Below are 242,161 nucleotides of genomic sequence, written 5' to 3' on the forward strand. Positions count from 1 at the left end.
TCCCACAGCTGAGCAAGTGGGAGCCTGGGCCTGAGGAGGGGATGGAAAAAGAGACTGGCCCAGTGGTGTGATGGCCAAGAAGTCACAGGTGGACTTGTTTCCCCATCTTGTGCAGAGGTCATGACCCTGACCTTTAACACGAGTCCACCCCACATGCCGTAAGGTCATGGAATGAAGAGTGTGGGTAGACCCCAGGGACAGGGCGGGGGCGGGGGCATTTCAGGGAGCAGGCACCAGGTGCAGGGGGCAGAGGGTGAGCAAGGGGCCCTGGGTTCAGAGGGTCACCCTGGGGAGGGAGAGAAAGTGTGAGCACGTGTGTGTGTGTTTGGGGGGGGGCGCGTCCTTGTTGTACACACTGGCCCATTGCCAGGGCATCACAGGTGGCCAGCCATCTGGGTGGGGAATGAATGCCACGAGTTCACTGGCACAGGACTGGTTTCCCCGGCCAAAGGGAAACCTCCAAGGATGGATGGCAAGAGGAGGTGTCGCAACAACCCTGTCCTTTCATCACCCACAGAGCAGAATGGGCCAGCTTGGCTCTGCCCCATGGGGGGCATAGCCGCCTCTCTAGTGAGAAGTCAGCCTCGCTGGTGGGGATTTGCACAGGTTCCCAGGGTCAGGAGGTCTGCTTTCCGGTGCCGGCTGTTTACAGCTGTTTTCTAGGAAACCAGCCACCCAGCACTTGGGAGGGCTGGAGGACCGCCGGAGGCTGATGTCCCAGACATTAGCTGCTGTGGCCGCAAGACCGGGGCTAGAGGGAAGCTCAGATCAAGTGCGGCCCTCTTGGCCAGGAGGAGGGGTCCCCATCCTCAGTGGCTTACTGTGCAGGCCACTCGGATTCAGTCCCTAGGCCACCTCATTTTTCAAGGGGAGGGCAATGAGGGATGGGAGTCAGGGCCATTTGTTCTCCTTAGCAGAAAAAGTAACCACAGGAGTTCCTGTCATGGCTCAGCCGAGGGAACCTGACTAGCATTCATGAGGACGGAGGTTCATCCCTGGCCTCGGAGGTTCATCCCTGGCCTCGCTTAGTGGGTTAAGGATCCAGCATTGCCATGAGCTGTGGTGTAGGTTGCAGACGTGGCTCAGATCCTGCATTGCTGTGGCTGTGGTGTACGCTGGCAGCTACAGCTCCGATTAGACCCCTAGCCTGGGAACCTCCATATGCCGCGGATGGGGCCCTAAAAAGACAAAAAGACAAGAAAGAAAGAGAGAAAGAGAGAAGGAGAGAAGGAGAGAAGGCAAGAATTCAGAGAAGAAAGAAAAGAAAGAAAGAAATAAATAAGAAATAAATAAAAGAAAGAAAGAAGAAGAAAAAGAAGAAAGAAGAAAGAAGAGAGAGAGAGAGAGAGAAGAAAGAAAAGAAAGAAAGAGTAACTACAGCAAAGGTTGGAGAGTTTGGGACATGAGGTCATTTACATATGCTTTTAAACTGCAGAAACCAGTAAAACCCATTTCCAGCCCTTGAAGTGCTCACTGTCCAGAGATGCAAAGAGGCAAGTTACTGATTACACGCCAGCATTCTAAATGGTAACGGGGCAGTGAGAGAAATTCTCTGGGGGGCAGAGCAGAGAGTTCCTGGTGCCCAAGGGGGCGGGGAGGCTTCACAGGAAGGAGGAGGGAGAAGGGGGGAAAAGGCAGAGAAAACGATGGGGATGTCACACCACCTGCCGCTCTGGCTCCAGGACTTCAGCAGGGGCGGTTCTGCAATTCAGTTCTTTCTTCCCTCGCCCCTGAGCTGGTCTCTACAACAGAAAAGACCAGCCTCTCAGCCAGAAACTTGGAGCTTTGGGTGTTCAGCAGCCCATTTCCCCAGCAGAGTTGGGGTGGGGCTGGCCTGGCCGGAAGAAATTCTGCCCCTTTAAAAACCTGAACAAAGGGAGTTCCTGTTGTGACTCAGTGGTAACGAATCAGACCGGCTCCATGAGGATGTGGGTGAAGACCCCTGGCCTCGCTCCATGGGTTAAGGATCCGGTGTTGCTATGAGCTGCGGTGTAGGTCACAGACGCGGCTCGGATCCCATGTTGCTGTGGCTGTGGTGTAGGCTGGCAGCTGCAGCTCTGATTCGACTCCTAGCCTGGCAATGTCCATATGCCACATGTGCAGCCCTAAAAAGGTAAAAAGACAAAAAAAAAAACCTTGAACAAAGAATTGAAAAGGAAAAATATGACAAATTTTGACTTATGACATTATAAATATGCGTCCAGCCAGGACGAAGGAGAGCCGTGGTCAGCAGCAGAGACCTCGGTTGAGCGATGCAGACACACTTGCTGTATCTGGCAGGGGAAGCCCCATCCTGCACGGCAGCCTCGGCTGAGTCCCCACCAGGCTACTTAGTCCCTGCCAGGGACAGGGCAGTGGCTGAAATCCACCTCTTGTCTGTCACCAGGCTATGAGCCTACAGGGGCCTCTCCAGGGACAAGCAGGGTCACACGAACCCTGGCCTGGGGTAGGAGTCCTGAGTCCTGATCCTGCCACAGCTCCTTGAAGGTATTGCCCCAACTCTCCCTCTGGAGAAGCGGCTTATTTCCCCACCATGTGCTAAAACACGGCGTGACAGTGGGTGACAGAAGGAGCGTTGTGATGGAAAGGTGCTCTGGGGCTGGTGTCAGAGGAACACCCCGCAGGAGACCCCAGGGACCAGCTCCGTGAGGGTGGTGAAGTCACTCGCCCTTTCTGAGCCTGAGTTTCCCATCTGTGAATTGCAGGTGAGAACTGTTCTCTCTGCAACCTGCTTGCCTGAGTTGGTGTGGAGTCAGACGCATTATAAACGTCCCAGACAGCGGACCCTCTCAAGAGAGCTGAGTTTATGGAAGAGGCTGGGAGTGGGAGTCTCTGGGGCGACAGAGCTCTAGGATGTGGTCTCTGTGGCGGGGGGCTGTTGGGACGCTCAGCTCTCCTTGGTCCTTGGTGACAGGGAAAGATGCGGCTGAGGGAGGCCTAGCCCTGCAGAGCAGGCTGAACGTGCATCGCCCTTGCCGTAACTTGTGAATATTCAGCTCTATGCACGAGGTCATTAGTAATAACACGATGAAAATATGGAAACTTTTGGAACCAGATGCCCATAAATGCAAGCCATCTCTGGCCTAGGCTGGCAGTTGCAGCTCCGATTTGACCCCGGGCCTAGGAACTTCCATATGCCACAGGCGCAGCCATTACAAATAAATAAATAAAAATAAAACGAAAGGGCTTACTTTATACCATGACTGTACCTAGTGGACACTTTTAGGAGATTTTCAAGGTCAGTACTGGCTCTCTATGATTTTTACTCAAGGTAGCTGAGCCCCACCTCCTCCAACACTGTAAGATCAGTACTAGCGTGAGATGGCATGGTTACCAATTACTCAGAAGAATAATTAGTGTCACAGTAAGTGTCCACGTTTGATTTAAAAGGTCTTTTTTTTTTTTTTGAATTCCCTTTTTGGCACAGCAGAAACGAATCTGACTAGTATCCATGAGGATGTGAGTTCAATCCCTGGCCCCGCTCAGTGGATGAAGGATCCGGTGTTGCTGTGAGCTGTGGTGTAGGTCACAGATGCAGCTCAGATCTGGCATAGCTGTGGCTGTGGTGTAGGCCAGCAGCTGGAGCTCTGATTCGACCCCTAGCCTGGGAATCTCCATATGCTGTGAGTGTGGCCCTAAAAAGCAAAAAAATAAAATAATTTTTTTAAAGTAGGTTCCAAAACCGTATGTTGTATACGTTTCCCTTTCTGTTTAGTGTGTACCTGATGATACGCCATAGGAACATGTTTGTAAATACACAGCAGAAAGATTATAACGCTCTGAGCAATGGGCGTGACCATCTCTGGGTACGGGGTTTGGGGTGAGTTCATTTCTCTCCTTCGGCTAGTTTGCTTTTAGTGATGACCCTTATCTCTGCAATCAGAGTTGTTAGGCACCAATGGATCTAAACAGCAGCAGGTTCAGACCCCCAGAAGGTTCCAGAAGAACCAACAGGGGCTGGCAGCAGAGGCCCCGGTGACCCTGCTCCCTCTCTCCCCACTGCTAACTTATTCAGGAGCAATTTGGGCCCTGTGATGTCACCTGGCGAGCTGGCCCACAGCTGTGGTCATGATGTCACCTGCTGTCTGGCTGGGTGGCTCTGTAGCCAGTGAAGTCACTGGAGAGGGGGAGCCCCTGGAGGCTCCTCTGTCCCCAGCAGGGGTTGTCGTCTCCTCTGGACAGTCTCCAGGGCTGCAGAAGCGGAGCTGGAGAAGTTGTTTTGGCCTCTTGTGGGGGCTGGAATACCCAGACCACCCCCAGCTCCCCAATCCTCCCAGCCCACCTGCCACCGTTGAGAGGGCCCATGTCATAGCTGTGTCGACCGGACTTGGCGAGAGGATTTCCAGGTCAGTTTAGATTTTCAAGATCAACTTAGATGACTCTCCAGTATCCCCGCAGGCGCACCCTGAACTTTGCCTCCTGATAGGGGCCTCTGCCCAGCAAGGCCCTGCTTCCCCCGCCTGCTTAATTTCGGCCCATCCTTCAGAGAGCCAGCCGCAAAGGCCCCGCCTCTCCCATCCAACAGAGGCAGCCTTGCAGAGACATTCACAGCTCAAAACCTCAGGCCAGACTTCTAGGTCCAAATCCCTGGCAGGGCGTGGCCTTGGGCCAGATTTCTTGAGACTTCTCTGGATTTGGGTGAAATGCATTTTTCACTGCTCGCTTCACAGGAGAAGGAAACGAGGAACTTTAGGGAGCGGCCCGGGGCAACCCCAGGAGAGCTCGGCCGTGGTCAGGGTTACAGTTTGCGGCCACGCATGGCGATCTTGCCTTCGTGTCTCACAGTGGCTTCTCCTGGACATTTCTGGACACTTTAGAACCTTACATAAATCCTCCCAGCTTCACTTTGCTGTACAGCAGAAATTGGCACAATGTAAATCAACTATGCTTTAATAGGAAAATACCGAAAAAAAAAAAAAAAATCCCCCCAACGTACTCTCTCATCAGTAAAAGGGGGGGAGGATGATAGAAATAATGATTAAATCAGGGCAGATTTCTAATATTGAAACTGGAGACAGGAGTTCCCGTTGCAGCTCAGTGTTAAGGAACCTGACCAGTATTCATGAGGATACGGGTTTGAGCCCTGGCCTCACTCAGTGGGTTAAGGAGCCGATGTGGCTGTGGTGGTGGCTGGCAGCTGCAGCTCCAATTTGACCCCTAGCCTGGGAACTTCCATAGGCCACACATGCAGCCCTAAAAAGATAAGAAAAAAAAAAAAAAACTGGAAACATTTTTGGTCCAACTGATCTCATTTGCCATGTCTCGGTCTAAACCATCAGGCACCCAAATCTTTGACCCAGTTTCAGCCTCTGTGAAGCAAGAAAAGGGGTGAGGAGAGAGGAGAATGGTGGCTTTTACCGTAATATACCACGTGAAACCACAGCTAAAGGATTTCCACCCCTTGTTGGGCATGACCTACTTAAGATATCAAAGTTCAAAGTGGGAGGGGCAACAAACTGTCTTCCCAGCTAAGTTTCCTCCACCTGCTCCCTGTTCCCCCCCCCCCCACACGCCACGAATTCTCCACCTGTCTGCACAACCCACCAAATGGATGGAGGTATTACGTGGTGGTGAGGGGATGTCATCAACGGGAAGGAACTCAGGACCAGAGCGCTCCAGGGGGCTTGGGAGATCTTTGGGGAAATCTCAAGTCGTCTGGAACATGGCTGGACTCCCATTGTGTGGGATAAGCTCAATTCCCATACAATTCCCCCAAGATTCCCCCAGTGAAAAGGTCTTGTCTTAATTTATCCTGCCTGGTGCCTCAAAGGCCAAGGTCTAATGGTCCATGGGCCTTGGTAGCCACATGATAAGATTTCTTAACCTCTGGTATGATGTTTCAGGAAGAGAGGTATGTGCAAGCGACTAGCATGGGACCTGGCTCTCAGCAGATGCTGGTGATGGGTTCACTCCAGTGTGTTTGGTATGTGTCTACAGGAGCCAGGAAGCGTGGAGGTTCTGACTTCCTTATAACCTGGAGGCTCTGTGCACTGGTTTTCTGTTGCTGGCAGAACAAATGGGTTGAAAACAATACTGATTTATTCTCGCACAGTTTCTATAGGTCAGAAGTCTGCCATGGCCACCCCAGGCTAAAGTCAAGGTGGTGACTGGGCTGCTCTTCCTTCTTTTCTTTTCTTTTTTTTTTTTTCTTTTCTTTTTGGGGCCACACCTGTGGCATGTGGAAGTTCCCAGGCTAGGGGTCAAATCAGAGCTGCAGCTTCAAGCCTACACCACAGCCACAGCCTCACCTAATCTGAGCCGCATCTGAGATCTATGCCACAGCTTGTGGCAACTCCGGTTCCTTAACCCACTGAGTGAGGCCAAGGATTGAACCCGCATCCTCACAAATACTAGTCAGGTTCTTAACCTGCTGAGCCACAATGGGAACTCCTGGACTGGACGTTCTGTGGAAGAATTCACTTCCAAGCTCCTTCAGGTTGTTGGCAGAATCTAGTCCCTGGAGGTTGTAGGACTGAGGTCCCTGTTGGCTGTCAGGGGGGTGGTGGGGAAACCCTTAGCTCCTGAGTCCTTGTATGTAGGCCCCCGCATCTCAGAAGCAGCGATGGTACATTGAATCCTTCTCATGATTGGGATTTCCACACCCTCCCCTTCTGCAGCATCTCTTCCACCACCAGCCAGAGCAAGTTCTCTGCTTTTAAGGGATTGGTGATTAGATTGGTCCCTGCTTCAACTAGATCCTCCAGAGACCTTCCTTTCTTAAGGCCCCAACCTTAACCACATCTGCTGAGCCCCCTTTGTCATGTAACAATGTATTCATGCTTCCAGGAATCAGGGCTCGCCGGGTTGGCAGGGCCAGTGTTCAGTCTACCTCACCCTGCAATGAACTCTGTGCACCCTTGAGAATTCTGGCCAATCCTGGGATCCCTAAGCTCTCCTCCATCCTTCTGAAAAGCAATCACGGAGCACTCACTGTGCCGAGAACTTTCTAAGGGCTGGGGCTACAAAATGGAAATGATAATACTGTGAAGAGGCAAGAGAAACAGAAGCTGACTTTGGCTGACCATCTCTTACATGGCAGGTGACTTCACGCATCTTCCTCTAATGCCTGAGGGCATCCCATCGTACAGATGGGAAAACTGGGCCTCGGGGGTTCAACGACCCCCACAAGATCACCCAGCTTTTACACTGCACCTCCTCTTTCCTCTTGGACCCTCCAGCTTTGAGACCCTCTGGACGCCTCCCGTCCACAGACGGAATTCTCACACCTGCTGGGACCAAGCCCTGGACCCTCCCCACCAGGGGCCACTTCCCTCTCTCCCCGGAGCGTGAGGCTGTCTGCATTTGTGACCCTCCTGAGGGACCCCGGGGGGGGGGGGTGGTTTCCGGAGGCCCCTGAGGGGACAGCCAGCGGGCCTGTGGTCCCTGACCTAGAAGCGCAGAGGGGGAGACCATGATGCCGGGTGGGCTCTGGGCCCTGAAGTCTCCTCCGGCCGAATTTACATGTTCTTGGCTGCCCAGGTGCACTTCTTCCTCTTTTTAATGACCCGGTGTATTTATAGCTCATCCTTCAAAGGGTAATGAGCTGAGGGCTTCAGACTCGTCTGGGAGAGAACCCCGAACAAACCGTGTTCGTCTACGCTGTGGAACAAAGTGAGAAGGGCCATGGCTAAAGGCCAGGAAACTCTAAATGAAAAGCACTGTATCAGGAGAGCAGGCTCCTCCCAGTTGCTAATATTATTCTCAGGGATGACCGTCCCTCCCGAGCAGTTGCTCTTGCACAGCAGCTTCCAGGCGCCGTCAATGGATGTGAATGCATTCACGCCACTGAGAGGCATAGACGTAGCCATTTCACCACTAACTCCGTGGGTGCCCAGAGGGGGTAAGTAACCTTCTCTAGGACACAGAGCGGGCCAGGTACAGAGCCTGTGTGTAACGGGCCTGGCGCGCCCTCTGCTAACTGGCCATCGACCAGGCCACCAGAGCCACCAGCAAGGCCTTTGGGGCCCTGAGCTGTTGGAGTCTCACCACGCTGTGCCTGAAGTCATTGACTCCCCGCTTTACAGTTAGACAGACCACGCTTCGGAAAGGCCAGAGGCCCTGGGCTCGAAGGGGCCCCGGAAGGAGGAAAGAACGGTGGCTTTGGCTCCTGAGGCCGAGCTTTGGTGTTTCCAGGCTGCCTTGTCCCCCTCCAGGACCACATGGGTCCAGACACCCAGGCAGGTGTCTGAGGTCACACTGATTTTCCACCTAAGGGGACAGGCCCGGAAGTCCTGGGTCTTCTCTCTGCTGTTGGGGGTGGGACGGGCCCTCCCCTTATCTGGTTTGCTGGGTTTTTCTTCCCCTGACACCCTTCCCCCAGCTCTTCCATCACTGGCTCCAGCTCATCAGGGAGATAAAATGCTGGGTCCTCGGGAGAGAGCCAATGGCCCTCCCCTCTCATCAGCCCACTGCTGGCCAGGCACGCAGCTGGCTCAGGGCTGTTTGGGGACAGCCAGACCTGTGCACGGAAGTAAGGAGGAGGGATTATTCCAACGGAAGGGAGACCGTTTAAATATAAATATTTAAAAATATTTAAGGTTGTCTGGCGCTGTCCGCTCAGGTGCTTTTGCACCTGTCTTATGCAGGGTGGCAGGCGCGCTGTGGGGTGGTGGGCACATCCCGCGGGGTGGCAGGTGCACTGCGGCCTCTGATACAGGCCGCGCTGCCCACCACCTCGGAGTCGCCAATGCTAAACGAGAAGTGGCCCTTCCTGTGCCAGGAGTCGCTGAGTGGCCAGGCCAAAGGCTGGCCTTTGGTCACCTCCATAGCCTCAATATCCTGCTTCTGTTTGTTATTCCCACACGGATAGCAGAGCGCCTGACTTCTCTGACTGCCGTCGCACCGACGTGTTAGGTGGGACAAAGTCTTCAAAGGAGAGCAGCGCTGCTAGACGAGGTTTCTCCTGTTTGGTAACTGCAATAACTGCAGTGGGTGTTGCATATGCTGCCAAGAATGTCGTCTCCCAATTTGTTTGCAGCATGAGTGCTTCTGCTGATGTGTTGGCCGTGGTGAAAATTGAAATCAAGTTATCCGCTATTCCAGAGGGCAAGAACATGGCTTTCAAATGGGGAGGCAAACCTCTGTGAACCAAGAGGGAAACTGACCAGGAAGCTGCAGCTGCATTGGCCCAGCTGAGGGACCCCCGGCATGATTTAGAATGAGAAAGGAAGCCTGAATGGGGTATCTCTTTGTTTGTTTGTTTTCACCTGCGGCATTTGGAGCTTCCCAGGCTAGGGGTCTAATCGGAACTGTAGCCACCAGCCTGCACCACGGCCACGGCAACGCAGGACCCGAGAGGCGTCCACGACCTATGCCACAGCTCACGGCAATGCCACTGAGCGAGGCCAGGGATCGAACCTGCAACCTCCTGGTTCCGAGTCGGATTCGTTAACCACTGAGCCACGACAGGAACTCCTGAATGGGTTATCTTAACAGGTGCTTGTACTCATCTTGCTTGTGTTTCCACTGCAAATGCAGGAGATTTTGGTGCTTTTTACTGCCCCTGCCATGGGTCACACTGCGATGCATCTGGCAGGATCAGGAGGGGGCCTGCGCCTCTCAACCTAGAAGCGCCTGTATATGAGTTCATCAGTCATGACTTAGTAATTGTTGGTTAGAGACCCGGACTCAAATCATCGGCTGCCTTCAGTCTTTGTATCACCTCAGAAGAGTTATTTGAGAACAAACCTTCTCTCCTTAGAATTAGTTGATTTGAAATATTTAAGAATTGCTGACAATGTATTTGCAAACATGTGAAGTAAATTGAATTTTATGTTGAATACTTGCAAGCATTCACCTAATAAAACATTGTTTTGCTCAAAGACATCAAAGGTGCAGTGTCTTTGATAGTTAAGTCCAATTAAAAATTACAGACCAATATATAAGATATTTGTGAAATCTAAAAGAAAACTAAAATGTTTTTATATTTTAATTTTAAAATCTAAAATTAAAGTGTAAAAATAAATATGGTCTTCATAGTTAAATATAAAGAGACAAAGAGGATGAGAAGATCCCAGGGGCCACCTTAGAAAAGGACAAGACAGTGGACCCACCTTGGGCCCCAGCTCCTCTGTGAACCCAGCCCACCCTCCAGGCCAGGCAGCCCTTCGGCAGAGCCCCAGACCTCGGTCACTGCCCCCATGCTCCTGGGTAAAGTCCCCTCACTTGTCTGTTTCCCCACTGTGACTCATTTTCCGACCTCAGAAAGGCACAGAACCTTGGCTCACGCAGGCACGGTGGGGCCGGGGGTGCCAGCACGGATGTGAGCAGCCTGGCCCTGGGGGTGGGAAGCTGCACACCTGCTGGGGCGGAGGGTGGAGGCAGGACCAGCAAAGGAGAGGAGGGTCGAAACCCCAGGAGCCCTGGGAGGGTGGATAGGGAGCTGAGGGGCAAGGAACTCAGAAGGGAGCTGGGGCTCCCCAGGGAAGCGGGATGGAGGCGGCTTCCAATCATGTAAGCTCACCAGAGGTGATCACAGCCTTAGGGCTCCTGTTCAACTGCCGGGATGGAGCTGTGACTTTGCTCCTGGAGGGGAGGGGGGCTACAGCACCATCCCCACACCCCTAAGCTGTCCACGCCAGGCTTATTTATTTATTTATTTATGTCTTTTTAGGCCCGTATGTGTGGCATATGGAGGTTCCCAGGGTAGGGGTTGAATCGGAGCTGCAGACGCTGGCCTACGCCACAGCCACAGCAATGCCAGATCCCAGCTGCGTCTGTGACCTATACCACAGCTCACAGCAATGCCGGATCCTTAACCCACTGAGCAAGGCCAGGGATTGAATCTGCGTCCTCATGGTTCCTAGTCAGATTCGTTTCTGCTGTGCCAGGACGGGACCGCCAGGCCTATAAGTATTCATCCTCTGAACTCAGCCTGTGGTCACCTTTCTAGGAACATGCCCCTGTCTGACTTTGGAGCCCCCTCTGGCTCCCAAAACCTCTATTTATTTCCTACCATCACAGTCCCTGCCTTGCCCTGAAACCCACTGCTTATGTGTCTGAGAGCCCCTCTAGATCCTCAAGCACAGGAACTATTTACCTTTGTATCTTCAGCACCAAGCAGAGGGCTTGGCCCAAGGTGGGGAATGAGCTGAACAGAAGCACATATGGGCTGTGAAAACGTCTTCCGGGGATTGCCCATCAATTTGCAGTTATGCGGGACATGGATTTTCTGGCCTTGTAGGAGCCTCACAGCGGTGCCAGAAGAGTGGCGACTTGTCCATGTTTTCTAGGCAGAGTCAGTGCCCCGACTGGTGGAGGGTGGTGGCGTTTGGGTCATTCAGTGGGCCAGGCGCTGGGTCAGCATCCTGTCTGAACCCCAAAGCCACATACTTTCTTGCCCTGACGGCGGTGACTCCCAAACCCGGCTGAAACCCATTAAGGGTGAGGTAAGAACATACACACACCTTCAAGATAGGAAAGACAGACAGATGGAAATGGAAGAAGGAAGGGAGGGAGGGAAGAGGAGAGAGAGGGAAAAAGAGATTATAAATGTAAAATAAAACAAGAAGCTATACGATAATATTATGATCTAAACAGAAACTCCTTTGGGGAACCGATGGAGTACCAAAAAAAGAGAAGTTACTTTTGAGGCTGGGAATAGCTCTCCTGAGATGCCCAGGGGCTGAATCATGGACCGAGAGAACAGGACGCGTCATTCTAGCTCTCAGCTTGGCCTGTGCACCATGTAGATACAGTCTTAATCTTAACAGGAGGTTAACTGGTTTTCCGCTGTGGAACCGCCTAGGGAACAATGCGTATGAGGCTTGGGTGAGGTTGCAGAATGAAAGGAATCTCAGAGCAAGGAGAGCAAAAAAGAAGAGGCCCCCGGGTGCAGACACACTTCGCATTTAAGGAGCAGGCTGGGGGGTGTGGGAAAGTGGAATTCCAGGAGAAGAAATACGAATTACACTGTTACTGAGCTTCTGGAAGTTACGTGAGGGGAGGGAGGTTGCTTCTTCGTTCTCAGCAGGAAATCAAGCGTATGAAGCTGATACATCACGAATAGAATAAATTCACACTGTCCTGAGTCTCAGGGTTTGGTCTTGGGGACTGAACCAAGATGAGAACAGTGAGAAGGTGGGAAAGGGGGATTATGGCAGATGGAGGACCAAGGGAGCTAAGTCCTTAAGGACAGGGTTTGGGTCTTTTTAGGGCCGCACCTGCGGCACAGGGTGGTTCTCAGGCTAGGGGTCGAATCGGAGCTGCCACAGCCACAGCAACAAGTTCTGAGCAGCCTCTGTGACTTACACCACAGCTCACAGCAATGCACAGATCCTTAACCCACTGAGCGAGGCCAGGGATCAGACCTGCATCTTCATCGATACTAGTCAAGTTCTTAACCCCCTGAGCCACAAAGGGAACTCCAAGTACAGGGTTTTTTGGTTTTGTTTTAGTTTTGCTTTTTTTGGCTAAGCCTGGGCATGTGGAAGTTCTCGGGCTAGGGCTCGAACCCAGGCCACAGCAGTGACAATGCCGAATCCTTAACTTCTAGGCCATCAGGGAACTCCCTTACACGCAGGTATTGCTTACTTGAAAATGTAGATTTCGGAGCCTGGAGACCTATGTATTCTCAAAAGTTTGGGAAGAGGCATCCCAGGTGACTGTCACGCACTGGGCAGACCTGTCTTGGACCCATTGCCTGACATCCTTGGCTGGTCCAGGAGGAGCTGTCCCTGTCTTCCCAGCTCCGATGGGGATCCTGGAGTCCCCGGGTGCCCGACACTGCAGGGTCGCTGCACAGGGTCTTGGAGGAAGGGGACTCGCAGCTGTGCTACAACTTCCCTTTGAGAAACTTCCTTGCCTCATCTCCTTGTCCTTCCTGAGCGCTACCCGCTCAGCCGGAAGATGACTCAGACCAGTGCTGGGTTCACAGTGAATGTGTCTTCACTTCCTTTCCTGGATCCTGCCGTAGTGATCCCGAAGGCCACCGTGGCTCTCACTGGTGCCCCCTGACCTCCTGACTCCGTGGTGACCCTTGCCTTGATACTGCATGTTCTGGGCCCTTCCTGCCCCTCGGCTGAGGTGAGGGGAAGTTGGTGACGTCTCTGTGGCTGTCCTGGCCTAGCCCATCTGGTAATGGACAGGGACTTGCAGGGACATCTCTTCTATGCAGGAGAAAGTGCTAGAATGGGAGCTGGGTGCGGGTTCTGAGAGCAGCCGGGCAGGGCTGGCCATTGCCCCTAGGCAAACGCCTCTCAGCTCTTTCCTGTGATGTGGGCTCACGGTCTCCAGCTCAAAGGGTCTAACTGTGGTCTCTGCAGCCAGCCTTTTCCCTTTTTCTTTCTCTCTCTCTCCCTCTCTTCTTCCCTCTCCTTTTTTTTTTTTTTTTTTGTCTTTTTAGGGCCACACCTGCGGCATATGGAGGTTCCCAGGCTAGGGGTCAAATCAGAGATGCAGCTGCTGGCCTATGCCACAGCCACAGAAACACAGGATCTAAGCCATGTCTGCGACCTACACCACAGCTCATAGTAATGCCTGATCCTTAACCCACTGTGCATGGCCAGGGATCGAACCTGTGTCCTTGTGGATACTGGTCAGGTACTTTTTTTTTCTTTTCTTTTCTTTTTTTTGTGTGTGTGTGTTTTTGCTATTTCTTGGGCCACTCCCATAGCATATGGAGGTTCCCAGGCTAGGGATTGAATCGGAGCTGTAGCCACCAGCCTACGCCAGAGCCACAGCAACGCGGGATCCGAGCCGCGTCTGCAACCTACACCACAGCTCACGGCAACGCCAGATCATTAACCCACTGAGCAAGGGCAGGGACCGAACCCGCAACCTCATGGTTCCTAATCAGATTCGTAACCACTGCGCCACGACGGGAACTCCTGCTGGTCAGGTTCTTAACTCACTGAGCCAGGACGGGAACTCCCGGTCAGACTTTTCTGAGCACTGTTCCAGGGCAGAGCCAAGACAGCCTGGCCCTTGGACCCTCCAACTCCATCCCCGACCCCTGCCTTTCTCACGGGCTGGCTTGTCCGTAGTAGTTGCCCTGAATTGATGGCTAACTCTCCAGGCCTTGAGGACAGCAATTTACTCTTTTCTGCTCATGGACACAGCACCCTCCATCAGCAGGGCGAATCTGCAAAGTAGGCATTAGGACAATGGCAGGATGTTAAAATGGGATGCTGCCTGTCTCAGTTCTCAAAGGCTGAGAACACGTAGCGGGTGGCAGGGGTGCCAGGCCACATGTGCAGGGCTTACAGAGGGGGGGACTGAGACTCTGGCTCTGCGAGTATTTGCCCATCACCCACCCCAACCACCTGGGCTGTGGATGGTGCGTTGGGGGTTTTCGTATTGGACAGGAGTGAACGTTTTAGTATCAGGCAGGTAATAAGCTATGCCTGAGGTTTGGTCCAAGGACAGGATAAAATACACCTCTGAAAGAGTACAATGATGTATTAGTTTTCCATGGCTGCTGTAACAAATTCCCACACACGTAAGGGCTGAAAAGAGCACAAAATTACTACCCTGCACTCTGGAGCTCAGAAATCTGGCATGAATCCCAGGGGGCTGACATCACGGTGTCAGTGGGCTCCACGCCTTCCTAGAGGTCCTGAGACAGAGCGGGACGCTGTGGCCCTTCCCCTCCATGTCCTCCACCTGCCTTTTGTCAGGAGAAAAACTTTAGTCCAAGAATAAATTTAATCAGAGGCAAAGAAAAACAGCCAGACAAGACCAAATAATAACAGTTTAGCCATTAAACAAAGACAAGGGCCTTTAGTTTCTCCTCAAGGGCTATAGGTAATATTCTGAGCCAAGTCCTGGGGGCTGCCTTGAAGATACCGAAACCCCCACCAGGTAGAAGTTAACTAGATGATGAGAAGACTGTGGCCAGGACATAAGCTGCCACAATTCTGAGAACTGACCTCAAGGAAATGGGAACAAACCGACCCTGGAGCTGAAGACTAACTAACTGTACTTAAAACAACCAAGGTGAGGAGTTCCCATCGTGGCACAGTGGAAACAAATCTGACTAGGAACCATGAGGTTGTGGGTTCGATCCCTGGCCTTGCTCAGTGGGTTAAGGATCTGGCATGGCCGTGAGCTGTGGTGTAGGTTGCAGATGTGGCTCGGATCTGGCATTGCTGTGGCTGTGGTGTAGGCCAGCAGCTCCGATTTGACCCCTAGCCTGGGATCCTCCATGTGCTACAGGTGCGTCCCTAAAAAAGACAAAAAACAAACAAACGAATAAACAAAAGCCATCAAGGTGATGGTAAAACAATCAGGGTGACGCAGATCAGATTATCATGACCAATTTCAAGATGGCAGATTAGTTATGAGGCAATGACAGCTATCTATCTGATAACTCTCTCCATTGTCTCTGTCAACCGTACCCCAGCTTTGTAGGAACAGCATATCTCCTCCTCTAGAAAATAAGTCAGGCTTGGTCTAATCAGAGCATGGTAAGCCCATCCCACATTGTCAGTGATTGGTCTAAAAGTAGGCCAATAAGATGTAAAGGGAAATCTGTTAGAAATTTCTGGAAAAGATTTTCCTCCAAGAAAAAAAAAGAAACGCTTGAAGACAAGGCCCTTTGTACCCTGCTCTGCTTGCTTCCAGCATGGGATGTGGTCAGGAGTGGGTGTGATGTCTGGAGCTGTGGCAGCCATACTGTGTTAGTGAGGCGAGGCATCATCCATGTGCTGAAGACAGCAAAGAGTCTGGGTCCTTGATGGCATCACTGAGCCATTGCTCAATCCCAGACCGCTTGCCTCTTGCATGGAACCATCCTGATGGAAAGAGCCTATAATGTAGGTTAGAGGTTACCTGGGGTATCCAGGGCTATCAACAGGTTTCACAGGACCCACGAGGCAACTATAGACTTATTCGAAGTATAGAAAGTGCAAGGAAACAGGGAAATCAGAAGACCTAAGTCAGACTCTGATCCTCTACTTTATCTGCATGTGAATTGAGACACCATGTCAGCCTCTCTGAGCTTCACTTCCCATAGCTGCACAAAGGGGTGAGAGTCCCCGCATGTGAGTATTCACTGACTTTGGTCTCAGTTCAAATGAGATGACGTGGGAACACATTTTATGACACGCCCCGGAAATGACAGGCTGTTCACCGGCTCCACCCACTCTGGCTTTGTTTAATTGTGTGTATGTGTAATGGGAGTGGGGGGAGAGAGAGAGAGAGGGTTTTACATGGAACGACTTGCCTTCATAAGTACGTCTCTCAGGAGGCAAATGATAAAATCAGCTGCTTATCTGGCGACCCACATCAACCAAGAGCTGAGGTGCCAATTCTGCAACCTTGCGTCTCCGCCCTCTCACATTCCATCGGGTCCTGCCAATTCTGCTTCGGAAAGGGTTCATGGATCTCTCCCCTCACTGCCACCACCCAGGCCTCACTGTCTCAGCCCGAACACTGTCCCAGCCTAAGTCACTGTCCAATTTCCTTACAGAACAGGCACAGGAGGATCTTTCTGACACAAGATGAGACCACGTCACGCTGGGGCCTACCCTCGATGGAGCCCTGCTTCCCGTGCCATCATAAACCTCTGCCTCTGTCTCCTGCGAGAGGGCAGGATCCTTGCCTCTCCAGCACCCAGCACAGGGCCTGGGGCACAGAGGAAGCTCTATCCATATTTGTTGGAAGGAAACAGCAGCCTGGGAGTCAAACCTCAGGAGGGTGATGAAGACACAGTTTGGTGTCTCCCAGGAATTATCTCCAAGGAAGAAATCTGAGTCACCAATGCTTCTCTGCAGGTAGAGCCTTTATTGAAAGTGAGTGGCTGTGTAGGAGAATAAGCCACCCAGGGTGGCAGGTGGGGTGGGGGGCTCCCCAGGGGCTGTCACTTGCTGTAGCTCTTGGAAGCTAACTCCGGGAGTCCTGGGAGGTCTTCTGTCAGCCCAGGCCGGTCCTCTTCTTCACTCTCTGCTAAGGGCCCGTCCTTCGCTTCATCTGAAACAGGAGAGCCCAGGCTGGTCCAACCTAGATCAGGATTTCCCCTCCCTCATCTCCTTCCCTTTGATCCACAGAGATTCCAGACTCCGAGGGGAGCTCCCTACTCATGCCATAAAGAGGGACATGGACCTATCACCTGGCTCTCGGGTCATGCTAAGGGTCCAACGGGACTTGGGTTCATCAACAGAGAACCTCAGTTCATCAACCAAGAGAACCACTTGGCCTTGGAAGATAAATGCAGACTTGAAAGTCTAAAGTCTATGCTAGGCAAGGTCACTTCCCTGCTGATGGTTCCACCCTTACCCTCCCCACATGCAAAGCTCCTGTCAGGTGGAAAACCTCAGGCCCCGCATCACTTCCTCCAGGAAGCCTTCCCAGACCACCCCACCCCCCGGGGAGAAGTGAGCCCTCCCTCCTTTTGAGATCTCACTAGTTTGGGGGCAGACTTCCATCTCAGCACCAGGAAAGCTGAAGGATGTCCCCTGGGTTATGCCCCTCACTCCCCTACTCTTCTGGAAGCTTCTGAGGGCACTGCATTGATCTCTACACTCCCAGTGCCGTCATTATGATTCATTTTCTTTCTTTAGCACTTTTGCAACAGGAAGTTCTCCTCAACAGGAAGAAGTGAAATGCCCCCTTCTTCCTTGGCTAGAAATCCCTCTGCAAGACATTTCCCAGCCTCCAGGGGCAGCGAGCATGAGGTTCCAGATTCTGCCTTCTCCCCCTGACACCAATGCTGCAGAGGGTCCCTACTCAACCCTCCCCGCCCTGGCCCCCCAGGGTCTTCTTCCTGTGCCCCCCTTACTTCCTCTGCCATCCCCCATCAGAACAGGAGGCCCTTGACAAAGAGGAGCTCCCCCCACCCGGCTGTGCCCATGGCACCCCTGTGACCCAGCGACCCTGGCTCCCTACCTGCCGAGGCCTTCAGAGACGAGATGTACTTGGACCAGAAGGAGCAGTCGGCCTTTTTCAGGCCCTGTCGATTGGGGAGCAGGACACTGAGCTCCTTGTAGCTCTCTGCCCCGTCCCCCGGGACAAAGTCGGGCCAGGGGGCTGCAAATTCAGGTGCTTTCCTGGAGAACTCATGAGGATAATTGGGATTTCTGGGAAAGTGAGAAGACACTTCCATGAGGGAACATTGTCTTTCATCATTTGGGACCACTTCCCACATGGCCTCTGAGGACCAAGTCACACATCTTCAGGTGTCAGACCAGGAGCTGAACCTGCCCAATCTGATTCCAGGGTTGTTGGTTTTTTTTTTTTTTTTTTTAGGGATGAACCCTGGGCATATGGAAGCTCCCAGGCTAGGGGTTGAATCAGAGCTGTAGCTGCCGGCCTCTACTACAGCCACAGGTCTGCAACCTACACCGCAGCTCATGGCGATGCCAGATCCCTGACCTGCTGAGCGAGGCCAGGGATTGAACCCACATCCTCATAGATACCAGTCAGGTCCTTAACCTACTGAGCCACGACGCAAACTCCTGTCCTGCTTTTAATGATGATTGGGGTTTCGTGTTTCAGACTGTCCGTAGCTCACAGCTGGACCGTGACTTTTTTACCTTCTACCTTTTTCCAGGGGCCTGAGCCCCTTGCTAGTGACCACTGCTTGTCTGGCAGAAAGGGAGACGGGTAAACCGTAGGGTGGAAGGGACAGCCGGAACAGTCCTGGAAGTGGGAACAGCGAGTGTGCTAGTTGGGCTAGAATAGAGGTCTGGCGGAGGCAGCGTAGACAAGAACGGGTCCTGAGCACTGCAACTGACTTTGATCATGTAGGCAGAGGTTCTCCCTCTGGGGAAATTTTGTCTTTCAACGGGCATTGGGCAATGTCTGAGATATACATATATATTTGGCCGTGCCCAAGGCATATGGAAATTCCCAGGCCAGGGGTCGAACTTACATCACAGCAGTGACCTGAGCCGCTGTAGTGACACTGTTAGATCCTAAACCCACTGCACCACAAGGGAACTCCGTGGCTGAGATATTTTTGTCCTCACAACTGGAATAGGGGTGAGGTGCTCCCAGCATCCCGTGGGTGGAGACCAGAGCAGAGGGTGCACAGGATGGCCCCACCGCAAAGACTTATCCAGCCCAGTGCCAACGTGCCGAGGGTGCGGGCGTCTGATCTGGAACCGACGGATGTGGCTGAACAAGGGAGTGTATGACTGGGATGCTTCTTTCCCAAGACCAACCTACGCAAGGGTGGTTTTGGCTCGAAGGGGGAGACCGAGCTGGGGTGGGGGGTTGGGGGGCCACACACACACACACACACACACACACACTATAGCCTCCGGCACACATGGTCCACTCACCCAGATCGGACGAAGTTGGAAAAGTACTGCATGATTTTCAGGGAGAGGCTTTTCTCCTCCTGGGTAAACTGCCCCTCGTAGGCAGGGTAGAAGGGGAGCCCGAAGGCATAGCGGACATCGGCCAGCAGTTCCAGGCTGCAAAACACAGGCAAAGAAGAAGGAGCAAGAGTTAAGGGAAAAATAAACTGCCGGGAGAACCAAACGACATGAACCCTATGTTCATGCCCCAGTGAAGATGCTTTTCTCTTTATGTTTGGGATTCCTGGCTGGCGCTTAGTTTAGTGGAGGTTCTGCTTGGCTTTTTGTCCAATGGGGCAGATCCACGGCACATCTCCAGGATGGAGCAGACCCAGTGCTGAGCGCTTAACTCTCTGGGAATGTCTGTGAGCACGTTTCCAAGAGGAGGTCCTTTTGACCACATTCCAACCATGGCACTTACAGTATTGACTAGACAGGTGCTTGTTCAACCCCTTCTAATCCCGTCTCTGTGCTAGTCCTCATTCATCCATGGCTTATACTCCCCCGAGCTTCGAGGTGGACCTTCATCCCGGGACCCCATCCTGGTGCAGCGCCTGGCACATAGCTGGCCAATAATACATAGGCTGTGAGCAGAGTCCCTCCGTGACGCAGCGGTTAACAAACCCAACCAGGATCCATGAGGTTGCGGGTTCCATCCTTGGCCTTGCTCAGTAGGTTAAGGATCCCGTGTTGCTGTGAGCTGTGGTGTAGGCTGCAGATGCAGCTTGGATCCCATGTTGCTGTGGCTGTGGCAAAGGCCGGCAGCTGCAGCTCAGATTCCACCCCTAGCCTGGCAATGTCCATATGCTGCGGGTGCAGCCCTAAGAAGCAAAAAAAAAAAAAAAAAAAAAAAAAGTATGCTGTGACCAACTGAATAGCTAATAAGCAGCAGGCAGGAGGGACTAAAGACCTGGACGCCAGGTGAGCAGTTTAAGTGGACTGAGCTGGCACTGCACAGACTGCCCGTGGCCCTCGGGGCCGTGGGGGTCAAGCACTGGGAGAGAAGCTGCGGGGACTTTACAGTTGTGTGGCGTTTGTCTCCGGTGTCCGGGAGGTAAGCTGTGTCACACCTAACACGAGTGTCTCTGTTTAGGGCAGGGGCTGGCCACGCTGGGCCTCCCGTACACGTGGCCCCACTCAGCCGTCTTAGCGGGGCTCTGGCCATGCGGAAGGCCAACCATGTGACTTCGGGGGACGGGTTTGGCTCACACGGGAACAGTCAACATGGGGACTGCGATTAGCCACACAGGCCGACAATCACGCAATCCACCAAGTCTCTGTAAGGGGGTCCCAGTAAAACCTCTGAACACCAAGTTTGGGGGGGCCTTCCTGGGTGGCACCCTCTGTGTGCACTGTCACGATCAACACCCAGAGAGTACCCCCTCCCGATTCCACGGGGAGAGGACACAGAGCTTGGCGCGCGGAACCCCCTGGGCCTTGCGCTCGGCTGCCCCCCTTCCTTCGTCTGATCTTAATCTGCATCCTTGCCCCGAGATAACCTCAACCACGGTGCTCCGTGAGGCCTGTGCGTCTCTCTGGTGAATTCTCAACCAGGAGGGTGGTTTGGGGAAACCCCCTCAACTTGCACTTGGCTCCAGAAATGAACGGGTCTTGTGTGGAGACGGGGCTCTCGGACCTTGCAATTGGCCCAACTTATCACCAGAGCCAGTCTCTAATTCTGCAGACAAGGAAAATGAAGTCCAGAGAGGTTTCCTGACCTCCGCAGAGACACGCGGTAACTCGAACAGCAGGTGGATCCGGGACGTTGCTTAGGAAGCACGATGCCAGCGAAGGGTATGGAGGGGCCAGGGGCACTGTCCCCGGGCCTTGGCTCCTCCACTTTCAAGCCGGGTGACTTCTCGGAAATTACGTGACCTCCCTGCTTCCCCATCCATGGAATGAGTATAAGAACCTACCGGGCAGGGCCGTGGTGAAGTTGGAAAGAAGAAGGTGTGTGCGGTAGGCAGCCAGGTGCTCCGAAGCCCAGCCTTCTCACCCACCTCCTCCTCACCCACCCTCCACTTCCTGATGCAATCAGCATCTTTAAGGTAACAGCCGCATCTCTGAGCAGCGGCACAGAGTGCCCCGTAATTCTCATCTGTGCTGGCGTAATGGGCAGATATACCCAGGGGACACATGTGCTGAGAAAGGGCTCAGGTTAGGAGGCCACCGGATAAAGGCAACTTGCAAAGAGATTAAACTACTGCAAAGCAAGATGCAATGTTCAGTGACTAGACAGAGGGGCTCTGGCTCAGAGCAATTCATTGTGACGAGCTCAGAGCAGGAAAGGGGACCCTGAAGGTCAGGGATGTGAGAGGGGACAGTCGAGCCAAGAAGGCATCTTCTCTGCTGTCCCTCAGCTCAGGCTGGGACCGTGGTGACCCACAGGCATGGGGCTGGGGCTGGATGCTGGGCACCCAGTTCAGCCTGGGGACTCTGAGGGGCTCATGAGCCGGAACTCCTCTTGTGACCTTAAGAATTAGTTCACGGGGCCAGCAGCAGGGCACAGAAGAAGCGATATGCCCCTGAGTCACTCAGCTGAGATCTCGCTCTGTCCCTTGTCACCCATGTAACTTTGGATGAGTCATTTGATTTTTCTGAAGCTTGGCTTCCTCATCGTGAAATACAGACCAGAGCAGCCATTACGTGTGGATGCTATTTAAAGCAAGTGTTTCACAAACGCCGGGCTACTGTGACGACAGCTATTCTGTGTCAGGATTGGGCGCCTCCATTGGAAGGCGTAGGAAGGTCACGAGGCAGGGTGAGCCGTCCTGGACAGAGGGCACTCGGTTAGAATGGAGAGAATGACAGTCCCAAAGGGTGATGTCTCCGCAGCCGCTGTCCAGTACCCCGACCCCCTTAGAGCAGCTGTAAGCTTGCTTGCTTTCCTGAGCAGGAGCGGGAAGCACCAGTGGCGTCAGAATGTAGAGATCCCTGGAGGCAGGTGCCTTGCTCAGTGTCCGAAGTCTCCATGGTCAAGCTCAGATGGGAGCCCAGGGTCTGTGGCTGCCCAGCTGGCCTGTTCAGCTGCCAGCTATTCTCAGCACCTGTTCACAGCTACTGTTTCCACAGCTCCCAACGATGCACCAGGGACCCTGGGTGGTCTTTGATCCACCAGGAAGTATCTGTGTCACCTGCATAGTTTCCAGGCCATGACCCAAGGCTCAGAAAGGTGAAGTGACACGGGGGATCCAGGGTCTCAAGCCATCTCCCAGGCCCCAAACTCTGTCTTTGCCTACACTTCTGAGGGCAGTAAGCAGGGTATTAATGCCCTCATTTCCGTCTTTTTAAAAAAAATTTTTTACAGCTACACCTGTGGCATATGGAATTTCCTGAGCTAGGGACTGAATCCCAGCCAAATCTGTGACCTACACCACAGCTCACAGCAATGCTGGATTCCCTGACTCACTGAGCGAAGCCAGAGATCAAAAAGTCAGATTCATTTCTGCTGTGCCACAAGGGGAACTCCAATGCCCCAATTTCCTTTTTTTTTTTTCTTTTCTTTTTAGAGCTGCACCCACAGCATATGTAGTTCCCAGGCTAGGGGTCAAATCGGAGCTGCAGCCGTCAGCCTACACCACAACCACAGCAATTCCAGACCTGAGCCACGTCTGCGACCTGCACCAGCGCTCACGGCAACGCTGGATCCTTAACCCACTGAGCAAGGCCAGGGATCGAACCCACAACCTCATGATCCCAGTCAGATTTGTTTCTGCTGTGCCACAACGGGAACTCCCCCAATTTCTTAATGATGATCTATTAAGAGAAAGGGAACACAAGACAAAAAATGCCAGGAAGACAGACATTGTATCAGGGGCGATAAAAATCTCTCGCCCATGCCTGAGCCTGGCAGTTTCCAAGTCACTTTCACCCTTATTGAGAGCCCTGTGAGGAGATGTCACTGGAGTCATTCCTAGAGTTTTACCCTGGAGGGACTGAGGCTCAAAGAGGCCATTTCCCTGCCAAGGACCCGAAACTGCTAAGCGGTGATGCCGGGACCAGGTGTTCAAGTCCAAGACCCGCTGTCCTCTGGGTCGTGTTGGTGGGTTTCCTCCACTAGCACCAGCCCTGGCCGGGCGAGGTCTGTCACATCAGTGGCTACAGAGGAACCCGAGAAGCCCCGAGTCCCAGGGTGGGCCTCCCCTGGGTGGGCCCCTCCCCTCCGCTGCCCCCCCTCAGAGCCTGCCACCCCCCCCCCCCCGCCACGGTGCAAGGGAACCAGCCTGTTTCTCGGAAGGTCCTGCAGAGAAAGTGGCTGTATTCCTTTCCTACCACTGTCCTAAGACGTACCACAAATAAGTGGCTAAAAACCACGCGAATGCGCTTTCTCTCACAGGTCCCAGGAGTGGAAGGCCCGCAATGGGTCTCCGTGGCCCCATCGAGCGGTCAGCAGGCTCTGGCCCTTCGGGAGTCTCTGCGGGGGAACCTGCTCCCTGCTTCTCAGGGGTCGTGGCAGGACTCCGTTCTCGAGGGGAAGGGCCCAGGTCCCTGTTCTCTCGCTGGCTGAGAACAGAAGGCCATTCCCCGTGCATGCGAGTTCGTGGTCTCATTCCTCCAAGCCGCCGCCGCTGGTCTGTCTGGCCCACGCCCCGGCCCCTCTCCTGCTCTGAGGCGCTCTCGTCGTCAGAGTGGGCCCACGTGGCTAATCCTGAGCAAACTCCCATTGCAAGGTCCGTGACCTTTTGCTAATTTTAAAAAATTTTTGGATTTTTTTTTGTTTTGCTTTTTAGGGTAGCACCCATGTCACATGGAAGGTCCCAAGGTAGGGGTCAAATTGGAGCTGTAGCCGCCGGCCTACCCCACAGCCACAGCAACACCGGATCCTTAATCCACTGAGCGAGGCCAGGGATCGAACCCACATCTTTAAGGACACTAGGTAGGTTCATTACCACTGAGCCGTGACAGGAACTCCTTCAAGGTCCTGAATCATCATCACCTCTGCCAAGACCCCCCGCCGAGTAAGGTGACACAGCCACAGGTTGGGGGACTGGGGTGTGGGCAGTGGGAGGGGCCATCCTTCTGCCTCTTGCAGTGGCCGCGTCTACTCTTTCTTCCAAAGAAAAAGTTGCATCCCAAACGGTGTCGAGAACAGAGTTCAAAATCTGGCTCCGTCACTTAGTACCTGTGAAATCTTGGAAAAGATACATAACCTGTCTGGACCTCAGTGTTCTCATCTGCAAAATGGGGTCAGTCGTTCTTCCAAACACTGAATGAGGTTTCGCAACAGAACTTTTCCAATCTCTTACTCTGTGTCTGGCTCTTATGCCCATTTGTATTTTCCTTCTTCCCATGAGAATCACGGGAAAGCTGGAGAATGAAGGTCTCTGACTTGGGGGTTCCATGGCAGGGCTTCAGAGGAGCATGAGTCCCCTGAAATTAGGTGTAACACAGTGGGACAGTGTGTACATGCATCCTTCCTGGGAGAGGCTTCAGAGCTCTCGCCACATGCATCCCGTCCTCAGGAGGCTCTGTGCTGCCGGTGTGACGGTCAATGCCTACCGATTGGCTCTGGCCAGTTGCCAGCGTCTCCCACCATAGGCGACGCCAGGCTCCCCAAGTGACGTCACAGGACATGGAGTTGGGAGAAGACGTGCATGGGGCTCCTGTGAGCCAGACCACCACGGTCTGTGACCCCAAAGGTGACAGAGCATGGCTTTGGAAAAGGCCTGGCCTTGCAGCCCAGCTGATCTGTTTAACTTGAGAGCTGCTGTGTATGAGGACTTCGGCTTTGTTTTTTCCTTAGCAGGGCTGATCTTTATCAGGATGCTGGGGTTATTTTGAGCAGTTTAAGGCAGACATCTGGAGGAGGGGCAGGCAGTGGGAGCCTCGGCAGAGGGCATTTGGGATCGGAGGACCGAGGCCTCGGTGAGTCTGGGCCTGACAGTCCCGGACTCTTTGGAGGAGGACAGGATTGGCACTCAGCGTCAGCAGACACCCCAGGGACTGACGAGGTAGGAGGAGAGACTCACTGGCTGAGGGGCCGCTGGAGGCCGGGGGCAGACGGTTCGTGCTTTAGCTTCTTTGCTCTGTGCTGGGTGTGATCATCACTGATGCCTCATATACTAGACCCGTGCTTGTCACTTCGGCGTGTGGTCAGGCTGCTTTGATTTAGCTTTTGGTTGTCCTTTGTTGTCTTTGATAATAACGCCAAACTTCCCTAACCCGACAGGTACTCAATCTCTCTCAGAGCGGTTCTGGATCACCCCATGGGAGTGGGGTCTCAGAAAGCTCCTTGCCCCGGCTGCATGAGCTGGGCTCAAACCCCACTTCCACCACTGGCTCTCTGAGCCTTGGTTTCTCTGTCTGTGAAATGGGTCTGAGCATCCCTGTTCAACCTCCAGCCTCACTGGATGCTTAGACACTGGTGGATGCAAATCCCTCTAAAAATTAAAAATTGCCATGCAAGCATGGAATACTTCTGTTGCTGTCAGGTTGGGACATTCAGCCAGAGTGTGGGAGGATCTGACCAGCCACACAGCCCAGGGGATAACTAAGCATGTGCTCCAGTTTCAGGATGTAGACGGAGCTTGGTGAGGGTAACGGCAAAACAGGGCATCAGGGCAAGACTGTGCTTGAGTCGCATCTTCTAAGGGCTACTGTGCACCTGCTCCGAACAGGTGCTGGGGGGAAGAGGAAAAAGTCTGTCATTTTGTCACCAAGGTCATAGTCTAATGGGAAACACAGTAAGCCAACATTTAGGAAAATAAATTCTCAGGGTTCCCATTGTGGTGCAACCGAAATGAATCTGACTAGTATCCATGAGGATGTGGGTTCGATCCCTGGCCTCTCTCAGTGGGTCAGGGATCCAGCGTTGCTGTGAGCTGTGGTGTAGGTTGGTAGCTGTAGCTTTCATTTGATTCCTAGCCTGGGAACTTCCATATGCTGCAGGTGTGGCCCTAAAAAGACAAAAAGCAAATAAATAAATAAATAAATCTCTGAATTGCATGATAGATATCAAATGATAGAATTATTTACAAAACTTCATAAAAAGAGAGAAAATTGATACTACTGTTTCCAGCAAGGAAACGGCGAGGGGTCTGTGCAGAGTCAGAGGAAGTGTCGGTTGACTTGGGCTTCGAAAGGGGTGTCGGGGTCTCTAGCGAGCGGATGAAGTGGGACGGGTGTTCGGGCAGAGACTTGGGGCCCGTGGATCCCGGAGGAGGGGGTTCCGTGCTTGTCCAGAGGCTGGGATGGGAGGGGCGGCTGGCACGGAGGAGTGAGGGCGGGGAGGGAGCTGCCGCGGCAGGTAACAGAGTCCCCGAAGCTCTGGGCCTCATCCATTACGAGAAGCGCCTGACGTTAAAAAGGGAAATTGGATTTATTCCTGGTCCAGGAAAGTCAAAAGTTTGGGAACCGCTCAAGAGTGAGCTTGAGAAGGTCTTTAGGCTCCGGTCCCGTGAAAGGCGCGAGGATCGAGGCCGAGGGACTGGGGCCCACATCTTCAAGGATGGGGACATCGCGGTTTCTCCCAAGCCAGCCGCGAGCTGCATCTCTTCTGGGACCACGACTGCAGCGGGGAGGGAAGAGAGGTTGAGACAGAAATGACAGGGTCGCTGCGATCGTCCGGGAGAGACACGAGGTTGGCTCTTTTTGCAGATGGTCCCGACCTTCCGGTCATCTGCTCACCTTAACTCTGCTGGCGCGGATGTGCAGAGGCCAAGCCTGCGCTCCGGGAGGCCCAAAGCCGAGGCTACAGGTTTCAGAGACAGTTCACGTACCCGCTCCGGACCTGAGCTCAGCTTCGGGGATCAGGGAGGGGTCACCTGTGGACCTCGGGGCTGGTCAGGGAGCATGACGGAGGGGCGGTCCCCACAGGAACACACGTGACTCTTGGCCCTGCAGACAGTGACCTGAGCTGGGGGGGGGGGAGAGGGCGTGGGTGGGATCTTACTTGACATGAACAAGCCTCGCGTTCCCTTACGGAGGTGGTCCTTCACCGATCCTGGGTTGAAGAGGCCTGGCTGGGGGAGCCCGTCGCTGGATGGATGTGGGAGTCAGTTCCAGAAACTTTCCATCCCTGCTGTTTTTTCCCTCAGGAGGAAATTGGTTGACCTCCTCCCCATAAAATATACTCTTTTCTTATCTTTAGCCAGCATCTCTAGATAACTTCCTCCAGAGGAAACTAGGGAACACGGAGGAATAAAAGTCTTTCTGCTTCCCAGGCTTTTTTTTTTTTCTTTTCCTGAGGGGTTGTTAAACAAGTTACAATTCGAAGCCTACCAGGGTGCTTCTCTATGGGCAAATCCAATAGGCAAAATTCCGAGTCTGCCTATGAATTCATCGAGAAGTAATGACATGCTTAGGCGTGAGTTTTACAGAAGGGTTCCCTAAGCTGTGACACCTTAAATACTACAGCTCTGGCCCCCAATGAAATACTTGTAATCTTTCCATAACTCCCCAGAGCCCAGCAGAGCTGGATGATACATGGTTTGGCAACACAGGCGAAGCTTCCAACGGACGTGTTGGATTAACCTGGGTCTGCTATTCTCTACACAAGGCGTATCCACTGTTGCTCAGACAAGGCTGAGCTTTCCTGGCCCAATGCATCTCTTCTCACCAGGAAGTTATGTGTTTACCAAGAGCCAGCTGTGTTTCTCTCCAGCCTGTTTGTGTCAGTTAGAGGTCTCTTTGTAATTCTAGAGTGTAATTAAATTCATTACCTGCGTGGATGCCCCACTTTCAAGAAACCAAAACCGGACATCGCGGAGCTTACATTGTGGTTACGGTTTTGCAGAAATTCCAAAGGGAGAGCTTTAAACAGCATTCTCCTACTCAGACTTTTGACCCTGCACTAGAATGGCAAACAAATGCACGTTTATAGGCTTAAGCGTTAAGATTAAATATCTAAGGCATATATACATATATATACATAATTTTTCAAAAGTTCCCATCTTAGTGGACTTTTCTGATTAAATCATCATCATATTGGATAACAAGGTTTCTAGTCTACATTCTATTTTTTTTAAAGCCCTGGCTTTTCGTCAGTTGTGTTTTGAGGGTGAACAATAAGACCATCGGGCAAGCTATATAACCTGTCTGAAAAAGTTTCAGTGCCTTTCCCATCATACTCAAAATACTATCTCTTTGCCTGCCACAGCTTACAAACTCCTATGTAAACTATAAGACCCCATCTTTTTTCCCCACATCTCCAACTACTCTCCTCTTCAGTAGACTCCAGCTCTTTTGTCCTTCTTTATCCTCAAACATGTTAAGCTCTTTCCCACTCTCCTTTCTAGTGCAGTTAACTGACTGCTTATGTATGTGAATATTGCCTGCGCTTTGCACCCTATTCCTAGATACTCTTCAACCCCACCCGCTGACCACAGTGTTAGTCCCAAGAGGGCAGCCCTTCTCTGTCTTACCAGCTGCTCCATCTCTAGGATCTAGAAGGGAATCTGGGGCATGGAAGACAGCAAATACCTGTCAAATCAGTATTGAAGAGGATGCACAGCATAAGCCATTATACATCCTGAGGTCAAAGAAAATGGTTTACTTCCATCTTTCCTGGGAAATAATCTTGTTAATCACATAGGATGTAGCCAGGCCAATGGACCCAGTTCAAGAATTCAGCCCCTTAATATTTTCTTTGGTTTGCTGATTCCAACTAATTCACCAAGATGGTCCACTAGAAAGATAGCACTGGAATCTGGAATGTTAAAGGCCCCTGGAATGCAGAGAAACGTCTAGACTCCAAATGCAGTGGTGTACATAGTGTCCTGAGTCTGGAATTGATGGCTTTGTTTTTCCAGGCTTAGGACAACGTGTAAAGGAGAAACGCTGCTGCCTCTTTAGTCATTTTGATTTTTTTCTTTTCTTCTCGGAAACTTATTTCTCCTAAAAGAAAAATTACCCAAATATCGATCATCTGCACTATGCCAGGTGTTCAATGTCACCTGAATGGTCACATGAATCAGATGTAACTACACGCATGTTATTGGGGAGGAGAGGAAGGTGGAGGGAGCAGCTCAAACGCGGACAGTAATCATGGAAGAGATGGGTGAACACGCTGGTGGGCTTAACCTTGCAAGAGTGTGTTCTTTCACTTCTGAGCCGCTTCTCCCCCAGTGAAAGAATCGTCCAGGGGCTCCCGTCGTGGCTCAGTGGTTAACGAACCCAACTAGCATCCATGAGGATGCGGGTTCGATCCCTGGCCTTGCTCAGTGGGTTAAGGATCCGGCGTTGCCATGAGTGGTAGTGCAGGTTGCCCATGCAGTTCGGACCCTGTGTTGCTATGGCTGTGGTGTAGGCGGGCAGCTGAGAACCTCCATATGCCTCAGGGGCAGCCCTAGAAAGACTAAAAAAAAAAAAGAATCATCCAGCATCCTACATGGAGCCTTACCCCACTGACCATTCAAAGGCAAGTCTCATCTCTTTAAAATATCTTCTACCCTGTTGAGACATGGGAGCGACATCTCAGGACTCTGGGGACGAAGGGCTTTGGGATGAGGACCTGAACACAGCACACAGCTCAAGCATGAGGGCTCACACACAGCCCCCCACAAGGAATTTCCATGGGAACGAAGAACCGGAGCCACCCCAGGAATCCTAACATGATGGGCCCCATCTCCCCTCCGAAGCGACCACTTTCAGGGCCAGTACCCAGAAATCACAGCACCTGTGGCTGCTCTCTTCCTAGGATTTGTTTGTCCCCCAGTAAGGCCCCCAGCATAACATACAGTGTCTGTCGCACCTACTGAGGGCCAGCCGACGCGGGGCAGCTGGCTGGGCCGCTTTGTCCTATTCGATCTCCACACGCTCCAGCAACTGTAAGCACTGGAATTAGCTCCATCTCCAGATGACGAGACTGACGCTCAGAGAGGTCACCCCCCAGCAGAGGCCCGCAGGAAGAGGGGCCGAGCCCCCTAAGAAGGGGCGACGCCAGAGAGAACCTCAGCACTCCCTTCTACACTTGCCGGGGCTTGGCTCCTGGAGGCTGGGGAGGACACCCCCAAACCTGGGCTGGCCACTGGGTCTGGGGGTCTGGGAGGGGCAGAGCACCATGGGGCCCCTACTAGGAAGACTCTTGGATGAGTGAGTCCTTTGGGAGGGCTGGTTCAAGAGAGACACCGAATGCAGTCAACAAGGTGGCCACGCCGGGACTGGCAGGGCGGGAAGAGTCCCAGCAGAGAGAGAGATTGTGTGGCCAGAGAGAGAGCCCGTCAGCCTTCCAGAGCAGCTTTGTAACAGGAGCGCCAGATGCTCTGGTTCGTGGTGCCTGGTCTGCCCGGGGGCGGCGGGGCGGGGGGGGGGGGGTCCATGGGGCAGGGGCAGCACCTGGGGTGGGGCTTCTGTGTTGACTCAAGGGTGAGGTCTTAGAAAGGGGTCTCCCCTCCCCTCCAGGCTCCCATTTTAAGGGATGCCAGCAGTGCTGCTCAGCAGAGGGCCTTCTGGCCCCCAAGGGATGGTGGCCATGTCTGGAGGCATCTTCAGCTATCACACCTGGGAAGGTGCTTCTGGGATTGAGTCGGGGAGGCCAGGGATGCTACGCCCAGGACAGCCTCCACAGCAAAGAGCTATCCACCCGGAAGTGTCAGCAGCGCCCGCGTTGAGTCACCCTGGATTATAGTCATCACTGAAAATCCCTCTTCCTGAAACGGCGGGCTATGGATGGGAACCATGTGGGAGAGAGAGGGGCTCAGGATCGCCCCAGTGAGCAGAATTGAGCAGAAGAAAGCTGCCAAGTTTTGTTCTTGGGTACATAGCCTTAGTGATCAAAACTGCCAGGTACTGCGTGTACAGATGCACGTGTGCATGCACACACATACGCACACACACTCCCTGATGCCAGCACTGTCCCCTGAACCCTTCCAGAAGCTTTAGGGGACATGCACTATTACTATCCTCTTGGATGGATGGAGATACATGGAGGTTCAGAGAGGTTAAGCAACTCGTCCAAAGTCACAGCGAGCAAGCGGACTTAGCCATGGCCGGCACTCAAAGTGGACACAACTGTAAGAAGACTGGAGAGGGCAGGAGACCGTTTGGGTCCAGACTGCCCCTTACTGACTCTGGAGCCAGGATATATCATTCCAGTCTTTTCTGGGCATTTGTTTCTTTATCTGTAAAGTGAGTTGGATGAAATCGTCCTGCATGTTCTGCGAATCTTTGAATCTGGATCTTAAAATTGCACCTTCCTCTCGCACTGAAGGTTTTCGTTTCTTTGTCCCTCCCCCCGCCCCATCCATTACACCTACACTCTCTTCACAGGAGTGGGCCCTCAACTGCAGAGATGCAAACCTCATCTACAATCCAGGTGAGCAGTTAGAGAGCCAGGAATGCTGTGAGCAAGTAACAAGAATCCCTAAGAAACGGATTTATTGGGTTTTGTTCACTAGCTGTGCCAGGAAATCTAATATATGCTCAGAGAAATGGAGATACTAGACAGATGGCTTAAACCATAAGGCACACACACATATATTTTTAAGTCTGTAGTTTTGAGCCAGAAATAAATGAGAGGTGTGACAGCTCCAGGGCAGAGTGAGAGAGAGATCTTTTCAGGCAGAAAAGATAAACTTGCCAAAAATCAAATGGGTTCGTTTCTGTGAGTCATTCATTGATTCGAGTATCTACTACATAGACGGCGCCGTGTTGTGGTCCCTGTCGGGGCGAGATGACCCGCGCCCAGAAAGATGCCAAGAGCGTGTCCTGACGGACGAGAATAACAAGACGCTCTTAGCGCGTCCTCTTTGCCAGGCCCCAATTAATTGCAATTACTTCTCACAATAACCCTTTAAAGTCGGTACTATTCTGGCTCTTCTCACTTTTCAGATACAAAAACTGTCACCAAGGAGACTGAGTTCCTGAGCTAAGAGGAGTCAAGGCAGGCTTCTAACCAGGCAGCGGGCTTAGAGGCCCTGTTCTAAGCAGGACACCTTCTGCCTCTGTGCAGCGGGTACCATCTCTCCCTGTAAAATATTTCGGTGGCCCTGAGTGTCTCTTTCCTCCAAAATCGACGGAATATGACAGTCAGAAGGCACCTTAAAGGTGACTGAGCCCTGTGGTTTCTCTCACGATGGTTACCCTGCAGACACTTGAAATTTTACTGGACACTCAGCTGCGCGAATGAGAGAAAGGGGCTGGGAGGCCCCACCCTCCATCTCGCGCTCCTCCTCCCAGGGGCTCCAAGTCCAGGGCTCTGCAGAGCCCAGAAGAACCACTTCTCCTGACCTCTCCCGCCTTCTGACTCCCATTTTGCAGATGGCAAAACCAAGCCCCAAGGAGCCTATAAACTGCAGGGGAAAGGCTCTGTTCCCGCCTGTCCCATGAGGCGGCTGGCATGACTTCTTGAGCACCTACTGTTCCCCTCTGTGCTGGGGGGTCACTGGGCCCTGAGGTGCTGTGACTATGAAGACCCAGGAGGCACTTCGTGTGGCTCTGATGCAGGAGCGTGGCTTCCTTTCAAGGGAGGTTCTGTGGGTCGGCGCAGGGGGGCCCTGTCTGTGGGTCCCTGGAAGGCCGCGAGGATGCTCTTTAGCAACAAGAGGCCCACATTGGCCACAGAGGATGGAGGGTAAGATGCGGTGGGATTACATCAGGATGCCTCCCCATGGACCCAGGTCCAGAACAGCCTGCTTCGGCCCCTCGGTCCTCAGGAGCCTCCCGGGCAGGGCTCCGTCATGTCAGAGAGAAGGGGGGGTGCTATGGGCTGAATTCTGACCCCTTCGAAAGATACGTTGGAGCCCTGACCTCTAGAACCTCAGAATATGACCTTCTTTGGGAATAAGGTCTTTTCGGTGACAACTAAGTTAAAATGAGGCCATTACAGTGGGTTTTAATCCAGTTTGACTGCTGTCCTTATAAAAAAGAGAAATGTGCATCTAGACACACAGGGCAAGGATGTTTATCTACAAGCCCGGCAGTGCCTGAGGCCACCAGAAGCCAGGAGAATGGCCTGGAACAGAGGCTCCCCCAGAGCCTCCAGAGGGAGCCTGGCTCTGCAGATGCCTTGATTTCCGACTCCCGGCCTCCTCATGCAGAGACCAGGCATTCTCAGCCACCCAGGCCGTGGTGCTCTGTTACAGCTGCGCGAGGAAACAGTACAGCGGGGGCCAAGCATCTCTGACTCTGGCTGGAATTACCCAGGTCCTTTTGTTATGTTTTGTTTTGTTTGTTTTTGTCATTTAACAGACGCATTTCTTATGTCTTGGCCACTGTACCTTTTTTTTTTTTTTTGGTTGTGTCCACGGCATGTGGAAGTTCACGGACCAGGGAGCAAACCCGTGCCTTAGCCGGGACCTGAGCCACAGCAGGGATAACACCAGCTCCTTAACCCGCTGAGCCACCAGGGAACTCCATGGTCACTGTACACTTTGGAGTGCTAAGGTGTGTGTGCCCGTTGAAAGCATCCAATGAACTCACCCCAAGAGGACCACACCTGCTGCGTCTCTGCCCTCAAAGGGAGGGAGGCGGAAAACCAGGCTGAAGGACTCGTGCCCTGGGCGTGGATCCTGAGAGCCTGGCCTTTGGGAGGGGCCGCCAAGGCTCACTCTGCGCTCAGCTTCCCACCCACGCTCACCCCGCCTCTGGGGCCGTGTGGGGCCGTGGGATTCCGAGGCCTCCTTTCATCTCCGTCCAAACCATCCTCTTTCCTCATCATTCCTTCTCTCCCAGATGCCTTCTTCCCAGAAGCCCAGCCTGGCACCTACTTTCCTTCCCAGAACCTGGAGGCAGCTGCTGGAATCTAGGAAGTGGATCAGATTGAAATTATAAATAGTTCTGAGCACAGAGACCCCATGTTTTAGTGGGAAGAGGAGTCTGAGGTTCAGAGTAGGTCACTGCCCTATAATTAACCTCTGCTTGTTCTCGGGGGAACCACGTGGAACTCCTGGAACCCCAGACTCTTTTTCTGTAAAATGTAGATGGTCACTTCACCACTGCTGACCTCACAAAGCTTCTGGATGTTCTGTGAAGTGCTGCACATTCCCAGTCGGGGGAAATCAGGTGAATGATGAGAACTTGCTTAGGGAAACTATGAATGTTCCCTAGAATGTTTTAGGGACTGTATGAGTTTCTTGTGGTCGCTGTAACAAATTACCACACCTTTGCTGGCTTTTTTTTTTTTTTTTTTGGTTGCACCCATGTGGCATGCGGAAGTTCTCAGGTCAGGGATCAAACCCAAACCATCACAGTGGCGACAGTGGATCCTTAACCGCTGAGCCATCAGGGAACTCCTTTGGTGGCTTAAAACAACAGAAACCTACTGTCTCAGAGTTCTGGAGAGCAGGAGTCCAAAGTCGGTTTCAACGAGCCAAACCCAGGGGTTGGTGGGGCCACCTCCCCTCTGAAGGCCCTGGGGGAGAAGCCATTCCTCAGTCCTCTGGCCCTGGTGGCTGTGGGCAGTCCCTGGCTTGTGGCTGTATCGTCCCAGTCTCTGCCTGTGTGGTCACGTGGCCCCCCTCTTCTGTGTGTAGCGAATCTCCCTCTACTGCTCTTAGAGAGAAACTGGTGCATTTAGTTAGAGCCCATCAGGATAATTCAGGATAGTTTCTCCACATCGAAATCCTGAACTTCATCACATCTGCAAGCCCCTTTGTGCTTATAAGGTCACATTTTCAGGTTCCAGGGGTTAAGACCTGGTAGCGTAGGCAGCCCTCCACCCACTATGGGGCTGGTGACAATTATAACGAGACACTGTGTATTTTTAAGACCTCCCTTGATGCTGTTGCAAAGTAACACAGGTTAACCTGGGATACTTGATGCCCCAGACACCAACCCAGTGAGAGGAAACCAGTGGCCTCATATTGTAGATGAGGCAACTGAGGATCAGAGAGGCAAAGGAGCTTGCCCAAGATGGCACAGCTGGAAAGTAGTGGAGCTCAACCTTTATCTCTGAGGTCGGCTTCCTCACACACCATCTCCCTGCTGCCCTGACCCAGACTGTGGCCGTGCGTGATGGATGGCCTCGCTCCATGTGGCAGGCCTGGCTTCCCCTCGCAAAAGGAAATGAAGCATCTTTGGGAGACCTGACCCCCTGGCTTTCTGTTATCTGCAGATGCTTGATGGAGGGCTGAGCACGTGGGCAACACTGCTCTCTGGCTTCAGGGGAGGGTCAGGTCTTCCCAAAGGCGCTCCCACGTGAAGCGGCTAAGCCGGTGTGATCCGTGGGAATCACAGCAGATGACGCGGGAAGTCACCAACCCCCCTGGGAAGCGACCTGGGGTTTTCCACACAGGGGGACGGCTCGGGACTGTAAAGCCAGGAAGAAGAAGAGCCCGTGGCCCCGCAGTCCTCCCTCCAAAGCCCTGGACACCGTGTGTCCCAGACCGTCCTGCGTTGCTCTCCCACTGGCCGGGACCAAATCTGCTCTCTGCTCCCTGTCACTGCTCTCTGTGCTTTTGCTCAGCTGACGGCACTCTGATAACCAAACCTCTGCGCTTTTCGTCTTTCTGATAATCTTGCCCTTGACCTCCGAGCCCAGCTGCTGCCCGTCCTTCACCACTGGCTTTCTCTACTCGTCCCTCTTATCTGCCTTTTCCATTCTGATAATTTTATTGCACTTGAGACTTTCCTTATAAGATACAGTGAACCTATTCTGGAAGTAGGAAGGGTATATAAACTGGGGGTAAATAAAACTTTTCTTTTGTTGCAAAAACACCCTGAAACGAACCTTTTGACCCTTTGGAAAGTTATTTTCTTAAGCAAAGGGTTCAGTTTTTAGAGACACAAACATGGAGGGTTAATAAAGACGGACCCTCCCCCGAGTCAGTCAGTGGCGAGCTCATGTTGCACCCCCAAACTGCTTCCTATAGCTTTTATTTTACTTGTCGTTCCTGCAACGCTGTCAGAGAAAGTAGTGATTAGTATTCTACCCATTTTTCAGATGATGAAATTGAGGCTTAGAAAACTTAAGTGACATGTCCCATGTCATTGGGCCAGGACTTATAGGCAGGTGGACCTGCCTTCTTGTCTCTGCTTCTCTGTGGATCGCAGCAGTGACAGGGACACTCTGCCAGATCTCCCAGTGTCACCACCCGCCGTGGCCACGCAGCCACCTTACCTGCCGTGGCTGTAGCTTTCGGGAGCGTGGTACATGAAGACGTTTCCCCGGGCCGTCCTCGCCCAGTGGCTGGCCATGTCGATGACAGGGCAGATGATAAAGTAGTCCCTGGGGAAAGGGGGACAGAGAAGGATCCGGCTAAGCACAGCTCTGTCCACAGCTGTGCCGGGGGAAGGCTGCCCCCAGGCGAGGGTCTCTGGGTCGCCAGCTGCTCTGTACTGGCCTGCGGGGAACACACCCCCTCCTCACCCCGCCAGCTTTCCTCTCGCTGCAGCTGGCTCCCCTGCTCATGCACGGCCCAGCCTGCTTCATGGATCACTCACTGCGTCTGTATGATGCATCTTGGGACCAAGAGGCCCATGGGGCAAACATGGTCCCAGAACATCAATTTTACTCAAACACTTGGGAGCAAAACATTTTAGAGTTAAATAAATACAACACAGGGGAGTTCCCTTGTGGCACAGTGGGTTAAGGATCTGGTATTGTCACTGCAGAAGCTTGTATTGCTGCTGTGGCACAGGTTTGATCCCTGGCCCGGGAATTTCCACATGCTGTGGGCCAAAAACAAATAAATAAATAAAAATAAATACAACATACTATGGAGCTGAACGTATAATAAGCACGCACTTCAAAAGAAGGCAGAGACCTCAAGGACGCTTCAGGTGTATGACACCTTTAGCCAGTGGTTCTCAACTGGGATGCCCCCACCTCCAGGGAACATGTGGCAGTAGCTGAGGGACACTTCTGGTTGTCCCAGCAGGGGTGGAAGGCTTTTAGTGGCACCTTCCATCCCCAAATGCACAGGACAGACCCTCAGCAAGGGGTCATGCGGCCCTGAAGGGCAGCAGTGAGGAGGCCGAGAGCCCGGCCTTAGGTCCCCAAAGCTTCTCAGTCTCTCCCTTTTTGAGGGGTGACATGAAGAAACCCCAGGAGCACCCGCTTTCAGCAGCGGGGTCCTGCGGGGGTCCTGCACAAGCTGGGTGCCCAGGAGGCAGGCAGGCCTGGCTAGAACCAGGCCGACCCCGGTTGACTTGGGCCCACCAGGCTTTGAATCCCACTCAGCATCTCAGGGCTTCTTTGATGCTCCATCTCAAGGGGCCCGGCCCTGCAGAGATTCCGGGACCATCCATGAGAGCCCATCGCCGAGGAGGGCTGGCCACCCCTCCCCGGCCCCTAAGAGCAGCGCTTCAGCGCAGCTGGAGGGCAGCTGGCGTGTTGACAGGCAAGGCTCTCAGTGAGGCTGGGGCCAAGGGGGGGGGTCTGGAAGGGCAGACGAAAGCAGCCCCCTTCATCTCCTGGTCCCCTGAGGAGCCCGGGCCGGACTTGGGTGGGAGCAGATGGGGAAAGGCAGGGAGGCCCGGGGGCTCTTAGGGGGGATTGAAGGCTTGAGCTAAGGGAGGTCTGGGTCCGCCTCCTCAGGGAAGCCTCCCTGGGTACCACCCTCCCTCAGACGCCCCCCCCCCCCACCCCCACCCCACAGACTGTCCTCAAAGACACAGTTGGGGCAAGACCAAACGTAGGTTTCTGATCTCTGGCCCGAGCTCTTTCTGCATCATGGATCTGAGCCAGTGCTGATTTGGCCATGAATCTCTCAGGGTCCGGGGCCCACACATCTGTGAGTTCTTAGGGTCCAGGCTGGACTGGGCCTCCAGGAATAGCTTCTGCTCCTTGGTTCAAAGCGGAGCTCTCCGCTAGGGGGAAAATTAGAGCCTTCCTGGTCCCCAGGATCCCAGAGGGAGGAACAAAGTTTTATTCTGAGCTACTGACCCTCTGATTAGAAACCACAGACTCCTGGGTGGAGAGACAGAGCAGGGCAGCAGGTCTCAACACCCTTCAGGCCATCTCCTCCCACCAGAGTCAAGTTCAGCAGAGGCCTCTGGGCCTTGACATTGGCTCTGTCCCCAGAGACAGAGAGCGAGGGTGAACATGGATCTCCCCGAGGACCGAGATTACAGGATGTGGAAACCCACAGTGTTCTCTCCGCTTGGAGGGGCCCTGCCAGGAACATGGACCATGCCAAGTGGCCCGCGAGGGGCTCAGAGGTGCAGGAAAGCCAGCGTCCCCACTGTGGCCTCATGCACAGGGAGCTCCGAAGGCAGAACTGGAACCCTGACTAGCTCTTGATTCTGTTCAAAACCCGTATCTTGAGCACCTGCTACATGCTCATATAAAGCACAGCTCTTGACCCAGTGAGCCCACCATGGGTACAGACAGGCTAGTTCCAACAAAGGCAGTGGGCCAGGGAGGGGGCTGAGAGAGAGGGATGTTTTGGGGACGGGAGAGCCCTAGGTGGGTGGGGGACCCATTAACCCCTCTTGGGGTGGGGGACCAGCAGACTTCCTGAGGGAAGGAAGCTTGAGGCACTGAACTGGAGCAACAAGACACATAAGCAGCTAATGCAGAAGCAGCAACCAGGAGCGGCTGCATGGCTCTGAAGCTCTGGGTCTCCTGTTTGGGGTGTGACATCAGGCATAAACCTTTCCCCGCCTAGGCCTGTTTCCTGTGCAAGGTGAACTCGGGTCGCACAGCAGAGTCACCTGCGGGAGCTTAACAAAGGACCGATGCTTATGGGGCTTGGGCTCTGGGTGGCCCCCCTTTTTATTTGTGCCACACCTGCGGCATGTGGAAGTTTCCAGGCTAGGGACCAAACCCGTGCCACAGCAGCAACCAAAGCCGCTGCAGGGACAATGATGGATCCTTAACCCAGGGCGCCACAAGGGAACTCCTCTAGCTGCCCTTGGCTTGCTCCCTATGTGAGTTCTCAAGGGCAGCCACTGGGCAGGAAGATGTGGGGTCCTGTCTGCTGGGCCAGCCCCTCTGAAGGCTCTCCATCAGCACCTTGGGCAAGTTATTGAATCCCTCTCTGCCTCTGTCTTCTCCTCTGTACTATGGGCGCACCCTCTTCATGGCACAGGATATATACAGCAGGCGCCCTCCGAAGCAGGAGCACCACGGAGGGCAGGGTGGGGTCACCCCATTGTCTCCCACTGGTGGGCCGGTGCCACGCCGTGGACTGAATGAAGCAGGCAGAGGAAAGTGTAGACCCCAGGCCCCTGGTTCTCCAGGGTGATCTGAGCATCCCCGTCCACCCACGGGTCAGGCAGCTCACCGGGTGGCCGCCTCCAGGGCCCGGGAGAAGGAGGCGTAGTCGTCGGTATCGTGCTCCAGGGAGTAGTACCATGTGGCCGCAGCCTGCACTCCCGGGTCCCCCGCTTCACCGCCCAGAGAATTCTGCAGAGCCTGGTAAAAGGCTGTTTTGCTACTGGTCCGGCCTTGACTTTCCTCAAATCGCTTAAAAAAAAAAAAAAAGATACAGGAATTCCCCCATCAGATTCTGAAAGGTCCAAGTCAGTATTCCACCCCCCCACCCCCACCCCCAGCCCTTGGTCTAGACTTTTCTCATTGGGAGATGGTAGGAGACGCATGGGTGCTGGAGCCAGAATGTCTGGGTGTGAATCCTGGCTCTGCCTCGTTCCAGCTGTGTGACCTTGAACAAGAACCTGGACCCCCTGCGCCTTCCTCTCCCTGCCTAAAGAAGACACAGTGGAGCCCCTCCAGGCAGCATTACAGCGAGGATTGAAAGGGTTAATACACATGAAGTGCTTAGGGTGGTGCCCTGGTGCTTAATAAGTGCTCAGTGAAAGGAAGGCGAGCCTGGGTTGCAGGCTGATCCCAGGTCTCACCCGAGCTCAGGGCACTGGACTCTCAGCCAGCCTGTTGTCTGGTTTTGTTAGGAGCGCCAACTTCAGTTTCAGTCACAGACTCAAGCATTCAACATAGGGATGCTTTCTGTACGGAGCCCTTGTCTACCGATAAACACACTCTTGGTCCTGGGCCGGCTGCGTGCCAGGCCTGGGAAACAGCCGTGAACGCGCTGGTCGAGCTCCCTGCTCTCAGGTGCCTCAAGTTCGAAGTGGGCGGAGATGGAAAATAAGCAAATAGCTGTGCGGTTCCTCCGCACAGGTGCCACAGGGCGGGAGGGATGGAGCAGGGCTGCTGCGCACCGGAGGGGCGGGGGCAGGCGCGTCCTGGGGACTGGGAGGCTTGTCCAGATGGAGAGAAGCCTTCCTCCCCACCCACCTCCTGTTCTCCCTCACCCCTTACTCTCTTTTTTTAAATTTATTTTTAAAATCAAGGTACTCTTGGTTTATAGCATAAGTTTGATGGGTATCCTGTGTTTCTACCCCTGTGTGCCTACAGCGTGCTCACTACCGAAGGCTTAGTTTCCATCCACCACATATGCTTGAGCCTGTAAATGAAACTGAAGTCAATCCCTTTTACCCACGTTGCCCGCCCCGCTCTGCCCCTCTGTTCTCGTAGCCATGAGTTTACACTTGGTTTGGTTTGCTTTGCTCCTTTATTTTGTCTGTGAGTCTTTCATATCCAATCGTGGAGTATTTGTCTTCCTCCTCTTTCTTCCTTTCCTGTGCTAACATTTCCACTGTCTAGGGTGGGGGAGAGTGTCTGGGGGGCCCCACGTTCTCCCCCAGGACTCAGTTTCCTCATTTTAAGACAAGAGACGCAGCTCCTGAGTGGGAGGTCCAGACCCCTCGGCCTTTGGACGGTCCTAGGATGTGTGTTTACATATTTCTAGGCTCTTATGTCAACACTGACATGTGCTTATCAGGATATCCTGGGATGTTTAAACTGTTTTCCTAAACATCCCCCAGCACACAGGACCTGGGGTTAGAATTCGAGCAGTGGGTGCAGTTGGCAAGCAAGCCCTTCTGTCTGAGACACTCTTCCAGCTGATTCTGGGGTCCCTGGGGTGGGCTGCCCTCAGCCTGGCTCACCCAGAGAGGCTGGGCCAGCAGCAGATCACTGATCCGAGGCCTGTCTGCTGGAGGCCACACTCCAGCTCCAGGAAAGATGAGGGAAAGGGAGAGGGCTTCCTCTGAATTCTGTCTGTAACAGGTTGTTTCTTGGAAAACCATCTGAAGCGAATCTGGCAAAGTATTAATAGCTGCGAAATCTGAATCGTGCGAACATGAGTGTTTATTATTATTACCAGTGATTTGCAAATAGTTCTGACCACGATCTGGAGTAAAAGAGACCTTTTATACACGCGGAATTTACACACACACACACTCCAACCCGAAGGCCTGTGGTAACATTCCCGAGTAACGTTCACACTCACGGTTGTGTAGTGTGTCTGATAAGTTCCAGTCTATCCTATTCTAGTCTAACCCAGTCTATTTCAAAAACGCTTCTCTTGCAACCTATTTCATTGACTTCACAACCTACTCATAGTTTAGGGGAAAACCTGCATTGTGTTTCTCTTTGTCCTTTTCTGAGTTTTTGGAATATTTTATCACAAAGAATTATGTTGGTAACCATGTGCACAACTCCGATTAGAGCCAAACACTTAGCCCGTGTATCCCACAAGGCACCAGAATCACCAATGAGCTGGACAAGGGCACAGGCTCACGGCCAATTCCAAGGAAACCTGCCGACAGAGGGCTTAGCGCAGCTCTGGGCACCCGGTCAACAGATGTGAGCAATTATACTCCCGTGTCCCAGGCTCGGGCCAGGGCCCCTCCGAGATGCTGCTGCGCTGAAACCCCAACTACTATTGTTGTCAGTTTACTGCCCGAGATTCCAATATTACCAAGCAGCAGAGGGCCACGTGGGGCTCAGTGTGTGGCCAGGCACTTAGCAGTTATCCAAAAAATATAGGTTGAACAAATGAACAGCAGAGACACTGACCTTCATAGAGATAGTACAGGTGAGGCTGCGAGTCCAAAGTCGAACCTCCTTGGTTCGAATCCCAGAGCTGGAAAGACCTAGGCTTGGATGCCCACTTGGCCACACATTAGCTGTGTGACCTTGGGCATGTCACTGAATCCCTCTCTGCCTTTGTTTTCTCCCCTGTGCAATGGGCACAGTGCTATCCCCTCTTCATAACACGTCCTGAGGTTAGACGAGATGACACCTACAGCCTGTTGGCACGACGCCTGCGGGGTCACCTGGCCCAGGGAGCCCAGGCTTTAGGGAGAAGGCTGGTCCCTGCTGGCCCTGTTGGCTATGACTCCACACCCCTGACACGTCTCTTCCGAATCACTGCTCAGACATGACAGACCCCACCCGAAGGACAGAGCCTCCCCCCAGGTTCTGCGGAAATGCTTTCCTTGAAGAGGCAGCTTTCAGGAGTAGCAGGGTCCCAAGCCCTGGGCCTGGCTAGAAGGGCTTTGAACAGTCTGAACAATTCCACAGCTAGGAGCCTGGGAGGAGGGGCCCAGATTCCACTGCTAAGAGATGGGGATTCGTGTCCTATTCTAAGGGGAGCCGAGCCGCTGAGACTAGCTGGGGCGTGGCTGTGGCCGCGGTCAATATTTTGGGGTGTGGACCTGAGCCCCAGAGCATGTGGGAATGTGGAGGGCCCCTTTTCTGCGAGGCCCGGGTCCCTTCGGTCTTGGCGGGGACAGAAGCATAGATGCTGCTGCTGGTTTAATCAGAGTCAGTGGGAGGGAGCGGGGCCCTCAGCCCATGACAACCAGCCAGGGCTGACTCCGCAAGCTGTAATTACAGGCGACACCTGCCTCGGGGGCCCATTGGCCTGAACTCCTTAGGGCACGTCCCCCGTGCACAGTTTTAAAGGACTGCCCTTGATGGGTCCCTCAGAAAAGGTAGAGCCCTTGGAAACATTTAGAGACCGTGGAGGTGCCCACGGTGACCTTAAAAGCCTGTGACCTAGTGGACTGAGCACGGGGTTTGCACTTGAGAGGCCCGGGGTCAGGCCCGGCTCTGCGTGAGGCCTCCATCAATTCATTCAGTAAATGCTCCTCTCTGTGCCTGGGCCTGATGTTAGAATCCAGCGAAATTCATTATCAAATGGGTGACAATACACATTACTGCTCTCTCCCCTCTGGTTAGTAAATGATTAATAAGCGCCCTTCTGTTCACACCAGGTTTGAGAGATATAATGAAAATCACTTTGCTGCTGGGCTTTTATCTTCGATTCACTATTCAGTCAACAAACTTCTCCTGGCACGTGGGGTACATGGAGGAACCACACAGCCTAAGTCCTCTGCCCTTTGGGGGTTTCTAGTCGAGCTCGGGGGACGGAGGATACAGGGCAAATCTCTGTGCCAGAGACTGTCAGGACTAGGACACGGACAAGACCAGCAGACACGTGAGGCCCTGGAGCTGCTGGCTGGTGAGGTTCAAAGTCACAGACGGGCTTATCAGATGGGCCCAACCTGGGGCTTCGCAGAGACGATGGAGCTGAGACTGAGGGAGGGGAGGCGCCAGCGGAGGCCCAGGGAGCCGAGAAGAGGCAGAGGGAGTGGAGGGCCGAGGGGCTGGCGTGGCCTCTCGGGGACCAGGAGAACCCAGCGCCGTGGTCTGCAGGGACCGCCTGCTGGAGCCAAGACGGAGGGCCACGTGGGGAGAGGCCTGGCAGCCCACCTGCCGTGACCGTGAGCCGGCGCCCTCGCCCTGCGAGGCCCCCGTAGGGAGCCCACAGGCCACGCCCCTCTCGGCCGCTCTCCTGCCCCGTGAGCCCACAGTGCTGCTCACAGCCCAGGTGCTCCTCGTCGTCCCCTCTTCTCGGGGACGTGTGGCCCCTCCAGATGCTCGTCCCGAATCCCTCCCTCTTCTTGGGCCGAGGCGCCTTCCTTCCTCCTGAGGCCCCGGCACCCTGGGGACCCGCCCCCACCGCACACCCTCCACTCTCTTAGGACCTTCAGGATGCGGCTCTCCAGGAATCCTACCCCCACCCAGAACGACGTGCCAGCCCCGGCATCCGTCCACCTCCACAGGCCCAGCCCAGGGAGCCCACCCCTCCCCGACCAGCCACCTGGCTCCTCCCCTCCCCTCCCTCCACCCTCGCCAAGGCCACCGGCGGCCCCAGTGCTCCATGCTCATCCGGGGGCTCTCTCCTGCCTGGACTTGTGATCCTCCCCATCTCCTCTGCCATAAAATTCTCCATCTGGGGGTCCTCTCTGAGCCCCTCCCCCTATCCTGCCCCCTTTTAAATGCCGAGCCCCCCAGTTTGCGTCCCTGCCCCTCCCGTCCCCTTCCATCCACGCATGCTCCTGACGCGGTACCATTTCCTCTCCTTGTTTCCACGACAGTCTGTAAGTTAATGATCCCTCCCCAGCCTGTGCGCGTCCTCACCTAAGCTCACCTTCTCCTCCTACTCCCCTAACCCCAGTGACTAAGACCAGCACCCGGTGACCTGATTAGGAGAGAGAGGTTTCCTGGCTCCTCCCACTTCCCCAGCCCCCAGCGCTCTGTTGCACCCCATCTGGTTGATCTGCCCCCTGGGCACATCTTAACCCTCCCCTCCTGCCCCCTCCTGCTGCTCCAGCCTGGCTCTTGCCCTCATCATCTCCTTCGAATTCTGGGGCAGAAGCGGCGACACTGTTCTGGGGGCGTGGGGACTGGAGGAGGAGGATGTTTAATTAGTTTCTGTACACTGATGACTCCTGAGTTATGCAAAATGGTTACGACATCGTAAGTTCGAGAAGAGAGACCCAGAGCAGGGTCTCCAGAGGCAATCCATCAGGGGAACGCGGAAAGGCTGAATCCATCAACAAATGCCCTCAGAATTCTCGAGAGCTCCAGAGTCAATGGAGACACAAATACGCACTGGTTCACTTTTTTCTTTTTCGTTTTAGGGGCACAGCAGCAGCATATAGAAGCTCCTAGGCTAGGGGCTGAGTCACAGCTGCAGCTGCCGGCCTACACCACAGGCACAGCGACCCTGGATCCGAGCTGCATCTGCGACCTACACCAGACAATGCCTGATCCTTAACCCACTGAACCAGGCTAGGGATTGAACCTGCATCCTCATGGATACGAGTCGGGTTCTTTACCTGCTGAGCCACAAAGGGAACTCCCATTTTTGGGGTTTTTTTTTGGGGTTTTTTTTGATAACTCAGGATCTGTTCTCTTAACCACTGCCAAACATAACATACAACATTGTCAGTTATATTTATCACCTGGACTTATTTATCCCTAGCGCATCTTTGTTTTACACTGGGAATCAGTACCTTCTGCCTGTCCTCATCCAATTCCCCTTCGCTCATCCCGTCTCTGGGGACTACCAATCTGGCCTCTTTTCCTGTGCTCCCTCGTTCCTTTCATGAACATGAAAGACCTACTGCTGGCCAGTCACTGCGGATTCAAAATGAACGGGACTCCGATCTTGCTGTGGAAGCAGTGTGGTAAAGCAGGACAGAGGCCTGTCAGTGACGAAAGTGGCCGAGAAAGCCAGCCGAGTGCTGGCGACCAGTGGAGATGGAGGAGCCGTGCAAGGGGGTGTGCTTGGGACAAAGTGACACTTCCTCACCCTGCGGTCTCCCCAGGGGGGAGAGGCCAGACCTTCCTCCCACTGCACTGAAACGGCCCTCGTCCCGGGCGCCTGGGACCCACATCCTGTCAGGTCCGGGGGCCAGATCGCTGACCTCATCTCACACCACCGCCAATGACGTTCTATGCTTGAACCCAGCTTCCTTTCACAAAAGCTTTCTTTTCTTGGATTTCTGTGACACCAAATTTTCCTGGTTTTCTTCCAAATCGGTATCCACAGCGCTGAGCTCTGTCTGGAAGTCCCAGCTCATTCACCAGACGGCTGAGCCAAGCCTGGGCATTTCTCACCATCACCACGCTTTGAACTCCAACTTAAACACGAGCTGGCTCCCTGGACCACGCGATGCACCTCAGTCTGGTCTCTACTGCCTTTGTTACCTCTCCGGAGTCCATCTTCCAGAGGGCTGCCAGAAGGTTCTTTAGGAGAGATGGATCAGTATAACCACTCTCTAGCTTAGAGCTGCCCACTGCCAGGAGAGTAAGGTCACTTTCACGACACCTGACGGGGTCCTCTAACAGGTGCCCTCCTCCACGTCCGCCTTCCTCCACTGCCGCTCCCTCCAGTACCCACTGGGCCCCCAGTACTCTGGCTTCCGGCGTCCCCCAAACCCGCCCTGTCGCAGGGCCTTTGCACTAGCTGCTCACCTCGCTCCTCCCAGCGGGCCCCTCCTCATCGTTCAGGTCCAGAAGCCGCCTCCCTGCTAAAGCGCTCCCCGCATCGTACGGCTTCTCCCCCGCCAGCACTACAAGGTGCTTCCGAGCAGCCTCACAGGCTGACACTCTTACGTTCTTTGCTTACACATCACCGTGTCTTTCCCTAGAACAGAAGCTCCGTGGCCTCATCTGCTCAGGTGACAATGCTCCCGCAGAGCCTGGAGGAGAGCCCCGAGGGGTCGGTCAGCGTGATGGCTGCAGCCTCGAGCGCGGAGTGTGGACGTGAAGGGTTAGGCTGACCTCCCCGGCACCCTGCGGGCCCCAGCGTCAGGCCCCACGCTAACTGTAGGGGCCCATGATTTTCTTTGAAATTCCAAAGAAAAAAATACATTACTAGTGAATCTGTAGCAATGAACCCAGCCTGTCTGACACTCATCTCTGAGCGGCTCAGCCGCAGAATACGTTCACTGATTCGGGGTGAGGGGTGGGTGTGTGAGTCGAACCCGCTGATCCTGGCTTTCTCGGCCCTGAGAACAGTAATCCCTGGTGACAATGCCCAGGGACGCAGGGTCATGGCGTCGGCGTGGAGGGGTCACCGTGTGCAGCCCAGAGCCAGGGCCCTGCCCTGGCTCCTGGTAGCTGGGGGCTGTTTCCTCTGCCCAGACGCCCTGGAATCTGCTGGGCTGGTCGCCCTGTGCCCATTCAAGGATGAAGAAACGGCAGCTCAGGCTCGTCAAGCAAGCTGCCTGAGCTGCAAGGCTGAAGCTGGGGACCAAGACCCATTTTTCTGATTCCAGGTCCTGGACGGTCCTCAGGGCCCCATGATGCCCAGGGTCTGGCCCAGGCACCTCCCGGCCCCAAGGGCTGGGGAAGTGGGTAGAGCCTCCCCTCTCACAGGAAACCCGTGTACTTCCTGGGACTCTTGCACGCTCCTCTGCCATAAGCTGTCACCAAAGGTTTGATTTTCCTGGGCTGGGGCTCGTGCCAGCGCCTGGGGCTGCCAGGTGCCACTTTCTAACTCTCAGATGGGCTGCCCTCCCCCTCCCCGCTCCCCGCAGGGCCCCCACCCCACCTGCTCCTGGCCAAGCTCAGGGGCAGCGCGGCAAGGAGCCCATTCTGATTTTTCTCGCCTTCTTAGGAGAGGCTTGTGCGTAGAGGGGAAGGCAGAGCATTGGCTCTTGGAACAAATCTGCTTTTGATCATGCAAATTAATGCCCGGTTAATGTAGGCAGACTGTCAATTTTACCCGTTAAAGACAGAGAGAGAGAGAGGGTGGGGGGAGAGAGAAAAGAGGAAAAAATCCCCACCACGGCGACTGATGAAGAATTTCAACAGAAAGCTGCTACTTCAGAAAATAAGATTATTCTCCGCGGACGGAGCCCTTCCAGGCGTCTCAGGCAGCGCAGATGCTCCAAGGGTATGTGGTTAACTTCGCTGGTGTCACGAAGACTCCTTGGCTGGGCTGTGGCTGGCTTGGGGGGGTGAGTAGGTGGGTAGGGTCTTCACATGGATTTGCTGGAGGCCCTACCCACCCTCTTTGGTCTGCAGGAATTTAGTGGGTCTCTGCAGAGGTGACAGACGGGAGCGTCCAGGGGTCTGGCTCGGGGTGAGCGGGTCGTCTGCCCCTCCTGGGACTTCCCCAGGAAGCTGGATGGGGTGTGTTTGTGGGCTGGGCTCTGGAGGGTACTGATGCAGGGCTGGCGTGAGAAGAGAGCACGTGTGTGCCTCTGCCATGATTTGGACAACTGGCTCAGGTCATGGGAGGCGATGCAGCGACTGTGTGTCCTTTGTATTCCCGCTTTCTCGGGATAATCCTCTGGATTGGGGACAAACGCTTTGAGACTGAGACGGTTAAATAATTCAGTGAAAAACTGGTGTTTGTTGCGCGCATGCTGTTTGCAGGCTGCTGCTGCTGCGTGGATGATGTCTTTCCACATCTTTAGGAGAATAGTTACTAATAATCTCCCGATCTTGCAGACAGGGAAACTGAGGCCTGGGCTCTGAACTCGAATCCTCCTGATTACAATCCACGGACACCCAGGACACTCTCCCCACTCTGCTGACAGACAGCAGCAGGGACTGGGTCCTTGTCAGGTTCTTTGTCACTGGGACACTCCTGCTGGCAGTGTCACTGCGGGCCCAGTGACCCTCTCTTTCCCAACTGCCCTGAGGTCCTGCAGTGAGATATCCATCTCTCTGAAGAGTGCGTCCAACTGCATTTGAGTTATCTGCTTTGGCTCATTTTCTATGTTGTTACCTGACTGTGAGCTCCCTGAGGGCAGGGATTCTATGTGCATTTATCCCAAAGCCCTAGCACAGCATCTGGCACGTGGTAGGTGACCTCGCTAAGTGCTGCAGAACTAAACGGGCGGGTGTCTGTGTTGGGAAAACACGCTGGAGACCCTGGTTGTGGGTGGACATGATCTCCCGCTGCTGGTAGGCCGTGCTTCTCCGCACAGACAGGCTGGGAGGCGGTGGGCTGGTGGGCACAGAGACAGGATGAGGAGGAGGATGCATGAGCCTTCGGAACGGGCATCCTGGGGCTCTCCTCGACTAATAGTAGCTGGACGTGGGTGCTATGGAGCCTTGTGGGGAGAAGTGGAGAAATCCTACCACCCAACCCTGAAGGCAGGTCACGTGCAGGCTGAAGCAAGGGGAGGGAACGCGGAGCATGCGTGAGCAGGGTATTTGAAACAAAGGAGGGACTTTAGGACCGCGTCCAGAGGGCAGCTGGTAGCTCACTTGGTTGTTTACAGGGTTCCATGGCAGTCCTGTGTTGGGCAGGATTCTGAGGATTCTGCTGGGGCTATGAGCTGTCTGTAGGGTGCAGGTGGTGCTAGAGCATTGCCATCCCGTTCCAGGGTTTAGCACCCGCAACAGGAGCCCAGAGGTCCTGCAGTGGAGACCCGGCTTTGCAAGTGACTTGTTAGGTGACCTTGGGACAATCGTTAAAACCTCTCGAAACCTGTTTCTTCCTCATTACAATGGCCTTAAATGTTGGTTCTTGAGTATGGCGCCCACAGCACTCTGACTGAGATAAAATAAAATGCAAAGCCCTTTGCACTCAGGGACCCTGATGGTAGCTGGTTCTGTGGCCACGTGAGCGCCCAGCACACTGTCCCTGGAGGATGGCAAGCTTGTGGACAGAAGGCTGGGCTTTTCCCAGAGGGCTGGATGAAAGAGGATGCCTTTGGGGTGGGAAAGACCTGGATTTCAATTCTGGCTTCTCTCAGAACTGATTTCCCAGCTGAAAATCAGTGATAATAATTCCCACTTCACGGGGTCACTTGGGGACAAATTACTTCCTCGAGGATTCCTAGGTTAGATCCATAATTTCATTCTTCTAATCTCATGAAGGCGCACGGAGCACCTAATGTGTTCCGGGCCCTCCGTAGGCATCAGAGATACGGCGGAAGGCAGGAGAGAGAACGTCTCAGAGCTTGTGGGGCTCGCGTTCTCACTGAGGAGGAATTACGGGAGATATAACATGTCCAGGGGTACCAGTGCTGAGGACGGGGAGCAGGAGAAGGAGGAGAGAGGAGGGTGGGGGCGTGGTAGCCCTTTCCACCAGAGTGGTCCAGCAAGTTCTCACTCAAGAAGCAGACCCTGAAGGAAGTGAGGCAGTGAGTTACCCGGGGAAGAACATTCTAGAAGAGGGAACAGAGAGCGCCAAGACCCTGAGGTGGGAGTGTGCTTGGCAGAGTTGAGGAGCACCAGGAGGACCAGCTGGGTTGAAGCACAGAGAGCAAGGGGAGGGGGGAGCAACAGGAGAGGAGACTGGGCCCAAACGGGGGCCACATCAGATAGTGGTGACGAAGGACTGTGGCTTTTCCTCTGCTTTTCCTCTGAGATGGTGACGGCAGCGCCAGGACCTGGCTGGGGGCGGGCAGTTTGCTCTGGCCGTAGTCAGAGAAGCACTGAGACATCTAAGTGAGGCTGTCAAGTGGACCGTGGGCTAACCCAATCTAGAGTTCAAGGGAAAAGCCCAGGCAGAAAGTAGAGTCAGGCTGGAGGCGCACGCCTAGATGTCAGCGGGTGATGGCACCGGAAGTGTGGGTGTGGCCTCAAATCCAGCTGTCCCTATGTCCCCCTTCCTCCCTGTTCTCCGCACTGTCAGCACCTGGCTGGGGTCCCAGCAGGACACAGGCTCACAAGAACCCCCGATGGCTGCAGCAGCGCCCGTTCACAGGCGAGTAAACAGAGAGGGGAAGTAAGAGAGGAAGAGTCTAGCTAGGAATCGAAGTGCTGAAGGCGCGCCGCCCGGGCCGGGGTTTGGATGCGCACTGTGAACAGGGCTGGGTGCTGCCCCGCCATGTCCTCCCAGCCCCCACCTGATCCTGGCGCCCAGACTCTAGGGCTCGCTCTCCTATCCACCTCCTGGGGCACCAGGCACAAGGACCAGGGGAACATCTCCTTGAGAGCCTCAGAGGGGAACCCAGTGAGAGCAGCAGAGATGCGATGCAGAGAAGAGATCCTGACCCTCTGGATGCAGGCTCCCTGCTGGAGGGCTAGGGAATTCAGGATGGCACTGGGAAACTCCCAAGATGCTACTGGGTGAGGACCAGGAAAGACCAAGGCAGCCGCAGACCACCCTGGTATGACAGGCTGGCATCATTTGAAAATATAAATGTGGGCTTCCCTTTGGTCAACCCCAGCACCAAATTGGCCAATAAGAAGTCCCCATGGAGTTCCCTGGTAGCCTAGAGGTTACTGCCATGGCACAGGTTCGGTCCCTGCCCCAGGGACTTCCGCGTGTCAAGAGTTTGGCAAAAAAAAAAAAAAGAAAAGAAAGAACGATCCCCTGCCCGTAGCACCAATGGATGGCTTTTCCACTGCAGGTGGCGGGAGTGTGGGAACTTGCTGCCAGGAACTGCCTTCCCCACCTGTCTAGACTGATCCGCAGCTCCCACGAATGTACGTCTTCCTCTCTAAGGTCAAAAATGGCTGGGATGCACTGTCAGGGCCTGGTCCAAAGAATCAGAGCTGTTTGGATATCGGATCTTCTGTGCAAAGGTGCCATATTCTCCTCTGCTCCAACATCTCTGAAATGAGGTGTTGCCTGGACAAGGGTCCAGGGCCAGTACGTTTATCCTAGAGGGTGTCGTCCCCACGTTGAATGGGTGGAGCGCACAGCACAGACGTGAGAACATTTGTTTCTTTCTGAGGCTTTAAGGGTTTTTTTGATTTTGTTTTGAATCTTTTATAACAATTAGCATAGGAGTATGCATACTTATAATTTTTACTCAAAGGACTAAACTTAACTATTTTTAAATGAATGACGGGCTCAAGCAAAAGTCACGTGAAGACCCACTACTTTAGAGAAGAAAAGCCAGGCCTCGTGGCGGAGAGTGGCATGTTTTCAGTGTTTCCTGAGTGTTAGTCTGGTTCAGACATCAAGCTGCAGCCTGGTAAAGAGCTGAATTCCATCTGGGTCCCCGCAGAAAAGCAGAGATGGATCAGAGGGAAAAGACCCCTCTCCGTGGCCGTGAGTCAACTGGACGGACGCTTACAGTGACTAAGCTCAGTTCTATGCCACCAACCGCAGCACATGCACACGCACACACACACCCCCCACACCGCTCTCTATCCACACGCATGTGTGTGCACACCTATATGCATGTATGTTATGTGTAACATGACCATCAGTGACGTCAGCAGCAGTAAATTCACAGTGTTCTCTTTCACACAGCCACACGTCCTGAGAAAGCCCACGTTAATTAACCGCTTGCTGTGTCTCCCGCACCGCCACACAGAAACATATACAGTTATACACATTCACATATTAAAAGACGTACACGGGTTGGTTGTTTCATAGAAACACGAATGCTACCTTCATTCCACGATCCTCTGCGTTCTTACCTTCTGCTGTGCATTTAACAGCACGTCACGGGCCTCTCGCGAGCCAGGAGAGACGTCTCTGGTACATTCTTTTCACCCTCAGCATCATATTCCATCGTTTACGTGAATCTTAATTTGGTCGGCCATTGCCCTATTACTGGCCATTTGAGCGGCTTCCCAAGTTTTGTCACAATGGTCAATGCTGTGATTAGTGCCTCGTACACAGACCGTGCCAAAGTGGCGCCTTCCTCGCTGTAGGAGGGGTTCCCTGGAGGGAGGGCGATCACCCAGGGGAACAGGGGAACCCACTGGAGGCAAGATCCCATTTGGCTGCACGAAGGATTTTTGTGGTGGCTGCTAATTACAATGCTACTGCCTCATAATCAGTAGCGTCCGTCTGAGCCCCGTGTTGAGGGGGTGTGTGCTCACTGCGTGTCACACGTTGGGGCCACCATCGCAGGTGGACAACCTAGAGGGCCTATCAGGAACAGCCTGACCAGGAGGGGCGGGCGGGCGGGCCAGGGGAGAGCGTGCCCCACCTCTTCCAGGGCAGCCGCATCCTAGTGGCCTGAGCAGGAAGTGCAGGTCCAGGCAGATAAAGGATAGCACCAGGCCCTGGCACCTTGCTGTGTCCCCAAGAAGCCACAGGAAGTGTGCCTGGTCCACGCTTTCCTGGGACGGCTCAGAGGTTTGGAGGGCTGGTGTTTGGATTTTGCTGCCAGGACTCCCTTCAGGCCCTCGCCTCTCCTTCTCCCGGTCTCTGGGGGACAGGCATCCTTGGTGAGGCGGGGGTACCCACAGCCTGGAACCCTGAAGCCACAGAGCTCCTGGGTTGGCCCCGCCCACAATTTCCCACGGCCATTCCTTCACAAATGTAAATTGTGGATGTGTCTTATTTCTGGAGCTCAGCAGGTGTTTTATTTCTGAACCCCATCCCCCACCACCTCCCAAACTCCTTATGGAGCCTTTGCATATGTGGTTTTCCAGGGATTTTTTTCATAAATAAGCAAGTAAGCCGATGACCCTTGATCAAGGTCAGATGTAGGTCCAGGGCCACTGGCCACAGGCAGCCCGGGCCCCGAGCCTCCTCCCACCTACCTTCACGGCCTTGGCTCTGTCGATGAGCCCGTCGTCCTGAGAGCTTCCGATGAGCAGGTCCAGCTTTGCCCGTGGAGGCCGCTGCAGTGCCCTGGCTGGCGCCTCTCGCAGGAGCTGGCCGTCGACCACAGGACCCCAGTAGTGAAAAGGGCCACTCACGGCCAGGAGCTGCAGTGGGTGCAAAGGGGGGCCATTATTTCTAAGGACTTCATCCTTTTTTTTTTAAAGATACTGGAAGAGCCAGTTGCATTGCTTCACTTAATCAGGTCTCAACCATAATGGACACTAACGCTGGTTATTCATCCGAGGCTCTACTGGGAAATAAGAGGAAAGTGACCAGGACCACAGGCCACAGGAGACCAGGCAACAGTGCCAGGGGTGGGAGCTGAGTCTTGTTCTGAGCAGTGTTTGGTCCCAGGGAGGCATCACAGACCCTATGGATAAGCCTGAGCCTGTATCTGGACAAGGAAGGCAGGAGGAGACACTGATCATGGCGAGGGTGGCGGCCAAAGGCAGGAGACGACAAGGAACTCACCAGCTTCCACCACTCTCCGCTCAGCCCACATTTGCAGGAGCTGAGGATAAGACTCGCGCCAGGGCTAGGAGTCCCTGAGTCACTGCCACAGGGATTAAACCAGCTCAGATGACAAGAGTTATTCATGCTGGTGTTCCCTTTGTTAATATCAGGAGCACTCAGCTGTCCTGTCTAAGGGGGCACAGTGGCCTCACTCCACTGCAGCCGTGACCACGGCACTCAGTACATGTCCCAGTGACCAGGGGCCAACACGGAGCTGGCACAGACAAGACACTTCACCTACGTCACTTCATTTTCACTTCCTTCTCTGTAAGCGCCCATCACTCTCCCCATCGCCCAGAGAAAACGTGGTGTGCAGAGAGAACTGTCGACCCTGGGGGCCCAGGCTTGGTCCACTAAGTACAGAAGCCCACACAGGGCCCAGGGTGGGGGGTCAGGGAATATGCATTCTCGCTCCAGCTGGTCATCCACCTACCGCGTGGCCTTGGAGGGGGTCCCGTCTCCCCTCTAGTCCTGGTTTCTGTTTGTAAAAGACCCAAGAACGTCCTTCCCCCACCCATACACGAGTGCCCACCTTGCTCTGGGCGTCATTGAGGAGGCTGGCAGGCTCCTGGCGGAGGCAGGACACCATTTCTAGGATGGACGAGGTGGGGCAGCCAACCTCCTTGGCCAAAGCTGCTGCCTGCTGCTGAGCCGTCTCCGACCTGATGACGGCGGCGGGGGAGAGCACAGAGCCGCCCTGGAAGAGAAAGCAGACTCAGGGCCGAGGGTCTAGACGATCCACCTGCTCAGCCCAGGGACCTCAGGACGGCATCAGGGCCCCGCATCCTTCACGGAGGCGTGGGAGCCCCGGACCCTCTCCCGGAAGCCCGCAGGCCTTTGGGAGGCCGGGACTGACCAACACCGTGTCAATATACTGTGTGATCTTTTTGTTTCTTTTTTTTTTTAATGGTTATTTCCCCGATACAATTCTTTTTCTACCGCACAGCACGTGTATGTTACACATACATGTACGCATTCTATGTTCTCACATTCTCATGCTCCATCATAAGTGACCAGACATGGTTCTGAGTGCGGCCCAGCAGCATCTCATTGCGGGATCTTGAACGAGTCTCCCTGGAAGGTGAGGGCAGCGGATGGAGGGATAGATTGAGTCTATATAGTGACAGATTGAGGCAAAGGGCTGACGGTGGTTGAACGGAGGTAAAGATCAGAGCTGTCCCCTGGGAGGGGGACTCTGCAGAAGTGGACACGTCCCACTGCCCCCTCCTGAGGGCTCCTTCTACAGCAAGCTGTCCTGGCTCGGTTAAGATAAGAGTCGGACTTTAACCCAGATGCCCACCGAGGAGGAGATGGAGACGCCGTCACTGTGAAGGGAAAGGCTCTCAGCAAGGCCACTGCAGGTCTCTGTGAAAACTTCAGGTCGCTGGGAGCACTTCCCCTCTGAGAAGGCAGGTGGTGGTGGCATCAGGCCTTCTGCCCAGGGTGGAAAAGGTGAGCTGAGCGGGGTCTTGACGAGAGTGGGTTCCCGGGCCTGTCCTCTGTGGGTCACAGCCCGCCTCCAGCTCAGACGCTGGCTGCGCACCCCGGGAGCAGGGACAGCACGGGCAGGACTGCTGCCGCCACTGCGTCACTCGTGGTGCTGCCGCTGACAAGGGTAACAGGACGGCCACTGACTGGGGACGGGCGTGAACGCAAGAGCTTCGGCCTTTTCCTCTCGTTGCATCCACAGGACAGCATGTGAGGTAGCAGCTGTTACTGTCTCCCTTTTATAAATGTGGAAAACAAAACACAGGGAAATGAAGTAGCCTGGCCAAAGTTGCCAGTCTTGTCAGAGATGGGACAAGCCTGAGGCTCCAGACTCTGCTGAGCTCCAGGAACCTGGGCAGAAAGTGGAAGGTTCTAGATCTTCAACCAGCCTCTGTGAGGAGGGGTGGCTGGGCCGGAGAGGACTGTCCATGAAGCACTTACTACCTCCGGCCAGGGGGTCCCCTCCCAAGGACTTTCTTCGCCTCGTGTCATCTTCACAACAAGCCTAGGAGGTGGGTAGGACTGCCACCCCACTCTGCAGACAGGCAAACTGAGGCGCCGAGAGGAGGGGGAGAATTCGCACTTATCGAGAATCTAGAATGTTCCAGGAGCTTGGCAGCCACAGTTACAATACTCCGTGTATATGAGCTCCTTAGATGCTCTCCTCGACCTGAGACATAAATGTTATTTACCCCCTTATTGCAGAGAAGGGGAAGGCAAGACACAGAGAGGTTCAGTATCTTGCCCAATGTCACACAGCTGGTGAGCGGCAGAGCCAGGGCTCCGGTCCCCCCAGCCCACCCCCGGGTCCTGCCCTCACTCCCACACGATGCCAAGTGTGTTCTCACACCCAGGATACCTCCTCCATCCTGGGGCTGACCTCTGCCCTCCTGCTCCTGATGTAAAGACAGCGCCGAGCTGGCTGCCTCCGTGGTGTCTGCTTCCACTGGAGGCCCTGCCCAGAGCTAAAAACACCAGCAACACGGAGTTTGGAGGCTTCGTACGAGAGACGAGTTTACCGGAGGGCGCTGCTCCCCCCGAGTCTTTGAGAGGACCTCTGAGGTGACGAGAGGAAGCATTCTGGACACTGTAAAGCGGGGTGCCCACGCCCCCCTGGGTCTTGATGCTGGTACCCGCTGTTTAAAAGCGACAAGAGACAGATGCGTGGAGGGAGGGAGGCCTGTGCTCCCGGGTGCCCGCTGGACCTGCTTCCCGGAAAGAGGGGGTGCCTTCCAGCGCTGCCTCCGGAGGTCAGGGCTGAGGGTCACAGGCAAGGCACAGGGTCTGCAACCAGAACAGGCTGCCCTGAGGGTAGACAGAGCACTCGGAATGGCACTGGACAGAGCAGAGGCCCAGAGGGCAGGCGGGGGCTGGGCCCGGGACAGGGCCTGTCCGCCAGGAGGGTTGAGTTCAAATCCCAGAAGCGGAATGCAGTGCAGGGTAGGTGCTCTGTGCCCCAGACCTGGGCCGGAGTCCAAGGATGACCTCCCTCTTCCTCATCACCCACCCTCCTGGGTACCGCAGAGATGGAAGTACCATCCACAAAGCTCCGGGGCGGGTGAGATGCTTAAGAAACAAGAGCTAACCCCGATGGAGAGTTTCTGTGCATCCTCAGCATCTGACAGATACTGATGTACGTAAGCTCACAAGCATCCCAGGAGGCAGGGGGAATTCTCACCCCATCCTGTAGATGAGGGGCTTTAAGGCACAGAGGGTCTTTGCGGCTCTTCAGCCCAGGGCTTGCACCGAGCTTCAGTGTCTATAAATCAGGGAGAGTGTTAATTCCCAGGCTCAAGCAATAATAAAACTATTCCATGTAGAATGGATCAGCCATGAGGTCCTACAGCACAAGGAGCTATAGCCAGGCTCTTGGGCTAGAACACGATGGAAGACAGTATGAGAAAAGGAATATACACACACGTATGACTGGGTCACTTTGCAAGACACTGTTGATCAACTATACTTGAATTAAAAAAATTAAAAAAAAATTTCAAGTGAAACCCCGGCCTACCCAGGACCGGGCGTTCAGCCTGGGTGGCGTTGAGTCAGGGTCATGTGTGGAGTCCTTGTGCCTGCGGGTTCATCTCTCCCATGACATGGGGTCTGCTTCTCTGAGAACCCCCGGACGTGTTCAGTCTGAAGAGAAAGCACACACACACACACACATGCACACACACACTGATCCACACTCACGATGCTCAACGTCAAAGCCCCATGAGCTGACAAAGTGCAGAAGGCAGGCTGGCCGCCGAGCCGGGCTGGCCCCGGGCAGGCCACGAGGAGATGTGGGTTGCGGACGGGGCTGCTGGTGAGCTCCGCATCCTCCATGGACATAAAAAGCCGGAGTCCTGGACCCAGTGAGGAAGTGGTTAAAGGCGTGGGTGACACTGCCATCGCGAGCTGGCTCAGAGAACTTTCCTCTCTTCAAGCACTTTGTTTTAATCGATCTTTCTGAAGGAAACCACGTACTTCACGGAAAATCAGTGGTTAAACAGGCCAACGGCCGGCTCAGCCCTCATTGTGAAGTACTTGCTTGGAGACAAAGAACCAGGGGGTTGGCGGAGGGGCTGGTGCCCAGAGTCCTGCCAAGAGCAGGGGTTGGGGTGTTGGGGGCAGAAGGACTGGGTTCAAGCTCCAGCCCCGTTACTCGCCTTGGGTGAGAGAGTGACGCTCACTGGTGAACGGGAACCACGAACCTACTGCCCAGGTCCCGTGACGCCCAGGAGAAGGTGGGGCATCCCCCCCCCCCATGTGGGGTGGCGAGGTCCCTACTGCTGGTGGCATCGCGGGGCCCAGGGCAGAGTCTCCCTCCTGCACTGTCACGGCAGCTGTCCCCAGCCCTGGGCCCGTGCCTTATCTAAATCTGACCTAGCTATCAAGTGGCAATGAGTTTCCGCTTGCTGATGTTGGTTTTTTTTTCTAGCTTTAAAAATAGCGCAGGGAAAAACCGCGATTGCTGACCGCTCTTTTTCTTTCTGGAGCCTCTGGACATGGTAAGGTGTCTTGACCTCAGTCAGCCGCTTCGGTCCCTCAGAGCCAGGACCTGCCCCGGCCAAGCACACGTGAGGACCACACAGTCACAGACAGGAAGACACAGTGCAGTCAGGCACAGACACACTGGTGCACACGCACGCAGCCACACACACATCCCCCCAAAAACGCACCAAGACACAGTAGAAAGATGCTCACACACGGACACACCAGACTTCCTTGAAACGGACACCTCAGTGAGCGCCTCACAGGCCTGCCACGAAAAGCAGCAGGAGGGGCTAGTTTCTGTGACAGATGCCACGGCTCCAGGAGGCCTGGTGGCCCTTTCTCAGGGGGAGGGGTGAGTCCGAGGGGGGATCTCTGGGGGGAAGACCAGGCCTCCAGGAGATGCCGGCTCCTCAGCCCCTCCCCTGCGCCCCTCACACCCCTCCACCCACCTTGCATGTGGGTCCCTCACCTGCGAGGGGGATGGTGACATTACCTCGAGGGGAAAGAGGGGCCAGGCGGGGAGCTAGGGGCCCGCCTGGGTCACTGTGTGGACTCGGGAGCTAATGCACTCAGTGGCCCATCCTCGCAACCTCTGTCTTGGAGTTCCCACCCTCGCATCCGGCTTTTTGAAAACACAGACTACATCCGGCAGGACCCACATATTAGTGGCCTCAGACAAGGCTCTCTAGCTTCATGGTAAGAGAGAGCCAGGGATTCTCGTGCTTTGGAAATTCGGGGCAGGGGGAGAGTTCTGAGCATGAGGGTGCTGCACGTGAGTGGGACTTGATGGAGAAGAGGAAAGAGGGCAGGTGCACAGGGATGGCAGGTGAATTCAGAGGTCTGATTACCCACCAGAACGCTAGCAGGTAGCAGCTGGTTTTCAGCATCCCAGCAACGCCAGGACAGGACTTGGACTCAGAAGAACATGGCCTGAGTGAGGGTGCTGGTGACTGTGTAGTGAAAACCAGGGCTGGCTGGCTGGATGCGGGGATGGACCAACCACTTCTCCGGAGTTTAGAGGGTGCGTGCATGGGGTGGGGGGAGTGAGGAGCAAAGCTGAGAGGGCATAGAAGCCTAGGCATGAGGGGCAATGAGAAGGCAGTGAAGCCCGGGATGCAGGGCAGGCATCACACAGGTAACCAGGAGGACTCAGTAACAGACGTCTGAACAGGGTGTCAGAGGAGGTATTTTAGGAATGTCCTGGAGTCATCTGTCTTCACAGCTCAGGGAAGAAAATGGCTCATAGCACCGAGGAGCCCGCAGCAAGTGGGCACAAAGCCTCCTTAGGCTGAACTTCTGATGGCAGAGGGGGGGATGACTACTCCTATTTCATTTTATTTTATTTAGAGGTTGGGATGACTTCTTTTCTTCTTTTCTTTTTCCTTTCCTTTCTTTTCACTTTATTTGTCGCATGTGTGGCATATGGAAGTTCCCAGGCTGGGGGTCAAACGGGAGCTGTGGCTGCCGACCTATGCCACAGCTGCAGCAATACAGGATCCACGCCTCATCTGCGACCTACGCCTCAGCTGAGGGCAACGCTGGATCCTTAACCCACTGAGCAAGGCCAGAGATCGAATCCACATCTTCATGGATGCTGGTTGGGTTCGTAACCTGCTGAGCCACAACAGGAACTCCAGCACAGATATTCTTCCACGCCCAGAGCCTAGCACAGAGCTTGGTGCAGGGCAGGCCTTCGCTGAACATGAGCAGAAGGGAACTCAAAGGAGTGGCCGGACGGGAGCCACCAGCAATGGGAGAGGCCCGTCTGAAGCAGGGAGTCCCGCAGAGGCTCGTGTGGCCCGAGGAGAAAAGAGCGAGGCGGGGGCCACAGCATCACTGCCGCTGCCCTGCGTTGGACCCCCTCGGGGTGACAGGCCCAGACCTGGAAACTTGTGACCAGAATATCACAGACTAGCTGGGATGGGGGACACCACTGAGGCTGCCGAGACAACTTGGGGGAACTCTGCGAACTAAGGCAGAGATGGCCTTTTTTTTTTTAAAAAAAATCTGCTCTTCATCTAAGTTCATGTTAGTATTCTCTTTAATCTTTTCCACACTGAAATCATCGTCTTTTCTGGATCCCTAAAAGCACGAGTTTTACTCTAATTTGTAACACTTCGATTTTAGCAACATTTCCGTCAAAGGGATGATAATTAACATGACTTTGATCTTGAAACCCTAGTCTTCGGGCCCAAAGCACGCTTTCCTCTTCTTCTTCTTCTTCTTCTTCTTCTTCAGGATCAGCAGTTCTTGTTTTGAGTGGGTGAAAGCCCAGGGGATTTTGGAGGAGGAAAAAAAAAAAGGTGTATCTTAGCCTTTGTTCTGTCCTTTGACGATCAGAAAGGTGCACCTGGAGCAGATGAACTGGACCCCAGGAGAGCGCCAGAAAGCCCGGGCTGGAAGGTGGCTCAGCCAGTGCTTCTTTGTTTATGTAGACGTGTGTGTGTGTGTGTGTGTGTGTGTGTGTGTGTGTACAAAATCCTTCCTCTCCCAGCCCCAGCGCCCTCCACTCTGAAGCTCCGGCCGCGCACCTTGCCACAGGAGGTGGACAGAGGGTGCTGTGTGAGAACTCAACCCAGGGCTGGGTTCAGGGCACACTCTCCAGAGGCTTCTCCTCCTTCGATGCCTCTCAGAAGCACCGCGGCAGGCCAGCCCTTCACTGACTACTTCTATGTTGTTCCCTTTAAAACTTGAAAACAACTCCCAGTGTAGAAAAGTGGGGTCGTGCTCCATAACTCCTGGCTGGTGGCAGGGGTTAGGACTTGTGGGTACATATACACAAAGGAATACGACTCGGCCATAAAAAGAACAAAATAATGTCATTCGCAGCAACATAGATGCACCTGGAGATTCTTACACTAAGTGAGGTCAGTCGGAAAGAGAACGACGAAGACCATATGATGTCACTTACAAGTGGGATCTAAAATATGGCACAAATGAACCCATCTGCAAAACAGAAGCAGACTCACGGACATAGAGGACAGACTTGTGGTTGCCGGGGGCTGCGGGGGGAAGAAGTGGGATGGATAGGAGTTTGGGGTTGGTAGATGCAAACTCTCATGTTTAGCCTGGATAAGCAATGGGGTCCTGCTGTACAGCACAGGGAACAGTGTCCAATCTCGGGATCGACCCTGAGTCATATACATATGACAGGGTCACTATGCCGGAGAGGAGTTATGGACTCAACACTGTAAATCGACCATACCCTAGTAAAAAATAAATTTTTTAAAAAAGAACCTGGGAGTTCCCGTCGTGGCTCAGTGGTAAACGAATCCGACTAGGAACCATGAGGCTGTGGGTTCGATCCCTGGCCTCGCCAGTGAGCTGTAGTGTAGGTCGCAGACAAGGCTCGGATCTGGCGTTGCTGTGGTGTGGCGTAGGCTGGCGGCTACAGCTCCAATTAGACCCCTGGCCTCGGAACCTCCATATGCCGTGGGAGCGGCCCTAGAAAAGGCAAAAAGACAAAAAAAAAAAAATAAATAGATAAATAAATAAATAAAGAACCTGTGGGAAAAACAAGCCTCCCAGTCTGTCCAAGGTGCGAACTGAGCAGAAGGCATGGCTTCAGGGCCCGTCTGTTTCCTCTGTGCCTGGGACGCCGGCTGAACCCTCTGAACCCCTCAGGCTCTCTCTGCCTGCATGTCCCCACTTTCAAATTAGATGACTCTTAAAGGGAAGCGGAAGAGAACTAAATATTTTTTCTTCGCTGTGCATGTGCGCTTTAGGAGTCATAGCTAAGAGACCACTGCTTGACCCAATGGAGTCCTGCATAGCATTCTTCTTCTTTTTGTCTTTTTAGGGCCACACCTGTGGCATATGTAGGTTCCCAGGCTAGGGGTCAAACATGAGCTGTAGCTGCCAGCCTACACCACAGCCACGGCAATGCGGGATCTGAGCCACGTCTGCGACCTACACCACAGCTCGCTGGCAACGCCGGATCCTTAACCAACCGAGCGAGGCCAGGGATCGAACTTGCCTCCTCACGGATACTAGTCAGATTCGTTATCACTGAGCCGCAGTGGAAACTCCCCGCCTGGCATTCTAAATGTACATTTTTTAAAAACTTTCTACCATGTGCTGCCTAAAGGCCCCGCAGAAGCGGTGCCTTGGCGTATTATTATTTGCAAACTTAAACCACCGGCGGCTGCGGCTGCGCCTGCACACGGAGGAGAGGAGGAAGGTGCCAGCAGGTGGTGGGTGCCTGGCGTGTGCCCGGTGCCTCGCATCATCTTCTTAACCTCTGCGCCAGGGACCGCTGGCTGTGTCCCTTTTGTTAAAGAGGAACAAAGCCTCAGACGGGGTAAATGACTTTCCCCAGGTCACCCACCGCCAGGCCTCCACTTCCAAGGGGAATGGGGCAGGCCGACGATCTGCTCTCATGCCCCTCCACTCCGCAGCACGTGGCCTAGCTACAAACTGTCCCCTCTACCTGTGGCTGCGCAGCGTGGAGGCCTGGCCCCAGCATCTGAGGTCGGCGCGCCTTCCCTAGAGCCCCAGGAACTGGCTTTGGCCTTGGCTTTGTCCCTGCAGATCAGAGCTTGCCTTCCTGTCATGCTTCCCCTCCAGGCTCCTGGAGACATGACAAAACGCCTCTTTCCATCTGTCACAAACATGACATCCAATGGCCTCAGTCACCTTCTGGCTGCCAGAAACCACTGAAATGCTTGGCGCCGGAAAAGTACCAATTTCCCAGGCAAAGGTGTCACCCTTTAAAAGTGATACCCTGAGTGACAGCCGAGATGATGACTGTTCCCTTATTTCAAAGGGAATTCAAAGGGCAGGCTCTCGAGTCTTTCCCTAGGTTCTCAGAACAATTCACAGATACCGTGGGTGGTGTTGCCTTGTAAGAATAATTCCATATTTATAACTTGTTAAAGTGCCTAGACATTTCTTTCCAGTCGTGTATTCCTGTGGCTTTGTTTCAGGGACCAGCTGGTCTAGAATAATGCCCAGGGCAGCTGGGACTGTAAGAAGGAGACAGAAAGCCTTGGCCTTGAAGATGTCAGCCTGGGCTCTCCGACATTCTTATTCTTTGGCTTTGAACAAATGAGTCACCTCTTTAAGCCTCAGTCCCTTCAACGATAAAGCACCTGTCCCACCGCCTTGCTGCAAGAGGTGCAGGAAGCTCACTGTGGGTTAAGGATCTGGCGTTGCCCTGAGCTGGGATGTAGGTTGCAGATGCAGCTCAGATCCATGTGGCTGTGGTGCAGACAGGTGGCTGTAGCTCCAATTCAACCCCTAGCCTGGGAACTTCCATATGCCACAGGTGCAGCCAGAAGAGAAGAGAAGCGAAGAGAAGCAAAGCGAGGACAGGGGCTTGGGACTCAGAAAGACTGGCCCTTGAGTCTCCCCTCTGTCCTTCTGTGGCCTTGTCATGTTGGGCAAATCAATTAACTTCACCAGATCCATTTCATAAAGTCAGGATTTCATTTCTCCCTCTTTGTCTGCCACGCGGATTGGTGGTGTGGTCTACACAGGGTCCTGGTGGCAGCTCTGGGGGTTGGCCAGCCCTGGCCCAGGGCTGAATTTGAAAAGGCCCAGGACAGTTACTCTCAAAGAGGAAAGACAGGGAGGTGAGGGATGGGCTCTCCAGCCCAGAACTGAAGCCCGGCCGCTCTGCCCGTGGGAGAGACTGATCCGCTTGTTCTCACTGGAAGTTTGACTCCGCAGTCAGCCATGGCTGTGAACTACCCCACCAGGCACGAGTGTCTAGAAGGTGGTAGAGCCCAGCCCCGCCTTCTCGGAGTGAGAACGCCATGTTCGATTCCCAGCTTCCTCCCCGTCACCTCTGGGCACCGCCCTCTCTCCATCTCCCCTCCTCTGCTTCCTTCCTCCTGCCCCCTTCCCTCCCGGAGTTAACGGCACTGAGAGCTCCTGGCCAGCAGAAAGGGCCACGGCGCCTGCCCTGGAGAAGCGCAGTGGGCACAGGTGGTCTTGAGAGTGCAAGAGGGAACGCAGCTGGGGGGATAGGACAGCCTCTCGGGTAACAGTGTCAGCAGGAGGGGTGACCTGGGCTACGTGGACAATGACCTGTGGTGACCCAGTACAGAGACAGCAGAAGCAGAGCAGAAGTGTGGGGGGACGCCGCTGGGCACTGATTTGACATCCTTGGAGGGGTCATCTGAGGGGGGGGTGCCTTGGCAAAAGGCTAGACTGGTCGCAGGGCGCTGGCCCAGGAGGGGCGTCCTGGGGGCCACGTTCAAAGGCATGGGTGAGGGCCACCCCGGGGGGTTCAGCCACAGGGGGCTGCAGATGGGTTCCGGGCTGGGAGTCCCTGCGCTGGGCACAGCGGTGAGGAGAAGGGCTGGCGGGAGGGGCCTGGCCCGGAAGTGGACTGTCCGGGGCGCCCACCTAACGTCCAGACCACAGAGGCCATCGTGCACGTGCTCGTTGAGGTTTCTGAGGGCAAACTGTCTGCACATTGAACTAAACTGAAACCCGGGACCCTGTCCTGTCCTGATGGCTGTGTCTTCAGGACCGAGCCTCACAATGCAGCCTCCCTGCACGCGGCCTTGTGTTCAGGTGGGCCTGGCATTTCCCACCGTGCACTTCCTTATCCTGTTTCGGCTCCAGCTGGGTGTGAGGTCCCAGCCCAGCGCCTGACCTGCAACTAGAGTGGCCCTGCCAGCCCCGGGGCCTGTAACTTCCAGCAGACCCTCTCTGCTGGAATGCCCGCCTGCGGACAATCCCAGGAGACTCCTGCGAAAGTGCCATGCATCACTGGGAACCAAACAGGTCCTCTTCCGAATCCCTGTCCCTGTCAAGCTCCTGGAATCCATTTCCCATCATCTGCAACATCAGCCCCTTCAAAATAGTCAGGTGTAGAAAAATAAAGCAGAGCATGGGCTTTAGGATTAGAGAAATCCCACTGAGTCCTGTGCTGACGACTTGGCAAGTGGCATTACTCTCTGGATCTCGGTTTTCCCCATCTGTAAAATGGGTATATAATAGTGTCTCGAGGTGCGGCATCGAGAGCACAGATCCATTACTAGCCCAGGTCCAGGCCCAGCATTTCCTCTTTCAGCTTTGCTCTCAGGAAAGCAACTGAAGATCCCCACACCTCCACCTGCTCGAATGTAAAAGGAGGACAAAACGAAGAGTTACCTCGTTGGCCCCTGAGATGAAGCGCTGAGCTAAAAGGTAATAGGGTTACAGGTGCGAGGTGTCCAATAAGCAGCACCCGTCCTCAAAATCAGAATTGATATTTCAAAGAGTTCTTGCAAAAATTAAATGAAATAACCGATTTGAAAAGTACTTTACTACCTGTGGAGCCCTGTTCAGAGATCTGTTATTATGATCTGTCACTGTACTGCTTACGCAAACTAAAATTTAAAAAAAATAGTGAAAGAGTCTCCAGGCCCAAGAAAGCTTTGGGGTGGAACTTCTGCTCTGGCCCAGGAGAACTTAAGCGGCTGAGCCTGCCTCTCCTTCCCTGGCTCTACTCGGAGGCCCCATGCTGCTGGTGTAATGAGTTGGGGCTCAGTGGGTGATGAGGTAAGAACCGGCTGACAATTTCACACCCACCCAATGGCTTGTACATGGATGACACCCCATTCTAAATTACATCAAGGCCAGTTCCGAACTTGCTCTGTAGGTGACAACCACAGACTCTTATTGTGAGGGAAAAGCATATGTCACAGAAGTATTAAAGCCTCACAAAACAAGACAGTTTGAAGTCAGAAAGGGGCCTTTGATGAAAGCCACAGCCATGCTGTGATAGAGCGTCCCCTCATTTTGTGCTGCTGAAGCACATTTTGAGGTGCGTGGGCAAGTTTAACTGTTATTATTGTTCATGAGATGATACCACAGGGGCAAAGCAGTTAAGAGGCCTGACTCTGGTCACGCTGGGAAGCTAATCACAGAGGCCTTATCTCTAAAGGTCCGTCCAGCTGTTTCTACCACCCCAGGGACACACGCGCTGCTCTGCTGCTAGAAGCTCGTCCGTCATCAGGATAATTCCGGGTGCATCTTTGAGCACCGCCTGTATGCCAGATGCTGTGGGGAACAGGAAGAGGATTAAGGCCTTAAGAAAGTTTGTAATCTACCCAGAAGGGAGTCCCCCGCTCCCGGGACTACCCTCCAACTCTCCTCTCTTCTTTCCTTTCCTCCTAGTAAACACTGGAGAATCACCCTGGCCATGCCAGGTGCTCCCTGCCTTTAGGGGACTTAATGGTCTCTGGACGTCAGACTAACATAGGGTTGGGAAAGGGACATGCTAGAGAAACTCTTGAAGAAAGTCCCCTTCATGGGGCCCAAGACTGCGAGGCCACGAAGCACCACCTCTCCCCTCTCTTGGGAAGACTGCCTCTTGTCTTTATTCTAAGCGCAATTCACAAGGATCTGCGCCAACGGAAGATACCCTGTCATGTTTCAAGACTCCTTGTTAAGACTGCTCTCGATTTAGAAACGATGCCTGCCTCCCCCCTTTATGGTTCTAGAAGAGTCTTGGTCTCCCAATTGGGGTGCGTGAGACGAGTGATCCCCTGGAGTTCAGGAAGAAAATTCTAGAATATGTACTTACAACTACCACTGAAGTAGCCTTTGAAAATAGCTTTCATATTGACATCCTACGTTGTAGAGTCATCTGTGTCTGAGGTCAATGGCCATGTACATAAATAGCGACCAAATGAGCAAATACGGGGACTGCTTACTCACAACTCTTCTGCGACCACGGTCAAAACGTTTGGAGATGACTGCTCTCCAGAGCAGGAAGAGGCCCTTTCTGCTCAAGGAAACAGCTGTGCTAGGATGTCACCCTGTACCATAGTGTCAGCTCTGCTGGTAGGATAAAAGCAATCAGCAGAGATCTTGTCTCCAGGACAGTCCCAGGTCGTTCTGGCACAGGGCCTGGCAGCAGACAGGTGGCACCACGTGTCTCCTCCCCTCTCCCCACCGGGGCCTGAGCCCTTCTGTGGACTAGGCCACTGGGGCAACTGAAGAACCTCCGCTTTGGACAGAGGACAAGAGTAGGGGGCACAGGGCTTGGCCTCACTTTCTACAGGGGGTCAAGGGGGCTCTGCGTCCCTGAGAAGAAAGGATCAAGCCCTGGCTGGCCCAGGGGACCCTAAAATGAGGGAACTGCGGGAGTGATTCAGAGGCAAGACCAGCAGAGCCTGTTGTCGCTGCAGCAAGAGAGAGTGGAAGGGAACTGAGAAGGAGGGCAGGCTGGAACAGTGAGCCCTGGGGAGGAATCCGAGCAGAGGCCAGGCACAGTCGGGGGGCGGAGGGGTGGAGGTGGAAGGCTGAGGGGGCACCGGGCGAGACAGCACCGATCTGAGGTCCACATGTCAGCCTGTCCCAGATGCATCTGGGAGGGAAGAGGAGATGACGGGCTGACGGATGAGCAGCAGATACCGAAGTCACTTCAAGTCCAGATAGGATGCAACCCAGGTCACCCCACAATGAGAAAAAACTGAGAAGGCACGAGTGGCATGCACGGGCCAGCCCCGCCAAATGTGTGGCCCAAGGGGGACTCCGTTCATGTTCAAGGTTCAGCTGAACACCACCCCTCCGCCAGGCCGTGGGGCCACTGCAACATTTTGAACCACTGCCTTCGGCTTCCCTCACCACCGAACCCCCACTGTGCCACCCCGTCCTCGTGGCACATTCCTGGCCCCTGTGCACCAACCTCCTGGATGGCAGGACATGTGTCCCAGTCCCCCTTGTGCCCCAGAGCTTAGCCTCCTGGCTGGTGTGAGGCGAGTCTTTATGGAAGACGAGGTCCATTTAAATAAATAAATATGCCTGTTAGATCTAGAAAACCAAAGAGTTTGCATCTTAGTGCGTTTAGGGGAAGTCAGGAAAGCAACGCTGCAAAGTTGCAAACTAAAACTGGGCCCCTGCTCAGCGAGCTTCTCAGGCTCTGGGAAATCCGCTGACCTCTTCATCACTCCCAGGTGGACGCGGAAGGGTCAGTTGAGCAACGACAGAGAGAACAGCTCTGGTGAATCAACGCCTTTGTGCAATTCCTCGCAGTAGAGAAGTCCAGTGCAAACAGCTGCTCTCTTCCTTCCTCCTAAGAGCACTGTCAGCTCCGCGAGGCTCCCAAAGAGGCGCCGAGGTCTGATGATGGACATGTGTGTCCCCCTCCAACGGGAGGACGCAGCTCATCCAGATGGACCACTTACTCAACCTTGGAGATGGTTCCAGAAACATGAACAACCCCCGTCCCCCAGAGAAACAACATCGTCTGAGGTCGCCCACGTGGGTTTCGTGGTCAGCTCATTGTCTTCCCCAGGGGTGAAGAGTCAGTATTGAGAAGGCAAAGCCCCCACCTTCGTTCCTTTGTTCATGAGAAGGATGTGGCTCTGGGTCATCTCTTTGGGGCCAGGCTCAGTGCTGGGCTCAAAGGTCCTGTGTGAGACCTGCCCCTCCCGCCCCAGCGTTTGTTCCACTTTGAAAGGGAAGAGAGGCAACCGTATTCAGCGGCCCCCACTATGGGCCTCGCCTGATGCTAGGCAGTCTACACAGCCCTTCTAGGGACCCTCGCAGCCTAGGGCGGAAGTAGTTGAAGTCCATTTGGGTTCACAGAGAGATCGGGAAACCTTTGCAGGTCACCCAACTCTGGGGCATCTTCAACCCCTCCCTTGCTCTTGACTCTAAAGTGCGCATGTCCTATTTTTGTGGGTCAGGTAAAGCTCCGAGGGGTGCTGTGGGGAGGCATTGGTCCCTGTGGTTAGGGGAGGCCTGGGAACACATAAGGACAAGGTGAGCTCCCTGCTGGGCCTGCGAGAGGGCGCGAGTCCCACATGGGGATGGGAAGGGCTGTAGCAGAGTTAATGGCCAAGAGGTGGGGGGCCTGCCTGCCCGTGCAGGGGGTGCAGGAAGCCCCTGGGGTGGGTGGGGCATGGAGGCCTTGAATGGGGACTCGGTGGGAGGAGGGCAGAGGACAAACTGTGATGAGCAACTAATGCCTGGAAAAGGGATGGAGCCCATCCTGTGGGATGCAGGAGTCTTTGGCAGGTGCTTGACGAGAGTGCTTGACGATGGAGGCTCAGGCTCGTCTGGACATACGGGGCTGGGACAGAGTGAGGGCAGCATCTGGACGTGAGAAGACCAGATAGAAGCCAGCAAAACAGTGACAGCGAAGTCACCTCCAGGGGCTAGACCTCATCAGATGGGTGACAGTTCAACCATCTGACAATAGTTCTGAATGTTGCAGTGGCCCCAAGAGAACGTAAGTTAAACTCTAGGAGCCTCGGTTTCTTGGGCGCGAAGTTTAGACAGAAAGCCGCTGGGAGGAGTGAAGAGGGACCAGAGAGAGCCACGTTCCTGTCCTGACATCCCCCAGTACCAGACCCCGTCCCCGGCTTTCTGCTCCTTGACCTCTGCAAGCACTTCCCACCCCAAGCCTTTGCACTTGCCCTTGTCTCTGCCCGAGGGCTCTTCCCCTTGACCGTCATGCTGGCAACCCTCTGGGCTCCTTTCAGAATTCTCTTCGCTGTCCGCACTCCCTCAGCTGCCTTCTAAGCCGTTCCTCGTTCATTTCTCTACCGCAGCCCTGAGGACAGCACCCGGCACACAGCAGGTGCTCAAAAAACAGTTCTTGAATAAACGACTGAATGAATAAGTCGGTACTTATCCAGCCACAGGAGGGGCACACACTTGGCTCTCAGAGAACCTCTAGCTTGCGTGGGATCTTGAAGCGCCTGTGGTTTAACCCTTTTGGACACAAGAATCCCACTGACGATTTTAAGGCACCCAGTAGAAGCCTCGCATTTCGTACAGGCTCACTGAACTTGCCCACAGAGTGAACTACGTTACACTTGATCCTCTCCCTTGACGGGGAGTCTACTAGCACCTGAGGTTACCTTTTCCACCTCTAATCTTTATGACACTTACACATAGAGCAAGAAGGAACACACCGTGGAGTAGAACTGGGAACCTGCTAATCCTGGACCGGGCTGTGTATAGTGGGGACTAAACACTGCATTCCTTGTGGTGTGATGCTGAGTGGCCTTGACCTCTTGGAATCCAGAGCCCCTCTTGAGACCAAAGGCTCATGCCCGCTGACTATCCATCCAAACCTCTCTGACTGCTCTGTGTGAACTCAGGCGAAAAAATCCACGGGAGCCTCTTCCTGCCTGTCCGCTCTTCCTGATTGAGACCAACGGCCCCTTCGGTTTTTGCAACATTTCCTCTGACCTTTTCCCAGGGTGCCTGCGCAGAGCGTGGACTTTCACGAGTTTTCTAAGGAAGCGTCTCTCTAGTACAGAGGTCCTTCTAAATTTAGAAGGAGCCCTGGTGTTTTTAAGCATCTTCGATAACAACACTAAGAGAGGTTTCTAAATGACTGTCCCCAATCGCTGTGTTGGTCCTGCTGGGTTGGGCTGCACTGTCAGCCCTAGATACTGGCCCTGGCTGCTTGGGGCCCAGCTGTGTGATTCTGGGCAAGTCACTGGATGTCCTGCCTTCTCTGTGAAGCCGGGGGGGGGGGGGGCGGGGGCAGTGGGGGAGGGCGGTGGTGGCTGGGGGGGAGCCAGGGCTCTCAGGGGGGCTGCCCAGGGCGGCCTCTGGCATTCCCAGCTCATGCAGGCAGCTCCCAGGCAATCCGGCAGCTTCCATCTCTGCCGCAGACAGGCCTGTGGGCCCCCTATGCCTGGGCTTTCCTGCTTCAGACTCCCGCAATATGAACAGGGAATGATACACTATTACTTAAAAAGCTTTAGAGCCATCAGAAAGTTTGAAATAGTACAATGGACAAATGCCCTCCCCTAGATTCACCAACTAGGAACATTTTGCTACATTTGCTTTGGGTCTCTCCTTCCTTTTCTTTGTATATGTGTGCGTGTATTTTTTTCTTTTTCTTTTAACCAACCCTTTGAAAGTGAGCGACATCACGACTCTTGGCCTCTAAAGACACCAGCATGTATTTCTTAAGACCTAGCACATTCTCCACATTTTCATTAATCTGGGTATGACTAATGTCAGTATCACCCCGAGAAAACGACCATGACCCAGACGACCTAGTAAGCAGTGTGTACTCGACTCCCCCATCTCTATCCCAGTCACGTTCTTTCTGGTCCTTTCCCTTGATCCAGGATCCAGTCAAGCCCCACACATTCAGCTGCCACGTTTTCTTAGTCAACTTCAGTCAGGAACCTGGGGGAGCGGACTCTTTCATAACCTTTCTAGTTTCTTCTCTTTGAAGCGTGGCCGAGGGGCAGCATGCCCCCTCCTTTGGAAGGCTGGTGGGCTGCTCCCTTCCGTAGAGGGTCTTTGATGCCCACTCTTGCAAGCCTCTGCCAATTAAAAGCTCGTCTACAGCAGAGTCAGGGCCAGAAGCTCTGCTCTGGGGTCCACTGGGCAGTGACATCAAGAAACTCAGAAAAGAGAAGCTGTGGCTCTGAGCCACAGCCGCCTTGGACCCAGGGAGCTTGGGGGACTGTGAGAGCAGCCCTCATCCTCCTCTGCGTTTTAATTGGAGAAAAAAGTCCCAGGCTCGGCCAGCCGAGCGTGGCCCGAACATTTAGAATCAAGCTGCCCATGTCCCCAACTGCTTTGTAAAAAAAATGAATTATGCCATTATCTGCCTTGTCCTTACAGAGAGAAGTCTGCTCAGTGCGGTTGCTGAAAACAGGAACCCGCCTCCTGCAAGCCCCGCGCCTTCCTTGTTTCTAGCAGAGGAAGTTGCAGCCAGTTTAGCAACTGCACCTCTCGAGAGCATGGGCTCCTCGGCACCCGCGAGAGGCCCGGCTGCCCGCTCACTCGGCCACAGAGGCAGCAGCTGATGGAGAGGCGGTGACGGCGCTCCTGGCAGTCCCTCGGCTACTCCCAGGGGAGACCACGCCCCGCTGCTGAAGGTATCTTGGGGGGCCTGGTGGGAGGTGGGGGGACCCCTGAGACACACAACTGGCAGCGCGTGGACTTTCTGGGGGCAGATGTGCTCTGGGAGGACTGGGCTGGAGGGCGGCTCAGCATCTAATGCTGTGGTCGCGCATGGCTGCCCAGCGATTGGAACTCTGGCAGGAGGGGCTGGGAGCGCTCAGGCTGGGCATGTTCCTGGCAGAGGAGGCTGTCCAGGCCCTGGACATCCTGGCACATAGTGGGCTTCTTACTGGAGACCCTCCTGCTCCCTGTCAGACTCTTCAGCAGTGTGACCTTGGATGAGACCATTCAGCCTCTCCAGGCCTTGATTCTCCCCTCTGCCAAGAGGGAATAATGGTACCCACGTCGCTCAGGTATCTGGCAGATTAAATGAGCTAACATGCAAAGTGCCAAGGCCAGTTGCGGGCACACAGTAGGTGCTCAGTAAATGCCACTGGCGTGGAGTCCTGAGGTGCACGGAGTCCAGGCAGGCAGACTGATCACAGCAGTGCTTTCGGAGTGTGGCTGTGTGGTCTTCTGCAGGAAGATGGCGAAGATAACTGATGAGAATAAGCAACCATATCCAAGTGGGGGTATGTGTGCGGCAGGAGTAGGATTAAAGGAAAGGCCAGCATGCAAAAGGCATGTAAAATCTGAAAGCACAACGCAAGAATTCGATTTTGGAGAATTACAGTTCCCCAGGGAATGCGGCACGCTCCCCCCTCCTTTCAGGGTCCCTCGTGTCCAGAGGGCCTGGTGTCAGGGAAGCGACCTGGGTTGTGGCCTCAGAATGTCCTGAACTGGGGTTGTACCTGAGGCGTGAAGGGATGATGCCTGCCGGGCTGAGTGGCAGAGGGGGGGTGGTGCATAGAAAGACCTCTTCAGAACAATCTCGTAAGATTACAATCATCATTCGCTTTTGACAACTGAGAAGAGGAGGCTCAGAGTGGTTGAGTGATTCACCCGAGTCCCACAGCTGGTAAGCGGCTCTGAGAACCCCCGGGGCTGAGGTGAGGGAGGAAGAGCCTCAGTGAAAGCAACTGTGGGAACGACACAAGCGTGTATTTAAAGCAGTGCTTGTTATTTTAGGAGAAATACACCCCACGGTCTGCAAATTGTCCTTGTGTGGTTTGCTAGGAGATGCTGTGAACCAGGCTGAGGTGATCTTAAAACTGGGGAGGTGAGCCCACATCTATGTTCTGGCTTAATGTGCTCTGAAATTTCTAAGAGTGATAAAATAACCTCTGGAATAGGCTGAAGCATGTTTCGACTCCTGGATCTTAGGCAGATCTAGAACCAGGGGAGCCCAGGGTTTTAATCAGCTACACCTGGGCCGACGTTCTAGGCTGACCCTGAACTAAGCATGTGACTCTGGGCAAGTTCTCCGAGGGTTAGTTTCTTCCTCGTAAAAAGATGACCAGCTTCTTTGTGTGCTTGTCAGAGGTTTAGGTTGTACACAATAGGTAAGCGCTTATTACCGCAGCTAAGAGCGTAACAGCAGCTATTAAGATCATTCCTGGAGTTCCCGTCGTGGTGCAGTGGTTAATGAATCCAACTGGGAACCATGAGGTTGCGGGTTCGATCACTGGCCTTGCTCAGTGGGTTGAGGATCCGGTGTTGCCGTGAGCTGTGGTGTAGGTTGCAGACGTGGCTTGGATCCTGCGTTGCTGTGGCTCTGGCGTAGGCCGGCGGCTATAGCTCTGATTCGACCCCTAGCCAGGGAACCTCCCTATGCCGCGGGAGCAGCCCAAGAAATGGCAAAAAGACAAAAAAAAAAAAATAATTCCTAACCTAGACAATTACAGGACCCCAAGTTACTCGTGCATCCCTAGGCAGCAAAAGGTAACAGGTAATGTTAGAAACAATGGGTCAAAATGCACAGCAGGTGACCTGGACACGCGATCTTTCGGAATGCTTATTTCTCCGTATTCCTTCATCTCCTATAAGTGAAACAGGTTTGGACTGCAGCAAACTGTATTTCCTAATACAGAAAAAAAAAATTGTTCCCCCTCTGAGCTTCGAGAGCTGGCAAAGTATTTCCAAAGGGAGTGCGTCTTTCTTAAAGACTTAGCGTTTATTCATTCTGGTAAACCCCAATCAGCTTCCTACATTAATAGATGCTGCTGGTTTTTAATTTTTCATCTGACATTCAGCAGGAATTTATTTCCCCCAGCTCTGAGAGAAGCTGTAGCTTACAATTCTCATTAAAATGTTCTGCTATGTCAGGCTAGAGCATTTGGTTCTCATCAGCAACCTGAAGGCTCTGTTAGTATATTTATCTGCATCCATCCATCCACCCATCCACCTATCCGCCCATCCAGCCATCCTTCCCTTAATAAATATGCATTGAGGCCATACTGTGTGGCTGACTTCCGCCCTCCCTCTCCCCCCACAAGAGTTCCAAAGGAAACAAGCACACTGGGTCCAAACCACTTCCTCCCATCTGAGAACTACCGAGGGAGGGGGCTCAGTTCATTACGGTAACTCGAGCTATAGACAGAAACTGTGTGGCCTCAGAGTGGCTCACTTTTGTTCTCCAACAGCTTTGCAAAGTCACACTCCCTCCTTGGCACCATCCAGGCTGCTGAGACCGTGGCCAGAGGACTTGGCAGGTGTTGGCGGGGAGGGAACGTGGGGAGACTCGAGGAGCTTCAGAAGAGAGTGGGAACTGTCCCCTCGATTGTCATTAGCGGAAAAGGGCCACCCTGAGAGGGTCAGGCTGCCCCTGAAAGCGCGGCCCCTCCTGCCTGCTTTGTGCTGGGTAGAGATGCCTTTGGCTATGCAGCCGAATTCGGGGAACGCTGGCTATGGGCTGGATACCTGCTGGGTAACCCCTTTCCACCCAGGAATGTGACAGACGTGGAGAAGATGTTCTCAGGAGTTTACAGCCTGGGGTGGGGGAGAGCAGCGTGCTTCCAGAAAGAGCCGCATGACGATCAACGATGCCGCGATCCAGGACAGAGAGCAGAGGGAACCAGGTGTCAGTGAAGTCTTTACATTTCATCCTTACACTAGCCCTGGGAGGCCGCGTGCTCCTTCTCAAAGCACACATACGCCATCTCCCCCTACTCTTCCTTCCCCAACCCCTACACCATCTGAGTCACAGAGACAAGCAGCTTAAAACTCACAGCCTCTGGAAAAGACTTCCTGACGTGCTACTCTATCAGCACATGCCATCTGCTGCCCACCTGTGACCCACAGAAGAGCAGCACCGTGACCTTGTCATTAAAAGGGCTCGAGTCAGCCTCCTGTCACCCTCTTTCTATTTCCTTTCGCCTCAGAGCAGGGGACTTAAGAGCTGGGCTCTGGAGCCACCGCCGAGCTTCAAATCCTGTCCCCTCTTTTACCAGCTCGGTGATAAACGGGGGCCAAATTATGTAAACGCGCTGGCCTCGGCTTCCTCGGTCCTCTGAGAGGTGGAGTGGTAGTGGCCTGTCTCTCCCAGACACGGTGCTTCTTCAGTTTTCATCAATTCCTTTTCATTTCCTTAGGGGCAGGAACATCCACTGTGTTCCAGCCCAGAGTGAAAACAGATCTTTCTTCACGGCCCTTCGCGTCATTCATCAAACAACCACAGAAATGCGTGTTAAAATGCAATCCCCCTCCAAGGCAGTGCAGGTGTCCCCGAAGAGGTGAGGCTGGGATGGTGAGCTGAAAGGAGGGTACCTGGGGCACGTGCGTGTTTTGACAAGTGATTCACGAGGAGCTCAGCATATACAAGTGCTGTTACAATAAGCTTGTGAGCCTCGCTGGGGGTTCACGCGTGTGAACGAAAAGCAAAACTAGGCCTCGCTGGGAAGCGGGATATGCTACAGCAACCACTGCCTCTGGCCTCTGCACACCCGCCTCCACCTGTCTCTTCCTTCTGATGAGACCTGCATCTCCCATGTATCCAGATTCGAAAGGAGTAGAAAATTCTACCTTGTGTTCGCTGTTTTCCCAGTCTGTGTAGCTGCGTATCCGTGGGATCTAACATCAAAACAATTGTCTTTACGACCGTTTTCTCGGTCGTCGGTGTTTACAACCTCAACTTCTAGTTTCGGTGGGGCCGGAACCTTACTCGTAACATGATTTTTGTCAGCAAAGGGGTTCAGGGTCCAACAGACTCACAGACTGGGGGAAAATCCTAGCAGCTCTATGTAGCGGGGGCCTGCGAGTAAAGCTGATCTAGGAAGGAAAGAAATGGGGGGGGGGTTGCAATTTTTCTTTCAATGAGATATTAAAGCCGTGTCAGGAACTTCATTGCCCGCTTCTCCACGTCGGACCCCGCGTCACACAAACGCCGCCAGGTCTGGGGTAAAGGTACCTGCTTGTGGCGTATTCACTTTGGCAGAAAGGCGAGCCACAGAGGAACCCCTCCCCCCGCCTCACCCCTCCTTGTGCTCATCTGGTAACGCCTACACACTAATCCTTACTTGTGAAAACCCAGCAAGGCAGACAGGACTGTACTCATTTTTTGAACAAGAACGAACAAACAAAAACCATGGGAAGAAGTTTGGGGGTGTCCTAAGAGGTGAAACTTAAATCTGCCCCAGCACCAAGTGGTCTCGAATCTGGCTTCTTTCCATGACCCCTGAAAGGACCATAAAATGTTTTATAGGACCCATCCCTCTGGTCTTAGGGCAAAGCCAAGCCTTCCTGTTATCCTGAGGGTACATGAGGTCCCCTTTCCCTCCAAGGCACCCAAGGGTGGAAGGGGTCAGAACACAGGCTCATGGACACGTGAGTAAAGCCTGACGAGTGGGCAGGGCTCTCCGCGGTGGACAGAGTGCTGGACAGGCAGTCATAGCCGTTATCCAAGCTTACTGAGTGACCTTGAGCAGGCTGCTTGCCCTCTCTGAACCTTTCCTCTGTCATACGAGGGCATGACCCACTCCTTTTCAATCGGTGCTTTATGATATCCCGGGGTCCTATCTGTGGAAGTAAAGGGACAAGATTGCTGAGCCCCTGGCCCCCAAACAGCAGCTTATCTGTTTTATATATTGAATTTCTGGGGAAACTTTCTCAAAACATTGGTCACCCAGCAGATTTGAAATAGTCTGAGTGAGAGGATCCCAGGGTCTCCTCCAAGCAGCCCTTGGGAGCCTGTGATTTTGACCAGGCAGGAGTGCAAGGCAGGAGTGGGGTGCACGTGGCTCTCTGAGCCGGCTGCCTGCTCTCAGCAGGTCCTACCTGGCCAGTGCCCTGAGAGCCAAGGCTGATTGCCGTCTCCTAGGGGGACAAGAGCAAGGTGGGATGGGGGCAAGAAGAACAGGTGCACCTGCCCAGAGAGGAGAGCAGGGACCAATGTGGGTCACAGGGGTATGCACCTGCTAAGCGAGGTCAGGATGTGGTGGGGTGCCCCCGGAAATCCTGCGAGATCCTTGGCAGGGGAACCAACCGATGCTAAGGCACCATCCCAGCTCTTATTGCCACCACCCCACCCCTTCCCGTGCAGTGGGTCAGACCACAGGCAACCCTGAGCAAGTCCCAAGGCTGCTGGGTGGGTTCTGAGTACCACTCATGGTTGGCGGATAGCTGAGGCAAAAGCACCATGAGCCATTGTCTGGCCCAACCGCTTCCCCTTTAGACTTGAGGACCTGAGGCCCAGGGAGGGGAAGGACCGCTCAAGCTCGCACAATGACTTGGCCAGACAGCCTGCACCCCCAAGGGATCCAGCGAAGGCAAATGTGTAGCTATCCCATCTTACCAAACTTATCTCTGCTTTCAATAGGACTTTAATTTAATCCCCCAAATAACCCTTCAGGACATGTATTAGTATCTTGAATTTCTGGATTTGGAAATTGAGGCTCAGAGACGTACAGTAACTCGCCAACGGACACACAGCCAGGTCAGGAGCTGGACTCTGAAGTCGGGCTTGCCTGCCTTGAAACCCCCCTTTCCAAGGCTCTCTCATTCTTCCCTAGTTCTGCTTCTGATTATGAAAGCAATTCAGGCACATAAGAGAAAAATTGGAAGTTTTTTTAGAAAGCTATAAAGAAGAAATTGACAAATTTCCCTATAAAATCACTACTCAGAGAGAGCCCTTAGAAATATCTTGGAAATCATTTCCTTTAATATATGCATATGTGTGTTAACATTTTATAAAATTGAGATAGTATAAGCCTGGCTAGTTATTTGGGATTTTTTTTTTTGACCTATAGCATTAATAATTTCTTTAAAATCTTTTGAAAGGCTGGAAAACAAAGAATATATATATATATATATATATATACACACACACATATATATATACACACACATATATATATACACACACACATATATATATACACACACACATATATATACACACATATATGTGTGTGTATATGTGTGTGTATATATATATGTATGTATGTATGTATGACTGGGTCACTTTATAGCAGAAACACACACATTATAAATCAACTATAATTTAAAAAGGAAAGAAATAAAAAATAAAAGTAAAACGAAAGCCTGGAAAACAGCTTTCCTCTGATCCTAAGGGTATAAAGACAAGGTCTGGATTCTTTCTAATGGGATTTCACAACAAAGTGACCACTGGAGTTCCCGTCATGGCTTGGCAGTAACAAATCAGACTAGTATCCATAAGGACACCAGTTCGATTCCTGACCTCGCTCAGTGGGTTAAGGGTCTGGAATTGCCAAGAGCTATGGTGTAGGTTGCAAACACGGCTCGGATCTGACATTGCTGTGGCTGTAGCGTAGGCCAGCGGCTACAGCTCTAATTCAACCCCTAGCCTAGGAACTTCCATATGCCGTGGGTGTGGCCCTTAAAAGCCAAAAAAAAAAAGAAAGAAAAAGAAAAAGTGATAATAGGTCTTTTATTAATAATATTCAAAAAGTCACTGAGTCTGGATTGCTAGAATTTAAAGGGGTTAAGTGGCTTCGGAAATCGTGTTTTCCATTCATCTCATTTTTCAGAAGAGTAGACGGAGGCCCAAGGTCACTCAGAGGAGGCAGCCTTGGTCCAAAGACTGCGGAGAAAGCAAAAGCAAAGACCGGATCTGACCCTCTGACCGCACAAAGAAGAGGGAGAGATACACGGAGACTGTTCAGAGCCAACACTAATGAACTCTTTTCTCCTTGGCTCTCTCCTTATTATTTCTAGATGCAGTCGTGTCTCCTACACCCTCTCCCCTGCCTCCAGGCACTGCACAAAACTGCCACAGATTAAATCAGATTGTTCAGCCATGCCATTAGGGGGACTCCAGTTCTCAGTCTTGGGGGGCACTTTCACTCTTCTCGAATCAAAGCCTCTTTCAGATGATTTAACTCCTTCTTGGAGGTGGCAGAAAGCCAGCGAGCAGACCCCTAAGGGGCAGGTGGGCGGACGGGTTTCTCTGAACCACGCGGGATGTGGTGCGTGCTGCCCAGCCCAGCCCCTGCTCTCCGTGTGCCCACCCACCAGCCAGAAACAGGGAGATGGTGGGTCCGAGGAGAGGCTGGCACCAGCATTTACCCCGTCTTTCTCGTCTCGAGACCCTGGGTGTTTCTTTCCTTGGCTGGACCTCAGTTTTCCCATCTAAAAACTGCAAGTTTCAAGTCTTGTTTTGTTTCGTTTTCCTGCATTGGGGCCCCTGAATTGCGCACACACACCCCCACCCCTCGCCCCTGGTTGGCGCACAAATGCTCCTAAAGCATTCTGAAGCTGTCGAAAGCGAGGCGACGTTAGAATTCACTTAGATAGATTACAAAGTCTTTCCCCTACGACTTTGCTGGAATTGTCAGTGTGAAGATGAGAGTCGCACTTGATGGCTGGAGGCTGTGGCTTGGAAACAGCGCAGGGCAGGCAGGTGGAATAGAAGAGGCGAGAAGGGGGGGCCTGGGGTGTCTGGGGAGGTGGGAGCTCACCCACCTACTGGGCGCTCTAGGTGGGAGGCGAAAGGCACTAGCCCTGGCGTCCAGTTGATCCTTGAGGCCAAGCATCAGGCTGCAGGGAGCCGAGTGTATTGTTTTTGGGGGGTCAAGTGACACAGTGTGGGGACCCTCTGGAGAGTGAGGGGGCAAGGCTGGCACACCCGGTTCTGAGTTATCTCTGCATGGGGAAGCCTGCCGGGGCCTCTCCCCCACCTGCCCTGGGAGCTTCCTCTGGAAGCTCGAAGGTCTTGGTGACGATGCACAGAAAGGCCAAGGGCTCCAGGGAGACACTGGGAGCAGGACAGAGGTGATGGGGCCTCCCATGCCGGGTGCCGGCTCCCCAGAGTCAGTCTCTGCTCCTTCCCTGGATGTACCTCGGGGTGCAGGGGGAGCCCAGAGGCAGCAGGGTTCCCTGTCAGCTGGGTGGAACCACGTGGTGCACAGGAGATGCTGAATTGCAGGGACTGAGGCTGCCAGCTGCTCCTCTGGCCTGGTGTCTCCAGCCTTTTTCTGGAGCACATTTCTGTGAGAGCCTGCATCAGGCAAGGGGCCCTCCAGGGACAGTGAAAACTCGTCCCTGCCCTCTGGAGCCAGGGTGATGCCGCTAAAACCTGCCCGGCCTGCAGGACGGGCCCTGCCAGGGACAAAGCACCCCCTTGGCTGTGTGTGGGGAGAGAGGAGGCAAGACGGAGGAAGACGAGCTCTGGTCTTTTATCAGGAGGGACCTCACTCTTAACCCACTCCTGCTCCCAAGAGGACCAGAAGATGGGACTCCTAATTTAAGCACATGCCCACTCCAGCCACATGTGCTGTGGCACCTTATGGGTTTAGAGAATTTGCCAGCCTTGTATTTATCTTGGAAATAGCACAACTGTATTACAATAGCACAATTATGTTACAATCTATTAGTTTGAGTGATAAGTGATAAACTGTTCATGTAAATAGTTAAAATAGATTAACTTTCAAGGAACACCCATCTGGTCTTCCTTTTTTCACAATATACCAGGTCCCCCACCTCCCCACCCCACCCCCAAATTAGGAAGTGGTACAGACCGTCCTCAACCTCTGAAAGGCCTGGCTCTGAGTGCATAGGTCTTTCTAGAATCCGAACATGTCATGCACAGAGGAAGGATTTAAGGCCAAGGTGGAGGTTGGCCTGGCTGACTTTGGGACACTTTCAAATGCATAAGGCCTTGATCCTAACCTGGAGACAGAGACTGGGGCGGAATGCGATTTTCCAGGTGGAACAGACGCAAGCTGGGGGGTTCTACTCCATCTTCTCTTTGTCCCCAGGAGACAGCAAGGGCCATGTCTGTGGGTGTAGCTTTCTTCCCTGTGCTTCAAGCAACCTGAGAAGACACTTCTATCCTGGAATCATTCATGTCCTTTCCTAAAATACTTGTCCAAAGACCCAGAATTCAAGCTTTTCTCACTATGGACTTTCCGAGGATAGACTGTAAATGGCAAAAGCTAACATGGATCTTATGCTGGGCCATGTCCTCAGTGTTTCATAGGCTTTATCTGTTTATATTGCAGCCACAACCTGATGTCGTTTGGCTACTATTCCCTGAAGCAGGCAGAGAAAGGTCAAGAGCTTGCCAAGGTCACCTAGCGTGCATGCGCAGAGCCAGACTTTTTGGATCTTGTGGAAAAAATCAGAAACTGAGCAGCAGCCGATCAAATCTCCAGCTGCCCAGTTACGTGCTGTGTGACCTTGGACAAAACCTTTACCTTCTCTGAGCCTCAGTGTCCTTTCTGCAACATGGGGTTAGAGATGCAGGGAGTCTAGATAATCAAAAGTAACAGCAGATGCCGCAGAAGCACGGGAAGCAGGCAGCAAACACGGTCTCGCTAGGGTGTTTTCTCGTGCCCCCGTGGCTAAGGGCAGGCTGAGAAGCTCCGACAGAAGGGAGAAAGTGCAAACAGAAAGTCCCCGCTCCTCGTCCCCCCATTGGCTGTGGAGCCACGTGTAACTCCTGAGCTTTCAGAGCGTGCACGCCCGGCCCCAGGGAGTTGAGGGCCGGGCCCCAGGAGTGGAGCCCCGGCGAGTGAAGCAGCTTCAGCCTCTCCTGCAGATGCTGCCGCCTGTTTGCTGTCAGCCGGGGCGGAGGAATGGAAACTTTCTCCACCAACAGCCCTTGCGAGCAACTTCCCTCTCTGTGGTTTTTCTCTGTCATTCCCTTGATAAAAGAAGTCGAGCTGCACAAACGTAACCAACATTCACGAACCTCGTCCTCACATAAAAACACCCGCCTTTCAAGAAGCCAGCGGCCTGAGAAAATGATACACGATGTATTCTAATCTGGGTCATTCTCCACCCAGAGGGCCCGGCGCGTGGCTGACGCTCCGTGTGGATTCCCTGTGCCGTTGGCTTCGAGCGGCTTCGACAGCCCGGGGGGAGAGAGAGATGGGGAACAGCGTGCGATCCAGCCCAGCGCCTGCCGAGAGGCCAGCGCCCAGCCCAGATGGTAAGTTTGGCTTCTTTGGCGAAGATCGGGCGGTGGGGGCGCTGATGGCTGTTGAAACCTGGCAATGGGCACACGGCGCTTCCTTCTCTCTGACTCTCTCACTTTGCTTGTCTTAACATGTTCATATTAAATGTTAAAAAAGAGGGACGCTGGTGCCCTAGAAGGATGCCAAATCGTGGGCATTTTGTGAAGGACCTTGAGAGCAGCGTGTTCCATCCCTTTCTTGTATTTATAGGTGGGGAAACTGAGGCCGACGAAATGAATGTAACGTGTGCACTAGCTATTGTCAGAGTCTGACTTCCACCCCAGGCCAGGCTGATTCTGAAACCAGACGCCGAAGGGCCTATAACATTATCACGGGTATAAAACATTATCATGGGTATATCATATGATCAGGCTCAGCTAGAGCTTTCCCAGTGTAACTTTACAAAGCTGGCCCCCCGCCCTAGGACACGTTCCTGAAAATAAAGGAATCCTTGTGCCACGGGTAGAATCACAGGGGCCAGGTGTTCTAGGGGGAGGGCACAAGGATGACAAAAATCTGATTCTCCCAGAGATACCAGCTTTTGCCAGACTCTCGAAGCTACAGAGTCGAGCAGGGATGGCTCCAGAGCCGGGAGGAGACATGGGCCAGCAGAAGGCAAAGGCCGCGAGCAGGCCCGTGGAGCTCCGGCTTCAGTGGTGCCGGGGGCCGTGGACACCCTCACCTCTACCCCCTATCAGGGCAGCGGGGCCGTACCTGTGGGTCCTTTAGGGTGTTGGGAGGGGCGTGGTCAGGGGGTCCGTTGGTTTCCCCAGGGTGAGTCATGGAGGATTTGAGACACTCTGGCCTCCCAGTGTGGAGTCACTCCATGACTCCTGTGGCCCCTTAAAAAAGGAGCTGCCTTTTCACTTCTCCCAAAAGGGAGACACTCGGCTTACACAGAGTCTCATGACTTCCCAGATGTCCCCAAGTGACGGTGCAGAGACCCTCCTCTTTGGTCTGCAGCTCTCGTCAGATGCAGGGCAATTCAGCAGCTCTCCTTTCTAGCTCGGCAATACCCCTCCCCAAACCTAGTGGGGAAAGACAGTAAGAATGTTCCCCAGGACAAAGGAGGAGGAACCACGTGATTGGGTGGAGCAGGCTGTGTGCGCCGGGGCCCTGAGCGGCGGGGCCCTCCACCTCCCATGCAAAGCTCAGAACTGTGTGCAGTTGTGCAGAGCGGCCGTATGCCTGCCGCGGGCAAGGGCCTGGACCCCTTCTCCCACCTTCTCCAAACCTACTCAAGCCCTAGTCTCCTCCTCCAGTCATGGCCACTTCCAGAAAACGGACACAGCCATGCCCAGGGCCCATGCTGAGCCCAGGGTGCCTTGTGGCCTCTCCCGCGGGGAGGAGGGCCGGCACGCTCTAGCAAGCCCCATGAAAACACGGGCCTCCACAGCCCTGCCTATTTGCCTTGATTTTTTAAATGCAAATCGTCATGAAATAAGTTTTTCTTTTTCCACCGTGTGGGTGGGAGGTCGCCTCTAGAGAGGAGGAAGAGGGGTCTCCCCGAGCCTCCGCCCCCCAGTTCAGAGAATTCCCCAGGTCACACTCAGTCTGTGATCCAGGCAACCACATCAAGTGCTGGCGGGCGGTGGCTTTTCCACTCCCCACCCCTGAAAAGTTTCCTTTGAGATCAGTCCCAACCTGATTTCCTCTTTGCTCTGACACCTTCTTGTATAAGGGACAGGGTGACACAGTGGATACACTAATTAGCCTCCATCCAAATGAGGCAAGGAAATCCGGCTTTCTCAGAACACGCACGTCTCAGCGAACACTCCTGCTTACGCTTTTGATGGGTCTCAGATACCTAGGAGGTTGTGTGGGAGCGGACTGCTTGGGGTCAACATATAGTTAGTGCTTCCTCTGACATCAGCCTGAGCGAGGTGGGGGTGAGGCGCCCCAAAGCCAGGGATGGACGGGCAGGAGGCCAATTTGTGGACTTTCAGATGAACAAGTGTTCTGAGCTTTCAAGAGTTCATTCTTCTCTTAAACCACGACTGTGGATGCCTTGGAATATGGGTTTGCCCATGAGTTTTCTTCTATATTAAGCTTTCCAGAACATTCCTCATTCATCTTGTTCCCAGAGACTAACAGCACAAAACCCACAGAAGCTGCAGGGCTTGGTGGAACCAGGGCAGGTCTCAGAGGCAAATGACCTTGTTGAGCTTCTGGTGGTGTCCTCTGGGGGCTCTATGACCTCAGGGAGCTCACTGGGCCTCCCACGAGGGAGACAGGCACACGGAGAGCAGAATAGCTGCTCCCTGGCAGCAGAAACAGCATGAAGTGGCAATGAGAGCTATGTGGCAGAATCACCTTTTTATATTCTATCTGAGATTATCTTATTGCACCAGGCTGTGTCTAAATGCCACCCCCCCACACACACACAAAAGTGTAAAAATGATAGAACTGGGGATTCCAAAGCTTGTTTGCAAATCATCCCAAAGAACTCCTTTTCTCTACACATCCAGACTCCGGCTACGGCTCACACATAGGCGGTGCGGAGTTGAATAATCCCCAGGGAACTCCCCAGGAGCGGGGAAGTAACGTATTTCCACCTTAAAAAGAGGAGTCAGTCACACTGCTGTGACCTTTCTCCCTCCCCAGTTCTGACCCCCTTATCGCCCTGACTTGAAGTGAGACCTCACTGGCAGAGGTGGCAATGCAAAACCAGATGCTGCTCAGACCCCTTTCTGTGCAAAGATGGAAATAATGCTAAGCTGTGCATTTACATAGCATTGAGCCTGCTACTGGGGGGGGTGGAAAGAGGGGTGGGTGGGGCTCCAGGGAGGAAGAGCTGGGAGGGAGCCTCAGAGCCAGCAGGGTACTTCTCGGCGCGTGCTCAGACCACCTGCCCCATCCCCTGGGAAGTCATCAAAATGCAGATTCCTGGGCCCCACCCCAGACCTGCTCGTGGGAACCCGGTGACGGCAGGCAGAAGCGGCATGCCTGATCTCTTCGCAGCCCCTGGAGCATCTTAAGCCCCCTCCAGCCGGCAGACCATAGACCTAGCTTTAGTCCCGCCCCTACACTCCCACACAGAGAGGAAGGCAGCTCTTGCCCGAAGCGTTCCCCTGTCCTCCTTTGTACGATGGGGGTAATAGGAGTCCCCGGGCGCTTTCACGTGCCAGCCGCGACTGCAGGTGCCTTAGACTCTGGATTCTCAACCCGCGCCGGAGGTGATCGCTCTTCACATCCCCACGTGGCAGCCGTGGCGACCCAGGCACAAGACGGTTCACTTACTTGCCCAAGGCCCTGCAGCTGGGACTTGAGGACTGGGGCCCGAATCAGGCCGTCCCCCTCCTCACCCCCACAACATGATATGCCTGGAGGGGACGTGTTCTCTAGAGGGAGACCGAGGTCACCAGATTGAATGACACAGACACTCAGCCGCCCTCGTGAGACAGGAAACCGCGTCAGATCTTTGACGCGAGCCCGTCTCCCACCCTGGTCTCGCTCACCCCACAGCTGGTACACACGATGGCTTCAAGAGGAACCAGATCATTCCACTTTTTTATCACATGGCCCACGTTATACATTTCATGGATGCCATACAAATGATAACTAGTCCACCAAACCCCTGATGTCACGTTGCTTAGGTCAGGACAAAAGATGTTTTTAAGTGAATTAACACAAAGAAAAACCACTATTAAGTAAGAGATAGAGCAGGTGGAGGACAGCTGTGGGCAGGAGAGGGGCGGGTCGTCCAGAGCAGGGTCTGCATCCTCTGAGGACAGGTCACCTGCTTGTGAAACCAGGGCCCCGACTTACTAGGTGTGTGTTCTGGGCAAGACTCTCCACCTCGCTGTATCAGCTAAGAGTCTGGGGATCCGCTCAGTCCCACTCTGCCCCATCTGACAGGTGGAGAAGCCACGAGCTTTTTAGGCCATTGCATCCTACTTTCCAGCCCGTAACACAGGACCCACAGGCACAAGCTGTGGTTCACAGTGACCAAGAGAACCCAGGAGACCTTCTATGGGGCCAGTCGTCCCTGCCCTGTCCGACTGGTTAGTTGTGTGTGTGTGTGTGTGTGTGTGTGTGTATGTGTGTGTCCATTTCCTATAAAAGTTACGAAGAATAAGGCCTGCTTTGACCCCTCCGGAGGCCATGAGTTTGGGCATGACTCAAAGAAAGGCCAAACCAGAAACTGGACTCAGAGAAGGTTACCTATGCTCCTGCCCACTGCACTGAGCTGCTTGTGCCAACTCTGAAGGCTCACTTGAATCAGCCTCCATCCCAAACTGTCGAGGGTCAAGGGTTAACTGTGGGGAGCCTGGTAGCTAAGTCCCCAAAAGAGCTAAGTAGCTCAGGGACCTGACCATGAGCTTGGAAACCTCCGTGCCCTCCCCCTGACACGTTCCTAAAGCGCCTCCTGTCTCGGTTCTACACCCTTTAAATTGGCATAGCTGTCCCGTAGCGCCACAGGGGAGCATGGGCCATGAAGAATGGCTGGTTTGGCAACGTGGTTATAAATGGGATCTACTAAGAGTTTTTCAGCATTTTAAAAGAAAGGATAATGCCGCTCTAAAGAATAACAATGCAAAAAAGGGTCTGTCCTCTTTTCACCAAGTAACAAGTGTGGTGAGTTAGTTCCGCCTCAGTCTCCTTCCTTTTGGGGGTCACTGCCCATTTTCCACTTTCATATATATGGTTCAGTCTGACTCATTTTTGAATTGAGCTTTTAGCAAGTGTTTGGTCTCTTGAATTTTGTCTTCGGTTCTCACCAAATGGAGTTTGTTTTTAGAAGGTAAGAATATTTGCAAATTTACATGACCAGAGGCTTTTCAACATTTAGGACATGACTGGCTGAAACTGGCCCTGATTCCAGAATGTTCACCATCAACATGAGATTAGCTGCCTCGGACAGAGGCAGGCTCTATACGCGTCCCTCCTCCCGGATCCTAACCCGGGCCGAGGAGGTTGATTTTGATAATTCCCATTTTGATGCATGAAGAAATCAAGCTCAGATTAAAAAAGAATCTCTCTCCAACTCGCAGAACCCTGAAGTAGAGGAGGTGGAATGGAAGCCAGGTCTGAATGATGGCAAAGCCTGTTCTCTCTCCTGAGAATTCCCCCAGGAGTTCTCCTCTGTGTGCTCAGCACACATTTCTCCACTGGATTTGTTTCCTCATCTTGAGTCGGCAGTAATCCCGCCCGCTTCCTCCCAGCCCCTCTTTTCTGTATCACCCACTTATCAGACTTAATTCAGATGCTCAGCTCTGCACAAAGCCAGGGGCTTCAGGAGTCCCTAATCATGTGTTGGAACCTAATGAGAGAAATTTAAATGTCCCGCCTCGTGTGTATTTCACTGCTGGGACCAAAGCCCAGGGAGGACTTTGATGGGATGGTGGCACCAGACCTTATGTAGAACGAAGGCTGTCCTTCCCACAAAAGCACAGACCAAACTTTCGCTTTTCCACTGACTTTGCCTTCTGTCTTCCGAACACAGGGACACAGGCGATGGGGCGGGCACTGGCTGTAACCTTGCAGCAGATGCTCCAGGCAGGGTTTTCTCAGTGATGTTTAAGTGTTACGGCTCTAATAACATCACTATTACGGAAATTCCACAGGAAACTCAACTCTGCTATTGTGAAACTGAAACTCTCCAACCCTGTAAGCCTGTTTTCCCCCATTGACACAATCGGTTTTATAATAGGATTTTGTTTTTGTTTCTGTTTTTCACATTATGAGAAGACAATGGTTCACAGCCTTACTCCTGAATCAGAGATCAAAGCCCCAACCCCCCTATAGACACGAAGCCTATTTCTTCCCCCCTTTCTGCTTTTTAGGGCCGCTTCCTCGGCATAGAGACATTCCCACGCTAGGGGTCTAATTGGAGCCGCAGCTGCCAGAATAAGCCACAGTCAGAGCAACACGGGATTCAAACTATGTCTGCAACCTACACCACAGCTCATGGCAACGCCGGATCCTTAACCCACTGAGCGAGGCCAGGGATTGAACTCGCAACCTCACAGTTCCGAGTCAGATTTGTTTCCGCTCCGCCAGGACAGGAATTCCATACACAGCCCATTTCAAGGCTCCGTTATGCCAAGGATCAAACACGTCATGCCTCTCATTTCCATAGTTGTTTTTCAAAGGGGCCATTTCTGTAATGACCCGCTACCAGGCTGCCTGCCCCCAGCGCCGACAAGGTTTCCTTCTCCTGGGCCCTTGATACACTCAGCACAGGGGGAGTTTGCAAGGGCCTGACAGCACCAAGACCTCTTCACCTTTGCATGTGATAAACCTGCCTTGGGCATCCTGGGCAGGTCAGCTCCTCCTGGAGCTCACAGCCGTTCCCTGATGGTCACAGAAACGCAAAAACACCCACGACCCTGTCTAACGGCCTCAAAGGAAAAGCCCAGGGCCCAAGAGGGGGCCGCAGAGGGTGGGCATCTCCAGGGCATCAGGCTAACCTCCCCTCTGGGGGCCGATTCTGAGTTGACAGAGGTGGGAAGGCTGGGGGGGGGGGTGGCGGGGACAGCAGGGTGTGCTCCAGGAAGGGAAGAGGGGACAGCCCCTCACGGGCTCTGGAACGGGGGGCCCTGGCTGGTTGAGAGAACAGAGCAGCCCATGCCACAGCTTCTAAGGCACGGGGACCACGTCCCTAAGTGGTCCTTCCATACTGGGGGAATATGGGGGTCCTTGGGGGCCATGAGACCGGGAAGAACAGATTTCCATCAAGAAGGCATTTTCCCGACCCCCCATTTTCCAGACTAACCCACACATCCCAGAGGGGAAAGTGTGTCCACACTGGAGAGTGGCTCATCAGCCTCGGAACCGGGGCTAGTTTACCAAGAAGCTGAACAAACCCTACGTGCCAGGCCCCCCTCACTGGCACGACACCTTCCGAGGGCCCCTACCTGATACTCTGCCATTTCCTGCTCTTTTTCTGGAAGAGGACTTCCAGCTTTGCCTTGGCTTCATGTCCCAGAAAATCAGATCCATCCCTTATTAGAACCCAGACTTTGGGCTTTAAGTCCAACTGTGCTGCGGCCTCTAAGTATCGGGCTCGGGGTGGGCTATACAGGGGAAGAACTCTTTCCAATTCGGCCAAGCAGAATGGGAGGGAGGCCTCAGCACAGGCTCGGGAAAGACCAGAGCCTCATGGCAGCCCTTCCTGGCCCACTCTGCACCTTCTCACGAGCTCTGCCTCCATCCAGTGACCGTGGCCACTGCAACCACTTTCGCTTTTCCAGCTCACACGCAGGGGCACTGGCTTGGACAGGATTTATTGCCTGTGACTCAGCTTCCCCAACTGAACAACCCTTCAGCGGTGATAGCTTGCTTCTCATGCATTCTTTTCATCCTAGTATTTAAGCTCCCTCGTGACACATCTGGCTGAGGACGGAGAATGTAGGACAAGTGGGCTGTAAGGTGCAGGGGGGGAGAGGTCCCAGCCCGAGCGTGTCTGGATCCTAGAAAGTGGCCTGCTTGGGCCCCTGAACCTACCATTTCCAAGTGTTGGGATTTCTCCAGCTTTTCCTGGGGTCAAGGGGGTAGGGATCACCCCTCCCCCCGATTCTTGATGTACTTTCTAGAACACGAGCCCCATGAGAGCAGCAGACTTGGCTTGTTTGTTTGCCATGCTTGGCCCACAGTGGGTGATCAATAAATAACTGCAAACTATTGCATTTAAGATGGATCGGCAATGAGGTCCTACTGTACAGCATGGGGGACTCTGGGATAGAACACGATGGCAGATAGTATGAGAAAAAGAATGTACCTATGTGTGGCCGGGTCACTGTGCTGCACAGCAGAAATTGACACAACACTGTAAATGACTACTCTATAATTTTGAAAAAAAGGTGAACAAAGAAGCAAACGGCGTGTTGCCCAGAAGGCTGAGTTCAGGTGTCCAGCCAGCGGACAGACTGACAAACACAAAGTGGCCGCAAGCCACTACGGCGTTTGCCAATCTGCAGGGTGTACTACTTCCCCAAAGACGTACCCCAGTATTAGCCTGCATCAGAGGCACCTGAACTGCAGCCTGTCACTAAGGCTGTGACACACAGCCTTGCTTAGTGTCAGAAAGCCGATTCACGTGTTATCCCTCTCTCTCTGCTCCACAGTAAGCTGTGCTAGTGCCTAAACCAGAAAGAACCAGAGAGCACGTTTCCCTTCTCAAAACTTCACCAGAATTACTGTCAACATATGTATGATGAGAAGTGCTGGATTTTTCTCTCTCTGCCCAAGAAAAGTCCCCATTAAGTAGACCTCAGCATATGCTACCTTGCATTCTATGAGGAAGAAGGGCTTTGTTGAGCTTCGGGATTAATGTCTCCTGGCCCTGGTGGGTCCTCAGAACTCATGGAGCCTGGCCCCAACCCCCCACGCTGATGTGCTGCAGACGTGGGATCCGCAAGCCCCCAGGACGGTACCTGAGGGGATGGTAATCAGACGGCATATTTCAAGAGCACCTCATCATTCTCAGGTGCTGCTACGTACTTTCATTGCATAATAATCCTGGAAAGCGGTATTGTTGGCCCTACTTTAAAGATGGGGACATTGAGGCTGGCAAGCATGCCAGGACTCGGCAAGATGTCACAGATCAGCAGAACCAGGGCAGACCCTGGCGCCAGGTCTTAGGACCTCAGCTCAAAGACCTCCGGATCCCCACCTCTCAGATGAGAACATCAGGGCCAGGGTGGGCTTGAGAATGCCAGCAGGTGAGCTGACTTCCCAGCTTCCTCAGGCAGCCTGCGCCACCCCCCCCCCCCAGAGAGAGGGGGGCCAGCTAGAAACTGCTCTTTCAAGACAGTCACATGTTTCTCACTAAGAAGTTCCCAGGAGGGTGTCACCTCTGCCCCCACCGCCCAGGTCTGCTCTTCATTCCTCGCGAGTAAGAACACCCCTTTGCCCTTGTTCCCCAGGAACGGACAGCGACTTCCTGGCAGTGCTGAGTGACTACCCGTCTCCTGACATCAGCCCCCCGATATTCCGCCGCGGGGAGAAACTGCGCGTGATTTCTGAGTGAGTCAGCTTCCCGAAACGTTTACCACGCCCCCCAACGAAGAACTCGATTTTGGTGGGAATCGTTAGATTTTAGCTCTACTTGTCCCATTCCACATGGGCAGCGGGCCTTCATGCTCAATCTCCTTAATGCTGCTGGTGCTCTAAAGCCTTCAGTGGCTCCCTGTTGCCTGATGGATGTACTTTCAAGTCCGTAACTCGGCTTTTGAGACCCTTAGGAGACCCTAAGCCTTCAGTGGCTCCCTGCTGCCTGATGGATGAACTTTCAAGTCCTTAACTCGGCTTTTGAGACCCTTAGGATCCAACGTCTGCTTCTTATGTTGGCCTCATCTCCCCCCACAGAGGCAGGGCTGCTATTTTATATGAGTGCAGACTCAGGACGAGGACCCAGGGGACTGAAAAAAAAAAATCTTCCAATGATAAACAGAAAGGTAGTTCTTTCTAGCCTGTTGTCGCTCCGTGATCCGAGAGAGGCTGTAGAAGAAACGGGGGCTCTGAGCGCTTTCACTTAGATCATGCTCATTGACGAAGACGTGGGACACTGTCCTGGTTATTTCTCAGGCTGGAATTCAGCATCGTGGATGCTTTTACTGAAAAAAACCTCCAACTGTGGAACATCAGCTAGAAACATCAGCTGCTGATCCCTGAAAAATGCCTCTTGCCAGTGTAGGGGGAGATTTCCTGGCTAGCTGGGGATAAGCAGAGATCCTTAAAACCTCCATTGTCATAGGGAGAAATTCTAGCCAACACAGCCAATGACAGACCTCAGAAAAACCTTAAAAAATTACATCCCACTGTACGCGGGCTTAAATCTGATTACTCGGGGCATTTACTCCTTCCCTTTGCCACTTCCCTACTCACTGTTTTCTCTCTGTTCTTGTCTCTACAGTGAAGGGGGCTGGTGGAAAGCCATTTCTCTTAGCACTGGTCGAGAGAGTTACATTCCTGGAATATGTGTGGCCAGAGTTTACCATGGGTGAGTACATTTCTAAAATAGCATCAATAAAGCAAGATATTATGCTGGTGACTCATACATTTGCATAGAGGGGTCCCAGCATGGCACAGCAGAAAGGAAGGCATTGGTTTGAGAGGGTCACTTTTTTTTTTCTTTTTTTAGAATATCACTGATTTACAAACTTGCGCCAATTTCTGCTGTATAGCAAAGGAGACGGTCACTTCTAATCTCAGCTCAGTCCCTAAGGAAGGGGTGTGACCTTGAGTAAATTCCTTTCCCTCTCTGAGACTCGATTTCCCTTTGATAAGACAAATGGAACTCTGAGCTCGAAGGCAGTGTCCTTGTAGCGACCACAGATTCAGGAACTGGGATCATAGGATGCATCAGCTAAAAGTCTGGTGCAAATTCTGCCTCTTTGTCGCTTACTGACTGTGTGACAGTGAGCAAGCTGCTCAACATCAGTTTCTTTTCCTCCCCCGTCAAAGAGAGATTATTGTTAGAATGACAGGAATAAGAACATGCAGCAAAGGGGCCAGAGGCCAGGCTGTTAGGAGAATGAGATAGGATGATACATGCGCGGTTCTTGGAGCCATGCCTGGCGTTACCGTAGCACTCAATACATATTAGCTATATTATCAAATCACATCCAGAACACGGCGAACGAGCACTGCCCAGAACGTGCACGTTCCCAGTTTGACAAATGGAGGCGAAGCAAAAGAGGAGGCTCTTGAAATAATCGGGCCTGGCAGACAAGGAAGCAAGCACACTGCTTCCCCCTGCAGCTGTGCAGGAGAGGCCACTTTGGCAGGACAAGTGGCCCCAGAGGCCAGCACACCTGGAGCTGGGGCAGATGCAGCTCCGCCTACACCCATGGCAGGCTTGGAATCCTTCCTTAGCCCCCTTGAGCCACGGTCTCCCCATGTGTCAGGCTCCCAAGGCCTGACCTTGGCACATGGGAAGGAGAAGGGAGCGGCAGTTTTCCTTTGACCGGTCCAGACATAACGGCCTTACACGCAGAGAAGGACTCTGCACACCACCTGCCGCCTGGCGGAGGTGCCTGAAGAGTCTGCAGCGTGTAGCTCAGTGCACTCCATCGCAGCACAATGGCTTTGAGGACAGATACCCACAGCCGTGTCTGTGCTTAGCACGACGATGACGACGGTGGGCAGAAGTGGGGCCGTAGCTGCTGAGAGAGCTACAACTGGGAAAGCATGTGAGTCACGTAATTCTTCGAATCAGCTGTGTCACCGATTCATCCATTCATTCAGCAAACACGCATCAGTACCTTCATGTTGAAGATGGGGTGCCGAATACGGGTGGGAGCAGGGGTCGGGGTGCTGGTGAGGACCCCAAGGGATTAAGAAGGAATCTCGACCTTATGGAGCTTCCCATCTAGCAGATGCAACAAACGGCCTCGAAAGGCAGAAGCGGAAGAGAGGCAGTGCGGTCTAGTGGTTATGAAATTGGCAAAACGCACTCCTGATTCCAGTTCTACCAGTTGTGACCAGAGCAACTCAGGACAAATTATTTAAGCCCTTAAGCACTCTGGCCCTCAGGGTCCCCATGGGTGAAAGAGAGATACTCCTCTTGGCCTTAGGAGGGGATAGGATTAGATTTCAAGCGCTTCCTACGATATGTGGCTCATAATGAGCAGTCATTAGCAGTCACCTGGCTATTGTTGTTGTCACTGTTTTACTGTCTTCATTTCTACAAGTGGAATTTCACGGAATTTCAGGACTTGAAAGGATGAACGTCTGTCACCTACGCTAAATAATTAACATGCCATGCATTATGGACAACAAAGGCACTATCTGAGGAATTTGGCCAAATATGGCACAATCACGGTCTTAGCAACAAAAGCACACTGGGAGCCCAGTCCGTAAATAAATCGTGTCCGCGGTTATGCCTGGGCGGCTGCTGGCACGTGCACTTCGGCCTCAGCCAGGCCCTGCCAATGGCCCACTTTCACGCCATGGGATGGTAAACCTGAGAAACTGCATGGGCTAAATCAGACATGTGATTAAAAGCCAGGGGCTGTTCAGGGAAACAGAAACACTTAAAAGGCGATGTGGGATTGCTTCCGAGTACACGCCAGCCAGCTGCTGATAAAGCGTTTCCTTCCACGCTGAGATCTGGCCAAGGCTGCTCTGCAGAATGAGGGAGGACGCGTCCCCGTAGAACACAGATTCCTTTGTGTCCGGGGCTGCTTTTAAAGCAGAGCATTCAAGGTGCCCGCTTTCCTCTGGAAGCTGAACATTCTGTTGGAAAGCTGGGCTATGGTATTACAACTGCTTTTTTTTTTTTTTTTTTTTTTTACTGTGAAGTGAGGAAAAAAACAAGAAATGCACGTAAATGCATCATGCAATGACAACTGACTTTAAAACACGTTGAAGACTAGAAGACAGGAAGGAAATAGAATGAGTGCAAGGTGGGGTGTAGGTGGTGAAATCAGGTGTCATTTCTTTTTCTTTCTTTCCCTTCCCTCCTTCCTCCCTCCCGCCTTCTTCCTTCTTCTTCCTTTCTTGCTTCCTCCCTCCCTCCCTTCCTTCCTTTCTGCCTCCCTTCCTTTTCTTCCTTCCTCTTTCTTTCTTGTGTGCATTCATTCATTCACAGATCACAGATATGTACCAGGCTTGACAACCTAGACACAAAAACAAAACCTGAAATGATGGACAGCCCCTGCCCCCATGGGACGGCAATGCAGGAGCAGGGCAGTCAGAGCAGAAGGGACACAGATGTTAAATAAACTGCCAGACAGGTCCCTTAACATGTTTTGGACTTTTATACAATACAGTGGGCACAGGGCAGCTGGCATTTAAGAAACAGGGTAAGGAGGATGTTTTATCTCTGTGTTCCCTTATCCAGTGCAATACCTGGCAAGCAGTGGGTACTCGGGAATTTTATTTGAAAGATTCAAAGAAAGAATGAATGAATGAACCATCGATTGCCTTGCACTTTTTTTTTTTTTTTTTTTGCCTTTTAGGGCTGCACCCGAGACATATGGAGAGTTCCAGGCTAGGGGTCTAATCGGAGCTGCAGCCGCCGGCCTACGCCACAGCCACGGCAATGCAGGATCCGAGCCTCATCTGCAACCTACGCCACAGCTCACGGCAACACCAGATCCTCAACCCACTGAACAAGGCCAGGGATTGAACCCACAGCCTCATGGTTCCCAGTTGGATTTGTTTCCACTGCGCCATGATGGGAACTCTGCCTTGCTCTTTTTAATCCCAACAGTTCTCTGTAGCTAAGCCCGAGCATCATCCCTGCATCTCTGAGTCTTTAGGGGGCGGGCGTACGCACGGTACTCATGGCTGTCTTCCCCTCCGCAGCTGGCTGTTTGAAGGGCTGGGCAGAGACAAGGCAGAGGAGCTGCTCCAGCTACCAGACACGAAGGTCGGCTCCTTCATGATCAGAGAGAGCGAGACCAAGAAAGGTGAGCAGCCTCCAAGCCGCCTTCCAGTGCACAGGTCACACAAGCAGGCTGTGCTCCTGACCAACTCATTCATTTCCCTGCTCATGTTCCTGCCTCCCACGACACGTGCAAATAGATCCTGCACCGGGAGCTCCTAGTGACCCATGCACCCCAGGGAGGCCAGTGCCCAAGCGTGGGTACTGGAGCCAGGCAGCAGCGACCTGGGAGATGGGGGGGGGGGACTGGCATGGGCTCTGACCACATCAGGCCCTGCAGACCCCAGCTGGAAAGTTTCCCATCAACTGAGAAGAGAGGAGAATGCCAGGCACAGGCAGGGCCTGGAGCGGAGAGAACATGGGCTGCAAAGCTCAGGGTCTTGGGTAGGATGTGACTTCTCTGAGCTCAGTTTTCTCATCTGTGAAATGGAGAGAAACCACCTTCCTTGTAAGGTTGTGGTGCGATTCAAATGTAATGACACTTGTAATGCCCCTGCTACAGAGCAGACACTCAGACTTAGTCCCCGCCATGACCTACAATGAAATCCACTTAGAGACTTGGGGCCAGGCAGGTGCATGCTCTCAAACTCACCAAGCCTTCCTCGTTCTTATAGTTTTCTCACATCCTACGCATTAAGTAATTCAGTGAAAATGAAAGAGCCGGGCTTTGTCATGGTTCAGAGCAAGTGTCCCGAACTCTAGTTTGGGCTGTCTGAATTACTAAGCAGTCACCCCCCCTCGCTAGGTTCCCCCGTTTATAACACAGGGTTAACGACAGGCAAGCGGCCGGCAGGTGTCTGGGACAGAGTGTGCACTCAAACTCGCAGAAGCAAAACATGAGGAGCTTGAGGTAGTGAGAATAATAATTCCTTCTTAAATATAGAAAATATTTTCAAGTGCTTAGGCTGCTTCTTGCACACTCACTCTCAGAGAAGAGAAAACATGGCACCTGAGCGTATCTCCTATGCACTCACTAAGCACCAGAGCCAGCTGGGGCTGGAAGCCTTCACCAAAGTGACATCAGCTTTCCTCTGGGGACGCAGGGATCTTAAAATCTATGTGATTTTAAAATCCAGAAACAACACGCTTTCTTTCAAAAGCTTGAATGCGCTGGCTGAGAGCAAGTTCAAAGCCAAGGTGAAAGTTCCTGAGCAGGTCCCAGGGGCCTCCCGAGGGAGGAGACCCAGCCTCAGGCATGGCTGGGGGACAGGGGCGGCTTCAAACCCAATGTGAGTTGACAGAGCTGATCTAAAAATAATTGGGCTGAGCCACAGCCGAGCTGGGCCCGGGTGGGGTGGCTGGCTCTGCTCCCTTGGGTATGCAAAGTTCTCATAAGTTTCCACCTGCTACCCTTGACCTGCTCACCGTACTTCCATCCCCCCCTGACATTACCAGAAGACACGTGTTGAACTGACTCAGAGGGCGGGCCTGGGATGGAGGGAGGGGTGTGGAGCAGAATGCTCCCGGAGGCCTGCTCCCCGAAAGCAGAGGCCAAGCGCCAGGGCAGCCACTCCCAAGCCATATGCCTCTGGCCATTTCACTTGGTGCCCTAAGCCTCAGCTTCTCCATCTATAAAATGTGTGAGGACAAGAGTTCCCAAGGTCTTTCTGAGAATCGACAGGGATGCTGCTTAGAAATAGCTCAGCCCCAACTCACATAGCAAGTGTCCTTCCTCTCGTGCTGCCTCGCGAGAACCCCAAGAAGTGGAATCCCAAAAGACAGAGCGGGGGCGGCGGCGGGGGGGCTTAAACATGACCTACATCCAAGCCTCTCACTTGCCATTCGGGGAAGTGAGGCTCAGGGCGGTGCAGCCACTCACTGGAAGATCTACTCTGATGAGCCCGTCGTGGGTCATCACCCTCCAAGGAGAAAGGACACATTTATATGCTTGGGAACACTCAGGAAAGTGTCTCACTGCCATGATTTCCGAATTGCTGAGAAAATCAAGCATAAGGCAGAGGGAGGAAGTGACTGGGAAGGGGGATTGGGAAGGACAGTGACAGCCCGGGTGTCTGAGGACGTGTGCTCAGGAAAGGCTCAAGGTGACCGATCCCAGATCTGGGATACACTAGGTGCGAGCCAACTCCGGCCACTTCATTTGGTCTAAGGACCCACCAGGAATGTGGGAGTCCTCCAGGGGGCAACTCAAACTTTGAAAAGCTGCACCGCCATCTGGTTAATGCAGATGCAGGGCTGCAAAATGAACATTCTCTTACTTGTGGGGGCCCTGAAGAGGGAGCTACGGTCAAGCAGATAGGGTTCAAGCAGCCACTGCTCAAACCACAAGGGCGCGTATCACCGCTGCATGGCGAGGCTGAGGGGATCACGCTGCCTCCATGGTGGCGGCCCCTGAGCTGGTGGCCCCCCGGGGTGGGGGGACATGTGGAATGCCACTGACTGGTCCTCCGCTTCCTGCAGGGTTTTACTCACTCTCGGTGAAGCACCGGCAGGTGAAGCATTACCGCATCTTCCGTCTGCCAAACAACTGGTACTACATCTCCCCGAGGCTCACCTTCCAGTGCCTGGAGGACCTGGTGAACCACTATTCAGGTAAGAAGCACCCTGTCGGGACGGGTCCACGATGCCCCTCTCTGCTAACTATCCCCTCGGTCTCTGCTGCACATGGTCCCCAAGATACACCCGGTGACTCGCTCTCTTGCCCACCCTGCCTTCTCCATTCCCTCTTTTCTTGTCACTTCGGGCTGCACATTTCAGGCTAAGACAGGCTGCCAGTGAAGCTGCCCGAGAAAGTAAAACACAACTAACCTCAACTTCACCCTCTCCCCACCCGGAAGCGAACCGGAGTAGGACGCCCCGATATTCACAACCACAGACGGGAGTGCACCTCCTTAAGTGATCATGCATTTGGGCCTCTGCGGCTTTGTTCCAAAATGCCGCTCATTTCCCCTTTTCTGCGGGTCAAAATCCTTGTCAACTTTCAAGACCAACAGGTAGCCACCTTCTTGATGAAGCCCTCAGGCCCGTTTCCTCTGCTCCCTGGCACGCCAGGCATTGGCATTCTGCCCGGTGACCTAGTTAACTGTGTAATAGTGTGTGTTTCCCAACAAGCTCTTAGACACTGGGGGTTATAGTTCATGCATCCCTACGTCCTTCCTGGCCCGGGAGAGAGCTCCAGATGCTCCACGCTGATCCAAGGGGGTGGGAGCAGGGTGTGTGGGTGCAGAGCTCGGACTCAGAAGAGGATCTGGCGTGTGGAAGCTCAAGGGCTCGGGGTCGAGTTGGTGCTGCAGCCGCCGGCCTACACCACAGCCACAGCAACACCAGATCCTTAATCCATTGAGCAGGGCCAGGGATCAAACCCGAGTCCTCATAGATCCTAGCCAGGTTCATTACCGCTGAGCCACAATAGGAACTCCCAGAAGAGGACCTTTGAGCGAGACTGTGAAAGGCCTGAATGGCTGGTCAGGAGTGTGTGTTTTACCCGATGGAAAAGGGAGAGATAGTAAAAAGGGGCTTACTTTTCTAAAAGTTGGCTCCGGAAGCTTCCTGTGTTCGTATTCCAGCTCTTCTGGGCAAGTGCCCATCTTCTTCCCCGTGTATCCCAGATGCTAAGTGTTCCAACGCAGCAGCTGTTGAGGGGGTTCACTGAGCTACAGCTCGGAGGGGGCTGACCTTGCCAGGTGCATGAATGTGGGCAGGGGGTCCGAAAAAGCCAGAGGTTGCTTTCACTTCATAAGCATCTCCCCTCCTGGATCCGGGATGGCTGCTTCCACACCGGGTTCTTTAGGATATGGGTTCCTGAAGGGCAATTTAAGGTGAAAGATGGACTCCACCAGCCGGTTGTCACACTTGACCCTTGAGAAGTGCATGATTTGAAAGAGGAATGGCCGCTCGGCAGACCCACGCCCAAGGCGGGGTCCGGAGTCTGTGACCTTGGCCAAAGACCTCTATCTCTTGGAGCCTCAGCTCCCCGTTCATGGGAGGCGGCTGAGAAGCGCCTCCCCGCCGGTGGCCGACTACTGAATATGATGGTTCATATAACGTGTCTGTCAGAGCCTGGCATGGCGGGTGCAAAATAAATGATAACAAACATCACTCCTGTGATACCCCAACACCTAGCAGCATAGCTAAAAATGAAAGAGGAAGGGAGTCCTGGAAACAGTCAGCTTTTACTGATCATGAGTAAAAACCTGGTTGTGGTATTTGGCTTTTAACAAGAATCATCTGAGAGGTGTGGTGACCATAAGTTTTGCATAGACAAAAGCAAACACGAAAAGGATGCTGCCCCAGCAAAGATGTTTACGGACTGCGAGGTCCACAAGGCTTCCAGGCCGAGGATACCCAAGGATCTCAGGACAGTGCAGAAGCAGCGCCTTCCAAAAACGTACCCCTAAGCCGTTGCATCGGCACGGGGGGGATTGCAGTCAGCAGTCACCTCTGTGAGTGACCGAAAAGGGCTTGGAGACCTGAAAAGTTTCCAGAGCCTTTGGGACCGCCAGGGAGGGAACAACTCGGCCAATTTCCCTCGGACCAGATTCTTCCGAAAGGCAGAGTCAAAAACGTCCTGCACTAAGCAGTGGGAAAAGGCACCTGTGTTTTACACATTACTGATACTTACTATCCTGGTGCCCTTGGGCAAATTATTTACCATCTTGGAGTTTCAGTTTCTTCATCTGTAAAATGGGGATTAAAATGCCTCTCATCGGACTGTTAGGACCAAAAGGAATCACACCTGTGAATTGGCTGTGACCTTGAGCAGGTGACTTGACCTCAGGGTCCTTGATTTCTTCATCCCCCAGTGGGCGTGACAGGTCGGACCGCCAGAGCTGCTGCAGTCTCCCCCAGCTGGAGCGTGCCAGGCTCACTCAGCATGGGCTCGGGCGTTCGACCTCTTCCTTGCCAAAACGCGTTTCTCACCCTCAGAACTAACCCCTCTAAGGAACCGCCTGCTGCTGCCTCTGATTTCTGTGGTCTTTCTGTTTGACTGGGTCTCCTTCACCTCCCAGCCTGGAGGTCATTTCAGTTTCCAACCCGTGACAGGTAATTATTTCAGCTTCGCATCCAATTAAGATCCCTGTAACCTCGGGGTCCAATCTCCCGTCTCTCCGCGTGGGCCAGCGTGGGTGGACATTTGAGTCCTTGGTGAAAGTCGCCGCTAGAGAAAGCGTTATTGACCGCCGCCCTCAGAAAGCCCAGGCCTGCTTCTTCAGCTAGAGTTTCCTTTTGTTCTTTGGCAAGGACACCCTAAGAGCTCCATCACTGAGATGGGAGGCAGCGCCCGCCAGAGGGGTGATGGATGGGCTGTGGGGCCGGGGTGGCTGCATCCTGCCAGGGACCAGCAGCAGCTCACATCCTCAGCTGCCTCACCTCCTCCAGGACCTGAGAAGCAGGGGCTCTTCACCCAAGAGGGCCACATAGCATCTCCTCCGTGGATAAGGACATCTGAGTAGAGCAGATGACACGGGCTAGGGGAAGGCTCGGAAGAGAGGGAGGCTCTACCTTACCGGCCCTGAAAGATGAGGGAGCTGAGCAGCTCAGAGACGTCCACTGGCAGAGGATAAAAAGAAAAGGCTGACTTAATTTCCACTCCCTTTGTGCTCGAGTTTCTGAGTAGAGAGGAGAGATGATTCTTCATTTTTTCCTCTGTTTTTCTCACTCTTGCCTTTTACTTCTTCTCCTTTTTTTCTCTCTTCTCCTTTTTGTTCTCTTCTTCCTCCCTCCCCACCTCCTTCCCCCCTTTCTCTCTCCGTTTCTCTCCTACCCTCCCTCCTCTCTCCCTTCCTTCCTGACTTTTTCTGTATCTCCCTTTCTTCCTACAGAGGCATGGGCCCCACCCGTGCTGTTTCAGCCCTGCTCTGTGTGCTGTGGGTGAAGCTGCAGTGAATAGCCCCCCACGCCCCGGGGACATGGGGGGCTCCCCCCCAAGCTGAAGGCCCTGGGTCTTGGTGTGAAACCTCTATGCTCGGGGCCTCTGGCAGGGGGCCCCCCCCACCAGCTTTTCTCAACCGTTAGCTCAGTCCACTCATTTTGCAGCCGAGAAACTGGCTCAGAGAGGGTCAAGGTGATTCACTGTGAGGGCAGAGTGGAAACTCAAACCCAAGTTTGGTGGATTCTGGATCCTAAACTCGACTCTCCACCTGTGTCAGACTGAGTGCACTGTTTATCTGCGGCACGTTAGTATTTCTTCGACAGCTAGGCACGTGGCTCTCTGCTGTGCCACATCCCTCTCAAATCTTGGCCTCTGTCTCCCCTTGCCAATGACCAGGGCCCCTTATCCATCACTGCTGGGCTGCCCCAGAGTCGCTGACCGGTTCTCTGCTTTTCTCCTCAGAGGTGGCTGACGGCCTCTGCTGTGTCCTGACCACACCCTGCCTCACTCAGACCACAGCCACCCCGGCAGAAAGGGCCCCCGACTCGCCCGTCACCTTGCGCCAGAAGACCTTCGACTGGAAGAGGGCATCCAGGTGTGTGTGTGTGTGTGTGTGTGTGTGTCCTCCATGAACGCATAAGCCCCAAACCAGCATGTGAGCCCCACACATGAGGCCACGGCCGGTTACGACCAGCCCGCTGAACCCTCTGAGCAGGTGCACACCCAGGAATCCCGCTGTCCCCTGGGAGGCAGACCCTACCTCCGGCCCCATGGACTGGGTGGCATGGCCCCAGCAAGCCCTGCCATGGTGTCGCTCCCCCCAACCCCAAGTTCTGCAAACATTTAGTGAGCCCCCATTCGGTGTTAGCAGGACAGTTCAGCTGAAAGGGAACCATCTTGCTTTTTCTAACTGCTAGTATCCTAGAGGGTAACACACAGAGAAATCCTATATAAATTCACTATTAATTTAAACTCACTCATGAAGTTTAGACACACCAGCAAAATCTAAGGTGACTTTATTTTTTTAAGGGGAAAAATAAATAGTCTCTTATTTGTTCTGCTTATTTGATAGTCAGCTTTTGCATTTTAAGAGGTATCTGTAGTTGGGGATGGATGAGTTATCTTATTAATTAAACACTGATTCAGACATCCCATTGGCAAATTCAAAGAAACGCAAGGATCAGAATTGACTGGGAAATGAATAAACCAGCTCCTCCTTGTAAATATCATAAAAAAATTCATTAATATCTATAATTGGAAACTTTAGCCATCCCAGGAAGTGGTGGTTCAGAGAGGCTAAGTGATGTCTCCAAGATCACACAGCCACAAGTGCAAGAAGCAGAATTAGAAGTTAGATAACTATTAACCAGGCATTTGCTTTTCTTCCTTCTCTCATTCTCTTGTCCTCCATCCCTCCCATCGCTCTTCTTTGCCCCTTTCTCCACCCACTTTCTTCCCGCTGGCAGGCTCCGGGAGGACCCTGAGGGGGCAGGAAGCCCACTGGGCGTGGATGAGTCCCTTTTCAGCTACGGCCTCCGGGAAAGCATTGCCTCCTACCTGTCCCTGACCGGCGAGGACAACACCTCCTTCGATCGGAAGAAGAAAAGCCTCTCCCTGATGTACAGCGGGAGCAAAAGGAAGAGCTCTTTCTTCTCGTCACCGCCATACTTCGAAGACTAGCCCGAGAACAGACTCCATGGCATTTGCCCAAAATAACAGAGGTTTGAATTGTCACCTGGGATCTTGCACGCTTTCCTGGTCCCTGGGAAGCCTCACCTCTTCCAAGAGCCAAGAGAAGCCACATGGAGAATTGAACTTGCGCCTTCTCCATCTGCCTCATGACAAAGGGAAACCCCTCATTGGCACGTTGCGAAATGTTGACTCCCGGCCTCCTGGCGAGGCGGGTGGGAGAGCCCGGCGCGCATGCGTGCTTGCCGTGTAGGTGGGAGGGACCAGCGCTCTCCCACGGGACTCAGAGGACCACTCGGCACTGCCCGGATGGGTGCCCTCTGAGGCCATTGCAGAGAACATCTGAATGAGAAAAGCCTGAGACGAAGATGGGCCAGAAGCAGGTCTGGGTTTGCAGACTGACCCCCTGCACTGAACTTTCTTAAGTGTCCGTCCATACAGAGACCTCTACGACGCAGCTCCTCTCCTTTTAAGGGCGCTCAGTGACACTAAACGCTAAGCTTCCTTACCAGCCCCGAATCAGGAGCTCCCTCTGCGGTCTCATTCCAAAGCCATGTGTGCAGAAGTCAGAGGGCCTCCTTACTTCTGCCGAGGCCAAGACAAAGGGGAGACAGGGCGGCTGCTGGTGGGAAAGCACAGGGGGTGGAGGTGGGGGTCCCGAAACTGCGTGATACTTCATGACGTCCCCAACCATGGCTTCACAGCACAGAGAAGGCTTCTCTAGGAGGCTGAGGCTCTTGTCTGTATTAGTGCATCAGTTCTGCACTCATGATTGCCAGAAGAGGAGCTATGTTAAGCCCTATATAAGGTGTCAAGTTAAAAAAAAGTGTGTATATATATATTTATATAAAATATATGGTGTCACTATACATGCACACAGGCCCTAGCAGCATAAACAGGGAGACGAGTGTGTAAACAAACATTGTGAAAGAGGGGTGCAAAGGAGGACCCAGCTCACGGCTTTGTGTGGGACTGGGGTTGGGTACAAGGGACCCAGGAGCTCATGTTTCAGCTGCATCTTTAGACAGTGGAAGGGCTGGCTGGACTGAATAAGGGAGAATGGCTGGACTTTTGGGGGGAAAAAAAGGGAAATTGATCAGTTCTAAAGAAATCATTCATCCAGTATCTTATTCTAAGAAGAGTCTGGCATCCACATAAATAAAAATGCTGAGCTCCAGAAAAGATGGTCATCAGAATGGCTTAATTCTGTCAAACATAATTTTTAAGCGAGGAGAGAAAAAACAGCCAACTTCTAGAGAAGGAGAAGCGTTTCTCTCCGGATGCCGTTAGGAAAGGGCTGCAGAGGCATCGTGACCCGTGTTCCCCGCTGCAAAGGGCATCCGGGGAGGAGGGGTGCTGCCCTTAGAAAAGCCGGTCTGCTCAGCACGTGCCTTCTGGCCAGCTGAGATCACATGCGTTTACATGCTTTTCTGTGTTATCAGATTCCAGGGTGTTTATCCAAACGACATTTGTGGTTTTCTCGACACTCCCCGAGGGCTGTTTCTAAGGGGCCGGCCAATGTATGGGAAATGAATGTAACCTGGACGCCGACGTCCCCACAGGCAGCAGGACCTCGCACACTCCAGGTGTTTGTGCAGTGTCCTCTGGGTTGCTTTCCGTTGTGGCTGACGTCACTGGAACGTTTGGGAGCATGAGGGGGGGATTCCTAAGTGGGAAGCATTACACGTTGCTAAATCATGTATTTATTCCTGATTAAGATAAACCTAATAAATATTTAATTCTTGGAATGTGAGGAGAGCTTCCTGGGTGTGGTGGGCCTCTGGCTCATTCCAAAACTCCGTGGGTTTGGATTTTCAAATAAACTTGCAACTGGAGAGAGAGGAGCCTCACTGGTTAGCAGCTCGGCTTCTCCCTGGGGCACAGCCGGGAGAACACAGGGTTGTATGACTTTTAAGGGGGGTCTCACCCAACGTGCAGGGGGATGTCCAGGATCGAGGGAGAGAACAGCTTGTGAGCGACTGTTAGGAAAGTTCTGTCTCACCTGGACACTCCTGTGAGTGATTCTATTTGCTGTTCTAAGAATGTCTCCCTACAGATATGTTTTTGGACACCTGTTAAATTTGCTGTTCTAAGAATGTGATTCTATTTGCTGTTCTAAGAATGTCTTTCTACAGATATGTTTTTGGACACCTGTTAAATCCCACACACCATCTTGGTGCCCAGGCCATTGCAGTGAAAACCAGAGGAGGGCCTTGTGGGGGAATATGTGTCCTTCCTTTCCTAGGTCAGCAAGGTGGCCCTCCTTACCTCCCGCTCCCTCCCCACCGCCTGGAGTCCCCAGCAGCCCAGACTCAGCCCTGCAGTTGAAAGCAAGGCTCTGAGATGACAGGGGAACCCCCAGAAGGAATCTGGCCTCCGAGAGATCACAAGATACCTGGATTCCTCATTTTTACTATGAGAAAGAGAAAAAAATTGAAACCTTTTTTTTTTTTTTGTCTTTTTAGGGTTCCACCTGCGGCATACAGAGGTTCCCAGGCTAGGGGTCCAATCGGAGCTGCAGCTGCCGGCCTACGCCACAGCCACAGCCACACCAGATCCAAGCCAGCATCTGCAACCTACACCACAGCTCATGGCAGCACCAGATCCTTAACCCACTGGGCAAAACCAGGAATCGAACCTGTGTCCTCATGGTTACTAGTCAGATTTGTTTCCACTGAGCCACGACGAGAACTCCAAGAAACTTATTTGTTTATTAAGCTGCTTTCATAACAGGTCTCCTTGTTAGAGCAGCTGAGCTCTTGCTCCAGGGTATATAGAAATAAATTGTGATAATGGTTGTACAACTATAAATATAATAAAATTCACTGAATTAATTTGAAAATTTTTGTGAAAGAAAAAAAAGGGTATAGGAATAAAGCTGTCAGGGTTTGCAGATAATAACGTCAGAGCAGATCCAATGGAACCAAGAGTTAGAACCAACGGTATTACCGGAGGTAAGAACACACAGCAAATTCGAAACCACCTTATTCTTCCTACACCAGAATTTTATCAACTGGAAAGTAAAATTGAAACTACCAGACCATTTGCGTAGGGTCTTGCCTCAAAGCAACTTTGCAAAACTTTCATGGAGGAAAGTTCGAGACTCTATGAAAAGACGTAAGGAGGCAAAAATCCCAGGTTCCTGGCTGTGATGGTCATTGGATTCACGGAGATGAGATTTAACGTCCTAAACACATAGATGCTTTTTCTGAAAAGATCTGAAAAATTACATGACACTACAATCAAATTCCCATCAGGAATATTTTTAAAAGTCAGTGGACTTCTTCTAAAATCTAGCTGGAAGCATCAAAGCCCGGGAATAGCCAGGCCAGTTTCTATGAAGGGAAGCAGAGGGATGAGTGCTCACATTAGGGGATTTGAGTGAAAACGGGGGGCTGTGCTCTGGACCCAAATCGCCATCCCCCACCACCACCACCTGCTGGTTTGATGGAACTCAGCTTGGTCTCAGATGCCCGCTTTGAACCAGGAGCTGAGCTAAGTGTTACTAAGCTAAGGCAACACTTGAAGAGTAAGTCACATACCCAATCCAGCACTGGCCAGAGAAGAAATGGAATGAGATATGTTCAAAAAACCAACAAGCACGTAAAACAAGGCCGAATTCCTGAAAAATCACTGCATGGAACTCTCTTCACCAGGGTGAGATTCTTTCTGTTTTAAGAGATTGAGAAAGGCTCAGAGGCCCCAGTCGGCTGAGTCCTGAAGGATGGAGTGATTTTCCAGGTGGGAAACAGGATGTGCTGACCACAGGACATCGTGGAAAGATCTAGAGGAAGGCATGGCCTTTTCTAGGAATGATGGCATAGCTGGGGTCACGGGGGAATGGAGCAGGGAAGGAGAGGAAAATTTAGCAGGAGGCCAACTAATCAGGCCTGGAGTTCGCTCTGAGGAATGCAGAATTGGGGCAACGGCACAGGAGAGCAATGGAAGCTTCTTCTGGGCCCTGTGAATCACAGCACAGAGGACAGGACCTCTCTGGCTTCTCTTAAAACTGGCCAGTGTGTGTGTGGGGGGTCAATACCACGTAATTCAGGTTTGCAACAAGCACCCCTTCGTCCTTCTTCCACCTGGCCCCCAGGGCAGGTGACATCCCCTGGACCTGCTTTTGCTTGGCATTGTCTTCTTTGGCACAGGATGTCAGGGGACTCGGTTTCTGGAGTTTCCATGGTGTGCAGGACGCTTGATAAACCTTATATCACGAAGTCTTGAGCCCTTGGGAGATAGAGTGAATCATGCCTATTTTATCCATAAAGAAGACAAGGCTGGGAGCTTAACACAGGCATCTCTAATTCGAGACCTGGGCTCTTTCTCTGGTGCACTCAGCCTCCCACCAAGCCCCAGGTTCCTGGAGAAGCAGCTTCACAAAGTGGAATAATGAAGGATTTGGCTCCAGGTTTTAGCCCCTAATGCAACCCTTTCTTTGCTGTGTGTTCTTTAGCAGGTCACTAAAGGTCTCTGAGCCTTGGCTTTCTTTTCTCTAGACTGGAAACAAAATAAATACCCCTGGCGGATCAACATGAGGAGTCTATGAGATAATCTCCTGAAAGTGTCTCAAAGCTCCAAACACGCTAAACAAATAAATATAAGTTACTCATTATCACAGGAGAGTGCCTCGTTGGCTATTTCAACAGTTCTGGACCCGAGATTTGCAGAAAGACTGAACATTTTATTTCAGAATATATCACGGACTCACATTCATCCCCCCGAACAGCTGTGGGTAGACAGCATGTTTAAGAACTGCTAATGTATTGAAGTATTTTAGTTCTCTCAGCTCCAAATAATTTCACATGCATCCCAGAGACTGTGGGGAGCAGTTGTAAAAGCTGCCTCTAAATGACTAAAACAGACGGAGGGTTTATTTTTAAATACACTACCATTTGTCAAAACAGATTAGTTTTTGAAATTCCCCAAACATCTAAACCCTCCAGAATTTTCAAAAGGAAAAGTCTGCCTTCTGGGCCTCTTGGAGGTGTTTTTGGTGTCTTCTGGGTCCCACAGAAGGCCTCATTTCAGGGTGAGTTTGGAGGACCCCCTCCCCCCAGGACCAACTCAAAGGCGGGGAGGTGTGTTTTCAACACCAGGAATCGAAAGATGTTTGTGCTCAGACCTCCTGCCGTTAAGAGGGACGGACCATGGAGGGAGAGATTGAAGAAAACCTGAAACAAAGGACACAAAACACAAGAAAAAGGTGGGAAGGAGGGAGACGGCGCAGCCTGTGGGCCCCTGGACACACCTCACCCCGTTCACAGCTCCTTCACTGCAAGGATGCTAATCGTGGAGCATCAGCCCTAAGGCAGCAGCGCTGGGTGCCCTGGGCTCTGTGGAGAGCCAGGAGCAGCGGGCCCCTCTGGCCTGGAGAGACTCACATGGCAACAGGAGTAATTACTTGCTGATGGGGAAGCATGAGAAATGCTGTACGAGATTTACAGATGGCATCAGCCATGGGAAGGGGGTCGGCTCTGGGCTGAACAGTCTGGAAGGAGTCCCTGAAACATAAGTAGCGGAAGCCAAGAGGAGGATGGGAGAAAAGTGTTCCATGCAGAGGCAACTGCCTGTAAGAGGCAGAATAGAGCATGGACCCTTCAAGGAGCATTAGGGCGCTCTTGCCGCTGAAGGAGCAAGACGAAGGGGCAGAGGCACTGCTGTCTTTCAGGAATGCGGATCTAGCATCGTTGCGCCCAAACACTGACACTTCTCCTACTCTCCTTATGATAAAGCATTTGGATCCCAGGAAGGCTGGAAAGAGCTGGGTATGGTCTGAAGGCCTCAGAATAGCTAGAAGGTCCGTGGCGCTGGCCTCAGTGGCACTGGCCTCAGTGGCACTCATCTGTCCTCGATCTGTGTCACTTAATCGTCTTCTCATTGTTTTCTCCTCCGGCACCATTCCTCTATTTTTTTTTTTTTTTGGTCATTGCTGTCTTTTGTCTTTTCAGAGCCACACCTGCAGCATATGGAGGTTCTCAGGCTAGGAATCAAATTTGAGCTGCAGCCACCAGCCTACAGCAATGTGGGATCCAAGCCGTGTCTGCGACCCACACCACAGCTCACGGCAACACCTGATCCTGAACCCACTGAGCAAAGCCAGGGATTGAACCTGTGTCCTCATGGATGCTAGTCAGATTTGTTTCCACTGAGCCACAGGGGGAACTCCACCACTCCTCTTAAACTCACTCTCCACCGAGTTCTAACAGAAGACTTCCTAAAAGGGAGCCTATGCAAGTTTCCCGCCTGCTTCAAACCCTTTCATGGCACACCAGTGTTCACAGCAGCATTATTTCCAGTAGCCCAAAGGTGGAAACAACCCAAATGTCAACCAGCAAATGAATGGATAAACAAATCATGGTGTATACATAGAATGGAATATCATTCAGCCTTCAAAAGGAAAGAAATTCTGATACAGGCTACAATGTGGATGAACCTTGAGGACAGGATGCTAAGTTATAAAAGGACAATTCTTGTAGGATTTGCTACTTTTGAGGTACCTAAGAGGGGCAACTTTACAGAGACAGAAAATAGAACAGAGACCGGCAGAGGCTGGGAGGAAAGGAGAGGGGGGACTTTTTGTCTGATAGGTACAGAGTGTCTTCTGTTCGGGATGATGAGAAAGTGCGAGCAATGATTAATGCTGATGGTTACACAACACTGTGAATGGACTTAATGCCAGTGAACTGTACACTTAAAAATGGCTAAAATGGGAAACCAAACTAGCAAACTAACACAAGTTTTCAAAAGCTCCCATGACTCAGGACAAAACCCGAGTGAGGTATGGCCTCCCTCTGCCTCCTGGCCTCCACACCACTGCCCACTGAACCCTGTCCACCAGCTGTGACCTATGACGGGCAGATCGCAGAGAAGAGCCAAGCTTTCCTTGGTGCCACAGTTACATCCTACGCAGCCCTCAGGTCAGCTCGCTCATTCCCCCTCCCAGGCGGTATTCTGGGACACCCCCTCCCCCACCCCACCCTGCGCTTGGCTGGAGGCTTCTCCTTGAGCCATCCAAGACCCTCTATGAGACAGCCACTTTCAGTGTTTTCCCTATCTCACTCCAGCAGAGTACAAGCTTCCTGAAAACTAAGACATGTTGAATTATTTAGCACAGCAGGCCCAGCAATAAGCATAATACCTGGCATTGGTTGGATCTTCAGTAAAATTAGAAGCTAATCAATGTCAGAATGGCCATCAGAGCTTATACAGGTTATTATACAGCTTATACAGGTCAACAGGTTATTTTCCCCATCATAATTATCCCATCCCTAACAATGTTACCATGTCACCATCATCATCACCACCATCAACATCATCACCACCATCAACATCGCCACCATCACCATCATCACCAACATCACCATTATCATCACCATCATCACCATCACCACCACCATCATCACCATCACCACCACCACCACCATCGCCACCATCACCATCATCACCATCAACATCACCATTATCATCACCATCACCACCATCATCGCCACCATCACCACCATCACCACCACCATCGCCACCATCATCATCATCACCATCATCATCATCTAGCAGGTACTTCAGACCATCCAGTGGGATTCTGGGTGTTCGGTTCTATTTTTTGCCCTCATTCACCAGTCAACAACAAGGGTGGCCAAACTTTGTTGCTTTGGCCCTCACTCTGTGACTTTGATCCAGCTGCCTGGCACTCCTTTCACATCCACTAAACCCTAGTGAGACACTCCCAGGAAACAGGAACACTTCTCCATCGAGAATGATTAGCACTTCAGATTCGAGTGGAAAGCAGCCCTCGGCACCCTGGCTCACAGGCACGGAAAGATGGCTGTGTGCAGGACGCGCACTCACAACAAAGGATAAAGGGCATCCAAGCAAATGAAGCCACCAGGGGCAAGGGATGACCACCTTCAGCAAGACTGAGGGCGGAACGTGTGACTCACCATCAGCACCGCTCTCCGGAAGAGTCTGGAGTTGGTGGCCCTGCTGGTTAGAAGATGGATACCAGCCACGTCGGCTCCGCCACGGTCTGCTGCCAGGGCCACACGCCGAGGGTCCCCACCAAACACTCCGATGTGGGTCTGCACCCAGGTCAGAGCCGCCACCTGGTCCAGCAGCCCCCAGTTGCCACTCACCTCGCTGGATCCTTCAGAAAGAGGAAAGCCTTCAACATGCCGTAACTTGGCAACTTGGGCGTAACCACCTCGTGCTGTCTAAGCCAGGCCTGTGGTGCCTGTGGGAGGCCCGGGCTCCCATCCACAGAGGCCAGGACTGCGGTTTCCTAGTGCACTGGCACAGGGGGAAGGACGTGGGCTCCTGAATCAGGCCCGACAAGCACGGGTCCTCGCTTCCATGCTGGCCAGGAGACAGGGGACATGTTCCCACCTCTGCGGGCCACGCAGGAGGAGGGCAGCTGCTCACATTAGAGGCAGCCACGTTCTGCCCCCTGCTTGGCACCTCCGGTGAGAAGGAGACGAATTTCCTGCTGCACATCTTCCCCCACTACCCGTGACCCCGGCGCCTCTTCTCCCTGACCATGGCCAGGCCTGCCTGAGGCTCTCAACCCCGCCACCTTCCACAATCTTGAGCGCACTCCGCTGAGTTGATCCCTTTGTTTCACAGAATTCAGTAAATGTTTATTAAAAGCTCATCATTTTTAGAACAGAAGATGATTCGGACACACACACACACACACACACACACACACACACACACAACAAGACCAGTCTCTTTTTCTTGGCATTTGGATGCTCCAGAACATGCCCGCTGGTCATCCTCTGAATTCAACGGATCCTCCTTGTCAGTGTCCACCACCAATGACTCCCAAACACCCCTTCTTTTCTGACTTAGCTCCAGGAAACCTCAGCAGAGACCCTGGCTTCAACCACCGCCTCTGTGAGGCTGACTCTGGGGAGCAGGTCAGCAGCCCTGGCTCCCCCAGGCCCTGCCTTCCTCCAGGAGGCTGTGTCCCAGGCACCTCAAGTCCATTCGGTCCCAAAGGGAATTGATCCCAAGTCTTCTGGGCACCCCACCCCGTAAGATCCAGAGTTTATCGTCTCCTTCGGAGGCAGCACCCCGCCCCACTCTGCTCCCACACAATCTCGCGAGACTTCCCTGACTCCTCCTTCCACTCTGCCGTGCCTCCTCCCCAGTTGCTGAGCTCCCCGCACTGAGCTCTGCTGCTCCCTCCTCAACGCTTCTCATGGGCCTCCTGTATCCGCGCATCCCTCCCATGGATTCTCCACGCAGCATCCAGAGTGGTCCTCTAAACTCCTAATTTTGAGTCTTTCCCTCTCCCCCCACTCCCACCCCCGCCCCATCCTATGTAGACACCATCTCAGTTCTGTGGATGTATTCAGAGCCCCCGGGACGGGGTCAGCCCTCTCTGCGGCAACATCTCCCCTTGTCTCCTCCCCACAGGCCTCCCATCAGACGCTCCAACACACCAGCCCCGTCCTCTCTCAGGCCTGCGCCTGGTGCATGCGACTTCCTCTGCCCAGAGCCTGCCCTCACCCCCTGCACTGGCCCGGTCATTCTCCCCACCTCAGCTATACCATCAATTCATAGGCAGCCCTCAAGGGAAATGAGGGGTCCTCTCCCAGAGGATTTATCACCACTGGCTTCCCTGATAGACTCTGCCCCCCACTGAAACCAGTGGCACACAGCAGGTCCTTACTACATGCTAGGTGAATAAGAAGTTCCCACTGTGGCTCAGTGGTAATGAACCCGACTAGTATCCATAAGGACATGAGTTCCATCTCTGGTCTTGCTCAGTGGATTAAGGATCCAGCATTGCCTGCCTGAGCTGTGGTGTAGTCACAGACACGGCTCAGATCCTGTGTTGCTGTGGCTGTGGTGTAGGCCGGCAGCTGCAGCTCCGATTCGACCCCCAGCCTGGGAACTTCCATATGCCGGGGGGCGGCCCTAAAAAGACCAATAAAAAGAAAGAAAAAAAAATGTGAATGAAATGACTCTAGTTACAATGAACATGATTCAGTACCAAGTGAGAAACTATCAACAAGAGCCCCTATTCCCAAATAGAAAAACAGAAAGACCTTGGATCCCAAATCACCACCGGGCCTTCACAAGCTGCCGAGGACGCCAGCTCGGAGGACAGCACGGCCCAAATTACCCTTCCAGCTGGAGAGACACTCAGAATTTCTTCAAATGCGTCCCACATTCTGGGGAACACTGGCACCATGCCCCCTGAGGACTTTTCTGGACTGCACCACACACATCCCCTTTGCTTCCCAAGTCTTAAGGAGGGCAGGGAAGCAGGGCACCAGCTCGACAGGACCCAGTCTGGGGACGAACGCCCACAGCCTGCATTTCTAGGGACAGTGGCGGGGGGGGGGGCTGCCCCTAACTCCCCACTCCCCATTTACTGGCTTTCCACCTGCAGGGCTGGCACTCTGGGGTCTATAGACCCCTAGGAGGTAGGTCTGATCAGGAGGCCAGCCTGAACGGGGCTTCATCTTGTGCCAGACACTGTGCGAGGCAGTGCAGAGAGCCAGACAGACAAGGACCTGGCCCCCGGGGCAGACAGCCTCAGGGACAGGCACACAGAGCAGCCACCTAGCTGGTCCAAGACAGTCTAGCTCAACCCTTTCCTTCCCTGGCAGCACCTGAGACTTGAGAGGGAAAGTTTGTTCAGATGCAAAGAGCACATCTGAGACAGAGTTGGCACTCTAGTCCAGTGCACACGCAGAACTCCGTGTCCTAACATTCAGTCCAACTCAACACACACTGGGCAAAACATCTGTGTTGTGCAAGACGCTGTGCTACTTTCATTAAAAAGTTGGAGTATTCTAGTTACGGAACTTTCTCTCTCAGAAGTCTTCATCACGCCCTCATGCCTGCGGCATCCGGTCTGACTCCTTCCTGGCTTACCACCTCCTTTAAGACTGACTGCAGCCCCTCTGAGCAGTGGGGCTCCTTCCCTTCCCAGCACAGCCCTCGCCCAGCCATCGGGGTCAGCTCATCACCTGTGCTCAACGCCCTGCAGTCTGCCCTTGGCTGAGCCCCATTCTTATCTTCAGGGCTGTGCTCTGGTCCCACCTGTCTCAGCCCCGCTGCAAACACCCAGTGTGCAGTGATGCTGGGGGACAGAACTCTGTATCCCACCTGCCCAGCGCCCTTGGGCCCTACAGAGCGAGGAGCCACTCCCAGACCCTGCACTGCCCGGTGCAAAGCCTGTGTGCCATGTGGGACACCAGGCTGGGGCTGATGCTCGGAGTCGCCTGTCTTTTTCCAGACCTGTGTCCTGAGCTGCACTTTCCAAGTATTTAAAATGGAAAGGGGGAGGGGCCAGGAGGTGGAGCACAGGGAAGTTTGAGGGCAGGCGGTGAAGCAGTTCTCGTGAACGGCGGACACGGGTCATGACACGTTTGTACAACACAGAGTGAGCCCCATTGTAGAGCAGGGCTCTAGCCAATAATGACCTATCACTGTGGGCTCAGCAAGGGTAACGACCATGCTGCAGTGGGGCAGGTGCTGATGGGAAATAGGCAGGGCAAGAAGCCGTACTTGGGAACTCCGGACTTTCTGTAAACTTAAAACCATTACAGGAGTTCCCTGGTGGCCCAGTAGTTAGAGATTTGACATTGTCACTGTTGTGGCTGGGGTTTGATCCCTGGCCTACGGGATTTCCACATGCCTTGGGTGAGGCCAAAAAAACCCAAATAAACAAAAAAACTCTCTCTCTCTATTTTTTAAAATTTTTTCAATTAAATTTTTTTTTCCTTTTTAGGGCTGCACCTGTGGCATGGAAGTTTCCAGGCTAGGGGTCGAATCAGAGCTTCAGCTGCCAGCCTACACTACAGCTACAGCAACGCCAGATCTGAACTGCATCTGTGACCTACACTGTAGCTTGCAGCAACATTGGATCCTTAACCCTCTGAGTAAGGCCAGGGATTGAGCCCACATTCTCACAGAGGCTATGTCGGGTCCTTGACCCACTGAGCCACAGCGGGAACTCCTATGTAGATTTTTAAGGGGGAAGGGGATGATGTACTTGTGTCAGAAGTTTACTGGGGGCTTAGCTGAATCGCCCCTGCTCTCTTCTCCCTCCTAAGCATTCCTTTAGGCTGTGAGTACCATTCCTCTGCTCTGGGCCTTGCCATGGGATACAGGATGCTCTATGCTAACAGTGGGTGGTAGGCTGTGTCTGCTGTCAGGAAGCCGGTGTTTGTATCCCAGTGCCCCCCACTCCCTAGTTTCTTGACTGAATGATGTTGAATGATGGCTCCCCTAGGGGCTGAACTGCAGGGAGGCTGAAGGCAGAGACGTGAAAGCTCTGGAATGTGGAAAATACCAGGAGGTCTAGGGAATCAAGCAAAGCAAAGCAAAGCTGCTTGTGGCTACAGGAATTTAAAAGGCTGATCCCACACAGAAGAATGAAGGGCGTTTCTAAACATCGCGGGCGGGGGGGGGGGGGGAGCAGCAATATACTTCTGAGTGTTTCATCAGTGGGATTTAATGAACACCGAGGATGCCACTTACAGCTGCTCACAACTGTGGACACAAAGTTCCTTAGCCTCCCTGAGCCTCGGTGTTTCATCAGTGAAATGGCCACGTGGTGCTGATCTGTGCCTTGAGGGTGAAATGATGAAATCCAGGAAAGAGGGCTGCTAACCTTCCTTCCCTCTTTGCTGACAATTTGCTTTAAGGAACAGGCAGTGTTGCAAGTCAGGACTGAGAAGGACTGGGTGTCCTGGATGTTTCCTTTACCTCCCCCGACACTTGCCCTGCCGGCAGCAAAAATGAGCCTGCCTTCCCAGAAGCCCACAGAATTCTCAACAAGATGACAGCCCATGACATCACGATCCCACCCCCTCCCAGATGGATGACATATGGAAATGCACTCTCTTCTGTCTGGAAATGCTCTAAGCCTGAGAGTCAGCCACGTCGGTGGAAGGCTCCACCTGAACGAATGCCACGGGGAGGATTCTGAGTTTCACACCATCTCTTTGGCCAAAGGAGCTACTGACTGAACAGACTGTCAGTCGTGTGTTCAAAAAAAGGGAAGGAAAACGCAGGCAGAGCGTGCGGTGCTCCAGCAGTGGCCTCCGCTCCCCTGAAGGAAAATCTGAAATCTGTTCGTCACCCTCATTCCCCTCATTGGCACTTGGCTGCCTTTTGCCTTAACTCGCAGCCTGTTCCATGTTCCTCATGCAGGCCTGGAATCTTCTGTAACACTCAGGGCCTCCTGCCACGTGGCCCACCCAGCCCGCATTCCCCAGCCTTCCCAGACTTCCGCTATGCTGGATGCCTGCCCCGCTCACCCACATTCTAGAGGACTCCATCATTGTGGCCATGCAACCTCCTACCCATCCAGCCATACTCAGCAAGCGACACACTCCAGGTCTTAGATGAGAACAGACACGAAGTTCAGTGGCTGACCTTGACTCGCAAAGCCCATCACAGCCTCTACACCCTTTCACACGGAGCACCTCAGTTGAGCCTCACCGTCACTTTGGAAGTTGGGTAAAAATTCCCATTTTACAGAGGAGAAAACTGAGACTTGGAGAAAGGAAGGGTTTTGTTCAAGGTCACATGGACAGTCAAGGGCAGAGCCAGCCCTTGGCCCGGCGTGTCTGTGCTCTGCCACGGCTGCCTGACGAGGGACTGCCCTACCACCGCTGCGGGTGCAGTAGGTGCCAGCTGGAGATGGAGGGAAAGACACGTGGGCGGGCAAGTGGCGCTGGGACAGGTCCAGGCCTCTGTGCTGCTCTGGGGGTGGTGGGAAAGGTGGAGGCGGTAACCGGGGTGAGAAAGGGCTCCGGACAGGGTGCAGGCCAGGGTTTGCAAGTGCCGCTGGCATTAAAGGGGATGCAGAGATCGTTATCTATGCAGCCCTCACTCCAATAAATGGCTCTTCCTGCCCCGAGAGCTCTGATGCAGCCCTAGAGTCTCCAGGGCATGGCGAGACTGGTGGTGAATCCCAGCTCCGCTCTTTCCTGACCATGTGAGCTGAGCACGTGTGTAAGCCTCCAGGGCCTCAATACACACGTGCCCAGACAAATACATCACAAGATAAACATGTAAGGTACTCGGAACAGCTTCAGACACCCGGTAAATGTAATTGGGGCAGCCGTGACTCAGCTGTGGGCGTCGGCATGGCCGAGGGGTTCTCAAATGTGCTAGATGTTCCACTGCCTGCTGAGCGGCGGGAGGAGGGCCGGGGAAGGGACGGGGCGTCTGGAGGGAAGAAAGGGCTCCACGCACACAGAGAACACACCCAGCGCAGGGGTCTGCAGTCCCCACCGCCGCCAGCCACTCACCGGAACTCAGGAAGCCAAAGACGCCCGTTCGGTAGCTGGCGGTGACCACGATGAGGTTGCCAACAGCAGCCAGGAAGGAGCCGTCCACGGCCATGGCCAGAGGTCCCTCGGCACCGTTGTGGAAGAACACCAGCACGGATGCGTTGGGGGTCTGCGGGGATGGGAGAAATGAGAGGGCACCAGGTGGCCCGCTTTCACACCAGAGCTTGGTGAGGGCACCTTCCCACATAGGAGCCAGGCTCTGAGCCTACACACGACTCTGCCCCGAAGGCAGATTTCGTCTCAGTTATGGGCTCAACGGTGCTCCCTCCCCAGAGTCAGAATGTGACAGCATTGGGAAGCAGGTCCTACACCAGGGGCCCTAATCCAATTCTAATCTGGCGTCTTCATCTGACGAAGAAATTTAGACACACACGGAGGGCGTGGCCACGTGGAGACAGACAGAGGAGAAGGTAATCGAGCTAAGCCAAGGAGGGCGGCCTCGGAAGGAAACAACAGCCAGAAGTCCGCAGACACCTTGATCTTGGACTTCTGGCCTTCAGAATGGTGAGAAAATACATTTTCGTGGTTTATGCCCCCTGGTCCGTGGTACTTTGTTAGAGCAGCCCAAACAAGTCCCATCTCACAGATGAGGAGACTGAGGGGCATCAAAAGGAAAGACACGTTGCCCACACTGCCATGGGGCATGACTGGCGAGTCCCGTGCAGCCACGCGGGCTCCCAGCAGCCCAGTTCCCACCCCTTGTTTATTCTGGAAGTGGGTTCTGCGTCCTCCTTGGGGAGTCCGTGAGTGTGGTCACCTGCCTGAAACCCCATCTTGTTGAACCCCCAGCTGCTTCGTTATGCCCTGACCGAGCACCAGGCATCGAGTATCTGCGTGTGTCATTTGTTCGTCCTCAAACAGCACTGTGAGGTTGGCATCTTCCCATTTTACAGACGAGGAAGCAGAGGCTTAGTGATGCTAAACAGGCTGTCCGCGATCACAGGGCTATGAAGCAGCAGAGCAGGGATCCCAGCCCAGGCTGACCCATTCCTATTAGAACATCGTCCCACTCCAGGCCACTGTGAGGCAAGGCCCTGGGAGGCTCTCGCTCACTCCGGCCGGGCCCTGACTCCCTGGGCTGGGACTTCTCCACTCCGGGGACCCCGGGTTCTGACACATGATACGTGGACGCTCCCTCACCAACAGCGAACCCCAAGGAAGGACCTGCCTGGAGGTGCTGCGCCCGGGGAAAGGCTCACCTAGAAGGTTTCTTAGAGCTCCCACCCCACCAGGTGGATGACACACCCCCATTCTACAGGCATGAAAACAGAGGCCAGGAGTGGTGACCTGACTTCTTGAAACATCTACAGAGAGAAAAGGGTTGGCCAGAATTCTGACCCCAGCCTCCCTCCCAGCCACTATCCTGGGCCCTTCATCACCTGTGCGACATTTCATCTCAGAGGTGCCACCCCCTGGGAGACTTGTGGATTCTTCAAATATGAGGGCTGTTTAGATGCCTTGGGAAAAGGCCAGCTCCAGGGGCCTTGGCTTCATTTGCTGTGGGCTTTCTGACAGGTCAGGGGCAGGCCCTGTGTCCCCTCCTAAAAGCGCCCTGCGTTATTTTTATTGGGTAGCGCATCAGCAAGAGAGAAGGCCGTTTGGTCTGTGGTTGGCAAGTGTCAGAGAAGCAAAGACAAAGCTCGGGGGTGAGGGTGGCTCTCAGCCTCTGTGACCCCACTGGCCAGAGGCAAGTATCCAGATGCCGGCCCCTCCCCCACAGGGCCTGTCACTCTGGGGCCAAGCGCTGCTGTGGCATTAACACTCCTCCACCCGGCCAGGCAGGGCGGGTGACGGAGGAGCCGAAAACCAACATGGCAAAGCTCTCTAGACTGGGCACTTCCCAAGAGGGGACGGGCTCCGGACCCGAGCCTCCACTCAGCCCAGCTGTGAGCTCTTAGTGAGTCCCTAAGCCTTTCTTAGCCTGGGGTTCTGCACCTTTATAACGAGGAGGGAGAAGATATAAATAAGTCCTTCTATCACTTTTTCCTAGGGTTGTGTAAAGGCCAACGACATCACAGACACAAAAGTGCCCTATAAACTGTAATGTCACCAACTTCTTCCTCAGGCTACGGAGAAAGTATATGCTCACTGGTCACCACTCACCGCCCTAGCTGAGAACTCTGGGAGCTGGGTGACCAAATTTCCAGTAATCGTGCACTAGCTGAGTAAATTAGGCAAGTCACCTTACCTCTCTGAGCCTTGGGCTTTTCATCCATCCAACAGGAGTAAAGCCTCTGAGAGGCATCAGGAGGGGCAGAGGGAAGGATGCTGGGAGGCGCCCGGTTGATGATGAGCAGAGGCCTCCAGAGATGGTCCTTCCCTTCCTGTCCTGTCCCTTCCCAGCTGGTTCCGCATCGTTGGCAGCTCCTACATGGCCCGAGGGACGATCTCCTCCAGGCTGTGTTGCCCGAGTTCCTTTGCGTGCAGTGCCTGTCCCACGCACGGCCATTTCCAATGTCTCTCTCATCGGCTGTCCACTGGCTAATTAATATCTCTGCCTCATTTTATATAATTTTCCCAAGAACTCTATGAGAAGATGCTATTTCTCCCCCCGCTTTCAGAGCAGCAAACTGGGGCACACAGAGCTTGAGTTGCTTCTCCAGGCTAGCTAGGTGGTGGGAAGTGGCAGGCTGGTTTGGAGCCAGAACTTAATTCAACATCCCAGGTCTGATCCCACTAGCACTGGGCAGACTGCAGCTCATCACCTCCCTTACTCTAGGCTCCATACTTCTATTAATGCAACCCAGGAGACCCTGCACGTTTTGGTGCCCTTGTTTCAAAACTCACTCATGTCAGCTGGCTGTGGTCAGACCTCCAAAGTGCACTGCCTCTCGCTGCTGGTAAACTAGGGGAAAGCAGTGGCATGGGTACATGTGCCATGGGATCTGTCAACATGGGGTTAGTATCACCAGAAACTCATGTTTCCTAAGGCTCATTGGTTCCATTTTGTACCAAAACAGGAAACTCAAACCCTTGACATCAGGATCACAGCTGCTACTTAGGCAGATACAGCCTTCAAAACAGGGCTTAACCAGAGTCAAGGTCACCATCCCAAACCTCACCCTCTAGAACTGTGTAGAATGAAAGACGCATGGGAGGAAATGCCCCCAAAAGGGTCTCTCCAAGGAGGGTGGCTGCTTTCCACATGTACAGGTTAAAGAGATCCGGTTCCAAGCTTCCCCAGCCAGTGGCCTCCCAAGGACCCTGCACCCCTGGTCCTCACCCACCAGCATGCCCCCACCCCACCCCCCATCACTCTATCCCCTGCCCCACTGCTGTGCTTTCCTTTCAGTCTTAGCAATACCACACCTGTCCAATATTTATCTGCTTAGCTGTTTATTTCTGCTCCTCCCTCTAGAATGTAAGCCCCCCAAGGGCAGTGGCCTTGGTTTGCTCACAGCTGCATCTGGCCTAGGACGGTCTCTAGAGACCTGGAGCAGAATGATGTGCAGGCAGGTGCAAGGATGTGGGGAGGTCAGATGAGGCCTCAGAGGGACCAGGAGGACCCTCTGCTCGCTCTCAGCCACTCGGCTGCTGCTGGAAGCCAAAAACCAGCCGGGAGAGCACTGAGGGGACCATGCTGGCAGCGCTGGGGAGGGGTTTCTAAAGCTGCGGTTTTCAGGACAGACACAGCAGCGGCAGGAGAACTCACCAGGCTCTGAGGGACAAACACGCTGAGATAGAGACAGTCTTCGCTGACCCTGGGAGCTGTGGCCGGTCTGATGCCTGGCTGCCAGCAGCTGGCCCTGCAGATACACATGGAATGCATGGCTCGCAGGGAAAACGACCCAGGGGACACGCCCCAGCCCCCTTCCCACCCATCATGGGCTGCGGAGCTCACTGCCCCATCCCCAAGGCCCAGTGGCCCACCAGCAATTAGGCAGCTTCTGGAAATGGCAGGATGCCCATCACCCCCTCTGGCACGGGCCTCAAGAACATCCCCCAGGGCCAGGGTGCCAGCCCAAAGGGAAGGCTGTCCAGATAGAGCAAGGGAAAGTGGGTGTCACCTGCAACCTGGGCCCTTCTTGGCTGCCCAGACAAGGGGTCCCAAGCTGTTTTGTACAGCAGTACAGAGTCCAAGTGTGCCAGTGGGAACATCTCCTGGCATAAGAGCTGGGACCGAGTCTGGGACATGCCTGGTGAGACACAGTTACCTGGCCATGCCTCGTTAACACTGGGCCCTGCTGAACCAAGCTCTCCAACTATCCCCCACGGCAAAGCCTATGGGACTCAATCACCGCATCTGACAAATAGGTGGATCCTAACACGGTAAAGTGGTCAAATTAGTGCATATTTGTTCCCTTTGTCTCCCAGTGGTGGAGACTGAGTCATGGCTTTCTGCATCCTTTTGCCACTGTCCTCGTTTAAGTTTTCATTGTCCCTTGCCTGGAATATTCCAGAGCCTCGTGGCTCATCCCCCTATCAGGCCCTGGGTCTGTAGACCTGCCCAGCAACTGGCCATGGGTGGTGATGGACACAGAGGAGGCAGCTGCCTCAGGACAGGGCTACAAGTGCCGGTGGGAAGGGGAGATGCTGGTGGGGACGAGACAGGCAGGCATCAATGTGCTTTTCCCCATTCTCTGAACCCGCTTTAATTAGAAACTCACAACATTTTATCCAATCTGTCAACTACTTACAGTGGCATATGCATGACAACAAATGGGCAAAACTGAAAGTAGCCGGAATAAGGATAATCTGATATTCCATTTTTTCTCCCTTTTAAAAAATTCTTTTTAATATTGTTTCTATTTGGGCAATAAAAATCCTTTTAAAATATCTTTCATTGGCTCGCATGCCTTTCCTTCTCTGCTTATTTTTCAGCTCCACTGAAGTCAGTCATGGCCAGGAGGCTGAGTTCCCGTGCTGCCACTCGGGGGGGTGGTGATGGGCTCTCACGCCTGTGGGTGTGGCCTGTGCAGACCTTCCCTGTGGACCCTTCTATGGTGTCTTTGCTTGATGCAAAGTCAAGGAAGGTTCCTGAAAGGAACCTCGAAAAGTGGGTGCAGAAGAAGGCAGTCTCTTTTGGCCTGGGCCCCAGCATCACTGCATGGAGCAGAGGCCACCAGCCGCTGCATCGCCACGGGGACCTTACAGGATCTAGTCAGTGTTAACTCACTGTCAGCGGGGGTTTTGGAGTTAGAGTGCTCAATGCCCCCTTAGCTAATACACCCCCTCCACGCATGGCTCAAACTTGAATGCATTGCTCTGCTACCAAGTCTCACTTTGATGGCTTAGAACTGGAGAGAACGTCTCTGGGCCTCCCCCAAATGTCCTCCACTGGACCCTTACCGTGGCTTGGTGGCATCCCAGGTCCCTGTCCAGTTCAAGGGCTCCGGGGCCCGGAAGCGGCTCTCTGCCAGCGGAGGGGCGGCATACGGAACTCCCAGGAACTGGTCCACTTGCTTCCACGAAGCGCCCAGCTGGATGGCCTGGGACGTGCCCAGCAGCTGGCCGTGGGTGGCAATGGTCACAGTAGGTGCAGATGAACCCAAGCCAAGCAGAGGGATGTCTGTAGAGGGGGCAGCGGAGGGGAAGGAGGAAGAGAAAGAACAGGCACTTCTTTCACAGGTCTTCTGACTACGCCTCAACACTGCCTTCTGTACTTGAAAAATGTTAGTTCTTCATCCAGGTCACAATAGCCTAAGTCTACTCTAGTTAGTGGTCAATGTGAGAGAAAAAAAAAAAAAGACAAAAAACCCAGCAAAGACCTCTGACCTTTCCCAGGAGGAGTTACCCCTCTCCCAGGTGTGCCACCTGAAGTCCTTCCAGAAAGGCTAGCTCCGAGCCACAGCCCCTTACTCGGCGCCCTGGGGCTGGATGTCACCATGATTCTGAATTACTCGGACTTTAAAGAGAAGGGCACAGAACGGGCAAGGTTCCCTCCTCCCGGGGGACCTGGTGCCCAGCCCCATCATCCGACACGCCAGGTACTCCTCTGCTGAAACGCGGGGGTCCCGGTGAGAGGCCTGAAGGAAGACCGCTACTTCCTCGCTCACTTCAAGTCAGACATCGCACGCAGACCAGTTTGCCACAAACTTACAAACATATATATATTTTTTTGTCTTTTTGCCTTTTCTAGGGCCACTCCCATGGCATATGGAGGCTCCCAGGCTAGGGGTCGAATTGGAGCTGTAGCCCCCAGCTTATGCCACAGCCACAGCAACACAGGATCTGAGCCACATCTGTGACCCACACCACAGCTCACGGCAATGCCGGATCCTTAACCCACTGAGCGAGGCCAGGGATCGAACCCACAGCCTCATGGTTCCTAGTCGGATTTGCTAACCACTGAGTCACGATGGGAACTCCTCACATGTTTCTTTCAAAGCTTTTGGATTTCCAGATTATAACTAAGACCTGGTATTTGCATGTCACCGCTGAGGAAACAGTTTTAGGGGCGGAGGATGGGCAGCTGCCAGGACCTCAGGGTGATGTAGGTTCCAAGCCACACTTGCCTGAGTCCTGACTCTGACCACAGGGTCAGAGGGTCGCACGAGGTCAAGGGCCAGGCTCGGCCCAGGCCTGCAGTGCCCCCGTCCCTTGCTTGTGTCCCGACCACCCCCCCCCCCGGTCTATTAGGTGAGGCTGGGGCTGCTAATCCCCAGACATGGACCAGCCGCCCTGTGGCCCCATCTCATCTCCCCCACTACATCTTCGTCCATTCCTGCAGGCATTGAGGACACCTTTGCGGAGCCCTGGCTTGGTGCCAAATGCCATTTTCAGGGACTTAAGGCAGGTCTGTGTCTGCTTCCCCACAGACCTTAGGGCCTTGTCCAGAGGAAACCAACTCTAGTGTGTGTGTGTGTGTGTGTGTGTGTGTGTGTGTGTGTGCTTAAGTCTCTCGTTATTTCCACATGGTATGTTTGGTTTGCTCAGCTTCCCTGCGGGCTGATAGGGAGAGGAGGCAGCTTCCTCTCCAGCTTCTTCTGTTGAAAATACACATATACGATGACTAAACAGGAGTCTGGGAGGAGACAGACAGACAGGCAGGCGGAAGTCTATGCCTTCCTCAAGAGCTCGGTACCATGCTGGGGTTCAACCGGAGGCGGTTTTCACCCCAGGAGACATTTGACCGTGTCTGGAGATATTCTGGGTTGTCACAAGTGTGGGGGAGAGAGTCTGGCTACTGGCATCTCAGAGGACAGAGGTGAAAGATGCTGCTGCATGTCCTGCAATGAAGATAGGTCCCCACAGCAAAGAGTCATCCAGTCCTGGAGGTCAGAGGTGCCAGAGTGAGACCCCCCGCCCCGCTGTGACGTGTGCTCTTGACTTCCAGGCCACTGAGGGTCAACGTGGTGAGAAGGAAGCAAGGGTGGTCTGCAGAGGCCAGCAGACCTGCATTTCTAGTTACAGACCAGATACTTTGGAAAAACTTTGCGATTCTTCTGATCCTCAATTTTCCCCTCTGCACAATAGGAACAGAAGCAGTCTCTACAACACAAAGATGTTGGGAATAAATAACATGACACTGGTAATGTGCCAGTGCCTGGCAAATGACAGGAGATTAACACATGAATGAATGAATGAATGGGAAAGAGGGAGGCGGGGGGAAGAGTGAATGAAACCTCCTCTGTTGCAGAGACACTGGCCTGTGGGTTAGATCTCAAAATGGAAGGAGTTCCCATTGTAGCTCAGTGGGTTAAGAATCCAACTAATATCCATGAGGATATGGGTTCTATCCCTGGCCTTGCTCAGTGGGTTAAAGGATTCCGCGTTGCTGGGTGGCTATGACAGGCCTGCAGCTGCTGCTCCGATTTGACCCCTAGCCTGGGAACTTCTGTTTGCCATGGGTGCGGCCCTGAAAAAAAAAAAAAAAAAGAAGATGAACTCAGAATGGAAAGAAATTAGTTGCTGCTTTGTGATTTAGCCTCAATCACAAATCATGACTTTTCTCACCACCCCTGCCCCCCCATCCCCGGGTTCCCTCTCACAAGGTTTCAACTACAAATCCCAGGCTCTCGGGCCAGCCTTCAGGACAGTGGGTGCTAAAGCAGCAGAACTATCTGAGTTCAGCTCTCTTGCTCTGCAGGAAACAGCCACATTTCATGAACGTGGCATCAGCTGACGGGGGAGCAAGGCAGAAAATATAAAAGCTGAAGAATTTCGAGGGAATGCAAGCCTGCTTTCCCACGGACGCAGCGGTATTCGACCTCCCTCCAGAGGCTGCCCAGTGAATCCTGGACTGAACGAGATCCAACGTGGGGAAACCGTTTGCTGTGCATTTCTCCCTTTTTAAATCCTTTGCAGAAATGTGGATTTGTTCCCGAATACCCACATATTGAAGCCATGTGACTACCTAGGTTAAGAAAATTCTCTGTAGTTCCAGGTGCACAAGAGGTGCGAACAAACAGCATCTGTGTAGATACACGCGGGCATCTTCTGCCGGAAGTGAGCGTTTCACACTGAATTTGAGCCACACAGATTTAAGAGAGAAGCAGTCTAATCTGCTTTACAGAACTCAAACCTCAAAGGGAAGGCATCCCCCAGCCGGACTACCCTGCAGACTGGCTGTGCCGCGGGTGAAATCTATCTAACTTGACTAAAGGACACAAATGTCCTGAGAGAAGGCAAGTTTTGCGATTTGAGTCCAAGACCTTAGCTTGTAGGAATCAAAGCATTCCTGGGCCAGGGGACACTTCCATGATCCAAAGGCTGAGGTGGAGGAGTTCCCACTGTGGCACAGTCAGTTAAGGATCTGGCATTGCTGTAGCTGTGGTGTAGGTCACCAGCGTGACTCAGATTCCATCCCTGGCCCGGGAACTTCCATAGGGCTCGGGCGCAGGCAAAATAACTAAGCAAATAAATAAATAAATAAATAAATAAATGTTGAGGTGGAGGAGGGGGGCCGAGTAGATTCCACTGGATCCAGAGAGGCCTGAAGGACCATTAATACTCTGAGAAAGGAGTGGGGACAAATCTTGCTGTTTCTGGGTTTTGTAAATAAAGTTTTATTCGCACACAGCCAAACATGTGTATTCCTTCCTTTCTGTGGCTGCTTTCCTGCTGTAACAGCAGAGTTGAGCTGCTGTAACAGAGACTTGGGCCATAAAGCCTAAGTTATCAGAGGGAGTATGCCAACATTTGCTGCTAAAATGAGAGAGCCGACACAGTCGGCATTGCTAAAATGCTATTCGTTTCATCCCATGAGCACGTCGAATGCGGGAGGTGTGACCCCCAGGCCCGTGGCTCCCACGTTTCCTCTTCTACAGCTCTTAACCTATTTCACTTAGGGAGGCACTTATTTCTTTTTAGCTTCTTTTCTTTTTTTAACCCTCCCCACTTTTCCCCTTTGGTAAGCATAAGTTTGTAGTCTATGTCTGTAGGTCCATTTCTATTTTGTACATCAATTCATTTGTATCATTTTTTTTTTTTAGATCCCATATATAAGCAACATCAAAGGATATTTGTCTGGTTTACTTAGTACAATAATCTCTAGGTCCATCCATATCGTTGCAGATGGCATTATTTCATTTGTTATGGCTGAGTAATATTCCATTGTATATATGAACCACATCTTCTTTATCCACTCAACTATCGGTGGCCCCTTAGGTTGCTACCTTGGCTGTTGTGAATAGTGCTGCTATGAACATAAGAGAGCATGTACTGTCTTTTCAAATTACGGTTTTCTCCTGATAGATGCCCAGGAATGGGATTGAAAGATTATATGGTAACTCTGGTTTTTTAAGCACCGCCCATATTGCTCTCCATAGTGGCTGTACTGTGTTACATTTAAGGATATATTTATATGTTGCTCTCCCTGCCTCTAGGGATAGGAGACCTGGCTCCAAGTCCCCGTTCTGTTCCTTCATCACAAACTGTGTGAAATCAGAGAAGTAACTTAACTTCTCTGGACTTGAGTCTCCTAATTGCTGAGACAGGGATAAAACCCTTATCTTGCCACCTCGCAGGACAGCGTGAGAATCACATGAGATAAGACATGCGAAACAATTTCTAAACTGTAAAACGGAAATGCAGAGTGGCCTAATTAATTCTTTCACTCAGAAACTCCAAGGCCAAAATGGCTTCCGTAACTCAAAGGAAGTAATGAATAAAGGCAGAGCAGAGAAGCTCTAGGTCAGAAGTAGGGTTTTCATCTTCCGTCCATCCCTCCTGTGTGAGCGCCACGTAGCCTAGGATGACTGTGACTTTCCCTGAAGAACATCAAAAGCCACTGCCCACAACTCACGACAAGCTCGGACAGTCCCTCCCAGCCCTACCCAGGCCCTCAGGAATGGCTGCAAAGTCTCCGGCTGGCACGTACCTGGCTTCCGGTAGATGTGGGTGGCCTCTTCACGGAGCAGAAGTTGGCAGTTCTGGGCCTGCAGGCTGTGTGTGCAGCTCTGAGTATCAGCATAGAACATACACCTCACAGCACCAGGTTGGGTCTGCAGGGTGGTGACGAGGCAGGCCTGGTGACGGGAACACTCTGGAGTAGGAGGAGAGGAGTGGGACTCAGGCCTGCAAAATCACCTCAGTAGGGCATCCATGCTTCTGGTCATGCATCCAGAGCCATGCACCATCCATCCCTGCTCCATCCATTCATGCAATCATACATCTATGAATCCATCCATCCATCCATCCATCCATCCATCCATCCATCCAATCATCTATGAATTCATGCACCATCCATCCAATCATACATTGATGAATCCATGCATCCGTCTTCCCATCTATCTATGCCACCCATCCATCCATTTATTCAATTACACATCCATGAAGCTATGTATCATTCATCTTCCCACCCTTCCTTCCTTCCTTCCCAAGATGATGGGGGTTCCTGGACAGAAGGAATTAACCTAGGAGAGAAGACGCTTGGTGGGCTGGCCTCTTCAGTCTCCTCATTCTCCTTCAGGGTCAGGCCAAAGGCAAAGTTTCTGAGGGGAGGAGCCTGCCAGCCATCCTTCCATACAATTGGGCTTCATGCACCTATTCATCCATCCATCCACCCACCCACTCACTCACTCACTTCTTCATTTAATCACCAGGCACAGTGCTAGGGGCTGGGAATAGAATAGTGGTAGTGGGCGACCCAACCATCCCATAATATATTTCCCACACAACAGTCAGGATTTTGACTGTTTATTTATTCACAAATGTGCTCCTATCATTCTGCTGTTTAAAGCACCTCCATGGCTCCTGAAACTCCAGGTCTCAGGAACAAGTCATACAAGACAAAACTGTCCATGCTCCACCCTTGCCTTCTTCTTCAGCCTTATCTCCCTCTGGCCCCCTTCCCATCATGCCCACCACATCCCAACAGAGGTTATGTCCTTTCCCATGTATATCAGGTGTACACAAGACAATGTGAATGATTCACGGCATTAGGATACTCTGGCCTAAGAATGACTCTGAAAATAGTGTTGCTTCACTCGATTGAGCAAGCAGTGCATTGCCTAGAGCTGTTATTCCTAGCCCAGCCTCTGTGCTATGGCATCACCCAGAGTTGTGCAATGCACAACCTATACAACTGTACACAGTGGCCCTGGTTATATCAGGTGAATACTGTTATCCATCCTTGTAGAGATGGAGATTCATGAACCCTCAGAGCTGGAGAAGTATAAATGTCATCTAATCTTGGTCTCTTTCTGAAGGTAAAGCCTTTCTAGAACTTTCTGATCATGTGGTCACCTAGCTTTAGTTTAAATACCAGTGACCGAAACCCTCTAAAGGAAGCATGCACCTGTGGACAGCTTTGCCTATTAGAAAGTTCTTCACGTGGCACTGAAAAACGTCTCTTGAAATTTGAGTTTTACCCATTGGTCTTCGCTTTGCTCCATGAGGTTGGCAAGCACAATGTCCTTCCTCCTTGCCACGGTGGCCCTCCTATCATCCGAAGCCATCTTTTCTGCCAGAATAACCCCCTAGATCCCTTCTCCACTCTTCCTCTGACTTGCTTCAATGTTGCTCATTTTCTGCTGGCTTATTGCCTTGGAGTCCTTGACTGTGGGCTGACCCTGCAGGAGGATGAGGAGGCTGCAGAGGAGAGCCCGGTTCTCCTCCCGGAGGGGAGTTCCTTCTGGCCACACACTCCAGGTTATCTTGGGGTTTCCTATGTGTTCCTTTTTTCTTTCTTTCTTTCTTTCTTTTTTTTTTTTTTTTGCTTTTTAGGGCCACACCTGCAGCATATGGAGGTTCCCAGGCCAGGGGTCGAATTGGAGCTACAGCTGCCGGCCTACACCACAGCCACAGCAACACCAGATCCAAGCCGCATCTTTGACCTATACCACAGCTCACGGCAGCGCTGGATCCTTAACCCACTGAGCAAAGCTGGGGATCGAACCCACATCCCATGGATATTAGCAGGGTTCATTTCTGCTGAGCCACAACAGGAACTCCCTCCTCTGTGTTTCTGCGTCAGAACCTTGAGCAGCACTGGGTGAGAGGGATCTCCAGTCAGCCCCCTATCTGGAGGATGGTAACTCCCCTTACCCAACAAACAGCGCTCTCGGGCAGCAGAGAAGTCTCTGACGGCTGCGGTGCTGATGTGGGCAACGTCAAAGTTTCTGATGGACGAATCAACAACCACTGAAGAGGGGGGCAGCGGCTGCCATGAGTCCAGAGCAACTAGGAGGGAAAGCAGGCAACGGCCAGTCACAGAGTTATCGCTTGGTGCATGATGAAGACAATGGAGTGCCCCCCCCCCCATACTCCCAAAGGACAGCCCCAGGGCACCCCCCGGTGGCCTCCGCTCCCACGTGACCCCAATTCTTTATCCACCTCTCCACTCTACAGTGATTTTTAAGAGCTGTTTGTGAGCCAAGTTCTGCATTCAAACCTAGGTTATAGAGGTTAAAAAAAAATCCATCCATACAAAACCAACCAACAAAAAGCATGGCCATTTCTATTGAGCAGCTCACAGGAGAACGGGAGAGAAACTGAACAAACATCATGGTACAGTTTTTCTAAGGCGAAGATTAGAAGGATGCCGGTAACTATGGCAAGAACAGGCCCCGCAGAGTGTGTTGTGCGGTGCTCTGTGAGGTGACCGTCCAGGCCACCTTTGGGACCAAGGCTCTCATCCCCCATCTGCTGGGAATCGGGTGGCTGCGGCTCCCAGCTAAGTCCCCCTTCAGGAGTTACCAGGTCTAGGCCAGCTACTGCCTCTCCACAGGCCAGCTTTTACCCCCAGACCAATCCATGTGGGTATACAGAGGCCCGGCCCCCTTGCCTCGAGAAACAACTCCTGGGGCCAGCCCGGCTTCACAGTCCACTGAGGCATCCATGGGCCCCTGTCTGGCCTGCATCAACATTCTACTTTTCCCCCTGCCCAGTCCTGCCCCCTCCCCTCCTCACAGGCGCTGCTCCCAAGGGTGCTTCCCGCTAGACAGCCTGCGCCCAAATCTCCGACTGAGTCTGTTTCCTGGGAAACCTCAGCTAAGACATTCTCTTTAAAAGATGAAGACGGCGAGGCAGGGAGTTCAAATGGCTTGCCCAGCAGCGGGCTGGTCTTAAGGAGGGAACAAGGTCGAAAGCAGGTCTTTGCATCCAGAGAGTCTGTGCTCTCTGATTGCTCTGCTGGGCTGTCTTCCAGTCCTGTACCTGACATGTGGTCTCGGTGGGGGGGGGGGGGTCATGGTGGCGGGGGGGACCTCTGGCTGTGGCTGCCAGAGAGGTGCTTGGCAGAGGCGAAGGGATCCGCCAGAGCACCTGTGTCCCTGCGGGTCCAGGTTGATGGATGCATTATTCTGTCCACAGATGGCATCAAACTGGACACAATGGCACCTCCCAAAATAGGCCTCTGTGACCACACAGGGGCACGGATGCTAGAACACCCTACGGAGCTGTTCTCTGGGGGCAGCCGTGATAGTTAAGAGAGAAATCCTGCCTTTGACGATTTTTTTCCTTTCTGTCTTTGATTTATTTTTTTTTTCCCCTCAGAAGACCATGGTAGTTTATCCGTATTACATTTGCATGTGAGTGTTTACCTTGGGCTGGCAGAACGCCATGGCCGTCTTAGATACAACACTTTACAGTTTGCAAAGTGTCATTACTTAGCACCCAAGCCCTCTGGCGCTGTTACTCTCTGGCCTCAGTTTTCTTGTCTGCAAAACAGCATCCCTTTGATTCCCGTGGTGCCCCCAGCTGGGAGGTGAGGAGGGGGCTCTAACGCCCCCTTCACAAATGAGGTGTCGCAAGCTAGGAGAGGTTACACGACTTTCCAAGAACACAGAGCTGAACAGTGACCAAGCCAGAGACAGACCCTGGCCTCTGGGCTCTGAGCCAGTGCTGCTTCCGCTTCTCTGAGCTCCCTACAGAGCTAAGCATCCTCTCTGGAAAACGACCCCCACGTAGGGAAAGGTCCTTGTCTCTGACAGCACCGGGTTCTTAGCTTTAGAAGGAAGCCTGTCACTTTTATCTCGAAGCTGTCTTTGACACCAGAGCCCTGAGGGTCACTAAAATGAGAACAGTAAAGTAAGTAGCAGGACAATCTAACACCACCTCCCTTTTTGATTTTAATTTAAAAAAGAAAAAGCGAGAGAATAAAAGGTTTATCCAGAGAAGTGGCCGAATAAGGCAGTCAGACCTGCTGCGGCCTCAGGAGGAGGAAGGTGGTGCCCCCACCCGTCCAGGGGAGGGGCGGCCTCAGAGTCCGGAGCTGCGTCCTTGGGACCCTGGGACTCTGTGGCTTTCCCACAGGAGACCCAGGCCTTTCATTTTCTGAAAGGCCTCTGTGTGTTGCTATTTTCATGGTCAGAACAAGTGACACTTTTGCAATAAGATCAAACTGAGCTGCCTATTTTTAGACGTGAGTCCACTGCAATTTCAGAGATGGGTGATGGTGGGGTCTTGGAACTGAACTTGCCAATTAAGGTCTCAGAATGGAAGCCTTGGCTGCCCTCCACGTTCACGGTGATGTCTAGGGGAGAGCGCTCGAATTGAAGGGCGAGTTTCACCTCCAAAGTGAGAGCCAGCTCATCTGCCGCCACCCCAGGGCCTGGAGCCAGCTCTCGGCCACACCCTCCCATCCCCCTCCACAGCCGGCAGGACCCCCTGGATAAGCCATAGCCACCATGCAGAATCCCACGCTGAGGGTTCCACGTGCATCTCAGACACATTCCGAGAACAAGTTCCCTGTGAATGCAAGAGCACGGGGAAGCCTGAAACGGCGGCATCTGGGTAGCATTTCATGAGCGTTTACTAATCTTCTAAGAACCGGGTGATACCACTTAATGTTCACGATAACCTGTGCTGAGGACACCACAACCTACAGATGAGGGAACAGATCCAGCAACACACACAAAGGGCTTGGCTGGCCAGTGGCAGTGCTTAGGCTTGAACCAGCTCCCTCAGCTTCAGAAATGGTGGTTTACGCCAATGTCAGACCTCCGCTCCAGGTGAGTGACGTGGTGGGGCTTTCGGGCTCATGCAGAGGGACAACCTGCTCCGAAATGCAGCATCTGTGGTCTGCTGATTCCTTTTACTTTTTCTTTTGTTTAAAATGCACTTTATGGATAGCATTGTCAGCATCACGTGTTTTAAAAAGAAAACCGGAGTTCCCGTCGTGGCTCAGTGGTTAATGAATCTGACTAGGAACCATGAGGTTACGGGCTCGATCCCTGGCCTCGCTCAGTGGGTTAAGGATCTGGCGTTGCGTGGCTCTGGTGTAGACTGGCGGCTACAGCTCAGACTAGACCCCTAGCCTGGGAACCTGCATATGCCATGGGAGCAGCCTTAGAAAAGGCAAAAAGACAAAAAAGAAAGAAAGGAAGGAAGGAAGGAAGGAAGGGGGGAAGGGAAAGAAAGAAAGAGAGAAAGAAAAAGAAAACCACTTCTCCTTGAATTTGAAATCCGAGTTTATCATATTTTAAAGTCCTTACGTGTCAATGGATTTTGTTTGGTGAGTACCAATTCTTATCCAGTCACCTCTGTTAATTCTAACTCTACTTCCACCCTACTTAAATTATAATCACTTTCAAATATGTTTTATCCTCAAATGGTAGAATATTTCCTATATTATATTTTCAACAAATATTTTTTGTCTATTTATTCACCAGACAAAAGTCAAGGCCATTTTGTCAAGAAAACACTGGGAGAACATGACATGGAAACATTAATTTGAGAAAAAGATTTTTCATGTTATTATGTTTAACTTTTCATGTCACTAAGAACAGAATGGGATTTTTTTCATTGCATTTTTTAAATGGTTACTGTTGACCGAAAGGAAAGCTCTTTATTTGTGTGCATTTGTTTTCTAACGGGACCTGAACTCACTCACAGACACAGATGGCGTCGAAGCTCAGGCTGCTGTCTCGGCCGCTGCTTTGGAAAGAGGCCCACGCTAGGTTCCAGATTTAGGGAGGACGTGCCGCCTGGCAGCTGTGACGAAGGACGGCGTAAATGAGACCCATATGATTAAGCAGCCAGGTTCTTTAGGTTCACCCTGGCTCCTCCACTTGACAGCTCTGTGAATCTGGACAAACCACGCGGCCTCGCTGAGCCTCAGTCTCCTCATCGGTAAAATGGGCACATCACTAGATGCTCTCTCCTGAGGCGGTCTTGGGGAATAAATGAGTCACTGCAGGCGAGCTGCGAGGGCCTTGGCGGGGTGGGGTTAGTGAACTCAGCCAGTCCCGCAGTCCCTGGGCCGGGCTGCTGGGTGCCTGCTGTGTTTGGGTCACAGTCTTCCCAAACTAGGCAGCGAAGTACCTGACTGGGGCGCTGGGGGAAATTCTCTAAGAGGCATGGAGCCCAATCACTCCCGCTGATGTCAACCGCCTTGCCCTGACCCGGCTCCTCTGGCTCCTCCTTGTCCCAGGACACCGGCCTCCCTCCCAGGAGGGCCTCTGTTGGTACCTCCCTCCCGCCTCTGGCCCTGGGACTCTTGACGCCATTAGCGCAGTGGAACCAGACCTTCTGCCCCACCAGCCACCAGGCCTCAGTGTCCACAGGACACCTGCTGCTGAGTCAGTGACACTGTACTCGGCAGTTTTGAAGTTTTTTGAGCCCAGTGCATCCCCAGATGAACCTGTCGCCGCCCCCGACTCCGTCCTGCTTTTACCCCCAGCTGCCACCCGTCTCCATCAGCCACCCAGCTGTCCAACCCGGAGGTCTCATCATCCTCCCACCCCCCAGCCCCTCGGCTCCTCTTTTCCATCTGGAGCCTGGCCTCATCCTCTGTCACAGACCCACCTCGCCCCCTCAGGCCGTCGACACACCTGGTGTTTGGGGTCACCTCCAAATCTGATTACAACGCTCACTGCCCTAAGTCCGCGAGCTAACAGGGCAAGCCTTTGGGGGTCTCCACCTGCAGCACGCGCCTCCCACTTTCTCAGGGTGGGCCTGGGCGCCCCACTCTCACCCTACACCAGACATGTTCAGTAGACAGAGATGTTGCTTTACTACGTAATTTGAGTTCCCTATGTCAGCTCAGATCCATCCACTTCATGCAGATAGGGACACTGAGCCACAGAGAGGAAGAGTTACATGGCACACCCCAAGGTCACAGAGGGACTCTCCAAGGTCACATGGTGTTTGCTGAGGTCAGAGGTAGAGCCTGGTCTCCACCCCCGCCAGCATGGTTTCCATCTGCCTGGCGGTAGCCGTACCCCCTTCCCAGCAGCAAACCCCCTCCCTGCATTGTCCTGTGGAATCTTGGTGACTCTCTGATGCTATAAAGACAAGCTGCGTATCAATATCACTGACAGGTCCTAAGACCTTGGAGGAAAACATGCCATCAGAGGAACATGGTCTCGCCTGTCCATTGGCAGAGGGGAAAGTGTGAGCCTGAAGGGAGAGAGGCTCGCCCATGTCACCCAGTCCTTCCTCTGGGATGGGGACATGTGCTCCCATCTAGTGGGCTGGCAAACTCAAGATCCTCTGACTCTGTCTTACGATACAACACTGAGACGGATGACACCATCCCTATTTTACAGGGGAGAAAAGGGAATGAGGGCCAGAGAGGGCCAATGCCTCGCCCAAGGCCACACAGCTAGAAGGCAGCGAGTCAGCATTTGAACCCGGACAGCCCCCATTGAGTTCCGCTGTGCTCACAGCCTTGCTGCGAGTGGGAGGGGCCCAAGGGAGGGAGGGGCTCTGGGGCAGCGTGGCCGGCAATCTCCTTGGCACAGCATCCAGATAATTCCATTCCCTTCCAGATAGCATTATTCCCTTTTAATGTAAAATAAGCTTAAAAAAAATCACGACTAAAAATATGTTCGAAAGTGTCCACCAATATATGGAAAACCATGTTGAATTCCTTTCCCTTCTTTCCTTCCCTCCCTCCCTTTTCTCCTTCCTTCCTTTCTTCCCCCTTTCCTGCCTTCCTGTCTTTCTGCCTTCCTGTCCTCCTTTCCAGGCATCAATTTAAAAAGGAAGAGCCTGATTCTGATTTCAAGGCTTAGAGTCATTTCAACTCTTAAAAATAGCTAAAACAAAACAAAACAAACACCCACGTAACTGCAGCCTGCGTCAAGGCAGGAGGGACGGGTCTGCCGCTTGCTGGCTGGGTAGCCAAGGGTACCACCTTCCCTCTCCGGCCCCCATCGCTCTCATTTGAAAAATGGTGGGGGTGGGGGATGGGGAGAGCCTGTCAACGTTTTTTTTTTTTTTTTTAATCAGATCAAAGTGCAGAAAGGTCAAACAAGGCACAAATGCCCAACGTTCAAATAACCACAGACCTATTTTTTAAAATGAAAAAAGGCCAATACGATTTTCTTAAGAATCAACAAGAATAAAGGAAGTGAGTAGAAACTCTCGACTGAAAAGAACCCAGGGCTCTTACTGCTCTTCTTGCAAAGAGAACCAGGAAGAATTCCTTTCAGCTCCTCAGCACTTATCAAAGTCGTGGGCGCTGAATACGGAAGAAGCTGGAGGAAGTACTGGAGGTGGTTTCCACGTCCAGGCTGGCAGGTAGGGGTGAGGGGTGAACATCCATGCGCTGAAGCCTTCCCGACAGGAAAAGCTCTTCCGACAGGAAAAGCCCTTCAGGCACCAGCAAGCCACTGTGACCTTGGCGTGAGCAAGGCGTCCCACACTCACTGGTGCTACGTTCACAGCTTTATGGCCACGAGCTCTCGCTGGCGGGGGAGCGACACTTGGGTGCTGTCATTGTTGGACGGGACCCACACACAGACATCCTCATTTCTCACCAGGCAACGCGCCTTTCAAGTGAGAACCACGTCACACTGGGCTATTTTTGCCCTCATTTGAACACAGAACAAAACAAAACAAAAACACACCTAGATGTTCCTTTGATAACAGAAAGAAGATTTTGCACCCTTGTTCTTGTGCAATCGTTTCGAAAGATGAAAATGGGACTAGAGCTCGCTGCTGGCCTAGCGTGTCTTCAAAGAGAAATGCCTGACACAGCAGACCCTACTGAGGCTGTATTAACGTTTAAACACTAGACAAATACCCAGAGACCTGTTTACTTCTGCTCAGTCCCCACATGTGTATTTTTGAGCTCCCAGGAAGTAGGCCTTCATCTTAAACTCGGCCCTCCCCCGCCCTCCCAGCTTAGCAGAGGGACAGCAGTGAGTGCTATGGGGGGAGTTGTGCCCCCATCCCACCCCAAGATTCATACATGGATTCATCCTAAGCCCCCCACCTCTGAACATGACCTTACTTGGAGACAGACAGGGCCTTCGCAGAGGTCATCAAGTTTAAAGTGAAGTCTTCAGAATGGTCTCCAACCCAAGCAGACTGGGGTCCTTCTACAAGGGGGGAATTTGCACACAGAGACGAGCATGGACGGACAATAACGTGCAGACTCAGGGAGAAGACCGTGTTCTAAAGCCAAGGAGAGGGATCAGGAACAGCTCGTTCCTTCACGGCCCCCAGAAGCAACCCACCCTGCCAGCACCTCAATCTTGGACTTCCAGCTTCCGGAAGTGAGAGAGAATAAATTTCTGTTGTTGGTGCTATCTTGTTACAGCAGCCTGAATTAACAGAGTGACTGAATATTAGTAAAAATACCCATTCCTTGGTTCATAGAAATGCTATGCCCCCTGTTGCATAGAAATGTTGATCCTAATGATAATTCTTATCATGTCAAATAACACACATTAAACGTGCTAACATTCATTAAACGGTTCCTATTTGGCAGACACATTGTGATGGGCTACAGGAGTTGTTTCATTTAATCCACACACAGCCATGTGCATGGCTGATCTGGTCACCGCTGAGGGCACGTTTTAGGGCAGGACCAGTCTGGGGGCACTCTGCTGGCCCAAACCCCAGCTCTGCCCACTGCCAGCTCTGACTTTGGGTAAATTACACTCCGTAAGCTGGAAGAGTCATGTCACCTATGTTACAGAGCAGAGCTTCCCATACGTGAAGGGTCCGAGTTTGCTACCGATCCTTCTAGCTCCCCTGGGGAAAGGGGTAGCGGCAGCTGGTGCCAGTCCTCCCATGCAGCTTTCCCAATGCCATGCCATTGTCCCCAGTGCATGTCATGGCATGAAAAGCCAGTGGGCTCTGGACACACGGTGAAGGCTAAATGGACTGACACCTGTAAACTGCTGGGTGCATAAGAAGCACTCAGTAGCCTTTATTAAAAGTTTACGCCTCGTGTGTTGGCCTCCAAAAAACCAGAGCTTCTACCTCTGTGCCACGCTGCCGAATGTCTGAGGGCATACCTGCTGTTGCTTGCAAAATAAGGCATTTTCAACCAAAACATGACCCTTAAGAGTACTGATATGACTGCTGCCACCCCCTCATCTTCCTGGTCAAGACTGTTGCCCAGTGGGGCGTAGCTCTGGTTATACAGCCTGGGAGGACCAGAAACAACAAGCTCGGATGATCTAGGGGTTGGAAGGGCGGAGAAGAGAGCAAATCTTCAGGAGAGGACAGGGGTCAGCGAGGCTTTTCTGATAGAAGCCAGACGGTAAATATTTTAAGTTTTGCTGGCCACTTACTCATATTAATTATCTCTATATGCCCCACTCCCAGCTCCTGGGTCTTATACGGAAACAGAGTGCAAGCTGTGGTTTGCTGACCTCTGGTCCAGAAGGGCCATGGGTTCAGTCACTGTGCATCATGATGGATGGAGAGTCTACATTCTGGGAACCAAAAACCCAACCGGAAACTTGACAGGGAGTTTTCGTCCTGTGTCCAGGAAGGAGGAGTCCTCTGAAAGATGCCATCTGGAAGGTGGAATTCTATAACTTCATGGTTATAGTTGGCCTTCCTAACTTGGCCTGTTGAACTCTTTTTACAAAATGATGATGATTTAGTTGTTTTGTTTTTCAAGAACCGTTCTTATTGGTAGAATGAAAAGTCGGCAAAAATGAGCTGTCCTCCAGTCCCAGCCCCACCTGTCTTCCCTCCCCTGACGCGGCCTCATCTCACTCCTGACCCAGCCTCCTGCAGCTCCCCTGCTCTCTGAAATCAGGTCCCTGCCGTCACAGCGGATCTCGAGCCAGCCTCATCCTTCCCCATCGACTGTGTCCTGGGAACAAGGTTTCTTACCATAACTGTGCCCTCAGCTCATCTCCTGCCCTCATGCGGGCTCATAATCTTCCAGCTATGGAACCTTGTGATAATTCCCATTATCCTTAACTAGGGAGGTCTGGTCATGCTCCCACATTCTTCAAACTCTCTACCAGGCAGCTGGGAATTTTCATCTCCCCCCACCCCCCAACTCGTGCTAAACTCTTGAGTGCCTTCATCATCCACGGGGAAAGTAGATGGCCTGTTTCACATTTCGTTCTCAGCTTCCCGACCTCTTCAGTCCCAGAAAGCCTTATTTCCACTCACCCCAGCCAAGCTCCTCCACAACCGCGTCCCAAACCCTGTCCTGGCCCTGAGCCCCATGGCCAGGTAAATCCTACTTGTCCTAAGCTCCACGTGCTGTTACTCTGCAGAATCCTCCTTTTCCCAGCACTTTTAGCCTTTCTTCCACTAAAAGCAGCTCTTAATGTCGCTGTGATTCCCACCCTCGTCCCTGCTCCATGCTATCCACAGGCTCTGGCTTAGCATAAACCAAGAGCATCCATTGGTCTATTGCCTCAACGTCCCTTCCGCCAGGGCCCTCACCTCTCTCCCCTCCCAGGTGGATTCAAGGGATGGGCCTGCCTCCTCTGCAGCTTGTCATGGCCTGAGCACAGCTGAAGAAACACCCACAAACAGATGGGCGCCTTGACAACTTTCAGATCTCCACCCTCAGCTGAACTCTCAACAGAGCCTGACAACGTAGCCCTCTCTCCTTCCCGCTCTCCACAACCACTGCTTCCAAGGCTGCGGTTCCCAGGCAGCGGCATCGCCATGACCTGGGCCCACTTGGCCGGGGCCTGAGCTCCTGCCTCTCAGAGAAAGAGGAACCACTGTCAGCACTGGCTTCAACCCCCTGCCCGCTTCAACCTCCCATGAACCGTCCCGTCTTGCCCTCTTTGTTTCTCCTAAACAGAGAAAGGGGGGCTGTTTGAAGCCAGCTCCCCCGTGGGTGCTGGAGAGCATGCTCTTCCTTCACCCGCCCCCCCCCCAGGGACATCCATCTACCAGTTAGCCCCCCAATCCAGCCCCATTCCCGTCCCTCCTAGAGGCCCAGTCTATTCCTGGATGCTGACGCTTTCTTCGCTGCGTGAAAATGTCCATCCATTTCTCCACTGTGGAAATAACCCTCACTGTACCCCAAGGTTTCTTCACTTGGCATCTGGGTTTCAGGAGGTTCATTTTCCTGGAAATAGAAGCAAAATGTGGTACCCGTGGAGGGACGTGTTGTTCTCAATACATTATCATGGGTGATTCATGACCTAAAAATGGAGAGTTGCCAGCTAATGTTCCACAGGTCTTTTTTAGCTCTCAATCTCACTCTTTTTCTTTAGCACAAAGATTTTTGGGAAAGTTTGTGGTTTCCCTGTTCTCAAATCACCCCTCTGTCATTGCTTCCCTCATCACCCTGCTGCACTTGCAAAGGGCTCCTCGTGATTAAGCCAGTGAAGGTGTTGGCAGCCCCATCTTGCCTGAGGCTGCTGACCACAGCGTCCTCCCCTGGTTTTCAGGACACCACCGACGGCTGCTGCGCCTCGTGGCCTCTCTCTGGCTCCTCCCTTGGGACCTGCACTTCCTCGGGGCTCTGTCTTGACCTCTACTGTGTATATCCCAGACACTCTCCGTGGCTGAGCTCATGATCCTATGACTGAAAATACCCCCGATATGCCAGCGAGTATCAAAAGGACCTCCAGGCCAGACCTTCACCCGAGCTTCATGCTGAGCCATTCAGAGCTCACTAGACACCTCCAAGCAGATGGCCCCGGAACACCCCAAACTCAGCACGTTGGCTTGAGCTGCACCCTGCAAGCCGACATCCATCCTGGCCCACGCACACTCTAACAGGCTCCCTCCTGACCTCCTCCGTCCTGGACTCGGCACCGCTACCCATGGGGCGGCCCAAGCGGACACGTTCAGTGTGACCCTGGATTGGTGTTTCAGGAGACAGAGTGTCTGGCTAGAAAGAATGTTACAGAAGGAAAGTCAAAATAAATATTTGTTCAAGTCTAGACTTCGGATTCTACCATTAGAAGAGGACACTCTGCATGAGGTAAACAAAGTCATCTGATTTTCTTTGCAAACCCACTGCTCCAAGGCCCCCCGTGTTCCGTCTGCTGCCTCCCCTGCCTGCCTCTCCAGCCTCATCTCCCATCAGTCTGCTTCCCACCCCAACCTCACGGCCGCTGGTCCACAAGACATTCCGCATTGTCTGAGCTCAAGCACTCTTCCCTTTGTTCGCACTTACAAAGTGAAGCCAGTTGACGCATATGATGACGTTTCATCCTTCAAAACCCAACCCAGATGTTGTTTCCTCAGAATCCCTTCTAAGCTGCCTTCCGCCACTCCGCCATGGTTTTCCTTCTGCTCTGACCATCTTATAAATATGCCTAGTGTTCCACTAATAGGCCGTGTTGCATGTTTTTTCTCTGTTAGATTACGAGCTTCTTCTTCTTTTTTTCTTTTTGTCCTTTTAGGGTGGCATCCATGGCATATGGAGGTTTCCAGCTTATGGGTCGATTCAGAGCTATAGCTGCTGACCTACGCCAAAGCCACAGCAATGTGGGATCCGAGCCACGTCTGTGACCTCCGTCACAGCTCACAGCAATGCGGGATCCTTAACCCACTGAGCAAGGCCAGGGATTGAACCCACATCTTTGTGGATACTAGTTGGGTTCCTTACCAACGAGCCATAATGGGAACTCCAATTATGAGCTTCTTGAGATCAAAACTCTGCTTTAGGAGTTCCCGTCGTGGCACAGTGGTTAACGAATCCGACTAGGAACCATGAGGTTGCGGGTTCGGTCCCTGCCCTTGCTCAGTGGGTTAACGATTTGGCGTTGCCGTGAGCTGTGGTGGAGGTTGCAGACACAGCTCGAATCTGACATTGCTGTGGTTGTGGCGTAGGCTGGTGGCTACAGCTCCGATTTGACCCCTAGCCTGGGAACCTCCACATGCCATGGGAACGGCCCAAAGAAATAGCAAAAAGACAAAAAAAACCCAAAAAACTCTGCTTTAGTTTTCATTAATTCTTGAAGTCTTATCCTAATAGCATATAAAACTATTAACAATAGACGTAGCCGGGGCTAGCACTTATTAAGGGTTCTATGCATGAAACAGGAATAACAGTATCGCTATTTTGCATGAACTTTTCAATCCATAAATAAGTAATGAATAGGTAAATGAACGAAGCTCCTTAATTAATAAAGGAGAAATGGGATACAAATTATTTTTTCACCTTTCTAACGATGAATGCTATAATTATTTTTATACCCTAAGACCTCAGCAAATAATTATTGAATACATCAGTTGATCAATGAATCACATAGCAAGCAAATAACGGGCAAATTATTTCATAATACCTCACTTTGATGTGATGCACTGCAGTTTATGAGACACTTGGGTTTACACTGCAGCGTTTAAAAAGACATCAACCTGTGCATTAATCATATTACTATTACTATCTTGCAAGGGACAGAACTGAAGCTCAGAGGTGGGGAATAGCACGGCCAAAGTCATAGAATGATTGACAAGCCAAGGACTTGACCCAGACTGCCCTCCCAGCCCCCACTCCTAGAGCTGTCCCTCTCTCCCCATGGCTCAGCTCCAGACTCATAAATTGGTTCTGCTTAGTGGCATGAACATCTCAGGCAGGGATTTCCAAGACGTCTGAGCTGGTCCATCATCTGTTGAGGTTATGAACTTGGGGTTGGTGAGGAACCATCTTCTACACAGCTAACTTCAAATACACTTCTAGAGAAATGTCTAACTATGAAATAAGCACACACATGAAACCAGACTTAGAACTACACTCTGCCCATGTCCTTGTGACAAATCACTAAATCCACCACGAGCAAAATTCCTGGTGGAAATTCAAAGCCTCTGACTGACTCTGATTTCTAAGAAGTTTGACTCCTATCAAGTGGAAACCCCCAGATTCCACCCCCATACAAAGGCTACCTGGGAGATGGTGTGAGGGGGTTGCTGAGAGCATTTGAACTCCTCTTTCTTGGAGTCACTGTGAGTGATCCTGGGGAGCTGGGGAAACCTGCAGAAATTCAGAAGCACAAGTGCCTACGGAGAACCCAGATGAGCTGAGTAAAGTCATGCCAATAGTGCAGAGGCTTCCCTAGGGACAGTGAGCATGAGCATGGGACAGTGGCCACCCTACCCCTCAGTGGACTGCACGTAACTTGCACAAGGTCCCAGACAGAGCAGGTTTGAACCCAGGCAGTCTAAGCCCCCAGACGGCACCCCTGCCCTCTGCCTCTCCTGTCACTGTGGGAGCAGGAGCTGCTGCCATCACAACTTAACCAATTAATTACCCACTAGACCGTTAAGTATCGTGCCAAGCACTTTCCCTACCCGGCTCCATCCAAACTTCACAGCAGCCTGTGAAGGTAGGTGATATCACGAAAACTGCCTTGAGGAACCCTGAGTTCCGAGCAGTGAAGTGAGTGGCCCCTGCTTACACAGAGTAGGAACAGAACTGGAATTGAAACCCAGATTCACCCAATGCCAAGGTCCCTCTGCTTCACTGCTTCTGCTTCTAAAAACATCTGCCAGGAGCCTGTGGGTAAGTTATCACAAAAACAGAAGAAGAAAAAAAAAAGCCACACCTAAAAACACAACTGTGCCAATCATCAGAATTACAAAAATAGAAAACTTAAAGAGAAACTCAGAAGCCATTTAAGCCACGCCCTCACACAGCAAAGGAATAGCCAACATGCTTGCATGCTCCACTGGCGGGGGGCTCACCCTCTCCTCCTGACTGCATCACAGCAGGACCACACATGCCTCCTCCTCCACCCTCTGACCCCGTCCCCTCTCACCTTGTCCCCCACTGCTCCTCCCATGACGCCAGACGCTCTGTCTGTACCGAGCTCCCCTCCTCCGTCTCTCCTGGGCGAGGCTCCCCTCCTGGACTGTGGTCATGAGGGAAGGAAAGTGATCGCTTCCTTGAAAAACCAAATTCAGTTCCCCCAGGGAGGGCAGGGCATCCAGCACAGACTCAACAGTGGGGGGAAATCAGTGAAGAATGCGCAAAGGATCATAAAATACTTTTTTAATAAAAAATAAATAAAAACTTTATGTAACACTAGGCACTGGTAACCTAGTATTACCCCCCCCTTTTTTTTGGCCATGCCTGTGACATGCAAAAGCTCCCGGGCCATTTATCAAACCTGTGCCACAGCAGTGATCATGACAGATCCTTAACTGCTAGGCCACCAGGGAACTCCAGTATTACCATTTTTAATCAACAGTTAAAATTATTATAACCCATAAAACTAAGGGAAATCTACCACTGTAATGGATTACATTCAGAGATGGCTTAATTCATAGTCAGCCATACGGAAGGACTTGAGAGGTCCTGGGAAGGGTAACCTACCTGAAACATTTTCTCCAAAACGCTTACCAAATGCTCTGAATTTCCACTCTTAAAGAGGAAGCCATTTTGGTCTACGCACTTGTTAAAATGCGACCACTCTTGGGGAAAACATTATATTAAAAAAAGAAGGTAGGTCCTAGGTTGGCATATTTTGTTCTTGGCTCCATCTCCCTTAAATTCAATTGAGCAAATCCCCAATGGACCAGGTACAAAACTGGCACTGTCTGGGAAGGAAGTTATCAAAGTATATCCTTAATTTGCTCCCTAGTCTAAGATCTAACAAATGTTTAAGACACAATTATCCAGCAAACATTCAGCAAATGCCTCTCAGGCACACTATGTACAGTTGCACGAGTTGTATACTGTACAATTGCATGAGCAGAATTCACCAAGATTATCTGCAAAAAGGATCCCTTAGAACTGGTAGGGCTTAGTCTAAGCTAGCTGTTCCAACAACACAGCCAACCTTCACCAGGCACTGGGTACAGCAGTTTTACATAGAATACCTCTTTCAAGCCTAATATCACTTTGAAGACATCATCATCTCCATTTTATAGGTGAGACAACTAAGACTCACAAATATCCTTTAACTTGGTCAAGTTCACATACCCGAGGACTGGCAAAGACAGGATTCCCTTATCCCACATGGTTTCCAATCCATACATGTGGTTACCATTCCTTCATTTACTCATTCCTCCAACAAACATCAACTGAACCACTATTAAATACTAACCTGGAGCAAAGTGAGTGTTTACATACACATTTTTAAATGATAAAATAAGACCGCGAGTCTACTGCACACCAGACACTTTTCTAAGTGTTTAGGATCAAACCATGAATGACGAAATACCTGCCCTTTGGAGCAGGAAATCTAGTGAGCAAGCAAAAGAAATATGTCCATTCATTTGGTAAACATTTCCTGGGAACTGCCTAGATACAGTCATGCTTCTAGGGGCTCAAATACAGCAGGGAGCAAGACAGATCAAGTTCCTGCCTGGTGCGGCTTCCATTTTAGAGGAAGGCAAACAAATACTCAAGAAGGAAACAAGTGAGAAAATTTCACAGCAAAAAGACCTGAAGGTAATGAAGGCGGGTGAAGGGGTAGAGAGTGCTAACTGGCCGCTTCCATGGGGCGGTCGCAGGTGTCTTGGAGGAGGTGACATTAGCTCAGAGCAGAGGACCAGCCCTGAAGATGCAGGGGGTGAACTTTCTCCATGGGCGGGGCTCTCTGAGACCCCCTTCACTGCCGTAGCCCCAGCACGCAGTGAAGTGCTCGCTGACTTGTTGGATGAATAAGCGAATGAACGGGAGCGCGGCAGCTGAGGCAGAAGAAACCTAACTTGGGCCTAACCCAGAGCCTCCCCAGCTGGCTGGAGGCTCCCTCCTGCCTCCTGGAGAGAAGCGAAGCCTTCTTCGCTCCCTCACATGGCCTACTTTCCTTGGAGCCACCCTGGCTGTGATCCCGGCTTGCTGGCTGTTCCTCCGTGCCAGCCCCTGGGTCCAGAGGAGCGGAGAAGAGGTGCCGGGGAGCTGCCCGAGGGAGCCCGTGCCCAGAGCACACTCAGTGCTGCCAATTCCAGCCACGAGGCTGCACAGGGCGCACACTGGCCTGAGTCTCCCACCTGCCCCGCTGCGCGCAGCAGCTGCTCCCTGGAACATTCACTCGGCTCTCCACGGACTGAAGGCAGGAAACGGTGCGAGCCTGTCAGTCTCGCCCCATGGGGCCCCGGGTTAGGGGATCTATCCCTGGGCTGCACTTCTCCTGAAGTAAGGACAGCAAGACAGGGAGTGTGTGTGTGCATGTGTGTGTGTGTAAATATTTGGAAAAGAGATTTAGGGTTTCTACAAACATCAAGTCATTCTGGAGTCAGTGCCTGCTCATGTGGCCCTTTCAGCCCAAAGCCGAAAGGGTTAAGAACTGGCTTGCGGGGGTTAATGCACCACCAGACCCGTGGCTGCAGCCGGAAGGTGACAGCGCTCCTGGGTCATTTCATAGCACCCATTCCAGCCTCACATGTGCCCCGGGTGAGATCACTAATGTGCAGTGCCTGATGCTTCAGGCCACGGTGTCCTCCAGACAGTGACCAAGCCTGAGTCTGGCACAGGTGGAGATGCCAGTGGCTGCGCCAACAGTCTTTCTCGGGACACATGACTGCAGTCAGTCAACGCGGTCGGCTCCATCCTTGCCCAGCGGTGCCAAGGGGTTGATGGAATTCAGTTGATCTTTTCTGCAAGTGTTTTCCATTAGGCTGGAGACATAGTCGTGTGATCCTCAAAAACGTCAGCCCTGGCAGCGAGTGAGTCCCTCATCTAATTGAGGGAAACGCTGGGGCATTCTGGTGCAGCAACGGGCTTTGAAGTTGGTCTGCCAGCTTCAGTCCTGTTTCATCACTTAACCGCTGCGTACTCCCGGGCCAGATTCCTCAGCTCCCTGATGTCTCCGGTGGCAAACCAATCCGGATCCAAACCCACTCTCCTCACTGAAGATGCGGACTGGCTGGTTGGGTTCTCCAGGAACCAGACTCTGAGACGGCATCCAGGATGCAGGTCATTGCTTGGGGAATGGGGTGGGAGAGGGCACGGGCCGGGCAGAGGGAGAACTCGAGCTTCAGTGCAGCCTCAGAAGAGGCCTCCACTCACGGCTAGGGGTGCCCGGCAATCCTCAAAACTGTCACTCATTGATGTGACTCTCCCCGCGGGGTCTGATGGTGGGGTCTGTCTGGGGAAGAGCCCTTCATTCCCGAGGGGGTCTGCAGGACACCACACCCCAGGGAGTAAACCCCTCATCTTCATGCACCTTTTATTCAGGGAGGAAAGGAAGTATCTACTAAACACTTCATGCTCACAAGAAAGCTGGTTGGTAACAGGGTCTATTTTTCAAATGTGGCCACGGAGGCCCTGTTAGGTTAAAGGGACAGGCTGGGACGGGGATGCGCGAGCATCTGGCCCCCCAGAGTCAGATAAGAGCATTTGGTTTGCACTTGTCTGCAAACCTTGTTTCTTTTCTCCTAAAGATGAGGGTTTTACCCATGCTTGGTGTGTACATGCATGTGTGTGCATGAGCGTGAACATGCACGCACGCACACACCCTCCCATCTCAGAATCACAGAGACACACCAATACCCCACAGGTAGAGTACGCCCTCCCTCTGAGTCACGTCAGAGAAACATGCTCACGCTCTTTTTTGGAGGTTCCCAGGCTAGGGGGCGAATCGGAGCTGCAGCTGCCGGTCTACGCCACAGCCACACTATGCCACAGCCACAGCAACTCTGGATCCGAGCCGAGGCTGTGACCTACACCACAGCTCCTTAACCCACTGAGCGAGGCCAGGGATCGAACCCACATCCTCCAGGATACAAGTCGGCCTCGCTTCTCCTGAGCCACTACGGGAAGTCCCCATGCTCACACTTTCTCTTAATTCCACCCCGGGCACTCGAAGCACAGTTGGAATGTCAGCCCCCACTTCTCTCCTGCTTTCAGATCCCACTTGTAAAAATACCGGGACAACTCATTCCACCTTCAAAACATCTGCCCAGTTCCGCAGACTGTGTGTGTGTGTGAAGGGACACGTGCCACACCCCACTCCTTGAATTCTTTGGTTGGTAATTGAAGTCTCAGTAATACAAATGTTAGCGGAAACAGTGCAGAAACATTGTAAAACCACCCAAGGAGACTCAGGCGTTGATCGATTCCTATCTCCCAGCGTGTATTTGACATCTGATATACTATTTTGCGAAACTTTTCAACATTTAATGAAGATTCCATTTGGTCTCAGTACTGTGCTAAGCATTTGATCGTCACAGAAACCTCAAGAGATGGGTCCTATTTTCACATTTGTTAGAGGAAATTCAAACAATGCTGAGATCCGGAAGGAAAAATCACGTGACTGGTTTGCCCCATGGATCTGCTGGGAAGCCAGAGATGCACAAGACGCCATGGAAGACGGGGGCGGGAAGAACATAGGCGAGAAACAGGAAGCTCCACCAAGGACCTCTGCACAGCGTGGTGGGTAATAACACCGGGTTGCTGTTACCCCCAGGCTCCTGGGAGCCAGATTTCCGGGTCCATAACAATGGAACACTTGCTCTTGCTTCAACCCCAAGTCTTGCTATTACTAGGTTTTGAGGATGAAGGGGGGAAATTTGTCGGAGGGATGATAAAAGAGAGCTTTAAGTCCTCATCCGTCAAGGTGGGAACTAAGGAGTTATTTCCAAAATTGACAGATGGAGGAAGAGCAGGAGTCACGTATTATTTAGAAAAAGAGAGGCCAAGATGAGAGAAAAAAGGGCTAAAAGAGCAGAATGTGATGGCCCTGGGAGTGGGAAAGGCAGGCAGGTGCAGACGAGACAGAGAACCAGTTTGTTTAAAAAAAAAAGAAAGGAAGGAGAGAAAACACAAATCTTTGGGGACTATTTGATTTTCAATTGTTTGCGCATCATCTTGATAAAACTCAGAATCAGTGGCTTTGTTAGCGTCTCTCGGAGCCCCACCTCTGGCCCTGTAACCGGGCCATGATCCCGGCCTCACACTATTTCAGGAAGCGACACCAGGTCATGCAGGCCTCAAGTCTTAGCCACGAAATCTTTAAGTGCTTAGATTCTGGATAGAACACTCTGGAAACACGTGCACATGCACCCATATCCCCGCCTCGAAGTTAGCCCTTTTAACTGAGTGAAGGAAGCGGTGACACAGCTGAGGACATGGGTACTTTCAGCCCGGCCTTGACTCTAAACGATTCTCTCCCACACGCACTTCGCCCAGTCCCTGCAGCCGGGACCTGATGACAGACGCCCAGCACCCCGCAGACATGATGTCACAGGACAGGAATGATGAGAGCCTCTCATTTCCTGACTAAGGGAGGCAGGAAAGGGACCTTCGGTGAGGCCCACGCAGGCCCGCCTGCGCCCTGCACTTCCTGCTGCTTGGGGACCAGACGGGGCGTGTGGCGGTGGGGACAGTGCCATGCGCAGGAGGGGGCGGCATCCTGAGCCCGGGTCATGCTGCTGGGCTCGGGGCCAGTGCCTGGCCTTAGATGTTGCCATGCCACCCTGGTTGGCTTGAGCCCCAACTCCTTTGCACACAGAAGAGCTGACTCTTTCACACTGGGGCATCAACACCACTCTTCTTGACACGGTATCCCGGGGTTGTGCGGGTCGAGTCCTTGCACACATTAGTGCCAAGGGGAAACACACCCCAGAAGGCAAACTGGGAGCAGTGGGCCCCTACCCACTGGGCTTCCGGCTGGCTGCAGGATTTGGCCGAGTCTTTTAACTGTCATGAGCCAGTCTCCTCGTCCGTAAAACGGACGCGGGGCAGGTGTCTGGCCTCTCTGTGCGTGTGGTTGACTGAGAGGAGCAGGAGTTCATGAACGGAGGGGGTCGTGCGAACGAGGAGGAAGCCGAGAGAGACAGCTGGCCCGCTCAGCAGAGAGGCAGGGAGACAATGAGCTTACCTTTCTCTGGGACGGGAGGCAGGGCCGCTGAAGGGCAAAAACTGGGAGCATCATTCTGAACAGCTGGAAAGAAGATAAAGGCAACCTTTTTAGCTCCTCTTCAGCTTTTAGATCCTTGAGTCCTGCAGGCAGGGGTAGAGGTCTAACTCGGTGACAGCAAAATTGTACTTGGGAGGCAGACAGAGTTCACGTGGGGCCTGGCACCACCCCCGCATCCGACAGGATGGACTGAGCGATGCTGAAGGACATCCCAGCATCCCCGGGGCCTAAAGCAACCAAGGGACCAAGGGTCGTCTCTCCCTGGAGCCACATGATCGCTGCAGTTGGGGGGGGGGCGCTCTCCCTCTGTCACCTCCCTCAAGGCCAGGTGGAGGGTGGCTCCATCCAGCCCCCTGTCTCTCAGATGGGGCAGCAGGGGAAACAGAAGGCAAGGGACCTCGCTCCCGCTCTCAGAGCTTCACCTGTGAGTGACACACACTCTTGTCAGTTTCACAACATTTTCCAAAGCCGGGGGAAGAAGTGCACACCTACCATGTTCCAGAGACTTGACAGTCAAAGACTGAGTCTGCCTTAGTTTCCACATCTATAACGGGGCGGGGGGATACGATCTAGGTTGAGGATTGCGGTGAGTGTTACAGGAGAGAATGCAGGGCCAGGCACAGGGTTGGAGCTGCTAAATAGCAGCTGTGGAGGGCAGGTGGCATGGCAGGGAATGGAGCTGGGCACGGGGTGGGGAGGCACGGACCTGGGCTTGGTCTCCATATGCCCCTTAGAAGCAGTGCAGAAGGACCTGTTATCTGGCTTCTTCTGCACCCAGTTTCATAGCCTGGTACACAAGGATGACGTGAGAATTAAATGAGAAACCCACTGGATCACCCACTGGGTCACCATGAGTGCTAATTATCCCCAACCTCTTCCCTTACTGAGCAAATTAAAATCACCAAGCCTCAGCGCCTCTTCTCCCAGTGGCCCAAACTAGGAGCACTGCTGGATTTCCTCCCTCTCCGAGCTGCAGGGTAGCGTGGCCGGGGGTCAAGGGTGGGGCCTGGGTCAAGGGTCAGTGACCCAGGGTGGGAATGGCTTGGCCAATTTCCTCTGTGTGACCTTGAGCAAGTTGCTTTACCTCCTTGTCCTCTGTTTCCTTACCTGCAAAATGGGGATTGTGAGGCTTAGACGAGCTGCATGTAAAGCTTTGGGCACACAGTAAGTGCTCAATAAAGGCTGGCCATTAGTCCCACTTACTGTCGCCCATCATAGCAACTCACCCTTGCCTTTGAGTCTCGGCCTTGTCTGCCCACACGAAAAGCCTTGGGTCAGGGTCATACTCCATTCTGGCCCCCAACATCCTGGCTTGGGTCCCCTCCCATTCCACCCCCTTGGCTGCCTTCTGTACTGTGGTCAGGTCTACCATGACCCAGCCTCCCCAAGTTCTTGAGGCCCCAGCTGCAGTGTGTGTTTCTTGCTTGGCTCCATCTCCCTAGAAGCACCTGCTCCCTGTCCCCACTCTAGGTCCCTGTTTCCCACTGGAATCCTGTGAACACACGCTGTGTGGGCCCCACCCTCAGAGTGTTGGATTCAGCATGTCTGGGCTGGGGCCTGAGAGCTGGCATTTCTAACAGGTTCTCCAGATGACCCTGCCCCTGCTGGTTGAGGGACTCATGCTGAGGGTCGCTGAACGAAGACCTCTCTCTGTCGGCATTCTGTGAGCTCCTCACACAAAACTCACAGGGACCAAGAACCAGCTGCCATGCTCCATGGCTCCTGGTTGTCCAGCTTGTTGATTTGAATGTCCAGCTTTGCTTTCTCAGAGCAGGGACCCTGAGAGCTAGCACCGTCTTCAGAGATCCAGTTGGTGAGTTTATAGCAAGGGCAGTCAGATGTCCAAACCCTTGGACCCAGTAACTTTGGGAAATTTATCTGGACATTCGAAGCAAGCTTGGTTTGCAAAGGAAACGCATTTATACAATAGTAATGAAACGCTGGCGACTGTATCAACATCTAATGCTGTGAGAATGCCTAGGGGAGTGGCACATCCACCGGGAGAACTGCCATGTGCACGTCTCGGCTGCGTCTTTCTCATCTAGTTCTGCTGCTGCAGCGTAACTCACTACTCTCCCCCTCCCCCCCCCCCAGTGTTTCCCAACAGGGCGCTGGCAGCCCTCTGGGTGGGACCATCTTCCCTGCACAGGAATAGCTGAGCTGCGACAGTTCTCAGCTTCCCTGGGCCCCCGGGGGCACTGGAAACCTCCACACCCTCCACCCTGGGAGGAACTCGGTCCCTGGGGCCCCCTACAGAGAATCGTACTGCGCAGCCTCGAGCAAGTCGCTCAGCTAATGCATGGCCCTCTTTCTGCTTCTTCCTGACTCCGCTCTCAGTGAAGTTGGTAGCAGCTTGAAATGGGCCACGGCCAGAGTATTTACACCATGGGGAACGGCAAAACCTCCACAAAAATACCATTCAGGGCCTCCCCAACCCTTGCCATCAGCAGCATCTCATTAGCGTTGTATAAATGTGTTTCCTTTGCAAACCGAGCTTGCTTTAAAAGTCCAGATAAATTTCCAGAAGGGGGCATATGTCTGCCAGCACAGCACGGAAAGACGGTAATGACAGACCCTACCTCATCAGGTTATTTGGGGACGGGGACGAGGTAAGACGTTGCCTGCAAAACCCTGGGCTGGCCCTGGGGCCAACTCTGTGCTAAGTCAGTGGCAGAGGCTATTAATGGGAGCTGAGTGGCGACGAAGAACGGACTGCACAGCGTACCCTCCAGCATGTGCTAGTTTCTATACGGGCTGCAGAGGCATCATCAGAAGAGGTGGTCACCTCCTTTCCAAATTCTTCCCGTATCTAGAAGAGTGACGGGGTCCAAGCGCATCCGCTCAGCCAAAGAAGGGAGGAACTGTGAGGCTCCGATTTTTTTTTTAGAAGCCACATTTGACTTTGTAAACAAACCAAAGCCCCTGCCCCACTTGCAGGCCATGTGCAGCTGCAGGGTGAAGGCACCCAGCTCTCTTTGAGAACAGAGGGTACCAGTGCCAGAGGCCCGGCCTTGCAGGAAGCCCTGAGCTGAGGCAGCAGGACCACAGAGAGCCCTCTTCCCCTCGCCCTCCCTGCCTGGCTGCTAAGATGCTTCCCCTCTGGGTCCTGCTGCCAGGAAGGAGCTGCACACAGCCTCATTTGCATTCACAACTGCTCAGCCTGAGCCTCTCAGTTCTGTTCTCAGACCTGTGGAACTTGCTATCAGCTGCAGACAGTCATCAGAAAGTGCACTGCAAGTTCCCCCTGGGTGCTCGCTCAGTGCTCTGAGTCTGTGCCTCTCTCCTGGGTCCATGGAGACTCGACCTCCGCCTCTGCTCTGAGAACACAGCGCCCCTCCACCCACCCCCACCCCAGCCCCTGCCCCGGACCAGGGATGTGTCAGGCTTGCTGCCCGAAGGTCTCTGGGGCCCGAGGCTGCCCCACCCATCATCCCTAAGCAGTGGCCCAGCACCTTCGCCCCTCTCTCCTTAATCTCTCGATTTAATCTCCCTTAATCTCTCCTTAATCTCCCCAGAGTGGCTTTGGCAGCTTCCCTTCCAGAACAGAATTCCTATCCCCCTTTTGTGCTCCAGAGGCCCCGTGGATCTCTCCACAGCAACACACGTCCCAGGTTGAGCAGTTCTCCCATGCAGGGGAAACTGAGCTTCCTGTGGGCGGGCCGGGGCCTCCCAGGCTCAGGGGCCCTAAGTGAAGACAGAGAGAGCGCTGACCTCAGGAAATGCTCGGGAAAAGTTCCTTCCTCCCACTCTGTCTCCCAGTCAGGTTAAGCCCTTTCTGGGGGCCCTTCTAGCCCTGTCGCTTCCGTGTTGGCTGCGCAGTGGGAGCTCAGCACGCGCACAGCCCTTCCTCTCCCTTCCTCAGCGCGGTTCTTCAGAAACAGGACCTGTGTTGTGCTCCCAGCCTGGCGTCAAATCAGGGGTCCATGCGCATTGCTCAGTAAAGATGTCCACACACTAAATGACCAAGCCATGGACTAGCAGCAAGGGCCCTCTTTTGCATAAATTCTTTGCCAAGATCCCTGTGTACAAGTCCATGCCTCCGGTGCCGGTGCTGATGGAGAGGTTATCCTTCAAGGCTCAGGCCCAGAGGCCCCCCTCACCCCCCACGCTGCCTCCCTTGGCCCTGCAGAGGCCCCTTCCTATGGCCGTATGAGCATCTAATACAAAGATAAGGAGGGGGGCACGTAGCGACAGTGTCAGCTTGTGTGCTGGGATGGTTTTGTCTTCTACAGAAAACAGACTACAAGACGGGACAAAGGTTCCGAATCCAGCAGGTGAGTGCGTTTGGGCCCCGAATACATCATGAGTCCAAAGGTGGTTTTGTACGGGTCCATGGGACCCCGCCGGGAGGAAGGTCTGACTCATCGAACCAGTTTCATCGAGTGAGATTCCTGTTCTCAGCCTGGGTCTTAGAAGGAGACCATCCATCAATCTTAGGACATATCTCGCCGCCCACTTGCAATGGAGATGGCTTAAGGGAGCAAGACCGACCTGTGAGAGCCTGATTCTGCTGTTATGGGGACCCTGGGTTCCACCAGGTCACCTAAACCCTCGGAGAGCTAGCCCCCTCCTTCCACGTCTCTGAAATGGGAAATTCGGAGCCACTCACACCATAAGCAAGGGCATCCCGAGGTGTTTTCCACTGGGGGCCTGAGAGACTGAGGCCGTTTTGGCAGTTTTACATTTTTCTCCCTGCACGTCCAAACACTGAAAGCAGGCAGCGTGTGGTGTGCAAACCCGCCTGCTTAGCTAGCTCCATGCCAGCGGACCAGAGGCCTGCAGCGGGTGGTCCCCTGAAGCGTGACAGAGGCCCCGGAGGAGGTTTCCAGCAGCCAGCTTCCACCACTCGAAGCAGAATTCATTTCTGTTCCCATGTTCCCATAACATTTTATGCACGAGACTGTTCTATAACTGAGCCTATGGTGTGGCAATTAATCATCTATGCCCACCTCTTCCTCACTAGGATGTGAGCATCTAAGAAAAACGACGACGTCTTATTAAGCTTGCATTTCCCGGTGCCCAGCACAGCATACGACTCCGTATGGAAAAGTCTAATAACATTGCAAAACTCCTAGACTTGCGGAGTAAGCAATCCAGTACAGGATGGCTTATTCATGGACAGTCGGGAACTCCTCCTGAAGCTGTGAGTGCCTGGAGGCCAGGAGTCATGCCACATAACGGGGTGAGGCTCACATGGCTGTGTGTAGCCATATAATATGGCTCTATGGTTATGTGCACCCAGTTCTTTCTGTCGAGGTCCAAAGAGTCTGGCTCCAAATTCTGTCATTTACCCACTCTGTGACTTTGGGCAAGTGACTTAACCTCCCTGAACCTCTGTTTTCTCATCTGCCCGTGGTTGTGAGAATATTTATAAGGTGCTTGGCATCCAGCCTGGTGCACATAAGAGCCCAGGGAATAGAGGCTGGATCTGTAAAACCAGAGACCCCCGGGGCATGGCCGATGCTCAGTCAGTGTCTGTTGAGTGCATTTTTAATGCCCTGCCCTGCAGTTCCCGGTCAGAACGCCTGAGTCCCCAGCCTGACCCTACAGGATACATGTTGGAAAAAGTGAATGGTTTGTGCAATGGGATAAAAAGAAACAGAACAGATGGAAAGAGTTGGGACAATCGGCACCTTGGGTTCCTGTCCTGCCAACTCCTGCCACGATGATGTAGTACCCTGGTCTGAGTCCCGTGTTTCGGAACACATGAATTATTTCTCAGCTTCTTTCCACCCAACTTTTCCCTGAGCAAGATAAAGATGAAAAAATGACATTTTCCAGCCTTGAGGGGGTGAGGAGAAGGGAAGAGGTGTGGGAGGATGATGGGCAGGGTGGCACTGGGGGGGGGTGAGAGTTCAGTTCTGACACCCCAAGTGCCCAGAGCTGGCATGGGTCTCCTGCAGGGACCACCGTCCCAGGCAGGCGTTCGTCCCCAGCCCCTGGGGTTATTTAAAGCCTCCTCTATGTGGGACATCCCCGCTCCCCGATAACTAGAAACCCCGGAGGCCGTTTCAGCATACAACCCTGATGCTTTTCTTCAAACAATTCAAGATGTTTTAAATAAAACAGAGCTAATAAATAGAGTAAACTCAGATCAAGTCAGGTGGACATCAGCCTGGTAACAATCAACTCCGAAAATCCCTGCCCTGAGGCTGCGGAACGTCTCGGGGATTAGAAGGCTCCTGAAGGAGGGCCAAGGACCAGATTCCACCAAGGAGCCCCAGCCCCAGCCTCTCAGACCAGACATGGCTCTGGAACAGAAGGCCAACCTAACCCTGGATTAATTTATTAGTTTACTAATCAGTTTTATTTTTTTGGTTTACTAGTCAATTGACTGTTTTGCCGGTTGAGTTGAGCTGGGGGAAAGCCAGTCAGACAAGGTGTCTAGACATCTTCACATCCGGTCACTTATGGGATACAGGCGACCCGCCAGGAGGCAACTTGCAAAGGGGAAGAGTGACATTTGCAGTTGTCAGAGCTGAGTTTGCCACCTGATGAGGCTTCTCTCTGGCTCTGTGGTTTAGGTCAAATAACTTCCACTTTCTCCACCACACTCGCCTCATCTTAAAATGAAGGAAACAATGTCTACTCCCCAGGGGCACTGAGTTACACTGTATAACCAGGTAGAAACCCTGGCCGGCCCATGTGTAGACACACGGGGTGCAGACACAGGGGTGATGGCAGATTCTTCTCCTTGCTACTTTGGACAAAGCACTGTGTTGGGGGATGTGCCAACTGAGAATCAGCGTTACAGCCCCCTATGCTTCCTCTAGATCAGAGACCCCAAGACTCTTGTTTCAAGGACAAGGGCCAGGCCAAGGCCAGCCCCCATCCTATACTAAGGATTCTGAAACTATGGAGGAAGCCATTAACGGGAGAGGCTTGTGATGCTGAACCTCAGCTCAGCCTCTGGGACTCCTACCACGATGGCCTTTCAACTGTTCTGTGTCTGGACATCTGTGCCCATGTGCTTCCAGGACACACAGTGAGGATGTCCCTGCAGTCACCTGCTGTTCCCCAAGTGTATCCACGCCCACAAACACCCAGCAGGTAAGCGCTGATAGAGCCACAATGAGTGCCCGCACTGTTTCATGGGCGGGGGACCTAAGCAAGACGTGTGATTTTCCTAAAGACAACCCTATAGTAGGTGGCAGAGCTGGGAAGACGCTGCCAGCTCTTCACTTGAGTCCAGCAGCTTCTCCATCACCCTGCGTAGAACATTCATGCCTTCATTCTCCAGTTTCAAACCGAGCCCCTGAAACGTGCTGGGATACAATCCCACACTGGACCAACGCTGCCTTGGCCCTGAAATCCTAACGCCATGGGCATCGGCAGATGCGCACCAGTGATGCCCTCTCCCTCCCTGAGATCACCAGGTGCCATGTCCTGATCAAGCAACAAAACGGGAAACCTGGCTGGGTGCACATGTGCTGGTTTCCCCTGTCCAGGACCAGCACCCTAACTGCACTCTGCGGACCCTTGCCCCCGCCCCCCGTGCATTCAGTCCTGCGGGACTAGCCCTCAAGCTGCCCCCAGCCCCACACTGGGGGGCAGTGGTGCGACTCACAGCCCAAGCTGGGCCAGACCCTCTCCCTTAAGTTTCAAGCTTGAACACAGTCACCAAAACCCTCTGGAGCAGACTGATGGTGACAGTGGCAGCTGCAGAGACTGTCCATTCATTCCATGGAGCTGAGACCTCGCTGGTCATCTTTCCTTTGAGTCTACAAGCAGATTTGCAATAAATTCCTTTTGTCGGAGTTCCTGTCGTGGCGCAGTGGTTAACGAATCTGACCAGGAACCGTGAGGTTGTGGGTTCGATCTCTGGCCTTGCTCAGCGGGTTAAGGATCTGGCGTTGCCGTGAGCTGTGGTGTAGGTCGCAGACACAACTCGGATCCCACGTTGCTGTGGCTCAGGTGTAGGCCAGCAGCTGTAGCTCCAATTGGACCCCTAGCCTGGGAACCTCCATGTGCCACAGGAGCGGCCCTAGAAAAGGCATAAAGACAAAAAAAAAAAAAAATTTCCTTTTGTCTCTGTTGCTTGCACCCAACGAATCCTGACTAGTCTACTTCCCAGCCCAAAGATACCACCTTCATATGGAGGCAAGACCCAGTCACTAAAGACGCCCATGGAGCTGTTGGGAACAAGCCACTCACCAGGCTTCTGGTACCAGCCGAAGGGATAGGTGCGGACCTCAGTGTCAGGAGAGCCACAGGCCAGCAGGCGCCAGCTTCCTCTGTTTTCCTCGCTGCACGTCTGAAGTCCCAGGCTGTCCAGAGTTAGGCACGTCACCTCTCCTCCTGGAGCAAAAGGGGACCAGAACCAGGAAAATGATTCTGAGGGAAGATGCCAACTGAATGAGAGCAAGTCTGCAAACTCAGCCTTCAGCAGACATTTGGGGCGCCCCACCACATTCCAGGGATGATCTTAGCCTGCGTGAGCTTCTGGTCTAGGAGCACGGGACGGGGGCGGCACATCCCTATCAACAAGCCACCGTGTTCCCAGGGCTGGGTCGGCATCAAACCACGTGGTCTTCACACAGCCCCATGAGGAGGGCAGCAGGTGTACCCCTACTTACTTACAGAGGAGGAAACCGAGCCTCAGCGAGATTACCTGACTTGTCCAGAACTACACATGTAGTAAGTGACAGAATCAAGTTTCAAATGCATTTCATAGGGATGGAGCCCAAGTTCTCCCCATGGAGGGACCCGTCCCAGGTCTTGAAGGATGAGTGGCAGACAGCTAAGTGAGCCGTGGAAGGATGCCTACCTCGGTCAGGTGGAAGTGCTGTGTAGAGCTGACTGGGCGACGGCCCAGGAGCTGTGCCCAGCTATCAGATGTCTTAGCCAGCACCCCTCCCACACTGCTAAGACCCACTTACCATCTGCGAATGGGGATTACTCCTCCCACCCGCTGTGAGGACGTGCCAAGGCTCAGATAAGACCATGGATGTGAGCGTGTTTTCTATTTTATGTATTTATTTATTGTCTTTTTCCCTTTTCTAGGGCCGCTCCCACAGCATATGGAGGTTCCCAGGCTAGGGGTCTAATCAGAGGTGTAGCCATTGGCCTACGCCAGAGCCACAGCAACTCAGGATCCGAGTCGCGTCTGCAACCTACACCACGGCTCACAGCAACGCTGGATCCTTAATCCACCGAGCAAGGCCAGGGATGGAACCCGAAACCTCATGGTTCCTACTCGGATTCATTAACCACTGAGCCATGATGGGAACTCTGTGAGCGTGTTTTCCAGACTGCCAAGTGCTGAAGGGAGGCCAGAGGAAGATGCTGTTGCCATTATTACCTTTCAGCTGGGAAACGTTCAGAAAGCCAAAGCCGGTGCAGCACGGGTCCGCGTCACACAGCCGTTCACACTCGAAGAAGCTGGCGGAAGAGGAGAGAGAGCAGGCCTGCAGGCACGCCCTGGACAGGGCCATGGGGGGGCGACTGCCGGCATTCTTCCTGGGGGTCTGCTTTCTGCATGACGACGCTTCCCGGAGTTCAGACGCACAAGCTCTGCTCCCACAGCCCCGTCGGGCAGATCCCTATTGCCAAGCCTCCTCCTCTCCCGCCTCCCATTGGCATGAGATCTCAGGACAGACTATCCCATATCATCCTCTCATCTGCATTTTCTAAAGCAGACCTGAAATGCCAGCAACACGACATCGCTTCATAAATCAGCAACGCTTCTTAGGTCGATAGTTCACAGATCAGTGACCCTCAAATTCTAACATCAGCAGGCGGAGCTTAGTTAAAATTCAGATTCCTGAGCCCTCTGGAGATGCGGATTCAGTAGGACCCAGGAATGCAGTCTGCTAAAAGTCTTCCTGTGGAGCTCCCGTCCTGGTGCAGTAAAAATGAATCCGACTAGGAACCATGAGGTTGCAGGTTCAATCCCTGGCCTCACTCAGTGGGTTAAGGATCTGGTGTTGCCGTGAGCTGTGGTGTAGGTCACAGACACAGCTCGAATCTGGCATTGCTGTGGCTGTGGTATAGGCCGGTGGCAACAGCTCCAATGAGACCCCAGCCTGGGAACCTCCATGTGCTGTGGGGTGCGGCCCTCAAAACCCAAAAGACCAAAAAAAAAAAAAAAGTCCTCCTGTGATTCTGATGGGTGAGATCCACAGACCAGTGGGAAGAAGCATTACCTTTAATGAAAATAAGTACATTACAGCTAACTAACGAAATCAGTAACAAAATACATTTAAAAATAATAAACAAATTAAAAGTCCTTATATACCTGTGGCCCTACTGAAAGGTCCACTCACTCTGCAGATTCTGAATACAGCACAGGGAGACTCCACTGATCAAGTTTATAACAACTCTTAGAGTTCCCACTGTGGCTCAGCAGGTTAAGAACCTCATGTAGGGTTCATAAGGATGCTGGTTTCTCTCAGTGGGTTAAGGATCCAGTGTTGCTACAAGCTATGGCGTAGGTTTCAGGCATGGCCCTGATCCGGTGTGGCTGTGGCTGTGGCGTAGGCCGGCCGCTGCAGCTCTGATTCGACCCCTAGCCTGGGAACCTCCGTATGCCACGGGTGAGCCCAAAAAAGGACAGGGAAAAGAAAAGTCTACAGCAAAGCTTGGTCATTTTTATTAATTGATAAAACACGGGTCAGTGCTTCCCTTTCACCCCAGCTGACAGGAAGTTCAAGGCTAAATGCCGCGCTGACTCTTGGAAACTGACCTGTGTCACGGTGTTAGGATACAGTCACGTCATCATTACCTCTTCACCCTCTGCTTTGGGTTTTACAGTTTCTGATGCTTGTACCTTTAGCTGATAGCCCGTCCCCGTGTTTGTGAAAACAGAAGGGTCTTCATCATACGTGCTGGCCGTGGGCCGGGGGCGAGCAGAGGGAGCAGCTTACCCACTGGAAATGGCCTTGTCGGCCATGGGCACTTTGTGTCTAATGGAAAGGCCGGTGAGCTTCTGGAACGGCAGCCGGGTGTAAAAGTTCTTCACTCTGTCCTGCAGCACGACTGCACGGAGGAGGAGAGTGGTTACAGTATTTAGGGAAGGTGCGTTGTAGCCACACAAACAGGGGGACGGAGCTCCACGACCGCACGGAAAGCTTCCAATGAAAGACGGCGTCTTACGCCCATGTGCTCACGCTCCGCTCCTGTCCCCGACCTCGCTGAAATAATAGTGAAGGCATTTGTACGAAGGCCTGACTCACAGGGGAAAACAGAACGGGAGAGGGGATACGGCGACGCAAGTTTGGAAACGTGAAAAAAACACAGAGGAGTAAAAGTGGATCTCACACACCCAAGAAAGCTGATGTCTCAAGCCTTCCGTGGGCAGAACCAAGAAGCAGCCCCGTACACCTTCTGGAACCCCCCAAAGGGCTAAGTATCAGCAGCTTGGGACGAAAGGGAGCTGAAAGAGAATGGGCTGGAAATCTTTTGAAGGGGCAATTAGGTCTCCAGGTGCCCCTTTTTTTCCCCCACAGCCAACAACTGCCCCCTGCCCCCCAGAGAAGCCTGGGGTCTCTTGGGGGCACCAGGCTGAGTTGCAGTAGTGGGACCACGGACTGAAACCTGAGGATTTTTTTCCAGTCAGTCTATAAAGTAACTACTGGGATGTCTTCATTCTCCAACCCTATTTGGCATCCAAACCACAGGCAGCCAGGCTCATGCCCCCAGGCCGGATATTACGAGATTCCTCTAGAGGAAGAAGGGCCTAGATCCACAGACATGAGGGATTTCCCAAAGGGTGGCCCAACTGGATCATCCTACAGGGAAACCTGAAGTCAACATGCTCCCACCCCACACTCAGGGCTTCTGGATCAGCTTCTGGATCAGCTTCTGGGTTCCTCTATTCCATTTGAATGAAAAATCAAAGGACACCAAGTGCCTGAGAAGGGCCTCCAGCAAAGAAGATAGAACAGTAAACAGAAAATCACAACATCGTGGAAGAAACGGAGATTGCGTCGGGTGAAGCCCCGCCCCCAAATAATGTCATTAATATTCTTGGAAGCAAAATCCACCTCCATCTCGTTGAAGCCACAGCTGTTGGGATTTCCTGTAGAGTGTGGCCAACTGGAATTCTAACTGCTGCATGCGTTAAACATGAATTCCATGAGCTGTGGGATCCCAGAGTGAGATTATTCTCTACAGGCAATTTGATGCATTTCTAAAAGCTCTTGCATCTCTACCAGAAGCGTGGGTAGCTTTATATTTAAAAGGAGAAGCAGCGATGTGGATATTTCTGGACCCACAGAGCCAGCAGCCCACCAAATATGCCGCTTGGGCCGATCCCAGCAAGCTCACCTCTCCTCTGGAAGAGGGCATTCGGCCTGCGGGGCAGGATCCGTCTGCAGCCCCTGGGACTGGCCTCCATGACGTCGTCACACACCTGGGCCTCTGGGTAGAGGGTACAGGTCAAGTACAAGGGTGAGCTGTCTGTTATCTCTGCCAGCTGACAGAAAGAGGGCTCCTGGACACAGCCTGCAGGCAAGAGAGCGGTTGGGCTTTAGTCCTCGAGAGGCCGGCTGGGGACAGTTTACCTCTTCAGGAGCTCCTGGAAAGAGCTCTGTAGGGATTGGTCCTAGAGGGCAGAGGCCCGGGTCAGTCAAAGTTGTCCAGTCTGGAAGGTCCAAGAAAAAACCCCAGGGTTCTGCTGGCGGGGGAGCAGGCTGTGCATGAAACAGAGAGTCCGCGTGGCTCTGGATAAAGGCAGAGTCCAAGGGGCGAGGGGTGAGCTGTAAACCCAGCAATATGGCAGGAGAGAGGTTGAAACTCCACTGGCTCTGCCCAGGACCATCTCAGAGGCCGTCAGGCTCTCAGACCACAGGCTATAAACCTTGGTGATTTACAAACCTTGGTTTAAACCTTGCCTGTTCCCACTCTCCTGTCAGGCTTTATTTTCTCAACCCCAAGGTCAAACACAAGGCCTAGCACACAGCTCATGCCCAACACAGTACATGCCTGTTGGGTAAAGGATGGATGGATGGATGGATGGATGGATGAATCAATGGATGGGTGAATGGATGGACGGATGGATGGATGGATGGCTGGATCAATGCATGGATGGAAGGACAGATGACAAGTTCTGGGAGCAGAGTGGAGATTAACTTCAACATTAGCTTCTTGAAGACATGGGTTATGTCCTTTCTTCTAGATCACTCAGAACCCTAAGACTGCAGCCATCCCTAAGGTATGCCTATTGAACTTGATCTTGTCTGGGTCTCAAGGGTTGTTAACCTAGGCCTGTGATGCTTGGCCACAGGGTGGAGACGGAGCAGGAGGAGATCTAAGGACACTTACGAGAAAGGCACCATAGATGTGCCTGCTGAAGGGAAAACAGGTGTTTGAAAAGCCGGTGCTGCTGGCTGGGGAGGGATCTGTTCTCACTGACAACAACCTGGTTCAAGTCCACAGGAGAGAAAAGTTCTGCTGTCAAATCTGCAAAAGAAGGAGCGAGTCAGCTTCCTGTGCCTTTATCTCCATGGCCTGCCTCTCTCTCTCCTTCTCTCTCTCTCTCTCTCTCTCTCTCTCTCTCTCTCTCTCTCTCTCACACACACACACACACACACACAGTCAGGCTGTGTTGGGCCAGAGCAGCAAGAAGGGGAACACTGCTCACTGTGTTTGGACGCAGAGAGGCCCTCCTAGGGGACAGAGGAGCCCCAGGCCGGGTAAAGGCGCCTCACCCCCTATGCAGAGGAGGCACCCACAGGGTAATCAGCTGGGAAGGGAAACCCGAGCTGGGCTTTTCTATTCACCCTGAAGCCCTCCAGGGTCATCCGCTTCCTTCCCGTGGGAATCAGGCAATAGCTTCGTGGAAGCGGCCCTGGCACCGTGGCTAACGATGGATTTTACAGACTATTCTCAAGTACCAGGAAAACATTCTCATGTACGGGCCGCGGGCAGTCTGGCTACCCCTCGGAGGGGCTGCTACGGTTGGGAACCAGAGAGAAAGGCCCCAGGGCAGGCGGGCCAGCAGGAGTGTAGGGTGCTGGGGGGTGGAGGTGGGGGGCCTGGGGCAAACAGGAGAGCCGCTCCCTGATGGAGGGGGAAGCCCGGTTCAGTTCAGAGGGTGTTCACCAGGCAGAAATTTGAAGCACATGTTGCTGGAGCTTTTCCTGTTTCTCTACGGAAGCTGGAAACGAATTTTTACATAAAGTCTCCTAATTTAAAAAGATTGGCTGAGTTAAATAAAATTAAAAGTCTACCCTGCAAATCAACAAAACTCGTCTGCTCCATGAGCCGGGGCCCCCAGGACTCGGCTCTCAAGACCACACCACCTGCCCCTCCGAGGAGCCGTCTGTATTTATGAAATGAGTGGTGGATTAGGAGCTCGGAGGGGAGTCCACAGCCGTGGAACAGAGCGGTGTTCATGGGTCCGTTCATTGATCAGACCCTCGGCGTCACCGTCCTGTCTCCACAGCCAGGGACCCGAGGGTATTCAAAGGTCCAGGGCAGGTACCTGTTTCCTCTGGAGATTCTGGCCTTGGCTGCATGTCTCTTCGGCACCCCATAGACTCAGACCGAGACCCCATGTCAGAATCTGAGGGGAAAAAAAGACCGTTGTTCTACTACTGGGGAGGAAAAGGGGAGCTATTCGTCTGGTCAAGAAAACAGTCATGCCAGTGTGGGAAATGCCCACGGTCCACGGCCAGCTGCCCCCACAAGATCTGGAACAATTCCGGGGACGGAGGTCTGCGTTCTTTGGCCTTCTATGGAACATCTGGGGACGGAGGTCTGCGTTCTTTGGCCTTCTATGGAACATCCGGGGACGGAGGTCTGCGTTCTTTGGCCTTCTGTGGAACATCAGCCAACCTCTCCAGAAAAGACCCATGATTGTCCTTAATATTGAAACTATTAACATTTGCCAAGTCCTTTAGAGCTGACAGGACATGCTCATAAACACTGGTCTTTGCTGCAGCCTGCAAAGGTAACGGGGCAAAGTTTCCACCTGACTCTTGAGAAAACAGAGACGTGAAACAACCTAACCCAGAACACGCAGGTAGAAAGCAGATGGATGGGAATTCCAAAAAATTCAACGGAATTCCCAAGTTGGGAACAGGTCTTCCATGACGGGGAAGGGGGTTTAGCCGGGTCTTTGGGTGCATCTGCTCAGTGGGGCAAATGTCCTGGGGGAAGCACGTCTTTACTTTCTCACCAGCCAGCAAATCACTGACCAGCAATTTCTTTCTTCGTTTTCGTTTTGATGGAAATATCATGGGTGTACAATATTACACACGTTACAGGTGTAAAGGTCACACTCCGTGGACAGGCCCTCAGCCACAGGCTGTGTTGTGCGACACGGAAATGTCTAAGAAGTTGGAACCAAGATCTGGTCCCGCCCAGGACCTGCTGCGAGTGTTTCGCTTATCCTCTCCAAGTCTCTCTCTTTTTTTTTTTTTTTTTTGCTGTTTGGAAAAAGGAACAAAATGTCACTGCCCACATGTGTCATACACGTATGACTAAATGAGAAAAGTGTATAAACTCATTATATCAACTGAAAATGAACATGATGATGGGCCCTTCCTGTCCCTTTCCCGCCCACTCGTCTTCCTCTTCCTCCTCCTTCCTCCTCCTGCTCTTTCTTCATCCAACGTCATCGCCGCCGCCGCCGCCACCACCACGAACGCTGATCAGCGCTGGGGATGCACCAGGCACTGTCCCTGGCACTTTACAGCCATTACGGAGCCAATGCCCACACAACTCTACAAGGTCACAACCAGTTCTATGGTCCTGTTACCTATGTGTTCAAGGGTACACATGGGTGTGACACATTACCACACACACAGGTGGGAGGTGATGGAACCAGAATTCATCCCCAGTCACCCTCAGTCCACACTCTGCACTCTCACCATTGCACAGGTACAGAATCGGGTCACCAGTCCTACCTCTCAGGGGTCTAGGGGTCAGTGAGGACGGATTGTGGGAAGAGGAAGGGACACAGTGGTGGGGGATCTTGCCTCCCCCCTGGCTGGAGCCCCTTCCAGGTCAAGGCCATGCCTCGCTCACACCCCTCACCACGCTGGGCTCCTCCCACACGCCTTTCAGAGGCCCTGGCTCTTTGTAGCTACAAGCTCAAGGTCATCACAAGCCACAAGGTCATTAAACGCAAACGAGGGCAAACGAAGCATAAAGGAGACGCCAAACATGCATTTCATCTGAGCCCGACCTGTCCCACGCACCTACGGTCACATCACCTCTATGCTGGGGTCCAGGGCACACATGCCCGGGGTCCCATCCCCTCACCCAGAGCCTCAGGGAGGCGGGCCCCTGGGGCCGAGTCCACTTGGAGAAATGCCTCCCGTCGCTGGCAGAGGCTCAGAGCTCCCGTCCTACTAACAAGGGCAGCCTGTGGTCAGTGAACTTGATCGCCCAGTGCTTACTTCGTCCACCCTTTCTTAAGTTTCCACACTTTTCACTTTTGTCTTACACTTTGGTATCTTATCTGATGAGAGCTGGGGCCCTTCGGTCCCCGCTGAGCGCTCACATGGAAAGTAAATCTACATTTTCTCTCTGGGGAGCCCAGTGCCCTGCAGGTGAGAGGCGGGGCCAGACAGTCACCTGTGGTCCACGTCTGGCTCAACCCCCTCAGCCATAGAGCTTACCTTTCCAGAGATACACCTGCTGGAAACTGGTAAAGGTGTCCCGAGCTCCTTCCAGGGGTGTCAGACCTGCAAAGAAGATGTTTATTTGTATGAGTTGGAGTGTGCTTGCTCCTACTGGAGACCCACCACAACCGCACTGCCTCACCTCCTGACACTGGCCCCTCTTGGGCCTGAGAACTCCATTTCCCACACAAGGAGCATCCCCGAAGTTTCTTAGAGCTCTCTGCCAGCTCCTGGCACAAATCCAGAGCTGGCCAAAGTAGAGCTGTTAGCGTAACTGATGCCATCTTGGGCCCATGCAGTTCTCCGTCCTTCCACTGACCCGACCCGGGTCATACTGGGCGGTGAGTCACTTCTTTGTCACCAAGGGCTTTGCAGTTAATAGAGACTGTTCAACGATCCTTAGGTCCAGGTGGCCTCTATGCTCTGGTAGCCACCCCCCACCCCAAAATCAGGAGGACCCTGCTGGTGTCCATGAGGCGCGTTACCCGTTCAGAAATCTTGACCTAGGAATGCATGGCCTGTTTCCGAGCACGTACCCCCACACCCCAGGTTGACCTCGAGACCTATACTTGGATCTCTGAAATTCAGGGGCTTATCTGATGTGACAGAGGGGACCGCATGGTGTATCCCTATGACATCCATGCACAGCAGGGGCCCTCTGCTCAGTTTGTCTTCTGTTGTCACTACCTCCTCATGATAACACTTGCTTTTACTGCGATGGTCAGGCCAGGGCACGTTGAACTTTGTCACAAGTGAAATGAGAGGATTTAGCTATTTTTTATTTTTATTTTTAAATTTTATTTATTTTTTTGCTTTGTAGGGCCGCACCCACGGCATATGAAGGTTCTCAGGCTAGGGGTCAAATCAGAGCTATAGCTGCCAGCCTACACCACAGCCGCACTACGCCCCAACCATAGCAACGCAGGATCCAAGCCGTGTCTGTGACCTACACCACAGCTCATGGCAACACCCCATCCTTAACCCACTGAGCGAAGCCAGGGATCGAACCCGCAACCTCACGTTTCCCAGTCGGATTTGCTTCTGCTGCGCTAAAAGATTTTTACACCCAAGTCTATGTGGTAGAGTGACTCTTAGAAACGATAGAGACGGAGATCTATTTTAATCTGTGGTTAACACAGACGTACGTCAGGTAAAATTTTCGAAAGCATTTAGGCCACGCAGTATGATGCTCTGATAGCCTGGAAACGTGGGCGGAATGACAGCTTATCTGCAGGACACTTGTTTGCTGTCAGATCTAAGTGTCAAGCCAATGACTGCTGCAGACCCAGGCTCCCCTGAGGAATGCTGCACAGTGAGAGCCTGGGCCGCCACGCATCTCAGGGCCCGTCTCCGTTCTTGCCCCTTTCCAGGAATAGGAATCCTCTGGGGAATTCTGCGGGCGGGCCGCCCCCACTCAGCCGTCCCCTTTGTGACTGGGGAGAGCCGCCGGGGAGCCTTTCACTTCATCCAGGACATCCCGACGTGCCTGGGGTGCGGGAGCAGCTCTGCACAGAGGGGGAGGAAGTCACCCGTGCCCCCCTGGCTCAGAGAAAAGGGGGTGTTCCACACAGGGACACACAGGTCTCGTGCAGATGTCTGGCCCAGAAGGCACTCAGCTGTGACGGGGACCGGGCCTGCTGAGCCACTCGTCCCTTTCAAGGCAACGGAGCCCTGGGCCTTCCAGCCTGGGACATACGGTGAGTCTTAACCTCACCCTCGGTTTCTGTGCATTTCAGCACAACTCAATCCAATGCAATCTGGTTAAATTCAGTGCGTGAAGGTTGAGCGCCTTGGCGGACCCAGAGGGTCGCCCGACTAGTATCCACAGAGACTGTTACGTCGTGGGAGGCATCTTTGTACGTGGCCGCAGGGAGGTTATTCACCCCTCGGTGGTCTTCATGACTACAACGACCACCAAGTCCCCAGACGAAGGCACAGACCAACACTAAGCTGAAAGAGGGAATGTGGCCGACTTCTGCGGCAGAGCGGGGCTGAAGATCTGGCGTTGTCGCTGCAGTGACTTGAGTGGCTGCTGTGGCTCAGGTTTGACCCCTGGCCCCTCCTTAGACACAGGTGCGGCCAAAATAAGAAAAAGGGATAATAGTGCCATTCACCTCTTATCTTTATCCTCTCCCACCTCCACCTACATCCAAACTCATCTCCTCCTACGCCTTCTAAACCAGGCCACGGCCCCACCCTCTTTGCCAGCCTCCCAGTCATCCTCGACTTCTTCCTGGGCATCCATCTTCACACCCAACCAGGCTCGTTCCTAAACTGTTTAAGTCCACCCTCCTCTGAACCCTCAGCCCATCTCCCCACCTCATTAGACTTTCCCATAGCCCCTTGGTTCCCTCCCCTCCCTCAGACATAGTACAGCCCCTGGGGTACTTCTCCTTAAAGGCAAACCTACCTCCAATCCTGCAAGATTTCAGCCTTTACTTTCCTGAGGTCCACTTCTTGACCGTCTTAGCAGCCTCACCTCCAGCCCTGCCTCCAAGGCACCCACCCATCTTCGCAGGTGCATTCAATGCCTGCAGGCCTCTGCATCGTGGCATGGATTTTTCTTCTCTCTGCCTAGAATCCTTGTCCTCTTCGCCTGGTTAATTGCTACTCAGTCTTTAAGAATCACCTCCTTCCAGAAGGCTGCCCTGAACACGGCCTCTGGCTGGGTCCTGCGCCCCTCCTCTGGATTTGCACAGAGCTAAACAAATGCTTCTATCTTTAACCTCACACTTGACTCCAACTGTCCAGCTCCTTAACATGCTGGGAGCTTCCAGAGGTTGAGAACTGGGCCTTCCTCCTCTTTATGTCACCCGCACCCAGCAAAATCCCTGCCACTGAAGCAGCTGGTTCAGCCCAGTAAGGAACACAAGGAGGAAAGAATGAAGAAAACAGAGCCATCGATGATTTTCAGAGGCTACCAGGTAAACGCAGAGCCTCAGCTGCCCAAGCACAAGAAAGCACAGACCTGCCTTCCTAGTGCAGACTTCTGAAGCTCCACTCCAACCCCCAAACTGCGCCAGCTCAGTACTGCTGACCGTGAGAAGGTTCCCAGGACAGAGCAGAACCTCTTCCTCCTCCCTCTGGCTAATGGTCCAGACGTCTGCTCCGTGCCTTCCTCGCTCACTGAGCTAGAAGGTCCCTGTCACACAAACAGGCCTTCAGCCCCTGACTCGTGTCATCTGCTCTCTGTAACCAAGGCTGCAGGAACACACAGACATTTGGCGGGGTGGGGTGGGCTTGGGGGTGCTTAGCATGGAGCCTGATTCTTGAGGGTTGATGGGGGGCTGTGTGGTCTTAATTGACTCCAGGCCACTTCTGCGGAGATCACGTGCTGCATCTGGGGTGATTCATTTAACTCCGCAACCTGGAAGTAGGCAGGATCCCAAGCTGGAAAACCCAGGTTTCAGAGTCCAACTCTTATTGGCCATTTTTCCTTCTCTGGATCACGTCTCTGTGTCTCTACTTAAACCTAAACCTACTCTTGAATCCTCACCTCAGGCTCTGCTTCGTGCTAATGAGAGCTACTGTAAAGAGCCATAGGGCCTTCCTGCGTGTAGGGACCCATCGTACATCCACTCCAGATGCAGCTGGTGAGTGGGCATTACATGTGCCATCTAAGTCCCTCCATCTGGCCCCCAGCACCCCGAGACAATGACAGTCCCTGGTACGAAACAGACTCCTAGGGAGGGAACACCAGCCAACGGCTGAGCCACACCATCACTCAACATCATGAAGCCTTTGGGATTTAGAATAAACCCAAGAGGATTTCTGCCAAGACTTGTTTTCCTATCAAATTTTAAATCCCTATGGGCATTAGGGAACATCTAATCTGTCTGGGTGTGTATTTGTTTGCACTAAAAGACACTGTCACAAATGAGGCACGTGCAGTCCCAGAGCTTCCCAGGCCTTTTTCTTGGAAACAAGAAGATCAACCCAGCCAACCCCAAATAGCTGAACACTTCCCGAGATGCCCACTGGAAAGGTGGGAGCCACAGCCCCTGAGTGGACTCCTCTACTGAGACACACTTGAGTCAACCCAGGCACAAGAGTTACCCATAAATCTAGTGACAGGAAAGAGAAACCTCCTGGCCAGTGAGAAGCACGGATCAAATGACTTCCAGGTGATCCATGGGGATGTTTGATTGGGGCTTATTTCTCGGGGCTAATAGAAGTCTGCGCTAAATGCGCACGGGAACCAGGAAAGGATTGGCTGGCTCAACAAAAGAGGAGAGACATGCTGAAGGCCATTCTGTGGCCTCTGATCCTCCATCAGCCGCTAGGATGGGCAAATAGGAGGCCCACTGGGGCTCCTGCTGGGGCTCAGTGGTAGTGAACTGGTCAGTAAAAGCAGGGGTCCAGACCCGTCGGCCTACAGAGCGCCTCCGCCAGATGTGCAGGTGGAGGACCAGGGACTTAGGGTTCAGAAAACAGTACCTTAAGCTGCAGCCTGGACAGCATTATAGCTCTGCATTACACAAGGCATTAAGCAACGTCCCCAGTTTGCAGACGAAAACCGTGAGGCTCAGGGGGCTTAAGTACTTTGACAAGGTCATGGAACTGGGGGTGGAGGGGTGGGGAAGCAGGATCCAAGGTCAGTATTTTTGTTTGTTTGTTCGTTTTAGGGCTGCACCCGCAGCACATGGAGGTTCCCAGGCTAGGGGTCCAATCAGAGCTGTAGCCACTGGCCGACACCACAGCCACAGCAACTCAGGATCCAGGCCGTGTCTACAACCTACACCACAGCTCAGGGCAACACCAGATCCTTAACCCACCAATCGAGGCCAAGGATCGAACCTGCATCCTCATGGATGCTAGTCAGATTTGTTTCCTCTGAGCCACCACAGGAACTCCCAACTCTAGTGTTTTAAATGCAAACCATTGCCCGGGGATCTCTAGTATCTGCTGGGGACCCACCTCGCTCAGGCACTACATCGAGCTCTTGGCCTGCATTTCCCCTCTAATCCTTCCAACATCCCTGCGTGTCAGAGGTCATCGTTATCCTCATCTTACAACTGGAAAGAGCACCGCGCGGGGAGGTCGTACAGCCAGGAAGCACTCACCCTGGGATTTGAATCCCAAGGGCCGCTCCCAGTCTGCATTTTAAGGACCGTCTAACCATTTGCTCAGTGGAAGGAAAGGGAGGGACAGAGTAGGTCCTTGTCATCCTAGCACCTTCCCACATGCATCTAATGCATCCTGCCAGGTCTCCTTCCGTTGTTCAGGTACTCGGACTCCTCACTCCTCTTTCCCTCCAGCAGTACTTTCCATTAGGAAAGGTTTTTACCAGCTACTCACACTTTAGTAAGAACTTAAGTAACCCTGACCTCTTCATGTGGAAAGGAAAGATTTCTGCCCTCTTGCCTCAATGGGGGGTGGACTCCTGATCAGTCAGTGTTGGAGACAACCTTCAATTTCGAACATCAGGCATATACACCTCAGGCTGCCTGAGATACCCCAACAAAGGATTTTCCCTTCTCAAGGCTTTGCCCTCGCCCCAAAATAGACACACACACACACACACACAGGACACTGAAAAAGAAAACTTGAAAAGGCTTTGGAACTGGGAGTTTGGGACTAGTAGATGCAAACTATTGCATTTGGAGTGGATAAGCAATGACATCCTGCGGTACAGCACTTGTGATGGAACGTGATGGAGGATAATGGGGAAAAAAGAATGTGTTTAAATGTATAAGTGGGTCACTTTGCAGTACGGTAGAAATTGACAGAACATTGTAAATCGACTATAATAAATTAAAAAAAAAAAAAAGAAAGAAAAGGCTTTGGTAATCACTCCTTCTCCAGGAGACCAGACGAGGGCACAGTCTTCATGTCTTGGGCACGACCCAAGCACGTGCTCTGTGTTAAGCAATTCATTCTGGATTTATTGCCCGTGAATGGATCGTATGTCCTTCTTCAAATGCTAGTTTTCCCCCGGGGCTACCTCTCAGAGTAATGGATAACATATGTTTACCATCCATCATATAAATAAGTTATTTGATTTTATTCACCCCAAAAGAAACTAATCCTCATGGAATTCCACCAAATTCCACAATACTTTTTCCAGGCTTTGGTAAACAGGCACTTCACACATACTATGTATATTCTCTATGCCAGGTTTTAGGCTCCATGGTGTGAATCCAGAAATTAATAAGACACAGCTCTTACTGTGTATTATATAATAAATCCAGTTCTTAAAATTTAACCAAAAAAAAAATGACAGATTTTTTTTTTCTTTTTTCTTTTTTTTATGCTTTTTAGGCCGAACTTGCTACACATGGAGTTTCCTAGGCTAGGGGTCAAACTGGATCTGCAGCTGCCGGCCACAGCCACAGCCACAGCCACACCAGATCCAAGCCGCATCTTCGACCTACACCACAGCTCATGGCAACACTGGATCCTTAACCCACTGAGCAAGGCCAGGGGTTGAACCCGAAACCTCATGGATACTAGTCGGGTTTGCTACTGTTGAGACACGGTGGGGACTCCAACAATGACATTCCTAAACGAGAATGACAAGACCGTCTAACATCAACACGTGTGTGCTAAGTTCTCCGCAGGCAACATCTGTAAGTGCCAACATAGGGAAGCAGTTAAGAAGCTCACTTTGGAGCCAGGATGCCTGCTTTAAGGTCCCAGCCCTTCTCCTTAGAAACTCTGAGACCTTGAGAAGACCTCACCTCGTGTGCCTCCGTTCCTTCAGCTGTAAAATGGGGATAATGATAATATTAGAGCCTCCCTCACGCATCCCGTCAAGGATCCGTGAGTTAGAAAGGTCAGGACCTTCAACCCTTAGCCTAGGAACTGCTACATGCCACAGGCACGGCCCTAATAAGGAAAAAAAGAACAGGCCAAGACCTTGGAGTGGCGCCTGGCTCCTAGTAAGAGTGACGATGTAATAGACATTTCTGTCACTACTATTATCATCCAACCTCTCCTTTCATCTTCAAAGCAACCCAGTGAGGGGGGAACGGTCATTACCCCACTAGCAATTAGGCCTGAAGATATCCACTGGCTTGCTCGAGGCCACGCAGCTGGTGTCCAAAGCTGGGATGCAACACCACGAGCAAACTCTCAGCTGAGCTGGTGAGCAGCCAGAAAAAGGCACAGTCTGGGGGACAGCCCTCTGCCTAAGAGCAAGGCATGGAGTGTGTGCAAAGCCCCGCAGAGGAGGAGGCAATAAGCTCTGTGGGTAATCAGGGCGGGCTCTCGGAGGAGGTGACATCGAGCTCTGTGCCATGAGACTCCCAAGAGCTGCTGTACTGTGAAGGAGGGCCCGGAAACTTCTCTGGGAGGCAGGACCTGGTCTCCGCCAGCCCTTAGGGGATCACCTTCTGAGAGACCAACCACAAGACTCCCCTGACCTCGGCTCAGTTCCTCCCCTACTCTTTCTGGTCAACACCAGCTCTCACTCAGCCCAACCCGGAGGCAGACGGAACCCCAGGCTACAGGGAGGGTGCACAGCAGAGCAGCACGCCTTGCTGGTGTGGACAATGACAGTGAAGCAACACACAGAGCTAGAAGGCCGAGACTTACTCTTGAACTCCTGGCCTCCCAGACGCAGCGTCCCCTGGCGGCTGTCCTGGTCGTAAGTCACCCCAGGACACGTGGCATCAGCCTGGGCTTCAGAAGGGTCCCTCCAGTCTCTGACATGGCAAAGCAGGACGTCAGGGGAGCTCAGCAACCCACAGATGATGGGACCTGCAGAGTCACGAGAGGGAGGGGCGGTCAATGTGCTGGGGACAAGCAGAGCCCCTTTGGAGACCTGCCGCGTCTGTGCCCAAGAGGCTGGTGGGATTGGACAGGCAGCAACCCCTCGCGAGCGGACCGGGACACCGGACCTCGAGAGCCTGGTTATCCTTCCCTGACAGTCCTGCAGTTGTCTCACAGGCAAACTCCCAAGGGCACCCCAGGCCTGTGACCCTCTCCTCCCCCCATACAGCCCTTCTTCATGGGGTCAGCAGTAGGGTCATCTCCGATGCCACCAGGGGTCCTTCTGCCAGAATCCTCTGTCTCCATTTTCCATCTTTTTGAGGCTTCAAGGAAATAAAGAGTGGTCTCTCTCCCTCCCTCCGTCTCTCTCTCTACCCCCCCCCCGCCACCGCCCCTCCCTCCCCGCCCCCACTCTTATACACACACACACATACACACACCCACACACTCACTCTCAATCAATCAATCTGGAAGGAGTATTTAGATTCAAAGTAAGGGACTATTAAAAGCCAGGAGTTTTTGCACCATGGCACAAGCTTCCTTGTGAGGAATGAGCTTCTTGTCTCTGGATGTATCCAAACCACAGCTGTGTGCCCACATCCCCCGGATAAATAGAGAGAAAGCTACTATTAGATTTGGTGGTTGGGAGGTGTTGGACTATTTTGTCTTGAATATATCTTCTAACTCTGAATTTTTAAAAGGCTGCCCTAATGTTATGACTTTATTTAGTTGCAGAAAGGCCTCCAAGCTAACTGAATTTGATGGCAATTTCAAAGTGATGTGTAAATACAGATACCTCGAATGTTTTGGATGCCTGTGAAGTGTCACTGCCTGTGAAGACATTAATCCCCTTAATTTCTTTTCTTTTCTTTTTTTTTTTTATTTGCTTTTTAGGGCCTCACTTGTGGCAAATGGAAGTTCCCAGGCTAGGGGTCAAATTGGATCTGCAGCGGCCGGCCTACACCACAGCCACAGCAACTTGGGATCTGAGTCACTTCCGCAACCTACACTGCAGCTCACAGCAACACCGGATCGTTTACCCACTGAGTGAAGCCAGGGATCGGACCTGGGTCCTCATGGATGCTATTTGGGTCATTACCGCTGAGCCACAGCAGGAACTCCAATCCCCTTAATTCTTATTACAATATTATCTCCACCTCACTGATGGGGAAACAGCCTCCTGTAAGGTAAGGACATTACCCAAATTTACCAAGGTCCTGAAATTAAATAATTCCTGTATCATTTGGATACGTAACCCTGTTAGGCAGTATAGTGGCTCAGATACTCCTGGGGGGGGGGGAAGAAAAAGGAAACATATCACCTCCCAGCTACTGCTCCCTTCCTTACCCTAATTTATGTAAAATTCAGATAAGCTTCAGATTTCTCTCACTAAAATTTCCCCAAAGTAGATGACTTGTGGATGTCTTGCTTATGAACCTGACATTTGGGCTTTCTCTTGTCCCACTTTTAACCTGAATAGTTAAAAAGCCTCATCAGGAGTTCCTGCTGTGGCACAGGGGAAGCGAATCTGACTGGGAACCATGAGGTTTCAGGTTCGCTCCCTGGCCTCGCTCAGTGGGTTCAGGATCCGGCGTTGCCATGAGCTGTGGTGTAGGTGGCAGACGTGGCTTGGACCTGGCATTGCAGCGGCTGTGGGGTAGGCCAGGGGCTACAGCTCGGATTAGACCCCTAGCCTGGGAACTTCCATATGCCGTGGGTGCGGCCTTCAAAAGACAAAAAAATAAAATAAAATAAAAAGCCTCATCATCACTATCACCGTTAGCATCTCTGTGGTGAAAAGCCGCCTTAGAGACCCACCAAAGCGATGGTTCTCAACCCGGGGTTCTTAGGCCGATTATGTCAGAAACAGAGTTTTGAACATGCTTGTTTCTCAGCACCAACCACAGAGGCTCTGATTTGACAGCTCGTGAGCGGGGCGGGGGGGGGGGGGGGGGGGATGGCAGCTGGAACTCAGAGATTGTGAATGGCACCTCAGATGATTCTAGCGCAGAGCCTGGCTCTGGAATCCCTGACCCAGTTAGACCTGATCATTCCGGTGGAGACACGGAGAGGGAGAATGGCTGTCTGACTGCTCAGCCCTAGAGGAAGGACCAGAGGCCAAGAGGGCCTCCCCCCGGCCTGGCCGGAGCCCGAGCCCAGGGCGGCAGAGGTGCCGAAGAGCCTGCCCAGACCCCAGACTTCCTTTTGAGTTCCGAGGCTGCCCCTTCCACAAGCCACAGAACAGAACCACGGCATGAAACGAGAGGCGGGAGAGAGACGCAGGTAGCCTTCTTCCTTCACTGATGCTCAAGGGAGGACGAGAACTCCAGGTGCCTGAGAGGTGGCGCCAGCCCGAGATGAGAAGCCACTTTGCTGATCCTGTCAGCTGGCTTCAGTTACACTCCCAGGAGCCTCGGGCCCCACGAGTGCCCCTGAGCCCCACTTCCAAGTGGCCTCAACTACCTGTTGAGGTACAAGTAAGCTCATGAAATGCAGCAGCCTCATGCATTTTCATTACTCATTATCAGTGGAAACAAAGCCTTTTCAGGGTTGGAGATGGAGGGGCTGGAGCCCTGTGGGAGGGTGGCGGCGTCAGCGGGCAGGGGCCTCTACCAGAAACGAAATGACTTTCCAGATGGCAGGAAAAGGATGCCGTGGGATTCTGTCCCTGGCCATTGGCAGATCCAGACGAAGCTTCGTAAGTTAAAACTCCAGGTCTGCCCACCAGGCAAGACTGGGAAAAACATCTGCCTGATGTTTTATGTGTGTCTCGAAGAGACGCTTAACTGGCAGGCTTGCGAGCTGTGGGTTCGGCTCAACATAAGGCACAGATGGCAGGTTACACGGGGAGGGGAGGGCAGGCCAGCGGCTCGCCCGAAATGTCCTGGAAGAACATTTCTGCTTTCTGCCCTGGGCTTTCTGCTCCACGGGACAAAATAACTATTCCACACGTGATCCTAAGAGGAATGAAATCAACCTGCCCAACTTGAAAAACCCTAGGGTCTGGGGAGGAGCCCACCATCTGGGGCAGGGACGGTGTCCTCGGAGGAGACTTCACTTTGAAGAAGGCAAAAGTGCCCTGGGATTTGAATCAAAATGCTCCTAAATACAGACACACAGAAAGACACGGACAGACACCCCTCAGAGCTGGTGTGCGTCTGCTTCCAGAGCCACCCCAATAAAGCCAATATTGCAAGAGTGAGTCACACGGATTTGGGGCTTTCCCAGTGCCTACAAAAGTTGTGTTCACACTACCCTGCAGTCTGCCAAGTGTGTAAGCACAGCGCCACATCTAAGGACACAAAGTCTGTACCGTAACTTAAAACAGGCTGAGCATCATGGGAGCCTTCAGCAAGTGGTGATCTGTTCACAACTGCGACGTCAAAGATCACAGATCATCGTAAGGAATGTGATAATGATGGAAAAGTCTGAAATATTCGACACTGAGACAAGAAATGAGCAAATGTTGCTGGAAAAATGGCACCGATAGACGTGCTTGATGCAGGGTTGCTAAAAACCTTCAATTTGTTTTTTGTTTGTTTTGTCTTTTTTTTTTGTCTTTGGTTTTTTATCTTTTTTTTTCAGGGCCACGCCCGCAGCATACAGAGGTTCCCAGGCTAGGGGTCGAATCGGAGCTGTTGCTGTCAGCCTGCGCCACAACCATAGCAACCCAGGATCCGAGCCGCGTCTGCGACCTACACTATAGCTCACGGCAACACCAGATCCTTCGCCCACTGAGCAAGGCCAGGGATTGAACCCACAACCTCATGGTTCCTAGTCAGATTCGCTTCTGCTGTGCCACGATAGGAACTCCTGTTTTGTCTGTTTAGGGCCATACCTGCAGCATATGGGGATTGCCAGGCTAGGGGGTTAAATCAGAGCTGCAGCGGCCAGCCTAGACCACAGCCACAGCAACGCAGGATCTGAGCCTCATCTGCAACTTACACTGCACTTCACAGCAATGCCGGATCCTTAACCCACTGAGTGAAACCAGGGATCGGATCTGCATCCTCACAGACACTATGTAACGCTCTTAACCTACTGCGCCACAGTGAGAACTCCACACACCCAGTATCTTTATAGCAAGAGGTTCAATAGGACTATCACTCTCTCTCTTTCATAAAGAAGAGAACTACAACTTAGTCTAAGCACCTTGTCCAAGACTGCACAGCCAGAAAGCAACAGAGTCCAACCAGAACCCAGGTCCATCTGACCTAAGTCCTTCTCAAGCACCAGGCTACAGAGCCAAGGGCATGGGTTTGTTCTTATAAACAGAAGTCCCTCCCCACTATTGAGAGAGAACTGAAAATTCCAGACCTCTGGATCACAGGAGCTGGCATACAGCAGGTGCCCACTCAATAATCAGAGGGTATGGTCATGGGTGACGGGAAGGAACTAACATTTTAGAGCCAGTATGGCCACCCAGGCTTCAGACAGAGGTGGCAGGGAGATGCTGCTGAAGATACACCTGGGCTCAAACCTTAGCCCCATCACCATGTGCCTGTGTCATGAGCTGGGTGACGAGGAGCAGCTGGTTTAAATTCCGAGCCTCAGTTTCTCAGTCTGTACAATGGAGGCAGCAGGAAGGAAAAATGCGGGATGACCGTGTGGAGCGGCCGTTTGGCAGGTGACCTGCTGGAAGGGTCCAAGTACGCCCCTGACTTTGCGGGTGTGACTATCACCTGCTCGGTGAGGGGGGCTCGCCGGGCCTGCAGCTCCTGCGGCCGCATCCAGTTGAGCATCCTGGCTTTCACAGCCCTCGCCTTCCCCAAACTTGGAGGCCACAGGTCGTGGAAGACCAGCTGTCACTGTCACGTTACCTCCTTGGACTTGTGTGAGGATGAAGCCATCGCAACAGGAATCACGGTCACAGGCGAGGAGACAGAAGAGGTGGGCCTCGGTCAGACTGGCTCCCGAGGCCGAGAACACGACGGGGCTGTACAGTCCGGAGAGCGCGTTTTGGAAACCAGTTTGTTCGAAGCGTTTCCGACCAATTGTGGCAAATTCTTGGCCTGGGAAAAGGCAGGAAAAAAATTTCTTAAGATCTCCAAACAATGCCAAGTTGAGCAGAGTGTGCTGGGCATCTGAGAGTGGACCCTCTGATCATGCCAGGTGCAGAGTGCCTTCAGCCGATGCTCTCTGCACCATGAAACTTCTGGAACTCCTGTGTGTGAAGAGCGTGTAGCCAGCCAAAGCCATGGGCCCAAGTCAGCAGACCTGGACAGATGCCCACCATACCTTTGAGGGGCTGAAGGGGAGGTGTGGAGAATTGGCTTTTGCGATTTTTTTTTCTTTTTTTTTTTTTTGCTTTTTTAGGGGTGCACCTGTGGTATATGGAGGTTCCCAGGCTAGGGGTCAAAATGGAGCTACAGCTGCCGGCCTACACCACAGCCACAGCAACCCAGGATCCGAGTCGCATCTGTGACCTACACTACAGCTCACGACACACCAGATCCTTAACCCACTGAGCGAGGCCGGGGATTGAACCCACATCCTCATGGATACTAGTCAGGTTTGTTACCACTGAGCCACGATGGGAACTACCTATTTTTATTATCAGCAGCAAATACTGATTGAGCTCTGACTAGATCCCAGACACAGGACGCAGGCTTTACCTAGATGATCTCACTTCAAGTTCATTGCTCTTGAGTTAGGTTCAGCCTGCTCTGCTATCATGTGTGTTTCCACAGTCAAATGCTCTACCACTGAGCTATACCCCCTCATGCGTGTTTCTGTAATGCAAAGTGGTTTGAACACGGGCAGCTCAGCTGCTGCAATGCTGGGGTTGCACTGGTTGATCTGCAGTTCCCCGGCATGTCACCGCCTGATGCCACCAAACCACAGGCCAACACAGCACTTAACAAATGCATCTGAAGGCCGCAAGCTGCAGAAACACAGGACCACCCGATGCCCATCAGCCCACCTGCTTCCTCTGGCCTCCGAGTGGCTAGCGGCTCTGTCTTCGAAGTGACCACCACGATTTTCCCTTCTCTTTACATATCTGGTCCTACAGCTCAGCATCCTCAACCCTCCTTGCACCCTCTCTTGACAAGCTGCTCTGCCCTCCACATTTCCTGAAGCAGTGGTTTGTGATGGATTTAATGTGTCTTTTTGAAAAAATTCTGCTCACATTTTAAACAGCATTGTTATTATTTTTGTCCGTCCTTAGGCTAGAAGTGGCATGGTTTGCGTTTTGCCTGTCCCTAACTCTAGTTTTCCCACAAGCCCTGTTGTTTTGAGAGTATCTTTTTGCAAATATGAGATTTTTCAGTGACATATATTATATATATTATATATGTTATATTATTTACATATAAATATCTATAAATGTGTGTGTGTTGCGCTATAGCCAAAATGTCTGTCCTATTATTTTATGCATTTGACATTTGAGGAAAGAGAGTCTGACAAGTGAACAGTCCGGCTCCGGCTGACACGGCTGATGAGCGGCATAGAGAACACCAGAGCCTGTTCTCTCGGCCAACCTGACCTCCCAGTGGCCCAGCGGGTCCCCGGGTCTGAATTGGCTCATGTGCCTAAAGGTGGTGGAGACCTTGGGTGTAGGAGCCAAGCGTGCAGGCTTCAGAGGCAGACGGATATTTGTGCAAAGCTCCACAGCACCCCTGGCAATCGAATTCTTAGTCCTCAGCTTCCCCATCTGTAAGCAGGGTTGATGGTATGTAATCCTCACGGATGCTGAGCAGTTAAAAAGATACGCTGTACGTTCAAAGGCTGAGTGATGAGCCCGGAGCTTCGCGGATGTATGACAGGTCTCCAAAAAGCCAGCATCTTCGCCCTGCCAGCACCGGCTCACTCATCCCTTTCAGCCTGACCGCCCTGCACCAGGCGAAAGCCCTGCCTGTTCCCCACCAAAGCCCCGCTTATCTTAAAGGACCCGTCCCCCTTTAGGATTCTCCTCCCTCCCTTGATTTCTCTTAGATTCCGTCTGTGCCTCTGCAAAGGCTCTGTCATCCTTCACCCTACAATTAAGCCACCTGCAACAGCGACGTGCCCCCGGCAGCTGCGATTCCCTGCTTTCAGGCGCGGTCATCACAGCCACGTGACAACGCATATATCAATTTCAGTTCGCGGGAGTTCATGTGGCAATGGCCACATTCCAAGTGTTCTTTGGTCACATGCGGCTACTGGCTGTCACTTTAGAGCACGGAGATTTATGGGACGTTTCCCTCCCTGCAGGAAGCTCTACTGCACAGGGCCACTCGGGACGCCAGAGTCATGTCTCAGCCCCCTGGGCTTCCTCCCCACAGCCCCGCCCAGAGGACCACCCGCCCTGAGGTCTAGGCAGGAGGGATCCTCCTCACCCTCAGTCCCAACCCCTTCTCTGAAGCTCCTGGCAAAGCAGCTTCATGTCCACCTTCCTTTTCCCTTTTAAATTGTCAGAAAATACAACCAACAACTGATTGACCACTTTAACCATTTTTGAGTGTACAAGGCTTCAGCAGCATGGAAACCATTCAAGATGCTGTGCAGCCATCACCCCCACCCACCTCCAGAACTGTCTCATCCTTCCCACTGAAGCTCAGGCCCCATTCGACACCAGCTCCCCCACCTCCCCCAGGCCCTAGGAACCACTGTTCTGGGTGCTTCTCTGAGAATTTGGCTTTTCTAGGTAGCCCACGTCCATCTTTATCCCAATGTCCTGTTTCATTTTCATCAAAGCGCATATCATCCTCTGAAGTACTCCTATCTCTGGACCAACCCCTTTATCAACCAGTGACTCTGTTTAGATCATAACTGCATCCACAGTGCCTGGCCACGTGCATATCCTATCAGAGGTACTTGGTGACCAGGTATAAGATGCTCCATGATGAGCTGACCCAAATGGAGTCCTAGACGATGGACCAGGTCTGGGAGGGGAGATCTACCCGAGCTGGGGGAGGTCACACCTGAAGTCCCAGGTTCTACCTGGATGCTTCCTCTTTCTAGACTGCACCTGTGAAGTGAGGGCTAGAAATCTCTATGAAAACAAAAACAAAAAACCAAAGATCTTCAGGCACTGACTACTTTAGATTCTGAAATACCCTATGGCTCCTCCTCTAAGGTCAAGGCCATGGACTTTAAGTGGATATGAACAGAGGATGGTCCTGGAGACATCAAGCTGTCACGTCATCCAGGTCACCTAAGGTCAGGCAGGTGGATGAACGTGCTGTCTACCTCCTGGGTCCCACGGACCGTGAAGGAGACTTTCAGAAACTACGTCCTTTCCCCCTCAGCACTGGCATTTTATCCCCATTTCACAGAAAGGAAAATAAAGAAGTCATTCCTGATCAAAGATAGAGCTAGTACTTGAAGGGGTGGGAGTCTGAAGCCAGATCCACTAAATCCCAATCCTCCTTCTTTTTCCATTACACCAATATCTGGAATGGCTGAGTCTGCGCATTTTCTGTTTGAAAAATATAAAAGGCAAAACAAAACAAAAAGCAAAGCACAGTCCTGCCTTTGATTTAGTCTGGCAGCAAAGAAGCTTCAGAATTTCCCTTGCAATTTTCCCCCAAAGTACAAACTTTCAGGAGACGAGGAGGAAAAAATAACAAACACTTCACAAGAAATACAATCACAATTATTAAAAATGTGATAAAAGGCCAAAGTATGGTTTTAAAGAACATTTTGGGGAGGAGTTATTTATTTTGGTTTTCCTTTTCAGAATATAACCTCTATATTCTGTCATTTTTAAAAACAAGTAGTAAAAATAATTGGAATAAACCCTGGGGCAGAAATTCTACAACTCTGGCCAGAGATCAGAGAAAACCCAACTTGGCTGGACCCCATTCTCTCAGGGGATCGCTCATTCAAGACAGGATGGAGATATTTGGCAAAAGAAGGATCAGAGACAAAAATACACAGGCGTTCGTCCCTGCAGTGGCCTGAGCCTGCTCCCCAGGTCAGCCTGGGCACTGGGCCTGGGCAGGGGTGTCTTCTGCACTGCTGCCAGGAGTCCAGAGATGCTGGGAGCCAGGCCCCCTGCCCTGAGCTGGGGACCTAGGGGACTGCCATGCCTGCCACCTTCATTCCAACCCCCAAGTCCCCAGTCAGGCCGCCTCGCCTGTCCTCTGGTCCATAGTCATAGCTTTGGGTCATCAGAAACTCTCCAGCAAGAGTGAAAAGGATCGGAGAACCCCCTGCCGCACTGGTCCTTTAGCACCTGCCCTACACTGTTCCAAAAGCACAGCGTGTGTCACTTCGTTCGCACCTTCCGACAGCCTCAGTTCGCCTGTGACTCTGTGACTAACGGAATCACGGAAGCCCACAATGCCAAGGACCTTGCTCAGGATCACAGAGCTCACACCGGCTCAGGATCCCACAGCTCACGCAGCTCACACCGGCTCAGGATCCCACAGCTCACGCAGCTCACACCGGCTCAGGATCCCACAGCTCACGCAGCTCACACCGGCTCAGGATCCCACAGCTCACGCAGCTCACACTTGCTCAGGATCGATCACACAGCTCACACAGCTCACACTGGCTCAGGATCACACAGCTCCTGGAGGCAGAGCTGGGGCCTACCCACCTAGGAGGCTCCCTGCCCCCCACAGCTCCACCGTGGGAAACAAGGGCCCAGAGAGCAGGGACTAGGAGGACGTCCCAGCTCATGGGAAAGCTTAGTCGCGGCGCCGGGCTCAGGACCCTGCAGAGAGCTGTCACCTCTCCTGGCCCTGACAGACAGGTCAGAAGCGTGCTGGCCGTGGGAGAGGGTCACTGGTCTCCTGCACATGCCATAGGGACCAAGACATGTCGCTGTCTCCCTCTGTGAAGCCTAGCTCCCCAATTTACCAGCAATATGACTTAGGGCAACTTTCTTGATCTCTGGGAGCCTCAATTGCCTCATCTGTAAAACAAGCATTATGATCCAATTTTCCCCTTTTTCCAAGAATCTCAGGGAGGGCGGAGTGAAAAGGCGCCGGGGGAAGAGAGCTGTAAGCTACAAAATGCCAGGTACCGTTGCTACTCAAAATGTGGTCCAGGGACCCGCAGCTGTGGCAGCCCCGCCAGGCCACTTCAAAGGCTCAATCTCGGACCTAACCTGATTTGGTGCCTTGGCGTCTTAGTCTCTCCCCCGCCCCCAGGTGGTGCGCATGCGCACTGCAGTCTCCCCGGCCCCGCCCCCAGGTGATGCGCGGGCGCACTGCAGCGGGAGGGGGTCTTGCACGCAGGGCAGGGAGAGGCACGGGCTTGGAGGTCTGGACTGCCCGTGACAAGGTCCGGCAGCTTCGGGGAGGGCAGAGAGCAAAGGGAGAGGGAGGAGGAGGACCCCATCCCTTCTGGGCACACCCCCACATCACAGGCAGCCCCGTGAAGTTGCTGAGGGCACAAGGTCTGGCCTCAGCTGGCTTTGGTCCGCAGCCTTTGTGTTTGCCGCGCACCTCGGTTCCTCACCTGCAGGATGGGCCTCCTGGTTTCTTGGGCTGGGGCAGTGTGGCCCCTCTCGACCCACCCTGCGGGAAAGTAGCTCCAAACGCTGAAGGAGTTAAACCACTGAGGCCTGGAGCCGTCCAGCTCATTGACCTACCCTTTTTCAGGTACACAGCTGGAGCGACTCCATCCCCGGGTCTCACTTTGACCTGGCACGTGAGACTTCCCAAGCTGGTGGCTTTCGAGGTCCCCAATGCGTCTTCCTCCTGAAGGTGGAAGGAGGCTGTGTTATCATCCTGGGATATCTGACAGACACTGCCATTGATCAAACTCTAATCAGAACTAGGCAGGGGGGTACAGAGGCCGGGAAGAGAAGAGTCCTATTTGGGGCACACAGACATGTAAACAGGAACTTCCAGCCCAGAGTGTTAGCTGCAAAGACACCTGTCATAAAAGACGAGATAGCTACTCTCAAAGAAGTAGTGATTAATGCTATTGAAAAGGGGGAACTAGAAAATTTTCCCAGAAAAAGTGAATCTGGGTGGGGTTCTGATGTCTAAGAGTTTGTCAGATGGAAACAAGAGAAGGGGGATTTTAAGTGGAGGAAGCAGCAGAGATGGAGACCTGAAACCTCATGGTTGTTTTGATGACGTAGGTCTGGTGGTTCTCAGGGACTGGGGGTTATGGGAAGGGGGTGTGGGAGGAGGGAGAGAGACTCAGGGCCCAGCTTGTGGAAGACGTTGTTTTTCACCCGTCTTATATGCAGGGAGGATCAGAGGAAGCGTCTTTCGCTTGGAGATGAGGAGGTCACACTTCTAAAGACTCTGCCCATCTCACTCTCTCTGATCTGTATTTCCGCAGTCTCGAGGCGTGGGCGAGGTGAGGTCGATCTGTACCCACGGGTGTTTTGTTTCTCGTATCTTGCCCTCTCCCTCAAAGCTGCCCCACTTGGAGTTTCCCAGTTTAACTCCGGGAATTTTTGGAGGGTGGAGGCCGCAACAAAGGCTCTCTGAAGGCAACGGCACTCCTTGCTGTTTGAAAACCCTGAACTCATTGAGCAGGTGATGGTCTGGGAGGGAGGAGGGGCCTTTGGGGGGAAGGTTCCTGCAGGCTGAGGAGGACTGAGTTTCCCCTCCCAGGTTACAGGAGCCCTGGGCCCATCTGCAGTCAGGCTCTGCCGGGGCTGGGGGGAGCACCTGGCGGGCTGACCCCAAAACCTGGGGCAGGAGTCCGTTCCCCACCCTAAGCCTGGTCCAGGCCCTACGGCCCTGGGGAGCCCAAAGGCAGCGCCTGGGACCGAGGCTGCAGCTCTGGGCCGTGTGGCCGGGTCCCTCCTGCTCAGGGGTCCTACAGGGCCCCACCCCGAGAGGAGCCTTACGCATGGTTGGGATGGAATTCCTGCCAACCTGACGAGTGGATCACACACTCACAGCAATGGTGACAACTGGGAGAAAGGTCATGGGGTATTTCCTCTGTGACAGAAACGCCCTGTGAACTCTTACACATGTGACTTCCCAACCACCCTCTGATGGGGATGCCATTATTACCCCATATTTAACGGGGCCTCTGAGGAACCAGGGGACTAAAGAGCAACAAGCAAGTAGCGGGGCTTGGGCTTGAACCCGAGCTCCCTCCTAATGACTCTTCCTGTGAGAGGGTGTCTCTGACTGAGCTGGAGTTAGAGATCATTCCTCTTTCGGCTTAAAAAAGAAAAGAGGGAGTTCCCACTGTGGCTCAGTGGTAATGAACCTGACTAGGATCCATGAGGACACAGGTTCAATCCCTGGCCCAGCTCAGTGGGTTAAGGATCCGGTGTTGCCACGAGCTGTGGTGTAGGTTGCAGACATAGTTCAGGTCTGGTGTGGCTGTGGCTGTGGTGTAGACCAGCAGCTTGTAGCTCTGAACCTCCACATGCTACAGGTATGGCCCTAGAAAGAAAAAAAATAATAAAAGAAGTGTTGGATTTCTCATGGGCCGAAATCCACCCTTACTGAACAAGCAGCTGTCAGCAGAGGATCAGAGGATCAATCATCTGATCTGTTGGCTCATCGAAGTGCCAGCGGCTTAGGAAGCCCTCGGCGAGTGTCAGCCGTTTTTGTGTTGTTATTCATTCTGTAAGCTATTCTGACCCCTTAGGGAGAGAGTGGACTGTCCTTACATCAGGAGTCCCTAGGACTTGACAGTCTCCCAGGGAGCCACTGTCACAGACAGCCGTACCCTCAGACCCCTGGACCACAAAGGACCTGAGGGAGGTCTGGACGGTGGTGTCCCGTTAGCAGGATCACTTGCCGTGGACCAGCCAAGATGAGGAGCAGCACCTGGAGCCTGCTGGTCTTCACCGTCCCAGGGCAGGGAGGTGACACCGAGACCACGAGCACAGGCCTGGCCTTAATGAGTCCATGGTGGCGAGTTCTTGCTGAAGGTTCCCAGCCTAGGCCCATCCTCCCCCACCACCCCGTCCTCGCCCCCTTTCTCCTGACTGATGTTTGGTTTAAATTTCTGGAAATTCCTGGCCAGGGATCAAACCCACACCACAGCAGCAACCCAAGTTGCTGCAGTGACAATGCCAGATCCTTAACCCACTGCACCCAAACTCTTTTTTTTTTTTTGGCCACGCCTATGGCATACGGAAGCTCCTGGGCCAGGGATCAAACCTGTCCCCTGGTATATCTTAAGGCAGGTCCGAATCTTGATGGCAAAAACAAACGAAGGCAACATCCTCCTCCTCGGAGCACTTTAATCTTCAACTCAAAGAAGCGGACGCGTCCTCAACACTCCACAGGATGTTCGGGTCAGCCTCTCGACTCCGAGCTAAAGACTCCCGCTTCCAGAGAGGAAACTGAGTTTAAGGAACCTGCACGTGGTCACCTGCCCCAAGATGCTGGGGCTGAAACTGGATCCAAGACCCCTCCCTGCCCTCCTTGAGAGCCTGCACCTCCCGGCCCCAGCCTGAGTCCCAAAATTCAGAGATGCACTTTCCAGGCTGTTTTTGGGATGTCACTTAGGAATATGCACTCACGTGCCAGCCCTGGGCCCCAGGCAAAGGGCATGTAAGGCAGCAGTGTTGGTGCTGATGCAAAACTGCTAGCAAATCCACACGCCCTTAAACGTGAAATGACGTAGGTACAATCCACAGAATGGATTAGTAGGCAGCCATTAAAAAGAACAAGGCTCGTTTTTTTAGATACAGGAAGATAATTACTATGTGAGAAAATCAAGATTATGTATTTTAAAATATTAGCATGTAAACTAACAAAAAGATGCTTATAAATGCAAAGACATGTTCCAAATGTTCTAATCCATAAAAAACGAAAAGCGTGAAAATGGAGATTTGCATGTGCTGAGGAGTCAGGAAGTTAGGAGAATTGCTTTTCGCTTCCTACCCCTCTGTCCTAACTCATGGTAACAATGAAACTGCCGATACTCTACCAGCTGTGACCTGCAGAAGGAGTCATCTCATGTGGTCTAACTCGTATTTAACTTTTTTCCTTTTTAAGCCATAATACAGTCTTATTTCCACAATGGGAAGGGCTGCTGGAGTCTGAGAGTCAGAGGGTAGTCAGGGTTCTGGCCGGTGTCCCAGCGTGTCCACTAGCCCAAGCTGCCCAGTGAGATAAGCCGCTGGGGGACAGGAGGCAGAGCTCAGGGTTGAAATCCTCTTCTGACTGGTCAGGAAATGGTGCTGCTCAGATGAAGTCCCTATGCCAGCCTCTTCCTGAACCATCACTCGTCCACTGCAGCGCCAATCCCCCAGAGTGCCATCGCTTTGAAGACACAGGGGTACTGTGGGCCCAGCTGCTGGCAATCTCCTCCCATCAGACTGGCATGGGTCCAATCAGGGTGTGTCTGATGCAGGATGGACAAGAGACAGAACCACGTGGCTGCCATGACTTACCTGACCGGAGGACGTGCAGGCAATGTTGTCACTTGTCCAAGCATAGAAATCACAGGAGCCCTCCGAGCCCTCCAGGGACACTGTGAGGAAGCTGCAGGCCTCGTCCAGGGCACAGTCTGCAAGCACCACGGGACAGTCACCCATCTGTCTCCCAGGAGATGCTGAGAACCAACGGATACAAACCCCTACTCCCTGCCCCAAACACACACACACACACACACACACACACACACACACACACACACTCGTCTGTAACAGGGGTCACAGTGACGCTCCATGGATGATTGGAGGATTGTGAGACAACGCTCATAAAGATAAACACTCAATAACTGGTAGTTGTTACCACCCTTCTCTGGCCTCACCACTGACACAGACAGCCTCATCTCCTGACCTGGACCAGTAGCTCTACAAGGCGTGAACGTCCTTCAGTCCTGCTACCTAACCTTTGGCAGAGCCTCGTTCTTGGCAGGTGGTGGATGCGCTACAAACTCTGACGTGAAATTATGAGCTGGAGGTCCATTTTGGGAACCCATTGGTTCACAAAGCGTTTCCGGTAGAATACTATGGACGATCATTCCAGGGGTCGTTCTTGACCGTGTCTTGCAAGATCGGCGCAGCATATTTCTATGGCACCGTCCAGGTGCCTGGCCTTCCCCTCCCACAAGCCCTCACCTGCCAAGCACTGCATCAGCGAGGACTCAGAATCGGGAACTTTGGACCTGAGCACCACAGCAACATCAGCAGTGAAGATCACCTTTGATTCTGGAAGCTTCTCAAATTTTCGCATCACTGCAAGGAAAGCAGATCTGTGAAATTGGACTCTGAAGGGTCTAGGGCCTCTGCAGAGAAGCCAAAGAGAGGTTTAGGTCAAGAAATCACTCCAGCCACATGGCTGACAGGGAGAGGTGGTGTGGGGGTGGAGAGGGGCCCAGCCCTCCCGGGTCAATAGCTCTTTGGGGAATTATACAGCTGACCTCGGCGTCTTTGCCTTTTCTAGAGGACCAAGGCCTCAACAATGAGACTGCAGCTCCACCCACGAAAGGAAAGTTCCTCTCACAGTCAGGTTGAGAGGATTCCGAGAAGGCGTGTTACCATCCCAGTGGGGGCCCAGCTTCTTAACAGGGAAATCCTTCCATGTTTCCAGAGAGGAAACTCAAGCTCAGAGCTTTGCATAAGAAGCCAAGGATGCCGAGGAGCAATCTGGAGGCTGTTCACAAGCCAGGACCCCAGGGCGCATCATCAAAGCTGGCAGAGCTGAGCTGTTCCTCATAAATGTTTCTGGTGCCACCGATTACACTGTCCTTTCTGCTCCAGATGAATGCGGGCGAGACAAGCCAGGAACCGCTGCACAAAGCGCATATTACGATCCGCCCGGGCGAGCCAGTGACAGGGGCGGAAAGAGGGCTGCAGTGAAGATGCAGGCACCCAGGAGGGCGGGTAACCCTCGGGCAGCTTGTTTCCCTCGGAGAACATCCTCTCCCCCACTGGAGACGGAGAGCACAGATCCGCCTGGCTCACCTCCGAAGGTACTCGCGGCCCTACCTGCCCGGAAGGCCACGTCTGCCCGAGAGGAGGGACATTGGGAAGAAATATTTTCCTTTTCGGTTTTCGTCGGGCGTGTGCTTTATCCAAGGACACACACACACATCCTTGGGTTTCCTTAGGACCTTGCTAGAGACGGGAAATGATGGCTCTGAGCGTTAGAAAACGGAAATCTCTCACTTAGGTTTGCTTGGGTGTCTCACATCATGAGCTGCACCAGCTGTCCCAGAGAGAGCGGGCAGGCTCTGCGTGCATGTGTGTGCAAGCATGCTGGCGTGTGCGAGTGTGCGTGTGCCAATGGGAGTGTGTGTTGCACGAGGAGGCAGAAAATCTAGGTCAAAGCACAGGCTTGGGAGTCAGACACACGCCGGTTGGAATCCTAGATATGGGATATATCCTGACTATGGGACGGAGGCGAGTCACGTCAACATTCTTTGGCTCAGTTTCCTGAACTAAATCATTGAGGATGATGCTACCAACCCCTCAGAAGCATGCTGAGGTTTGCAGGCGATGGCCTGTCCCAAAGGCCGGGCCCAGGGCCAGGCACACAGGAAGCCCATAAGTGCCAGCCCTCCCTTTAGACAGAAATCCGAGTCCTAAGGACTTGAAGGAGGCCAGACGGAAAGGGCCATGCAGATCCTCTAGGCCCTCTCCTTGCTTAACAGGTGAGGAAATAAAGCAATCATTCTGAAATATTTACGACTTCTTCTAGCCATGGCACCACCGACACGCTCAGCCTCCCCAGAGGGAGGCACCAACACCCCCATTTTACAGATGGGGAAACTGTTGAAAGTAAGGCCTTGCCCAGTAAGGGGCACAATTGGGATTAGGCTAGTCCGGACCCCACCCCCACGGCACCGAGGATTGTAGCAGGCCTGTCAGCTCCCCCAGGGCTTCCACACCCATCACTGAAGAGCTGGGCTCAGTGAAGGTCAGGTTCACAGGCTGATATTGACCCTCACGGTGTCTCAGGAGGCCAGTAGGAGGCTGATGGGGTGACAAGGATCAGAGAAGTTGAGCAGTTGCTCTCGGTCACCCAGCATTCAGGGAACATGGGCTGGCACTGGAGTCTCCCCGCCACAGGCCACTGAGGGGCAAAGGCCGACCAGCTTTTCGGAGGTAAACCACCCACAAGGAAGGAAACCTCAGCACATTGACGATGTGAAATTCATTTCTCACGAAGCCCGAGTATTTAGGGGTGAGGTTCCACGGCCCCTGAAGTATGCTTTCCAGTGATCAAAAGAGAGAGAGCAGAACACGACCAATTTCTGGATCTGGGTGACGAATATTGATTTACCCTACTAATCTTCCATCTGCCACATAGATGAAAGGTTTTAGAAAAAAAAGGCGGGGGTCAGATGCATCTCTAGAAAGCCCCTGAGAGCAGGTGCCCCCTCCCCAGCCGTGGCTGGGTCCGCGGCCCGCACATACTCAGACACTGGGCGTCCACCAGGGGGGCCTGCGTTTCCGACCACGGTAGCCTCCGCCCCTCACTGTCCACGCAGAAGGCCTTCCCGCTGGCCCTGTCCCTCTGGCTGGCTCGGTACTGGCCGTCCTGGTCACACTGCAGGCCCGCCTCATCCCTCTGGCAGGCAGTGACACCTGAAACCAAGAGATGAACACGACTCTTACTCAGTGCCAGACCTCTGGGGTCCCCTCACGCCGGGTCCTGGGCTCCCAGTGCTGGAGCAGACGTCCCAGCCACACGTCTGGGCCAGGCGCTCTCCAGCTTAAACCTAGTGGGTGTCCCCACCCTGACTGAAGGACAAGGCACCGAGGCCCCTGGGAGCTGGCCGCCCGGGCTGCCACAGTCCACCTGCAGCCTGAAGGCACTGCCTCCCTGACACTGGGACCCAAGGTCTGCCACCTGCTGCTCCCAGGCACAGCTCGCCCCAGTCTCCGAGGAGTTGGCGCTTCACTGCCCAGTCCTCACTTCCTCAGCGAAGCCCCCCACTCTGCTATCAGCCCACACCCCCCTCTGGCATGGAACGTGGCTACTGTTCCCAACGGTCTGTGTGAAGGATGGCTGACGGCTGACTGTCTCCCTCCAAGCCGGCAGGGACCCGACCCGGTTTGGCCCCTGTGGTCTCCCGGTATCTTCCTCGGTGTCTGACACATCATACAAGCCCTCTGCCATCCTCCCTGTGATGCTGTGATTTATGATAAGAAATGTGATGGGATGGACGGGGGGTTTGCAGTTGGTAGATGCAAACTATGACATTTAGGATGGATGAGCAATGAGGTCCTACTGAACAGCGCAGGGGACTACATCCAGTCTCTTGGGACAGAACACGATGGAAGATGTTATGAGAAAAAGAATATATGTATATATATGTAAGACTGGATCGCTTTGCTGTACAGCAGAAATGGACACAACGCTGCAAATCAACTATACTTTAAAGAAAATTTTTAAAGAAATACGTATTTGGTCTTTATTCCTATTTCTGGCACAGAGGTCCCAAAATTCAGAATTCCCTAAAGGGTGAAAGCCACAAAGAAGCCTTTTGTCATGGTGATGAGGGGACTTTTGGACCCACCTGGGGGGTGGGGGCTGGTGCCAGGGGGACCAACCAGTGATTAGATGGTGGAAACTCTCACCCTCAACCCTGAGGGCAGAGGGGCTGGAGGTTGAATCAGTTACTAATGGCTGATGATTTAATCCGTTGTGTCTATGTGGCACAGGAACCCCAAAGGACAGGGTCAGAGAGCTTCCAGGTGGGCAGACACGTGGGGACAGCGAGAGTGGCACACCTGGAGGGCACATGGAAGCTCCCTCCCTTCCCCGTACCTGCCTCATGCTTTTCTTCCTCTGACTTTTATTTTAATTCCACTGCTCTCCTGACCGAGGAAACTGCCTTCAGCACTGAAGGTGACCTGCTCTCTTTTTCCATTCATTATTTAAAAATTCTAAATACTCTTCAGATTTTAATTTTCACGTTGACACACGTTCAGACCAACATGAAAAGATTTGCGACAAGGCAAGTTATGGGTCCCCGCTAGGGAAAACCCAACACACCCAGATGGCTACTGGGTAAACAGGCCAAGTGAAATCACGTGACATACGGGAAGCCGCGCGTACACACAGTCCTGACAGATTCATGGGGCCGGAGAGGGAATTGGAGCTACACGGTGCCAATGACCGTAGGTGGAACAGATTACAAAATTCAGAAGTTTCAGAATCAGACAATACCAAGATCAAAGGCCAGTTTTGTCACCTACTTGCTGAGTGACTTGAGCTAAATGTCTCCTGTGAGCCTTAAGCTTCTGATATGGAACAGCTGGGCCCACAATGTCTACCTGGAGTCGGGAGAACTGAAGGAAACACAAAGGTAAAATGTCTGGCCTGGGCGCGGCAGGGCAGTTACGATACTGTGGACCCCATGGTTCTCACGGGGGGGGCAATGTGACCCTCCATCCAAGAGTCTCTTGGCATTGTTGGCAGACGTGTCCGGTTGTCACAACTTGGTGTGTGTGTGGGATCCTACTGCCACCCAACAGATAAGGACCAGTGATGCTGCTAAACATGCTCTCATGCAAGGGACGGCCCTCCACAGAGAAGCGCTGTCTGTCCCCACATCTGAGCCCCGCCGTGTCCCCAGGTGCCATGTCCCTCTTCGGAAGCAGGACTTACAGTGAGTCTGGCTGAAAGCTCCAACGGAAGTGGTCGTTGTGCCCGCAGGACAAGGGGCACAGGCCAAGCTACCTGTCTGCTCCTGGTAGAATCCAGCAGGACAGGGAATACACTGCTCCTCCTGGAAATAGCTGCCTTCAGGACACCTCACTAGAAAAGACAAACAGAGCAATGACGCTGGAGAACAAGACACTTGCTCTACAGCCAGAGCCTCGAGTACGCGGGCTCAGGGACATTCCGAAGTCAGCACGGAAGCTCCCTCATTTAACAAATGCCCACTGAGAACGTGATGTGTTTCAGCCTCTATGCATCAAGGATGAGCTGGAAAGAAAGCCGACAAGGTTCCTGCTCTCCAGGAGCTGATGCGAGGGCATCCGAAACAAAGCCACAGAGAAGGCATGCTGGTGAGGAAGGCCCCTCTGAGAGGGGATGCGTGAGACCTGATGGGTGGACAGCTCCCTGGAAAAGATACAAGAGAGAATTCCTGGCAGAGGGAACAGCAAGTGCAAAGATCCTGAGGCAGGAATAAGTTTCACTTCTTCAAGGAAGGGAAAGATAAATGCCAAACAAAGCCAGTTACTGAGCTAGAGCTTAGTAGACAAAGGCAGGGCTGTCATGGGACGGAGTTACAGAACATCTCGAAAGACAAGGGTCCGTCCGCAGGTTGCCATGGGACTGTGATGAGCGCAGTGGGGAGTGCCAACTGGGGTCATACAGACTGGGCCTAGTCTGTCCCCCCACTATTCCTAAATGACTGGACTTCTCAGAAGCTCCATTCCCTGCTTTAAACAGGGATAAGAAAATAGGGACTAATAACATTATCTCGTCGCAGTCTGGTGACAATGGACAGAAATACCAGACTCATAAGTGCTCCACAGATGCTAATTCTTTCTCCACTTGGGAGAGTCCTTCCTTGCAGCCAACCTCACGGTCTGTGCACTTGAGACACGTGGCCTCTCCCCGGGTCAGTCAGTGATGGCCTGGCTCAGTCCCAGGGCTACAGGGAGGTGAGTGAGACGCCCCAGGCGCAGCACCGACAGAGGCCCTGAGGGTCAGGTGGTAGAATTTCCAACACACTCAGGAACACCAGGAGTTCCCTGGTGCAGTGGTTAAGGATGTGGCATTGTCACTGCAGCAGTTTGGGTTGCTGCCATGGCGCGTGTTCAAGCCTGGCCTGGCAGCTTCCGTATGCTGAGGGCTCAGCCAAAAAAAAAGAAAAAGGAAAAAAGAAAGAAATGCCAAGTGTGGCCCTGAGAGCGGCTCCTCACATCACGCACCCCGATGCCTCCCTCACCGCATTCGTCTCCCTCCTGAGCCACCCACCCCGTCCATCTGCAGATTTTTGGTGCTCCTGTGCTCTGATTGTAACGCTCCCGCCCCTTCCTACTTTGCTTCCCCTAAGGTGCTGTGAGCTGAGAAACCAGAAGTCCAAGCTGCACAGACACCTGTCTCATCAGGTTCTACACTGGAGTCCAAGAGCTCTGTGCGAGCCAAGTGCATGAACTTGGCCGCAGTGATTGGGACAGCTCAGAGCTGCGGCTGCTGAAAGGGGCTTCTCGGTGCTGCCTTTCTGATTCAGGGTTGTATTCCTGGGAGCTTGCCAAATAACCGCCAGAAGCAGTGAGCTGGTACCCAGTGAGGCTGGGAGCCGGGAGCGTGCCCGCGCCAGGGAGCGCTCCCTCTGTGCCCGCTCTCCCTGCCCACTGCGTGAACCTCCCCCAGCACACCCGGGCACTCATGTTTTATCCCCATTTCACAGATGACAGAGCCGAGCCCCAGGACATGCATGCATGATGCCCCAGCCTGCTTTTCTGCAAAGGGGCGGAGGGGGGAGTAAGATGCTAGACTCTGCCCATCGCAGTGCCAGGTGTCTTGACAGGTCACCCCACCGCCCTGTGGGAAAGGCACCACCGCCACTCTAGCCAGAGAAGGCTTATGGTCAGGGTCAGGTGCAGCCAGGTGGTGACGGCACAGGGTGGGCCTGAGCCGCATTCTTGCCAAGCCAGGGCTTGTCCTCTGCCCACCAGTTCAGCCACGTTTGTCCCTCTGGCTGAGAGGCACAAACAGGGGGACGCACCCGAACGAGCTGGTGGTGACCTTACAGCCACTCTCTCCAGCCCGAGTGCGGGCGCGGCGTCTCTGAGTAAATCAGAAACTCAAGGCCCATCCTGGAAACTGAACGGCGTGGTTTTTGGTCTGCGCTGCGCAGTGAGCCTCCTCGCTCAGAGGGCAGTTTCATTACCTCTATGAGTCACGTCGTGGGTCATCTCTAGTATTTTTACCTCGGTACTGGGGCTGTTTTTTCAAATAGTCTCCAAGGTCATTGCCAAAGGAAACCAAAACCTTGCGAGCCAGCCTCAGCTGCTGCCTTTGAGCCCCGGGTGCAGGGCTGGAAAGAAGGGAGCTGGGGGCTGGCTTGGGCTGCACACGCTCAGCCTCGGACCCTGCCCGAGGGGCCTGCCTTCTGCTCCCCTGCGCCTCCAACCGCACCTCACAGGGTGGGCGCAGCCCCATTGCCAGCCTCTTTCCCCAGAAGTTGGGTCCTCTTGGAGACCCTGAGTCCACAGTGGCAACTGGGTGTTCACCCTTCAGTTAAATCCCGCCGTGGAAAACACGAGAAACCCCCTCAGGCCTCAGGTCCCTCCTTCGTAAAATGAGGCAAGGTGGCCTGTTTGCGTTTGAGCATTTCACAACGCTCTGGGGTTAGCCTTCCCTCCTGCCGACCTGTCCCCAGAGTCCCCAGACAATGACAGCCAGGCCCTCGGCTGAAGAAAAATACCCCAGGAAGCAGAACAGTCCTGCACTCTGCCCACCCTGGCCCTGCCCCTCGCCAGCTTAAAAGCCCCTTGCTGTGCCCCCAGGCCTCTCCCACGCTGGCCCCACCTCCTGCCACGCCCCCCCCCCACTCTCCAGTCACACAAATCACGTGAACTGTCCCCATAATGCCACGGCACTTCCTAGCTCTCTGCTTTTGCACTCATCTCCATTTCTGAAATGCCCTTCATCACTTTAGCACCCTCAACACAGGGGCACACCCACAAGTACACACATACACACACACACACAAGTACACATATGCACACACACCCACCCATCACTTCCTGACTGCTCTGGTCCAGGCGGCAGTTCCGACTTGCCTCTCAGACTTCACACCAGCCTTTGCTACCCCAGCAAGCCTTCCCGCCTGCCTGGCTGGGATGCAGAAAGCTTTTCAGGGAATATCTCAGTGTCTCTTCTCTTACCTGACCTCAGCTGGACCCTGAGCTCCTTGAAAGTGGAGCCCTGACTTTTGCCTCCCTGAGTACATGATGCCGTGTTTGACGCAAAATTGTTTTGAAAGCTCAGATGCATGGCTAATGGAGGGAGGGATGGAGGAAGGGAAGGAAAGAAGGAAGGAAGAGGGGGAAGGAAACAAGATAGAACACGTTACCTCGGGAAAGAAATCTGTAGAAAATTAGCTCTATTATAAGGCCTTGCAGTGAAGGAACGAAAGTGAACGTTATCCAGAATGGAAATTGAAAATCTAGACAATCTCTCCGGGATTCTCCCTCCAGGATCGGCTGGTGTGGAGGCGGCCAGCAGGTAGTTCTGAGGGGAAGCCATCTGGCTGGCCTTGAGGCAAGCAGGCCTTGGCCTTGGCCCCATCAGAGCTGCACACAAAGCGCCCCCCCACCCCCACCCCCGCAGCACGAACTGCCTGGACCAAGGCTGCCACGCCTGCGTGAACCACAGGAGGCGGACATTCCCACAGGTCCCCCTGAGACATCGCCTCCGCAGGGGACCTTCCAGATGAGCCCCCCAAGCCGCCGCACAGAAAGCCTGCCTCATCGCCCCAGGACAAAGCTCTGCTTGTAGCCTCACAGCTGCATTCCAGATGTGCTTCCCGAGGCAAGAGAGTCAGTAAGAACAGATACATGAATCCAAGGCCGTGACTGCACTCAGAGCCCCTGCCGTGGCGGGAGACTGGTGAAGCGGTGGAGAGAGCGCAAGTGTGGAACCAACAGAGCTGACTTTGACTCTCACGTGGCCAATTAACAACAAAACCACTTGTTGAAGGTTCCCCGTGTGTGCAGCGATGGAATGTGTGTCGGTTACATTCTGCTACGTGAATCACAACCCCGTGAATGAGAGGCTGCCCCTCATTTCCAGCTTATGCTCAGTGAAGACGGACAAAGTCCCAAGAACCCACATTTAGAAGGTGTTGGACCCAGGACTTGAACCCAGTCCACGTGACGTCCCAGAGCAGTTTCCTGTAGCGCTCCTAACTGTCCAGGCACCTGGCCCATGCCCTGGGATTAAAGATACCTGGCTCTCTGGACCAGAGCGATACAGAAACTCAGGAGAGAATGCACGTTATCACTGATACTGAGAAAAATCAGTGTCAGCGATACTCTTGGTGCTGCTTTTGTGAATTCCATTCTAGACCTTTCTAACCCTCTGGAGCAAGGCGGTGGGGCCGAATGGGGTGACCAACAATTCTTTATGAACAATCGGTAAAAGGCTGCAGGAGCTGGAGAAAAGAACCAGGTTGGGGTAGAGCAAAGATAGGCAGACTACAGCCCTCGGGCCAAATTCAGCTCAGCTTCTCTTTGGCAAATGCTCTTCTCCCTACAGTGGATGACGGGAGAGAAACCATAGGGTCTGTGAGGCCTGAGCCCCTTGCTTTGGCCCCTGACAGAAAAAAGTGGTCAACTCCTGCTCCACAGCGTGGGCAGCCCTTTCACTCGGGCCCCTCCCCAGGCCCACCCTGTGGCTCCCACTCCCTCTGAGCCCAGTCACCCAGAGGCCGGATTCTGATTTCTGATGTGCCCGCTGGTTGACACACTTCGGGCAAGTCTGCCCATGCTCTTGGCTCAGCATCCCCGGCCCATGTGCCCGGTGAGCTCGACTATCCATCCTGGTAGACAGGAACCAGTAATCCAACACTCAGTCGAGTTCCCTAGAAGGAATCCGGGACCAGATTTCCAGTCCACCTCCTTGAATTTACACACAGAAAATGGGGCCCTGAGAGGGAACAGGACTTGCCTAAAGCCACAGAGTTGGAGTTCCCATCGTGGCACAGTGGTTAACAAATCTGACTAGGAACCACCAGGTTGCGGGTTCAATCCCTGGCCTTGCTCAGTGGGTAGCAGCATTGCCGTGAGCTGTGGCGTAGGCTGCAGAAGCGGCTCGGATCCCGCGTTCCTGTGGCTCTGGCGTAGGCCGGTGGTTACAGCTCCGATTTGACCCCAAGCCTGGGAACCTCCCTATGCTGTGGGAGCGGCCCTGGAAAAGGCAAAAAGCCAAAAAAAAAAAAAAAAGGCACAGAGTTAACCCCAGTTCTCTGCCCTGGCGCGTGGCTGGTCCCTCTCTCCGCCTCTTGGTTCTGTGCTCCAGAGGAGGCACCCAAGGTCAGGGAGCCTCTGAGTGGGGCTCCCAGACCCTCAAATCAACACTCCCCAGTGACTATAAACACAGGCTCCTGGCCTGACTCCTCCCAATACACACACACCCCTTCACTAATGCCAAGTCTCTGGCAGTGGAGCCCAGGGCTCTTCACAGGGAGTCTGAGAACACGGTGGCAGGTGTTGCAAACGCCTCCATTGCTGTGACCCCGTGATGCCCACCCTGGCAAGTGGCACCATCCACTCCTCCTCCTACCTCTTATCCTCTTAGTTTGGGCAGCTCTGGTCTGAGAGGACCTGGGGTGACCCATCCACAGAGAATGGTTTCGTGACCCCGGGTCCCTCCTCTGAGTCAGCCCTGCTCTGGGCACTACCGGTGTGTGACCTCACTTCATCTGAGCCTCAACTTCTTCATCTGTCAAATGGGGAGGTGACCAGGGGGCAACGGTGAGAGGGAGGTAGTCGTGAAGGTATCCTGTGCACTGCAAAGTCCTCTGTTTATGTTATAGCGAGACGCAGTTGTGCCTCTGGTTTCGGTGTTAAACGTAGCCGCATCTGAAATCCAGCGTGGAGTTTAGAGCTTGGCGTGGATTTCATGAAAGGAAAGGCCTTGTAGCTTTTGTGTGGCAACCAATGTAAATAGTGGAAAAATTAATGAGAAAAATCTTCTCTCTCTTTAGCTCCATAAAAATGCCTCTCTGTCTCCTGTCACATGGGAGGAAGGCTTCTCACCATGAGACTCTAGAAGTTTCGGTAGTGGACGGAACCATGGCCCCCGAAGATGTCCAGGGCCTACTTACTCCCGGGAACCTGTGAGTCTGTTAGGTCACGTGGCAAAGGGAACCTAAGGCTGCGGATGGAATCAGGTCCTAAGAACGGACCTTAAAAGAGGGAGAGCGTCCTGGACTACCCAGCTGTGTGCAGTCACAAGCGTCCTTAGACATGAGAGAGACAGTGTCCCAGGCAGCTGTGACTATGGAAGAACAGCCAGGGAGCTATAGCACTGCTGGCTTGGGATGAAGGAAGGAAGCCGTGAGCCAAGAACTGTGTGCAAGATCTTCTAGAAGATGGAAAAATCAAGGAAACAGACTCCGAGGGCCTCCGGGAGGGGTGCAGCCTGGCTGACACCTTGATTTGAGGCCAGTGAGACCCTTAGGAGATTTCCACCCTATGGAACTGCAGCCTAGCAAGTGTGCGTTGTTTCTAACCACTAAGATGGTGACGATTTGTTACGGTGGCAAAGGGAAACTCACACAGCTTCCACTCAGGGGACTGGCATTTGCGGTCTAGTGAAAGTGGCTTCCAAGGCTGCTCACGTGCAAGGCCAAGAACAGCCCCCAAAACCTCCACCAGGGACCAGTGCCTCTAGGCCGTCAGGTCCTGGGCTGAGGGGAGTGTTACTGTAGCCAGACCAGGACATGTCACAAAACACGTCGGCCTTCTCTGCAAAGCCAGCGCAGCCCAGGCCGCAGGGCCCAGCCTGTCAAGGGCTAAAAGGAAGGGTTACCTCAAACTGGGGAGCGGGGGCTCTTCCTTCTGTCGCTGCTAGTTTCAGCTACTACCTAGTGGGCACTAACCGCACGTCCACGCACAGTGGGCGATCGGAAAGCTTCGTTGGTAAATAAATGAACGAGTCTCGGCTCTGCATGTAGGAACCACCACTCTGGGGGCTCACGTGGCCTTTCTCACAACCTCACACACTCAGGGAGGAGAGGCACCTACCACACCCCAGTGGGTCCTGGCTGGTGTTGCTGGTGGCCGGGACCTGGCGGAATCCTTCCACGCACCCAAACCGTGTCCTGGGAGAGGTGCCAAGGCTGTCCCCTTGGAGGAAGTGGATGGAGGGGTCTGCTGGGAACGTCCTGGAATCCAGGTGAAGCTGGAATGTTCCACTTTGGATCAGATCTGCAAAGCGCCCCATGAGATTCTTGCCTGCTAAGGCCTCCTCTGCAAGACATAGGACGAGGCAGGAGTGTCACTGCAGTGTCCTGCCAGGGCCAGGGAGGGTCCAGGTGCAGAGCCGCTCGGAACAGCCACGACGGGAGGAGACACAGGCATGACACAGCATCTCATTTTATAGGGCGGGAGGGGGTGACTGGGGCCCAGAGAAGGGCGGTGATTGACCCAAAGTCACACAGGGGCCTGAGGGACTCCAATGCAGGCCCTTGGCTCCGAGATTTCTGCCAGCGGTGTGACCCCATTAGCGAAGGATGCCCTTAATCTAAGGTGCACGATCCAGAGACACGACCCTCTCAACCTTCACCCAGCCACCCTGCGAGCCTCAGTCTCCCCCCTGAAAAATGGGCTGGGGGTTCCTCTCTGCAGTCGGTGAGGATTTCGAGAGAGAGTATCAGGGGACCGACTGGTCAAGGCCGGGCAGAACTTTCCGCCTCGGCCTTCAGCTCAGTGTGGAGAAGGCCTCCAGCTGTCGATCTATAGGTATTTCCTAGGAAGGAAGCAGGTGAGCGAGCCCCACGTCTGCAGCAGGGATGGGCTCAGCAAGGACACACAGTCACGCTCCAACAAGCTACTGTAAAGGCCGCCCTGGGCCACGGATGCCAGCAGTAAACACCTCACGTATTTGCAGCTCAGACATGCCCAGATTATGCAGGCTCCTTCCAGGGGAAAACAAAAAGGAGCCCCTAATTCACAAAGCAGAGAGGGGGGTAATTATTGTCACAAGGACTGCAGAACGGCAGAGATGCAGCTGCCTCCTGGTGACTCTGGTGTTTTCCAGAAGTTCCCCTCATAGAACACAGGTCAAGCTCCAGCCAGTCTCAACCCTGGGTGTTTGGCCACCAGATGGGGGTGGGGGGGAGGAAGTGGGGCAGCCCCCACCCCCCAGGCTCCACCCTCTGGTCAGACAGGGTTCCGCCCGGGCTCAGGGTAACGATCAGAAGATCCGCCTGCTCCCCCTGAGACCTTTCTACTCTGGATTCACCCATTTCATCACCGCCCTGGTTTCAATAGCGTGGCAGTGGTTGAGACAGTGTACGTGGTCTGACTGGAGGTTCTCTGATTGGAAAAAGGTGGGATACACGTAATAAACCAACGGAGACTCCCTGACCCCACTCTGCCCTTCCTCCCACCTGTCTCCCTTCTCTGAACCCAGACAACCAAGAGAAGAATTAGAAAATGTTCACAAAAGCACAGTCAGGCAATAGCATTTAGCTCTAGTCAGCCATTGATCAGAACTCTATTGCTCTTTATAAGCTTCTCAGTAACCAGCTCGTCCCCCAGGCCAGGCATGTGACGCCCTCCCCAGGCCCCAGAGGAAGGCGGTGGGGGCTGCCCCGGCTCCATCTGAGGATGGGGGCACTGACACGAAGTGGCTTCTAGGAGGCAGCGCAGGAGACCCTACCAATGTCACGCAGATCTGGGAGAGAGGCGGGGGGGGCGTCCTCCAGCCGCAGCGTCCAGGTGACGTTCACTCCTAACCGATCCAGGCTCAGACACCCAACCCGCACCGTGGAGTCATCGCAGACAGGGATGGAAACGGGGGTCCTGGCGGTTGTCACCTGTATGGAGGTGGAGAACACGTCACTGCGAGAACACGGAGCAGGAAGCCAGCGCTGCTGAGCCCACAGCAGGTGCCGAAATGGCCGGAGGAGGTCGGGCAGAGGACCTGACGGCAGGTTGACCGGAACTGGCCCGAGGCGATCAGAGCTCCCCACCCCCACCCTGGCCTTGGGAGGTCTGCTCTGCGCACCCCCCCCCCCGCCCCCACCACCCTGTTCCTACCGTGGGAGCCCTCTGCAAGGATGCAGCCCTGAGAGAGCTAGAAAAGGAGGTTCCAGGTCAGAGAGGTTGAATAGCCTGCCCTGGGCACGCAGCTTGCAGAGAGAGGGCTAGGTGGAGTAAAAACTGAGCTTCAAGAGCCCAAACACTCTGAATTCACGGGGCCACGTGTCACTGGAGATACAACCTCTGCCAACTCTCCCAGGACCTACATCCAGCAGGACACCCCCTCCTGGGAAGTACCCACCCTCCCTCACTGTGACTACGTGGCCCGGCCTCTCCTCCCAACCTGGGTGGGGCGCCCTGAGCATCAGCAGGGCGGGGGTGTGCAGTGGGTGGCTTGGCTAGCCTGGGGGTGACACAAGCCTCACTGTGCTCTCTTCACGTTGTGACCTCTGAAAGGTAGAGACACAAGAGCTTCCACCTCAAGCCCCAGGGGTGTTAGTTTATCAGAAGCCTGGGCGTCTGGAGGTGAAGGAGACTGTTCTGTGGAAAAGGAAGATTCTGGACAGGAAGCAAAGGCGTGGGTCAAATCTTCGATCCACAGTCGGGTCTGGGCCAGGCCCTCAGCCTGCAGCACGAGAGCTCTCGGCTGCCAAGAAAATGGATAAACAAGGAAACACATGCTTCTGGAAGGCGATTTACTTCTGCTTCTGCTCTCCACTTCTAACACCCCCAAACTCAGATGGGGTGGAGCGCAGGCTAAGCCAAGGCCCATGCGCTGGGCACCCTGGTAAGAGCAGGCACAGCCAAGGCTAGGGTGGCCCCCTTTGCTGCCCACCTGTCCTGGCAGGTGGCCTGTGGGGCAATGGCTGCCCTAGAAGCTCCCTGCTCTGTCCCTCTCCCAACGTTATATAGATTCTCTGAGTCACCTTTGCATAGAAAATAAAAATGCTTCTTTTGTAAGAGAAAAAAGAGGGGCTGGACAATGCCCTCTCACACAGCCACAGACTGGCACCAAGCACCTACTGTGGTCCACGTGCCACACGGGGCCCAGTGGATGCAGGTGCTCATGCTGCTGTCACTGGATGAGCACCGCCGCCACGTGCCAGGCACTCAGCACCCCCAGGAGCCAACACGCACACTTTTCGAACATCCTCCATCAGGTAGGCCCCTGTCGGGTGCTTAACCTATGAGCTAGTTTAGTCTCCAGAACAGACCTGTGGAGCCAGGACCACCACTACCCACGAGACGGATGAATTAGCCTCGGGGAGGCTGGGGAGCTGCTGAGGATCAGCAGATTGCCGATTAACGCTGTCCCAACCACTTTAACTAGTGCCTGGCTTTGTTTATCTCTGACAATCTTCAGTGCCTAAGACCACGCCTGGCCTGTCATAGGCCCTCAAACACCTGCTAAATGGAGGGATAAAAAGGAGAAAAGCATGAAGGAAAGAATGAACAAATATGGTTGTTCAGAGGTTAAGAGAGCACTCTGTGGCATTTCGGCCTCCCTGCCCCTCATCCCCAGGCTCTGTCTTCATGGGTGGGGACCTCAGCTCTGTCCTCACATGACCCAGCCTGGCTCCACCATTTCCCGGCTCTGCGACTCTGGCCAATCATTCTAACCCTCTAGTAACAAAACCCTAACAATAATAATAGCGTCCCTGAGAGGACTGCATTAGCTAAGCTACACCAAGGATGCACAGTCCAGGCGCTCAGCACACAGCCAATCCGATTTTCTCCGTGTGGAAAGAGGGACCAGAGATGAGCTGGATACCGCTTCCGCCTCGGCCGCTCGGTACGTAAGCCTCTGACTTACGTTCTCATTCTGAGCCTCCGTCTGCCCAGTGGGAAGATGGCCCAGGGTGGAACCCTAGGTTCATCTGAGCTCTGAAGTTCTCTGCCGGGTAACCCTAAACTCAGACCAAGCCCCTGCCTGTGGGGAAGACCAGGCACATACCTGGATCCGACAGAAGCCGCGGGCCGTGAGCTCATCTAATATGACGACCTGGAAAGTCGGCAGCAGGCCCGCGTAGTCGGCACTGCACACCTTGCCTGGCGGAAGCTGGAGCTGGAACTGCCCCCGGGTCTGGATGGTCTGCCACAGCTGGGGCCCTGCGGGCAGGTGGGCACCAGAGGTCAGCAGGCAGGGTGACCCAGCTGTGGGGTTCTTTTCTTTTCTTCTTTTTTTGTCTTTTGTCTTTTTAGGGCCAGACCTGCAGCATATGGAGGTTCCCAGGCTAGGGGTCTAATTGGAGCTGCAGCCACCGGCCTACATCACAACCGCAGCAATGTGGAATCTGAGCCACATCTGCGACCTACACCACACTCACGGCCACGTCGGATCCTTAACCCACTGATCGAGGCCAGGGATAGAACCCGCGTCCTCATGGATGCTAGTCGGGTTCGCCAACCACTGTACCACAACGGGAACTCCATGTAGTGTTCTTTCCTTGTTTGGTTTTTCCTCTGCAAAAATAACCCATCTTTGGGAGTTCCCTTGTGGCGCAATGGGTTAAGGATCTGGCATAGTCACTGCAGCAGCTTGGGTTGTTGCTACGGTGCAGGTTCAGTCCTTTGCTGAGGCTACTTCTTAGTAAGATGGCTTGACTCTGAAATTACTTCACGCCCTCGTAGCAAGCTCGGTCCTGTCTTAGCTCTAAACCAGACTACTTTACATTTATATGGAGTCTTAGACATTCTTCTTGAAAAATCATCCAAACCATCTTGCATTCAAATAGGGCCACTGCCCTGGATTGGCCAGTTAAAAGGGGACCCCGCATCCCATGTGAAAGGCTTACTCTAAGGTTGTTCAGTGCACAACCTGCACGATCATGCACGGTGGCCCTGCACGCCACTTGAGGAGCTCAGGGCCTGCACCTCTCTTCTTCCAAGTCCCTTGCTCATGACTAGTCTGGTCTTTTGATTCAGCTCAGGCCACTCTGTCATCATCAGGGGGGACAGGCCATGTATTTGTCCAAATCACATTCTGAATTTTTTTGGATAGCATTCTCTATTTCAGAATGCTCTGCAACAAATACTGTCCTTTGACCCTTTACCAGCCACCTAGAGCCTGTGACAGTCCCAGGATCTGGGTCACTCTCCTGAATGCCCCTCCACTGCCCTGATTGGACCCAGTGCTGGTCTTGGCATTCATAGCCAGCCTTTGCCAGGAAGGTGTAGTCAGACCCTGGTGTGGCCTTACAGCCGCGTGCACGTGAAAGTGGGTTCAATGTGAGAGCCAAAGACAGGAGCTCTGTCTGTTTTTAAATAGGGCCCTGGCCCACAGCGATCAGAACAGGTGCCACACCCTGGAGCAGCATCTGGCTCCGGCTCTGCCAGGCACTGGTTCTGGAACTCCAGACGGACATGGGGGAGAGGCAGGTGTGGCAGTGTCACTCTCAGAGGCTGGATCAGCAGCTCCAAGCTCACCAATGCCATAGTAGCCAATATGGCCACTGGAGCATGTGCATCCTGGACACAGTCGTGTATCCAAGTCACCGCAGCAGAGCCCGTGATGACGGCAGATGTGTCAAGGAGCAGATCGCTCCACAGAAGCCACAAATAAAGCTTCAGCCCAGGGGACTTGGAAGCACGTCTGCTCCTTCTAGAAGAAAATGCCCCACTGGGCCCTCTCTCCTGCTCTGATGCTACCTGGCTTATCGAGGACACGCTACCCTTGTATGGGGAACCTGAAGCCCTCATCCTGGAGCCCAGAGAGGGAGCAGGAGGCCGGGCAGGCCTTCCTGGGGCCACTCACGCTGGCAGGCGAGAGGGTGGGGCGGCTGTGACTCCCAGCGTCCCCTCTGCGGGCTGCACAGCAGCAGATCCGACGGGAAGGCGCTCTGGTAGCCCTGGCGGCACAGCAGCCGGCACTGCTGCACGGCGGCGCCTCCAGGGCCCGAGGCTGCTGCACACAGGACGGCCCCGCCAGCCGCCTCCGACGTGTTGAAGGGCAGTGGGCATCGCGGGCCTGGGAGGAGGAAAGGAGGTAGCCGTGGGCACCTGGCCTGCACTGGGGGCTGAACACTCCCACCTCCCACTTCTCACTGGCATCGGGCCCTCCTCATCTTCCCTCCCTCCACCCCCCCACCCTACCCTCCCGCCTGGCCTGGGCCTGCTGCCCTCCCTCCCTACCCTCCTCTTGGCCGAGCCTGTCCCCTCTCAGTTTTAGCAGACACCTGAGCAGGGGTGATTCCTGTACCTTCACCTCCAGCTCAGGCCCTCTCGAGCTTCTTCTCAGCTCTAAGTTCAACTCACTACCGGTTCCTCCACCTCGAAGCCAGGGCCCAGAACTCCGCATCTGCTGCCCACACCTGCTCCTGCTTCAGCTGTCCTGGCTCACAGCCCGGCACCTCCAGCCGCCCAGCTGTCCCCAGCCAGAAACGTGGCGGCCAAGCTGCCCAGTCCCCCTCCTCCGCCCATCAGCTGAGGCTAGGGCTCGCACCTTCTTGATGACCTTTCATCCCCACCATACTTCCTTCCTTTAGACACTGTCATCTTCTGCCTGAACCGCTATGGAAGCTTCCTCACCAGCTCCCCGCTTTGGGGCCTCGTCCCTGCCCTTCTGCTCCCATGTCCAATCCAGTCTCAAAGGCCGGCAAAGAAACTGTATGGATGAAGTTCCCGTCGTGGCTCATGAACCCAAATAGTATCCATGAGGACGCAGGTTCGATCCCTGGCCTCACTCAGTGGGTTAAGGATCCGACGTTGCCATGAGCTGTGATACAGGTCGCAGATACAGTTCAGATCCTGAGTTGCTGTAGATGTGGCGCAGGCCTGCAGCTACAGCTCTGATTAGACCCCTAGTCTGGGAACCTCCATATGCCCTGGGTGTGTCCCTAAAGAGACAAAAAGACAAAAAATAAATAAATAAATAAATAAATAAATAAATAAATAAATAAATAAATAAATAAATAAAAGAATAAAGAAAAGAAATTGTATAGAGCCAGCCCCAAGTCCCCTGAGGCTGCTAACATGGCTTCCTCTCTCTGCTGTGGTCTCTGCCAGCCCCGCTTTGCCCCAGGGCATAGCTGTCACTCCGTGAAAATACACCCGCTGCACACCCATCCCTCTGCCTGCCCATCTGCCTAGAATATTCCTTCTTTGGTCCTCAGTTATCAGCTCCGCCTCTCTAACTTTCAAACACCTTCTATGGTTCTCCCAGGCCAACTCAGGTTTCCTTCACAGTATCAATTATTTAAGACTCTAATTATCGGAGTTCCCGTCGTGGCGCAGTGGTTAACGAATCCGACTAGGAACCATGAGGTTGCAGGTTCGGTCCCTGCCCTTGCTCAGTGGGTTAACGTCTGGCATTGCCGTGAGCTGTGGTGTAGGTTGCAGACGCGGCTCGGATCCCGCGTTGCTGTGGCTCTGGCGTAGGCCGGCGGCTACAGCTCCAATTGGACCCCTAGCCTGGGAACCTCCATATGCCGCGGGAGCGGCCCAAGAAATAGCAACAACAACAGCAACAACAACAACAACAACAACAACAACAACAAAAAAGACAAAAGACAAAAAAAAAAAAGACTCTAATTAGCTGCGTCCTGGTCTCCCAGCTGGATGGAGCCTCTGTGGGGTGGGGGGGGGGGGGATGCTTTTCCCCTGCTCGCCCAGGCCATGGTGGCACCATGCTGACCCAGAACACAGGCTCCCTGAGTGCCTGTTAAATAAGTGGGGGAATGAGTAAATTAAAGCACAGACACACTCAGTGTGGCAATTTCACACCTGACTAGAGATTTAGTTCATTATCTGGCTCTAAGCACAGCCCTGCCACCTGTATACGTCTGGCTTTAAAAATCTGCAATCCACACGTGACTCAAGGGTACTTGGGGGCCTCCGAGATGGAGAATGACCCATTTTAGTCTCCAGGGAGTAGCCTGGGCTTTTATCTAATAAGGGTGATGGCCTCTGGCGACGATTCTGCACGGCAGTTTGCAGTGGGCTTCTCGAGAGGGCGCTTACCAAGTGCTGTGTATGTCGGGGGGTGGGGAGAGGTGGCCTGTGGGCTGGGGGCAGGTCTCCCGGCCTTGAACCCTGGCTCCATCATTTACTAGTTGAGCCCCTAGAGCAAGTTCATTAACATCTCTGGGACTCGTTTTCACCCATAAAATGGTGAGGAGAGCAACGTACCTGCCTTCTAGGGATGCGCGGTCTGAAGGAAAACGAATGACACCATGTAAACAGCTCAGAGGAGTTACTGACACCCACTAAATGGTCATTAATATTATTATTAATGATCATTATTAACAACAAGAGTAATACCCACTGACTAGGATGGAAATTCTAGGATGTGAATCCTCCCTTTCAGGATAGTGGACTCGCGTCTGAGGGTAAATTTCAAACATTCGCTGATATTTACCGTGACTCTCAGAGGTCGGGGACGCTGTCGTGATGAGTGTGTACCTGAACTTCATTCAAAATAACCTCACGTAGCAGGTGCCCCCGGTTTTATCGTCTGCGTTTTACAGATGAAGAGACTGAGGTTTGAGGCTGTGGAGGGTCAGAGCTAGGGCTTGAGCGCGGGCTCTGTGAACCTAAGCGCGACCCCGGCAGGAAAAGGCCAGCACCTGCTCAGACAAAAGAGGGTGCCCGTCCTCGTCCTCGGGGCTCCCCGGCCAGCAGCCTGCTGTCAGCGTTATGACCCTGTCGTCACTGTTACAATGGCCCAGGACCTCTCCCGGGGCCTGGCCCTCTTTCTGGCCTAGAAAGCATCTCAGGGCTGCGTGGAGAGCCCAGCAGGCAGAGAAGGAGGCCGCCCCTCCAGGCTGAGCGCATGGGCGTGCACAGCCCCCAGGCAAGCTGCTTAGCCCCTCTGAGCCTCGGTCCCCTTGGCCCCAAAAGCGGCAGAAACGCGTTAGCCTCCGGAAGGACCTGCGGAGCCAAGGAGGCAGAGCACCCCGTCCCACACTGGGGCTGAGGGCTTTCTGTTCACTCTGGTCCCCATGCTTCCTCCTTTGCCCTCCTTCCCGGCCTCAGGGCGGGACAAGGCAAACCACAGCCGGGGAATCTGCATTGCGGGGAAACTGGGGTGAAGGCCGTGGGAAAGTGGGGCAGCTGGGCGGGGTGAGACGTGTCGGGGAAGCGTCTCAGGCCACGCTGGGACGATAGAGGAAGTGCCCTCCCAGCCGAGGCAAAGCCCTCGCTGCCCCTTCCAGAAAGGGGACCAGAAGGGCCCAGGCAGAGGGGGCAAGTCGGGGGTGTGCGGTGAGAGCTGTGGGCACACCGCAGGTCAGGGGCAAGCGAGGGAGTGGGCCAAGGGGACAGAGCCCCACAGAGAGGGGCGACTTCCTCCGAGGGCCCCCTTCTCCTTATGATATAAACATACACTGAAAAATATAAAAATTCTCTTCACACGTGGAAAGCACTGGACCTAATGAGATGTGTCTGCAGTTCCAAAATGTTGCCTAGAGACTGCAAAAGCTAACAACACAATAAAGAAAGCGAAAAAAAGGCAACTGCAAGGAAATCAGAGTCTTTCAGTACGAGATTTCTCAACCCTGCCAGGCCCAGCACCCCCATTTGTAATTAATATCTTTTCTTTTTTTTTTTTTTGCTTTTTAGGGCAACCCTCACGGCACACAGAAGTTCAGGGGCTCAGGGTCGAATTGGAGCTATAGCCGCCAGCCTACACCACAGCCACAGCAACGAGGAATCCGAGCCATGTGTGCGACCTACACCACAGTCACAGCAACACCTGATCTTAACCCACTGAGCGAGGCCAGGGATCAAACCCGCATCCTCATGGATACTAGTCAGATCCGTTTCTGCTGAGCCACACGGGAACCCCTGAACATCTCTAGTTACTGTTCTGAAATGAAATTCACATCCAACCTCCTCGCTCAGGTAAGTTTTTAAATAACTGTAACATCCTGTGACTTAAGTATGTAGGATAAATAAAAGTAATTAATAATTAAATAATATCTTTTCATCAGTAATAATGTATTTCAATATCCTAAAATATATTCACGTGATTATATATTTCAATACTAAATATTCAAATGATTTTTTAAACTAGGTATAAACAAGTCAACACCTCCATGGATTCCTGAAGCTTCCCAGCTGAGATGGACCCTCCCCCCCATGGAGATCCTTCTCCCCAGGGGAGGATGGGGGGGCCACGACCCAGAGCCCCTCAGCCAGCCAGCACCCCAGCTTCTGAGCGCCCGGCTCTCCTTGGTTTGAGCCCCAGGGCCTAGCACATGTAAGAAGCAGACAGTGTCAACATCACAGGATTCAACTGCAACCACACCCCTCACGCGGCTCACTCGTCTCCCCTCCAGCCCTCACTGTCCTGGCACCTGTGGAGCCCCCCGTCCCCAGCCTGGGCACAGGTAAAGACGAGCGGGACCCCCGCCAGCCCGGGAAGCCCCTCGGGATGTCACCACTCACTCTCACAGGCGGGCTGGCTCCCAGCCACACGGGTCCCGGGCACCTCCTCACCGCTGCCCAGGACACACCAGCAGCTGCCCTGGGCCGGGTCGCACTGCACTGGGGCGAAGCCTCCGTCCTCGGCCCTGCAGGCCGGGGTGGTGCCTGGACTGGCTCTCCTGGAGGGGACTCCTCTCTGGAGCACTTCACAGAGGCCTGGGCCTGTGGCAAAGACAAGCCAGATGGGTTCCTGGCCTGCACCACTGCCACAGCCCTTGTCACTGCCACCACCCACCACCACCTGCCCGCAGGGCCCCAGGGTCTGGGGCTGCCTCCCCGCTGGGGGATTGAATTAGGACAGGGCAAAGTTTGGGCCTCACTCAGCTCTGTACGCCCCACCCCTCCACACACACACACACACACACACACACACACACACACACACACACGCTGCCTTCCCTCAAGGAGCGTGGAATTTTAAAGGACATTTAACAGCACACGAGCAACCACAGTTCTGATGCTAAGGGCCACGAGGGGAGGTGCGCAGGGCAGCTTGAGGAGCCCGCTGGAAGGCACTGGACTCGGCTGTGGAAGTCGGAGGCCCACAAAGGCTTCCTGGAGGGACTGACGGGCAGGCCGAGCGAGCGTCAGCCCGGCGGGGTGGGGAGAGTGTCGCAAAGGCTGGACCACAACACAGGAAGGCCTGGGAGAGAATGTTCACCCACGTATAAAGTCTACCTATGGTTTATTACACTTGGATCCGCTGCTGAGATGGACATACAGAAAAGTAAAAGAAGATACAGGAGCTGACATGCAGGGGTCCACGGGCCATGGCGAGGAGCCTGGGCCCGGCCCTAAGGACCACAGGGAGTGTCGGTGGTTTCGGGGCAACGAAGGGACATTAGTACATGTGCATTCTGGGGACAATGTCTTGACCTCACTGTGGAAACCAGACTGCACGGCCAGGCTGTGCTGCGCAGCTGGTCCCCTGTGACAAAAGCCACAGTGCCCACTTTAATAGGGACCAGCCCCGGTTTGCGCCTCGCAGGTACAAAGAGCAGCCCAGCTCCCTGTCAGGTGCCTCTCCCGAGTGCGTTTCGCTGGGGTGAGGGAATGTCACTGCCACTTTATGAGGTGGGAGGCCGCCACTGCTCCGGGAGCGCTGGGATGTGAAGCCAGCTCTTGGGACTCCAGACCCGGTGCTCGTGGGGGAGGGGGGTTACCAAGGGGGAGGGGTGACACTCACACGGGGCACTGCTGTTTGTGCCAGGCGGCGTGGCCTCTCCTGAGGCCGGGTCCACACACCAGGTGCCGGCCTCCGATGCCTGCAGCCTGGCAAACTCTCCTGTCTGAGACAAAGCCGAGGTCAGGTCACTTGGGGAAGGTGATTTGTGGCTGACAGGTTGGCAGGCAGATGTTAAGAGTGTTCCTGGAGCTCCCGCTGTGGCACAGTGGAAACGAATCTGACCAGCATCTGTGAGGATGCAGGTTGGATTCCTGGCCTCACTCAATGGGTTAAGGACCCGGCGTTGCCGTGAGCTATAGCGGGGTTCATAGATGCAGCTTGGATCCGGTGTTGCTGTGGCTGTGCTGTAGGCCAGCAGCTGCAGCTCCAGTTCAACCCCTGACCTGGGAACTTCCACATGTTGCCAGTGCAGCCATAAAAGGAAGAGAAAAGAAAAAAAGAAAAGAAAAGAGAACAGTGCAAGGCAGCCACCAAACCCTGAGTCTGGCCGGGACCCCTCTCTCCCAGCCTGTCCCAGGGCTAACTGGGGAACACTGGGCAAGCCCCTTCAACCCTGGGAGCCCTGGTTTCCCATCTTCAAAAAAGGAAGCGGGACTAGGACCCGGGAGCTCGTTCCTTCTTGGAACTCTCAGGGGAAGAAAGTGCCATCTCTCCCATGTCACACACACACACATGTGACAGCAGGTGTGCTGGAGGGACGGCTAATCCAAGCTCCGTCCGTCACTGAGGGTTTCCTTGAGCATCTGTGGGCCACTTGTCCATTTTCTGCGCTGCTGTGCCTTGTTCACAGACAAGGAATCGCCGTCATAATGACTCCTGACATTTTCAGAGAACACCATCAGGAGGCCCACCCTGGGGGAGCCACCCCCGGAAACTGGGAGCCATTCCGTCCCGGGGAGGCAGGGAGTCCACTGGCCCCACTCCACCGAGAGAGGCCCAGAGAAGTCAGGCGATGTGTCCCAGGTTGCACGACTTTCAGGCTACACAGGTGAGACTCAGACCCAAGCAGAGGTTTGAGAAACTATGGGATGAAGACTTAAAGTTGAGAACATTCTAGCCAGTTACACCAGGGAGCTGGGGCAAAGGCATCAGCAGTCCAGTTTGGGCTGCGACGTCTGGGTCCTGTTTCCCCGCATCAGGGGCCCAGGAGCCAGGCTGGGAGAGCACACCACCAGAGGGGGTCCCAGACCTGCTCTGAATCCCTGTTCCGGCCATCGGGGCCGAGGCTTCCCCGTCTCCTGCTCCCTGGGTGACACTGCCACACAGGGTGATGGAGCCGATGATCAGCCCAGGGGGAGGGGGCTGTCCGCCAAAGTAAGAGACCCCCAGGCTACTCTCTCTACAAAGCTCAGCGCTAACCGGGGTCCACGTTCCCAGCGCCAAATGGGATGACAATAGCAGCGAAACTGCTCAGTAACTTGCAGTTTTGCTAATGTCTACACTGCTGATGTCGTCTGATTTTCTTGGTGCCCCTGGAGCTGAGCAGATAGGGGGTGGGGTGCTATCAACCCTACTTTCGGGAAAGGGGCACGAGGCACAGAGGTTCTCATCAGTCGGCATGTAAGAGGCTGATTCCAGCAAGAATTCTCTAAGAGCTTCCACATCAGTCAGTGCACTAAATCATGACATCCAGGGAGCTGGGGAGGGAAATATGGTGAAATATTATTTCTCATTTATGAGAAACTGATATCTGACGGACATGGTGACGGGGCCAGATGGCTTCAGGAACTGCATACGTGTAGACTATTTTTCAGAGTTTTCATGAAATGTATTTCCTTTGGGTCTCAATACAACCCTAGCACCAGGGAGGATAAAATGTGGGCTGATCTTATGATCAAAGAAAGCCCAGGACCTCCCGTTGTGGCTCAAGGGTAATGAACCCAAGTGGTATCCATGAAGACACAGGTTTGATCCCTGGCCTCACTCAGTGGGTTAAAGATCTGGCATTGCCATGAGCTATGGTGTAGGTTGCAGATGTGGCTCAGATCCTGCATTGCTGTGGCTGTGGTATAGACAGGCAGCTACAGCTTCAATTCAACCCCTAGCTTGTGAACTTCCATATGCCACAGGAGAGGCCGTAAAAAGGAAAAAAACAAAAAACAAAACCCAGAGAAGCACAGAAAAGGTAAGTAAATTTCTCAAGATCACACAGCTAGGTTCTGCCAGGGCTGGGACAAACCACAGGCGTAGAACACTTGTGCACTTTTAACTAAAAGTTTTTGAAAACTAGAAAAATCACCACCCAGGAAGTTCTGGCTTCCCTCCAAGGTCCTGGGTCTTCAGAGCCTTACCTCTGTGCAGGCTGGGATGAACAGGTCTTTTGGAGATGGTCTGACTTGGGAACCAGCCTGTTTCCAAGCAGAAAGCAGCCCACGCACGCGGGATGTCTCACAGCGGGTGGGGCCTGTGGGGAGGGGGGACTGTTGACTGACTGGCCGTGGGTGCCAAGTGAGCCGGGGGGGGGGGGCCAGGCTGAGCCCCAGTGTCAGGGCCATGGGTCTGGGTGGACGGGGTGCCCTGTGCAGAAGCAGGCTGAGCCACAGGGACCAAGGCCGGCCTGGGGCACATCACCTCTGCCATGTTGGGTGAGAGGTAAAGCAGAGATGATATGACCCTGCGATTCTGAGCGTCTGACTCAGGAGAGGGCTGGGCGGTGGAATGGCGAGAGGTGGCTCCTGAAACTACAGCCGTGGATGAAACTGGGGAGGGTGGACGAGGGCAGACCTGGGCCTCCACCCCCCACCAGCTGCCTCTCTCCCCGGCAACGAGGAGCAACAGCTGGAAAGAGCCAAGGTCAGGGAATCTTCCGGGCCTGGGACTTGGGGGCCGTTTGGCCTGGTGGCATTCAGGACCGGTGTGAAGAGCTTGCCCCCTACCCCGGGCCACCCCCCCAAGCCCTGCCTGGGGAACACCTTCACCACCAGCTAGAGCGCCCCCTGCTGCCCAGGTCAGGTGGCTTCACTTACATTGCAGGACCTGTCGGGAGCGGGCAGCCAGCGAGGCAGGCAGGTATGCTCCCTCCCCATCCACGCACCAGCAGTGCCCTGGAAAAGAGCCACAGCCGGAGGCTCAGGAGGCGCCCTGAGGGACTTGCCCCGGGCATCCCGCAGACAACCTCCCGCCTTTGCCTTCACAGCAGTGCCAGCAAGACCCCATATCCATCCCGGTCTGTCTGCCCTCCCCAGCACTGTCCGCAGCACAGGCCTTGGCACCCACATCCCCCCAGCAACCACCCACTTGAACTTCAGGCTGCTAGAAGGTCGCTGCTCCCACAGTACCAATGGGACAACCCAAAGGCCAGAGGACCCAAGGCCTCGGCCACCAGCTGCCAAAGAGGAGCCTAGAGTCCAGCTCGCTTGCCCCCAGGGCAGGGCTCTTTCCCCAAATGAAAGTGAGGGGTGTTGCTCGCCCCCTCCAGGCTGCCCGGCCCCCTCACCAGTCGCGGCGTGGCACTGCACGGGCTCCCAGCTTCCCAGTGCATCACACTGGGGCACGTAGGGGTAGGGCTGCAGAGGGCCCGAGGTGCGGGGGGCATCACCCAGGGCAACACGGCGTCTCTGGTAGAAGCTAAAGGCTGGAGGTGGAGACAGAAGCAGAGGCGTGAGCAGAGCCGCGTGGGCTCCATCCTGAGAGCAGCAAGCACATCCCCGCCCAGCTGGCAGGCTTTCGTTTATGTGACAAACATTTCCACCCCGAGGAGGACAGAGGGACCCTGAGCAGCGGGCAGGCGCTCACCACACTGCCCTTTCAAAATAAAAATGTGAAAACAAAACCACTGACTGGGAGTTCCCACGGTGGCTCAGTGGGTTAAGAACCCGAGTGGTATCCATGAGGATGCGGGTTGGATCCCTCATTCAGTGGGTCAAAGGGTCCGGCATTGCCATGAGCTGCAACTAGGTCACAGATGTGGCTCTGATCTGGTGTTGCTGTGGCTGTGACCTAGGCCGGTAGCTGCAGCTCCAATTGGACCCCTAGCCTGGGAACCTCCATATGCCACAGGCGAGGCACTAAAAAGACAAAAAAAAAATGGTGGCTGAAGTTTGAATGAACTCTCATCTCATGGTGTCTTCTGGTGTGGGAATAACAGTGATCTTGGATCATGCTCATTGCACGTCTCCCAGGCGCCAGGCCAGCTCCCTTCCCTCCCTGCTCCCCACCCCACCCCACCCCCCACACCCCAGGCCCCGGGCACCGCTGCCATGTTCTGTTGGCCAAAGGCGCTCGGCCACCTCAGTCTCTGTGCTGGGCCTTCAATCCCCAGACTCTCGGGGACCAGGAGGTCTGCCCAGAAGAACCCCCCAAATATGCAACAGCAGAGATGCCTCTGCTCATCTGGAGGGGTCCCAAGAAAAGTGGGAACCCGCGTCCTGTGCTAAAGACCCTTCCTAGTTTCCCAGTGGCCTGAGACAGGTGTCATCAGAGCTGCGGCTCCGCGGAGGGAGGGGCGCTGCCTCGGCCCGACTTCTGAAGAAAATGGCATCGACACTCAGCGAGCCCTCTGGCAGCAACAGCTCTCTCCCCGCTTCCTCTAAATTTCCCTCCGGAACCAACGTGGTCACAACTCGGGGAACACAAGTCCCTCTTCGGCCCCTGGATTACATCCCGCCCGCCCACGCACAGGTCTGCAGAAACTGCTTCCTCGCCAAAGGCGGAATCTCCTGGTCTCTGAAGAACAGAGAAAAGAGGTGCCCTGGGAGGGAAGGCGAGGGAGGAGGGACGACGAGGCAGGAAGGAGCAAGGGGATGTTTAACCAGCATTTCCTGGGTCCTGCTGTCTGCCAGGCACCAGGCCGGGCCCCAGGATATAAAGATAAGATGGGGTGCCTTGTCCCCCCGTGGCCCAAAGAGATGGCTGGAGAGGGAGGGGCAGGAAACAAAGATGGCACTGGGGCTGCTCACGTGGGCTCAGGGGACCAAAGGCAAGCAAGAGCCAACGCCAAAGCGGCAGCAGGCCTGCCAGGGCTGTGAACTCAGGGATGAGGCTCCCGCCTGTGGGTGTGGGCACTCTGTCTCAGAACCCAGGTTGTGCAGGGAGCACGGCTATGCTGCTCTGTGACTCAGGCCCAGAGACCCAGCCACAGAAGCAGCCAAGACCGCCACACAGCAGTGGGGAACTCAGGGAGGCTTGGGGATAAATGAATCGTGTGTCCTGCCAAGTTGTGGTGGGTCAGTGAGAAGACGGCGAGAGGCCTGGGTCCTGCTGCCCAGCAGGCTGCCCATGGAGGAGGACGAGCAGGAGATGAGAAAGACCTGGGCTCTGAGCCCAGCCACACTGGAGCAAAGGGGCAGCGGGCAGAGGCCTGAGGGCCAAACCACCAGCAGAATTCTTGGCTTCCTGGTGGGCTGCGGGCACCATCTGCAATACAAAATGTGGAGCCTGGCCCCACGGCTCTGCTGGAGGATCCGGGGGCATCCTGGAGAGGTGGGCAATATTCCTGCCTTGACCGGGACCACAAGATGCATTTGTCTTTTCTGGCACCCATGGGCCCAGGGAAACCACAGTCCCGAAGATAATGGAAGAGGAACTAATTCCAGCTCTTGCTTCCCCCAAAGAAGGAATGAGAAACCAGAAGCAAGAGGCACTCACTGGACTGTGCTGCCAGTCGAATGGCATAATCGCTCCCGCTCAGAAACTTCTCCAAGAAAGTCTCCCGGGATGGGGAGAGTGGGGGAAGGGCCAGCTCCTCATCGGTCAGCCAGATTCCTTTGGCCGCTAGGAAACTCTCTCCCAGAGGGAACTGAGAACTGTTGGAAACCATGACAATCTCTTCTGCTTCCTTAATGAACTGCAGGACGCGCAGCTTCACTTCTTCACAAGAGCCAGGACCTGGGGAGTAAAGACGTGGCAGACCATGCGTGGCTCCTCTTGACCTTCGAAGTATGTGAGCACCGTGCGCACGTGTGCACACACACACACACACACACATTTCTGCCTCCGCTGTTTCCTTCACCCCTGCGCTTTCCACAACCTGGACTCTTGTTTCTGTTTTATCTCCACAACTGCCTCCACTCAACATTTATGGAGTACCTAATTTGTAAGAAGATTAATCTTAGCTAGTGTTTATTCCATACCAGTACCAGGCAGGTCCTATGAACATTTACACAATCTAATTTAATCCATGCAGTAGCCCAGTATGATATTATTTGTATCCGTGTGTTACAGATGACAGACTGAGTCATGGGAAGTCATAGAACTTCAACAAGCTCCTAGCTGGCAAGTAGCTGCTTCAGAATTCCAGTCTCGTCAGTATGACCCCAGAACCAACCATCCTGACCAGCTGCCTCAAATGGAAGGATGGACAGGCGGATGGATTAATGGATGATAGGGAGATAATGATAGATGGATGGGTAGATGGATAGGGGAATGGATGCATGGATGAGTGGATAGATGGATGGATGGATGGATGGATGGGGGAATGGATGCATGGATGAGTGGATGGATGGATGAACTGATGGATGGATGGGGGAATGGATGCATGGATGGATGGATGGATGGGGGAATGGATGCATGAATGAATGGATGGATGGATGGATGGATGGATGGATGGATGGGGGAATGAATGCACGGATAGATGGATGGATGGAAGGATGGATGGATGAATTGATGGATGGATGGGGGAATGGATGCATGAATGAATGGATGGATGGATGACTGGATAGATAGATGGATGGATGGATGGATGAGGGAATGGATGCATGGATGGATGGATGGATGAATTGATGGATGGATGGATGGATGAATGGATGGATGGATGGATGGGTGGGGGAATGAATGCACAGATGGATGGATGGATGAATTGATGGATGGGTGGGGGAATGGATGCATGAATGAATGGATGGATGGATGACTGGATGGATGGATGGGGGAATGGATGCCTGGATGAATGGATGCATGGATGAGTGGGTGGATGGATGGATGGATGGATGGATGGATGGATGGATGGATGAATTGATGGATGGATGGATGAACTGATGGATGGATGGGGGAATGGATGCATGGATGAATGGATGCATGGATGGATGGATGCATGGATGGATGCATGGATGGATCAGGGAATGGATGGTGTTATGGACTGAGCATCTCTGCCTTCCCCAAGTATGTGCTGAAGCCCTCATTCCCAGGGGTGGTATTTGGAGACAGGGCCTATGGGAGGTGATTAGGTTTAGATGAGGTCATGATGGGGTGAGGGTCTCCTGATGGGACTAGTGTCTTAATAAAAAGACGAAGAGACCATAACTCTTTCTCTCTCTACCATGTGAAGACACGGCGAGAGGGTAGCCCCCTGTGAGAAAGGGCAGCAGCCCTCATCAGGAATCAAATCTGCTGGCACCTTGACCTTCCACCTTCCAGAACTGTGAGAAATAAATGCCTCTTGGCTAAGCCCTCAGTCTGTTACGGTTACAGCACCTGAGCTGATGCATTTAGTTTCCTCAACCGTATACTGAAGGGCCACTTCCAAACGCCATCGCCCTGGGGACCAGGGCTTCGGCACATCCACTGAGGAAGGACACAGTCAGTCCACAACGCTGAGGCCCAGAAAAGGGAAGCAATCGCCCTACATCTGCACAGTCAGCTGTTGGCACAGTTAATGCCGTTCACTTTTTCCTTTTTTGTCTTTTTCGGGCCCCACACATGGCATATGGAAGTTCCCAGGCTCGGGGTCAAATCAGAGCTCCAGCTGCCAGCCTACACCACAGCCACAGGATCCAAGCTGCATCTTTGACCTACACCAGAGTTCATGGCAACGCTGGATCCTAAACCCACTGAGCAAGGCCAGGGATCAAACCTGCACCCTCATGGATGCAACTCAGGTTCATAATCCACTGAGTCACAACAGGAACTCCCAGTGTCATTCACTTTTAAATTTTCTTATAATCAACTATTTAAATCATTGCCTCAAATTATAACTGCATGTCTTCCATGTGCAAGGCCTTCTCTTAGCCCTGGCCTCCTCCAAACTTGACTCCAGTTTTGACAGCAGGTACACTCCCACCACATATCCTTTAAACACACACACACACACACACACACACACACATTCAGTTCTTCATGGTTTAACTCACACGCTGGGACCTTGCTGGGCTCAGTCTGGGTGCCCTCCAGTTTGCGGCCAGCCTCATCCACACACCAGCAGCTCCGAAGGTCGAGATGGGCCAAAGGAGCGCTAAAGTCTGAGTAGGGCCCTGGGTATCTGGGGAGCTGGCCATTTAGGATCTGCCAGAAGAGGTAGGGCTCCAGAAGGATGTTCCCTGTGGCCTGGGTCAGGTTCCCTTCCAACACGGCCAGGGGGACATCTTGGAGAGAAGAATATCTCGCCAGCCCTGGGAAGATGCCTTGTTGACCAGCCTCATACAGGTTTTGAATAAAGAGACGGAAGCTTCCGGAAGCTGCTTCTCTATAGCTCATGATCTTCATTAGCAGCTCTGCAGGGGTCAGCTCCTGGCCACTCCTGCTCTGAGCCCCCCATCGTTCATACCACTCAAAGGCCTGCTCAGGGGGCCCGTCGCATTGCACGCGTCTCCACTGCCCACTGGCGCCGCACTGAGGAATGTAGATGCTGGAGAGCACAGGGGGCTCGCTGGGGTTCGAGACCAGGCCCCTCACTGTCCCAAGGAAGGCTTGCTCAGCCTGCAGCTGACAGGGCGTGGGGCCTGGATGGGGGGACAAAGCACAGGTGTGTCGGGTGAAGAAGTTATAATAAGCCCCAAGGACCAAGATGGAAGCCCTTACTGTCCAAACTCCATCTGAAACCTTGCACGGCCACAGAAACCCCATCAACCTTCAACCTGCAAATATCATCCAGAGAGACAGAGACCACCGCGCCCATCGCTACATCGACACGGCTGAGACCAGCTGTTGTCAGCACAGCAGAAACGAACGTGGCAGGTCCTTAAGGGCAAATAAACCTCCCTATTCACTCATTCGAATGCCTAACATTATCGAGATCTCTCTGGACAATTTTATTTTTTTATTTTAGAGCTGCACCCGCAGCATGGGGAGGTTCCCTGGCTAGGGGTCAAATTGGAGCTGTACCGCCAGCCTATGCCACAGCCACAGCAGCACATGATCCGAGCCGAGTCTGAGACCTACACCATGGCTCACGGCAACGCCAGATCCTTAACCCACTGAGTGAGGCCAGGGATCAAACCAGAAACCTCATGGATTCTAGTCGGATTCATTAACCACTGCGCCAATAGTAACTCCTCTCTGGACAATTTTTAAATCAGCCAGCAGGTGGTGCTATTAAGAGAAGTTCAGGAGTTCCCGTTGTGGCTCAGCAGGTTAAGAACCCAACTAGTATCCATGAGGATGCGGGTTTGATCCCTGGCCTCACTCAGTGGGTGAAGGAACCGGCGTTGCTGTGAGCTGCAGTGTAGGACTCAGACTCAGCTCGGATTTGGTGTTGCTGTGGCTGTGGTGTAGGCCAGCAGCTTCAGCTCTGATTCGACCCCTAGCCTGGGAACTTTCATATGCCATGGGTGTGGCCCTAAGAATTTTTTTTTTAAAAAAACCCAGAAGTTCAGGCTTTAGCTATGACTGCATGGTGCTGTGTCAAGCCCCAGGAGAGACTGAGAGTCTGCAGATTTGATACCCAATGGACTTACATTGCTTGGGTTCTCCAGGAGCAGTTCGAGTTCCGGGAATAGGCTGACCCTCAGCGTCCACACAGTAGCAGTCTGAGCTAAAGCACTGGACGGGAAGGAAGTGGCCCTCACGGGTACAAGAAGGGACAAACACACTGGACCCAGCGGGCTGCCTCCCCAAGAGGCTTTGCATGCGCGCCCTTTGCTTCTCACACACTGTGGGGCACCTCGGTCGCCCGCCTCTAGCCCTGGAGCCGGCAAGTTCTCGGCCCCGGGCATCCACACACCAGCACTCTCCAGCAAAGCACTGGACATCCTCGTAGCTCCCTTCTGCAGTGCACGACGGGACAAACAGGCTGCCAGGTGTCTGCTCACAGCCCTGGGAGCTGAGTGCCATTTCCATCACGTCACCTAAATCCCTTGCTATGTCCTCTGGCACAGAAATAGCATGCTGCAGGAAGAGGAGGAATTCTGGAAGCTCCAGGAGGGAAGAAAGGAATGTCAGGGCATTTCGGTTCTCTTGTAGGTTGACTTCAAAGCCAAAGCTGCCCACAACTGTCTTATTCATAGCAACGCCCATCTTCGAGGCTTCGGGGGCTTCCGTGGCAGGATTTGAATCCAGTCCCACCGAGAGGGGCTTGGCTGGATCTGCTAGTGCCTGTCTCTTCTGGAAGCCTGGGAGACCAAGTTGCTGGAAAAAGTGACTGAAATTAAATGTGCCTCTTGTGCCCAGGGCTCCAGACAAGTTAAACTGGCCGACGTTCGCCAAAAATCTCCCTCCGAAGAGGTTTTGCTGGAGTCGCTTGGGGTTGGCAGTAAACTGAAGGGCAAGACGAGCCAGCTCTCGGGAGGGGAAAATCCCCCTGAGACCCTCCTTCAGGAGACTTTCTGCGGCGGCGGTGACCTCTTTCTTCTGCCCTTGAACCACTGGCTGCAGGATCCCGGACTCCACAAAGAGCTCCTTGAGCGGGAGTGGGCAGGATGTGGCAAAGCTGGGGACTGTCTGAGACACCGGTCCTCGCTCGGCAGCCAAGAACGAGCCGCGCTGGCCGGAGTAGCCCGAGGGCCCAAGGTGGAGCCTGGACAAGGCCCGCCGCCTCTCCGAGGGGCAGGACTGGCCCTCCGCTGCGGGAGATGGAGCAAACAGAGCAGTGGTTTATCATCACGAGGGGTCCTGACCCGAGCCCTCCGACTTTTCCGCAGTGAGATGAAAACTTCGCTCATGGACTGAATTTCTACCTCTCTCCTCTCCGTGTTCATTTTCCCTCCCCTCCGGGCCGAGCGTGTGACGCCGCCCTGGGGAGGGAGGGGTCCCTCGACTGGACCTCCTCACCTGGCTTCACTGCAGGGGGACCCCGCCCGCTTTCTGGAAGCCTGACCACACACAGTCGCCACATGAACTCACTGCAGGGGCATCTCACATCCGGTGCCCCGCCTCACCCACCTTTCATGCCCACCTGGAGCCTCAGAATGGGATCTCATTTGGAAATAGGGCCTTTGCAGATGGCATCGGTTAAGTTGAGGGCCTACTGCACGAGCCCTAAAGCCAGTGACTGGTGTCCTTAAGAAATGCTGTGTCGAATACACAGAAGAGAAACACAGGGAAGAAAAACACAAAAAGCTGGAGCCAGGGCCCAGAGCGATGCAGCTGTTAAGCAGGGGATGCCAAAGACACCCAGCGACCACCAGACTCTAGGAAGGGTCAAGGAGGGTGGATGCTGCTCTGAGCCTCCAGACGGAGTGTGGCCCTGCTGACACCTCCATCTCAGACTCTTGGTCTCCAGGACGGTGAGAGAAGGAATGCTTGCTGTTTTAAGAGACCCAGTTTGTAGCCACGTGTTACGGCAGCCCCAGGAAACTACTGCACCAAGTTCCTATTTGTTTGTAATGAAATGCTGTTTTCCAGTGTCCTCCTGTTGGAATTCCTAATGAACTTTAATGCTTCATGAGATGCTCTTTCAGTGGCTGCCTAATTCCACCCTGTGGGTGGTCTCGTCTCCGCTAACTGGTTTATAGTCCACTGGAGGATAAAGGCCATAGGTTAAGTGCTATTGGTGTTTCCTATAAGAAGAAATAGTTTCCTTGTTGTAACACACATTATAATACAGCGATTACGACAGTTCCCTTAATAGAATATAATGATGCCCACTTGGCAAACATATTAGGCTTCTGGGCATCTTGACTTTTCCTCGAAGTTATTAATTAAATAGTTATCAACTCAGGCAACTCCATTCATGACCAGGCCATTCTATCTGAATACCCTAAGCTGACAGCAGTCACACGAAGAAAAAAAGATTTTAAACTCAAACTCGGAGAGTTCCCGTGTGGCTGGATGGGTTTAGAACCTGATACGGTGTCTGTGAGCATGTGGCTTCGATCCCTGGCCTCGTTCAGTGGGGTTCAGGATTTGGCATTGCCGCATGCTGGAGTTCTGGTTCCACCCCTAGCTGGGGAATGTCTATGTGCTGCAGGTGCGGCCATTAAAAAAAAAATTCAGGAGTTCCCGTCGTGGCTCAGTGGTTAACAAATCTGACTAGGAACCATGAGGTTGCTGGTTCAAGCCCTGGCCTTGCTTAGTAGGTTAAGGATCCGGCGTTGCCATGAGCTGTGGTGTAGCTCACAGACACAGCTCAGATCCAGTGTTACTGTGGCTGTGGCGTAGGCCGGCAGCGGCTGTTTCAGCTCGGATTAGACCCCTAGCCTGGGAACCTCCATATGCCACAGGTGCAGCCCTAAAAAGACCAAAAAAAAAAAAAAAAATTGAAGCTCTGTTTTAGTCACTCACATACAGGGAAGGAGGGAAACTCCATTTTCCTCCATAAAACCCTAAATCTTAGAAGTCCTTTTCAACCCACCCACCCCCCACTTTTCAAAGGAATTCTTTCCCCTCAGTTCACAAGGGTGCCAAAAAGGCAGGCAACCAATTTCCCTCTGCAACCAGGCAACAGAGAAAGAGCTGGAACATGTGGTCAGAGAGAGAGAGAGAGACTGGCAACATCAGAACACAGAACACATCCGTTCACGAGGCCAGGGCTTCCTCTCATGGGTATTACAGGAAGGTATGGAAGAGAGCAAGTTCACCGCTCAGCTTGCTTTCTTTCCAAATTAAGAGCATATCCTGTCCATTCATTTGCTATGTAGTGTTACCAAGGCAAAGGAAAAAAACCGTTCAGATATTGGTTCCATGTGGCAACTGTTTCCATGGAGATGGGACCCATACATCAGAGACAAAAAGCAAAAACCCGCATGATCAACGCATTTAGAAGTACTTTTGGTTTTCTTTTGGAAGATCACAGTTCTTCATTTTCGCCTGGAAATTGGAGGCACAATAGTCTCTGGTTAACAGAACTAAGAGTAACTGTAAATACTACCTTCAAGGCAGAGCTTGAAATTTTTCCTTTTCTACATCCTCACATTTAGCAGACAGGACACTACCAAATACTCTGCCGAGTATTTGAGTACCGACTCCTCAACATCTTCCATGGGAGAAACCACACGGTTCACCAGGAATTATTGAAGGAACATGAATACTGTCTACGCTGAGGCCCTAAGGAGGCTGTGCTCCTCCGTCCCTGTTTCAAATCTTGCTGAATCCACCCACCTCCCCCGGACGATGCCACTAGAAGCCTGCGTTGCTCCCAGATTCCTCCTCTCCATCACTAAGGCCCTCCAGAACCTTACTGGAAGGTGGGACTGAGTCTTTCTGGAATGCTAAGGGCTTGTCTCAAGTCCGCAGCCCCCTCCACAGCCCACTGCTTCTACGTCAGCATTGGTTCCCATACTGGGTTGAAGAGTGTCTCCCCAGAACTCGTGTCCTTCCTGGACCCTCGGAAGGTGATATGTTTGGAAGTAGGGTCATTGTAAGGGACAGACCAGAGTAGAGTGAGCTCAAATCTACATAACGGGTGTCATTCTAAGAAGAGGAGAAACGACACAGATGCAGACGTGCAGGAAAGACAGCCACGTAACCAGAGCTTGGAGTGACGCTGCCACGAGCCAAGGGATGCTCATGACAGCTGGCCACTGGCCCGAGCTAGGAGGAGTCAAGGAAGGAGTCTCCTCTGAAGCCTTCAGAGGGAGCCTGGCCCTGCCGACACCTTGATTTTCAACTTCTAGCCTTTAGAGCTGTGTCAGACCATCCTAAGCCCCTTAGGCTGTGATAATTCATTACCGCAGCCCCAGGAGAGTTACATCGCCCCCTTCTCTCTCTCTAGGACCTTGCAATGACCTTCAAATGCCCCACTGCCTGCAGCCTGATGCTCCTGTCCAACTGTTGCTCCCCCCACGGCACTCTCCAGCCCCGAACCCTCAACACCTCCTCTGACCTCCTCACCCCCGGCCTCTCCCAGCCTCCCCAGTCATGTTCCAACAGGTAGTTTTCTCCGCCCTCTAGCAGGCTGTGTTCCTTAGCCTACCAATGCCCACTGCAGATCTCCCTCGACCAGGAAGGGGTGAAGTGGGTGAGGAGAAAATAGCATTAGGTCCAAAATGCCCTGAATACTTAATATCATAGCTGAGCCTCGCTCACCTCGCTCAGAACACTCACATTAGCCTAGAGTTGGGCAAAGTCACCCTCACACAAAGTCCATCTTATAGTAAAACGCTGAACGTCTCATGCAACCTATTGACTACTGTGCTGGAAGTGAAAAGCAGCACGGCTGTCTGGGGATGGCTTTGAGGGGGTGGGTTACAGTCGTGGCTGATGGAGCTGTGGCTGGTGCCCCGCCCAGCATCACGAGGGTGAATACCACGCTGCGCATCACTCACTAGGCCAGAAAAAGATCAAGATTCTAAGTACTGTTTTGACTGACTGCATATCATTTTTCACACCTTTGCAAAGTCGAAAAATTCTAAATCAAACCACCATAAGTCGGGAAGCTTCCGTGTTTAGGTCTTTATAATTCTGCTTCTCCGGAACACCTCTCTTTATTTTCCTCCTTCAGGAAACATCTTTTTTGTTCATTTGTTTTTGCTTTTTGGGGCTGCACCCAAGGCATATGGAAGTTCCCAGGCTAGGGGTCGAATCAGAGCTACAGCTGCCGGCCTGCACCACAGCCACAGCAACACCGGGTCTGAGTCACGTCTGGACCCACACCACAGCTCACGGCAATGCCAGATGCTTCACCCACTAAGAGAGACCAGGGATTGAACCTATGTCCTCATGGATTCTGGTCAGATTCATTTCCACTGCGCCACAATGGGAACTCCAGGAAGCATCTTTATTTTCGAAGGTGTTCATCAAGTGCCACCTCTTCCATGAAGCCTTCCTGGATGTCTCCTCACCGTACATGCTGCAAGGCAGACCTGACATGTGTGCTTCTCTGTGCGCCTCTGGTTACTGATACACATTTCTCTGGTGGCACAGGGACACAACTCTTTTTTTCTAATATTCTCTGAGCTCCCTGAGGAAGCAACCGTGTCTGACACAGGACTGATGACGATACAGAGGTTTCCACCATTTGAACTTGAAGGGCCTGTGGGACAGTCTCAGGAGGCAGTGGAAGTGAGCGGTTCTGGAGTGCTTGGTCTGGAGAAGCAGTTCAAGTAGCACGATGGGAGCAGAACCGGAGAGGAGGCCTGGGGAGGGCACTCACCGCAAGACAGTGGCTCCGATGGCCGCCGCGTCCCCGGGATCTCCTGTCCTTGGGCGTCCACACACCAGCACGGCCCCTCCTGCTGGCACTGCCCCGCCTGGTATGCCCCATCTCGGCCGCAGCTCGGAACGTAGGGGTGACCGAAGCTGGTGGCTGCAAACCGCTCCACTTCGCACTTCGTAGGGCCTAGGAGAGACCCACGCGGCAGAGGAGAGGATGGCAGGTGTGTTTACGTGGGTCAACTGGTGTAAACCCCTGCCTCCACTTTGGAGGGACGGCCACGGAGACGGCAGTGACCTGAAAACCCAAGCAGGTTCCTCCTAGCAGCAACACACCCCTCTGCTGTCCCCTAGTACTTACATCGGAATCTGCCAGAGGTGACGAGTTGAACTGCTAGGAATCGTCTCTGCAGGATCCGGTACAGGGTGGTCTCAGTGAAGGAGGAAGCGAGGTCCAGGCCGGCAAAAACGGTGTCGTAAATTTCATCGAGTAGCAGCTCCAGGCCTGAGTGAGCACAGACAGCGAGCGTTTGGAGGGATGAGTTCAGTTCAGAAAGGAAGCCCTCACCTCAGCAGGCAGACAGATGTGAAAAGGCCGGAGCCTGCACCAGCATCACTGTGCTTCAGGTCTGAACAAGGCTTTCATGGTTTCCAAAGTCAGGGCGGCTGTGTATGGTTGCCTAGGTTGTTCACAGCACAAGGGAGCGCTGCTGAGAGAGTGACAGATTGAAATCCAGCCCAGGTTCCGCTGGTCAAGCTCAGTGCTGCACATGCACAGAGAGGGGCGCCTCTTTCGGGGTGGGGGGGCGCGGGCCAAGGCAGCATGAGGACTAGCCACTGGATTCTAAGCACCTCCCTGGAATGTTGGAGGAGGCCATGCCCTCTTCGATAGCCAGGGCACCCGGGTGGGGAGCTGGCAGCCCAGCCGCTGCTATTTCTGCTCTACAGGGAGTGACATCTGGGCTCTCAGGTTGGGTGGCTGCCCCTCCCTCCCCTCGGATTGCTTGAGGTGCGCTTACCTGTCTCGGCCAGTTCTCGCCCTTGGCTGTCGGCGCAGTGACAATACCCAGACACCTCTGGAAACCGGCTCCGGAAGGAGCTAAAGGTCACAAAAGCATCTGGGAACCTAGGAGACAACGGGATTTATGGTCACTACTTCATAAAAGGCAAATCATCAGATCTTCCTGTAGAAATATGCCCGAGTGGCCTCGTCTCATCTGAGGAGAGGAGTGTCTGCTCCTTGATCTCATGAGTTTTGCTCCATGCTTCCTGCAGTAAACATATTTTTTCCCCTAAATTGGCTTTACCTGGCCAGACCGAGGCTGGACTTGTGCAAATAAAGCTGTGCTTGGCTGTCATCTACTAATTAGCGCCTTCCTCACTCGTGGCATTGGACCAAGTGATGCCCAAGCTTTTGTCTCCTAGGATCAGGCAGAAAACGGTTCGTGGACACTGCATTAACGAGTTCTTCTCCGTGAATGTAACTCTAGAGACTACAGGCCAAGTGTGCTTGATAAACATATGTACGCATCATCCATGAGCTCGCTGGGGAAGATCAGACGACTTCAGGGCCTTTACAACGCTTCCAGAGCTTGAAAAGAAGCCAGACTCCACTACAGGAGATTCTTACGTAGGACATTTTCCAGTCCCATCGCTGGAAAAAGACACCCCATCAATATGACATCACTAACGAGGGCTATGACTTGGATGCTTAAATCACCCCTGACCTGGCGTTTGCTATCAGGAGCTAATTGGCTGGGTTCCCCATCCTGGAAGTAACAGGGAGCCTGGGTGACATAAAGCTGTACAGCAAGTCCATGAAACCAAGCATAATGTGTTCCCACATCTGGAAATACGTTCCCAACCAATAAGTTAGCAGAAACAGCAGCTCTCCACACAGGCCTATTCCCGTGTCATCTATTCCAGCAAAATACTGAAAACAACCTTAACGTCCCAAGATAGGAAAACTAAGAAGTAAATTATAGTAAGCCTCCAAACAAATACATGTATAACCTTATGAAAAAAGGGCACGTACATACATGCACTTGCTCCTATGCCAATGGAGCAGGATTGGAAAAGAGCAGAGTGTGCAGGAGTTGCTCAGAGCCTGAACACGGGGCGCGCAAGTATGAGTTAACGTTGAGTGGAGAGGAATACACAAAACCACAGCTGTGAGCGCGCTCTAGAATCAGGAACTTCTTCCATGTTGTCGGTCTATGATTGTGTGCATCTTTTTTTTAAATGTCATAGTCAGTGAGCTGCATAATAAAACCTAAAACCTCACTTGCTCCCATGGTTGGACGTCTATGACAGAAGTTCATTCATCGGAACCTGAGATAAGTCAATTCTAAAAGTGCTAATAGGGAGTTCCTGCCGGAGCTCAGTGAGTGAAGGACCCAACGTGGTGCCCCTAAGGACGCCGGTTCGATACCTGGTCTTGCTCACAGTGGGCGAAGGATGCAGCATTGTCACAAGCTGCGGCACAGGCTGCAGATGCAGCTCGGATGGAGTGTTGCTGTGGTTGTGGTGTCAGGCTGCAGCTGCAGCTTGGATTCGACCCCTAGCCTGGGAACTGCCATATACCACAGGTACGGCCATAAAAATAATAAATAAATAAATAAATAAATAAATGTGCTAATAACAGTACAATAAGCATTTACATTTACTGACACTACTGTGTAAGAGGAAATCTCCAAAGTGTTTTATGTACACTGACGCATTTAATCTTCCTAAAACGCAGGAGGTACTTTTTTTAATGCTCATTTTAGAGGTTAAAAAAAAAATGAGGTATGTTGGTCACCATCTTGAACCAACGGTGGGAGCTAGGGTTCAAGCCCAGACCTTAACGGCCACAGAGTTACTCAGAGGGCTAGGCTGTACTTGGTTCCCGCCCTATATCCTGGGAGGCATGTACCTCTGTTTAGACCCTCTTCTCTCTAAGCCCGACACCCAGCTTTTCCTGGCATCTAATAGACGGGGATGAGTCCCTTGGCTGGCCTGACGTTCTGAAGCCCGTGCCCACCTTAAGTTTAAATCACTCAGTTTAAATCACTCAGTTCCATGTTCTTCCAGCTCAATTCGGGCCCAGCTCAACTTTCAATGAACAGAAAAGGATGCTTCTCTTTTGTTGAATAAAAGGCAAAACCTCAGGATGATAATGAAAGTGTCCTCAAGAAAGAAAATTGGGGAGTTCCCATTGTGGCTCAGCCGAAATGAATCTGACTAGTATCTATGAGGATGAGGGTTCTATTCCCGGCCTCCATCAGTGGGTTAAGGATCCGGCGTTGCCATGAGCTGTGGTGTAGGTTGAAGACTTGGCTCAGATCCCGCACTGCTGTGGCTGTGGTGTAGGCCGGCAGCTGCAGCTGTGATTCAACCCCTAGCCTGGGAAGTTCTATACGCCTCGGGTGCAGCCCTAAAAAGACAAAAAGAAAAGAAATCAGTCGGCTGAATTTTGGCTCCATCACTAAGGTCTTGATAACGGCATCAGCTCTTAAGACCTTTACCTGCCACCGGCTTAGCCACAACGCTTCCCTAGTTGGAGGCTAGGCAAGGGCAGTGGGAAAGGCAGGGGAGGGTCAGAACTAGCCAAGCTCACTCCCCACCAGGACTTGGGGTTTTTCAGTCACCAGCCCAAATAGGTACAGTCAGCAGCAGCCTTTTACAAGAGGCAAAAGGACAGACTTCAAATGCACAAATGCTCCAGCCAATTCAAGGGTACATCACCGCCCAGCACATGGAGAACCCACAGCAGGTTGGCGATGAGCTGCCCACAGGCTTGCCGCCTCCCTGTGGCCCATCGGAAGTAGGTCAACTGCCTTCTGCCACTTCTCCATTTGAACTTCCCAAAGAAATCTCCCAGACTCAATACTCCAGAAGCACACATGCAACTCTTCCTCTCCGGACTTATCCTCTACCATCCACCCGGGAACCAGACCTGGGCGTCATCCTTAACTGCTTCCCTCCCTCACCGCCCACCTCTCTGCTGTCACCTAGCTTTATGGATTCCACTAGGTCTGCATTTCTCCGATTCCGCCACCTCGTCCCCCCTCATGCCCAACTCTAGTCCAAGCCAACAGCACCTCTCACCCGGCCAAGTACAGGAGCCTCCAAACTTGCAGCCACCCCCCAGCACCCACTCTGCTCTTCGCTGACCCCAATCCATTCTCTTTCAAGTCTGACGGTTAATAAGATATACCCAAGCCCCACTCAGGCCTAAAGTTCCTGAAGCAATATTGAAGGCATACTTATATTAAAAAAAAAATTACTCTTTGCTTATCTGCTTATTCAAATAAAACTGGCCATCGGTATTTTTTTTTGTTCATCTGGAAACCATGAGTGCTATGTCTAGACTCTGCGCATAGGCTCCAAGGCTCCTGACACTTTGCCCAGTGGGGTCTCTGGGGCTGGCACTGCCCAGGGCTGGCACTGCCCAGGTCTGCTTATCAGAAAATACCTGAATATGGCTGGGCTTCTAGTAACCAGCCACCCGACCCTTCCCATGACCTTCCTAAATCAGAATTCACTTAGAAACATGCTTGCTTATATAAAAGAAAGGATCCCGTTTCAGGGGTAAGTTTTTTTTTTCTTCTTCAACAATGGACGCTTAGTCCTGAACTTTTGCCTTTAACTCGACTGCCCTCTAGTGGAAGGAGCTATGCATTGTGCTTCAAGCCGGCAAGAGGTTCTCTGACGCCTTAGGCTTACTGAATGCAAGGCTCTGCGCTGCCTGCGCTGAAGAGGAGAGGTGAACTGAGCTTTTGTGGGATGGTAAAAGGAGCCAGACAGCTCTGGAATGCACTAATTGTGCTTCCTAGGGTGGCTTCCTTAACTTCTGTGCTCCAGATTCTTCAGGTGTTTGCTAGAGATCATCATTCTCTGTCTGTGTAAATATCCAAGTGGATTAAAGGATCACAAATTCTTCCCTGTATATAGTGAGCATTCAGTTGAACTTGAACGGAGCACACAGTGGTTTGCATCAAGAAGCATCAGTAAATAAGGCTGCTTGGAGATGGCTACGTGTGCACGGGGAAGCCATTCTCTAGGCCTGGGGCTGGGGTGGGGTTTGCTGAAGCTGGTGAGGCATGAGGGTGCCTGCAGACACTGATGACCTACGATTTTCACGGTGGTTTCATGGACAAGGGCTCAGCAGATGTTCACCAGGACCTGAGGAGCCAGGTGTTGTCCTTACAGATGGGCTTACAGACACTGAGGCTCAAGGAAGCAAGTGACCAGGTCACTCTGCCGGCAGTGGCAGAGTCAGGATGAGGGTCACAGGGCAAATGCTCTGAGGCCGGGCAGGCAATGCAAACAGATGGAGCAGGAGCAGCGTGGCAGCAGGACCCGGTGGGACCCCGAGCAGCGAGGGTGTGCGCTCAGTCCCCAAAGGAGAGTCCCAGGCCAGCTCCTTGGTGCCCTGGAACAATGCATGCAGCCCCACCCTTGTCCTTCAGAATCAGGAACTCAGAGTTTTGTGTATTTGGTTGAATCTACGAAACTGCTGATGTTCAAGTATTTTTACTGATATGCATGGAAATTTCATAGGATTTAACTTAAAGTTCTCCAGTTTTTGTTTTGTTTTGTCTTTTTTGTCTTTCTAGGGCTGTACCCGCGGCATACGGAGGTTCCCAGGCTAGGGGTCGAATCAGAACTGTAGCCGCCAGCCTACGCCAGAGCCACAGCAATGCAGGATCCAAGCCGCATCTGTGACCTACACCACAGCTCACAACAAAGCCGGATCCTTAACCCACTGAGCGAGGCCAGGGATCGAACCTGCAACCTCAGCGGTCCTAGTCAGATTCGTTTCCACCGAGCCACGACGGGAACTCCCCTCCAGTTTTTAAAATCCTAGGCAGCTCAGATAAGGCTTGTCTCTGGGACACTGCCTGTTTATCAGCAGCTCCTCTGTGTCCCCTCCTGGCACAGCCCCTGGGAATCCCCTCTCTCGGGGCAAGAAACTGGTTCCTTTTCAAGTCAGTGATGGAGAGGCTCAGGTCCTCCAAGAGAATTCTTAGGAGTACTCACAGACTCACATTCTTTATTTTTACTCAGGCTGTTTCCATGATAGCTCAAGTCTGTGTGGCCCTTTACAGAAATAAAGCAGCCATCTTGAAGGACGAGAAGCTAACCTGTTATTTAGGCTGAGGTCTATAATGCAGCTCCCTTTTTATATTTGTTATTTATATCTGTACACTTACTATAGATGCATTCACATGCGTCATTACAAAAATGCATAAATATGGCCCATGTTTATGACAGAACCATCTTTGTTCCTTTTCTGCTGATTTCCTTCTCCCGACTCCTCCATCTGCACTGCAACCTGAGCCTCAAGGTGGGTGTGACGGCCACCCAGTATGTGCTTATTCATACTTTTCTCTGTGCTCACCTAGTCCTCTATGGACACCAGCATAATCCTATAGGCACATAGAAGGAACTGTTTGTTTTCTAAAAATTGAACGCTCTTATAGTATCTGCACCTTATCTCTTATATCGCATTATCATAATATGCGGCAGAATCCTCTGCACATAAACTGATATAGTCCTAATGCTTTCTGTTTAAGGGCTGCATAAATATTTACAGTGGGTACGTATTTATCCGGCCATCCACCTTGGGGTGCTAAGTCATTCTGTTCTCAGTTTTTGGCTACCATAAAAAACAGGAAGTTCCGTTGTGACTCAGTGGGTTAAGACCGTGACCAGTATCCATGAGGATTCGGATTTGATCCCTGGCCTCGCTCAGTGGGTTAAAGGATCCAGTGTGGCCGCCGGCTGCAGTGTAGGCGGCAGGAACGGCTTGGAACCAGCATGGCTGTGGCTGTGGTGTAGGCTGGCAACTATAGCTCCGATTTGACCCCTGGCCTGGGAACTTCCATATGCCACAAGTGCAGCCAAAAAATAATAATTTAAAAACAAAGAGAAAAAAGATGCGGTAGACACCCTCGTACATCCCTGGTACATGGACTTCATAATCTGGTGTTTTGATCTCTGCGGGCTGCTGGGCCGGAGGGTTCGAGTAATTCTCATTTGAAGAGCTCCTAGTGCCATCTTGCTTCGTGGAAGATGCTGTAGCCCGTCATTTGTCCGTCGCAGCAAATGCGCGTGAGGCCTCCCTCCGTCCCCAAAGGCTGTGTGTGTGTCACACACACCTCCCGGGATCCAGCCCCAGCGGAGAGGGCAAAGGCACAGCCCGGGCCAGTGGCGCTCACCTGTTGTAGCTGTGGACCAGGTCGAAAAACATCATGTCTGTGGTGTTGACGAACTTGCACTGGACGGGCAGGAAGGTGCCATCGGCAGAACACTGCGGCGGCGACTTGTCACCCACCCCGTGGAGGAGACGGCGGTTTCTTATCTCACAGCTCCCCGGACCTAAACATGTCCAAGAACACCGTTTAATTCTTCCAAACGAGAAGGTGCGTGCGTCTGCCGTCTAGACACAGGTAGCTGCGCTGCACACGTGACACGCGTGACCGTCACGTGCTAGACACGTGACCCTCAGCCAGCCGGGGCCGAAAACGCCCCTCGACGTCCCGCCTACGCGTCTAACCCTCCGCCGGGGAATATTGCTGTTCACGGCGCGGAACTATTAGAGGTAATACCACCTCCCCGGGCGCCTGCCTTCTCGGTGCCAGCGCCAGGCCCTCTGCCTCCCCCCCGGCCCCCCCCGGGGGCCCCGCCTCGGTTTGGGTCCCGGCTTGGTCCTGGCAGGTGCCGGGCGGGCGGGACTTACATCGCTCGGGTCTCCCCGGCCGCCGGGTCCCGTACACCTCCATGCCCTCGGCGTCCACACACCAGCACTGCTCCTGCCGCACGTCGCACTGCACCGGCGTGTAGGCCCCCGAATCCTGACACTGCGGCAGGTAGGATGTGGCCGTGCTGTTGATGTAGCTGCTCAGCAAGATCTGCTGCTTCTGCAGCTGGCAGAACGACAGACCTGGGGCAGCAAAGAGCCGCGTCAGAGCCGGGGGGGCGGCGGGGACAACGCAGGGGGCTTAGCCCAGGGGCCTCGAGCTCTCTCCCTAGAGGCGAGAAGGCAGGGCCGTCCATCCCAGAGCCCAGGGATGCTCAGAGTGGGCAACAGCCTCAGGACCAGCGTTCTGATTGCCCGACTCCACATCCCAGGACTTCTGGCATCGTGCAGACCGAGCCAGGGAGGGGCAGATCTCATCCTGCCCCATTGGTCCGCGGACACCCCACAGCCCCTGTGCCACAGAGATGGGTGTGAATGGAGTACAAGCTGGCTGTTAACAGCTTGTCTGAATGTGAATCCCCCCCACACACTTGCTGTGTGACCTCGGAGAAGTCACTTAACCTCTCTGTGCCCCACCTGCCTCATCTAGAGAATTGAAATACACCTGTCTTCTTCAGGTACTTGAGAACTAGGGACATTCAGGATTACCACTCCTGTTGAATACCTACTGTGTGCCCGGTGTTTTATGTGTGCTTTAAATCCTCACAACCATCACAGCTGGTCCTATGGCAGATTCCACATTCGTGTTACAGACAAGTAACTGTATCTCCATGAGGCTGTGAGACCTGGCAGAGGTCACTCAGCTGCAGTGTCGGGGGCCAGCCTGCTCCTCAAGCCAGTGTGCTGGCCCCCCAAACCAGCACCCAAACCAGAGCTTTGCTCCATTAAAGGATAACTGGTCCTAGGCTCGATTTCACCATTTTAAGGTGACCAGCTTAAACTGACCTTTGTTTTAGGCTAAACTATGCCACACTTTAGATGGGGGCTGGGCCTCTTTGATGACTCATCATAAAAATATTTTGACCAGAAAGGTTTCATCCCTGTCTCAAATTCTAGAAGCACCCCAGGTGAGAGAAGCCTTCCTGGGCATGCGGCCACTTTCTGGCTTCAAAGCCCTTTGGTGTCTATTGGCTGTCGCTTCCTCTGTGCCAGGCACCACGCCTGGCTCGTGGGGGCATGGTGCCTGGCGCAGAGGACTTGACTGTCCCATGGCAATGACTTGACTGTCTCATTCTTTTCCCAGCAGCCCTGTAGGAAATGGGGCCTGATTGTAAAAGGAAGATCCAGCAGCGCAGAGGGGGACTTGTCCATGACAGTGACAGCCAAGCCCAGCGCACTCTCCAGGATGTGCCTTGTCCCCGGCGGGTCCCCCCTTCCTACTTACAGGCCACAGGCCGCCCTGGCTGCCGGCTGCCGGGCACTTCCCTGCCGTCAGCGTCCACACACCAGCAGGAGCCACCATCCTTCTCGCACTGGATGGTCCTGAGGGAGGGGACACACGACAAGGACACCGTTATCAGCTCTGGAAGACACAGTGAGGTGCCTTTCTCCTCCTCTCCCATCCCTTCAAGCTGTGGTTCCTTTAAATTGGGGGGAGATTGGCATGGATCAGGGGGCAGGTGACTGGAGACGGGAAAAGCGCTAAAACCTGGGACAGCCCCGCCTTGGCCATTCATTCCCCAAATGCCCACCCTGGTGTCCACACTGCTGCCACATGGAGGCCGCAGGGGGTAGAGGCGGTCCTTAGGTGGACCAGGAGCAAGAAGAGAGTGGCCTCGGTGATGGTCACTCAGGAAGCGCTCGGTATGCGCCCAGGGGGAGTGATGGCTAAACTGAGGTGGAGGGGTGCCTGGATGTTACACCAGGCGCATCCAGGGTAAAAGGGGGTCCAGGCAGAGAGAACATCGTGTGCAAAACCTCCTGAGGAGGAGCAGGGCTGGCTTGGACCCGCACGCGGCTGGGAAAGAGACGTGGGGACGGCCACATAACTAAGGCGGCAAAGGTGAATGAGCCTCAGAATTCCCAGGGCTCCAAGTGGGGACTGGCCTTGGCACTCTCAGGAGTCGGTAGGAGTTGTGCTGGGCACACAAAGGGTGTGAACACAACAGAGGGGGCGGGGATGTGGCACAGATGTTTCCCAGCACACAGTTCTAGAGGCGGGCTTCCCCGAGTTCAGCATGGCTAGAACGGCACCAGGAATGTGGTCCTGCACGCGTGCACTCAGGGTTCCTGAGTGTTCCACAATGATCACTGCGCTCTGCAGGGAGAGTCCCGACCGCCTTAGGGTGCCTGATAAACCCCTTTCCCAGAGGAGCCCAGTGGGGACAGAGCTGCACCCAGCAGGGCCTGCGGCAGCCACTGACATGAAAGCCGGGCGTCCTCTGCTTCTTCCACCTCTGACTTCTCAAGAGGATGCAGAAGGAGAGGAGACACCCAAGCGTAAATTGTTTGAAACCCTCCCCCCAAGGCACACCTCCTGTTAAAGCAATTACGGTAAGAGGTTGACAAGAAAGGAAGGGAGTCTTTGGTTCTGGCTGGAATGAAGCAGGGATCAGGACAGGCTTGGTCAGGCTATTGAGGGTGGATTAGTCTGGGGAACTGAGGGGCAGGCGCCCTCCCTCCCGATGACAGTGGCCACACCCCTCGTTCAAGGAGGAGAGTCAAGGGCAGAGGGTGGACAGGGAACAGGGATGCCTGTGCTTTAGGGCGTCTGGGGCCCGAGTCCCCACGACTGACGGGAGCCTTACTGGAAGCTGCCATCCTCTGCGCACTGGGGAACGTAATCTGCTCGCTTCAGAAAGGCCCTTTCCCTCTGCAGCTCACACGGGCGGAGAGGCTGGGCGTCCACCTGGTATTCTGCGAAGGGAAGCCACTCATGAGGGAGGAGCCGTGGGTCCGGGTTCCATAGCAGAGATGCTCCCTAAAGGCACTTCCGGCTTTTATTTCTAGCACCAGCATCAACAACAAGGTTGCTCTCACTTGCCACTTTGCAGCTACTCACACTTCTATTAGGACATTAACTCCCAGCATCACCTGGGAGCATAGAGCTCCATCCTACTCAGGTGGCACTGAGACTTGGGCAGTGCAAGTAACCTGTTCAAGGCCACACAGCTGGCAAGAGAAGGATGCAGAATAGACCCTTGGACTGGGCGTGCTTGGGTCAGGTCAGAACACCATAACGGAGCTGTTCTTGATTTTATCGCAGCACTTGCCGCAGACAGGGCACCTCTCTGGCACAGCATGGGGGTACAAATTAATGAATAAGTCCTACCCGTCTTATCTTCCACTAAGAACACATGTATCATGCAGAAGCTTACTCAGAAATCGTGATGGCAACTGCCTACTTTCCCAGTGAGGAAACAAGCTGAGACTTGTTCAGAGTCACCCGTTAAGTGGCTGAGCTGCAGCTCGGACTCAGGTCTATCTCATGCCACAGGTAGGCTGGTGTTTTTCATACCTGTTGACTATTTCTCAGACCCTCAATGGATGACCTAGGACTTGAGATCGCTAAGAGAACAAAGAACACCAGTGTCAGTGCCCAAGATGGCAAACAGGGTGGGGCTGGGGGGAAGATCTGGTTTCCCATCTCTTGTCCACCACTGACTGACTCTGTGACCTCAGACCATTTGGTCTGCCTCTCAGACCCTCGGTCTCTTCATCTGAAAAGGAAAGCGCAAATAAATGACCTTGGGACGTTGAGAGGATGAAATGAAATCACCAGTGTTCCGAGGCCATGGAGCTCTGGCCTGGGAGCTCCCTCCAGAGCCACTGCCCCAGGGCCTCAGGGTCAGAACAGAACTCACCAAAGATGTTGGCTGACACCAAGCAGGCTGAGCCCAGCAGAGCAAAGACCCACAGGGCCAGGGCCATTTTTCTGGGCCCTTCCAGGATGAAGGGTTAGGAGCCGCTGCCCGCTCTAGGGCTCTGGCCAGGGAGCCTTTATAGAGCTGCTGTGGGCGCCTGTCCCCGTCCGCAGGCAGTCAGTGAAGCAGAGCCCGCCCTGTTTTCTCTGCGGGTCACAAGGAGGCCCTCCACCTGCGTCTGCGTCCCCTGAGGACACTCAAGTGGTCAGTGAGGGACGAGAACTTGTGGAGGCTGCGGGGCAGTGGAGCTGGGGGCAGGGCTTCGAAATTCATCTTTAGGGGCAAAGGCCCAAGCTCCGTGGCTTTGTGGGCGACAAGCTCAGGTCCCTGGAGAAGAAAACGTAATCCCTCCTCCTTCTTCCCCTCCCTCCCATCTCCCTGCCTTCCTGCCTTCTCCCCCTTCCCCCTTCCCCCCTGCCCCTTTCCTTTTTGCAGCCTTCTTCCCAACAGTATTTGTTTAGAGCCCAACAGGAGCAGACATTATTCTAGGCCATGAGAAATGGTGGAAACAAACAAACCAACAAAAACCCGGCAGAGCTATTAATCCGAATGTAAGCATGTGGGTGAGGACGCCAATACCCACACACACACTCGTGCATATTGAGCCTCCTTCCCCTCCTCCCAGGACGAGGACGTCGCCAAGCGAAAGGGAGCAGGAAGCGTGTCTTCCGCACGACACCTGTCCAGCAGTGCGTTTTTTCAAGGTGCTTCTCCAGGTGAAAGGGTGCGGGAGGGAGACCATCCATGGGGTTCGGAAGGCAGCACAGTCAGGTCCTGGGGACCCCCGGGCCATGGGGCGTGAGGGAGGTCACCAACAATGAGACGTAGATTTTGGGCAGAGATGATCTGAGCAGATGTGCTGGCCTTACTGGAAAAGTAGGGGAGAACGCCCCATCGCCCAGCCCCCGCCACCCTAAGCCCCAGGCCACGTTACACCCCGTGCTCTGGAGACCCTGTAATAGTAAAAATAATACACACTGTGCAGCCTGTCATCTCTCCAGGTCCGGATGTTCTAAAGCAGATGAGTTTCATACATTTTTGGAACCAAGGTCAGAGGTTTCCCAGGAACCCCACTCCCCACGCTCCCCACCACCCCCGAAGCGCAGGCCCGGAGCTCGCACAGGTACAGGTGGGCCCGTGTGCTGAGTCACTCTCGCTGGCCTGGCCCCTGGGAAGCATCAGAGTGGAGTCAGTGAGCCAGAACAGCCCCGACTCCCTGCAGAGTCAGCACAAAGAGTACCCAGAGGAGAGGTGCTTCTCTCCACCCAAGCGACAGAGCAGTGAGCCTACAGCCAAGCCCGCCAAGGCGCCGCCGCCCACCCCACCGTGAAAACCTCAGTCTCATAATGACTCAGCTCCCTGCTGCTCTCACCTCGTCACCCCTGAGCAGGGAAGAAAGTCAAGCTTTCGCGGTGACTCTAGGTGGCAGTGCCCTGGACTGGTCCAGGCTCAGGCCTCCATCCATCGCTCTGCAGGCTCTTGACCACTGGCCCTGTCACCTCGCCCTGCCTCCTGGATCCTAGTACAGACACATCACCCTCCCCTTCATCCCTTCCCTCCGGAGGACCAGCGCGCTCTGGCTAATCATCACCGACTGGAGATGGGGGGAAATGGAGAGAAAGCGGGATACAGAGGAGGAAACTGCTTTAAAACAAACATCAGATGTCACTGCTTCTGACATAGATCTGCTGGGGCCATGGCAGAGGACTGCTCACCAGCCCTCTCTCCTCTCACCCCACTGGCCACCGTGTCATGGGATCCCCTGCCACTGCCTTGGACAGCACATGTCCAGTGACTCGAAGCCTCGTTTCTCTTTCTCTCGGGTTACCAGAGCAATCATCACACTTCCTGGAACTTGACTTTTGCTTCCAGAAGATGGAATAGACACAGTTTCCCCTGTTCTTCCTACCAAGTAGGTCTAGAACCCCTGGTGTTATCACATGAACAGAAGAAGACACTCAAAGATAGATAGAAGGAGACAGCCAGCTGTCTCCAGAGGAACAATATGGCAGTAAGTTTCCTGAATGTGTTTTGCCTCAGGTTGGAGGTTGGAGACGCCGCAACTGGAAATGCCAAGGAGCGTAGACCCCAGAAAGAGCCCCAAGAAAAGTGTCTCAAGCCAGAGGTCCAGGAAAGGGTGGCCTGGCCCAAGAGAAAACTTTTAGACAATAACTGCTCTATTCCAGCAAACCTCACAGAAAAAACAAAACAAAAAAACCCCTGTGGCTGCCCCCTACCCCACCCATGTTAGCAAAAGCCAGCTGGGGAACCTGGATTTCCCCCCTTGCCAAGCTAAGGAGTCTCTTCCTAGGGAGTCAGGGTGCTGACTGAAAGGCCATGTGAGAAGCCAGAAGCCAGAAGCCAGAATTTTTACCCCAGCTGGGCTGTAATGACCCCGTCTCTCTGCAGGGTCAGTGGAGACCACGTGAGCAGCCCAAACTTCTGCCCCCAACCAGCAGTGATACGGATGCTGACTCTCCCAGCCTATTGGAGAAGTCTAAACTCCCACCCCAACCACCTGATACCCCCTGTCCGGTATCACTGGAGGTGGGGCAAGAGCTTGGATGTCTGTCCCCACTGGCAGGAATGAGGTTGGGTCCCTTTTCTTCTACCCCAGTGTATCAAGATTTCTACAAAAGCATAGAAGCAAACTATTCCATTTAGAATGGATAAGTAGTGAGGTCCTGCATACGGCACAGAAAACTGTATTCAGCCTCTTGGGATAGACCATGATGGAAGATAATATAAGAAAGGGAATGTTTATATGTGTATGACTGGGTCACACTGCTGTACAGCAGAAATTGACACAACCTTGTAAATCAACTATAATTTTAAAAGAGTTCTATTAAAACAAGATTTAATGAGATATAGATTTTCTTAACATAACACGCAAACTCTATGGGTTTTGACCAAAAATCACTCATCATACCAAGAACTAGGAAAATATCAAACCGAATGAGAAAAGACAATCAACCAATGCCAACACCAAGATGACACACATGTTAAAATTATTTTTCAAGGATTGTAAAGCAGTCATCATGCACATTCTTCAATGAGCAATTATGAATGTGCTTGAAACAAGTGAAAATGTGGAAAGTTTCAGTAAAGACAGTCTGAAGCAAAGAAACAGAAAATGTTAAAAGAACCATATGGAATTTTAAAGCTAAAAAA

General features: G+C 53.2%; 2 protein-coding genes and 1 pseudogene across 5 annotated transcripts; 2 read left to right on the forward strand and 1 right to left on the reverse strand.

Annotated features, from left to right (window-relative positions):
- Positions 1-7,414: 7,414 nt before the first annotated feature.
- Positions 7,415-9,617, forward strand: LOC125128646 (cytochrome b-c1 complex subunit Rieske, mitochondrial-like; annotated as a pseudogene).
- A 7,085-nt stretch (positions 9,618-16,702) lies between these two features.
- TG (thyroglobulin) lies at positions 16,703-239,040 on the reverse strand. Its single transcript, XM_047783215.1, has 48 exons — positions 238,931-239,040; positions 237,875-237,983; positions 236,512-236,609; positions 235,107-235,310; positions 234,586-234,745; positions 228,400-228,506; positions 227,742-227,885; positions 227,382-227,567; positions 221,809-222,912; positions 220,267-220,854; positions 217,790-218,029; positions 215,640-215,777; positions 215,170-215,247; positions 214,495-214,607; positions 212,204-212,306; positions 210,979-211,179; positions 206,348-206,560; positions 204,548-204,702; positions 202,271-202,427; positions 200,632-200,856; positions 193,526-193,675; positions 191,326-191,496; positions 189,025-189,141; positions 188,353-188,468; positions 184,615-184,723; positions 178,910-179,101; positions 173,913-174,077; positions 166,374-166,439; positions 164,231-164,311; positions 163,069-163,206; positions 162,073-162,249; positions 160,671-160,782; positions 159,107-159,186; positions 157,960-158,103; positions 149,767-149,829; positions 129,929-130,063; positions 127,761-127,925; positions 122,789-123,008; positions 121,152-121,245; positions 117,458-117,608; positions 111,119-111,321; positions 54,249-54,413; positions 53,140-53,307; positions 39,344-39,525; positions 36,235-36,342; positions 19,221-19,355; positions 17,824-18,014; positions 16,703-16,908 (listed from the first exon to the last, which is right to left on the reverse strand). The coding sequence occupies exons 1-48, from the start codon at positions 238,995-238,997 to the stop codon at positions 16,799-16,801; spliced, it is 8,298 nt and encodes a 2,765-aa protein (XP_047639171.1). The 5' UTR covers positions 238,998-239,040; the 3' UTR covers positions 16,703-16,798.
- SLA (Src like adaptor) lies at positions 71,757-104,926 on the forward strand. 4 transcript variants are annotated; one of them, XM_047783217.1, is made up of 8 exons: positions 71,757-71,985; positions 82,153-82,298; positions 91,194-91,293; positions 92,183-92,269; positions 95,581-95,684; positions 98,078-98,209; positions 101,952-102,084; positions 102,956-104,926. In XM_047783217.1, exons 2-8 carry the CDS (start codon positions 82,238-82,240, stop codon positions 103,167-103,169), a joined length of 831 nt encoding a protein of 276 aa, XP_047639173.1. In that variant the 5' UTR covers positions 71,757-71,985; positions 82,153-82,237; the 3' UTR covers positions 103,170-104,926. The 4 variants fall into 4 exon arrangements, with proteins under 4 accessions (XP_047639173.1, XP_047639174.1, XP_047639176.1 ...); XM_047783218.1 differs by lacking the exon at positions 82,153-82,298 and adding an exon at positions 90,393-90,989 and having other exon boundaries at positions 71,766-71,985; XM_047783219.1 differs by lacking the exon at positions 71,757-71,985 and adding an exon at positions 90,393-90,989 and having other exon boundaries at positions 82,185-82,298.
- Positions 239,041-242,161: the final 3,121 nt, after the last annotated feature.

The sequence above is a fragment of the Phacochoerus africanus genome, chromosome 6, assembly GCF_016906955.1.
Source record: "Phacochoerus africanus isolate WHEZ1 chromosome 6, ROS_Pafr_v1, whole genome shotgun sequence".
NCBI lineage: Eukaryota > Metazoa > Chordata > Mammalia > Artiodactyla > Suidae > Phacochoerus > Phacochoerus africanus.

Excerpts from the sequence above, each read along its gene's own strand:
- SLA (XM_047783217.1), top strand. The coding sequence starts at position 82,238 with ATGGGGAACAGCGTGCGATCCAGCCCAGCGCCTGCCGAGAGGCCAGCG. Across the intron at positions 82,299-91,193 it reads GCCAGCGCCCAGCCCAGATG|GAACGGACAGCGACTTCCTG; the intron begins GTAAGTTTGGCT and ends CTTGTTCCCCAG. Across the intron at positions 98,210-101,951 it reads CCTGGTGAACCACTATTCAG|AGGTGGCTGACGGCCTCTGC; the intron begins GTAAGAAGCACC and ends TTTTCTCCTCAG.
- TG (XM_047783215.1), bottom strand. The coding sequence starts at position 238,997 with ATGGCCCTGGCCCTGTGGGTCTTTGCTCTGCTGGGCTCAGCCTGCTTG. Across the intron at positions 166,440-173,912 it reads GGGAGGCCAGGAGTTCAAGA|GTCTGACACCCCTGGAAGGA; the intron begins GTAAGTCTCGGC and ends TCTTCTTTGCAG. Across the intron at positions 123,009-127,760 it reads CCACATCTACCGGAAGCCAG|ACATCCCTCTGCTTGGCTTG; the intron begins GTACGTGCCAGC and ends CCCCCTCTACAG.